The sequence below is a fragment of the Cydia fagiglandana genome, chromosome 3 (assembly GCF_963556715.1).
Source record: "Cydia fagiglandana chromosome 3, ilCydFagi1.1, whole genome shotgun sequence".
Classification (NCBI taxonomy): Eukaryota; Metazoa; Arthropoda; class Insecta; order Lepidoptera; family Tortricidae; genus Cydia; species Cydia fagiglandana.
The window spans coordinates 15,490,677-15,734,469 of record NC_085934.1 but is presented as its reverse complement, the minus strand read 5'-3'; the positions used below and the strand labels follow the sequence as shown (position 1 = coordinate 15,734,469).

At 37.8% G+C, this 243,793-nt stretch overlaps 13 protein-coding genes across 20 annotated transcripts; 7 read left to right on the top strand and 6 right to left on the bottom strand.

Annotated features, from left to right (window-relative positions):
- Window positions 1-987: 987 nt before the first annotated feature.
- Window positions 988-24,200, bottom strand: LOC134680213 (short stature homeobox protein 2-like). Its single transcript, XM_063539299.1, has 6 exons — window positions 23,878-24,200; window positions 17,885-18,069; window positions 12,990-13,051; window positions 3,160-3,179; window positions 1,734-1,906; window positions 988-1,298 (listed from the first exon to the last, which is right to left on the bottom strand). Exons 1-6 carry the CDS (start codon window positions 24,089-24,091, stop codon window positions 1,086-1,088), a joined length of 867 nt encoding a protein of 288 aa, XP_063395369.1. The 5' UTR covers window positions 24,092-24,200; the 3' UTR covers window positions 988-1,085.
- Window positions 24,201-25,211: 1,011 nt separating this feature from the next.
- LOC134680454 (mitochondrial import receptor subunit TOM40 homolog 1-like) lies at window positions 25,212-27,948 on the bottom strand. Its single transcript, XM_063539586.1, has 4 exons — window positions 27,567-27,948; window positions 26,495-26,815; window positions 25,834-26,028; window positions 25,212-25,436 (listed from the first exon to the last, which is right to left on the bottom strand). Exons 1-4 carry the CDS (start codon window positions 27,918-27,920, stop codon window positions 25,212-25,214), a joined length of 1,095 nt encoding a protein of 364 aa, XP_063395656.1. The 5' UTR covers window positions 27,921-27,948.
- Window positions 27,949-28,917: 969 nt separating this feature from the next.
- On the top strand, window positions 28,918-38,619 carry LOC134680211 (uncharacterized). The gene is made up of 4 exons (XM_063539298.1): window positions 28,918-29,397; window positions 29,928-30,088; window positions 31,063-31,200; window positions 38,453-38,619. Exons 1-4 carry the CDS (start codon window positions 29,097-29,099, stop codon window positions 38,594-38,596), a joined length of 744 nt encoding a protein of 247 aa, XP_063395368.1. The 5' UTR covers window positions 28,918-29,096; the 3' UTR covers window positions 38,597-38,619.
- A 2,747-nt stretch (window positions 38,620-41,366) lies between these two features.
- On the top strand, window positions 41,367-47,285 carry LOC134680210 (mitochondrial enolase superfamily member 1-like). Its single transcript, XM_063539297.1, has 9 exons — window positions 41,367-41,514; window positions 42,734-42,952; window positions 44,427-44,549; window positions 44,672-44,822; window positions 45,025-45,182; window positions 45,628-45,770; window positions 46,138-46,301; window positions 46,619-46,800; window positions 46,991-47,285. The coding sequence occupies exons 1-9, from the start codon at window positions 41,419-41,421 to the stop codon at window positions 47,123-47,125; spliced, it is 1,371 nt and encodes a 456-aa protein (XP_063395367.1). The 5' UTR covers window positions 41,367-41,418; the 3' UTR covers window positions 47,126-47,285.
- A 19-nt stretch (window positions 47,286-47,304) lies between these two features.
- LOC134680209 (WD repeat and HMG-box DNA-binding protein 1-like) lies at window positions 47,305-68,688 on the bottom strand. The gene is made up of 16 exons (XM_063539296.1): window positions 68,416-68,688; window positions 63,478-63,721; window positions 63,146-63,392; window positions 62,413-62,528; window positions 61,483-61,651; window positions 60,732-60,860; window positions 60,258-60,471; window positions 59,514-59,696; window positions 53,752-53,914; window positions 52,901-53,027; window positions 51,876-52,084; window positions 51,056-51,154; window positions 50,273-50,395; window positions 48,724-49,041; window positions 48,200-48,340; window positions 47,305-47,764 (listed from the first exon to the last, which is right to left on the bottom strand). The coding sequence occupies exons 1-16, from the start codon at window positions 68,490-68,492 to the stop codon at window positions 47,486-47,488; spliced, it is 2,838 nt and encodes a 945-aa protein (XP_063395366.1). The 5' UTR covers window positions 68,493-68,688; the 3' UTR covers window positions 47,305-47,485.
- Window positions 68,689-69,643: 955 nt separating this feature from the next.
- On the top strand, window positions 69,644-83,177 carry LOC134680207 (cystathionine gamma-lyase). The gene is made up of 8 exons (XM_063539294.1): window positions 69,644-69,783; window positions 69,991-70,143; window positions 70,257-70,453; window positions 74,444-74,534; window positions 76,238-76,508; window positions 79,713-79,865; window positions 81,570-81,744; window positions 82,513-83,177. Exons 2-8 carry the CDS (start codon window positions 69,991-69,993, stop codon window positions 82,655-82,657), a joined length of 1,185 nt encoding a protein of 394 aa, XP_063395364.1. The 5' UTR covers window positions 69,644-69,783; the 3' UTR covers window positions 82,658-83,177.
- A 502-nt stretch (window positions 83,178-83,679) lies between these two features.
- On the bottom strand, window positions 83,680-88,576 carry LOC134680208 (gem-associated protein 2-like). The gene is made up of 4 exons (XM_063539295.1): window positions 88,210-88,576; window positions 87,474-87,798; window positions 87,046-87,145; window positions 83,680-85,328 (listed from the first exon to the last, which is right to left on the bottom strand). Exons 1-4 carry the CDS (start codon window positions 88,447-88,449, stop codon window positions 85,220-85,222), a joined length of 774 nt encoding a protein of 257 aa, XP_063395365.1. The 5' UTR covers window positions 88,450-88,576; the 3' UTR covers window positions 83,680-85,219.
- A 515-nt stretch (window positions 88,577-89,091) lies between these two features.
- LOC134680206 (probable RNA helicase armi) lies at window positions 89,092-97,591 on the top strand. The gene is made up of 6 exons (XM_063539293.1): window positions 89,092-89,245; window positions 89,331-89,738; window positions 90,331-90,737; window positions 94,207-94,359; window positions 94,717-97,008; window positions 97,101-97,591. The coding sequence occupies exons 2-6, from the start codon at window positions 89,549-89,551 to the stop codon at window positions 97,455-97,457; spliced, it is 3,399 nt and encodes a 1,132-aa protein (XP_063395363.1). The 5' UTR covers window positions 89,092-89,245; window positions 89,331-89,548; the 3' UTR covers window positions 97,458-97,591.
- An 896-nt stretch (window positions 97,592-98,487) lies between these two features.
- LOC134680205 (protein hook-like) lies at window positions 98,488-121,854 on the top strand. The gene is made up of 15 exons (XM_063539292.1): window positions 98,488-98,769; window positions 99,962-100,114; window positions 100,602-100,718; window positions 102,768-102,862; window positions 105,263-105,376; window positions 108,810-108,964; window positions 109,813-109,948; window positions 112,118-112,255; window positions 113,620-113,733; window positions 114,203-114,383; window positions 115,058-115,188; window positions 115,788-115,941; window positions 116,725-116,898; window positions 117,373-117,469; window positions 118,060-121,854. The coding sequence occupies exons 1-15, from the start codon at window positions 98,679-98,681 to the stop codon at window positions 118,283-118,285; spliced, it is 2,076 nt and encodes a 691-aa protein (XP_063395362.1). The 5' UTR covers window positions 98,488-98,678; the 3' UTR covers window positions 118,286-121,854.
- Window positions 121,855-122,791: 937 nt separating this feature from the next.
- LOC134680203 (cytosolic carboxypeptidase 1-like) lies at window positions 122,792-214,415 on the bottom strand. Of its 7 annotated transcripts, none has more exons than XM_063539285.1 (25): window positions 214,266-214,415; window positions 213,729-213,791; window positions 210,482-210,616; window positions 189,753-189,835; window positions 189,423-189,513; window positions 189,241-189,321; window positions 186,852-187,019; window positions 186,071-186,202; window positions 185,537-185,668; window positions 184,535-184,678; window positions 183,864-184,061; window positions 181,690-181,960; window positions 181,370-181,608; window positions 180,044-180,239; window positions 179,674-179,796; window positions 179,471-179,591; window positions 179,142-179,349; window positions 178,558-178,730; window positions 177,679-177,816; window positions 177,087-177,265; window positions 127,739-127,826; window positions 127,327-127,491; window positions 126,991-127,167; window positions 125,473-125,591; window positions 122,792-123,793 (listed from the first exon to the last, which is right to left on the bottom strand). In XM_063539285.1, exons 1-25 carry the CDS (start codon window positions 214,270-214,272, stop codon window positions 123,715-123,717), a joined length of 3,510 nt encoding a protein of 1,169 aa, XP_063395355.1. In that variant the 5' UTR covers window positions 214,273-214,415; the 3' UTR covers window positions 122,792-123,714. The 7 variants fall into 7 exon arrangements, with proteins under 7 accessions (XP_063395355.1, XP_063395357.1, XP_063395354.1 ...); XM_063539284.1 differs by lacking the exon at window positions 122,792-123,793 and adding an exon at window positions 124,622-124,982; XM_063539287.1 differs by lacking the exons at window positions 122,792-123,793; window positions 186,852-187,019; window positions 189,241-189,321 and adding exons at window positions 124,621-124,982; window positions 186,653-186,823.
- On the top strand, window positions 153,503-175,804 carry LOC134680202 (uncharacterized). 2 transcript variants are annotated; one of them, XM_063539282.1, is made up of 6 exons: window positions 153,503-153,705; window positions 168,843-168,948; window positions 172,490-172,566; window positions 172,913-173,117; window positions 173,806-173,961; window positions 174,816-175,804. In XM_063539282.1, the coding sequence occupies exons 1-6, from the start codon at window positions 153,645-153,647 to the stop codon at window positions 175,243-175,245; spliced, it is 1,035 nt and encodes a 344-aa protein (XP_063395352.1). In that variant the 5' UTR covers window positions 153,503-153,644; the 3' UTR covers window positions 175,246-175,804. The 2 variants fall into 2 exon arrangements, with proteins under 2 accessions (XP_063395352.1, XP_063395353.1); XM_063539283.1 differs by having other exon boundaries at window positions 153,514-153,705; window positions 173,806-173,971; window positions 174,816-174,955.
- A 2,075-nt stretch (window positions 214,416-216,490) lies between the features above and the next one.
- Window positions 216,491-219,941, top strand: LOC134680453 (uncharacterized). The gene is made up of 3 exons (XM_063539585.1): window positions 216,491-216,556; window positions 217,641-217,784; window positions 219,029-219,941. Exons 1-3 carry the CDS (start codon window positions 216,551-216,553, stop codon window positions 219,890-219,892), a joined length of 1,014 nt encoding a protein of 337 aa, XP_063395655.1. The 5' UTR covers window positions 216,491-216,550; the 3' UTR covers window positions 219,893-219,941.
- Window positions 219,942-221,928: 1,987 nt separating this feature from the next.
- Window positions 221,929-237,010, bottom strand: LOC134680558 (uncharacterized). Its single transcript, XM_063539670.1, has 11 exons — window positions 236,943-237,010; window positions 235,400-235,531; window positions 234,415-234,526; window positions 233,847-233,990; window positions 232,512-232,567; window positions 229,948-230,037; window positions 229,758-229,849; window positions 224,428-224,713; window positions 223,804-223,997; window positions 222,940-222,999; window positions 221,929-222,096 (listed from the first exon to the last, which is right to left on the bottom strand). Exons 1-11 carry the CDS (start codon window positions 236,977-236,979, stop codon window positions 221,932-221,934), a joined length of 1,368 nt encoding a protein of 455 aa, XP_063395740.1. The 5' UTR covers window positions 236,980-237,010; the 3' UTR covers window positions 221,929-221,931.
- Between the last annotated feature and the right edge of the window lie 6,783 nt (window positions 237,011-243,793).

Genomic DNA, 243,793 nt, shown 5'->3' with positions numbered 1-243,793 from the left:
CTGTGGTTTGGGAATGTTGCCGAAAAATGTGGTAAAAATAAGTAAGAAAACATTTTTATTACGATTTCCTCTAGATAATATATTAATCAGATATTAGAACAGCTATGAACAGAGCTTCAATTATGGAAACTATAAACACTATCTAATTTTAGTTTTTATTTACAATTATCAAGTCAAATGTTTTATTAAATACTTAATTTTACAATAACAGGAGAATCCTTAACATGAGACAAGTTTAATAAATTACGAGAACAATTTTCAATACACTTATCACAGTTTTAATGTGCTTAGAGATACTTTACAGTTTAAAGGTATTATTGGTCAGAGTATTACCACTTTTAAACCAAATTCTATTCAATTCAAGCGAAGTAATAGTAGCGTAAACACATTGTCTAGATAATGTAGGTATTTTAATTAACGTTACATTTGGAAGTCTTGAACGTGTATATTTTACAGTCGATTTACTCATCTCATAATAATAAAATAGGTTGCCAGACTTATATCAGATAAATAAAAGTAAAAATAAATATGATTAATTTTTTTCAGAAGAAAATAGAGTTTATGTATGTATGTAGATTATGTTTATGTAGATACTTACATACAGTGTAGTGTGTTCAACCTAAACCTTTGATAAGTATATGTAGCATGACAAATACGAACGTTTCCGAGAAAATACGATGGAAAACAATTACCTATGCACTACATCTGTAAAAGATACCTAGTGATCACGCAACGTGAATCCAATGCCAATAACTTTTCGCCTGATACGTACAGTCAAGGAATTTAAATTCCGACCCATTTCGTACTTTGTCACAGTGACAACCGTATGAGGTCTCTAGCGGCTTTCATATTGATTGTCACTGTGACAAAGTACGAAATGGGTCGGAATTTAAATTCCTTGACTGTACGTCATTGCTAAAGACTGTATCATCACCTCACTATTACAACGTCGTGCATTTTTGGAATCATGAATATTATGATTGTCTACTATCACCCATATCCGATTTAGTTCAACTTTCGTCCTCACATATATTTTGTTCCTTATGTACATATGTCACAGCTAAATTGATCGGTATGGCGTGAGGCTATGCGTCTGCGGGCGCGGCGGCGGGCGGCGCGGAGTCGGCGGGGATCGGCGGCGTGGGCGCTCGCGCCGCGGCCAGTGCGGCGGCGTGTCGGCGCGCCTTGAGGCGCAGGTCGGCGATGGAAGAGGAGCGACAGCGCGCCGCCAGCGCCGCTAAGCCGGCATACGGCGGGCATAACGCCGCTGCCGCCGCCGCCGCTGCTGCACTCGCGTACTGCGACAGTGAGTTATTACGAAGTGTTAGTTTATTTATTAAATTCAGTAATTGGAAGGTTTATACATGCAAAAACATGTATTTCATCTCACTGCATGTTTGCTTTATTCTACTAAGGAATAAGAAAATACAAACACTAGTCACTAAGAAGTCTACGAATGATCGATTTAGCAGTAGCAGGAAAATGCTGCTACGGGCTACGGCGTAGCAGGCGTAGCTTTGGTTAGGGTCGAACTTTTAAATAGATACTCGGCCCGTTTCCAACTTTATGATAAGTCAAATATTAGGTACGTCTAGATACGATATAGATTGGATATGTCAGTTTAAAAAGTGACGAGTAGTTTGAAGAAACGTTACTTATTGACACTAGTTTTGCATATTCAAGCGAAGAGGCAGATAAAGAAATTTTATGTTCGTTTTTGGCGCCAGGTATACCTGGTGTGCCGCAGCAGATAGCAGCGCCGAGTCGAAAGGCGCGAAGGCGGCGGGCGGCGGGTGCGGCGCGAGCGGCGGCATCGGCGGCGGCGGGCCCGGCGCGCGGGGCACCGCCGACAGCCGCGGCACCGACACGTACGGCGCCACGCGGCACGGCTCTAGCGGAGTGCCGCCTCCAGCTACTAGCAGCCCTATAGGAAAATTGGATTTCATATTAGCTTCTAGTCGGCAAATCTGATTCTATAACAGATAACTATTGGAGGGAGGAACAAGGTTGTTATTTAACTACACGTGCTAATATTGATATCGGGCTAACTAAAGAATCCAAATTTGAACTATGAGCGTAGCGAGTAGTTCGAAAAGTGGAATCTTGAGCGTGAGTTTTAAGACGCGGGGGTAAGTAAACAAACTTTTCTGCCAAATGAAACACAAAAATTTTCACCAACGCGAGGAAAATACTCACTGTAAAACATTAAAAATAAAATCCAAATAAACACTATTAAACATATTATCATTTAAAATCATCGCTTAAAAGTCAATTCCACCAGCCAACATGAGGAAGCAACTCAAAATTTACAATTTGTGAAAAATAAATTATCTCAACATTTACCTCATCCTCATCCTTTCCTACAAAACTAAAGATCTATTTTATACGTCTATTTAATTATGCTTCGTTAAGTTTTTCACGCGTATTATATTGCTTGAAGTATATTGAAGTTACAACGCCGACGACAAACTTGCATAAACTTTATAGGTAATGTGTTCAAGATCGTAGAAGCTAAGCTACGCTCGTAGACCCTCTACGAGACTACATTCACCGCTCGTCACTAAACGTAAAAACAATTTTACTACCCGTTACTCTATGTAAATCAGATTAAATAAAACTCTTATTGCACAAGTTCTAAAAACAAGTAATGGTTCAGGCGGACAGCTGGCATCCCCGCGATTGGCAGAGACAAATGACTGCAAATCCCACGATATCCTTTCCCGAACTTCACTTAATTAAATTGATATTTAAGTAAAGCATAATTTGCTCGTAAATTAAGTGAGAACGGTTGTTTATAGCCCGCCGGGCGAAGTATCAATTAATAAATTAACGCGGAACTGCCCGACTTAAGGAGCTGTTCGGGTCTCGCCTGAGCTAAAGGATTCATTAATTTAATTACTCTCACCTTACGCCTTTCTCTCTCTATTAGACTTCGGAGACGTGATTTTTATTACTCCCCAAGGCTTTGAAATCTGTTTTTCTTTTTATATTTTGTAATGTAATTGAACCAATGTTGCTTCTAGCGATTTTAAGGTGTTAAACACGCGGCCTAGGCACCAGGTATCGAAGTAGAACACGTATAGACAATATGCTTTGGCTCAGACTGTCGTAGCTAGGTGTGAGCTAGGTAGAACAATATGTCAGGGCGGGAGGCGGTACTGGGCGGGGTACGAAGCGCGCTCTAAATCATAACCTCTCCGGCCGCCGTCGGCATTATTAAAATGGATGCTCCCTGCGCGTATGAGTTATTTCCATATTTGACACCGAATTACTTTCGAGAAGTGCCGACATAAATACGAGCGGGTACGTCCAGCCTGCACCCCTCCTCGCGACCGCCGTGCATTTATTTGATTAACTCTGAGTTGTTTAATTTAATCGAGTTAGGTCGGCAGGGTTCTCGCTCGCGTTATTTCAAAGCGTTCGAAACATCTTTACAGCGGTTTGTGCGCAATAAAATATCCAGCCACCCTCCCGGGCGCGAATAACTTTACAGTTTTATGAACAGGGGAACAATTAGGCGTCGGTATTCTTTTATTCTTGCTGCGATTGTTTTTATGGCGAGGAGCGCGGAGATTCATGTCTTCGTTAAAAATGAATTTTTAATTTTATGAAGATTTACAGTTGTACTTGGTAATATTTATAATTTGTTACCTGCGCAACTGGGAAAGTCTTCATATTTCAGGGAATTATGTAAATAATTGTACCGTTAAAGTGAGTTTGAGTAAGAACTAGCTACATACTAAGTTAGCTTCTCTACTATAAAATTAATTAACACAGTCAGGGCCAAGAAGCCGACTGTGGGGTAAACTGTTCGTAGCGACTACGCGCTACATACGGCGAAACCGTGGCTACGCGCTACGAGCGTAACCCATAACACTTAGTGTGTTAAAAATAACTCCACCATAACCAACAAAGAAAATGCTGAGATAGGGATGGTAAACTAAGGGTCGGTTGCACCAAACTGTTCGTATCGTTAAAGAGTTCGCTAAATTTTTATGTATGGAAAGTTTCATAGTAAAGTGCCGGGGCGCGCCGGCTGACGTTGATCAGTCTGTCAAATGTGGTTGGTGCAACTGGCCCTAAAAACAACACATTTCTACAAGTTACTTAACAAATGTAAACTAAGCTGCTATTCTCGATTCTGTGATATTAGATATTATCGAGTAGCGAGAAATAAGCAAGTCAAGTCAATTACATTAGTAAAGTAAAACGTTTATCTAACACAATTTGATATCAAGTAAGCGCGGTTACAAATGATGTTCATCGAATGTCATTATCACACGTTTGCCGGCGGCGGCGGCGGCGCTGTAATCGATCACGACAACGGCGCCGCAAACGATTGCGCCAACAACATCGGGAATCTCCGCGCTCCATCAAAGGGGCACAACAAATAACCGTTTCATTTCACTTTACATGATTGTTCTCGTGTTAGGGGGGGCGGGGGGCACATAAGTTAATAAGACATTTAGCAGGGGACGGCGGGATTGCGTCCGAATGGCTCCCGCGGGGAATCATTTTATTCGATTCCGGAGAGCGGCTTTTTTCCGCTTTACGCTCCGTTTAGTGGTGCTCGCAATCTCGGGCGCGCGTCGCCTCCAGTTCGTCTCTGTGACGATATGAGCGGTGACAGCGCATTACCGCAGAAAGACAATTTGTGCCAAATTGATATTTTCTGCCCTACATGCGAGTGGGATGTGGGACAAATGATTCTTAGACGTTACTTTCCTTTTATAGGGTTTCCACAAGTATTCGGGATTCAATCGTGCTGAAATTTTACAAAGTGTTCAATATAATGTTACCTATCGCGCCCAACGTTGCCACTTGAAAAAACACGGGTACTTTTTGATCCATACAGTCACAAAACTTGTAGCCTTTCTCCCAAGATTATAAAATAGGTAGGTATGGAAAGCTGTTTGGTCGCTGTTATTTTCAAGCCAGGAAATGTTTGGTACGGTTGGCAATGTTGAGGAAGTTTATGGTACTTGATGTACCAAAGTTCTTATACCTAGTTTAATGAAAAATACTTAGGTACCATTCTTATTATGATCATCTTTGAGATGTGATCTGAATTTTTACTATACGTTAAAAACGTTTTAATGTAAGTAAATGCAATTACGTATCCAGTCAAAAATCTTGTTTAAATTCTAATAAAAATAAAAATATACAGACTAACATATCAAATAAAAAAAACGGATAAAATTATATTAAATACATGAAGCCGGTGCCCGTGGTTCGGCCAACTGCCCGCTACCGCATCGCCGATCGCTAAGTGCGATGTGCAATTCCCTGAATTTATCGCCTCGTGTGTTCGCTTCCCGCGATTTTTTGCCTCGCGCGGATTCCCTCGACCCGCCATTTTAATTATTCATCCGGCTGAGTTATGGTCGAATTAAAAAACTGTTAGAGTCGGACCGGCGCCGGCGGGGGTAATCGAGTTAGAGGAAGTCATGGAGAATACGTAATACGGTAGTGCAGTGTTTATTAAATCCTGGCTTTGGAATCACTCATGTAAACTACTTGTTAGTGCCGTGTTGCAGTACTTTGGTTTACATGGTAGGCAATGTAGGTATGGTACAGTCAGCAGCAGAAGTCGCTATACACTCCAGGTGCTCAAAGAGAGGTAAACGTTTAAACTGTCAAAAAGTTGTTGACTGTCATGGTAGCATTTACTTGTGAGCGCTCAACATGTCACAAATATCTTAACAGTCGCTATTCATTAATTTCTACACTTACAACAAATCATTGATACCTTAGCTGTCAAAAAACCATTGGTATCTAAGCGGTCAACGTGTCAAATATATCTGAACAATATGGAAAAATAGACGTTTAAAGCATACATGTATGGTCGTATATTGAATGAATAATAGCTATGCTAATTTCAGGTAAAGCGTTTTGACAATCATCGAAAGCAGTACAGTCTTGTCATCACATACATCTATCTCGCGTTTTGCCCTTCAACCATTGACAGAGGCCTGTCAGTCAGCTTACTGCAAACTATTCCTTTTATTTAATAGAATCATCAAAACGAATGAGTGACACTTAGAGAAAGCTAACTGAAGCCGAATTTAGAGCCAATTGTCAAGGCACGTTGTGGTCTTGTTACTAAGGCGTTTGCTTTTCAAAGCAGAGACCGCGGGTTCAAATCTCAGTCGGATGCACCTAGAGATTACAGCTTTTTTTTGGGTTTCATTTCTATTATTACTTAATTTGTGGTTTTATATTAATTTCGCATACGTTTATATGTTTTTTGAAGATATGTCACATGTAGAGTATGTACGACTTTCTAACAGGACGTTGTAGGTTTGAACCCGCAGTAAGCGTTCCTTAGATTACTCCTGTGCGGAATGCCATTTGATGTTTACTGCTAGGTTATACTGGTTATACTAATAATAAGTTCAAAGATATACAGTATGTATCAGAACGAAAGGCCAAGAAAGAGACCCATTAATGTTTAGGTCATACTGAACAATTTTACTATGGGACCAACCCCGAAAACGCGGAAAAATACTTGGAAGTTTCATACATTTTGCTGGTCTGATGTTGAAATTTTCTATGGGAGAGTAATTTTTTTTACGGGGTTTCGGGGTTGGTCCCATAGTAAAAGTTGCTCAGTATGACCTAAACATTAATGGGTCTCTTTCTTGGCCTTTCGTTCTGATACATACTGTATATAACTCCGTATACTCTATCCTCTCTGCTAAGTTGTAAAAACAAAATTCGTCATTCCTATGGTCAACAGTTAGCATATTACGTAGGTGTATATGCATGGCAGTGATGGTTTTAACGGCTAGCCTCTATTACAAAGCCATAAGGTTTACATGTCAGATTGGGACAGAGAACGTGTTAAGTTTCAATTCTATTATTTTCTCCTTCGTTCTTTGATCGATTCGGAGCATCGTATTTTAGTACTATATAGTATATTTTAGTACAATAAGCTGGCTAAATTAATATAGTAACATATAATATGCTCTACGATTTGGAAGAACGTCCGCCTATGACAGTTAAAATAAAAAACCTATCATTCTCGTAAAACCTACTTATTTATTGTCTAAGTTTGACACTTGACGATAAAATACTTCTTTAAGAAAGGAGGTGTCAATTCGTAGCTGCTACAGTATTTTTTTAAAAGTTAAACAGATAAAATGTTGATGCTTAGTTACCATTGAAATAACAACTGCTTAGCAACTGGTGGCACCCTGGCTGCTGACGTACGTGATTGGCAGTGCGTGTAGGTATTAATGACAGCAGCTTGAATTTGAGTGCTTAGTTACCACTGAGTTTGTAACCGTTATTGTCATTGTGATTAAATAAGGGTGTATGTGTTAAAGAAAAACTCAGAAGTTAAGATATATGTGACGAACTGAAAGCCTATGCTAAAATTACAACTTAGATGTCCTTATTTTTGTGACGATTGAAGTGTATATATTTTCTTGGACACCTTACCCGCTCAGGTATATCTGATGCTGACTGTATGGTAGGTAACTCGTAAGGTCTATTATGTAGGTAAATGGAATGCCTGTTGGTGAGTGGCGTACTATACGAAAAGGTCGTTGATTATGTTGCTAATTAAATTAAATTAAATTAAATTTCAGTGAAAACGGTCTTCTCAATTGAAAAACCAAAGATGAGTTACCTAATCTAGCATTTAAAATTACCAAATAATTATATTTTACACGCGTCTTACAAATTTAATTAAAATTTAATTGGAACCTGCAATAATATCTTAAACGTAGCAGTGTGTATTTAAATATTAGACTAGACTTTACTGTGTAAAATAATATTACAGGTGAACCATGCGATCACTATAGGAGCATTTCATAAGCTATGGATCGCGACACATTGGTGCCAGCGAATATTGAGTGGGCCCTGAAGCTTTTTAAAGACGGCCAAGAGGTGGGCAATTTGGCAGTTTTTGTTAGATGGGTCGGAGCCCAGTTAACTTTGGGAACCACTGCACAGCCACTGACCCTTCGCACGACTGACAACTGACAATTCATTCACGTTAGCACCATCTTGCACTATTTAGCATTTAGCGCAGCCACTCGCTCAAGCGGACTGGCACGATTAAGCACCGGTGCCAACTCGCCGAACTAGTTTGCCAGAATCATTTGCAATTTGTAGTTTTCGACTACATTAAACCATTAAACTCGGTATTTAGTTTGAGATGCATTGCACGGAGTTAAGTTAGAGGGAAGGGGGTTGGAAATGTCAAAGGCGAGGCTAACGTGAATTATTGTTGTGTATTTGCTACGTCGTGGATTGAATTTTGCTACGAATTAATATAAGATACCTAAGTGATACACGACGCACATTAAACACCTAGTCACTTTATTGCACTTTTAGTCATATGCCTTATGGGAATATAGTTCAGAGCCGGAAACCGCTACCAACTTTTAGTATGTTGTTGGGCATGGCATTGGGTCTCCAAAACTGCCGGGAGACAGCGGCGCCGGCCATCTACTTCAGCGGAATGACGTCATCAAAATGACTTCCGTTTCGTTGCGAATATTGCATATTGTACCCAAACTATGCATGGCACATAATTGTGTGGGGTATTGAATGAAAGCCAGTTAAATATGCTATATTTCATTTATACAGTGTGTATAAAAATATTCACCCGTTTAAGAGCTATTTGCAAAAGAATCAAAATGATGTAAAAAAATATTCAATTATTTGGGTTTTACAACCAAAACAAAAGTCGGACGTTAAAGCAATGTACTACAAAATTAAAGACAACGTCTGACGCCATACGTTGATATCAATCAAGTCAAAATTGGGCCAAATATGTGGAAATTATGCATCAAAATGTAGATATTTGCCCATACAAATGCATTAAAGTTAAAAAAGTCCAAATTGGTCATTTTCAGGATAATCCGCGTAAGCTTCTAGTATGTTATTAGCAATATGACCTGGGTCCTAAAACTGCCGGGAGACCATCTTTATTGTCCCCCAGTCATGAATAATGACGTCATACAAATAATCACTGCCGTATTTCGTAAAATGTAAATTATAGCTATACTATGAGTCACACATACATGTGTGATACATGTAAAGCTTGAACACGTCAAAACGTGGGCACACATTTTTGCTTATAAATTTTGTAAAGGGTGGTTAAATTTTATTTCTTTACTTAAATTAAAATCGCTATAGTATGAGGAACATATGATACCACAATAGTTGTCAATTGTATGATTCGTTTTCATGATAACGAGCTTTAAACAATAACGGAGCGAAATCACTTTGCACCAATAGCATTGGAAAAGTCGATTAGGCTAAGGAAACTTGTGAAAATGTTAATATATCGAGGATCGATTAGTTTTTGTGTTTTTGAAATGTTGCGGAGACGTCAATGAATGGAAAGACAACCAGAAAGCAGAAAAACACGAGATACAAATGAGAAAAAAAAAGAAACTAGGAACATACAGCGTTCTTACATAAAGACCGAAACCTAATTTTTCTTATGTTACAAAAAACGGACAAATATCTCAAATTTATGTACAAAAAGAGAAGTCAAGTTAGATTAAGAGCTAGCAAGAGCTTATCTGCTCCCAAAATAGTGGTGCTAAATGAAATTTGTATGCAAAATGTAGGATATTAAAACGTTTGATCATTTTTAACGTATTTGAGCGTGTTAGGTGTTAGACGATGGTTCTATAGAAATACATACTTCAAGCAATACACAAAATAAAAAGTTTGACTTCTATGAGTTGCTAATACATTCCCGAAGATTGCAAGATAAAAATAATGCTAAGTATCCCCATTATTTATGGTTGAGCCAGCTACTTGTGATTGCATCAAGCGATGCCGTTAATTGATTCGCATAAGGGACATTGACTATAGAAATATATGCAAGAAACATTTGCGAAAATGACCTAAACCTATTTTAAAGAAGCCACAGCTCACAGTTACTATTTTGGTAGCATTCATCGTGTTATCATTACACTATAACAGTGACGAAGGGGTATTAACATGATGGACATGCTGACAATGCCAAAAGGGTACTTTTGGGGGATGGTAATAAATGAAGGCGGATGGCAATGGACTGGGCCCATATCAATGAATATTTGAAAAAGACACCTGTTAAAGTTATATTATCAACTTATCCGCAAATAACTCTGGCTTGGACTACTTAAACATACAGTAATCATGTCGTGCAAAGTGCCTGTGTCCTGGTCATCACGAAGTCTGTGACATGTCAAATCCTGAGGCTGAAATGATAGTCTAGTATATTAGCATGATAAACTATAATATTTTCAATTATATTCAATATATATTTCGCTCCATTAGACCTTTATTTTCTATTTATTTGTAATTTTATGTGCCCACGTTTTGGCGTGTTCAAGCTTTAATGAAAGGTTATTAAATTTAGTATGATTCACCTAAACATTGTTTGTAAAAAAAATTTACGGTTTAAGAGCTAGAAACAAAGAAATACCACTTTTTATGGAAAAAGTAGATGTATATCAACTTTATAGCTAAACTAAAATCGTCAATAAAATTTTGCGTATAATATTTAAAAAACCAGTTATTTAACTATATATCACAATTAAAATTTTACATTTCCGACAAAAACTGTGGAAGTTCTGGAAAAAAAACTAAAGCGCCCCAACAATTCTACCTTAATGCGCTCATATTATGCAAAGAATAGTTCTAATCATCGAGTATTAAATGAATGAACGTTACATAAAATACATGAAAACGACATTTTCGAATGGAACCATAATTGATAAGTAAGCAAAATACTGTTTCTTTAAGTACCTAATCTCCTCCTTTCAAAGTCGGTTAAAATGTGGCTTTTGTGACCTGGACAAAGACAAATAAATTGACCTCACATTTATCAAAATCAGTTCAGTTGTTTCATGTAAAAAATACATAATTATATATTTAAGCCTCGATTAGCCTTGTACATACATACATACATACATCACTGGCTCAGTGACCCAAAGAGGATCTTGACCTCTGACACAAAAGAGCGTCACTCTGCCCTATTCTGCGCCATTTCGCGCCAGTTGGGTATTCTTATAAAAGTGGAATCTTGAGTGGTGCAAGGGTTTCAAGGCTGAGCTGAGAAGGCTGGCAGAATTTTCCCTCTGATCCTCCGAAATACAGGTCACCCCTCTGGTCTGCTAACATCTACGGCCTGAGGGTTTCAACGTTAGATGCCAAGCCACGCCAGGCCATAATAGTAAAGGTCTAATTATTGAATTTTAATTTATTGTCCGACTACGGCAGAATTTGCTATCTATGCGTGCATGTGTAGGTACCGTTTGCATGTAAGTACTGAACTGATTTTGATAAATTAGGTGTCAATTTATTTGTCTTTGTAGCCCAGGTCACAAAAGCTACATTTTAACCGACTTTGAAAGGAGATTAGGTACTTAAAGAAACAGTATTTTGCTTACTTATCTAGTAAATTATTATTTTTTTAATTATGGTTCCATTCGAAAATGTCGTGTTCATGTATTTTATGTAATGTTCATTCATTTAATACTCGATAATTAGAACTATTCTTTGCATAATATGAGCGCATTAAGGTAGAATTGTTGGGGCGCTTTAGTTTTTTTTCCACAACTTCCACAGTTTTTGTCGGAAATGTAAAACTGGTTTTTCAATTATTATACGTAAATTTTTATTGCCGATTTTAGTTTAGCTATAAAATTGATACATATCTACTTTTTCCATAAACAGTGGTATTTCGTTGTTTCTAGCTCTGAAACCGTACATTTTTTTTACAAACAATGTTTAGGTGAATTATAATACATTTAATAACCTTTCATTACATGTAACAAATGTGTATGTGAGACTCGTGGTATAGCTATAATTTACATTTTGCGAAATTCGGCAGTGATTATTTATATGACGTCATTATTTGTAACTGAGGAACAACAGAGATGGTCTCCCGGCAGTTTTAGAATCCAGGTCATATTGCTAATAACATACTAGAAGCTTATGCGGATTATCCTGAAAATGACCAATTTGGATTTTTTTAACTTTTATGCATTTGTATGGGCAAATATCTACATTTTGATGCATAATTTCCATATATTTGGTCCAATTTTTATTTTATTGATATCAGTGTATGGCTTGAGACGTCATCTTTAATGTTGTAGTACATTGCTTTATCGTCCGACTTTTGGTTTGGTTGTAAAACCCAAATAATCGAATATTTTTTTACGTAATTTTTATTTATTTGTAAATTTCTCTTAAACTGTTGCATATTTTGGTACACTTTGTATAAATAAAATAAAGTTTATTTAAATGGCTTTCATTTAATACCACACGTGTATGTGCTATGCATAGTTTGGGTGCAGTATGCAATATTCGCAACGAAGCGGGAGTCATTTTGATGACGTCATTCCGCTGAAGTAGATGGCCGGCGCTGCCGTCTCCCGGCAGTTTTGGAGACCCAATGCCATGCCCAACAACATACTAAAAGTTGGTAGCGGTTTCCGGCTCTGAACTATCTCTGCGACCGTTTCCCATAAGGCATGGCACTATTTGTTTTATTTATAGCTACAAAGCGTTTTCGTTCTGTAGCGGGAAAACAAAGTGACAGGCTAGAGAGTGTATAGTAGATAGACTAGCGGCGCGATTCGGGAAATGAATTAGACATTCACTAGATATGAAATAGTAACGATATGTGACGTTCCTCGGCAAAAGGTACCCTATGGCGGTTGGCGCTTACGCTATTATTAACGCCGCTCCAATATTATTGCGGCCATAAGGTACCTTTTGCCGTGGAACGTCACATATCGTTACTATTTCATATCTAGTGAATGTCTAATTCATTTCCCGAATCGCGCCTTAGATCTAGATAGCCGGTACTTAAGATCTACGGGCTACGGTGGCGTAGCAAGAGACTATATGACATGGATCTAGTAAAAATACTGTAACACAGTTTTATCTTTAAGTGGTTCGCTTTTTATGAGATTGATGAGTAAACATGAGTTGGAAATGAAATGCATCATCAAAAAGTATAATAAATGCACATACCTTTATGCATTTGGCTCTCATGTTTCCGACATTTGGCGCGTCGATTCTGAAACCACACCTGCGAACAAATACATATTTATGTCAAATGTATTTATGTTTATTATTATTATACGGGTATGGCCCTAAACAAACTTTTAAAATTTACCTTGATTTAGCATTACATACCTACTCGAAGTGCAACTCTACCTGTACATATAATTATATACTTACCTATTGTTGCTTGCGAGATGCAATGCACTTGCAAGGAAATATCAAATCAATATCAAATTATTCAATACTTATGTTAAACTATGAACTTGATATAAGAATTATGAGAGCTTCCTCCTAATATCAAATTAAGTTAATATTTTTGAAGCTGGAATGCGGCTAAGGTTCATGGCTGGTTCAGGGGACATATTATAAGGATTCGATTGAATTGTAGACGATTACAAACGTTGATTAAAGTTTTATCATTGATATCATCGAGATTTGTTCAAAATTTAATTCGAAAATGTAGGGTATCTTCTAAATTTTGTAAGAAACGAATATGAAGGAGTAGCAGTGGCGGCGCGTACATAAAAGCCGATTCCCATTGGCTTGCCTATTTTTGGACGTTTGAGCAGAGTTGTAAAGGAAATATGTAAGCCAAATTAGCCCCGGCTTGCCTATGGATATGTTTGACGCGCTGCCACTGAGGAGTAGTAGTAGTGGGTCTAGTCATTTCGTCGTGAAATCATCAGGCACGTTTTTATGTATTACCTATTTTTTAACCACCTGCAAAAAAGGAGTTGTATTGATACTTCAAATGTATATTTTCGATTAAGCCTACCTATGACATAGGCTGTAATCTGAGATGTCATTTGCAGTAATTGTGAAGCCAACCATTTAAATTTAGCCAAATTCGTAATCACTAGAACAAACAGCATTGCAATCTCAACCCGCCGTCGTAATTGTATTACGCCGAGTATACGATGCAGGTATATTTGTCACGCGAATGTCAACTGTATATGTGGGGAGTATGGTTAGTTTTTGATCGATACGGGGTGTGGTGCATGTACAGTGGGCAAATAGTGTAACCACATTAGTGCGAGGGCACGCGTCAGGCTCAGGCTGATTGGGTTGTGCTAGGGTTCGATCGATGAACATTTTATCAGTATCGAGATGTACATGTTTATTAGTACTGTTACAAATGTTACAATTGACTCGTTACTTTACAAATTTTGTCGTAGGTACGTTTTCCGTTACGTATGATTGAATTACCCAATATTAAGCTTATGTCCAGCTTACAACATTTGTTCTTCTCGTACTTACTAAAATAGTCTCATTGGCTTTCTCATTTCAATGAACGAAGTTGACTAACTTTCAAACTATTATAATTATTTTATTAATTAGGTTTAATCTTTAACTCTATAAGCAAATACCTTCTTAAGGCGAGGCAAACCTAGGCCGGGCCTATAATTTTGTGATATTTTCAGCTGTTTTTATTTAGTTACCGTTTAAAGTTTTAAACATTTACTATTACATTACAAAATGATTCGTACCCAAATATACGATTATAAAGTTCATTATCTTAACTATCAATTACCTCATTTGACCTCGGCATATCTTTCAGTTCATGAAAATATTACATACTTTCAGATTAAGAACAAATGCAACATACGAACAAAGCTTTTATAATTGACACCAGCGACCAAACATATTTGCGGCACAATATGTGACCGAGTGTACACACTGGTAAACAAAACAGTCGCGACCAATACGCTAACTAGGGGCGCATTCATTAGTGTTAGTGCTGATTACATTAGACGCTAAACGATAGACAAACAGAGAGTTGCGTGGGTTCACAGAGCTTTGGTTTTGACAGAGCTTATGTCTAGTATAAATTGATCTTTGGATCTGTAATAACTACGCAAAATTTGCAACGCTCTTGGTTCCTTCGGATAAGTTACGAAAAATATGTGAAACTACTTACAGATAACGTTGATGGAAATTTCATCTTAGCTAACGTAATAAAATATGTACAATATTGTTGTCTTAGATGTGTGGTGTGCGTGCTGCAAGTTAGATTGTTTGATCCCTCTAATACAAATGAAGCAAAATTTTTTAAATAATTCAAACAAGAAAATTATTTCCCGCTTCATGGTATTGCTCGTAAGTTTTAGGATAGTCCTACCATTTATACATAATAACAATTGACGACTGTGTTTTAATGTGTATAGGTATTAAATTAATATTAAGCAAAGCTACTCGCATGCCAAGTTATATGACTCATCGCTAATAAAAACCCGAATTAATGAACGGCTAGAAGAAATCGAGTTTAAATATCTACTAAGCATGAAAAAGGCTTATGATCGCATTTACGAGTAACTATTAAGTATACTGGAGTAACAACGCCATGCGTTTGATTTGTGAATAGCGACATGTTTTGTGTAAAACTTTTGCTACAGGATTTAATTTAATCAGGCTAATACGTGTGTCTGTCTGTACACTGAGGTGCTGAATGCTGAGACAAAGTCGTGGGAGGGATTAAACTAGAGCTACGAGTTGGTTTTCCTCAGTTAAGTCTCGTCTCGGTTACAGCTACAGGCCCATAGGCGTACCTACCCAGCATTTTTTAAAAGGGTGGGGCAGAAGTATGATTACGTGCCTTAATTGTTGCTAAATTTTTTTAGCTTCTCGTCAGACCACAGACCAGGGTGGGGCAAGTGCCCCCCACCGTGCGTACGCCTATGGCTACAGCGGGACGGATAACAAAGAAGAATATTAAATTCGCATTAAAATTGAGGAATTGTAAAAAAAACTCTTACACTGCCAGTTTAGTTTGATGATTTAAAATTAAAACTAAGTGCTTACTGAAAACGTTCACTGTTGGTTATATAATTCAAAAATTGCTAAATAATTTTGTCCCATGCTCTATCTATAAAAAAATCTTTTTGGAGTAGGTATGTTCCGTAGAAAAAGGTTGTTCGATATGGCCTGTCATGTCACTTCGCACAATATGGCTAGGGATGAAAGAAAAGCCCTGTACACAGGGTGTTAGGAACCAATATATCCTATATCACCATTATACCGGGTGTGGCCTGTAATATGAGCAAAAATTTTAACTGTAAGCTGTACTCCTCATACCGATAAACATTTGTTCAGCGACTTTTAAAAATAACTTGTGGTTTGATTTTTAATACACTTTAAAGTTTATACTAAGACGCAATGTATTGCAAATTTTGTTATGTTTAAGGCGTGACAAGCAACGTCAATCTCAATGATATGGTGGCGTGGCGATGGCGTCCATTGAAGATAATATTTATTTTGTATGAAAAATAGGGAGTCTAAATACTTCATCATTTTTAAAAGTTGTTGAACAAAAATGTCACCGTTTGAGGAGTACAATCTATGTTTTAATTATGCTCGTGTTACAGGCCACACCCGGTATATAGGGGCACTAATATTAGTGCAAGAACCAAATTATGCATAAGAAACAATAATATGTTTTATTTTAATAAACAACAACAAAATTAAAATTGTCATCAATAAATTAAATTATGTCACCCCTCTTAAGCAAGTCGGATTCTGTTAAGTCTGTGCGGAAAGAGAAGAGTCGTGGAATGTATGGTATGGGGCCCAATACATTCCACGACTCTTATCTTTCCGAACAAACTCCAAACATAAACATTGCAATCACAGTCACTCAGTGCAGATTGGGATCAGATTTCAATAAATCTCAGCCAATTGACAGTAGTGAAGACGCATGCCGGTCAGGGCGTTTATCCACTTATACCACTTAACGCGCGACTAATGCCGATATACGGCCGATAAAGATCACTTGTTGGACGCTCACAGCTAATTACATGCATTAGTAATAAGGGCGAGGGGCCGTATGGGTAATTAATATCGCATGTTATAATGTACCAAGTGCCCTTACACTGTAGTGATGTGATGTAGGTTATGACTTCATTTGGGGTGTGCATAACTGGGGTGGCGGAATAGCAAAAGTTTTTGTTAGAACGCTGTTTGTATGTCTAAATATTAAAGCTAAAGTTCAGCTGGTAAACAGTCGTTGGGATATCCCAATGGGTAATGGGATATAACTATTATCTATATTAGGCACACCCACTCTACTAGTTAACAATGTCACAAATGTTGACAACAGAATTTTTAGAGCACCGTACAAAACTTTGTTCACGGTGCTCTTATGGGATCACTTCGGTCTTACAAATCGGTTAAATGCGTTTTTCTCAAAGACCGTTTGATGTAAGTACCTGAAATTTGGAATAGTTATGGCAAGTACCATCACTAACACTGTGAATAAGTCGAAACTGCTTATTTACTTTTTTTTTCTCGCATGTGGAAATCATCAAGCTCGTGCGTCTTGTCGAACCATCATCAGATGACTTTAATTCTCGTGGCTGTTCTGTTCTAACGTCGGCTTCAGCCTTGTGTTTGACAGTGTTACCGTGTGTCTCATCATCATCAAACGACCGCTCTAGTTCTCCTAACTGATCTTGCTTGTAGTTTATTACCAAACATTTGAAACATTTGAAATTTATTACCAGACAGCTTCACAATATTATACCTGTACTCTCGCCTCGCTAAGTCCTACGGATCAGGATACGGAACGGATCAGGGTAGTGCGTCCCGTCGAATAACCGCAGCTCTTCTTGTTCTTTTAGCGCGAAGTTGGTACGTTTTGACAACGATATGTAATGTTATACGTTCAACATTGTTTGTTACCTACACTCTCGCCTCGCTAAGTCCTAGCCGCTGACTAGGCTCTCTCGAAGCTCTCTCGCATGAACACATCAGGGTAGTGCGCCTCGTCGAGTGACCGCAGCTCTTCTAGTTGTTTTAGCGTGAAGTTGGTATGTTTGATAATGATATTATTATGGAATGTTATACGTTCAACTTTGTTTGTTACCTGCACTCTCGCCTCGCTAAGTCCTAGCCGCTGACTAAGCTCTTCTCGCATGAACGCATCAGGGTAGTGCGTCTCGTCGAATAACCGCTCCAACTCTCCTAGTTGTTCTAGAGTGAAGTTTGTGCGAGACCGCCGCTGCTTGCCGCCGCCATTGCTGATTGAGTTCGATGATTTGTCGGATACATCTGTAGAAAAAGGAAAGAAAAAACATTTTTACGTTTTTAACAAATAAACTATACCATTTTATTTAATAGGTATTCTACTGCCAGTGCCTTGTCAAGTCGAAGTTTAAATATGCCTACATACCTACTTACTAGAAAATAGTAAATATAAAAATTTATGTTGTTATTACAAAATACAATTACAAGCGGTCTGTCTAGTCTGCTTATTCTTACTTTGGAAAATTATTATTGACACAAAATCATTAAGATTGACTAGGTATTTGATAATGTAGATTCGAACAATTAATTTTTTGCACAAAGCGCTATAAAAGAGCGACGTCCGTCCCCTACATACGGCAATGTGTTAACATTATTAAAAACACTTTAAATCAGTATTCCAACTCCCCCGGGCTTTATATCTCGGGGGTAGTTTACCCCTCTTGATGTTTCTTATGAGTGCCGTTTCGTTTTATCTTAAATCGGGATAAATTTAATAAAGGTTACCTTTGAGCTCTTTATTGCTTATGTCTGTATCTAATAAAATAAGTGTATAAAATTTATATTGATTGCAAATGAATAAATATTATATACAGGCTGGTTAAAAAATAACTGCATTCCCGTTGCCAGGGAGGTTTTGGGATTATACTGAGCAACTTTTACAATGGGACCAATACCGAAATCGCGAAAAAAAAAATTTGCTGTTTCATACATTTTGGCTGGTTCATTTTCTAGGGGAGGGAAATTTTGTTATTCGCGATTTCGGGGTTTTTTGCTCAGTATATTCCCAAAACCTCCCTGATAACAGGAACGCAGTTATTTTTTAGCCACCGTGTTCGGAGTTCGGAAGAGGCCATTGGAAAAAAAAAAACATTTTAGCAGCCGTGCATGTAGATAAGTAAAAAATTATGTGAGCTCTGCGAGCGAGAGGTGGTGTCAGTGATGTAAAATTGTAAAGTTTCGAATGCCCCTCGGCTCCCTTTTCTTAAAACAGACAAACGTTAATACACTGACTTGCCTAACTAAGAAGTCGCCGTTGAGGATACGTCTGGGTAGAAAGAGCAAAAACGCGACGCGCTCAATAGCCCACATATTTACATAAACGAATGAGAATCGATTGGGCCAAGTGACACCTCGATCGTGCGTCTCACTAAGCGGGCCCTCGCCAAGCATCAATAAATCCCTGTAAGCAGTCCCGAGTCCCGAGCAAGGGGACATGGCTTTAAAGACGGTGACGAACGAGCGATACGTTTAGCAGTCGTTTAGAGTAATTTAGCAAATTGGGAAGCTCTCCTTTTTATACGGCAATTATGTAAATGGAGGGATTATCCAAGTGTGGGCGGTGCCGGGCCACACCCTCTCCCCTTTCGGCCCCGGGGCCATCCGAGCTCCTTAGACGCCTAACGACCTGAACGGTGATTAATTATCGAACGGTACGGAATACCCCCGTGATTTATTTGATAGAGAAGTCTGGATATCCATTAACGAGTTATTCATTTGTTGTGCTAATCTGTGTGATGATAGAACTTAATTTGATTTGCTTTTGAAATGTTACCGTCATTATAGCCAACTTTGCCCGCTTTTTTTTAAGGAACACGATTTTTTCAATAAAATTATATCACATCATATGTTTTGTTTTGCTCAGCACGTTTATAGTGATCAATCGCATCAGTTTTATAGAAAAAAAAAAAATTTAAATCACGTTTTTACCCACTTTTTTGGCGTTTTAGAGGGCGGGCAAAGATATCCGAGGTTTGAGTCAACATTGCCCACGTCAATTTGGTGTTCAAATACAGCTCGTATGATGATGATGTCTAAGGATCATTTAAAAGTTTTGGGCAATCCTACCGTTCCCTGTTAATAACTGGGCAATGTTGCCTACCCGGTTTTGGCCATTTCCATACAAGACTCACCTAAGCATTTTACAAAGGCTAGGGTTGTCACTTTAGAGAAAACCTATTACAATAGTTTGATGGCCTAAAATATGAGTTTTGCTGTATTTTTCGTGCGTTAAAGGGATAAAACATCTAAATAAAGAATAATAAGACCAATCAAATACAGTATTTATTTATAAACTTACTATAGTGTAAAAACATAACCTTCTTTTACTTGCTAAGTTGGGTAAATTTGTCAAAAGTGACAACCCTATAGTTTGTTTTTTTTAGCATTAGAAATAAGGTAAGTAAACAATCTTGATGTGTCTTTTAATTGAAAAACACATTTTAAAAATAAGTCACGGCTAATATGTAACAATTCTGAATCTATTACGATCATTTATATTCTCCTGCTTTCATAAGTAATAGATTTTGATTTTTAAAAAGCGTTTTTCAATTATAAGACATGTCAAGATCGCTTACCTTCTTGCAAGTTCTTTCTAATGCTAAAAAAAACGAACTATAAGCTGTTTTTGGTGGTGGGCAATGTTGGCACCCATAGGTCTGTAAATTACCGGATTACATTGCCCACTGTCAAAACTTTTGTGTCTTTAGGCCTTTTTAGATTAAACCTCAATGGACATATTCTATGCTTCATGTTTCTAAACTGAAACCCGGAAATATTTGTCAAAGGGTTCTCAATTTTTTTCTACTTGCATTTATTTTTCATCAATTTTTTGCCCGCCGAAATATACTCTATACCTATTTGACAACTCGCTGAAAATTCCCAAGTCAAGTTGTGCACATGTTTGGTTATATAGGTTTGTCACAAATTTAACCTATTTCCTGCTAAAAATAGCAGGGTGGCCATTAGTGTTTTAAATTTTTCTACATTAACGAATTTGTTTAAAATTGTCGTTTTGGGCAAAGTTTCCCCTGGTGGCAAAGTTGGCTATATTGACGGTACGGGTTGTTGAAGTTTTCTTATTTTTGAAAAGTTATTTGCTAGGTAAGGAGAAACGAATAGTTTTAGGGCTCCGTACTAAATGGCAAAAGATCTCTGTGATACTGGAGGAAAAGTCAGCAATAAAATAAAAGCGTGTTATCAATAAAAATAATTTTGACAGTAGGTTGTTTTACACTCTAAATTAATCAAATTTTAACGCCCTACGCAAAAAGACCTACGTATGTGTAGGTACGTAAATTGTATTTTGGCAAAGTATTAGATGAAAATTTTGATTTTTTTCCTAATTTTCGATGATAAATACCTATTTAATAAAGTTCTTTTAGTTTTGATTTGTAATATTATGTTTAACAGTTAGTATTTTCTTCGAGTTGACGTTGGGTTTTCCCATTTGTGTTTCACTCGGTGGCAAAGTACCTACATGTTTGACCTCCTCGAGCTCAAGGTTTCATTTTCGAATTTTGGAATCTCTCGCTTGCTACTGTGTATGTAAATACTTATCTCGAGGGACACCCGGTAATCAAAATCTTAAAATAACGAAAGTAATCCGTTGAGCGAATTTAATTGTAATCCACAATCCGTAGGTAGGTAAAAGTATACTGCGCAGCATAAGAAATTTTCATTAAAAAAATATATTTCAGGGCGATCAAACTTCGAGACGGCGGCCGACGCTGCCGTGTTGTGCCACTCGTGCCGTGCCGACGGCAATGACGCGCCTACGGGATCATCCCTACATCCCTACGGGTCAAGAAAATGTGACATGTTAGAGGGACTTACGTCACTTTAACTTCAATCAGCAAGCGATTTTTTATTCGATTTAAAGTTAAATAACGAATTTTTGGAACGATAGTCGTTTTTATTCGTTTAATTTTCTTTCCTGGAGTCAGACCAAGAAAAATCTGCAGCGGCACAGAATAAATAATAGTACTAGGTACAGAAAACTCACTCCCTAACAAAACGCGTCTGTTACGATCAGTACAGATATGGCCGCTAGGTGGCGATAGCGCCACGCGCGGCTTATGACAAACCCCAAAATTGGGGCCGAACGGATGTACTTTTAGCTACCTGTAGCAAAGCGACGAAATCGCGGAGTGAGCCACGCCTGGCAGCGGATTTGATTGCCCGCGCAGTGCAAGTGTTATTTTAAACGTCAAACTTCTATAAAATTATGACGTACAAAATCACACTTGCACTGCGTGGGCTATCAAATCCGCTGCAGTCTTTTCTTGGTCCGACTCTAATCGATTTTGCATTATAAAATTACTAATGTGTATTTCGTTTAATCAAAAATGTTTTGAAAAAATGTTAAAATCTATATTTTCTTTTATTCATCGTCTTTCTTAGGCTAGGGTTTTTATAATATGAATATAAAAGCACAATATAAAAACACTTACAAAACAATATTAAAAAAATACATACAAACACATTATAAAAAACCTTAATAATTAAGGTACCTCTACCTAGGTATTATTAATTAATACTTAGGTACCTTGATTAGAATTGCCGATTTCGTTGGAAACATAATTGCCAAAAATGTGACGTCACACCAGGGAAGCGGTTTGTCAAATGTGACCAAGTGTGACAAGGAGGGGGGAGGGGTCAAAACCTAGAAAAATTCTTGGAAAAAACGTAATTAATGGAGGACCCTTAATTTAATTACTCGTATATGCATGCTTTGTGCTTACATGTTTATATCCTTCGCGTGGCAAACGTTACACTGAGCGGAAGAGAAAACGTCTTCTACTATAGTTCGTTTTTTTTTAGCATTAGAAATAAGGTAAACAATCTTGACATGTCTTTTAATTGGAAAACACATTTTAAAAATAAGTTACGCCAAATACGTAACAATTATGAATCTAATACTATCATTTTATATTCTTCTGCTTTCTTAAGTAAAAGTTACTGATTTTTAAAAAGCGTTTTTCAACTAAAAGATATGTCAAGATCGCTTACCTTCTTTCAAGTTCTTTCTAATGCTAAAAAAAACGATCTGTTATAGTAAGAGAAAGAACGATTAAACGATTACATCACATTACAGTTCAATCTGTAAGTTATACCCGGGTAAGACCGGATTATCTTTCGGCGAGTTGGAAGCTAGGACGTCACAAAAAACTATATTACTTATTTCTCACTAGTTTAGGAGTAGGTAGGCAAAGTTGAATTAATTATTTTTTTTTCAAGAGACCAATGGCAAGAGGAGCGGGATTAAATAGCATCACACATTGTATCGCTCTTAGAGAATATAACCAAACGGAGTGGTCATTAACAGGCGTTCCCCTCTGTCGAAAATAGGCGGCCAATGGTCAACCACATGTACGGACTGACGTTTATCTGACATGACGTACCTATACATTTGATGTGCCCCTCCCCCGTAAAAAACGGCAGACTATTTTGTACCGAAAATTTGTACATGGCGTCTCCGTTGGTTATATCCTCTGTATCGCTAGTGATGTAAAATAACTACTATTTTGGAAGCAAATTGCGATCATACAATCTTACCCTCCATCCGATCTTACCCGGGTATACATAAATAGGTATTCTAGAAAGGTAATTTCCAATTTTCCATATTCACTTTGGAACTGTGTGCCACGTAGGACGTAGGGTTCCAAAGAAAACATCTATATTCATTATATGTAAATATCTAAACAAAACCTCCATTATCAAGACGTTAAAAGTGCATATTTAAATAATACATTTTTAAGCACATTGGCCGCTCCATATCTAGATCTGATGGCGGATACTGTACAGCTATGTAGCTACGAGTAGAGCGTGTCTGAAGCTAAACCAGGCGTGGCTCACTCCGCGGTTTCGTCGCTTTGCTACAGATAGCTAAAAGTACATCCGTTCGACCCCAATTTTGGGGTTTGCCATAAGCCGCGCGTGACGCTGTCGCCACCTAGCGGCCATATCTGTGCTGATCGTGACAGACGCGTTTTGTTAGAGAGTGAGTCTTCTGTACCTAGTACATACTATTATTTATTCTGTGGCTAAACTCACCATGTTTGTGGTCGTCTTCATCCTCCCGTTTACATGGCGCGGGAACGGGCGACAGTAACCAATTCCTAGGCCGCTTCGGCGCTGGCGCCTCCAACGCCGTAATATCCACCTCTTCATCCGCGTCCTCCGGCTCCCCGGGCTCCGGCGGCGGTGCCGGCGCTTCGCCCCCCTCCAGCGACTTGCTGACGAAGTCCGCCAGCCGCTCCATCACCATTACTGAACACGCGCGCCCGCTCGCGCCACGCTGAACAAACTACGCTTCAAGAGGCGGCGCTACGCCCACATCAGCTTTCACCCGACATATCAACCCATTAAGACCCCTACAGTTTGTAAATAGGGTGTATTTTGTTGTGTTAGGGCGCGAGGGCGTGTAGCGAAGCCCCGCCTGCCGCGCGCAGGCGCTGTGGGCCGCGGCCGGGAGTCTGGAGCCCCGGCGAAGCGTAATGCACGCCTACATTATCGTTATATTGACAATGAATTTTTGATGCAAGTCCTTCCCGGTGGTGTTGTGAGAATTTAAAATTAAGTAACGAAATTCGAGCCGGTGAGTTGAAGATTTGTGTGCGTTTAATTAATATATTCTCCTATTGAAATGAAAACTGATAGGTAAATTCCAAAGAATTATTTTATTGTTAAAGCTATCTAAAACTAATATGTATACTAAACTTGCCTTTGGTTATAAACACTTATAAAAATAAGAGTATAAGTAATAATTAAAATTATTAGGATTCAAAGTCAGATGCCACAAATAAATGAATTGGGTTACAGCATCTTATATAGTTAATCCAATCCAAGCAACGGTCACAATAATAAATATCACAATTAATTTATGCGGTAGGTAGAAAGTTTTGTCAAAACAATAAATCGGTAAAATAAAAACATAGGAATGGAATTACACTTTCAGTTTTTGAATATGTAACAATTATTATTTTTACTTTTAATAATAATTATCACAGGTTAATAATTATCTAGGACGAAGACATACCTTATATTGCAAGCTTTTATATAGGTGTATTACCTACTTACCTAATTTAATACCTACATAAAAAAATAAGTAGATACTTTACAAGGAATTTGCCATTTAGTAAATGTCGTCGGATAAATATTTTTTTGAATTAAAACAAACTTAAATTATATGTTCATTTTAGATGAATAGAAGACCGCAAAAAAGGCAAACAACTTGGAACTTAGCAGTAACAGGCGCGGCATACCTGCTTGAAGTAGAAGTTATTAGTAAACGGGTCAGCTTTGGTTTGCATACGCGCTCCTCTATTATATTTAGCAGTGCTATATTCCGTGCACAAAAATGAAGGCCGATTATATGTTCAATACGTCTAGCTAACAGCAGCAGTCACTCCGAAGCCGAGCCGGAACTTATTATTAGGGTGGTTGAGCAACGCCGATATTTCGCAAGCCAGCTTGGCCTGCTTGCCGCCCAGGGCGCGCTGCAGCGTCACGCCGACTAGGCCGTCCGAGTCGGCCGAGCCTCGGACCGTCCACTCGTCCGCGCGCCATTCGTAGGCCAGGGTTGCTACCGCACGGCGAAATGCAAAGCCAACCTGAGGAGAAATACCTTTCTATTAAGAACTTATTCTGCTCCGGGTTTGATGTATTTTTTCCCTTTTCTAGGAGATAGATAATTTATATCGCTACTGGGGCTAGGCTAGCTAAATGTTCCATAAACATACAGTCACTTCGACAACGTGTACCTACGTTATACGTGTTAATCATCCTCGATGGTGAGGTGCGGTGCAATGCCTTTCACGTAGCACAGATCCTAGCGGCGCCTGTCCAGGGTGGCGCTAGCTTCGTTTTCCGTAGTCGTCCAATGTCACTTATACAACTTACAACGAACAGTTACGTGCATAGCACAGATCCAAGCCACGACTGCTCAGGGTAACTTACCCGCTAGCTTAATGACCTATCTAGTCTCATTTCAAATAAATAAGTAGTAACCTCAAACATCCCCGCGACGGTGAGGTGCGGCGCGATGGCTTGCGCATAACATAGGTCCAAGCCACGACTACCCAGGGTAGCGCTAGCTGAATACTGCTTTGTCATATAGCGTGCCGCGGCTGATGCTGAGCTCAGCTCCGTCGCTTGTACGCGGGATACGAACTCGGCCCCCAGTGATATTCTATCCGTTATCGCCTGTAACATAAGCATAGCAGCACATGGACCATGAACCACCTAGTTCGATGGTATAACGGTCGTTTAAGATAAATGAAGCGCATCGAACTGTTGAGCTACGAACGGGATTAAACATTAGTTGGGGTATATTTAAAAAAAAGTGTTCGTTACGCTCATTACATTAAGCCTTATTATTTTTTTTTAATTCAACCAAAATTTATTACATTAAGCCTTATTAAGCTACTGATTTGATACTCGTATCGATTGCTGAGGAAGTGAGCAATATGATCACTTTGGATTTGATTTGCTTTATAGGTGGCTATTAGGTATATTAAAACTCTGGATCCTTTAAAAGTGTTTTGGGAAATGCATGATTTAGTTTCTATAATTAGCTGTCATACATAAGTCACCGCAATCATTGCGGTTAATTTAAATCTTATGTACACAACAATTACTCTATAATATATCTCAAAAAGATAAAACTAACCTGAAGAAAATGTAGAGCAATGAAATCCTTATTGACAGCAATCACAGAAGCCGTGCAATTGGTAAAATAGGCGTCAAAAATGCTTTCAAAGCTGTAAATCTCGCGGTCAGCGATTTGCACAACCACTGAGGCCCGAGTACTGTCGGAGGGCCCGACCCGAGCCTCGCAGCTCATCTGTCCGCCTGGCGCCGCCTCCATTACAAAGTAAGGCAGGTTTGACGGTTTGCTTTTGTCCATGTAGGAAAGTAGAAGCTTGTAACCACCCGGCGATACTGAACTGAAGGCCATAGAGTGACCGAGCATCCAATTTTCATTATTATCCTGCGGATATTTGTATTGTTGACAGTAAGTTGCCGTTAATGATCTAAGTGTTTACATAATTGTATCTGTATTAATTTGGTAATAATAGTATACCGTCCCATAGAAAATTTGAAATTCGCGCCCTTTTCTACTGACAAGATTTGCTTGACCAAATATAGGTATACATACTTGTAGTGGTCGGTACAGTCAGCCAAGAAAGTGTTTACGACTTTTCGACTCTATCAATCAGATCGATAGAGTCGAAAAGTGGTAAACCACTTTCTTGGTTGCCCGTACCAAGTACTAAACTGTAGTCTGTAAGGCCCACTTGCACCTTCTCACTAACCCGGGGTTAACCGGTTAAACCTGGAGTTACCATGGTTACCAGTTCAATTTGACACTGGGTCAATGGTTTAACCGGTTAACCCCGGGTTAGTGGAATGGTGCAAGTGGCGCTAAGTGGAATACTATGGATGAAACTATAATAAAGTATGGACAGTAAATAATAAACCTACCTATTGGTTTATCCAATATGCACCTAGTTTTGTCGAAAGGCTTCTCTTCACGTTGGGCCAACGCCAACGCCAACGAGGGACGCATTTATGCGTTAGAGGGAGCAAGTGATATTGCTATCTCATTCTACCGCATGGCTGCGTCCCTCGTTGGCGTTGGCGTTGGCCCAACGTGAAGAGGAGCCTTTAAACTTCAGTAGGATTTTCCAACAAAAGGGAATTCTTGTACTACCTACTATGATTATCATGTTGATGATCACCTGTTTAACACAGAGAGAAGCGCCCTCAAAGCACTGGGGTATCCTGTAGCGAGCTGCGCTGTGGATGTATCTGAGTAAACCCGGGTTGGTTGCACCCGAGGGCAGCCCGCTAGGGTCGCCTTGCGTCTGGTTACGAGAACCGGATACACCAGCCCCGGTTTTCCCACGGTTTGCGACAGAACACGTCGGCACTGGCGGCGGACAAACCCTACGCTTCTCTTCCACAGGCTCACACGCACCACGCCTTGGGGAATTATCACTGGAATTAGGATTACTGCTCGCATAAACAGCTTCAAAGAAACCTCGCTTGATCAAATCCGACAAGGTTGTGGACTGGGAATCACTTTTGAACATTATTTTATTTAAATCGTAGAAAAATAATCAAAATTTGTTGCAAACTTTGTTGACAGTGACAATGATGACTTTTATATTTTAAAATACGAATATTACAGTCATATCAATAACAAGACTTATGAAACATTAATTTATGTTTGTTTATTACTTAACTAATAAAAAACCAAAAGAGAATAAATAAATAAGTACTGAAACGAAACTTGATCATTCTCAACTCGAACGGAAATGTATGAAAGTGGCGCCTTTTTAATTGGATTTGCAACAGTTGATCCTTGCGCTCCTACTAAGTATCCTGTTATTGTTTTAAATAATTTTTATTGATGATGATGACTTGATGAGTGATCCAATTTAAAATTTGAGTATTCCAAACAGCAGCCGGGTCGGGTATTTACTATTTAGTTCGAGGATGGTTAGAGGGAATTCCCCAGTCCAGTGACGTCATAAACACGTGATGTCATATCGTAATGGCATTTATAAGGAAATGTTATTTAGTAGTAGAGTTGTTTTTTAAGTGATTTTATTATTATTAACATACATTGTTAAAAACTAATAGCAATTCTAACAAGAACAAATTAATCAAGAAATTAAACGACTGATAAGATAAAATAATCGAATGATTGAACTGTTGCCAGTGTTAAAAACCTCTAATTTAGAGTTAACTTTGCCAACACAACAGGGCCTTGTTACTCTAATTACTTAGAGTAAAAGAGAAAGATGCCCGTAATTTCCAAACTTCGGTGTTCGCGGTAGGCCCTTCAGCTTTCAATTTACTGAAAAAATATACTACATAATAATCCATCACATAAAATGTTTAATAGAAAAAAATATTGACTTAAACATTTTTTTTTTTTTATTTACTTGGAGTTTGACAGTATATTGTATTATTTCGAAGTATATGTGTTGTTTGAAAACGAGTGGGGGAATTATAGGTTTTGATATGGCAACTTAAAGTTGTATACGTCAACGTCAGTCTGAGTGTGTTTTAATGGTTCTTTGACAACAAAATAAAGTTTCTAAATGTGAAAGTTCTTATCTAAATCCGATATTTATTGGAATTTTGTTATAAACAATACAATCTGTAGTAATGTGTTATTTATGTTGAACGAACCTACTTCAATAAGGGTTATAAACATTACTCGCCAAGGTTCCTTTGTTTGAAAAGGCCTGATATAGAAAATGAATACTTTGAGTGCTAAATTGAAGGACTTTTTCCTTAATCTGAAAACTGACGCCGTGCCGCGGCCGCCGAGGAATCGGCCAGTAGAACAGGATACCCCTCCAGAGGAAAACGATGAAAACTACGACCCTAATAATGAAGAACCTGAAGTTATTGTCATTGAGGAACCGGACGATGATTTGAAGAAGGAGAAAAATAAGAAATCGAAATCCAAGAAAGACTTTTTCAAAGAGGAAACTAAAGGAGGAAAACCTTATAAACAGGAGAAAAGGAAAAGTGATTGCATAGTAAACACACAAGGTTGGTCACTATACAGTAAGGTTTGAAGTAAACAGTAAAACAAAGGAACGTGAAATGTTGATGCTTTCATACCAGTGGCGTAGCTAGGCATGGACACAGAATAAATAATAGTACTAGGTACAGAAGACTCACTCTCTAACAAAACGCGTCTGTCACGATCAGCACAGATATGGCGGCTAGGTGACGACAGCGCCACGCGCGGCTTACGGCAAACCCCAAAATTGGGGTCGAACGTATGTATTTTTAGCTACCTGTAGCAAAGCGACGAAATCGCAGAGTGAGCCACGCCTGGCATGGATGAAGTGGGCCGTTGCCAATGGTCTCACGGGCCTTGGGCGAGGAACCTTCGGGCACAGTAAAAGAAAAGGGCCTTGCAAGTAGTGACTTTGCCTATGGCTAGATTAGTTAACGCTAAGCCACTACATCTTTTTTGTAGGACGAGATGAGAAACCATCTATTTGTGTCAAACCAAACCATCTGCCCCGGGAATCTGTGATATTCCTTTGATTTATTTTTAATTTATATTTCAGCAACTGGTAATGTGATTAACATAGTGAACTCCAAAGATGTCCGTTGGGGAGATGACTATTATATGGGCTCGGCAAAACCGCCCTCTAAGAATATGGACCCCGAAGAGGAGGAGGTTGAGAAGTGTAATCTTATCACTTTACTCATGGAGGCTAGGCAAAAAGTAAGTTAATTCTAAAATCAGTAATTGCGAAATTAACACTTTTGGTGCTGGGCGCCTCGTTTCCAGTACAAATGAACACACATACAATTTCTTGGCAGTGAATGTGTTCTGAATAAGCCAGCATTGAAATCCACCATACCTTAAAGTTTAGCTACCACAGTATGATATGAAATTCATCAATAATTCAATATGCTCAGCAGTGGGTGAATGGGTGATAAAAGGTTGATATGAGGATGATGTAAAAAATGTATGTTAGCAGCGGTTTTTAGTATTTGTTATGCAATCCAGGGGTAATTTGGCTTCCTTTATCCTGAAGGTCTCTATGAAAATGTGCTTACTTGTTAAATTAGCCGTTTGAAGAATTACAATATTAATCATTCAAATTAATCATTGAAATTAAAAATAATCTATTAAATGTAATATTTGAATCATACATTGTGTCCTCACTATCAATTAAAATTGTATGGCCTCATATTCAACTTATATAGGTACCTATTATTCCTGGGACTTCTGGCTTATCACAAAGTAAAATAATATGTAATTTTATCTTTCTTTGTGCTATTATAGCTTGAAAACATGTGATTCTTCTCTGTTATACCATCATGAGTTGTATCTACTCATATTAACCGCTTTATTTATTTTCTAATTTCATTTAATCATACATTTACTAAGTCATATTTATTTTATTGTGAATTATGCTCCTTATTAACTTTTTTTTGACATATTGCAATATAAACTGTTTTTACTTTGCACCGGTGTGGCGTTAAAAATAGAAATCAGAATTTTGCTTGTTAATAGTATTGCTTAGAAAAAAAAATCCTATATGCATGACGTTTGTACCTAAAATTTAGTATTTAAGAGATTTTTGCAATGCCCTGACAGGGTATCATGTACCACCTACTTTACAAATATCACCTAAGTATTGTAATGTACCTGATTATGCAAATAAATGAAATAGAAATATTTATTTTCAGCCCATACAACATGAGTACTTGGACCAGATATCGGGGAACTTGGGCAAGAACTGGTATGGTCTGTTCATATCGCTGGGCTTTCTGAAGGGGAAGATTGAGACCATGGAGATCAATACACGGGATTATGGGGTCACAGAGGTAAGACTTGTTAAGACTGCGTCGTGCAAAATCAGCGAAAAAGGCAGTCACCGTTTAGTCGCTAGCGTCCACATCGCTTGATAAAAAAAATTATAATAAATATCATTATTATCCCAAAGAGTGTGTTTACAACGAATCACCCTTGAAAATTTGAAATCTTTTACAATATAATAAATACACTCATGCAAAGTTGTACCTAAAACGTGATGAACGAGTGTCAGCGTTTAGTAAAATTTGTATAAAAAAATCGATGCTCATGCTACAAAATCGAGTGATTTCGAAAGCCAGATAACTAGACTACAACGAATCAGGCTTTTCCTATTTTTCCTCTTAAAGGCTACAGAGAAATTCAATCGTAAACGTAAACTTTCGTAAAATTTCCATACATCCGCCATATCTGTCAAATTCTCCTTCTCCTCAGATGCCCGCTGTGGGCCGTTGGAAGCGGACGCGTACATGCTTTTTCCAAATTGACTTTTCAATTTGGCATATATATTGACAGAAATTCATGTCCGTATACGAATGATGATACCAGTGAAAAACTGTGTTCAAAATAAATAGGGTAAATGAATAATGTCACACGGAGATCCAGAGTCATTAAAATTTTGATTTGTTTTTATTCATAAGTCATAATACTTTAAAAATATAACAAATTATTTAAAATATATACGAACACAACCAAATCAGCGTAATTAGTTTCTTCCTAATTCACTAAAAATTAAAAAAGTTTGAAGATTTGTTTTATCTTATTGGAATAAATTTTCATTGTGCTGGCATTCATATTACGTCATTTTAAAAACATATATGACATAATGTCAATATACTAGATAGACAATTTATCAACAAATTTCTTCACATTTTAACGTAAACAATATAAATTATTAAAATTTTATTTATGAAGACGAAGCAATGTTGTTCACATAATATCAGCAATAAAATTTTTAGTTTCAACCAGTTTTGTTGCTATTCTGAGAGCTATCACGTGCTTTGAAAGTTAATTCAATGATATATCATCAAGAAATTGAAACCAAGACTCGACCTGCAGTCTCAGCGTGTTTTTGTGGCTATATTATCAGTTGAAAGAACGATATTTCCATCGCAGTGGTATGGTTTACGAGTACCTATATTGGTTTCATGTGACGATGTTTATATAAATGTATCTATCAAATAACAACGTGCTTTTATTTCATTGATATTCGGTGCAAAACGATAACTCAGTAGGTAACGAAAAATAATTACTTATCAAAAATGCCTTAAAGTTTTTTCAGTGAACGTTTATTTATAGGTATTTATGAGGTCTTATGTCTTATCAGCGTGGCTTTGGCCTTTGGACATTTTTGTAATGCTTTGTAATAAGGTAGGTGAGGTATCTATATCCCTCATTTAATAACCTTTTTTTGAATGAATTACAATTTAATTATTTAAATAAATAAGTGGTCTACAAACATACATATCCGCTCGGTCCGCTAAAATAATTTAAGTGCCCTACATAATAGGTATATTTAAGATTAACAATCAGTAAACATCATTAATTACGCTCAAATGCTTGTTTCAGTACAAATTGGCTGAAATACTTCGGACATAAAACCTAAAGGTATAAAAGTACAATTTGCTAAGTAAACTGTCAATCTACATTAATTATAATAGATAGACTCTTAGAAGTCAGCTTACTGAAGATTATGAACAACATATAAGTACTTTCTAAATAAAATACAATTTGTTTTTCCATGACTCATGTAGGCCGTATTTTACTATAGACCATTTTAAATTGAAGATGAAATTAATTCATGATAAAAGCTAATAAGGCCCGGTAATATTTTCTGTTATTCTTGAACTTCTGTTCAAGTCAGTGTTCAACTGTCAGTGCAAGTAACAAGGCCCGGTTCCGAACCAACATGGTATGGTTTTTAGGGTTCCGTACCCAAAGGTTTACCCTTTTACTAAGGGACCCTATTACTAAGACTTCGCTGTCCGTCCGTCCGTCCGTCCGTCAGTCTGTCACCAGGCTGTATCTCACGAACCGTAATAGCTAGACAGTTGAAATTTTCACAGATGATATATTTCTGTTGCCGCTATAACAACAAATACTAAAAACAGAATAAAATAAAGATTTAAATGGGGCTCCCATACAACAAACGTGATTTTAGACCAAAGTTATGCAACGTCGGGAGTGGTCAGTACTTGGATGGGTGACCGTTTTTTTTTTGCTTTTTTTTGCATTATGGTACGGAACCCTTCGTGCGCGAGTCCGACTCGCACTTGCCCGGTTTTTTTTATAAAACGTGTATTTTTCAAAAGCGCTGGAATATTTATATAACTATTTTGGTATGTGAAGAAACATGAACAAATGAGAAATCTATATTGAATTGATTTGTTAATAATATCCTGATTATTAATAGAACTATTTCAGTTAAAATAAAGGTGGGCCTTATATGCTTCACCTGACCTTATTCGTCCACATTTAGATCCTATAGCTATATTTGGTCACTTTGGCCGTCACTATCTATTTGATGCCGATTGTACTAACAATTAAAAGTACAGCTCATATGAAAACCTGTACTGAAACTTAAGCATTTGAGCGTAATTAAAGATGTTCACTGATTATTAACATTACGTGTTAAAGAACCGTGTCCCGATGGTGCGTCCATTAATGAATCGCATACTAACGGATAGAGGTTTACGAGTACATTCACGGAAAAATGATTATAAGCAACCCAATAATAGTGGCTTAGTTGCCGTTTATAAATCGTTTGTGTCGAGCAAAATCAGCGGAAAAGGCAGTCACCGTTTAGTCGCTAGCGTTCACATCTCTTGATAAAAAAAATTATAATAAATGTCATTATTGTCCCAAAGAGTGTGTTTACAACGAATCACCCTTGAAAATCTGAAATCTTTTACAATATAATAAATACACTTATGCAAAGTTGTACCTAAAATGAGATGAACGAGTGTCAGCGTTTAGTAAAATTTATATAAAAAAATCGATGCTCAAGCTATAAAACCGAGTGATTTCGAAAGCCAGATAACTGGACTACAACGAATCAGGCTTTTCCTATTTTTCTTCTTAAAGGCAACAGAGAAATTTAAGGTTAAAGTTAGGTGAGGAATATAAGGCCCGACGGGTAACAAGTTCCAGCATTCAAGAATAGTAGTTAAAATAACAATTAAATAGCTGTAAGCAGTACTGTAAAATACTGATAAGTGTTTGAGGCCTCCTCACTGAGGAGATTTTGTAATGTCATGACCGAACTGGACCAAACGTTGGCATGTTATGATAAGTCTTGTCATTCATGATAGTGTCGGGCCCGTATAAAGTAGTATGAACGACAGCCTTACTGGATCGTATTTTATATTTTTCTTAATTCTAATATGTCAATGCGGTTACCAACTTTTTCTGTCACGTGTGATTATATGCTCTTTGTCTGTCACACGTGTCTTAGAATAAATTTGCACGTTCTTTGTTCGGTTTTATATTTTGTTTGGAAATAACTTATTTAACATTATGCTACGCTAACATCGGTGCACGTAGAGAGATCATATTCGACACATACATGGATTTTTCATAAATTGTGAATCCGTATAACTCCAGCTAATAAGGAACAGATTGCTATTATATAGTATAGGCTTTCCATAATATTGACAACCGTATGACATCATATGAAGTAATAATACGCAAGATTTTGAATTGTTGATTCCAATAGCAAGTTGTTCAAGACATGAAAATTTTAGCAATATTATTTATTTTTTACTTTTATGAATCATTCATTAATTTATTTCATCAAAAAATGGTTGTCTGTAAAGTCAGTATACGGACGATAATTTTGCGTGATAACGTCATAAGAAAACGTGGCCGTAACGTTACCATGGAAATCTGTCCACAACGTTATCATGGAGATTTGGCCACAACGTGACCGGTGTTCATCGATTTATAAGACGTTATCACGCCAAAAATATTTACAACAACAAATCCACTGCTTCATTGTTCACCCTAATGCCACTAAACATCCCAACTCTGTAGGTTTATAACATTAAAAATGTTTATCAGATCGTTTTCGTGGGAGACTGTACATTTTCAAAAGTTACAACGATAACAAAAGGCAGTGGTATTAAAAGATGCAGGAGTTTGCGGAGCATCGTAAGGTAGGTAAGGTATTAACACAATTATCGTTACGAAACACAAACTAAGCTTTTGCGATGTAGTACAATTTAAATCAATTCTAAAAGTGAAGTTTGTATAGGTATGTATATTCTTCTGAGAATAAATTGTCTTATACCTGGAATCGATTGTTTAAGTAAGTTAGGTAACAAACACTCTATATTACAATCTTGTACCTATTACAAATGCAAAGTATAGATCGTGTCATTCACGAAAACGCGTGCCTTGACTTGTATTGCCATGTTATTAAAGGTTAGATTTACCAAAGCAGCGCGTCATCGTGGATCACATGAAACTATAAAACAAAATGCCAACAATCAAATGAATCTAGGCCTTAATTTACTATACAGGATGGAAAGATAAGTCGGGCCCTGGAGGGAAATTACCTTAATTATACCTTATTTTTAAAAAGAAACAAAACTGCATTCAAAGATTTTCTAAAAACTCGCTTGCCTCGCCCGGGACTCGAACCGACTAAAAATTCCAAAAAATAAAAACTCGCAAGTTTATTCTACTAGTCGATACAGTTAATGTTAATGATAACATTTCTCCAAGAAACATTAGGTCTTACACTCGTCTGTTGTACAAAATATCCATAAAATCTAATATTTAGTACTTAAGATTACGTTTGACAAGCCAGATTGAATAAAAAAAGAAAAATACTTTTAATGCAGTTTGTTTCTTTTTAAAAATTTAGGAATGTCTCTTTTAAGTAAAATGAGCCAGCTTAAGGATTTAAGGCTCCCTCCAGGGCCCGACTTATCTTTCCATCCTGTATACCATTTTAAATTTAAGGCGTAATTAATTCCAGATAAAGGATAATAAGGCCTAAAGGGAAATTTTGTAGGCCTTATTACCCACGAACAATGTATGTGAACTGAATAGGATAAAAAGGAACTAGATTATAACATATTGTTCTCATGTTTAGCACAGTGTAATAAATAAATATTTTTTTATGACAAAAACGATCGTTATATGATAAGTACCTACAAGCTGAAATGTATGTACATTTTACCTGTGTGAAAATTGTATAATTGAGATAAATAAACTAAATTATACTTACTATATTCTCTGTTATTCTTGAACTTGTACTTGGGCTAAACAGGCCCTCTGTCTGTGCGGGTGACAAGGCCCGGCCCCGAGCCTTATTGAACGTGAGACGAAATAGTAAATTTAATTATTTTTATATAGGTAATTATGAGTTCTTTGATTTCCCGATAAGTATCACTTACTGACTTACAAAAGTATAAATGTAGTACATATGTAGTACCTGAATTTGATTAGAGGTTTTTAAAGCCTTATTATCAATTAAGTTATAAGTGAAATATAATAAGCGTCTTTAGTTGTAAAAAAATATTACAAGCCCTATAACTAATGAGGGGATCATTTTAGATATAGTCCACTTTTTTCGAGTAGGTAAATTCGGACTATGTTTACAAACCGCATACCATCGCCCATGACCACACTGTTAACTGACAGTTCGTAAACCTTATTACAAAAGGCATAAGGTCCACCGATGGACAGTTAAGAGCATCGCCGTTTGTACCTATCTTAATACAAATAAAAGTCAACAACGAAAATAATTAATTACCTAATACGTCACATACCTATGACATGACATGAACAAACAAGGAAAGCTATATATAAAAAGTGATTTTTCTCTGTCTTCTCACAAAGGAAAGCTTTGACAGTTTAAATTCCTGAAAGAAGGTCCGTAGTTAACACTAAACTCGAAACAGCGCCTTTAAAAAAACATTAGGGGTCACTGACCTGTCCCAGTAAATTGAGGTAGTGTGTGTGAGCTGCGTTTGTGTGTGAAATGGGGTAATTTGACAGAATCTGAAAATTTACCCTCCTCGACGCCCTCTTAACCTTTATGAACTTTTCTTGATTTTGAACCATATTTGGCTATGTATAAATTCCTGTTTTGCATGTTCTATACTTATCTTGTGATTTTGCAATGATGTAGGTAGGTTTCGCTGGCAACAAGCCAGCATTGAAATCCACCATACCTTACAGTTTACCTACCAGACCAGAGTATAATATAAAAATGATCAATAATTCAATTGATAATATGTACTTATATGCAATGCAAGATGTTTCTGCTCAATTCTGAATGGTTATTTAGAGAGTTTTATTTTATTTATTTTAGGTTTGGTATCGTGATGACACTAATGACGCACTAAACTGACTCTAGTGCAACTTGGTGTTGGGAAACTTGGAATATCAACCTTATTTTGTGCAAATTAAAGTTGTTTATAGTAAAGCAAGACATGATCATGAGATAGCTATTGACTTGTGTTATGCATTCACGTGAGCTAAATACACTTATGTAACCATTGCATAAGTGCATAATGTCTGTGCAATCATACGCGTAATGACCCCTATGAGACTTTAATATATTCCATTTAGCATATTCCTAATACTAAAAACTAGATTACGTAAGTATATAAAATTTTTATGCTGCTGACTGTAATGGCTCCTCTACACGATGGGCTAACGCCGGCCACTCCAAGGGACGCATTTATGCGTTAGAGGGAGCAAGTGATATTGCTATCTCATTCTACCTCATGGCTGCGTCCCTTGGAGTGGCCGGCGTTGGCCCATCGTGTAGAGGAGCCATTAACCGGGTACACGCGTCCGCGTCATTCTGCGTGTCGTCCTCCACGATGACGCACATAATTGTCAAATGTAACCTTTAATAACATGACAATACGAGTCAAGGCACGCGTCTTCGTGAATGACACGATCTATAGTTAGCAAGTAGGTTTGCAGACAATATTGTAAGACATACAGGTAAAACGCCGCGTGAACTCGAATCCATATTGCTCAAACTGCTTCAAACTGCTCGGTCGATTTTTATCAAACATAGCTAAGAACTACCGCAAGGAAACTCGCTTCTATGTAAAAAAAACCGCATTAAAAGTGGTCCATCCGTTTGAGAGCTACAATGCCACACACAGACAGACATTGGCGTCAAATATATAAGACCCCTATTTTTGCCTCGGGGTTAAATGCATGCGAGTACTTATCAATCCTATCGCAAATAGTTCGCGAACAGCGTGGTACCACTTTTCAATATCCTTTTCTTTTCAGGCGCGCTACAAGTTGCTGCTGGATTGGACGAACAACGATGATGACGGCACGCTCGGAGGCTTGACCAAGAAGCTCTGGGACCACGGAGATCGAGCGCTCGTGAAGCAACTCGCAATAATGTACAACAAAAATAAGAACAAGTAACTATAGTAGTGCTTTTAAGGATTGGCACGCTAGTGTAGTGGTTGAACAACATGTATTTGGGCGTTTGAATATTGTTGTAAAGGAAATATGTAAGCCAAATTAGCCCCGGCTTGCCTATGGATATGTTTGACGCGCCGCCACTCTCATACACTGAGAGCATGTCACTCACTGCGTAGGTATGCGCTGCGTCTAGTTTTGGCGTAGGATCGCCTTTACACAGCACAGGACTTTATTACGCTATGCTTTAAAGTACAAAAGTCAAAAATAAAGTTCTATCAATGGAATTGCATGAACGCATATTTGCAAAGATTTTACGTACACTTTCCTAAAATAACCAACGGATTATCTGTTCTGTTTGCGCGTATTCGAGTATACCTAAAGGTACATATCGCAAGTGACAACCTTTCAAAAAGTACATGGCGTTATGTGTATTGTAGTTAGCCTTAATATAGTCTGTATTTTTAGGTATATAAATAAAAGTAAACAAAATCTACCTTCAAATGGCTCCTTAAGCCAGTTGCGGGTAGTTGAAAACATTACATGATCAAATAATAATGTAGGTTAAAGTCAGGTCGTTCTGTGACTGATCCAGGTGGTTTTGTATTTGGTTGGTTATACCTAACCAATAAATGTTATAACTACCCGAAAATTTACAAATTGTTGGTTTACTTTTATTTAAATACCTAAAGGTACAGGCTATAGATGTTTTAATTGAATAAAACGCTTTAAAAATGTCATTTAATCATATTGGCAATGCCGCTTAGTTTTTTGACAGTTTTACATATCATGTATTTTTTTACATATATTTTTTATTTACTTAGGTAAACGCTTTCTGTGATTTTTGCTACATGAATGTTTGATTTTGAATAAATTCTAGTATTTTATGTATTGTACCTTAACATGATTTAATCATGATTCTGATGATGATGATTCCCTGATGAGGGATAACAGGATACCATCATCAATCATGATTCTGAGATTACGTTATAAATACTTGTGAAAAAATTGTCCGATCAATATACAGGGCGTCCCACGGCTATGCCACATGGAGGGAAAGTACCCTAAATATTGTAGATGGAACATTTTACTGAAAGAAGACATTATTTTAATTTAAAAAACAATTTAAACTGCATTCATAGATTTTTAAATAATTACATGGTTGAACCGGGAATCGAACCCGCCGCACGAGAAAAAAAATCACCCTGTAGCTTTATCATACCGATCGAAAGGCTTGATTATAAGGATTATTTTTCGCTAAATAACATAGTGTCGGAAATAAAAGGAAGCCCATGAATTTTAACATTTTTAATTCAAAATTAATCAATTTAATTGATCAGATGCTCAAAATGTAGTCTCATTCTGTTGAATACAAAGCCGCACTCTTTTGATTATTCCGCTAAATTTCACATCAAATGTTAAAATTCATGGTCTTCCTTTTGTTTCTGACACTATGTTCTTTAGCAAAAAATAATCCTTATGATCAAGCCTTTCGATCGGTATGATAAAGCTACAGATGATTTTTTTTCTCGTGTGGCGGGTTCGATTCCCGGTTCAACCATGTAATTATTTAAAAATCTATGTATGCAGTTTAAATTGTTTTTTAAATTAAAATAATGTCTTCTTTCAGTAAAATGTTCCATCTACAATATTTAGGGTACTTTCCCTCCATGTGGCATAGCCGTGGGACGCCCTGTATAAGGTGCTATTAATCGTAGCAACTTATTTTAAAATTTTATTTAGTGACAATGTTATTAAATGTCTTATTTAATAAAAAATAAAAACATAGTTTAATACTGTTAGGTACAAAAATGTCCTACATTTGGGTTGTTCATATGGGACCATGGATTAAAAAAGTTATACCTATAGTCCGTGTTTTTTAGCATTAGAAAGAACTTCGCAGAAGTAAGCGTGTGGTTCCAAATCCAGCTCTTTTAGCGGTAATAATTTGAAGTAAATTATATTTATTGACCATGTTATATTAGATAATTCAATAATTATGAACAATTAAAGAGCCTGATAAAAACTGCACGCTTGCTTCTGTGGAGCTCTTTCTAATGCTAAAAAAAACGAACTATAGATTGTACACAAAACATCACATACTTAATACAATTAAATTATACTTTATTATTATCCTGTTTCATTTTATCCGTGCATCATATGTTGGTTTATTTGCTTTACAAGTAATCACGCGCTCAGCGCGACACACTTGTACAGTCAAGGAATTTAAATTCCGACCCATTTCGTACTTTGTCACAGTGACAATCAATATGAAAGCCGCTAGAGACCTCATACGGTTGTCACTGTGACAAAGTACGAAATGGGTCGGAATTTAAATTCCTTGACTGTACCTACTGATTTCAAATTGGTACGATATTTTTTGTTTCTGAATATGCCCAAATAAATGTGCACCTTTTTCAGGGTTTCGTAGTTAATATACCTACTTAAGTAAATGTTTATAATTAGTTGTGTGTGTTACAGCTGTTTTTAGTGTTCCGTACAAAACTTTGTTTACGGAACACTTATGGGATCACTTCGGTCTTGCAAATCATTTATCCACCACTACCATTTTTTTGTAAATTACTTACGATAATGGCTGTATAATTAAGTTCCCAAATATAGGTACTTCTTAATTTCGATGAAAATGCTACTTAACAATCTGAGCAAAGGACGTTGTTTTCATTTGTTTTTATTTTTATAATAAACATTAACTATCTCATTACGTAAATGTGGCACGTAACAGCTGGTAACAGCGATAACTTGAGTAAAATGTCGATTATTATACATACTGACATAATCAGTCGTCGGCGACTGGCGCTAGCAACATGCCGCTCAATAAGAGAGGTCTCAAGATCGTGAGCGTCGATGTGAAGGATGTCAGGTTCCCGACTTCTCTGGGAGGACATGGATCCGATGCTTTGGTGAGTCACTTTTGTTTACTAACTTCAATATAATCATAAAATAGGTATGTAGGTTTAATGATATAAGCAGAGAGTAAAGTAGATAGTTGTTTATTTTAATAAATAAAACAAAGTCGTGATATAAGCAGATTCATTACTTTTTGCAAATAGTGCAGCTGTTAATTAGCTGTGCATGTATTAGGTACTGTTATCTAAAAATAAATAAAACTACCCTACTTAGGTACCTATCAAGTAGGTATCATTACTCATTTTACTTTTATTTCTAGGTACCTATTATTTGTTTTACATGTGTTAGCCCTCGCATATAATGGCAGTTCATAACTCGTTTCGTTGTAGAATACGAGTAAATGCAACTAACGCCAATCGTTTGGGATTGTTTGCTTTCATCATTTGTGTAAGTAACAAAATAAATAAATAGGTACTTGAGTTTCGCGCGCAACTAAATTCATACTTGTTACGAATTAGGCGTCATTTTCTGAGTTTTATTTTGATAGTAGGCCAGATATTGTATAACTATTTTTATTTCAGTCGGTTACCAAGTCAAACAACTTGTTTAGCGGCTGAGCAAATTATGTTCGTATTGTTGACCTCACTGCCCTGACTGCCTTGTGATAAGTGAGATATGTTCATATTATGCCATTTAATATATTTGGAATATTTTATGTACCTAGTTATCAAGTTACATATTTATCTTTTGTTATGCAATGCATGGGTTTCCAGAATATCTTTTAGTATTAACAATATTCTCATATCTATTTAACTTGTGCACTTAAAATATATTCCTTACATGTTTTTAAAATGACAGCATTAAATTAGCATTTCCCACTGGTAATTTTTATTGCTGCCTCGCCTTTCTCTTTAAATATTTATGCCTAACTCGTTTTAGTAGGTACCTACTTGGTATTGTGACTGCTATAGTTATTAGCCGCTCCATAGTAAGTAAGGCAGAAAGAGGCAAGGCTATAGAAGTTTTATTGTTATCCAAGTGGCCGATTTCTATGGAGGGATAACTATAGCAGTCACCCTGGCTCTTTCAATATACTTTCAATTTAATATTTTTCTGACGGATTCGAATTATATAGTTAATAATACCTATGGCCAGACGTGCAGATCGATTTGAGCTATTCGTCAGAATGCTGCTGAACTTAAAACACCGAAACTGCAATTTCCTAAAAATCAAAGCTTCGCAAAGAAAAGTCATTTTCCATTTCTCTTTCAGCACACAGATCCAAACTACTCCTGCGCCTACGTGACGACGACCACCGAAAACGGCAGTCAAGGGTTCGGACTCACGTTCACATGCGGCCGCGGCACGGAGATCATAGTTCTCACTATCCGCTCTATGAAACGGTTCCTACTGGGGAAGAACGCGACTGACATCTTCGCGGACTTTGCGGGATTCTGGCGATCGCTCACCAATGATTCGCAAATGAGATGGGTACGTGAAACTGTGACAAGCGTATTGCGACCCAAATATTAGATATGTAGACGTGGGCGCTTACAACTTCAGAGTTTATAGCATAGGTATTCTCGTACCTATATGCCACCACTAACGTTGCACTAGCGACACGCAAATATGATGGGTATGTAATGCTTAAAAGTTATTAGATGCTTTATTTAATTGACAGCATAAGGTATATCAAATCCCAACAGTACTTATATACCAATAAAATGCTACTGCACATCCATTGCCGTCTTTGGTTCACGTTTTTGGTCACATGACCTTTGTAGTGTATTGTGTATCCATAGAAAAAAAAGCTGGTTGATCTTCTCCTCAGCTTTTACATATTTTTAACGGTTTACTAACGAATGGGCCAAAATCGTTTCCCAAAGTATCACATCCCAAACTATGTTTCCCAAATTATCATTTCCCAAAAAAATGTTTGGCAAAACAACTTATCGCAAATTTTCAGTTAGCAATAGTCTTTTTTGGCAAGTTATTGTTTAGCAAATAATTACTTGGACAAGTTTCATTTTACCAAATATTATTTAGTCAAATGTATCATTAAGCATAACTTACATGTCCCAAAATATTGCATGGCATACAATTTACATACCAATAAAATGGAGGCTGCAGAATTTTATTTGTCTAGTATTTAACTGATCATTACATATACATAGTAAAATGTAACGTCAAAAAAAAACATTCTTACTGCCAAAAATATGTAGTAAATGATCACTAAAATTAAAACTCCATTTTAATGTAAAATGACAACCAAATTTGTTACATCTTGCTATACTATTAAAGCAAATAACACCACAGTAATCATTGTAACCCAAAAATAGTAAATAACCACCAATATTCAAACCACATTTTAGTTTAAAATGTTATGCAATTTTTTTACATCTCGTTATTCTATTAAATTAATTAATCCACTTCGATGACCTTTTTTTAGTGCATAGAATTTCGTTTCTGTAAGGACCGCAGTTCTAACCTAACCTAACCCACTTTTCTAATAGCATTTCGATTCTGTGAGGGTGACAGTTCTAACCTAACCTAACCCACTTTTCTGATAGCGGTTCCGTTTTGTGAGGATCGCAGTTCAAACCTAACCCAACCCACCCAAATTACGTAGACTTTAACGTACCTATTATAACATAACAAAAAGTACTTTAAATAGAGATGCCTATTTGTCAAATTTCGAAGTGACAATTTTGACCAAACATCTTTTTGGAATATAATATTAGACAATAAAAAACGTTTGCTAAATAAGTTTTTGTCCTAATAACATTTGACAAAGTAAAATCATGCCAAATGATAATTTGACCAAATAAATTATATGCGAAGTGTAACTTTGCTAAAGGTTCCTTTGGGAAATGAAACTATTGCGATAAGTTTGTTGGGAAGTGAAATTTGGCGAAATGTATTTGGCCGAAACGAAAGTACACCATTTTTAACATTTATTTTACAGATTGGCCCTGAGAAAGGCGTTGCTCATTTAGCAGCGGCAGCCATTTTAAATTCCCTGTGGGATCTATGGGCCAGATTGGAGAAGAAACCTTTATGGAGGCTTCTGACGGACATGGAACCCGAGGTAAGTGACAGCCGATTAGTTTTCTTTAGGAAGGTTATTCGACAACAAGAATCTCATTAGCATCAGTGGTTCTGCAAGAAATCTAAAATACGTAAAACTTTATCAAAAGAATTATGTTGTAGGATCTCGTATCGACCATAGACTTCCGTTACATTACTGACGTGATAACTAAGGAAGAAGCCATACAACTGCTGAAATCCAAGAAAGTGGGACAGAAAGAGAGAATCAAGCAGCTAGAAGAAAATGGATATCCTGCCTACACTACACAAGCAGGTAAGGGAAATCAAATATGATAATGATGAAGTTGGCCCAATTTTAAATAAAATGTGAGCTTACCTAGAGCTTGTAAAATTCACTACTTCCGTACAGCGAGTATTTTATTTGAGGAAGTCCTCGCGTGCAATATGAACAGCCATCCAGCCATAAGTGATACTTTAGTCGGACATTTATTAACTAAACGGTTATTCAATCGCAGGTTGGTTGGGCTACAGCGACGCGACTCTCGAGCAGTTGTGCGGCAAGTACCTCAAGCAAGGGTTCACCCACTTCAAGGTGAAGGTGGGACTGAACTTCGAAGACGATTGGCGTCGATGCAGCGCCGTAAGGAAGCACATCGGAAAGGATAAGATCCTGGTAAGTACAAACACCAGCGACAATCTCGCGCTCGGCTAATTGGTATTAACTGAGCATTAGTACCTAAAATTTTTCGGCGACGGGAGGCGCGGTAATACGTAATCGCGCGTGAGATTTTGGGTTTAAATTCTTTGGCGAGTTTGGCGTAAAATAAATAGTTTCTCGGAAAATCGAATAGAATTTAATTTTTAGGTACCTACTGCATGGTTTAGACTATATTCCATGATCTAAGTGGATTGTAGATTTTAGGATTCAGTCATTTGCGGCCAAAGAGGCATACCAATGCAAAAGTTTTTTTAAAGAGTTTCTACACTTTCTACTACTACTACGCAAGAAATTAGGTAGGTATAGCAGATTTCTTTTCGTTTATGTCAATTTGAGCTTTTGATCCGTACTAAGAGTTTATATCGTAGCAAGTATTGGAATACCTAATAATTGTTTACAGATGGTAGACGCGAACCAGGCGTGGAGCGTGAACGAGGCCATAGAGTGGATGAAGAAGCTGGCTCCGCTCAAACCGATGTGGATCGAGGAGCCCACGTCGCCCGACGATGTACTCGGACACGCGGCCATCTCTGAGGCGTTGAAGTAAGTAAGTTATAATATAATAAATTGCGCTTACGACCTACGGTTATGTCCCAGAAAGCACGGCCATTTTTGACAATTAAATTACAAGAATAGACGACGTGATCATTGCGTTGCTTTGCTTTGAAACAGCAGGTTTACCTCAAAAGATTTCCGTTAAGTCTTTAAAATTAGGCCAAGCATAAAATTAGTAAGTTATTGGCGCAGTCGGTAGGATTTAAATTTTGCATTCTCAAACACACATTCATGCTTACTTTCGCTCCGACTATCTACATAGAGAGACTTCTTCTTAGTGACTCCTAAGGAATCAGACTGCTGTCTTTGTAGGGGTCTAAAACATCTCTCAATAAAAATTGTGTTTGTCGAACAGGCCGTACGGCATCGGCGTGGCAACAGGCGAGATGTGCGCCAACCGCGTCATGTTTAAGCAGTTCCTGCAGAGCGGCGGCATGCAATTCTGCCAGATCGACTCGGCCCGCATCGGTGGAGTCAACGAGATCCTTTCCGTCTATTTAATGGCGGAGAAACTGGGCGGTAAGAGAACACTTTTTGTAGACCTGTAGAGTAACCAACTTATTTTACCAAAATGCTGATTCTGCCCGGGGGAGCCAACGCGATTTCCTCATATTGATGTTGTTTATCATTTAGAATTTAGATGACTACAAATCTAGAAGTCTTTATGTCCATTTCCTCTGCATGTTCCTTTTCATAGCCCCTCGTATACCACTCACTCGATATCCGGTATCATAATTATCTCAAAATTCAGTTCTAATCTTTTTCTTTACTTTGGCCTAGAATATCGACTTCTACAGTTTGTGAGATTACAATAGCTTGATTTAATTTCCTTGCAGTAAAAGTATGCCCTCACGCTGGAGGCGTGGGCCTCTGCGAGATGGTGCAGCACCTGCAGTACTGGGACTTCGCGAGTCTGTCGGGCACCATGGAGGGCCGGCTCATTGAATACGTCGACAAGCAGCACGAGCACTTCCTCGACCCGTGCATTGTGGAAAACGCTAAATATCTCGCGCCTAAGGTAGGTACTTTGGTAGTCGCCATCAGATATATCGGAGCGGCCGAGGTGCCCAAAAATATATTAACACGCACTCTAAAGCCTTGACAATAGAGGCGTGTTCAGAAATTTGTGAACACCTTGGCCGCTCCGATATTTTAGAACGTCTATCTGACAAAAGCGTTCAAAAACTTAATAATGCTTTCCGTTTCAGTTGCCTGGTTACAGCACTCAGTTTAAAAACGGAACATTAGAAAAGTTCGCTTACCCCAACGGAAGCGAATGGAAGAAAATGATCAAGGAAGGAGTGTTCCCGCCTGCGGATGAAGCTGAATTGGTGAACCCTTAGAAAAAAACCCTATTTACATAAATATAGGGCTAAACATAGGGAAAACAATATACTGTCGATTTTACTAATCTAAGTTACATAAACTAGATTCTTGTGTTGGTTAATTTGTGTGCTGTTACTGGGACTGTTATACCGAATTAAAAAAGTTTATTTGTTTAAATGATCTTTTATTCTTAGAATTAATATGTACAATTATCAATAACAAGTCTTATAAAAAGGTCACAAACCATAAATACGTACGTGTCAAAAGTTAAAACTATGCCTTATAGTCTACGCTAAAGTTGAGACTGGTTTTTGTAGCTAGTCTTTATATGTAACTTTGAAGTAAATGCTAACTTAAAATTTATCGTTTACAAAATTTCACGCTTTTTTCTGGAAAGCAAAAGCGCTAAGTTTCGACTGTTTGGGCGCACTTGTTATAGGGGTATCTGCACCATTCAATTCATCGCCGAGTTTCCTCTTTTGGCCGCTTTCTGAAGTCCCATTGACGGCACCGTTTTTACCTTGAAGAGTCTTGAAGGTTTTAATGCCAAGGCGGCTAAGCTCCGATGGAGTCATCTCGGGATTTTGTGATTCTAAATTGGATTTGTTTCTTGAGAACCAGTCTACGAATGTTTCGCCGTCTTGAATTGTTGATGGCTGGAATTTTATGATATTTAAAGTTTAAATGATACAGCACCTCTCTGTCAAGTTTACGAACAGCGCAGCGTATCAAAAATAGTTATGCATATAGAAACTAAAAGGTCTTAGTATATTCTGCTACTCCCAAGACCGTACATGAAAAAGCGGCAATTCAATTTCAATCAATAGTGTAAGAAATAAGGTTCAATTTCTATGATTACAAAATCGAATACAACGAGTCCCACGGATGCGATAACCAGTCGACGAAGAGAATCAAATATCAGATAATAATTTAAAAATACCGTTTTAAAGGCAACTTGCTTATGCAAGTCCGTGAAAAAAAGGCGCGAAATTTAAAGTTTGTACGGGAGGAATGATACTACGCCCATAAATTATACAAACATGCTGCGTTTTTCTACACAAAGCTGTCTTGCCGGATATGATCGTACTTACGTCAGTATTTTCCGATGATTCCGTGGAGTGCACCTCCACCAGCGTCCTCTCGGTCAAGCTAAGCGGACTCTGCACGTTCTTGGTGGCCTCTTGTTGCTTTCTGAATGGATTCCTGACGCCCGCCGGCGATGATTTAATCGGCTAAGAACATTTAGTTGTGGTAAGAAAGTGTTCGTCGCGAAATTGACAGATTAATGGTGATTCAATTCTTTATAGTGAAATGATGACATGAAACATTTTGGTCGCAACGATTATAACGTGAGGAAATCAAACTTGCTTTTGTATTAAGGCATCGACAACTGTCTCTTGCAAGAAGATATGCATTGCATCTTAGAGAGGATTAAAGACCTTGTCTAATGAGTGTCATGACTGTAATAGATAAAGATGATGAAGGAATGACTTAGGAAAATCTAAAGTGGTCTCATTACGGCCACTTGTAAAAAATATTAGGGGTTTAGTTTGAAAAGTTAATTCTCTGCATTTTTGGTAATACAATTTATTCTTGTAACTACACTAATACATACCACAGGTTTAATAGGTGCAACCGTATCCCCTTTCCTCTCCTTCGCCTTCTGCGGTATAATGAGGCTCGCATTCAGATCCTGATCCGAGTTAGTGACGTCATACGTCTCTTGAGTATCCAATTCATTGAAATGTTTCTGAGCGACATTCATCTTATCGGCATCTCGCTCCCACGTTTCTGCTAAATCGGTTAGTTTGTCGGCTAAATGAACTCGGCCGAGGCGAGAGGCGTATTTGGCAGCGAAAGGTACTAGGCGATCGTCTTTCAGTAACTCCATTAGTTCTAATGCACGTTGTTCGATTTCACTTCGGCAGGCGAGCTGGGAATATCCAAAATATAATTAAGTACATTTATAAAAGACGGTAATTGAGTCGCTTAACTTCAAAGGGAGCGTTCAAGTATTACGTAACGCAATTTTTGTACATTTTTGTCCCCCCCCCCCCATGTAACGCGCCGTAACGTTTTTCTGTACCCCCCGCCCCTAGTAAAACGTTACGTAACCACCAAGTGTCCATTTTTTTTTACCTAAAGGCCACAATTATGTGGCGTAAAGTACCGGAAAGTCGCCAAAATACCTTTGTTATTGTTGAAATGTCTAAAATATTGAGAAATATCACGTTTTAAAAAATGCGTGAGAGAATCTCTCTACGCGACCGTTCTGAAAGGTTAAAAAACAATCTTAATCGCGTAGTTCAAACCCCAGCCCCTCCCGCCCCTGTAACGCATCGTAACGTATTGTAAAAACAAGACTCCCCCTCCCCCCAAATTCGTTACGTAATACTTGAACGCTCCCAAACTCGGTTAAATCCAGATGTCAGATTATGCGATTTTGGTATAAAGAAAAGGTAATACCTAGGATAGATATGCGATTTTGGTATAAAGAAAAGGTAATACCTAGGATAGATATTTGCTGAGAGGGTCGAATGTATCTACTCGATTATGAAGTTAAGCGACACAATTACACTCGTCTTTTGATTACACCCCTATCTTCCGGACAGTTTATTCTGCTTTTGGTATAGCTATAAACAAATACTCACCTTTAAGGTAACAAAACTCAAAACTGAATCAAGAGCGAAGCGACGGATTTATTACGTGCCACATGAAAAACGTTAGGATGTTACTGAACCGCGAATTATATCATATATCACACTTCTAGTATAAAAGCTGCATGACATTTTTATTTTTGTTTAACCGATTCGTTGAGTGTTCCACTTTCGAAAACTTTTGGCTGTGGCGCGGAACAATAATTTCATGACACGGCAGCCATGCCATGCGCCATAGAATATGATGACACTCCTGCCGTGTCATACGCCACACGTAAAAAACATTGATGACACGACAGGCGTGTCATCAGCCCCGAATCGGTTAAAAAAAGCTGTTTTAGCTGACATTTCAAATCAGGAATAAAATATACCCCTTATATGTATAGAGAGACCACTATTTTGTGTAGGTACAAACAGCAACACTCCTACCTGTACATCGTTGGACCATATTACAAAAGGCATAAGGTCCACCGATGTACAGTTAACAGTGTGGGCGATGGTACTCACCGCAAATAGCTTAAGCGCGGCTTCTCTAGCCGTCTTTATGTTAACGTCGGCGCTGGTGTGCGCCCATCTCACGAGTTGCTCCTCACACTGCCCTTTCTCGGTGTCCAACTCGCATAGCGGTATCTACAATAATACACATTAAATACTAGTGGCTCTTGTAGACCTCGAGATAAGATTCGTAGGCTTAAAAAAATTAAAAACAAAAAATACTTTACAATGATTTTTATGCCAATTTCCAGCATTATGAATATTTTCCAGGAAACGTAACTACAGAAAAATTCTATCTACTGAACCTTCTCACAAAACTTCACGAGAATCGGTTAAGCATTGCGACCTGTAGAAAACATCTCGACATACGAAAGCATTTTATCCGAGTCAAAACGGTGACCTTCGCTAACTCTTCGGTCGATTATTACACGTAATTGTAAATGAGGTATGATGAATACTAATTCAAAATACACAGGTACGATATAAACACTATAATGTTTACTCTATCGGTATTAATGCCTGATGAAAAGGGTTACACCCCAAAGCTATGCAATAGTTTTTTTTCGAAAGAGTTATCATTTTAAGAAAACGCCTTTACCATTTTTTCTTTATAAAAATTGTCAAGTTACTAAGAACAGCGTGTTGTACAGTCGCCATGAGATATATCGGAGCGGCCAAGGTGTTCACAATATCTTAACAAGCCTCTTAACGCCTTGACAATAGAGGCGTGCTCAGATATTTGTGAGCACCTTGGCCGCTCCGATATATATGATGGCGACTGTAAATGGATAATACCTGAATGGCTAACTCCGTAACGATGGGCTTGGGTATCGTCGGAGGGAATGACGTGCCTCTGCACAGGATGGCGCGGACCGTTTGAGTAGGCTCACTGATCTGCAAACCAAATAAAGGAAAAGACATATTTTAAATAAAGGTATTACCATCCACCTGTCCAATGTCATTGAGTCTTACTCCCACTAAGCAAAATGTGAGACACAATACACATTGGACAAAGAAATTGGATAGGTGGAATACCACCCTAAAGTACATTCTAAACGGCGAACAGAATTCGATCAGGAACAAACTTAAATTCAATAAGTTTGCATTCTATTTTAAACCATATATAAAAAGCATTTAGGTCGTAATTTCACCGATCAAAAGGATAAATTTTGGGCTTATGACTTATGTCAACATACGTATTAGCCCTAATATATGTCCATTGCAATATTTCATAGTTCCTCCTCTAGGATGCGTGTTCGTATCACAGATTAGCACCAACCGCCCTTTTTTACATTCTTAAATTTCAATCCTTATTCGAACAGACTTAGATTCTCATTTCTGGTCACATTTTTGCTCCGTAGTCGACACATAAACATTTTTTTTGTGTAATACCTGGCGTGGCTCACTCCGCGATTTCGTCGCGTCGCTACAAGTACATACGGCCCACACCAATTTTGGTGTCTAGCAGTAGTGGTTGCCGCGCATCGCTACTGAACGGACACCAGCTCGCGCTTGCGCCACCTTGCGGCCATATCTGTCATAATAGACGCGTTTAGAGAGTGAACCTTCAGACATCTGTACCTAGTACTATTATTTATTCTGTGGTAATACTTACCGATACAACGAACCACGAATCCGAAGCTCCCCTAGAATGCGTGTTAGTATCGCAGATGGGCATCCATACACCGCTCGAGATGTCGTAGAGCCTCAATATACCGATATTGTCGTATGCACACGGTGACCCCACGTCTGTGGTGCCGATCCATGCTAGTTTGGCACTTGGGGTTAGAGGCACAGGGACTGTTTTGCTGCGGATTTGGCGGCCTGGGACATGAATATTTAATACGAATTTAACGCAAATGTAATTATAGTTTGGCAAGAGTGGTTTTTCAATGAAGCGTAGGCAGAAATAATCTAGCTAACCTCAAAAAGAAAAATAACGTCGTTGCGCTTACCAAATCTTACGTGTGCGAGATATTCATCAAATGAATTAATACCTTATGTATTTTGTTGCTAGGTAACAATTTGTCAATCAAAAATCGAACACATATCAGCTTTGAAAAGCGCAACGACGATAAGTAAAGATTTTTTCCTCTACTGTTACTTATAAAATTTGTATACCTGACTATACATGAAAAATTCAAACTTGAGGTTTAAAACAATCAGAAATGTCGCCTTATGAACAATATAAGTATTAGAAGTGTTTCCACAGAGATCAATTGTTAATCGACACTACGTCAACCAGTTGATTCAACTGGTCGAATCTGATGGATTCAATAATAATAATACAATGTTTTAATACTGTAGTCTATGCTTAAACTAGGCATTATTGGGAAACTACGTATCCAGACCCGGACCCGGTGGACCCGGGTATGTCCTTAAACTACGTCCAAGACCACCGGTGGACGGGCAGCAGCGTCCCTCAAATTCGGTGTACTCGACTGCGATCGCCAACCCGCCTGCCAAGCTCGGCATTCACCCCCCCATAAAAGGGGGAGGCCTATGTTCAGCAGTGGACGTCTTATGGCTGAGATGATGATGATGATGCTTTTAGAGTGCTTGTTCATCCAGAGCTGGATTTTTGGCTGATTCACAGTTATATTTACGTCGAAAAATATAAAGTAATAATTTTCGCATTACCATTCATAGCCACGATGTCCATGGCGAGATGTTGGTCGGTGACCCCCGGGTCGGTGGAATGGTACACGGAGAACACTGTTGTGTTAAACGCCGCGAGTGACACCACGGGGCCAGATAGCGATATAACCTGTAAAAAATGTGCATGCTTCTAATGAAACTGAATTGAAAACCTGTGAAATTCTTAGCTAATATAGTTTAAAATTAAATCCAGTATAGATATACATACTTAGGTATTATACGTGCAAGCGCAACGGATCAGACTTTGAGTATAGGAGACAAGCAACAAAGGCTTAATTAACCCTTTAGTGCCACGAACGCGATATAATATATACGCGTATATCGTACACGGGATTTCATAAAAAAATAATGCAAAATCATAAAACCCTATATTTTGACATTTAAAACTACCGGGATTCGAGATATTAAACAACTAGTCAATAGATAGACCTGTCTCTGCGTGCCCATCGGCGTGAACAGCCGCAGCAACCTCGCGTTAGTCGCACACGCGACGACGTAGCTGCCCGCCGTGACGCACAGGATCTCCTCGGTATCGGGCATGGAAACGTTCCACTCCTTGCTGCTGCCGACCAGCGATACGCACTATATCTTACTGCTATCTCAGGCTTGAACAACTGGTTAATAAACAGACCTGCCTCTGCGTGCCCATCGGCGTGAACAGCCGCAGCAACCTCGCGTTAGTCGCACACGCGACGACGTCGCTGCCCGCCGTGACGCACAGGATCTCCTCGGTATCGGGCATGGAAACGCTCCACTCTTTGCTGCTGCCGACCAGCGATATGCACTCTATCTTACTGCTAACTCAGGATTTAACAACTAGTCAATAGACAGACCTGTCTCTGCGTGCCCATCGGCGTGAACAGCCGCAGCAACCTCGCGTTAGTCGCACACGCGACGACGTCGCTGCCCGCCGTGACGCACAGGATCTCCTCGGTATCGGGCATGGAAACGCTCCACTCTTTGCTGCTGCCGACCAGCGATATGCACTCTATCTTACTGCTAACTCAAGATTGAACAACTAGTCAATAGACAGACCTGTCTCTGCGTGCCCATCGGCGTGAACAGCCGCAGCAACCTCGCGTTAGTCGCACACGCAACGACGTCGCTGCCCGCCGTGACGCACAGGATCTCACCGGTATCGGGCATGGAAACGTTCCACTCCTTGCTGCTACCGACCAGCGATACGCACTCTATCTTACGCTATCTCACGGTTGAACAACTGGTCAATAGACAGACCTGTCTCTGCGTGCCCATCGGCGTGAACAGCCGCAGCAACCTCGCGTTAGTCGCACACGCGACGACGTCGCTGCCCGCCGTGACGCACAGGATCTCCTCGGTATTGGGCATGGAAACGCTCCACTCCTTGCTGCTACCGACCAGCGATACGCACTCTATCTTACGCTATCTCACGGTTGAACAACTGGTCAATAGACAGACCTGTCTCTGCGTGCCCATCGGCGTGAACAGCCGCAGCAACCTCGCGTTAGTCGCACACGCGACGACGTCGCTGCCCGCCGTGACGCACAGGATCTCCTCGGTATCGGGCATGGAAACGCTCCACTCCTTGCTGCTGCCGACCAGCGATATGCATACTAGTTTGCTGTAAGATATAGATATTTTTTTAGTAGATTAGCTATTGCGTAGTCTATCTATAATAATCACCATTAAAATCTTGTACATGTCTTATTCAACATAGGAGTTGGCATTACACACAATTCCGATGTTCCGGAAAGGTCATACATGATAAAGGATTTGATTGTATAATCATCTTTTTCAAAGTTGCAAGCCTAACTCTGGTACCAACTTTTTTTTTTATTACCGGCACTTGTAGTCTGTATCTTTAGGTATTTAAATAAAAGTAAATAAACAATTTTGACATTTTCGGGTAGTTATAAGATTTATTGGTTAACCAACCAAATACAAAACCGCCTAGATATGTCACTAAACGACCTGACTTTAACCTACGTTATTTGATCGTGTAATGTTTTCATCTAACCTCAACTGCACCTCTAGCACAACTGGCCGCGACAGGCGCGAGAAGTGACAGATCGGCGCGACTTGGCAGCTTGTCGCGTGTTGGCAGCACAACTCACGCGCGAGAACCGCGACAAACTCGCGATCAGGTGTCACTGTCAGAAAATGACAACGATCGCGACTTTGAACTAAAATCCGTAGCACAACTGCCTATTTAGAGGCAAAATGGTCAGGTAAAAATAACCTCATCCTAAATCCAGCTAAATCCCAGTACATAATACTAGGAAACAAGTGGCAATGCTTAAAAATAAAGGAACAAAACCCCAGAGTATCGATAGGGACGGCGCCGGTCACGCAAGTAGACAGCAAAAAACCTCGGGTTAGTCATGGATGGACAACTGAGATATATTGAACATGTAAATACTAAAGTCAGAAATGCCTTTTACCGATTAAAAATACTGTACAGAATTCGCAAATATCTCTCAGAAAAAGTTACCCTTTAACTACGCAGACATAGTATATGGACCCAGGCTATTAGCAGATACAAAAAAATACATACAACGCATTCAAAATGCGTGTACCCGTTTCTGCTATGAAATTCCCAGACGAGCGCATATTACTCCTTACCTAAACGACAAGGCCAAACTAAATATGACAAACAGGAGGACAATGCATTTGGCCTGTGCAGTACGAAAAATATTAGAGTATGAGAAGCCCCGTTACCTATTCGAGAAGCTGAAATGGGTTAACGACACCCGGTCCAGGTTGCTAAGAGGATGCACCAAGCTAGCGACACCCCAACACAAGACTGCCTTCTTTAGAGGGAGCTTCAAATTTGCAGCTGCAAAGGTCTGGAACGACCTTCCCCCACCCCTGCGGGAACCCATGGCCTTTGTAAAGTACAAGCGGTTAGTCCGAAGACACTTGCTAGACATGCAGAGCAAATTTTAGGTTCCCCAGACGGCACACCTCTCTCTTTTTCGTACTACTCTCATACACACACACACACACACACACACACACACACACACACGCACACGCACACGCACACACACACACACACACACACAGTATTGAGAGTAGCCAGTGCCTTCCGCACGGTGTCTGAGGAAGCGGTTTGTGTCATAGCTGGAATGCTGCCTATCGCTGTGCTAGCCAAGGAAAGACAAGCGCTTTACAGACGACGGAAGTCATCTACGTCGAGCCCTGATGAACTGAGAACTGAAGAGCGGCAACGCAGCATACGTCGATGGCAAACACAGTGGGATACCGGGCAGGTGGGCAGGGCAGGGCAACAACGGGCAGGTGGACATATCGTCTTATTCCACAGGTAAATGTCTGGCTGAGTCGGAACCATGGTGAAGTCAACTACTATTTGACACAGATGATTTCGGGTCATGGCTGCTTTCGGGCGTATCTTCATCGTTTCAAACATGATGACTCTCCGGAGTGCCCGACTTGTCCTGGAGTTGTTGAAGACGCGGAGCACGTGTTCTTTGCGTGTCCCAGTTTCAACCTGGTACGAAATGCTCTGGAGACTGTCCTTAAACAAACGATTGAACCAGAGACATTAATAGGAGCAATGCTAACATCAAAGACGGCCTGGGACGCGACGAACGTTTTTGCAACAAAAGTTCTACAAGACTTGCGTTCGACAGAAAGAGAGAGAGCCAGAAGGAAAGAAGTAGCGACTTCAAGCATATAAAGGAAAAGCTATTGCTATACCCTCTCCCCACGAAGTAATGCCTAGCGGTGGATCCCGTGGGGAAAGCAGAGGCCGGAGACAGAGGAGGTTTTTTAGTCGGTATTGAACATCTGAGTCCGACATACCGGGCATAGTCCTGATGATACGCAAACGTATTTTTCCACCTCTATAAAGAAAAAAAAAAAACACACACACACACGCATAGGTATAGACATGCATACACACGTATATATATCTATACATACACCTGGCACTTTATTTATTTATTTCTTCTCTTTTATACTGTTTTTTTTTTACTGATTATTGTGGCACTAATATTGTTTTCTTTTTTTTATAAGTACATTCTTAATATTAATATATTTTTTTTTTCTATTTTTTAATCCAGATTGTTAAAAATTGTAATGTGATCTTTCTCTTTTCTTTTTGTACTTACCTATTGATTTACCTACAAGCACCACCAGAATTTGTTGTTTGTTTGTTTGTGACCGACACAACTCAAAGGCTCGGTCTGAAAACCAGCGCTGAGCCACCGGCACAGCACATGCTGAGACTGAGACCTATTGCCTCACAATAATTGTTAAGATTAATTATTAAGTACGTATGTATTAGTTAGTAAGTCTTTCTTTTGTGGCAATAAAATATTTGAAGTTTGAAGTTTGAAAATATTCTCTCGTCTTTATGTCAATCCGCGAGTCGAAGTTTACGCGACTTTATAACGCGACTCGCTCTCGCGGGTGGTTTGCTTGTACTTTTTTAACTAAACTCATGATAATTATAACTTAAAAACAAGTTTCATATATTATGTAGTAATTAAACAAATTATATTATATAATTTGTATAATTACTTATTGCCCTAAGGAATAAGGAAGTGTGGAACAATCACTAAATGCGCTTTACGCACTCTTATATCGATGATTATGCACGGTGATACCTACAAGTACCACAACACACCCATCATGTTTACAACTTTAATTTCAAACAGCTAGCTTGTAGGTACTCAATTAAGTAAATAGTAGTAATAGTAATATGTAAATAAATAAATATTATAGGACATTTTTACACAAATTGACTAAGCCCCACGGTAAGCTCAAGAAGGCTTGTGTTGTGGGTACTCAGACAACGATATATATAATATATAAATACTTAAATACATAGAAAATAACCATGACTCAGGAACAAATATCTGTATCATCATACAAATATATGCCCTTACCAGGATTCGAACCCGGGACCATCGGCTTCATAGGCAGGGTCACTACCCACTAGGCCAGACTGGTCGTGGTGGTGGTGGTGGATATGTAGGATTTTTAAATTTCAATTCATGTTCGTAAGTTTATAAAAGTAATCCTAAGACTTCCTTATACAAAACTTTCATCAACCTAACAACGGAGCCCGCTTGCTTGTACATAAACGAAGCCGATGAGGTGGGTAGGTACAAATGTTCAAAACAAACTATCCAACTTATTAAGTAAGCCTTAGTCTTAGTAGTAATATTTAGGATCACGGTTAGATGTCTAATTTCAACAATCTCTTACTATTTAGGTACCGTTTGGAACCTTCCTCGACTTCAACAAAAAATACCTACATGTGGCCTGTGCCCGCAGCAACGTACTGTAACAGAATGATGTAATACGTGGCTATAACAGGATCATGTCCGGCTCAAAATCATGCTTTGTATGAAATATTATCAGTCATCACCCACTAAACCATTCCATCCCCTGCCAACACCATACCGTGACGTGACTGGACCGAGCCGACCAACAATATTTTGAAGGAGTCGTTACGCTCATGTCATAGTCTGCGTAGCATAGGTACGGTTATCATGGCTTGCTTAAGGAGCCATTTGAGGGTAGGTATTGTTTACTTTTATTTAAATATCTAAATTCTAAAGATACAGAGTATAGTTCGGAATATGACTAACTACAATGGCAACTAATGCATCATAAGATACAATTCAAATTGCCAGTGAAAAAGTTTTTATTGAATCATTAAAACATTATTTCCATAAATCTGATTTGTCACAACAATGACATAAAAGAAAATATAAATTAATATTAGTTATAGAAATACCCATTTGCAAGGAAAATTCACCCTCATCTTCGCAAATCATTCATAATTATTAACCTTGAGATGAATGCAGTGTTTCCCATTTTATGCATTCTTAAGGAAAATAACAACTAATCCAACTTAGGTATGCATTATATAATTTATATAGACGTTTTTTTAACGTAATTAAAATTATAATTATATAATTATTATTGTATTTTAATTATATTGTAACATCCCCATACTGTATCAATGCAAATAAATAATTTCTTATTTCTGATTTTATATGTGGCTAAAAAATAACTGCATTCCCGTTGCCAGGGAGGTTTTGGTATTATACTGAACAACTTTTACTATGGGGACAACACCAAAATGGCGAAAATAAAATGGCTGTTTCATACATTTTGTCTGGACCATTTTCTATTATAGGGTAATTTGTTTTGTGCTATTTCGGAGTTCGTCCTATTATAAAAGTTGCTCAGTATAATCCCAAAACCTCCCTGGCAATGGGCAATTTTTTATTTAACTAGAGTGCCATATATGTCCAGATAGCTAAAAAGCTGTGTTGCGTGTGACTCTAGTTAATAATGTAAAACATGGAAGATATTTCGATTAGACGAAATTATCCCGCAGCACAGAATAAATAATACTACTAGGTACAGAAGACTCACTCTCTAACAAAACGCGTCTGTTACGATCAGGGCAGATATGGCCGCTAGGTGGCGACAGCGCCATGCGCGGCTTATGGCTAGCCACCAAAATTGGTGTGGAACGGATGTACTTTTAGCTACCTGTAACAAAGCGACGAAATCGCGGAGTGAGCAACGCCTGCCCGCAGTCGAAAATGCCCCGCTGCAACTTCTAACTTACCTAGGCGTTTCGCAGGCCAACACCAGCACGCTCGCAGACAGGCTGGCCATGGTGTGGTTGAGGTAGTTGTTGAGATTGATCCCGTGGTGGAGGTTGGTGTCGTGGAACTCTACGTCGATGGTCGACTCGCCGTTCTCCTGCGTGTGGCAACGGACTATGCCGATGTCGTTCCAGCACATGTATCTGGAATGGTAAAAACCATATGCAGTTAACAACATAATTTTAAGCTTTATAATAAATTAAAGGTTTTTTGAAGTACAATGAGCTGCGAATTTGCGTGGAGAAATTATGAATGAATTCATTCATAGTCGCCATGCACTTTTGCGGCTGATGGTACAAGGTGGTGAGTAACTTTGTGAACACCAATCTAATTTGTATGTGCCGTGCCGCAACACGGGTCTTGACTCGTCTTCATTTCTCACTGTCTCCGACCCCAACGTTTCATTCTTGAGCTTCTCTAACGATATTGCGTTGTCTTCGTCATCACTATTGTAGTATCTTAGATATATATTAACAGTTCTCGTACCTATGTTCAAGGTGTCCCGGGGTCGCAGAAGGCTGGAACGGCGCCTGCGGCGGCACCGTGGTCGCCGCCGGCTCGTGCCGCGACACGGGTCTTGACTCGTCTTCATCTCTCTGTCCCCAACCCTAGCGTTTCATTCTTGAGCTTCTCTAGCGATATCGCGTTGTCTTCGTCATCACCATTGTAGTATCTTACTTATACATAATTAACAGTTCTCGTACCTATGTTCCAGGTGTCCCGGGGTCGCAGAAGGCTGGAACGGCGCCTGCGGCGGCACCGTGGTCGCCGCCGGCTCGTGTCGCGACACGGGTCTTGACTCGTCTTCGTCTCTCACTGTCCCCAACCCTAGCGTTTCATTCTTGAGCTTCTCTAGCGATATAGCGTTGTCATCGTCGTCACTGTTGTAGTTTTCGATCAAATTGTCTAAGTCATTGTCTGAAATAAGAAATCATTAGTATTAAAACGTGAAGTGAAGGTTGGCTGTTAATAAGGACAATTTTGTAACTGGGTCCACTTCTTTATTCCCTTATAGTTTTGCTCAATTTGGTGATTTATAATTATATACATTCTGCGACAGACAGAAAGAGGTGGCGGCAAATTGTCAAAGGGAAGCTGTTCCCTAGAAGTGGCCACAACCCTCGGTGATGAGGAAACCGATGCAAGGAGGCGGAAGGAGTTTATAATTATAAACCTACCATCATCAGCTCTCTCCACCATTTCAACATCGTCAGGCGCATCAGCATCAGCCTTGCTGTCCTTGCCATAGCAATTCATCAGTGCACCCAGCTGCCCCGACACATCGCAATACGCCAACACACCATTTCCTGAGAGAAAAATAGTTTAGATACATACAATATTATACAGGATACACAGAGACTTATTGGTCTAAGAAAATAATCGTACTTCAAATTCGACTGCTGAGTTAGATGGCGCTCCGGCTCAATACATTATGGCGTACAATAAAACAGATGATGAATGTACTCATTGTACGCAGTAACCCATAAACGCTTACTAAAATTGACAAGCTGATAATAATCATTTGTCCCTTGCCATGATACCAATATACATCGGAAAGGGACAAACGATTATTATCAGCTTGTGAACTTTAGTAAACGTTTATGAATAAGGGGGTAAGTCGTGGACAGACGCAAATGTATATGCAGCATAACTGTTAGCTTACCACCCCTGTTTACAAATATGTATGGAATGTATATATATGTAATCCAAGACCTTGCCCGAAAACGCGCAAAGAGGCACAATCCACCTGATGATGCCGACATGGTTCCCAGCTTCACCTGCCACAAATGCGGTCGCAAATGCCGGTCCCGCATTGGCTTATACAGCCACGAGAGACGTTGTTCCTCGCTTACAGACGCTGAATTCATGACGCCTGAATGATGAATGATGGAATGTATGTCTACTAAGAGCATAATAAGTTTTATATACCTTTAGGGTTCCATGCCATCGCTGTAATATTATGTGATGTGGGATGCTCAATGACGCCCATGCAAGTACCAGACTGCACTTCCCACACCGCTATCTGCCCGGCTATGGTGCTTGCCGCCAAATATTGACCACATGGTGAAAAGCGACATTGGGATATTGCACATTTTATCTGAAATATACAATTGCAATACTAACTAACAAATCTAACAATCGCAAGTTCAAATCGTAGAAAAAATCTGGCTTAAGTAGCAGGGGCGGCGCGTCAAACATATCCGTAGGCAAGCCGGGGCTAATTTGGCTTACATATTTCTTTTACAGCTCAAACGTCCAAAAACAGGCAAGCCGGTGGGAATCGGCTTTAATGGACGCGCCGCCACTGTTAAGTAGGTTCCTTTATAATCCAATATATTATTGGAAAGAGTGAACAATTACGTATTCCAGTGTAATTTGTGCACAAAGTCCATTGAATTGTATGGAGGTCCCACCTGCCCCTATGCCTCTTCCTCAGGTAGAAAACCATCAGACTTTGTTCAATATTTACCAATTACAATAACAATTTATTGCAAAATGAAAGACTGCATTAACCTCTAAGATCGACCATATAAAGTTTTCAATTATTTAACTTGAACCTTATTTGATAAGTAAATTAGAACGAATTTCGTTTGTCTTAATAAAGAATGAAACAAAAGAAATGCTACTTTATTTGGTTCATGGAAGGTTCAAATTGTCGGGTGACAAGCAAAACTCACTTGCTAAGTACTATCAAAAAATTAAAGTAACAATGCACTTTATTACACTTGTAACACGGTTTATTGTCCAATAATTTCAATGATGTTAGTTGACTTTTGCTTGTCACCCGACGAAATTAGGTTGCACGAATATGTGCATTGTAATGTACATTTAGTCTCAGGTTAGTGAAATAATACTAACTGAGCTGTGTGTGAATGTCATCCGTTGTCCCCAAGTCTCATACTCCAATAAGGTCACTTCCCTGTTGTTGGGGTAAGCCAGGTACCTGCCCTCAGATGGCTCAAAATCCATGCGACCTGCAATATGTTGTGTGTGATATTAACTTCTTACTGAGGCTAAATAATGAACCTTCAATAGTTTACATCAGGGATGTTGCGGATATTCGCATCCGCATCCGCGGAACATCCGCATTATTTTCAACATCCGCATCTGCATCCGCATCCGCATAAAAACGATGCGGAGCATCCGCATTATGCGGATGTCGACCAAGTTGGTAACAGGAACGTGTTAGTGGTGGTTTTTTAAGTACCAAATCTTGACATCCGCATCCGCGGATGTGAGGCTTTAAATATCCGCATCCGCAGATGTCAATAAATCCCTGGTTTACATATAAAGATCTTTACAATTCAATTCAATATCTTTAATGTCAAAAACACATGTCAAAATATACAATACAAAATTAAATTAAAAATACATAACTGATACAAAATAATATAATTGGTAAGAGTATGGCGAGTAAAGTGGAGTAAAGCTTGACATAATGTACAGGCTTTTAATATCTGTCTGATTTTATTTACTGAATTAGATGCATAAAAATGAGAAGCAGAAGTAAAATACAACTTATATGACTCGCCTGGGAAACCTAATAATGGTACTTGATAGGCATTACTTTCCTAATTATGCTTGTACTTACATACAACTTTAGCAGAATAAAATGTATTAATTTTAGGAACACAAGCTATTTCTTTGACCATTTTCTGTGTGTCAATGTCCCATATCCTCAACATGCCGTCCCCACAAGATGTGGCCGAATATTTCATTTGTGGACACAGCGCTATACTGAGGACTGGGCCTTTGTGTTCAGACATCACAAATAAAGGAGCACCTCCTTCTGGACTACATATTTTTGCTTCCATATTTTCTGATGTACAGCCCAAAGCCTAAAAGTAGCAAAATATACAATCAGCAGTTCCATAGACTTAAATGCTTGGTAAATAATCACAAGAAATTTGTAGTCCAACTCACCTCAATTTTAGTGCTTGTCATAATTTGTGTTACCGATGCAGTAAATCTAGTGACAATACCGTCTTTGTCGAAAGCCGGGAATGTGTAAGCTTGTACAGCATGATTATCAGTAGCCACATACAGCCTCTTGTCTTTAAAACACACCGCTGTCGCGCTCTCTCCAACGCAATGGGAGTTAGGATCGTCGTCTTCAATGTCAACCCATATTCGAACATCTCCGTCATTGCCGCAAGTAATTATATGCCTGAAGAGTAAATATATTTGTTTATAATCTGTTAGACCTTCATGGTTTACTTAGATATCGATGACTAGAGGAATGTCACATTTGAGTTTAGTTGACTTATTGATTTAGCTATCAAATAAAGCACGTATATATTTCTATATTATTATTTAATGTAATTAGAGATACAACAGAATGGCGACGAGTTATGATCGAATAAAATAAAAATACAATAATTCCACGCGAAGTTATATCCGCGGTACCTCAAACTACAGCTAGTTGACTAATTCCTTTACAATGGAAAAGCTAGCAGAAGTGCTCGCCGAGATGATGGAAACCATGAAAGGTATGCAAAGCCAACAAATAATTTTGCAAAACGCATTGCTTAACCAAAGCGCAAATACAAAACCAGTAAGCGGAATTACACTCCAACCTTACGATGAATTACACGAAACATTCGATAGTTATTTACAACGGCTACAAAATTACATTACTCTTAAAGGCGTTACGGATGCAAATATAAAGTTACAAATTTTCTTAAACTGCATCGGGCCGAAATACTACCAAGTGTTGAAAAATATAACAGCGCCGAATACACCTGAATCAAAGTCTTACGACGATCTAGTAAAGATATTGAAAAATCAAATTGCACCCGAACCCGGTGAAGTAGCACAACAACACAAGTTTTGCCTGAGATTACAGCATGAAGGTGAAAGTATTGCCAATTATGTAGCCGGACTCAAAGAAATAGGAGGTAAATGCAATTTCATCTGCCACAATTGCAACAAAACAACATTTGACACACACCTACGTGTCCAATTCATACGCGGACTACGAAGCTCTGAAATTAAAGAAAAACTGCTACAAGAATCTCCTGATACAAAGTTTGATGACATAATCAAGATTGCCTTGGCTATAGAAACATCCAAATCTGAAACGAAAGAAATGGGACAAGAAATAGAGCCTAACATAAACAAAATATCAATAAAGAATAGATACAGAAACAGTACATACAATGGTAATACAAGTACATACAATGAAAACAGAAATACATATAAAAGAGATGCGAATACACAAAATGAAAATAAAAATACATACAACGGAAATAATAATACGAAGGATAACATCACTTGCTTCCGATGCGGAAAAGAAAACCACAAAGCTAATCAATGTAAACTGAGAAATAAATTATACTGCAAGAAATGTTACACCAAGGGACATGTACAGTCAGTCTGTTTCCAAGAACAAAAACAACTTCATATGGATAGTGACCTATCATACTACGAAAGTGAAGAAGAAATATACGAAATAAAGAAAATACATAATAACTCATCTACAGACAAATTCAACATTACACTTCAGATAAATGGAAAAATGCACACTATTGAAATGGATACGGGAGCTGCAGTTACTACATGCTCTAAAGAATACTTTGAAAAGAATTTTAAAAACGTGAAACTACAAAATACACATATAAAGCTACGTGCATACAACAAACAAATAATGGAACCTATTGGAATATGCAAAGTCAAAATCCTATACAAAAATAAAGAGATTGTTGGAAGAATATTCGTAATCAATGATGACGTAGACACAGTCGTTGGAAGAGAATGGTTGAGAGCGTTAAATATAGACTTTGACATAAAAACAATTACGGAAGAAGATGTTACAGAGAAAGAATTTAAAGATAAACTGAACAAATTATTACAAGATCATGAAGAGCTATTTTCGGAAAAAGTGGGAGAAATTAAAAACTTTAAAGTTGCGTTTAAGTTAAAAGATGGTACTATACCTATATTTCTGAAGCCACGTCCAGTACCATTTGCTCTTAAAGACAAGGTTGAAGCCGAAATAGACCGATTAGAAGAAGAAGGGATAATAGAAAAAGTAACGTATTCTCAGTGGGGCACACCAGTAGTTCCGGTGATAAAACCAACTGGGAAGGTACGCTTATGCGCAGACTTTAGAGCTACATTAAATAAAAACCTGGAAGATGACAACTATCCGATCCCTAGAATAGAAGAGGTATTTTCGAAACTTAGCGGCGGGAAATACTTTTGCACGCTAGACATTAATCAGGCGTATTTACATATGACGACGAATGAAGAAACAGCCGCAATGCAAGCTATTAGTACATGCAAAGGCACCTACAAGGTGAAGAGGTTAATGTTTGGGGTTAAAATAGCGCCGAACATCTGGCAACGATACATGGACCAAACCCTGCAAGGAATGAAAGGTACAGCCTGTTTTTTCGATGACATTGCCATACAAGGACGCACATATACGGAACTACTACAGAGAATCGAGGCGGTATTCCAAAAATTACAGGAATGCGGATTACATGTAAATAAAAAGAAATGTCAATTTTTCCAAAAGTCAATTACATACTTGGGACACACGATAAATGAAAAAGGCCTTCATCCAATGCAAGATAAGGTAAACGACATTAAAAATAGTACACGACCTACAGACGTATCATCGCTCCGTACTTTTTTGGGGATGATTAATTACTACCAACAATTCATTCCCAATCTTGCTTCAAAACTAAATCCACTTTACAAGCTGTTGCAAAAAGATACCAAGTTTGTATGGTCAAAAGAATGTGATAAGATTTTTAATGAATTGAAGGAAGAGATATGCGGGGATAAAGTATTAATACCATTTCATGCAAATTTACAAGTGACACTTGCCACAGATGCATCACCTACAGGATTTGGAGCGGTTTTATCACACATTATGCCAGACAAGACGGAACGACCTATCGCTTTTGCGTCAAGATCTCTATCTAAAGCAGAAAAAGGGTACAGTCAGCTAGATAAAGAGGCGGCAGCACTGATATGGGGACTTAAGAAATTTTTCCAATACTGCTATGGACGAAAAATTACATTGATCATCGACAATCAACCATTAGCACGAATACTACACCCTGAAAAAGCGGCACCTGCTACTACTGCGATCAGACTAGTACACTATGCAAATTTTTTAGCAGGTTTTGATTATAATATAAAGCTGAGAAAGACGACTGAACATGCAAATGCCGATTATTTTTCAAGACTACCTAATCCTACAGATACAGCAAAAGATACACTTACAGATGATGACGCGTTTTACTTAAATCAAATATCAGAGATGCCAATAACCTTACAAGAAATAAAAGACGCTACAATGAAGGACTCAGAGCTACAAAAGCTTTACATGGACATACAGTCGGGTAGAGACGACCCTAATCGACTTCATGAATTCTCACTGCAAAACGGATGCATTTTCTATGGAATAAGAATTGTCATACCTAAGAAGCTACAACCACAAATATTAAAAGAACTTCATACGGCCCATACAGGTATTGTTAAAATGAAAGCTTTAGCCAGAAGCTACATTTGGTGGAAACATATTGATACGGACATTGAAAATACGGTAAAGAAATGCAAAGTATGTTGTTTGATGCAGAAGAATCCAACCAAAGTACCAGTACATACTTGGGAATATCCGAAAGAGCCATGGAGCCGAGTACACATAGACTATGCCGGACCGTTTATGAACCATTACTTTCTTATTGTTGTGGATGCGTATACAAAGTGGTTAGAAGTAACACCAACAAATTCAATTACATCAACAGCAACAATAAATATTCTTAAAAAGCTATATACAACATTTGGACTACCAATTACGCAAGTTTCAGACAACGGCAGACAGTTCCGGTCAGAAGAAATGCAAAGATTTCTCAAATCAAATGGAATCCAGGCTAAATTTACTGCTCCTTTTCATCCTTCGACGAATGGCCAAGCCGAAAGATATGTACAGACAGTAAAGAGAAAGCTGAAAGCAATGGCAAATGAAGAGGGTACATTACAAGACAAGCTATATAGATTTCTAATGATGTACAGGAAAACACCAAACAGTGCTACGGGTTTGAGCCCAGCAGAAATGATGTTTAAAAGATTATATCGGACAAGGATAGACTTAGTCAAGAGAGTACCAGAGATAAGGATGAAAAATGATAATGACGACAAGATTGTGAAAAAGGAATTCAGAAGAGGTGATAGAGTTCAAATAAGAATGTACGACGACAACAAGTGGAAATTTGGAACAATTACGGAAAGAAAAGGGAAACTTCACTACGAAGTCGAAGTAGAAGGAAAATTACATCAGAGACATACAGATCAAATTAAAAAGACGTCATGTAGCGGTGATGTTCCATACGTCTATTTACCCAGGCCAAGTTCACCTATCACAGAGCCTACACCAAGTCAACCGTATGTGGAAACAACTGCACCCCCAGAACGGGTTAATGATGCACAGAATGTACCGAGCCCAAGTACTAGGCAAAGCGGTGTGTCTGACGTAGGAACCTTACCTATACCCATGGATGTAGCACCAGAACCTCCAACCCTAGATGAGACACAGGCAACTACATTGCCAGATACGGTTGAGAACTCTACAGAGCCCGTGCTACGCCGGAGTACAAGAAATAGAAAAGCACCAACACGTCTCAATCTCTAACCTGACTTTGAATCTATTAACGAGGGAGAGTGTTAGACCTTCATGGTTTACTTAGATATCGATGACTAGAGGAATGTCACATTAGGGTTTAGTTGACTTATTGATTTAGCTATCAAATAAAGCACGTATATATTTCTATATTATTATTTAATGTAATTAGAGATACAACATAATCCAAATATAGTATTAAAACATAAGCAATAGAAATAAAAACTCACTGTCCGTCTTCAGTGTAGCAAACATCCGTATGACCCTCTGCATGAGCATATCTTAGGGGTCTACTATCTATTTTCATTTTTAAGTTTATCTAAATTAATCGCATGTGATTTAATCCGTAATTATTAAACTATTTTAACTTGCACAAAATACATGAACAACCTCAAAACAAATCGACTTAATTTGACTTTGACGTTTCATTTGGCGGGAACATACTTCCATCATTTCAATCTGTTCGAGTAACTGATAAAATCGTTACAATCATTTCGAAATACATGAATTTTGACGTAGTGATTATATTCTCTTTGGTGTGGTTTTCCTTGTAGTCGGCTATAGCCGCGAAAATCGAAGTTCGCAAATTGCGGGAATTTTTCTCTGTCACTCTAATTACGCCTTGATTGGAGTGAAGAAGAAAGATCCCCGCAATTTGCGAATTTCGGTTTTCACCAAGGGCCCAACCTTTTCTGTTCTCTTTCACGACGCAGCAACTAGTATCATTTCTCTCACCTCGCTCTTTTAAAATGCCGTTTGTCAAAAAAGGACAACCATACTGTTGACAAGGCGGACTTCAAATCAAGTGTTGCCTTTCTTGATGCGCCCACCCTGTGTATGTGTGCGTAAAAGCGTATATGTGTGCTCTTTTAGGGATGTGAAAAGTCGATGTTAATCATGTTATATATCGATAAACGCTACACAGCGGAACGTAATAGCGATTAATTGAAGCTTCAATATCTTCGTTAAACATAAACATTATTGAAATGCTAATGGATAATGAATATATTATAATATAATAATATAATTCAATTATTGCGGAACACCTATTTTAGGAGGTATTTATGTATTTTAATTAAATATCTGAACTTTCCCTTGGTTCCCTGCTGGGGCGTGACTATAAAATTGTGATCTGATAACCACAATAAAGAATAAAAGCGTTTTTGGTCATTTTAGGTATCGTTAAGTCTTTGAAGTAAAATTAAAATTGCAAGAAATGTCGATAGTTTATCGATATGACTTTATCGACATGGCTACAGCAACGTGGGCCTCATTGTTAATCGTACACTAAACAAAAGTGGCAACAGTGACAGCTCGCTGAGACTACGTCTATATATATATTATGTCTATGGTTTTCACGGTAGCCCCTCTGCGTTTCCCCGTTTCCCCGCCCTACTCTCAACTTATTTATATAAATCATTCATTTACTCGTTCATATTCATTCATTCACAGTTTCACAATCAGTCAGTCATTTTGAAAGGAGAAGGCGTGCGTTCCGGCCGGTGTGCTAGTTATTCTCAAAATAGAATTATCGTAATTTAAGACGATAATATTTAAAGTTTTAAATAATTCTCGAGTAATTTTATCAAATACAAAAGGTACTTTTTTATACGATTGATAGTGTGTTTTAGAAATTAAAACAACCAAGTTTTAATTGTGGTTCATGATGTAATTTTAGCACATTTTTGCTATCACACCATAACCTTGGCACTGGATATTTTATAAAACAATGTGCAAAAACGTGTAAAAAATTAGGCAAGTGAAGTTGAGTGTTTCGGTCTTATAATATTTTTTTTTGTATTCAGATGGCAGAACAGGGTTTCTTGAAACAAAAACCTGGTTTCGCGACTCTCGCTATTCACCACGCACAAGAACCGGAACAATGGAGTTCGTCTGCCGTTGTTGTACCCATCGTCACATCCACAACGTTTAAACAGCCGGCGCCCGCTGAACATACGGTAAGAATCTTTATTATTTCGTCATGTGAAAATAAAAATATTCATAACACAAAGTAATAAAATCAACCACTTTTCGTTGATTTTTGTTTTTTATTGTTTTTTTTTTATTGCAGGGTTTTGAGTACGGTAGGTCAGGAAACCCAACGCGGAATGTTCTTGAAGAATGCCTAGCCGCACTAGAGGGCGGAAAGCACGGCTTCACCTTTGCCTCGGGCCTGGGAGCTACGACCACACTTTTGGGCCTGCTTAAATCGGGTGACCACATTATTTCCGGCGACGATGTATATGGCGGCACCAACAGATTGTTCAGGTAAAAACCCTATTATCATAAAACACGCATACCTAATTGCATGCCTACCTTTAAGTATTATTTTCCATCTATTTCTAGGTAGGTATCTTCTTGAGGCATGTTATCATACATTTTTTTAAACTGTGTATTTAATTGTATTAAGCTGGATTATTTAGTTATATTTAGTTTATTATGTTATATTTAGGTATATAGAAAAACTGATAATGTAGCTTAATAATTTTACTGACTCCTGAAAAAAGGAAGCAATAAAAACGAAAAGGGAAGGCAGAATAATTAAAAATACTTATAAAAAACTATGTTTGCTTTCCAAATGAATAATATATTAAACTTCTCTAATTAAGTCGTATTTCGCGCGGCGAATATGGATACGTAAACGTACAACATAAATTCGGAAAAATATTTTAGAATGTAAATATAAACTGTCTTTACATACCTCTATAACTTCTAGTCATTAATAAATAGAATAAGCAAGTAAATACCATCAATTGGGGTGAATAGGGATAAAACCGGGAATGACATTTACCTACCTGAAAATTGCTCAGTAACCACTTCCACAAATTGCATCATGTGATTGAAAATAATAGTATATTTTGTGTGATACAATCTGTGTGGGTAAGGGTTTAAACCAGGGAAACGTCAGTCCTGGTATTTACACCTTTTCACTCTGGTTAACGGTACCTAGACCCTAGGTACTTACTTTTTACATAGGTACACATACAGCTAGTAGGTAACTGCTCATTAAAATTCGCGAAGGGAACGGCATAAATAAACTTATCGTTTAAAAAGAAACCTCACCAAATAGCGACGGCAAAGCGGGTAAAATAGGCATAATAATATTTATTGTTATTCCCATACGTGACTTCTTTGTAATTTTAGTACCCATTCATGTCATGTATTGTCACGTTACTGTCGCCATAATTATGAATGACGCGAAATAACTATCTCTATCTAGTATCTATTATCTTATTTATCTTAGTGTGCGACCGAAGTTTCGGTTCCGGCATAAAAGTTATTTTTCGGCCGATGGTTCGGATTAGGTCAAAAAACTGTCGGTCCTTTCGGCCGCGCCGAAACTGTATTTTCGGTAGTGGCCGACCGAAGTTTTGTTTTCGGTTTCGGCATAAAAATCGTTTCGGCTAAAGACTCGAAATTAGAGCAAAATCGAACCTTCGGTTTCGGCAAAAAATCCGGTCTTGCTCGAACACTACTATTAACACTCCAATGGCTGCGTATCCCTTTCAACCGCTCAATGAATAACGATTTCACCATAATGCATGGTGTCGTATAACTTACTCATAATGACTGGCAATTTCCTCCCGTATCAATTCCGCGAGTCATTGAACGATGAGCGATGCGCTCTATGACGTCATTTATGGCATGGGTTTCCTTATCTTCTTATGATAACGATAATGTTAATATTGTTAATTCTCCAGCCAGCCTATAAATAGGGTAGGGTCAAGGAGGGAACAGTGGCTCGGTAGAAAAAGGCCAGGTACAGTGGCATACTCAACCTAATTTTAACACGAGAGAAGCGATATTTGGGCGACTGAGCCACTGTTCGAGCTGAGCCAATGTTTTCGCCTTGACCCTACCTCAACCTGATTAATATTCGTTGGATGTTTGACTTAACTATGCACGATAATTTTGCAATTAACATTACAATGGTCTAGCTAGAAAAAGTATGTAAATTAGTATGTTGTACTAATATGTTGATAGATAGCGCGCAGTTTTAACTGTTATAATGACAGACAATAACTTTTTACATTAATTGCTTCTGATAGAGCAAATAAATTTTAAGGATTCGAAAAAAATGTAACTATAATATTGTAACTACACAAAATTGGCAGTACCTATGTTGCACTGTACCTCAGGAACTTAAAAAGTACGAGTAAAATGAACGAACGATTTTTTATGCAGGTGGTTATGGCACGTGGCACGAGCGGTTTTACTTAACAATAGACAAAGGATTAGCCGTCGGGGTCTATTAGAAAGCTACAAACTATACCTCGGGAACTTATAAAGTTACTTATTTTTTTAGTAGAAACAGTAGAATTGCACCGTGCGATAGGTATTACTTTTTCTCACGCAGCTAATGCAGCTTATCGTTTCGTAGGCTTAATGCAAACTTAAATATTGAGGAATTTATTTATCAATGGGTGATTAATTTATTTCATGTTGCTCTTATCTCTAAAATTGTTTGGCGGCTAATATGTTGTATGATACCAGAGTCCAGTCCAGACAGAAGTTATGACGTGCCATAAAAGTCTCTCGGTACGCTCAAGGTTCCAAATAACAATCACACTGGCTACGCTCATGATGTTATAAAACTTTTCTCTTCCTAGCGACACAAAATTAGCAGTACAAAACAAAATATGTTACCTCTCGTAACACTAATACCTAATCTAACTATTATCCTATAAGGAAAAATACAACCGGTAGAATCGTTGATTTTTATCCTCATAAGTCATATTTAATTATTTAAGGAAATAATAAACGCGAAAAAATAAAATAACACACACGTCTTAGGAAATCATAACAACTGTCTTTTTATAGATATTTCATTATAGGTATTATAGAAACACGTTACAATTTCGTATTGTAATAATTCCTAGTCGTAATTTGCATAATTTATGAGCATAGCTTAGTATCTGTTTTGTTTTACATCGAGATAAAAGGAAAATATTATAAATATTTGCTACAGTATCCCGATCGAGTGTGGGCCCCAGTGGGTGATAACTTCTTGAAATATAATTGGAAACATGGAAATATAAGATACGAGCAAACAATAAAGGTCGACTCCACGTCTATTAATTTTGGCACTCCTTTTATATCTGCTCTAACGACATCTCGCAAGCAAAATGAAACCATATTACGGGAATATAAAGTCCATAACAAAATACCACTTTCAATAAGTGGATAAATTAGCGAACACGTGCCACGTCTGAAGGAATATTTGTAGCACAGAACACATTATCCATGCCTCCTATAGTATATACTTTTATAGGTAGGTACTTAGATGTGTTTCTCATATAAGATTTAGGAAAATCTTGACCTATTAAGCAGGCCACTGACGAGTCTTCCAAATGGATGCCGTTACAATGGATTCATCCAAATGGACGGCATCCTAATATTAAACATTGTACGTTTTTGACATTCACGGACCGATTTTGGATTGCAGCCACGCAATTTGGACTGTTGGAAGGCTCGTCAGTGGCCACCTTTACATATGATATGATGCATATCGCGATGAAGTGCGTTTCTAATACGTAGTGGACAAAGACTACCTACCTGAAATTCACTTTCGTATTTTATTTACTTTCGTATGTCCGCGCCTACTTGTGTAGGTACAGAGGCGCAATCATATTTTGAATGAAAAATATTTGAAAAGGCTGCGGTGCACTGAGCAACCTAATCCAAAGATTTGACCCATATACCAGGTTTTTTAAGGAAGCGACTTCCTTTTTACCTCCCATTTGATGTATACAGGGTGTCCCAGAATTCGACGTCAAGCCGTAAACGGATGATAGACCAAGTCATAACAGTTATCATAAAAATACAAAAAAAAATCCAACTCATGTTCTTTAAAAATTATGGTCACTTTAAAAATTCACAAAAAAATCCACACCCTTTAATTATTCAAGATTACACAATAATAAAAAAATTAGAATAAATTATGGAATTTGTAGTAACAAGAGTAAAGAACCATTACAGGGTGTGGATTTTTTAGTGAATTTTTAAAGTGACCATAATTTTTAAAGAACATGAGTTGGATTTTTTGTGTATTTTTATGATAACTGTTACGACTTGGTCTATCATCCGTTTACGGCTTGACGTCGAATTTTGGGACACCCTGTAGGTATAAAACTTACACAGGCTTGTATTAAGTGAGTAACTCAAACCAATCATAATCAATTGGTCATGCTTCATAAAATACATGACGCTGACTCTAACTAAAATGTAGTTATTAATGTTTAATTTATTGCCCAACAGAAACGTAGCAGCCGCAATGAATATAGAAACAACATTCGCCGATTTCACAAAGCCTGAAGAAGTTGATAAGGCAGTCAAGGAAAATACAAAGGTGAGTGTCTGAGGGTGGTATTCCACCTGTCCAATTTCTTTGTCCAATATGTCATTGCGTCTCACTTCCTCATTAAGGCAAAATGTGAGACGCAATACGCAATGGACAAAGAAATTGGGCAGATGGAATGCCACCCTAAAATGACGGTGACTGACCGCCTGTTGTCTACTTCTATCTTTAATCAATTGTTTTGCACATGAAGAGTATTCTATCTATGTTATTCTTTTAGTAAATACATACTTATTGGATAAAATATTTGATCATTATCACTCTTCAATGTGAACTTATTTATCAGTTCAATACCTCTATCAGGCGATTAGTCTGCCCATTTGCCGCCTATATGACCTATTATATCATATAAAAATTAAGCCCGGGCGAGATTTGGTTTCGCGATTCTGGATCACCTGATGGATATCTTTAAAAATTACTAAAATAAGGAAGGACGTAGAATTCAGCTGTAAATATTATTCCGCTCTTTACGTCATACTGCTTGAGAGAGTAAACGTTGTCGTAAATATTATTGATGCAGTCTTAACCGTATCAGTGTGTAATCGATAGAATAACACTCGAGCATAATCGAATAAATGTTTTAAAATACGTGAAACACGTGAGATGTTACATCATTCAAAGAAATAAAACTAAACCTACTGCGTGACTCCAAAGTCAAAACGTTTATTGCACACATTTTACAAATAATATGGACTCTGTAAGGGCTCAGCAGTTAGTTACACATGCCTTAGTATTTAGATAATGAAATATGGATAACTTATTGAAAATAATGTGACTTTTTTGGAGGCAAATGGAAGAAGCTCAGAACTAGAATGAACTTTATGTTTTAACGGACTAAAGATGGTAAATAGGTAAAGTAAAAGAATGTAAGTAGGTTAAGTAAGTGGATCATTTGGGATAAAGACAACATTTCCACAATTTGTAACGATAATTTATGTTTTCTTTTAACCAGTAGGTATTAAAATAATTAAATTCGTACCAACCGTTTAAATATTGCTTAACACGCGTTGTCATTGATAACGGTCTAAGATAATATTTATGACTTTACAAATAATGTCACGTCCGTGACCGTGACAACCTATTTCTAAACACTGTATCAATATCAATAGTGCAAATATTGTCCCAAACTTACAAGATAACATCCAAATCAGTTTCCAATTATTCTTTACAGATGTAGTGCATAATTGTTTTCCATCGTATTTTCTCGGAAACGTTCGTATTTGTCATAATGTTACTTCAGTCGACCCCAGTATTTTTTGTAACAATACTGACTGAAAGACACTTTCGTACGTTTCCGTGAAAATATGATGGAAAATAATTTTACAGTACATATGGTCCTACTTTCCCGCACTAGTGCGGAAAACAGCACTTTCCGTGCGTATATCAAAAGTTTAAGGGCCATATGTACTGTAAAATGTTGTACGATACACGTGCGAATAAGTTATTCGCAACTCGTGTCGATTTAAAAAACTCCCTTTGGTCGTGTTTTTATTTATCGCAACTCGTTTCGAATTTCCTCTCTTCCGCACTTGTATCGTAAATAACTAATGCACTAAATCTATACTTACATTTTAGCGCTATCCCGGTTGCATCCTTATGATACTTCTCCCATGCATCGTAATAAAATCGACCTTCAGTGTGTACTGCGACTGCGCTTCAGCATTCTTATTAATTACCAACCTAACTCTTCGCAGATGGTGTGGTTAGAAACCCCAACGAACCCCAACCTGAAGATCGCCGACATCGCCACCGTAGTCAAAGCCGTGAAGAGCCACGGAGAGCACATAATGGTAGTCGTGGACAACACTTTCCTGACTCCATACCTCCAGAGGCCGTTAGACTTCGGTGCTGATGTAGTCATCTATTCACTCACGAAGTATATGAACGGGCACTCTGACGTCATCATGGGGGCCGCGATTATAAATGATGACGAGCTCGCAGCGAGGCTCAGATTCCTACAAAACGGTTAGTATTTACTAGGGATGTACCGACTAGTCGCCGACTAGTCGGGAAAGCCGACTATCCGGCCACATTTGTAGTCGGCGATTAGTCGGCGACTAGTCGGCAAAAATGGCCGATTAGTCGGCACTTTATTAGTGAAAGAAAAACAGAAAAAAAGAAATCAACAGTCAATATTTACCATATGTTTTATGTCTATTGTACTAAAATACTTCTTCAGGGTGCATACAAAAACTTTTGTTCAATATAATTGACCGTTTGATCGTTATTTTATGGCTGGTGTTTTCCTCTACAGGGGGCCGATGTTTGAAATTCGACCACTCAATTTCGTGTATTTCGTTAAATGATATCTCCACTACTAGAGGCGTTTAAATTCTAGTAATAGAATTGAAATCGAGTGGCCAATACCACTAGAATCACTAGATTCCAAATTTCGATGGCTCGTATTTCAAAATATTGCATTTCGCGGTTTTCCACCGATTTTCGAGTGACGAAATCGAGCGATCAAAATTCAAAAATCGGCCCCCAGGTCGATCTCAATTCATTCTCGTGTAATTTCATGGCCAAGTTCGATAGTTAAATGATTTTATCATTATTCAGTTTTTTTAATGGTGGAGACATGGAAAACTCTTCATGTTATTGCAAAATTTAGAGACTTAGTTAGGGCACGTTGTTCGTAAAGACGCTGACCACAGGTTATTAACTGGCGACTACGTACGGGAAATAGAGCCTTGGAAATACCTCCTACAAGCTGTACTGACAGTCTGCTCAGGATCCCAAATAAAAGAAAGACAGAAATTGAACGAGGATTCTTGTAATAGGTCTTTGAACCTGTAGAAAATACCCTTTAGCTAATATGATGAATAGCGCAACCAAAGGAGCAAAACTATTGTTTTTCACCTGAACTATATCCAGTGGCGGATTTGCAGTCTTTGCCGCCCTAGGCCCCAGGCCCTGTAGCCGCCCCTTTCAAAGTACCGATAATATTGACTACATTTTGAGTTATTTCTTGTTTACCATCAGCGAATTTTTTGTTACAATTTGCCGCCCCTAAATATCTTGCCGCCCTAGGCCTGGGCCTACTGTGCCTTAGGGCAAATCCGCCACTGACTATATCACCATATAGACTTGTTTAAATCATATAAAACTGTAAATAACTATGTACCTACTATTGTGTGCCTTTACAGGGTGTCATGAACTGGCCTTTTAATTTGTAAGACCTAATTACGTACATGACAATGCAATATTGAATAAATTACTAAATGACTAAACTTATACGAATGATCTGGCCGACTAGCCGACTAGTCGGCCGACTAATCGGCCATTCGAGCGCCGATTAGTCGGCTAGTCGGCCAAATCAATAGTCGGTACATCACTAGTATTTACATAAGTACTACCAAATTATTTTATTTTTCGTTTTCGTCGGCTGACAATTATTTTGAGTACCTCGACTCTTAGATAGCAGAGTTTGTATGCTGATTACTCTATAAACAATAAGTAAAAAATTGATGGTGCCCATATTTTTGTAATAAGCGGGATATTGTACTAAAGTGAATATTGTACATTATTCATTAACATGTCGTTTTTTGAGTTATGAATTGAGCCCTAGGTAAATATGGGAATTTACATTAATTGCATTAGCTTTGTTATTATATGATACCAAAGAAAACAAACAGCGTGACTCCTTGGAGATAGTGTGAAAACATGTTTATTATGGGGCTAAATAGTTACCTTAGATTAGATAGTATAGATAGGATAGTTATTTACAGGTAAGGTAGACCCATTTGTAGGGCTAGCACAGGAGCGACGGGACAGTATCTCGCTCGCGAGATACGACTACTCGTCTTTTGCTAACTGCATTAGAGAGGTACGGGAGGTCTATTACTGTCGCACCCAGGGCCGTCTTCAACTATGCTGAGGCCCTTGGGCACATACGAATTTGGGGCCCTTTTGGAAAGTAAACAAAGCGAATTAAACTAACATTTTTCTACTATGATCTATTTATTATGGCCCCCTGAGGATAGGGGCCCTGGGCACGGGCCCGTGTGTGTGTAAAGACGGCACTGCGGGGCTACCGCGAAAACCGAAATTCGCAAATTGCGGTGATCTTTCTCTTTTACTCCAATGAAGACGTAACTAGAGTGACAGAGAAAAATGCCCGCAATTTGCGAACTTCGATTTTCGCGGTTATACTGGTTATAGCCCTGGTCGCACCGCTCCTGTCCTAGGCTTACAGGTCGAGGTCTTAGGGAACCGTGAGAACAGCCGGGTAATAACGATTGCTTTGAGAAGGCCGCTGTCAAGTAGCGGGCAATGACGAGACCTACTATATGTATGATTTAAACCCCCTTTAAAACGAGCAATACTTCAAAAATCGAATAAAACCTATTTCGTGGTCGGAGAATATTTTCACGCAACGTTGAGATTGCACAGGTGTGTTAAATTTAAACACACAGTAATAAATTATCTTATCAGTTAATAGCCACTTACAAACCATTGTTTACATACATTGACATTGAGTTGGTGCACATTACGCACGATTAACTGGATATTTAATTTCCTACGGTATTTTAATGAACAAAGGCAAGTCATCAAATAAATGTCTTGCTTATTACAAATTGGATATTTAATTTCCTACGGCATTTTAATGAACAAAGGCAAGTCGTCAAATAAATGTCTTGCATAATACAAATCGATGTGCATAATCGTAAAGTCATTAATATATGTACATTTACGTAAAATCACCTTTAACTTAGCGAATGCAATCAACGTACAGCTAGCAGCCGAAGTATATAGCGAACTCTGCTCCATTTACTTGTATTTATAGTACGTACAATACATAAGTGCTTGTTGCTAGGCCTACATAAATAAAGTATATTTGAAGTTGAACTTTTTTTTTTACACACTACTATTTTATCTATCTCTATTTAATCTAATAGTTATTTAACTTTTGTTGTTTGTATTTGAAAATACGAGTACTTACGGAAGATTGGCGTATATATGTATGTAGGTATATATATGCGTCAATGTATATTTGATTTCATTGACCAGGTGTAAGTCCCATTAGGAACTACCTAACCAATATTACCACACACCTAAGCAATATTTTTAAATAGTGTGTGTACCAAGACTACTAAGTCAGTCTTGGTTGAACATATTTGATTTAATTTAAACACTGGCCTGTGTAAAATTATACCTACTTGTTTACAGCAATGGGCGTGGTGCCATCCCCGTTCGACTGCTACCAAGTGAACCGCAGTTTGAAGACGCTGGCTCTCCGCATGGAACAGCATAAGAAGTCTGCGCAGATCATAGCCGAGTGGCTGGAGAAGCACCCGAAGGTCACGGAAGTTATGCATCCAGGTAATGTGTACCTTCTTGCGGTGATATAAGGTCCTTTATCTAATGTCGATTGAGAGTAACTCCTTGATTATCGATTGCTTGAAGACAGTAACCCAAGCCACCGAGTCGAGTCGCTAAATACGCCTTCAAAGGTCAAAAGATCTACATCCATGTAAAGTAAACCTTGATGTAATGATATAAGGTCTAATATCTAAAGTGAGCGTGATGCATCCCCACGTGTTCGAGTACATAGTGAACTGCTGCTTGATGACACTGGCCCTCCCTATAGAACAGAAAAAAAGTACGCGTAGAACATTTACGTATGGTAAGACAAGCACCCGAAGGCACGGAAATTCTATAAACACTGCTATAATTTTATGATTGTTTTCATTTATTTCTGTAAAAAAACGAGGAAATACTGATAATAACATTAGGTATCTTATATTTATTAAAACAAATACAGTATGTAAACTTACTAAAACCATTTACTAAAGCCCGTTAATGAATGGGTCACACTGAGCAACTTTTACTATGGCACCGACTCCGAAATCGCGAAAAAAAATTTGGTTATTTCATACATTTTGCTGGTCTAGCATTGAAATTTTCTGTGGGAGAGCCAATTTTTTTTTCGAGATTTCGGGGTTGGTGCCTTAGTAAAAGTTGCTCAGTGTGACCTATTCATTAACGGGCTTGAGGAATGGTTTTAGTAAGTTTACATACTGTATAACGGTTGTATTATCACCACACGAAATATCTTACAAGTTACTAAGATAATGTGTCTTTAAGTTTAACCTATTACATCATTTCGCTGGCCCAATATTACAGGGTTCTATGTTTCATTGTTATCAAACTGAAATTTGTAATAGTGACATTAAGTCGAATTTCAACTAAGAACCCTGTAATATTGGGCCAGCGATTTGATGATGATATGTGTTTATCAGATGAACCACAACAGTTTTTTGTTTGATGTTATTAATCACTAGTCAATCGTTCGATTGACCTCACAAAAGACAGATAAAAATAAGATACAGATAGTTTATTATTCAAGTAGGCATAGTACAATGCCCTTATGAACGTCAAATAAAGCTACAACGGCTGCAACCCTACACCTGGACGATAGACGTCGATGAAATCCCTATAAATATTTTGCGCTATTATTGCAAGCAAACTTTGCGATTTACACATGATTTTTACACCTACTTTTTATATCTGACATATTGCATATTTAATATTGCAAGCCCGTCTGATGATGGTGAAGATAGGAACTCATCGTTCAATACTTACGTTGTGAAATATCAAATTTTAATAGTTTGCACTTTATAACGCATAAGGATATCAGAAATTGTGCAAAATTGAACTCTATCACTTTGAAATAAAGTTCATAATCTGGTGGGAAATATATTCCTTCTGCTTTATAAACTGTAAATCCGTCACTGTAGTTTGCAGGCGACAGTCCAAAGAAAAATACAGGTGACATTTTTAACACAACCTTATATATAGTTGGTCAAACCAAATTGTCAGGAAATAAGAACAAAAAAAACTACATATACTCATCCTTTTCTTCTGGGTGCTACTGGTGCTAGTACTAGTGTAAGACAAAGATAGTGTGATTCTCTGTCTATGTTTAAAATGAGACAGTCCTTTGACAAACTATAGGTATTATGTATTAGTATACCAACCTATAAACAAATAATTTTTAATTATGTTTTCTTATATAATTTCCAGGTCTAAAATCTCACCCACAACACGAGCTGGCGAAGAAACAGATGTCGGGCCATTCTGGGGTGTTCAGTTTCAAGCACACGGGCGGTCTGCAGGAGTCCAGGAAGTTCCTGCAGAGCTTGAAGGTGTTCACGCTGGCCGAGAGCTTGGGCGGATACGAGAGTTTGGCTGAGCTACCGTAAGTACCTATAGTTAGTGCTTCTGGGCATTTGCCGCAAATCGATCACCATTATGCCTATTTTGCGTAAGTACATTATATGTACTGTTATTCCTGTAACTGTAAAGGCGGGATTCCACCAGTGTGCGGCACTGTGCAGCACAAGCATATTCAGTACAAAAATGCTTGTGCCGCACAGTGGTGGAATCCCACCTTATTGTACACACCGAACAATGAGATTTAAACACCGAACGTAACTTTTTAACCTTTTGAACGCCGATCGGCGCATCCATTTGCCGTGCCACTGACGCCACGGGGGTAAAATTTAGTTTTGTGAATAAATAATGCCAACCTAAATGTGGGTTGTTTTTCGGTAGATTTTCATCAAAAAACGATCGACGTCAAATCCCGTCTTTGGCGTCGTTGTCACGATTTTGCGTTGACGTCAATTGCCGTCTGTGGCATTCAAAAGGTTAAGCACCGAACGTGACTTTTTTAATGTTTAACCCTTTGAACGCTAAAGACGGCCTAAGACGCGCACGGTTGCAGTCTAATTACGATTATTGCTGTAGCTGTACCTTCACGCACTGCAATAAGATTTACAATAGCGCGTTATTCATAACAGCCGTGATGATCAAAGATTTAAAGAAAGGTTATAGTGGTATTCCACGCAATGCATGCTCAAACACTTATATTTTCCAACACATTCTTGAGCTTACCGTAGGGCTTAGTCAGTGTGTGTGAAAAATGTCCTATAATATTTATTATTTATTTATTTTTGATTTCCAGGTCAGTGATGACGCACGCGTCCGTGCCAGCCGCGCAGCGCGCCGAGCTCGGCATCACCGACTCGCTCATCCGCCTCTCCGTGGGCCTCGAGGACACGGAAGACCTCATCAAGGACCTGGACCACGCCTTTAATGTTAGCTTCTGATCATACTAACATTGGTACCTTATGGGGCCTTTTACATGGTATGAGATTCTCGTGTTGAACATACTATTAACGTAACACACGAAAATATACCTATTGCAATGAAAATTACATGCATGATATCGCATCTTGAAATAAGTACGATACATTGCCTTTTATAGGTACTTAAATGTCGGCTTGGTAAGTAAATCGTATTCCTTACGAGTGTCGTATGTTGTGCCAATAATCCATTAATTTTAATTTTTGACATAAATGTAAACAGTTTTGTTAGATAATCGCCTAGTAATTACGGCCTACGGCAGTGTAATAGGTTTCGCCCAAAATCGTACGAGAAACTCTCACCATGTAAATGGATCCTGTAAGTTTTAACTGCAATTCTGAACAGTGTGATACTTAGTGCGTAAACACTATCACTGAACCGCTATAACAACAAATACTAAAAACAGAATAAAATAAAGATTTAAATGGGGCTCCCATACAACAAACGTGATTTTTGACCAAAGTTAAGCAACGTCGGGAGGGGTCAGTACTTGGATGGGTGACCGTTTTCTTTTTTGTTTTTTTTTTTGCATTATGGTACGGAACCCTTCGTGCGCGAGTCCGACTCGCACTTGCCCGGTTTTATTTTAGTATCAACTATTGTTTTATTCTACATAAATAAAAAGATCTGCAGTTTTGAATTGTAGTTATAGCCAAAAAGTATACCTAAATAATATATATACCTATGTCAAGATGTAAATCGCACGGAGATATGACTTTTTGACTTAAAATGGTATATATGCTACCTGATTTTATCATTTGATGGTTTAAGAATTATTATCGAGTATTTAAGAAACCTGAAAACGTATCACTGTCACTGATCTTAATAAAGGGTTGTTCTCATTTTTAATCAATTTGGAACAACCTTAATAACAATAAATGGTATTATGTACTTTTTAAAGGCCGAGCCACACCGGCTTGCGTGTGCGTGACGTGCGCGTGTGCGTGCGCTAAAATGTTGGAGCCGCACACGCACACGTCACGCAAGCGGTGTGCCATCTCTCATAAGGATCTGTATACTACAACGCGGCACGCGCACGTGCACGTCACGCACACGCAGCCGGTGTGCACAGGCCTTAAATCATCAAATGAGATCATTGGGCTGTAAGCAATGATCTTCAGACACAATGTGATAATAACTTTTACACTTTCCTACATCACGTATATTTTAATGTTCTATACGAAGTATTTATTATCTACAATCGTTTATGGCACAGCCACTTATAAATGTATTTATTTTATTATCTCCCTGTCTATTGTGTGTCTGATATATTTAGATACAAGTAAAGGTATTCGCTATAGTGTTACGACGTCATTATCCTGTCCTATAAATAGGGCATATTTTTTGCCATGATTAGAATATCCCATAAGTCGTTTGATTATTGTACAATATTTTGAAACTCACCATTATTAGGGAAAATATACCTTATGTTCACATAATTAAAGCTTTATAATATAACAATTGAACCCAAAACGAAATTGTTAAAGGAAAAGGGCTGGTGTCCTCAAAAAGAGAAACTACTTTATGCAATATTTTCTTAAATTATAACGCCACTCAATATTAAAAGTTTAAATCTCTGATTTTAATCATTAACGTTTATATAGGAAACTTGCCTACCATTCAACAAACTTACAAGATTATTGAATGAGTGACATCACTACATCCTGTTATAACAATGACTACAAAAGGCCGGTCAAAGACGTCGTATCATTCAATCTAAACCAATTTATATTCAGTATAGTTTTACAATAGAAACTATATTAGCATAAGTCAAGTAAGGCTAATGTTACTTTATTGCAAAAGGTCAATTTCTTTTTCCTATTGATTTAATCACAAACACAATTCCTTTAAAATATCTTGTAATGTTTGACTGTTATCTAATATAGGTAGTACCAAATTTTTAGGTGAAATATCTTGTCCCTACCAGAAAAAATAATAACCTAAGAAAGATGTAAAGGTAGATAAGTATTAACCGGAAATTCCATCCCTACCTCACATAGTGGAAAATTGTATATAATGAACGTATATTATTTAAATTTTATACTTAATCATGTTATTTTTTAATACTGCAGCAATATGATTGTTCGCAAATTGTTTCAATACCTGTATTGTTTGAATTATTGTTCCAAGTTATATAAAGTTTAAGATTATTTTATTATTTATCAGAAGTATATGTTTATTAATATTTTTTATGGACTAAAATACAAAGTGTGTGAATATGATGTGATTAAAATGAAATGATCTGCTTTTTACAAGTTGTTTTATTCAATAACTTCACGATTAATAATAATATAAAACACTAATAAGCATACCCCGGATTTTTGGGCGCGGGAATGTTTATATTATGAGTACCAATCATTTGGTGCTGTACCTTTACATTATACGAGTAATATCAGTGAAACACTGAAATTGGTATTATATTGGTATCACATTCAGCCAAATTTTATGTTATGAGTAAACCTGTATCTTTGCTAATTTTTAGTGTTCCGTACAAAACTTTGTTTTTCACATTAGTCATCATCAGGCTAATCGGCTAAGTCCAACTGTCCGAAATACCTGGCAACTATGCAAATAAATAGATTCAGAGGTGCAGCCATCAATGAGGCATCTTCATTTTCTTGGTTAATATGTGACCTGAAACAAATAAATAAAAAATTGATTAAGAAATGAACAATTTGAAATCATTAATTTAAAAAAGAAGCATTATACTTGAATAGTAGGCCAAGCAATAAGAAGTTATAGAGGGAAATGCTAGGAACACAATTTTTGACTACGTAACTTTGTTTGGACTAGTTAGGCGGTGAACATATCAAAAGTCCCCGGCCGAAGCCCCGGTGCTGGGGGGTAGAGGGGGGAAAGGTCTCATTTTTCGGTTTTTCACTTATATCTTGGAAACTTTGCGTCTTAGCGACATGACTACTAAGACAAACCAAAAGCTGATAAAATTTGTTACAAGTTTTATTCAGTCAAGTTTTACCATATCTTGAATAGTTTTTGAGTTATCCGCTCTTGAAAGTTTATTTAGGGCTTCCAATTTTATCTTGATATCTACATTAGTGAAGCTGGTAGGTCGTGTTTGGTATCATTTTCGTATAAATCGGGGGTGCTGAATTCATTTTTGGTATCACATTGACACCTTTCCTAAGAAAAAACATATAAACTTTAAACAAATACCTTTTTTTTTAAATTCCACTTCACGCTTAAACCGCTCAACCGATTTAATTGAAATTTGGTATACAGATATTTCGAGTCCCAAGACAGGACATAAGATACTTTTTATCTCAATAATCATCCTTTAAAGTTGTGAAATGGAGTATGGGGGGAATTCAACTTCGTCGACGAAACTGAATTCCTGAGGTTAATACTGCTTAAGGTAAGGTTTGAAGTCATGTTTTGTGTCACTTTCATCTAAATCACAGAAGTATACCATCCTAAATTTCATTTAAACCGGTTCAGCAGTTATTGACTCCCCATACAAATTTCCACCCCACTTTTCACACCCTCAAAAGATGCTTTTGGTTATTAAAACCATCCTATGTCCTGTGTCGAGACTGAAACCATTTCTATACCAAATTTCAACGACATTGGTTCAGGGATTTAAAAAAATATATTTTTTGAAACGTTGGTTTTACTTCGGAATAGTGTCAATGTGATACCTTAAATGAATTCAGCACCCCCGATTTATACGAAAATGATACCAAACATGGCCTAACATCTTCACTGACGTAGATATCAAGATAAAATTAAAATCCCTAAATAAACTTTCAAGAGCGGGTATCTCAAAAACTATTCATGATATCGAAAAACTTGACTGGATAAAACTTGTAACTAATTTTATCAGCTTTCGGTTTGTCTTAGTAGTCATGTCGTTAAGACGCAAAGTTTCCAAGATATCAATGAAAAACCGAAAAATTCGACCTTCTTAGCCCCCTCTACCCCCCAGCACCGGGGCTACAGTCGGGGACTTTTGATATGTTCACCTCCTAAGTAGTCCAAACAAAGTTACGGAGTCAAAAATTGTGTTCCTAGCATTTCCCTCTACAACGTTTTTTGAGCATTCATTTCCTGACCTAATAGGTAGGGTGACTGCTATAGTTGTGGGCCACTACATAGTAATTGGCCACTTTAACAATATGGCCTCATTTGGCTCCTGGCTCGTTTCTTTCTGAGTGGCTAATTACTATGTAGTGGCCATTAACTATAGAAGTCATTATTATAGCCTTTTCTTCCATATTCCTTCTTTTAGTTTTGCTGTGTTTTCAAGCTAGTTATTTTATTTGTTTATATGGATCCCTCTCTGGGTGAAGGCCTCCTCCAGTTTTTTTTTGCAAAGCACATAAATAACACAAACCTAATTTCAGCACAAGCTCTGGCTAGATTTCTTAGAAGGCTTATTGTTTCCGAGAGTGGAGGGTGTGTTATTCGTGCTAAGACTGCATATATCCATCTACCTGTAAATAAAAAGCATAATGTATTTTTTTTGGTAAATAAGGTACCTGTAGGACTTTATATTATAGTATAGAACAGTGGCCGACCCACCTAATCTGCCAAATTCGGGACCTACCTCTTGGTTGTCTTAAAAGGGGGGCATAAATTATTATTTCACGGCTGCTCAACCCATAGTTTGGGAAATGCTGGTATAGAATGTAGTTTAAATATTAGACAAAAACTCATAAAAGTATTCTTGCATGGTAACCACCTTACAGTAATAATGTATAGTGTATACACATGAGAGTTTTATTTAGTAGACTACTAAACCATCATACAAGGTGCTCTTACCGGTTTCGTGCTCTATAGTGTGACCAGGTGGAACTTCTTTTATAATATCTGTAAGCATTTCCAACCCTATATCAAGCAGCTCGGGACTAAAGCCAAGTATATTTGTAACAGTAGAATCATGGTCTTTAAAAAATACTTTCCAACCCACAAGTGATTGATCAGGAATTACTATTTTTTTCACTTTAGCACTCCACAAATTTCTTTTGGTAAGGTTAGCAATTATGTTACTCATGTTTCTGCGAACATCTGTGAAATTCTTAATTTGAATGTTTTGCCATTCTATTGTAGGCTTAAGTTTATCTGGTGCTGGTTTCGTCCTTGGAGGCTGCAAAAAATACATACAAGCTATACTCTGTATCTTGTATTCAAATAAAAGTAAATAAATAATTTGTACATTTTCGGGTAGTTATAACATTTATTAGTTAACCAACCAAATACAAAACCACCTGGATCTGTCACTGAACGACCTGACTTTAACCTACATTATTTTGATCGTGTAATGTTGTCATCTACTCTCGAGATACAGACTCATATTTTGTCTGTGTACAGACTATAAGAAGATAAATTGTAAAAAAGTAAGATCACTATGACTCTTAACTATGTTAATGAACTAGAAAAGTGGTGTAGGTGCTAAATACCCAAATTATTACTTGACTCAACTCAACACTGCCTTTAAACATACTGATTTTCACCTTCATGTGCCTTTACCCTACTAAGGATATTAAGAAAAACTTACCTCTTTGTAAAAACGTGATTGATTTTTGGTAAACTTTGTTATGTCGTTATCGCACACAGTTACTGCAGCAATATTTGCACGTTCTTTCACAACTTTAAGAAGATATTCTTCCCCGGTGTTTGGTATTTCATTGTCTTCCACATCGGACCTGATTTCAAAGCATTTTGGTAACAAATCGTCATCATCTGTTTGATTCTCAATAGTAGCTGTATAAATTACACTTCTTTTCTCAGAACCCATTACCGTTAATATTTTTTATTTTATTGTCCTGTAGACTGTTTACTCATAAGCGATTTAACCGAATGCAATGCAACAAAGTGAACAAAACAAAGTAAACCTAAACAATGTAAACCACCTGCCTGTGTACAGTGTGTACCCGGCATTGTTGTTTTTAATTTTTGACACTGACAGGAGTGCGTTCGGATACTAATAATTGATTTTATTTTTGTAAACTAGCAAAATAATTTTTCATGATTATTAAAAAGAATTTAGTGCTTGGCTAATTATTGGGATTTATTTTGTAGCATTCTCTTAGCAGTTCATGCTTGGAGGATATAACCAACGGAGACGCCATATCTAAAATTTTCGGTACAAAATAGTCTGCCGTTTTTTGCGGGGGAGGGGCACATCAAATGTATAGGTACGTCATGTCAGATAAACGTCAGTCCATACATATGGTTGACATGAGGTTGACCATTGGCCGCCTATTTTCGACAGAGGGGAACGCCTGTTAATGGCGGCTCCATTGTTAATTACTCCGAGAGTTCATGTATGGGAATGAGAACAACTAGCCCAACCAACCTCTATACTATTTGCCTTCTTTGCTTAAGTGACGAGCGTGCGTAAATCTGAGTCTGTAAGATGGTATCTGAACGTATCCACCTAACCTATCATTGCTGAATTTGTGTTTTTGTTTCCAGCAGAAAGAAATATTCAAGAAGTAAGAAATAGTTAATCTAATCGATTGGAAGTAATGTCTACATCGAGTAACAACTCCCAGTCTGCTTATTCTCCGTCGGAACCCGAAACTCCACAAGTAAGTGTCTTTTCTGTGTCTTTTCATATGTACCTACAGATCCACAAACTACACAAATTGTTTTCTGTATTTGAATAATTTGCAGGGCACAACAAAGAGTCGTATCCAAGCTCTGGATCAATCTCTTAACAATGTTGATGTTAGTAACAGCAACTGCTCAGAGACGTCGGTGAAAGAAAAAGAAATGCACCAAAAACGTATTCAAGCCCTAAGAAAGGAACTTGAATACATAAAGGTGACTGAGTGGGCCTTCGATTACGATAAAGGATTCATTCAATAATTGACTTACAGCCAAAAGTGAATATGTTGTCCTATGTGTTGTCTTTCTTTAACAATTTGTTTTCTAAAGAACCTGAAGAAGATGATTACTCAAAAGAAAGTTTTTTAGCCGATCAACTATTAGATATAGAGACTTTGAAAGAGGAATTAAAAGATGACATTGAACCAGAAAGTCAAGAAATTCCAAGGAATGTGGCTTGTTTCCAGAGGACAGGTATAGCAACAATGCATTAACATTATATTTTTAGTCTGAAGATAAATCATGTATATGTTTGCTGTCTGCAGTATACAAATATTATGTTTTACATCTATTCAAATAAAATAATAAAATCCTCACCAAGATTTTCTTGAAAGATTACAATGATGAGGGGTGGGGTTGAAATACCCTGTGTAAAGTATGATTAATTTCATTTTACATACACTAATTGCCACAGTAAATATGCTATAGGGTTTGTAGTACTTTAAGAGTAGGCTGTATTCTTGTTTTTTACCAATAGAGAATAAAAAAAATTTTTTTTTGGCCCCTTGGTATAAGGAACTCCCATACTATTAAAACAGTGTTTATAAAGAGACATGGTGGATAATTCTGTGGAATGCTTTTAAAAATAATCATAATTTGATACCAACCTTTTCCAGTTTTTTTTATAATAATTCCCTTGTTCAGTGTTTTTCAAACCCTGGGGGTCGCAAAGCCTTTGCCAGCGTTAAAACAATACATAAGCAAAACATTTTGTTGTACTAAGCGCGTTGCATCATGAAAAAGTTTGAAAGTGCTCTAGTTTGAACTGCAATTTGTTTATTTTTAGGGTTAATAACATACACAGGTGACAACAACTATGTGCTAATAGATGGGAGCCTCTATTTCGACATATCAAATTCACCCTTAACATTCAATGTTAATGATAAGGTCCTATACCTAGGATATGAGGATGACAATGAAACAATCAAAGTGGTGAGAGTCCTAGAAAACTATGGACCATTCTGGGGTGATTCTATGGATATTGAAGAGGATAAGTTTAAAGTGATAGAACATGTTATAATAGGGGAAGTTGGATACAGGGAGGAGAGACTGGTGTATTTGAAGGATAATGATCTCAAGTTTAGTCTTGACGAGGTGGAGGCTACTTTTATACCGATGAAGGGAGACTGGCTGGAGCTGAGTTGTACAGTGCAGTACCAGGATGATAAACCTGCTGATATCTCTGCTGCTCAGGTAAACTGAATAATATTTCTTTTAAATAAATTTCAAAGTCTAGTACTTTTTTGCTTCCAATTGAGAAAATGGCAAACAGAGATTTTGACTCAATGGAACTTTAAAAAAATTTAATCTAATCTTATTAAAACAAAAACTGTGTAAGGTGTAGTTGAGTGTTTCTAAATAGAAACTCACCCGTAAGTCCATCATTCTAGAGTCAATTTTCTCTATTACCGGGATACACCTTATACATATATTCTCAAGTGCACACTGAGGTTTTCTTTAAGAGCGCTCTTACAAGAAAAGTCGAAATAATGCAAAATTGATGATACTAGTCGACGAAATTCAGGACTTTGTGCTCCTTATTAGAAACAATGAGTACTTGTTCCAGTAAAAGCGTCTTCTTATCTTTTTAAATATCGTTGTAAATATTAGAAAAAGGACTTATTAAATAAGTAATGAATTTTTTTCTGATGGTCGTTTCCGAAAAACCGCGTGAAGCACTGAACGGCAAGCTTTTATTTGGAAATGTTGAGAAGTTTTCTCTGCTAAACCTGGCTATTTTGTATTACTAATACCCTGTACTTTAAGCATATCAAACGATATTTTTCCTACATACCTTTGAGAAAGAGAAAATCAAAGTAAAACGAACTCAATTTTCTCTCCGAAACAAGTGTCAATTTCTACGAAAATCTACTTAATATCGAAGTCATTTTCATACTCAAGCAATCTGCAACGTTTGCTTTTACTGTTGGTATACATTAGTGTTTATGAAATTCTACTATAATTTTTTGGCAATTTTTTGAAAACTACTCTATATTACCGATGACGCGCGCTCACCAGCTCAGTGCCGCTGCAGAGCTTGTACAGGCAGGACGTGTGTCGGTCGGCTCCGCACATTTTCAACGGCGACGACGAGGTTTTTTATCATTGTGTGCGGCGGGCGCCGTGTAAAACGCTATACTGTGTGCGTGTAAACCGCAACGAGAGACTTTGATCCTAGCACTGTTTTTATAGTATTATAATTTATAATGGTACAGTTTAATAAACTACCGGACAGGATTAAAAATATTTGAAACGACCTGACATTCTATATGTATTTATTTGACTCAAGATAGTACTCAGGGTCTGATGATGGAGCCGGAAGGTGGTCACCGGTACCAATCAACCATGCAACAAAACCACTTCGTGTTTGGGCTCGTTTGATTCGTCTCAACAAGATCTTTGACACAAGATAGTACTCAGGGTCTGATGATGGAGCCGGAATGTGGTCACCGGTACTAATCAACCATGCAACTAAACCAATTCGTGTTTGGGCTCGTTTGATTCGTCTCAACAAGATCTTTGACACAAGATAGTACTCAGGGTCTGATGATGGAGCTGGAAGGTGGTCACCGGTACCAATCAACCATGAAACTAAACCACTTCGTGTTTAGGCTCGTTTTATTCGTCTTAACAAGATCTTTGACACAAGATAGTACTCAGGGTCTGATGATGGAGCCGGAATTTGGTCACCGGTACTAATCAACCATGCAACTAAACCATTTCGTGTTTGGGCTCGTTTGATTCGTCTCAACAAGATCTTTGACACAAGATAATACTCAGGGTCTGATGATGGAGCCGGAAGGTGGTCACCGGTACCAATCAACCATGCAACAAAACCACTTCGTGTTTGGGCTCGTTTGATTCGTCTCAACAAGATCTTTGACACAAGATAGTACTCAGGGTCTGATGATGGAGCTGGAAGGTGGTCACCGGTACCAATCAACCATGCAACTAAACCACTTCGTGTTTAGGCTCGTTTTATTCGTCTCAACAAGATCTTTGACACAAGATAGTACTCAGGGTCTGATGATGGAGCCGGAAGGTGGTCACCGGTACCAATCAACCATACAACTAAACCACTTCGTGTTTGGGCTCGTTTGATTAGTCTCAACAAGATCTTTGACACTGAAGATACACAAGGTTTGATTATGGAACTGAAAGGTGGCCATGGGTACCAGTCTATCATGTAACTGAACTACTTCGTGTTTAGGCACGTTTTATTCATCTCAACAAGATCTTTGACACAAGAAAGTACTCAGGATCTGATGATGGAGCTCGAAGGTGGCGACGGGTACCTGTCTATCACATAACTGAACCACTTCGTGTTTGGGCTCCGTGTTTGGGCTTCGTGTTTGGTTTATCACCTAGTGTCAAAGATCTTGTTGAGACGAATCAAACGAGCCTAAACACGAAGTGGTTTAGTTGCATGGTTGATTGGTACCGGTGACCACCTTCCAGCTCCATCATCAGACTCTGAGTATCACCTAGTGTCAAAGATCTTGTTGAGACTAATCAAACGAGCCTAAACATGAAGTGGTTTAGTTGCATGGTTGATTGGTACCGGTGACCACCTTCCGGCTCCATCATCAGACTCTGAGTATCACCTAGTGTCAAAGATCTTGTTGAGACTAGTCAAACGAGCCTAAACATGAAGTGGTTTAGTTGCATGGTTGATTGGTACCGGTAACCAACTTCCAGCTCCATCATCAGACTCTGAGTATCACCTATATAGTGTCAAAGATCTTGTTGAGATGAATAAAACGAGCCTAAACACGATGTGGTTTAGTTGTATGGTTGATTGGTAATGGTGACCACCTTCCAGCTCCATCATCAGACCCTGAGTACTGTCTTGTGTCAAAGATCTTGTTGAGACGAATCAAACGAGCCCAAACACGAAATTGTTTAGTTACATGAGAGACTGGTACCCGTGACCACCTTCCAGCTCCATCATCAGACCCTGTGTATCTTCAGTGTCAAAGATCTTGTTTAGACGAATCAAACGAGCCCAAACACGAAGTGGTTTAGTTACATGATAGACTGGTACCCGTGGCCACCTTCCAGCTCCATCATCAGACCCTGTGTATCTTCAGTTTCTTGTAACTTGTTTCTTGTAAATAAGCGAGTACCTATAATTTATTTCGAGTAATATACGTTCATAAGTACGAGTATGGGGCTATTCATAAATTACGTCGTTTCAAATGGGAGGAGGGGGGGAGGGGGTCATGGACATCGGATGATGGTAGCATGACGTAGGAGGAAACAGAGTCATCCGAAGCATGATTTTTGGATGATTTGAGGGATGGGGGGGTCAAAAATAGACGACGTAATTTATGAACAGCCCCTATGTACATTTGCACTGCATTTAGTATTTTCGTACTTACCAAATAACAGTTTTAGGACTTTATAAGTTAAGTACAGTTAGTGTTGTTATGGTTGATTTCAATATGCTTCGCGAAGGATCAAGAATGTTTAATCCATCATTGTAGTGCGAGTGTGGTAGAAGGGATCGGAATACTGAGCTCGCACGGCCTGCCGCAGCGCGTAAAATACCTAAACTCGCTCAACCCCGAAATGTAATAGCACTCTTAACAACTACTTATGTCTACTTATGTTTAAAAATGGAACAACATGCAGCATGCAAATTGTGAACATCTTATTTCAGGTACTGAAGGTGCTTTCATTCAAGCCACTACGAAGTAAAGTAAAGAGTACAGTAGTCACCAGCTGGGACGGGGACTCTGGGACTTGCGACAGACAGTTCTTCTTCAACCGGCAGTCTGTGCAGAATGGGAGCATTCCGCAAGTAGGAGCCAAGGTAAGTAAGGGAAGTGTTCCTTGTGTAAAAGTGGCTTTGGGGTTGTAAACTTGTAATATTAAATCCTTTGAGCTATCTCTTCTTCTCCACTCATCTCAACTTCACGCAACTCACCTGATGTGTTGTTTTTTTTTTTTTTCAATAGCCTAGTTTGTGTCCCACTGCTGGGCAAAGGCCTCCCCCTTCTTCCGTGTTGTTTTTAAATGTTAAAAAATTCATGGCCAGTAATCCGTAAAATTCTTTATGGTAATCGCAACTCCTTATTAAACTAGTATTCAGGGCCTAATATTACGGTTTTCGTGGGCATCCACTCATCCTCTTATTAAAGTTTTTGATTTCATATTTACTGTTTTCCAGGTCATGGTGGAAGCAATAGAAAGCAATCAAGGAGCTTGCACATGGAGGGTAACAAAAATGATGATTATAGAAAGTAGCTCTGTCCATCAAAACAACAATGACAACAACAAGACTCCCGAGGAAAACATAACACTTGAACTAGAAAAGGAAAAGAGAATCTCAGTAACATATCCTCTTGTATTTGAAAATGTTGACTTTCACCAAAGTGAAAATATGAATTTAGTGATCACAAACAACAGTGATCAAAGCTATTTACTATATAAGTGGATCATGCTTAGCAAGAGGAGGGATTCACAGATTGAAGTCAAACCTTTTCTCACTCGCCCAATGAAGATATATCCTGGACGCACGGTTTCGTTTACCATCACCTGCTACCCAAAGTTACTGGGAAGTAGCAAAGAATGCTTGATATTTATGTTCAACGGGTTTCAAGTAAAGAGATTTATTAATATCAATGTTGTTGACAACAATTTGAAACAGATTAACAACAATGCATATGTAAATGACTCTGGACTTAAGTCTGAACAAGAAAAGATTGATGGAATGAAGGATGTGAGGAGAAATAAGGATAGGGGTTTTATCCCCGGTGTGAAGCCAGTCAGGGCGCCAAATTTCGTGCCAGTTAGACTGGGATCTTTCCCAATACCTGACAAAATGTGGGCTGCTGTATTAGGAAACTCAGAGCAAACAGTGTATGGTAATGATTATGACAAGATATTGGACAGGATAGAAATGGCCTTGCCCTGTTTATGCCAAGAATTGAACATTACCAACTATCTCGACAGATGGCATACGTTGCTATTCATCGAGGAAATACAAGCGAATATTTGTATGAGAGTGTATGACATGCCTAAAGTGTACTTGATTCACTGCCAGGAATATTTGGGGATTGAAATAAAGGGGTTATGCGAAAGAAGACCCAGCTTGATAAAAGGCGATAGAGTGATTGTTAAAGATACTTGGAGGGCCACACAATTTGAAGGTTACATTCATGTAGTGAGAGGGGATTTGGTTTTAATCAAGTTCAATCCTCAGTTTCATGAAACTTATCCGGGGAGTGACGTTGCTGTAGAGTTCCACTTTAATAGATCTACTTACAGAAGGGCTCATCAAGCTCTCAATTTAGCTATTTCAAATCTTGGCCCTGACATACTATTTCCATCGCGTATTGTGACTCGCCCGCAGCAGGTGTCACCTCATGACATAGGCAACATTAAATGGTTTAACAATCTCCTTAATCCTGGTCAAAAAGCTGCAGTCACAAATATTCTTTTAGGAGAATGTCGTCCCATGCCATACTGCATTTATGGACCTCCTGGAACAGGTAAAACAATCACTGTGATTGAAACGATTCTACAAATAATCTCCGTAATACCGGATAGCAGAATTCTAGTTGCGACGCCATCAAATAGTGCAGCTAATCTGATTACTGAAAGACTGATTGAATACAGAGATCGTTTCTCTGGCTCCATGATTCGACTCATAGCCAATTACCTACTTGATTCTGAAAACTTACCTGATGTTATAAAACCCTTTTGCGCTACGTTGGACATAGCAAGAGAAGACACCTCTAAGCCAAACTATCAAGTCAGGAAAGATGGAGTGAACCTGAATTGTCAGACATCTTTCATCGGAAGACATCGTGTAACTGTCGGCACTTGTTTCTGCATTGGGTCGCTGGCACAGATGGGGTTACCGCACGGTCATTTCACACATGTCATCGTTGACGAAGCAGGACAAGCAACTGAGCCAGAAATTATGATACCCCTTACTTTTACAGACAAAGAAAACGGCCAAATCATTCTTGCTGGAGACCCACAACAGCTAGGGCCTGTGATATTATCGAAATACTGCACGGAATTTAACATGAATGAGTCTTATCTGTCTCGGATTTTGGAGACCTTCCCATACCAAAGAGATTTCGAAGCTTATGAGGATGGATTCAATAAGAAGCTGATTACCAAATTGAACTACAATTATAGATCTTTAGAAGAAGTCTTAAAACTGCCGAGTGAGATGTTTTATGACGCCTCTCTCGTGCCTAAGATGGGCAGAGACGAAGCCTGGATCTCCAATACCATAAACACTGTTTCGGAAGTTTTCGACTCATCAGAGAGAACCGAAGGGGGTGTATACGTATACGGCATCAAAGGGGTGAATGCTAGGGCAGAAGATAGCCCTTCGTGGTTCAATCGGGAAGAGGCTGCCATGGTGGCTCTGATGACATGCAAACTTTACAAGAGGAATATCACACCGGATGATATTGGAATTATCACACCTTATATAGCCCAGGTACTGCTTCAAATGCTAAAAAAGTTTAAAACAAATCATAGCATTTTCCATACTTAAGTTTTGCAATAACTAAACCTTATTCTTTCTTTCAGACAAAATACTTTCGAGTTCTTTTCGAGTCTATGGGACTACCTCAACCAAAAATTGGAACTGTTGAAGAATTTCAGGGCCAAGAGAGGAAAATCATTCTTATATCGACAGTAAGGTCGACCGAGGCTTATTTAGTAGAGGACCGAAAACATGCGCTTGGTTTTGTCCAAAATCCTAAACGCCTGAATGTGGCTTTGACCAGAGCCCAAATTGCCGTCATTCTTTTTTGCAATCCTCATCTGTTGTGTACAGATCCACTATGGGGCAAAGTTGTCAGACAAGCAGTAAAAGAAGAAAAATATAAGGGATGTGATTTACCTTACGACTTTGAAACTGTAAATACAGATATTACCGTCTAACATACCTCTGTGCTAAGGATACCATATTGTGCTCTGCATATACACCGATTTTGTTCATAATGTGTCTATGCACTTTTGCACCTCCCTATTCGTGAGTATGTGTTTTTGAAACTGGAATAAATGAGGGAAATAATCAAGCACACAATTGTAGTTTAATTTTGTGAATGTGGGAGTATAATTGCTGTCTTGTCTGCGGTATAATTGCCGCGACCCTGTGTGAGAAGAGTCGTGGCAATTAGACGCAACCGCAGACATTCTCAAGAGACCCAAATTACGTTTGGCGTTTTTATGTGGCATTTTGCCACGGCTCATGGGAGCCTGGGGTCCGCTTGACAACTAATCCCAAGAATTAGCGTAGGCACTAGTTATAACGAAAGCGTCTGCCATCTGACCTTCCAACCCAGAGGGTAAACTAGGCATTATTGGAATTAGTCCGGTTTCCTCACAATGTTTTTCTTCTCCGAAAAGCGACTGCATATAAATAAATATCAAATAATATTTCGTAGATAAGTTCCGAAAAACTCATTGGTACGAGCCGGGGTTCGAATTCCACCTCCAGATTGAAAGTCGCACGCCCTTACTGTTAAGCCTGCAGCAGTCTACCCAAATAGAATAAAAACCAAATTACTGTTATGCCTATCATGTAGATTTTTGGGAAATTACACAAGCGGTTAAAATGTCTATCATTATCTCTGATAATAGTGATATTCTAATCAATCTTACAGATTTAGGTATGTCAGTACTTCCTTATTCATGCACGCATGATGTTATTCATGCATGTAGCCCGCGTCAGATTGCCTAAATTCTTGATCTTTCATTGCGTGGAATGACTAGGAAATGCGAAAAAACGAAATTCAATATCTTCCTCTCTATCGCTTGATACGCAAGCGCAAGAATGATAGAGAGGCAGATAATGAAATTTCAGGGGTCCTATACTATACTCTTTGCTCTGATGTATGCTACATGTGCCGTGTGCAAGAGTCTCTATTAATATTAATTATCTTTGTAAATGCAATCAACTTATCAACACCTGTCTTTGTAAACGCACCAGCAAACGTCACGCTACGGTTCACTACTGTCGACGGGAAACATTTCTTATTTTTCTATTTATATCTAAAATTCCTAATTCTTATTATCTGACCAAATGTGATATTTAATTAAGCGCGAGTCTACTGTTAATTTAATTGACTTCACAGTGCAATACGCTCCATTCATGCCAGAATGGAGCAACCAAATAGCATAGTTTTGTGCGACAATCTCATTAAATGGTTGCAGACCTTAAATCTTAAGGCTAAACATGGAAATCCGTCAGGTAAAATAGCATAAATATTGTATTAATACAACTGTGTTAGGGTATCGCTATATACATTTTTGTTATCAGTGACACTGCCTACTTTGATAGGGTAACTCAAGATGAATAAATGGAATAATGAATGTGATTGTCTCTTGATTGCTTGATCCACAAACAAGTGGAGGATGTATCAACACTTACATTTAAGCTTGCCTTTAAATCTTAGAGAACATGTTCACTACAATAACCATTTAGTCTTAGGCCTAAGTAAAAGCCTAGTCATGTGTAGCAACATAGATTATAAACCAAAAAACAAAATGAAGTATTTAATACTCTTTTTGTCGTGAGTATGGAGTCGTAATAAAATAAATCTGGTAAATTTAGAGTCTGGGACATTAGTTACTACTACTTCTCTATGGGTTATCTTGTAGATAGTTTGAAACAATAGTACTTAACCACCCACAGCTTAGTTAGTCATCAAAGTTTTTTTTTACAATGGAATAGCTGTTTGGTAATTTCATTTGATATGTCATCTTATTCACTGCAATTGATCTTATTGGAATCTAATGTTACCCTGAATAGAAAATGGATTAGACAACTCTTGCTCTGCTTTGTGAGTTGAGTTGAGATGCGGGCCATACGCTGCAATTTTTTTTGTAATGAATTTCATGAACAATAAAATGTTTGTAGGAAGTTGTTCAGTGATTTTATAGTGGATATAATCTTAATTATAGAACTACTTAATAAAATACTAATTGGCTTCATATGTGCCTTTAATCAATCCGCAGTTAATCATAATAACTTCTTACCAACGGCTCCAGTTAAATGGTACACATCTAAAGTATGAATGAAGATAAGAATTGATGCTTTAGACATGCTGGATACCGCAACTCATTATTTGTCGTAAAATTCTGTCATTCAAATTGCCAATTTTTTGTTATTTGGGTAGTCAAGGCTATGTTGGCCGACTTTTCAAAATAAACTTATCTAAAAAAATATGGTTTATCAATTATACAGCGTGCTGTAAAAGTGCATAGCTACTTTATGAATTAATTCCGTTCACAATGAGTCCATGCAATTTTGTAGCTTGCTGTACCTTGAGTGACTTACTATTATTTTGTTATTTGTCATATGCTAATTTTATTTATAACAAAAATTGTTTTGTTTCGATCAGCGTAATCCTTATAGAACAATAATGATTTTTCTCCCACAGAACTCTCAGATGGGGTGGCCATTGCCGAGGCTCTTACACAAGTCGCCCCGGAATATTTCTCCCCATCATGGAATACCAAAATCAAAACAGATGTGGGTCACAACTGGAGGCTAAAAGTCAGCAATCTGAAGAAAATATTAGAAGGTGTATTTGGTAAGTTAGCGAAAAATAATCAACACATTTTTGTATAGGTTGTTTTAATTACCTAATATAACAAAATAGGGTAATTTGCCATCAGTAACTAGCCACCGGCAAATAACTGGCCACCCTAAACTAAAAATGAATTCTATTCACGTATACTTAAACAGAATTCATTTTAGTATAAGGTTTGAATAACTTGCCAGCCTTCAATAACTAGCCGCCTTATACTAAAATGAACGGTTACTAACGGGTGGCCAGTTACTGGCAACTTACCCTATTGCTTTGCTAAACTGCATAATAATAATGTGCTAGTCAATCAGTGCTAACCTGTTGTACTTATTTGTGTATTTTTGGATGATATTAATGGAATATGAATACACAAAAGATGCCACTGCATTGGTTGTTGATAAGGTTGATTTCTAATTGATTTTTTGTTTCTAATAGAAATATAGCATTAAGAAAATGTAGACTACGTTTTACAGAATTAATTTTGTTACAGATTATCATCAAGATATATTAAATTTGAGCCTGCAAGACTTTTCACGGCCTGATGTAGTCAATATTGCTGAACATGCAGACCCATCAGACTTAGGGAGACTATTACAACTTGTTCTTAGTAAGTATTTGAATCACATTCTGGAGCTGAAGTTTAAGCTTGATTCAAATTTAAGTTTGAGCACAGAATAAATAATAGTACTTGGTACAGAAGGTTCACTCTCTAACAAAACGCGTCTATTACGACAAATGTGACCGCAAGGTGGCGCACGCGCGAACAGGTGTTAGTTCCGTAGCGGTGCGCGGCAACTACTACTGCTAAACACCAAAATTGGTGTGGGCTGCATGCACTTGAAGCGACACGACGAAATGGCGGCGGATTAAATAGGCTAGTCAGTGTAAATTAGGGTTCTAGGGAAACATCACTACATACTATTCAAAATAGTTTTAGTTAAATTATGTTATGTCCTCTTGTTACAAGTACTCATCAAGTACATACATGTACATGACAGTATAAACCAAACAATTATAAGCTTAAGAGCTAATTTAGGCTGCTAGTGTGTTTTTGAATAACGACAACAGACTAATACATTTGAATTTGACCCATTCAACGTTAATCACGACACATTGTCGTTGAATTTCTGTGTAGCATTTTCGCGATGTACTGTGTATGCGACTAGCTATGATTTAGTGCTATGAGCGTAGCTTAGCAGTGAAATATTAATTTATGTGTAAGAACTGGCTTTATCAGTCAATGTCTGATAATCACTACATTACATTAGTCACGTAATGATAGATATAATATCTATATAAACAATAGATTGAGGTTTCCTATCTGTCTTGCTTGGGCATGGAGCACTCATTGTTACTTTTACTATGATTTATTATAATTGCCCCCAATGACAGGACGCCCGCAGTACAAAATGTACCAATTTAGAATTCCTAGATTTCCAAGAGAGGAAGGGACCGCCGTCGCCGTCCGCTGTACCTTTGTATGCTGTGAAGTGATCTTTATAGTACTGAGTCTTTATACTAATCTAGAATGTTGAGGGCATTAGTTAAACAGATCCCCTAAAATTCAGTTTTGCCTAAAATTATGTTGAAGATGAAGACTGTTTTTGCAGATATAATTAATAACCGAAAATTAAGCGTCAGTATCCCTTAAAATCCTTAAATACTTTCGTGATGTCTCACCAAACTCACCTTGCATTTTAAATGCCTAATCTTTATGATTACAAAATTTATGATTGTATTTATTTTAAGTTGTGTAATTTATTTACACAACTCCTACTGTACTCAACTCAAACATTTATTCAGCAAATAGGCCACTTTTACTTGTCAAATTTTTAAAAGCAATAAAAATACTTAACCAAAAATTACATAATACAATTCAAAATATGGATTCAATGAAATATTAGATAGGTACTTTATTAGAGATGTATCCAGACCAGACTCTTAAATGTCGAAAGACAAGCCTCTATTTAAGTTATTTGTGGTATTGTACTCTTCTTTATCTATCCTGTAATTTCAATAATATATTTGGCCCTTACATCGCCCCTCTTTCAACAAATTATTTAAACTTAAATGTGATTGTCGTCGGACATACCAATAAGGGACAATGTGTTGCTCCATTGACAAGAATAGACGGTCAATGTCAGCACCATAATGTATAAACCAATATACTTGTAGCGTAGAGTATATCCATTCCAACCTTTTCGTATAGGAACATTGATAAGGCTACGTTTTTAACAACAAGAAAACACATAACCAACAATTAATAGACTTTATCTCGTTGCAATAAGGTATAAAAATGGTCATTTAACTGCGACAAGGAAGTAGGCAGGATGTGGTTAAATTCGTGATACTGTTAAATAAACATACGTAGTAAGTAAACCCTGACTTTCAGAATTAAATTTTGTACAGTCGCCATCAGATATATCAGAGCGGCCAAGGTGCTCACAAATATCTGAACACGCCTCTACATATTGTCATGGTGCTAGAGTGCGTGTTCAGATATTTTTGAGCACCTCGGCCGCTCCGATATATTTGATGGCGGCTGTACACAGGGCCTCAGGATTCAGCCAACGTGCAACGAAAATTAGCTCTTGCGCTTAGGGATTAGTCAATGTTTATTTTGGTAATATTACTACGTTTGTATTTCATTCACTAGGTTGTGCCGTGAACTGCGATAAGAAAGAAGAATACATCACGAGAATAATGGAGCTGGAACTCTCATGTCAGCGGTCGATCATGCAAGCTATACAGGTACCTACATTTCTTTCCACATCCCAAGGGGCCTGGTGAAAGTGTGGAAAGTGTCATAGCTCCCATGGGTCCATTATGTTTTGAAATATGTCAATGACTTACGCAAGTACGTATAGCTAATGCGTCAAGAGGGCCTAGCTAATATATATCAGGTTAGGAGGCTAATTATAAGTAAGAGTAGGTATTCCTTTCCTCATTGGTAATCTCCTCATCAGGCCTTCAAGAATATGTACTTTGCTGTTACAAAACAGTGAGCAAAATACGAGAAAGCGCTGCAAATGAATCCCGAAATGAAATTAATATGTCGGCCATTGCCATTACATAAATGTGGTTTATTACGATAAAGATATAAATCAAAACACGCTTCAGTGTGCACAAAGATTCAGATTAAATTATAAAAGAACAGATTTGCCGCTTAAAGCTGCTTAAAATGTATTATTCTGGATTCGTATTGTTGATAAGTGTTATTCTCATAATCCGACTTTGTTTCTTGTAATCATAAATGAACGTCACAGATGTTGAGAGCAGAAATTACTATTCACACCCTGTGAAACCCATACAAAAACAACGCACGGTACGCAGTAACGTGTTTTCTATAAGAGTGCTATATCTGCGTGTTTGTATAAACTATTGCCAAAGTAAAAAAAAACAAGGGGAAGCCCCACATAAAAACTACTTATTGCGGTATTTGCGGTTGCTTTACAAATAGCAATCAGCTTACCTACGGTTAATCTAGTCCAGACTTTGATCGTGAAAGTGTAAACCGCTCATTGTAAATAAACTGGGTTAATTACTATAACAGCAACGTAGGATAACGAACCATTTAATGTAACTAAGTTGGGCACTTAGAGAAAAGCCGGATGAACAATGCTTTCAGCCGTATGACTTTTTGGAATTATGAAGTGTTTCCCCAATTACAATATAAGAAGCACTCAAGTTGTGTAACCATTTTCACAATAATCGTACGTAAATTTAATCGGCAATTAGCTGTATGCACCTGATATGCAGCTGAGCATGTGATATAACTGTATCACGGTTTACTTTAAGTAATTATACTAATTCATTCTTACTTGGTCTGAACGGTCTGAACACACAATGATGATTCTGTGCGGCGACGATAACATAACATTCGCGTGAGTTTTACTATTCTAATATCAGGTTTTTACTTGTTGCTAATGCTAGTGATAAACTGACAATGTATCAAATTCATTCATGTAGTGTAGACGTCACTATACTATGAAGGAGTTCGTACAGGGTGTAATTTTAAAATTGATCCAAAATAGACTAATCGTTTAAAATTGTAGAAAAGCGAAAATCTATATAATGCCTCGACGGCGACGCCCTGATGAACTAGACTTACTGGTTTTGTACAAAGTCCGAAATTACGCCTTGAGTATATGAAGGTGCCCAGAAAGGAACATGAAGACACATTGAAATATGATTTTCCGGGTGTAAACCGACCTCCTGAATCTTCCACGCTGTATGCGTGGATTTGAATAGCATTATGTTTCACACAGACATTTAAATATTTGCTCAATTGCTTCAGTAGTTTTCAGGATGGATGGCATTGTTGTTCATTCAAGTCTGTCCAACAGCAACGCTCACACGGCCCCGCTTCAGTCCACGTAGCCGCTTAGATCGCGTCACGTCCGTGAATCGTTTATGCAACCTGGGCTGTCGTTCCGATCGTTAGAACTTAGGCAATCGAACGATTTGGTGTACCAGTATAATTGTGCTCTCCGATTTCGTATAGTTATTGTGAAAAAAAAAACCTTTCACTTGGAACTTTGTTAGTTCCGGTTTATCAATATCGCAAGTAATATTTGAAAAATGTAGATTTTTGGATGTCAATTTTAATTCCTCATACATTACACATGTAAAAATAATACGTAAAAATGTTCTGTTTACGTATCTCAAGGTTTCACGGTTAAACTTTGCCTGAACATTCGATTCGCCCGCGTTCGCTAAGTAGTTACAATACCTATGCTGTAATTTAGTGCACTCGATCACTTCACGCGTCATAATACTCATAATCGTATTACATATGGGCGCGTTTTTACAACATTATGTCCGTTGCGTTGTTATAATATTGCTCAAGCGCTCTTTCGACGCTTGCATTTTTATACGGCTAAGAAACTGTATATTTTAGTTACGCTTATTTTATGTCCTTGGATCATGAGTTGAGTGCGAGCGTTTGGATGCGGCGGGCGCGTCGCGTGTGTTACAGTGGTGGTTGTAGTAGATTAAGCATAGCAGGTGAGTTCGGGCGCTCATAGTAAAGCCAGTGAAATGAAGCAGTGTACCTTTTAGTCGAATAGTCTCTCTCATGCGTGCGAAAGAGATGTAGATATTAGTGTTTGGGTGTAACTATGGATAGTGATGTGAAGTGTTTGTGTTTAGGAATTGGAGACGTTGACGCTGGGCGGAAGGGGGGCGCCGCACGCGGACGCGCCGGAGCCCGACACGGACATGAGGGAGGTGCTCGCCCAGCGGTGCCATGAACTTGACACGCAGGTTTGTTTGTTAACTTGTTGTTTTTAAAGTGACGTCCATATGCTTATTGGTAATAAAGTCGATTTTATGCTGGCAGCGCCTAATTTATACTTGTAACAGTAAATTTAAGGTGACTGAAAAAGGGGTGGTTTTTATTTTTATAAGTAACTCATGGTTAGAAATATAATCTCAAATTACAAACATTAAAACAATGTAATAACGTGTATATCAACGCGTGCAGTCACCTGCAATAATATATTATTCTTCGAAGGCCGCAAAAATATGTGACGTGCTCTTATGGCTCTACAAATAAGATCAGATATTTTTGCGGCCTTCGTTGTGTAATATACCATTGCAGGTGACTGTACCTATTGCATTTTGTCAGAATTTTCAGAACGTTTTGTCATTGGCTAATCTACCTCCTCATTTTAACAAAATTTTGATTGTTGCAATGTTGTCTGTAATTTACTTTGATAATCTTTTGGTTTTTATATTCTTTTCGTGTAGGTACCTAGTGTAAATATTATTCTTTGAGTTCCATTGTGGACGTTACGTCTATAAATAATAGTTTAGATGCGTCAGGTATGATAGTTAATCCGGATCAAATGGCTCGCGTTTTTTAGTTTACGTAAGTTGCTATCATGCCGTAATCGTCTTAATATTAACGCTCAATAAAAACATATAAGTACTTCTCATAACATATAACATATCAACAACATTTATAAGATTCTCGAATGGAACTCTAGAAAAATTTACAGCGGAATCTTTATGTAGAGTCCATACGGCTAAAAACCCGCTTCCACGCAATCGAAGTTTCGCTCATATTTTCAAACAATGAACATTTACGTAATATATAGGGTGGTTAAAAAATAACTGCATTCCTGTTGCCGGGGAGGTTTTGGGACTATACTGAGCAACTTTTAATATGGGACCAACCCTGAAATAGGCTGTTTCGTACATTTGAGGATAAATGTTACTTACTTGAATGTTGAATGTTCATATCAAATTTCATATTAAGTATTTCAGGATGCCAATTTAAAAAGGTTGGATTCATGTAACTCTTAAGAGAATTATGCCGCGGCGCCATACATTGTCACTGTCAAGTAGGGTTGCCAATTTTTTTTTTGGTGGAATATAGTATTTTCCAGACTAACACATCAAAAATATAGTACTTTAGTACTTTTAGATAAAATACTAAACATGAGTGTAATACATATACGTTTAATCGGAAATATAGTATTTTAACGTACTATACATTTTTCCAAAAGTATATAGTACAGAGAGCCAAAATATAGTACAATACTATATAATATAGTACGGTTGGCAACCCTACTGTCAAGAGCGAGCAGTCGTTGTAAACTAAGCGTGATCGAAGTCTAGTTACATTTGTTCTTCCGACAATTTGTCTTGTCTTGTCTGTCTGATCAACGCTTGATTGCCCCGATATTTATGCGTAATGCGGAATATGAATGCAATATAGGTACTGTTTTATACATGTGTTCTCGGTAGCCATTACTGTCTGCTGTTTCAAACTCTCACACAACCATGAGTCGCGTGACAATATGTCGTCGAGCAATAGATTATATTTTCTAAACTTTCGTTAGTCAATCTGTTGACCATGTAGTTTCTAATCACTTTTATCTATTGAGCGTGGTCATTTAAATTCCTTGCTTAGTATACTTATTTTAATTTGGTTACTTTCTAGATACATGTAATTGTATTATAGTTCGTTTTTTTTAGCATTAGATAGAACTTTAAAGAAGGTAAGCGATCTTGACATGTCTTTTAATAGAAAAACGCTTTTTAAAAATCAGTAACTATTACTTCTGAAAGCAGAAGAATATAAATGATCGTATTAGATTAATAATTGTTACATATTTGCCGTAACTTATTTTTAAAATGTGTTTTTCAATTAAAAGACACATCAAGATTGTTTACCTTATTTCTAATGCTAAAAAAAACGAACTATAATTTATTGACTGTAGTTTTAAAACTTAGACTAATTGCGTCGGCGAATATCATTAGCCCAGATGTTCACTAAATTTGTCACACTAACGCTGTTTATAATCAAGTTTGTTTATTATCAAGGGGTGAAATTGTCATAGCAAACATAATTATTATATTTATTTGTCATTTTTGAATTTTTGCTTTGACAATTCCGTTTAAAACAATTTTAAATTAGAATTTTGCGTGGATCGAAAAATAATGCAAAGTAGACTTTATTTACATATGCATCAACTTTGTAGTTTCCAGAAAAGTATGTATATTCATTATGGATAGGGAATGCTCCCGGGACTGAATTGTATGGCGAGTCCCAGGAATTTCCGGTTCCGGGACTGACTTTGTATAGGAAACCAGTACAGAGCACACTCTCATTATGGCTAAGCTAATTGATACAGGGAGTGTTATCAGTGCGTAAATGAAATAATAGTGGGGTCGTAAAATGTGCCATAGAATCTCCATTATATTTTACGCCTCGTGAATACAGACGTAACTTATAATAATATTTCAATTACTGAACTTGAGGCTGTAATTTTCCGAACAACATGTTGTTTACGAATAAACATATTTAATTACTAGCTGTTGTCTGTGCGTACGAGTGGATTTGTATGTTGATTTTTATATTATGCTACATGAGCATAGAACATTATGTAGCAAAAGATAGCAGTAGGGTTCATACTTTGTTAATAAGTTAACACATGACTTTTTTCTGTCACAACGTATGTACGAAGTTTCAATCCCCTACTTTTTTGATGTCCCTCTCAATCCTCCTTAGAAGAAGAATTTTCCAAACACCTGAAATTGCTTTTCTTGTATTTTAATTTAATGCCTTTTATGTAGTTTGAAATGTTACGTTAAGAAAACGCCAAAATCTTTTTTTTTATTTTCTAATATTAATTATGATTTTCTTCACTTCGGAATGATTTTTGTAACTACATTAATAAATTTACATCAAAACATTGAGTCAATCAAAGTGTTTTTTCCAAAAATAAGTGACTTCAGTCATAGTCCATGCGTTGGCTTTAACCTCCTGAGACTACAATGTACATTACAACAATGTACAATGTACAGTGTACATATTCGTGCAAATAAAGTAGCATTTCTCTTGTTTCATTGCTTTTTAAAACAAACGAAATTCGTTTTAATTTACCTACTTATAATGGTCAAATTAAAAATGAATGTTAATGTTAAAAATTTGAAAACTTTATATGATGGGTCTTACGAAGTTAAGTTAAAACCATAGTCTAATAAAACATGGTCTTCTCTTCGCAGAGTGACACAAGCCTACGTCACAATAACATTGCCACTTTATATGGCGCTATCGCATATTATCATATAGCGCTGTCGCATGATGACGTAGGCTTGTGTCAGTCACATGACCACGAAAAGACGGGAAGAGAGTACCAGGCGGAGTATATTACTATACCATGGTTAAAACTGTATTCGGTGGCAGGTAAAAGTCCTCCAAGAAGAGAAGATGACGCTACTAAGCGAGGTGGCGCGGCTGACCGCGGCGAGGCAGGACGAGAGGGCCGACGACGATGACGCCGAGCTCGACGAGGCGGGCGCCTCCCTTGGGCCTGCACACGCGGGAACATTACGATACAGGTGCGTAAGGGCCCTAAGGTTGTCTGGAAGACATTGCTCTGTAGGGACAAGACGGCCTGTTGTTGTTGTTGTTGACGGTCATAGTTTAAGTTATGTGCTTTGAGTCATGTTCCTTTTATATCAACCTCCGACCCCATATCAGTCAGCAAAGAGAATCGAAATTTAATTTTAAACTTAAAACGTCAAAGTCATCATTAGGATGGCAAATTTAAATCCCTGGGCGTTTAAACCTTGCTGAAGCTACTGCTTTTGCAGGTGTCACTATATCGCGCACGACCGCAATACGATCCGGATAAGAACACGACGCAACTGGAAAAGTGTAAACATTAACTGTTCATTCCGCTAATCCTGATTTAGTAGCTGACAGTTAAAGCTGTAACAGACGGGCGTTCCGGACCGCGACCTTGAAGTGGTCAGCTCAGCATATCTCTTTCTCGTTCTCCCTTATAGGTGCGTCCTTAACGGACGTACGGCGGACCACCTTCCACACGATCGAACAGGCCTCGGACCAGACAAAGGTCGGGGTCCGGTTACAGCTTTTATGCTGGACGTTTGACTGGCGTCTGGTAAACCTCGTGACGGCAATCTCGCGCATGAGCTGACCGTCTCTGTCCACAGCGCAAAATATAAACGTGTCTTATTAACCTTTTGGACCAATTGGCCAATGACCGATATATCCGCACCGTAAGTCCAACGCCAAAGACCAATTAAACCGTCACATACCACAGAGCAACACAGACCTACGTGCATTCAGTTTTGACACTTCGGTGACGTGGCGTCTGAGTGACAGCTTTTGTGTTTGACACGGCGTCGAAAAGTTTAAAATGTATGTGTGTGTGTTTTTACAGTAATATGCGGGCGCAGTTAGACGCGTTGAAGGACGAATTGGACAAAGTAGAACTACAGAGAGATGACCAGCGGGCGAGGGCCGACGCGCTCGAGCGGGAGTTAGCGCTCATGAAATTAAGAAACGAAGAGTTACAAGTAAGCATTCAGATTTTTCAAATGGTAACTACATATATTATATATATAAATATAATAATAAATGAATATTAGGGGACATCTTACACAGATAAACCTAGCCCCGAACTAAGCAAAGCTTGTACAATGGGTGCTAGGCGACGATGTACATATGTACTTATCGAACGAGCGAGCGAAGCGAAGCGAAGTTCTTACATTCGACTTGGATCACGCGGCTGGCTAGCGGCACGTTCCGGCATTTCGATGTTTTTAAGCTGAACTGTCAGAAGATAGTTTGATACTCAAGAACTTAAGTAAATTTGTTCTAATTTAAATTAAATTGGGTATACGTGTAGTTGAGGGCATTATATTTTAGTCATTAAATTTTGAGCAGGCTCGAACAAGAGGTTATTGAACTAGAAGAGCTTAAAATGCTAAAAAGCCATTTGTGAGGGCTCTAGCTATTCTGGTCACTTTTATTCAAAGAAAGTATGGTCGAGTTAGGTATCAAATGAAAGTGCTCGGTTTGTTACACATTTATAATATTGTCTTTTTAATTTTAGATTTTTAAAATTAAAAAAAAAGAAAAATGATGACCATTTTGGAATTCAAGATGGCGGCCATGCACTATGTCGTAAAAATCGTCATGGATGTCGTTTTTTTGGTTTTGGGGGGCGCAGATTTCGTAAATGATGACCATTTTGGAATCCAAGATGGCGGCCATGAACTATGTCGTAAAAGTCATCATGGGTGTCGTTTTATAGGTTTTGGGGGGCGCAGATTTCGAAAACGGTGACCATTTTGGAATCCAAGATGGCGGCCATGCACTATGTCATAAAAATCGTCATGGATGTCGTTTCTTGGGTTTTGGGGGGCGCAGATTTCGAAAATGATGACCATTTTGGTATCCAACATGGCGGCCATGCACTTTGTCATAAAAGTCGTCATGGGTGTCGTTTATAGGTTTTGGGGGGCGCAGATTTCGAAAATGATGACCATTTTGGAATCTAATATGGCGGCCATGCACTATGTCGTAAAAGTCGTCATGGGTGTCGTTTTTTAGGTTTTGGGGGGCGCAGATTTCGAAAATGATGATTATTTTGAAATCCAACATGGCGGCCATGCACTATGTCATAAAAATCGTCATGGATGTCGTTATATAGGTTTCAGGGGGCCCCGATTTCGAAAATGATGACCATTTTGGAATCCAAAATGGCGGCCATGCACTATGTCATAAAAGTCGTCATGGGTGTCGTTTTATAGGTTTTAGGGGGCACAGATTTCGAAGATGATGACCATTTCGGATTCCAAAATGGCGGCCATGCACTATGTCATAAATGTCGTCATGGATGTCGTTTTATAGGTTTTGGGGGGCGCAGATTTCGGAAATGATGACCATTTTGGAATCCAACATGGCGGCCATGCACTATGTCATAAAAGTCGTCATGGATGTCGTTTTATAGGTTTTAGGGGGCCCCGATATCGAAAATGATGACCTTTTTGAATTCCAAAATGGTTGCCATGCACTATGTCATAAAAGTTTACAAAGTCATTTCAAGTAATCGTGGAATCAGGAATCAATTACGAAATGCCCATCTCGGACTAAGTAGCACTGCATTCAATTGATCTTTTTGGCGAACCGCGAGTTCACAGTTCGGGGCGAACTACTAGTATAAATACTTACATACGTATATACATAGAAAACACCCATGACTCGTGAACAAATATTTGTATTCATCACACAAGTAAATGCCCTTACCGGGATTCGAACCCAGGCCATCGGCTTCACAAATACATAAATCATATCAGCTGAAAGACGTCTCCATCAACCTAATACTGTGCACTCTTCTCGAACCCCAGCCCAGCCATACAAATGAAAGCTCCAAATTTTCCACTGAAATGTGAACCTACAGTGTAGGAAATAGAGTTGACTTTTCGTTGATAGAAAATTGAACGAAACAAAGCAAAACCTAGGATTTAAATTTCATCGAACTGAAGTGGTACTATAGGCAGGACCTTGGGCCTTAGGAGGATAGGTCAGATATCCCTACATGATTATTTTTTTATATATTTATTTTAATGACGATTTGGTTTCAAAGTTGCCATAAATAGGTACCAATGGGATTACAATGTGATGCCATTACGTTCAATAGTGCACTTTTATGTCATCATTTTTTAATGTTTCATTTTCAGATAGCAGCGTCAGAGAACGTAACGCTCAAAGATGAGGTGGACGCTTTAAGGGAGACGGCTGCGAAAGCGGCCACACTTGAAGCCACCGTGGCTTCTTATAAGAAGAGGATGGAGGAACATGTCGACTTGAGGAGACAGGTATAGTCCGACAAGAAATTGTAGAGAATTATTGAGGGCGCCACTTTCTACGTAACTGTCACATTTTTGACATAAAATGCTTAAACATGGCAACAATTAGTAATTTTAGTATAGACATTTTTTAGTTCCACTAATTTCTACTATTTTATGTCGCTAATGTCGCACTATAATACTTGTTAGCTTGTTATTTGTTTTTTTTTTACCCGAATACTGCAAAACTAAAAGGAGGGTTATAATTTTCGTCATGTTATATCCATTTTAGATAAATTTTTAATAATGAAGGGCTGTTTGTATCGTGCTTTGTATGCAAACAAACAATCTAACAGGCTCTCAACTCAACCTAAACAAATGCCATCTACGTTCCATCGGGGATAGAAACTGTTCGTTTCGCAGTTTTAAATAATTGTAATCTTTCATTTATTATCATCTGCACAAATGGTATATTTTTTTAATGCGGAAGTTGCGTTACAAGTTACAACCTAATCTACTAATTATCCATTAGCGCCACTTGCACAATTCCACTAACACGCTTTAACCAAACCAGAAACTGTAATAACGACAAGTAGTAATTAAAAATATTGTATTATGTGTAGAGTTAAAGGTGACTCAGCTCAGGTAAGAAAGCACATCAAATTGTATGAAAGCATCTCATAACAATCAGTCAGATTCATATAATATGTATTCTCATTTCTTTTATTGATTTTAATTTCTTTTCCTTTTGTAAGATTTGATATGTTTTCTGAAAGAGCTACGTATTTGTGATTTCATGTACATATATGTTTATTTTTTATATCAAATTCTATAAAGTTATGTACTCACTGAGTATAATTGCATGAATTCTATAGTAATTTAAATTGTATTTTTCTTAATTACTCGTAATGCATGTTAATTATAAGATGTAATAATGTTTTGAAAAGATGTGTCCCGCCGAGTTTGTTGCCGGTCCCATATTGGGATACCCTCCTCCAATTGAGGGGGGATTTAAATCTTCTCGGGGCAGAGGTGTACGGTTGGAGCCGGTAAAGGTTTATTTGACGTTCATAAGCGCATTGTAATATGCCTACTTGAATAAACTATTTTTTATCTTTTATCTTATCTTTATCTTTAACCGGTTAAACCTAGAGTTACCATGGTTACCAGTGCAATTTGACACTGGGTTAACGATTTAACCGCTTAACCCCGGGTTAGTGGGATGGTGCAAGTGGCCCTTAGATGGTTAAAGCCAGCAGAAGGTGTAGCTAGGCGGGAGAGAGGTTCAAAAATATTCAAAATAAATACATGCCCTTATTCTCTTAACGATAAAATAGCATTAATTAATTTGGACCACTACCTACTTCGCAACTAACCTTGCTGTTGTTTTATAGGTGAAACTACTCGAGCGAGCGAACACAGAGCACGTGCAACGAGCGATAGAACACGAGCAGGCGGCCACGCGAGCGAACGCGTTACGCGCTAAACTAGACATTTATAAAAAACAGGTTAGTTCTAATACGTGATAACTGATAAACATCGAAATTATTACGCGAAACTCTGCGTAGGAGGCGCCACTACCACAGACCATCACAATCCATCACAATATATATCCTCTCTATCACTCTTGCATATTTGAGCGATAAAGAAGCAGATAACTAAATTTCGAATTTCGCGTTTTGCGGTAGGCCCTTGATGCATCAATGTCATATTTCAATGTCTGTGAAAACTTGTGAAAAACAGTTTAAGGCACAATATGTACTAGTTACTCTATGGTTTACTATAAGCACTAGTGCTACACTCTGTTGGCAGAACATTGCAGTTATACCCCCTATTATTGATTTGGTTGACCTACAAGATAGGTGTAGGTATTGCACCGCAACGATACGTCTTACATAGACATTAATGGTGTTTACGGGACTTACATTAGTATTACATATCCTTTTATTAAACCACATAACAATGTGTATATTACAGGTTATAGATTTAAATGAGAAACTAGACGCTGAAATGACGAAAGCGGACAAACTGGAAATAGAAAACAAAAAACTGTCGAGCCGAGCAGATTTCCTGCAGCGCGAGCGAGACAAACTAGTGTGCGACAGGGACGCACTGAAGGAAACGGTGGAGGACCTCACCCACTATACTATAACTGCAGGTATGTTATTACAAGCTTTTATTTACTTTCACCTGTCCCGTTGTATGTCGGTCTGTAATCAAATCTTGCAAGTTAAATTTGATCCACTTCCCGGTTTCCGATTGAGCTGAAATTTTGCATGCATGTATAAATCGGATGACAATGCAATATTATGGTACCATCGAGCTGATCTGATGATGGATACAGGAGTTGGCCATAGGAAATCTGTGATAAAACAACGCAACCATATTGTCTTAGGGGTAATCGATAAAAGCTTGTATCAAAAATTTAATTTTTGTCTAAAACTTATTTTTATTGTACTAATATCGACCTTATACGCTTGTCGATAAGGTTCCAAAACACGAAACAAAACGCTGCTTGCCTGCAGCGCGAGCAAGCCAAACTACTATACTTGCCGCAAAACTAACTGGAGACTGAGCTTATGCTATCTCCTTTACCCTTGTTAAGACCAACAAAGAGTGAAAGAGCTGGCATTATGACCTGACTCGCCACTTAGTTTCGCGGCAGGTTAGATAACGAAATTTCGATTTTCTTGTTTCGCAGTAGACCCCCAGATTGCGACAGATAGTGGTAGTGGCGCCACCTACGCAAAGTTTCACGTAATATTCCCTACTTAGATACAGGCTGACTGAAGCAAAAAGGATAGGTTTTTAAGTTAATTTGTTAATTTTCAGGGGCCAGCGAAGACAACGTGTCGCAGGAGCTGATCCCGACAGAGATGAAGGATAAGCTGATACGGCTCGAACATGAGAACAAACTGTTACGGCAGAACCAGGGTGCGCAGGCCGACCAGGGTTCTGTACAGGTAAATTCCTCTTTTTATTTATATAAAAAAAAGTTTGATATATTGTCTACTTCATTTCTATCTGTGAGTACCTGTAATTGGCTTTGTATTGTTACCTAAATCTATAGAATGTTTTTGCAGCTGTTGGTACTCCTTACAAAATAAAATAAATAAATAAATAAAATGCTTTAATTATACGATAGCCCTTATCATTAAATTCTAAAGACCAGTAAATTAGGAAGTATACAAAAGACTAGTTTTATTTATTTAAATCTGTTTTAACACATTGACTGCTAGCGCGAGCTATGTCTATACTCTACGAGAGTGTAGCAGATAACACGGGTTTTTCCTGTTTTTAGCGAAAAACGCCTTCGAATAGAGAACCCGCTTAGCGGGTCGCTGGCAGTTAATGTGTTAAAATCGAAAGATATAAATATCTCAGAGTCCGAGGTCAGTATTATAACATTTTAATATTCTGACTTTCTGGTTTACGTTAATAATTAATATCTCCCTACGCTTCGTGCGTGGATACAATACGTAGTGTGATTATGTGGCGGGTTTTTTGGTGCTAATACTCAATTGAACTTTATTGCTTCCTAACAAGATGTCGTATTCCCCAGGCTTTGCTAGAAGACTACGCAGCGCGGTTAGAGAAGCAACGCGCGCTACACAGAGAGCAGAACCAGCGCATCATGCAGCTGGAGGCCGCGCTCGAGGCCGCGCCGGCGAGGGACCCGCGCCTCGCTACCGCCATGGAGGACAGCCAGCGGAAATGTAAGGCTTTCATACTTAACTTTCAGGTTATAGCAGGCGTGGCTCACTCCGCGATTTCGTCGCTTTGCTACAGGTAGCTAAAAGTACATCCGTTCGATCCCAATTTTGGGGTTTGCCATAAGCCGCGCGTGGCGCTGTCGCCACCTAGCGGCCATATCTGTGCTGATCGTGACAGACGCGTTTTGTTAGAGAGTGGGTCTTCTGTACCTAGTACTATTATTTATTCTGTGGTTATATCACGAATTTATTTTGTTTAAATAATTTTATTTCCGACGTATCGATGCAAATTCACGATAGACTCGTTAAAATTATGATTTAATATGTGACTACTACTAAGTTTACTTTTTTCGCCTTATTACAAAGAAGTAAGGTGCAAAAGTCTAAAAATATCTTTGACGTCGGCTGTACCTAAGTATTAAGTTGTAAGGACAGGGGTTGGGATCGAAACTACGTCTCAGACATCTTTCACTGTTGTTGCTCGAAACAGTTACGCAAATGCATGCAAAACGTTACTAAACTGATATTTTGCTACGCTACCAAACATCTTACTTACTGAAAAACGGCTAAAAAATAGCTATGCAGCATTCGTGAAATTTTTCATTATATTTATAACATAGTAGTAAGCACTGCAAAAAGTTGAATTATGTTATAATAAATGACTTCTCCGTTTTCAAGGGAGTTAAAAGGCTGGCACAGCAAAAAGGAGAGTGGCGATTACTCCACCGACAAAATACTGATGATGATAATAATAAATGACTATATTAACTATGCTATCTGTTCTAGCATTACAAGTAGAAGAGTTGCAAGCCGCTCTAGCAGAAGAGCGCCGGCGCGCCGGGAAGCTGCAGGAGGCGCTCGCGGCGCGGGACGCCGAGCTCGTCGCCACCGAGGACAAGTACAAGCGGTGCGTCGAGAAGGCCAAGGAGGTCATCAAGTCGCTGGACCCCAGGGCTGCGGGTAAGCTCACACCCATGTACAGCTGAACATTCATTATCATTTTTGATTTCATGTAAAATCATAATTTACAACACAAGTTTGCAAACTTTCTCCAATTTTGACATTACGTGGAACTTCTTAAATCTTAAGGCCACGCCCGACGTGAGCTTGTAAAGACATTTACTATTGGATCGTGTTTAAGCTCCCAACTTCCCCCTCTCAGGTGACGCTTCGGGCTTTCGGCCTTACGCGGAGCTCGACCTTCGGCCTTCGCAAGCCTCGACGCTTCGCCTTCGGCCCGCTGTATAATTTTGTAGCACGATTTTTTTAACTCAATTTGAATTTGATTTTAAAGCTCGAATAGACCACACAAACTCAACGAGAAATACCCCATTGCGAACTCCGCGTGCCTTATCCATTGACCTTAAAATGACTGGAGTCGGCTTACCGTGGCGTGTTCTAGCTCTGCTGTTTTAGTGTGTTTTTTGCTTATAGCGTTGCCGTCGCTGTCGGATATGACGTTGGGCTACGCGCGCGGCGCAGGCGCCGGTGCGGCCAGAGGCGATGCTACGCCCAACAATAACCGACACGAGTCAGTATACATACATATACATAATTATTAACTTTAAGGTAACTTTAACTCCTCGTCTTGGTACTCATCCCTGCATGACAACGGCTGTCACTGACAGCCTTTTTCTTTGTCATTGACAGCCAGATTCGTTGATAGACAGACATAAGCGTCGCACACCTTACCTTACTACCTGGAGCGCTCGCTACATGCACCGCGCCTTTCAACGATATCTCCGTAATTACACCAGAAGAAGCCGTTGCGCACTGTCGACTAGTCGCCTGCGACTTAGCCTCTCGGCGACTAAAACATACGCAATTATATAGGGCTAGGAGACGAGCGCAAGCATCACTAAAATATGTTGTGCTTTACACAACTATGTTCAAGAGAGAGACGGGTACAAATTGGTCGCCTCGACAGTTGCTCGCAGTGTGAACGCTTCCATTTAAACCCGTGTTTCTAGTCGCTTGTGCGTCGCCACTACGTTGCGAGTCGTTCGGGCGATCCGCGACTAAGTGGGTAAACACCCATATAAACTATAGAAAATTACAATCGCCATCGACCGAGTCGCCGGCGACAAGTCGACAGTGCGTAACAGCTCTAAACTTCAACAGATGGAGCGGCAGCGGCAGCGGCGGCGGCGGCTCGGAGCCGCGCGGCAGCACGGAGCAGCGGCTGCTGGCGTCGGCCTGGTACCAGCTGGGCGCGCGCTGCCACCGCGACGCCGTCGAGACGCGCTTCGCGCTGCTGTCCGCCGGACACTCCTTCCTCGCGCGCCAGCGCCGCCAGCCCCCGCACCCCCACCCCCGAGCGCGAGCGGGACCCCCCGCGCAGCCCTGACACCCTACGGTGCACTATGACAAGCTCTGCGCCAGGATACGGCAGACGTAAGCGCGTCGTATGTGAGAGGGTATGTGCCGTTACTTTTACGCGGTAGACTGCTGTCGGCCAGTCCCTCACCCCCGCGCGGCCCAGACACCTCTGGGTGCATCATGATAAAGTGCAGGGTACCTATGCGTCGTTTGTTCTGTACTCCGAATATAGTGCGGTATCCCTCGGTCGATGTTATTTGTATAACGTTGTTAACCTGCTAAATGATAAAGCTTTTTAACAAAAACTGCGTCGATTAAACTCTGTTTTTATATCCCGGATGCCATAATGACGATTCGTACAGTCAACTGTAAAAATATGGGTGTAGCTAACTTATTCAAAAATATGTCCCATAGTTCTTAATTCGCTGACATAAGAGCTATGGGACATAATTTTGAGATGATTTGTGCACCCATATTTTTACAGTTGACTGTACACGTGATTGGTACAAGTCATTTTGTACCAAAATTACAAATCGGTTTGGCACATTGGGGCAACCAAATTGTCAATTTATGGATATAAAAACAAGCTTTAAAGTTCGTTTTTTTAGCATTAGAAATAAGGTGAACAATCTTTATGTGTCGTTTTATTGAAAAACACATTTTAAAAATAAGTTATGGCTAATATGTAACAACTATGAATCTAATACGATCATTTATATTCTTCTGCTTTCATAAGTAATAGTTACTGATTTTTAAAAAGCGTATTTCAATTAGAAAACATGTCAAGATTGCTTACCTTCTATGAAGTTCTTTCTAATGCTAAAAAAAAACAAACTATAGGTGCCGTAAATAAAACTTACTTCGTATGTATTTAAAGTTTAAACAGTCTTACTATAATTACAAACACAATATTTAATTTCACTAAATAACGGTAAGTACCACTTCGAAAAGTCAACTGTGGGTGCATTTATGATTAGATAAAATTTGACACTAACGGACGGCGCTGGCCTGCCGGTGCCTTAGTAAAATGTGACAAAAGAGTAGCTCTAGACGGGCTCAAATACATTTTAAATAAAATTATTATTGTAAATTATCTGATTATCTTCTTAACCTCGTAATTTACTCGATTTCACGAAAATCTTACAGTTAAGTTTATCACATCAGAACGTAACTTGATATACCAGAATATCTTTATTTTTGTGAAGTGGTCTTAAACTGGATAGTATTTCAAACTGAATGCGTAAAAGAACACAAATACGAGATTCAGAAGAGATCAATCCAAAAGTAGTTGAGGTAAATATACCGATCTATTTTTTTATTAGTGTAAACTCGTTTAAGGTGTAGACGTGCAGATGTACATAACAATTTTCCGTCGATTTTCACGGAAACGTATGAACGTGTCATGTTCTTTCAGTCAATCACAGTACAAAAGGTACCGAGGCTGACTGCAGTAGCATGACGAAATGTGAATGTTTGCGAGGAAATACGATGGAAAACGATTAGGTATACCCACATATGTACAATGATACATACATGCTAGCACATGTATCGCGTAGCTAGATGCGCAATTAATTGAGCAAAAATTTTGCCTCGCTGTAAATCTAAATGGGTGAATTTCAGTGTGAAATTAATCGCTTTTTGAAATCATTAATGGAGCATTCCACGGGCTGTCCCGTACAAACGCGTTTTATTTCCTGTGTTGCGACTTTTTTCTCGGCATTTAAAGCAGGCGATTATTTTTCTGTGCATATTTATGACCATTTGTCATAGAAAAGGAAACTCTTACACCTTTAAATCTTCAGAAACTTCGCGTTTGTACGGGACAACGGTAGACAATTTCATGGAATGCTCCAATACACAGTCTTTATCAGTCAATTTATATTCACTCCGTGCGTGACTGTCGCGCCGCCTTAGTTGTTGTGGGACATATAGCTTATTTGACAGTTGTTAGTCCCATGAAAATTCATATTTTCACTAAGTTGTGGATTAGCGTTGCTATGTATTTCTCCACCATCAACTTAGCACGTAGCTTCTTCTTCTTCTTCTCCCTGCCCTTATCCCACATTATGTGGTGTCGGCACAACATATTTTCTCTTCCATTCTCCTCTGTCTTTAGTCACCTCAGCATTCGCTCCTTTCTTTCTCATATCCTCTTTCACACAATTCATCCATCGTTTTTGGGTCTACCATCCGCTCTCCGTTCATTAACATTCATCCCTAATATTCTTTTCCCTAGCTAATAGAAGCAGCCGTAAACATATTATTCGTACATTGATAGATGCAAAAATGCTATCTAATCCCTAAACAATAATCTTGTTTCGATATGATTAAACATGGATACTAAATTACGTTTCTCTGTTCTAACGTTGTAGGTAGGTAAATTAAGTTTAAAAAAGCCAATTAGCCAATTGATAGTGCATCAAAACTCTTAGGCATTTTCGTTATTCCAAATTAAGACTACGTTTTGTAGCGACGCAATTTTAACTTTATATGTTATGTTTAACAAGCATTTATAAAATTGATTATGATTACCAGAGGAGATAGTAGTAGTAGTAGCATTTGTACTGCTTTATTTAGATAAGTAGTTTTATTTTTCAACTTCATGAATAATCTGCAATAGTTACGCACACATAGTCCTGGCAGTAGAAGCATAGATTGCTATGGCTGGTTATATTAACATCACCGATAAAATACAGACTGCCGGCCGTATTTTAAATAACAACAAGCTTTTATTCCTAACCACTATGATATTATAACGCAAAGAAAGCCTATAACTAGACTTTGACTGCGTTATAATATAAATTAAAACATTTTTCATCTAGTTGTGTGTTTTAATAATTTTCCGCTCACAGAAAACAGCTTCACTTCACAATTGTTTTTGTTAAAAGTATTATTTAGGTTTATTTAATGCTCAACCATTGTTAAAGTTAAGCAATGTATTAATACAGGATTCTTCGCACTTTTCTTACAAGGTTCCTTATTGATTTTTGAACAAATTTAATCTAAGATTTATTTTAATGAAGTAATACGAAGCCTATAACTTGACATAAAACATGTATTTTCTTATTACAATATTAAGTAACCAGTGATCCATTTATAAAAAAAATATGCTAAGATTACACGAGTTGTGTAGTTTTGTGACATTGATAACAGCATTGAGTGGTGTTTTTTTAAGACACTTAATAGGTCATACAGAGAAGTTGATTTTAAAAACTTTAGGTAAACAACTTAGCTCGTGTAAAATATATGTTGTCTGTTAGTTAATAAAATAAGACTATTTTTAATAACATCACACCTAAAGCCAATTATTATTATCCACCTTTATAACATAGATATTTATGTGATAATTTCAATGTTATTATAAGAAAATGTCAAATTGACGTAACATCGCAGTAGGTAAAATATTGACAAAGTGTACCTTTAGTGTAGATTCTTTTTTAGTTTATTTATTATGCAATATTCAATATTTAAGGTGCAGTTAACAAATTGTTTATTTGTATAACTTTACGTTGTATAAGTGAAATGTGATTAATTGTTGGAAAGACAATATACATTATATTATTCAGTTTTGAGATGATAATATATAACTTTTTCCTAGCGCCGTGTTTCATTTTGCCGTTACGGCTAGAGTTATCTTATTGGGGCTTTCTCAGCTCGCAGAACAAATATTATCCATTTCAGTTGTTATACTTATATAATTTTTACTCACTTGGGAATGGAGTTCGTTCGTTAAATGTTACGTCTTAAATTGTTGTTTATTATTATTTCTTTTGCCTTATAGAATTACCCCCTTATTGATAAACGCGCCACAAACCTCAATTAGCTAATAAAGGCCTGTGCACACCGGCTGCGTGTGCGTGACGTGCACGTGCGCGTGCGGCGTTGTAGTATACAGATCCTTATGAGAGACGGCACACCGCTTGCGTGACGTGTGCGTGTGCAGCTCCAACATTTTAGCGCACGCACACGCGCACGTCACGCACACGCAAGCCGGTGTGGCTCGGCCTTAATCATTTGTCCTGATCTGTCATTTTGACGACACGATAAAACCACACCCTATTACTAAGCACTGTCTGTCATCATCCTGTATCTCATGAACCGTGATAGCTAACAGTTGAAAATTTCACAGATTATGTATTCTTGTTGCCGCTATAACGACAAATACTAAAAAGTACGGAACCCTCGGTGGGCGAGTCCGACTCGCACTTGTCCGGTTTTTTCATGAACAAGCATCCTATCCTCCATCTTTTTTGAAGCCACCTATGCAGAGGGAATATATTTCCCACATGATTTAAAACGTTGTTTTAAAGTGATAGGGTTCAATTTTGCATAATTTCTGACACGTCCTTAGGGCCACTTGCACCATTCACTGACCCAGGGTTAACCGGTTAGACCTGGAGTTACCATGGTTACCAGTAAAATTTGCCACTGGGTTAACGGTTTAACCGCTTAACCCCGGGCTAGTGGGAAGGTGTTAGTGGGCCTTATGCCTTATAAAGGGATAAAGCTAGATAATGTGGAAATAAGAAGCATATGATATTTAATAGTTTATTTATAACTGAGATCACAAGCCACTTACAATTTACTTCCCACGGTCAAAGCCAAACAGGGTGAGTACAGTTCACAGACAATTTATACAGTACGTTACGAAAACTATTACTTAAATTAATTGTACCCTAGATACTTATTACAGTATTCGTTCACTAATACCAGCGTTGTAACTGGAAACAATACATCCAATATTGCCATTATAATTACATTATTGTAGACACACATTTAGGCACCATCTAATGGGATAGCTCTGTAATTAAGTTTAGAAATCACTTCATACTATTGTCAATCTTGTTTCTACTTAGGTTGATCCATTAGATCAGCGGTTGGCGACATTTTAGCAGCCAAGGGCCAAATAGTAGTTACCGAAGTTTATCTTTGATATCGTAAATCTTTGACTTTATCAGACATTGTCGTCTGTCAATATTACATACAAAATATGGCTATTTGCCGTATGAGGCTCGCGGGCCGTAAGTGAGAGGTTCGCGGGCCGCATGCGGCCCGCGGGCCGCTTGTTGCCGACCGCTGCATTAGATCATTCGGGTAAACAAAAATAAGTGAAGTTGTACACACTACCTTAAGTACGTTTTGTAAAACAAAATAAAATGTAATACAAAATCAATTTTAGGCACCCCATTATACGCATTAACCCTAATGTTAGTGATGGGTCCACACATCTTGCAGTGACCAAGTGCTATAATTAGATCATCATCAATTGTGGTGTAACAACGTGCCCTTCTAGAGGCCCTACCGTAAACACCGAAGTTCGCAAATTGCGGGCATCTTTTTCTTACTCCAATTAAGGCCTAATTAGGGTGACAGAGAAAGATGCCCGCAATTTGCGAACTTCGGTGTCCGCGGTAGGCCTTCAGGTGTTGAGTTTGCACTCGGCCAATCGACTCGATGCTAGTCGAAGTCCTCGTCGGAGTCGGTACGCAGCACGCTGCCGGAGCCGGAGCCTGGCTCGCTGTCCACGGCGATGGCACTGCAACAAAAACACCAATAACCCTTTGACCATCAAAGAGTCTTTGACCGTCAACAGACGCGCGCGGCTTTAGCCATGGATTCCGACAATATCAACCTTCGTGGATTCCGACAAGATTCACGAAGACGCGCCGCGCACGATAAGCGCGTCGCGCAGGCGTGTAAAGGTTAAGAATAGTCAGCGTAAAATAGATAGTGACGGCCAATGTGTCCAAATATATCGTATCGTAACACACCTTTGTTACCACAGAAATAAGGATGTGTCGTCCAGTGCCAGTTTCCGTCCACTTGACGGATTAGCAAATAATACATTCAATTTTTAATTTGCTACTAGATAGATAGCTAAATTGTTTAGATATTAAGGATTGCAATAAGTCCAAATTTGTGCAGCAATGAAATGGATGATTCAAATTTCGTCAAGTGAACGAAAACTAGAGCCGGACGAAAATTACCGCAATTACCCTATTATTATATGCAGACACACGCGAACTGTCTAATAGATAAGTCGCTTATGTACCTACATAAAGCAATCAAGGGAATAATGCAAATTAGGACATACCTAAAACGGATTAATTGTGAAATCGATTTAAAGGCGATCAACTTGTTTTTGCTATCACGTCCTGCAAGACAGGAAATAGCTAACTACGTCTGACATTGTTTCTTAGAAAAGTAGTTATGATACATGTCTATACCTTCATTATATTTAATTGTCAAAGAAATTGATACCCTAACAATTTTAAAACCATGCGAAAGAACACGAAGAAAAACAGATCCACCGAGTGTTATTACATTTTGTAGGTCTGTGATGGTATTTCATGATTTCAAAAAGTAAATCCAGTGGTGTGCCCTTTACACAATTCTCATACGGAACACTAAATGAATGTAATTCTATCTAATTACAATAGCGAACATGCCACAATCATTACAAAAATAAACACAACTTGAGTTAGCTGCTGAGAGAGGTGTAATTGGCAAGGAACTAGGTATTAGTATGTATGAGTTTGCAGAACGCCGTCGCGCTAGGGCCCCGTATGCATTTATCAGGTTATTAGTCGGGCAAAAAGGGCAAAAACAACAACATCGGGGGAGGGTTATGATTAACTTTTGTTATTTCTTGCGATTCACTCTGTTGCTGAGGTATGACTTGCCTATTCACTGGTTCGCCATTCAAACTAATTTCAATGATATTTCTGCAGAAAAAAAAGGTTATTAAGTTCCCATGCGATTGTTCCTAAGTAGCGCAAAATGTTGCATTTTGCTTAGACGTATTGGAGCCCTTGATTTAACCTAGCATAATCGGTATAGAATGTAAGTATGTACAGTCAGCTGCAATAATATGTTACTCTTAGAAGTCGCACAAGTATGTGACATGCTCTTATGCTGGCTCTACAAATAAGATCGCGTCAGATATTTTATTGGCCTTTGTGTAAAATATTATTGCAGTTGACACCGCACACTTCCTTTAGTTTGGCTAGGAATACCTAAGTATTTAAAGTATTTTTTACGTTAGATATCATTCGACTAAGCAGTCGAATATGTACCTAGCAAGTGTACCTTCTAATAATAACTCTGCGTAGGGCAGTATGAGTTCCTTCCTTTGTAGGCGACACTATTTGGTTATATAGGTAAGGATTGTATGGTATCTTGATTTGAATTGCCATCCAAAATAAATTTAATCACCCATTGAGATCCTTCGTGAGCTGGATATCGTCGCTGGTGGCGGTGTCATTCAGGCCATTGAGCGCCTCGCAGAAATCGCTGCCCACACTCTGCAGGTGCTGCGTGTTCAGGTGGAAGCCCTGTCGACAGCAAAAACATACAGCAATCGCTTCCGCATACCCGACGTCCGTAAACGAACTTAATTAAATAGTTCTCTCAGGACTCGCTTTTTACCGGCCCCAACACTGTCCACATACATGATGACGTACAGGCTAGCGGGAAAAACGACGGCGCGATGCTCAGTAAATGTAGTACGACCGCGAGCAAAGATGACACACGTTGCGGAGTTTGTTGCGGGCCTTATCGGGAGATCTAGCGGCTAACGAGGCACCGCTATGGACGTATTACCACGCGTCCTGAGAAACGAGAACCCTCACAATCTACTATCCATATTATCCATATCTTTACTTACCCTATTTCTATACGTGCCTCGTATTGAAACCTAAACCGTAAATTGAATCACGCATGGTCGTTTTTAGAGTTAAGCAATCAATCATGTTCCGAGGTTGCGGAATTAACTCATCACATTATGCCCACACGTGAGCAAAAGAGACACCATCATAACGTACATACGCTAACGACCATGGTATCCCAATGCAATAAGTAGGTACGACGTATAAAATTACGCCCTCGGGTATTTAACCAAGCATGTGATTAATCTTAGTGACACGCGTTAATTTCTAATGGCCTAATGGGGAAACAAGTGCACCAGGATATGTATCACATTTTCAATATCATTAAAATGGAAGCTACAGGAATTTCATCCTTATGGCCTTGATAACTATATATGCCATTTCCATAATAACAAACTGATTATTCATCAGAGTAGATAAGTAGGTAGTTAAGGTAAAAGGAAACTGATGATCAGGTAATTACCTACTACTTTGTGCGTGACGGACGCAACCGTGTAGAGATGTTTTACTAACTCTATATGAAAGATTGACATGAGTGACAAAAACGGGATATCGGTCTCTGCAATGTAGAAGTACAGTAAGCCGATACAGACAAGGATTATTTCCATCTACGTGAGTGAATGTTTGCGTAATTGGTGGTAATAGATACTTCGATTATGTCGCTGTGTGATTATCTATATTTATGACGGTATGTTAAATACTTACGTACCTACTATTCCGTAAATATTGTAAATACCTACAGATGAAAATTACTTTTCTTTACCTGAAAGTGGGTTACATTAAGAAGTTCTGAAAAGTTGTGATCGTTTATAGAGATGGTCTATTGAATCATAGAACGCCGCCGAACGTGTAACGCCGAGATAGCTCCACACGTTGACGCCTGTGGTGCTCTCTCGTTTTGGTTCCACTCGGAACGAACGTCAGCCTTTATCTTGAAAGTTTTGCGATCGAAGCCTCAGAACATCGCCTTCATCGTATAGGAGCGTGTGACGCCGAGATGGCGCCACACAGTGACGGAAGCCGTTCTATCGTTCTCGCTCCACTCGGAACGAACGTCATCCTTTACCTTGAAGGGTCCTCGATCGAAGCCGCAGAAAGTCGCCTCCATCGTATAAGAGCGTGTGACGCCGAGATGACGCCACACGGTAACGCGAGCCGTACTCTCTCGTTCCCGCTCAACTCGGAAAGAGCACGATCCCAAAGCGAACGCCGGAGAGATGCGATGCATCAGAGCCGGGAGCATCTGTCGAACAGTTAAAAAAAATCACATGATAAACCATTTATAAACTCCTCAGGATCATCTATAAATTTTTGTAAAGAAGAGTTTTGTACAAAACACTTGGTGTTAAGTTCTGGCAATAGCCGGAAGAAGTGCATATGTGAAATGTTCAGGAATACTCACAAGGTACTTGACGGGCTCGTCGGGCACGCTGCGGTCGGAGCCGCACCAGCTCTCGGCGCCCGCGCAGCCATAGAAGAACACGTTCTTCTTGCGCGAGTGCCCGTGGTAGTCGCAGTACACCAGTGGCGGCTTCTTCCATACGCGCACCAAATATTCGATCAGACCCTGGACAGGGAAGCGACATACTCAGTCGTTAATAATGGCGATTACAATAACATAATCGTTATACAAATGAAAATATAATACTTAAACATTTTTTTATTACGATTGCAAAATACATAATATTTGATTCGCAGTTATTTCCCACTACCCAGCGCATCTTTACAACCTCAAGTTAGATGGAAAGATATCTTGGAAAATCTCACGATTATAAACGTATCAGTATTAATAAAATGCGTTTTAATTACGGTACCTTGGTGTGATAAATGGAAGGATGCAAAACGGGACTCGGTTTACTCCATCGCCGATTTAAATCTTCATTAGTCAAGCCGCATCGATGGCTGCAACAAGGATTAACATGAGACGGGATCGAGATAGCCGGCGAATTTATCAAACCGACACCGAGTCGTCTGGACGTGGATGTGTCCACCGCTTGTCGTCCGGAACTAATTAAATGTGCAAAACTGACACGCGATCTAGTAGTATCTATGTATGTACATACATAAATTACATAATACATTTGTACTACAAGATCGGGTTTATAATATCGGGTTTTCAGAAAAAAATAGTTCCATTTACTTTTTTTCTAAAAACTAATAACTTTTGGGTTATTTCGACTACACGAAAGACATACGATACTACGAAGAAACAATGAAAAAAGTATCTCCAGTTTTTCATACAAGATTTTCAGTTTTGTGACGGTTCATACAAAATGCTTACAATATTTGCTTAATAATTTTTTGAGTTTTCAGTACCAAAGGTAAAAGAGACTGGACGACCAGCTATTTAAATGTGCGTCAGATATTCAGCATCGCACAACTATCGCAGTTATTTTATAGATCATCCCTTTCTCTGTTGTAAGAGTAGGTACTGCACCTGACCTAACAGTGCCACAACGAACACAAAACGCGCAACGAATTTGTTATTTTATTACAAAACTTAGCACGCTTTTATTATTATTACGACAGTCACCGCATTAGATGCGCGACACGCTCGCGTCGACAGCAACATTGATATTAAATTAATGATAATCAATTCTTGGGCTTTATAAGGTCAGTCTCAGGAAGAGCTTTGAGGGACAGTTTAATATGACAAGCTATTAAATAAAATGAATGACTGACCACGTAGGAATTCGTCGCGGCGCGGCGGTGCTCTGCGGCGGAAGTATGCCGCCTGGAACCTATAACCCACGGCTTTACTGGCTGTGCGCTTACTATCAGAGTCGATTACGAATACTAAACGAATAGAACAAAGGTTCAACTACCGGCTACAGCAAACAATCTAAAATTTAGACGCACGTTAAAGCGAATTTGCGTTACCAAATCAGTAGTTCAAAAGCTTTTTCATCATTTCCAATTTCCTTTTTTCCGACGCGCATTCTCCATTCATTTTGAATTAATAACAGGGGAGCCTGCAGCATTGTTGCGTTTTTATATGTAATGATATTTAATGAATTTTCATCAGCGCGTTTCGGCGTCTGCCTTAATGCGCGACAGACCAAAATAATAAATGGAAAGATAAATGATTTGTTGTGTCAGCATAAAGTCACGTAGCCGATGGTAAATTTGGAACCAAATTTATGATTGGAGTTATCATTCTTCAAAAGAGCAGACATGACTGACAGTTAATTAAGTTTTTATGACAAAAGTAATAAGAAAATTCATGTTTTTACATATAAGAAGTACCTAAACTTTATATTTAAGTTAATTGGGTAAGTAAAGGTAAGTAAATTATAAAAATTTGGTTGTTATGGTTTTGTAGGAAACTGGTTGGGATAGTATTCTCCCTAGTGGGAACATAGTTCAGAGCCGGAAACCGTTACTAACTTTTAATATGTTTTTGGGCATGGTTTTGAATCTCCAAAACTCCCGGTAGACGACGGCGCCGGCTATCTATTTCAGCGGGAAAATCACTTCCACCTCGTCGTGGATAGGTATTGCTTATTGCATCCAAACAATCAGGCCAATTCTAACGTGCACCAGACATCAAAGTCATCAAACCGATATGAAAGATACTAGACTAATATGAGTTAGTTGTCATTCGCGCGTGTTGGCTGTGACACGTGTAGGTATGTGAAACACATAGTTTGGAAGCATTATGCCGTATTGACAACGAGATGGTGGGAGTTATTTTAATGACGTTATTCCTCTGAAGTAGATAGCCGGCGCCGGTGCTTCCCGGCAGTTTTGGAGACCAATACTATGCACAACAACCTACTAAAAGTTAGTAACGGTTTTCGGCTCTGAACTATCTCTTCGACCATTTCCTATAAGGCGTAGGATTGCAGAAATTCTTCTGAAGTAGATAGCCGGCGCCGGTGCTTCCCGGCAGTTTTGGAGACCAATGCACAACAACTTACTAAAAGTTAGTAACGGTTTTCGGCTCTGAACTATCTCTTCGACCATTTCCTATAAGGCGTAGGATTGCAGAAATTAAGTAGAGCTAACTGTATTCAACTGGCAAATATTACTGACACGTAAACTTCGCTTGCATTGTGTAGAGTACGGTACCGCATCTGTCGGGAAGGAAAGAACCTCTTAAATTGTGTCATTATTTACAGCTAGGTAACTTCAGCTGAGTGCGTCTGCAATCTACAACGATTCACTACAGCTCTCCCGTTATTAAAGGGCAATTCTTATCGTGTACGTGCTTCTGGCTGGCATAATAGCATTCATGCTACTCAGTTCGTACACAATGTAACGGAGAAGAAAACATTCACACATATTTATTTACCGCCGTATATAAATTATAACACGCAGTGCGTCCTGGAACTGGAAAAGTGCCGTATAATATTAAAACAAAAACTTAACTGCCCCTCAAAATGACTTCCCGAGAACGTCGTGGTCGCCGTGTTTTAAATTCACACCTCAAAGATCTTGATAAAATGAACGAGGCAGGGCGGATCGACAAATTATTCCTGAGATAGTACATGTTTTGTATGCTCCGGATTTTATTACGCGGCAGCCTTTTGAGATTCTTTAGTTAAGAAGATTTAACTCTAAAACTTAGCAGCGTATATTTAGTTGCACAACTTGCACACAATGTTTGGTTGCCTATTTTATGTAGACAGATTTTGTGCGTTTCACATAACATCTATTATATGCATATTAAATACTTAATTTGCAAATTTTAGTGTTAAAGGAATTTAATGTAACTCTATACCTACGTCTATCACTGGATAGCCGCGGGATGCGCTCATTTTTTCCTGATGGAGTGGTCGGGCGTTCGTCCAATTAGGAGTGGTTGTGGCGCATCATTAGTGGGAGCGGGTCCTCGGGCCGGCCCTGGCCGCGGCCTTCGTCCGCCCGACCGGTTGCGCATCTTTTACTCTAATCAGGGAAAAAAATATGCACCGGCCGCATGCGCGAACGAAAGCGAACAAGCGAGAAGTTGCAACCCGCCTGCCGTGTTTTATGGTAGATTGTTGCGGTACCATAGGCGCAATGAACAGGGCTGTCGTTAAGTTTGAAAGGTACCTATCCCTGCTGAATAAGAGAAAATCGAGTATTAGAAACAATAAACCGAGTTCGGGCCGAGAGACATCGCTGTTAGTACGTATTTTACTTGCGGTAGATACAAAGTAGAGTTTGATTTCGGTAAATCCCTGTGAAGTATAAAGATCTACTCTCGTTATAAGAAAAAGAAGAAAAACTTTACGCGATAGGGAGTTTAATGTTTTTTTTTTAATCTATGCATTGAGTATGTGGTTACAATTTGTAGAAGAAAGGCAACACAAATATAGCACACATCATTGATCCGGTGTTTCCGATCTGTGATGTGTGTGTGTGTGTGTGATCGGTGATATTTAAATCGAGGAATAAGTTATTGTTATTCGGAGGATGTAGACGCGTCAACCCTGCACGCAGGCAGGGCGCGGACGCGAGACGCCGAGCGGCTGGTTCAAGGGTCCGCCCGCCCATCTATTTATAGCGCGCGCCGGCGATGCTATCGGCCACGGGCAGCGCCTGAGCCGCCCGCACCGCCCTCGACGCACCCCTCGCATAACGCTCGCCCAATAAATAGACCAAAGATGCACTGCCATTTTATATTTATTCCGACTATTTATATCGTAATGACCATTGTTTCAGGCTCAGGTGGAATTAATAGCCGGCAGGCTATTTTAGTGCCACGCTCGAGATCGTCGTTACTTTGATAAATTGCACGTCGATAAAACAGGAATGCCATTCGCATTGCAATTGATACGTAGAGATAGTAATATTTCAATGGTGATAAATATCTACATCGACGGTTTAGATAAGTCGGCGTGGGGGAGCGGGGCACACGTCAGGCTCATCCGTATGCGTGTGCGCAGCTTCCTGCTGCGCGCCGCCCGCCGCAACCATCACTTCTCGATTGTTCACTTTTTTACTGTAGTTTTTTTATCTACGTTGTTTTAGATGTCCACAGGACGGGTGCTAACTCTAGCTGCGCGGACACTCGCTACACTCGGCGGGGCTGCCGATGCCGTGTAGCGCGCTCCAGGCTGGCACCGGACACAGTGCGAGTTATTTACGATAGTCGCGAGACAATCGCCGGCCTTATCCGGTGCTCCGCGACAACGACAATAACATGACGTGGCTGTCTTCATTAAATACCTCCTTAGGAATTATCACACGTGCCTAGTTTATTCTTGGCGCGCTGAATCACCGTGTTCCGGGCGAATTATGATAACTTTGGATTGTGTATTCAACAAAGTGCTCATGCTTCTGGTTAATAATTTTAGTCATAGTGTTGTTGATTGGTATAGCCATGCCCATTATACTCGTATTGCAAAGGTTGGATGCCTAGATTTCTTTGGAGGCGTTTGACACGTTGTCAGCGAGTTGCCGTGGCCTAACGGTCTTCCTCCACTAATTGATTTCATTTGCGGGTGTGGCGGAAGAGCTATTCGCTGCAGAAGACAGTTCAACGACACGCCACCGCGCCCGCTTTGCTGAGCCTTCGCGCGTCCTTCAAGGGACGTTGTTTCAATCGGTTAACGAGCGCAGGCGAGGCGAACGCTCTCAACTAATCTCTAGGTCTTGTTTGGTAGTTTTCTCTATGAGATATGTATATTTAATCCGGAATGAGGTTATATGTAGTAGACACAAGATGACGGACATTGACCGTAGAATTGGAAAACTTAAGCGGGATTGGGTAAGGCAAATTGCTCTTAGATAAACCATAAAGTATGGCCACTATGAACAGAAAAGCGCAGTACTGTACGTGCAGACTTCCTTTGGCTAGGTTACTAATGACTAGGTTTTGGTAGACTGGTTTACCTGTTTAATCGCCTGCGCTCGGCATGTGATGAAAATACCCGGCCAGGAATGCGTCTATTACTTACTTTAACCACACACCTAGATTTATTTCCCTGATTACGCCCCGTCTTAGAGGCGGCTTAAAGAACCTTAGTGTATTGCAAAGTTATGAGCTTATTATTCCCTTATCGGTCACGATCCTCCCTTCATGGTGTCAGCTATATGACAACGTTTAATAAATAAGCACCATTACCTAATGGAAATTTGACATCGATCAAGCGTGTAGGTACTGTAGCTGGTTATTCTTCGTTTCTCGCAATCTTACATCAGTTCTAACATTTACTCATGCTTAAAAGTTAATTTTACATTGATTTGACGAATAAAGGTTTTACGTTATTAGTTCGGATCGATTTAGAATAATTTTAAAATTCAGCTGTGTGTAGAAACAATCAGACCAACCAATAAGTCAATAAGTCCTAATTTCGATTCTGTATTTATAATGACTCTGATTCACCCGACCCTTTGTATATTGTTTGTATACAGCATTGTATGAGTAAACTGCACAAGTGAATGAAGCATGAACTGACCCATCATTAGACATAAACGAAGAGATTGTTCCATTACACAGGCCTGTCTATTTTTGACAGCATGAAATAGATTACCACGGACGTCATCTTAATCTACGAGCATTCCCGTGCGAGATCATCCTCAATTGTTATTCTCTTCGCATCCTGTGCACACGCTTCAAGAGAATCAGTGTATTTAGGATTTAGGACCTCTAGAACCGACCATAACAACAATCTGTCTTTTGAGAGTGGCCAGTCTAAGAAAAACCTAAACTCTACTTAAATAAAATTCAATAATGAGCTTCATATCCGAGTTGTTAACCCTATAACCAATATTTGAGAAACACTATTAATATGTATTAGTTCGAAAGTAGTCTATATCAAAATAGGTCTAAGATCTTGCGAAAGAATTAACATTTTACAAGAGGAGAAATAACCGCTCCTCTTTTTGTCGTAGATTGGTGCGAGTATATTCTCCAATGAGAACTATTTTTTTTATTAACTAACAACGCGTTCGTTGGGATATAAAAATTAAATGTCTGAGTTGTTTGATGGCAAGTGTCTTACCATTACCCACTAAAGGGTTAATAGAGGAAAGAAAAGACGGAAAGGTCCAAAAAACTACTGGTTTCCGTGCATACTTTTTAAACATTCCTTTCGATATAAAATCTCATAAAAGTGGTTAATGTTTTTTTTAAACGGCCCAGATCCACTTACTTCGGCTGAACTCTAGGTGGGAATTAGAGCCCTTGATTTCACGGGCGTCGATCGTGCGCGCGCGACGACAATCGATGAATGGTGATAAACCAACGTGAACGCAAATGCTTCCGCGCCGATTTAGTACAGTCAGACGGCAAATTAATAGTTTAACTAGAAAATAAATGAAGCAATAACTTCTACCTCCATTTGTTTTGATGACTGTAATATCAGCTACTTTTCTTCATGTCTCGAACTAACTAGTTGTACCTACAACCGATGTTTCAATTGACTTTTATTAAGAGACAATTCGCTAGGCAGGTATTTTCAGTACCAGTTCCAGTCCAGCACATAAATAAAAGTATGTGGATCAAGCATAATTTACACATAGGGAAGGAAAGATAATATGTCAACAATGTGTTCAAAAAGTGGATTATATGTTAAAAATAAAAATGATTTCCTCAGAATTACCTTTGATGCTTACTTTGGGACAAAATAAAGAGTAGAAATGCTATTTTGTCTTAAGAAACTGATTTGCAATTATTAACTTAAGTAGTATATATTTTTTGTGTAGGATATATCAACACATTAAAATATAAAATGACATTATAAACTTTAGGTCATGTTTATGACTTATAGCTTATAAGTCATAAACTTTTCTATTTCCATTATTTGACGGTAAACTGTACCCACTCCTATTGATTTAGAAATCTTGCGATTGGTTGACGTGCCGCACGACTTTCATGGGCCATTCATTTATCCACAAAGCGCAACATAATCCCTGGACCGGGATGGTGGCGTCAGTCTCGACTGTCGTTTATTTATCCCACAGGATCGCTACAATGGAATGTACAAGTTTAAAGAAGTACCTATCTCGCAGCCAGCTCTACAGCATTAAGTGAGGATACTTAATGGGTCTCACGGTTATTCAGGTCGAAATCGAGTTCTGCTTTAAATTTTAATGCTAATTTTTTACGCCGTTTATATATTCAATGAGAGTGCGTTCTAGAATCGCGGAGAAAGGACAGTTGATCAAACTGAAAACATTTTGGAATAATAATGCAGTTCCAAGGAGCAGACTTCATTAATGTATGTTGCTAGCCTTATTATTATAAAATATTTAAGACCTTGCATTAAACCCAATTTTGCTTACGATTGATCGATTGAAGGCTAATTTGCTGTACCGTTACCAACCTTGTCCTGGTGAAACTATCCCTGGAGTAGGATTGATTTTAATTTACAAAATGTGTCCCAAACAAAGACTTTCAAATGTCATTGCACGCTTTTATCAATGACATAAATATTGTCTAAAAACATGTTTCACAAATTAAATGTCCCCTATTTATACTTAGCAGATAAGTAATTGAAGTAATCTCCGGGTAATGGTAGCAGAAAAGCGTTAACGTTGGTACCGCAGGGCTTTTTTATGATAATTTGAAACGGGTAAATAAACAGTGTTGAGTCACGCCGTGCTCAGAGGTCAATATAGCGGAAGCAGTTATAAAGTTGACCCAATTTTTTTTTTATTAAGCTATGAGCTTTATCACATATATTCCTTGAGTAATTCTAAGCATTTCAAGCCTGGGAAGCAATAAGATATGTGCGTCTACTCGGATTTGTAATGGATTCAAATTTTCAACCCCTTTTATCCCTGTTAGGGGATGAATTTTACAAAACGCTGAAATTACTTTTCCTGTCTTTTAATAATATCCTCAAATACAAAGATTCAAGTCCCGCGTTCGAAAAATTTTTTGATATCCATACAAACTTTCAACCCCCTTTTCACCACCTTAGGGGATGAATTTTCAAAAACGCTGAAATGAGTTTTCTTGTATTTTAATAATATATCGTTTTACGAAGTTTCAAATTCCTAGCTTAAAATAAAACTTGAACCCCATACAAACTTTCATCCCCTTTTTAACCCCCTTAGGGGTTGGATTTCTCAAAATCGCTTCTTATGTCTTATACACTTTATAAATGTAATCTAGTGTGCAAATTTCAACTTTCTATCTTTTGTAGTTTCGGCACCGCGTAGCAAAAATCTTCAACCAAAATTTTCACCTTTTTACGTTTTGCTTGTAAAATTACTATGAAACTGAAAAAAACAAATATCAGCAATGAATTCTACGTCTTTGGTTTATACGAAAATGATACCAAACTTGCCCTAGCAGCCACCAGGATCAGAATAGATTTTTTTTAAAGATGACCCCACCCTCCCCAACTAGACGCACGCTTCTTTTTGCCTCCCAGGCTAGAAATGCTTAGAATTACTCAAATATCAGATGTGATGAAGCTCATAGCTTAATAAAAAAATTTTGGGTCATGTATGGCAGCGATACATAACTGACTCCAGTAATAAGATGAGCAAGCACTGGTCGCAGCCGAATGCCACCGAGTGCAGAGTCGTTCAAATCGCTGTCCAAGCACGTGCTAGTCGGGGGCTAAGGTGAACTGGTACAATTGCGCTCTTTGGGTTCGCATTGTTGCTACGGATCTCAATGTTACAGTGTGCTGGCCGCCTAGCCAAGTGTCCAATCGCTTACGCTCCGTAGCGATCGAAACGCAACTGTCACTGTCGCGCTAATATGGAAGAGTGATAGAGAGACATAATGCTTTTCGTTGTCGAAGCGATAGCGATTGTAACCTTGGCTAGGCCGGCTGGTTTGTTAGAGCACGTGAGATATCAGCACGTAAGCAAAAAGAAAAGACGGGCAGCGCGGCGCATTATTTACATAATCGCAAAGGACCGGGCGGCCTTGGCTGCAGCGCCCCTCGACTGAGGGACTTCTGTGATCCTTTAAAGGAACTTCAGTAGGTACCTACTACGGTTAACCACGAAACTATTTACTCAAATTATTCGTGAAATAAGGTCCGGAGGAATCAGGGGCCTTACATGCACACATCTAGAAGGTGTAAATGGACCACAAGGTTTCGGAAAAATACTCAAATTTTAATTGGTTTTTATTATGATTTAAATTTTGCACAAAATTATAATGGGGAAATAATGTGATTTTGGGTAGTTGTGACGACTAGCTTATAACAATAAAATCTCTTAACTATATAAAATTACTGATTTGATTTAAGTAAAATAATGTAAAGGATGGCGCATCAGATAACCATAATACAAAACGGTCTACCATTGCGTGCAAGGTGCTACTGACATTTTCTCTTTAAATAAAATATATCTTGGGTATATACTAGTATTATGTGCAGGACTCAATATATTAAGAACGGGTCACTCACGTATTTTAAGTCGAAAAACGCTTGACATCACCATCATCATCTGTGTCTCACGGAAGTTTTGTTACGAGTATAATCAACAAGTACAAGGACAAGCTGCCGTATTCGATCCATTCTAGATACGTTATAGTTTAGATATCAACTAGTTCTCTTTTGCAGCGCAATTCGGGCAATCAATGTCACTTTTACGTTAGATAGAGTAAGATATGTATTAGATGTGAATTAGATCTCTAAGATATATCCTGTGGAAATCGTTCAAGAGTATCTCCAGAATCGAGCAAATGTCAAATTTGACAGGTTAGATCTTAAACATATCGTTATCGTATCTTGGTGAAGTCTAAAAGATATCTTTTTCAAAATCCGAATCGGGCCCAAGTACCCATTAAACGATTTCCAAAATACAGTCCGGCAAAAAAGAGTAGAAATTAAAAACTGGCGACACTGTAGTGTCGTCCCTTTCAAACCAATTAATAGAAAACGGGACGACACTACAGTGTTGCTACTTTTCAATTTCTACTCTTTTTGCCAGACTATATGTAGCTATTTTATAATTCTGTAACAACAAAGGCCAACTATACCGCTAAGTTGCACCTCCAAATTTGCATCGTAACTCATTACGCGCTCGAGCCTCTGCTTCAGCGGGCAGGTTCAAGTTCAAATGACAGCAATGACTTGCACGCCAGTGTCGTTGACTCGGCTGCAGTGATGCAAGAGGCCGAGCGTGAACTATTCGCACGAGTCTACGAGCTTGGCCGAGGCTCTAGCGTAAATAATGCTTAAAGGTTCAGATAGGGTAAACTCGATATAGGCTGTGATTGCCAAAAATCATAGTTAAATTGAACTTGACTGTTACTTATACATTTGTTATAGCATGTCGGTGGCAAACTAGCATACGCCCCGCCTAATGGTAAGCAGTCACCATATTCTATCCCAAACTACCCTGCCCTAAACAAAAGCATATCAAATCTTCAAAATTTGATACGTCATAGGTAGGATATTAATTATAACAGTAAGTATAATAAATACGTTTCTTTCCTAAACCTAAATAGGCCGTAAGTATTATAGTATTTTATGCAACAGTTTTATAAGAGGGGTCAAAAAATGTGAGTGGTGGCGTGGGTAACAATGTGAGCCGAAGGCGAACATTGTTAATAAATACGCCATGAGCATTTTTTGATTACTTATACAACGTTGCATACAATGCTTTTTCTATGAGTAGGCAATATTAAATAAAATACAAAAATTTATAAACACAATTTTATTTATGAAAATGTCAATGTATATTTTGGATAATAGGTAGGTATTACTATATGTATGTAGCTCTTGCCTGCGACAAGCACCCATAATACCAAATATTACTGCAACCTGTAACAAGAAAAAGGAGAATTAGATAATATTCAGTTTCAATACAAAAATATAAAATGTATATAAATATAGCTCGTTATACTGTGCACTCTAAATCAATAATTTTTATAACATAATACCAACCTTGCTTAAAAGATAGATCTGATCCGGTGCTTCCAATTAGACTTTGAAAATACACCAATAAGACGTTTTCAGAGAATGACGAAGTTTTGTGTTCCAATCTCCACGCCATGATCTTCTCAAAGATTTGTCGTATTGGTGCTGCGACTTAGTACTTAGGCAACAAATTTATGGTCGCTGATTGTGCTGCAGCGGAATTTCATCAGGTGTAGAAACAATGTTGTCCTCTTCGTCCATTTTCAACACTTTTTATGAACGCAAAACTAATAGTAACGCAAAGTAGTAATCAAACAACAAGAAATTACCGGGAAAGGCGGGAAACGTAAAAACAAACGAGTAATGTCTATGGTTATGTTTTTTTTTAAAGCCGTTACACACTACCGCACCAGGGTCGTGGTGCTGTAAGTGTGTTACAGGCCTTAGAAGTCCACATTCCAATAGTGATGATACCAAAAAAAGTATTTTTTTATGTTGGTAGCAATGAACTCAGTACAAATTTGGTTTTTTTAATAAACACCGTATGCATTCAATCGTTTGTCACGTTGGTAGCAATGTATCGGTGTGTGGCACCGCACTAGCTTACCGTGTCGTAATGTCTCTAAAACGACACAAGTGCTTTTTTGGGCAATAGACTATAGACTTTTAAGGAGTATTAATAATGTATGCCCTTTTATGTTCGTTCGCGACTATGTAAATGACAGATAAAAGTACACGAGTAGAAAAAATTTTTTAAATCACTCTTCACCCTCGTTAGAAAGAAATAAATTTATTTATCAAACGCCTTGATGCTAAGTTACACGCGTATGATCCTAAGTTACACGAGTGTTAAAAACTCTGGAGATCAAAATCACCTAGAAGATCGCCTGATTGTATGGGGTCTTAAGGCACAGCATACGCAGCTGGTCGGCGCGCTGGCGGTCGGTTGCTCGCAAAGCCCGCGGCTGCGCGCAGTATTAGCGCTGCGACCCGCTATTATGCTGCCAACCTCATGTAAAAAGGGAGTAACGATACATGTGAGCCATACAAAGATATGGCCTTGCTGCTTCAAGTGGCTGTATGCTTCCAGCTCTAGCTGCCATCGGAGGTAATTCATTAGCCGGCTCCGCGGCTCGTATTATTTATGGCCGCTTAGGTTTTATCCGAGAATTACTCGCTCATCCCTACTTCTGAAACACTTAGGGTTACCAGATCAAAGACATCTGAAAAAATCAGATTAGAGGAATTTTATACTAAAACAATGAAGACTACATCTCACTCCTAGATTACCTCCTGTTTTGTTGGAGGATTTTCATAGTCCGTCGGGAGACGTAGGAAATGTTGGGATTTACAAATGAATCCATATCATCTGGCAACCCTAGAGGCACTGCGCTTTTAATAGAATACGACTTGGAATAATGGGAACATCTGAATAGAATCTCGAGGTCAAGGATTCGCGCTACAAAGTTCCTTTATGCATTTTCACAAGTTCATTACGGGCTTGCAGTTTTTGATTTATTGTATGCTGGGTTATTTATGCGAGACTCATTAAACATTTCAAGTAGATGTGGATGGAATGGCACTTGTTAGTATAACAAGCGAAGGGTTTAAGTGATTCCTCTTTTTAGAATACACAGGTACGGGTAAGAATAATGGCTAGTATTAACTGGATACACTCTCCTACTCGTACTTATACAAAGCGCTTACTACGTATAGGTACTTAAGTAGACTATAAAGATACGGATGGCAAGTTTATAGTAAATCGGCACCAAAAATCCAGTGCCAATATAATCAACTAAGTACAAAATATACAATTTCCTTACCTACTATGCTATGTTTAGGCCACGTAGCTTGCTGAAAGGCCTGATCGATCCATACGAGATTTAAAAAGATAATCGCAACAAAAAGACGTAAGTATATAGGTACTTTATCTAGAAATCAACGAATTAGGTAGTTTTAGGTAGGTACCTATCTAAAACTATTTCTATTGGGCCAAACGTTCGTTAATGTCTACTGTTTTGACATATTATCCTCGCTTCGATGCGTGATTGTGATCGGTCTAATTAAAATATGTGTTAATTTTCAAAACGATCACAATATAATATATCTATGTGGTAATATGTACTAAGTATTCTTAAGGTAATGCACATACCTTGCACCTTAACTACGAGTATCTACTAGACGGAGCACATAAATAAAGGCAATCGAGTTAAAGTAAAATTGCAGTTACGTGTGTGTGGTGACATCATGCTGCTTGTAAACACTCAGAATACGGTGTCCGTGTAGCCCGTGGGTCACTGCCAGGGTCAATTTGGCAGTTTCATGTTTTTGCGAATAGTAACTGTCAAGTGAGCGGGCTGGGGGGCCGACTGGTTTCCGGGAAGGTTTCTGGACAGCTTCTAATTACAGGGCACTGATGTTCGCATGTTGGAACACGGTCCAAGGTGACGGTGACAGACATATGTCCAAACGCCATAGACCTCCCATGCCAGCGACTACCAAAGTTATCGCCGTTTTTGCTATACAAAAGGAACAGTTTAATGTTCTCCACGAAGCAATCGTTAAACGTTACTACAATATTATTTTACACAAACGATATGATTTTATAAGGCAATTGTATTTTTATCACTGTATAAAGAGGTAAATAAACAGATTAAAGAATGTTATGCTGGTTAAACGTTTTATTATGTTTCATTATTGCTGTGTGCGAGCACTTAGAACGTTATTTAGTATCAGTCATCATATACTTTAATTATACCTTCTACAGGATCGGGAAATTTAAAGATTCAGAATAAAATATTTGGGAAATGCCTCTTTAACCCTCTTCCTGTGAAACTAATCTGTCTGATATCATCGGGCAATTTTAGTGACGGATAATTCGGGTAAAATACTTAGTCTGCGTAGTCGTGTCTAATAATTCCCATCCTTCAATAGGTAGATACACTAAAAGAAAATGAAAAGATACACAAAATAACCCAATTTAGTCCATGTTGAACTATTTATCTGTCAGAAATTATTTCAATTAATCTAAAAATATTTGTTTTGTTCATTGGCAGACGTTGCTACGTCTGGGTTTGGGTTCTATTTAGATATAATGTCTGTGATGTAGACCGTTGTTCAGCACGCATATCAAACGCCGCGGGACCGTGGCGGCGCATAAGCGGCCGGTTTATTACCGCTAGCACAATGCGAGAGCTTATCAATCATATGCACTTATGTGCAAAGACATGACGATTCTTCGGGCAGTGTCGGAATTGCAAATCACCGGCTTGACACACCACATTCCGAGTCCGGTGGTGCTAACGTGCTTGAGATGTATTTATAGTACTGTACCCTTGTACAATACTATGTTTATAGTTAAAAACCTTTTCTGGGTTCAATGCCTGAATAGCTCGGTAAAATAAATTCAGTTGTAAAAGGTAGGTTAGTACCTAAACATGTAAATCAGAAATTTGTGTGTATGTGTTATTAAACTAAAACACCAATCATCATCAAATAAAGGATTTAATATAATAAAACAGACATAACTCGGGAAGCTTTACTACGACGCCGCTATTGCGGCGATGCTCATCTGACAGTCCTTGCCGCGCTATACACGGTGTAACATGAGTAAACCGAATAATTTTAACAGCGTATTCCTGATCATATTTAGAGACAAAAATGTCCTATAAACTTTTTTGAAATTCGCCTAGTTTCAGAGATATTATTAATTAAAAAAAAACAAGTTTTTATTGTTACATAGAGTAAAAGGCCTTTTTGATGGTGATGTTGCTGCTATGGGACGTAGTCTAAGTATCCTTATTGATAGATGTCAAAAAGTGACAAGTAACACTTTGCAAAAAGTATTCTACGAAAAAAAAATGTAAAAATCAATTTTAAGTGACAAGTTTACCAATAAAATTTATTTTTTATGTACAAATACATTCAAAAAATTGAAAAAACAAAACAAAAAAAAATATTTTTTTGGCTAAATTGACCTAAACTTATATTACATTTTTTACTTCTTTTGACCTCAGAAATGCGTGGTTAAAATTATTCGGTTTCCTCATGTTATACCGTGTATATATAGTTCGTTTTTTTTAGCATTAGAAATAAGGTAAACAATCTTGATGTGTCTTAAATTAAATGATCACAAATCCTGCCATTTGCAAGATTCGTAATTTGGGAAGAACGGGACGCGTGACAACCGCAAAAGGTGTTCGAGCATGAACTCTGCAAAATGTATTATGGAATATCGTAGGCGACGGAGCGGAAAGTGAAGCGGAGACGAAGAAAACCGACGCAATCCCCAGGGAATCCGGAAGCTCAGCCCAACGCTAATTGTGCAATTGAGCTTTAGCTACGCCGCGCCGGAGCACCCGATGTGAACAACTTCAGCTTTAAGAGCCAGAAGGTCCCAACCGACTATTAACCACGCAAGCACAGAAGACGCTATTCCTCCAGAACGTGAAAGTGACGCTTACTGTTTCCCATGTTCAGGTTTATGTAGGAAGTTGATTTTACAGCGCAAATTGAAAATTATGACCGACAGCTAAATGAAATACTCAAGAATTGTTTAAGAGTTTAACGGTCAATGAAGTGTCGTTGGCTCGCTTTTGTAGTGTTGCTTTTCTCACTTAAATAAAGCCTATGACTATGACCCTCATTACATAAAACGATGCATGTTTTATGTAGGTGATAAACGTTAAAGTGCTGGCTTTGTCAGTTGTCTACTATCGACTAATTAAAAAACACACAATCTTGTACAGGTAAACCTATCTTATTGGTACTTGGACTTTGCTGATAGTCCCTCCTGTCTTAAGTAATTAATGTTATTATGATTAATATTGTCATAAATTTGTTGGCTTTAAACCAGCTACTTAGTGTCCGTGGATGTCTTTCTAACGATACATTCTCTTTAATTTCGCAATTTTATAATTTTGTAAACTGTCGGCTGCCAATTAGGTAATCAACAGAGGCCTAACCAATATTACCTACAATCATCGATAGGAAACGTCAATAGAAACCTAAACAATGCATGGCAAACAGCCACTTGTCGTTTCGGTGCGTCTGTTATCACGATACATTTTTTCTTTTCGTTTGACGTTTTTCGATATAAATACGATTGTCATCTTGGTTAGGCCCCCCGCCCCGTCGCTAACTTCACTACACTCCGTAACCTATTTATTTACGCTTAGCGCTGAGAGGGCCACCGCGAACCACTTTCGACGCGTTGCCTCCCTCCCTGTCACACTTACGTACGAATTTACAAGTGCGACAGAAAGTCAGCACGTCGAACGTGGTTTGCTGTAAGCTGTAAGCCATCTGCATTCGGATTTCAGTTTCGTGACCTTTTTCTATCGTCAGTACTCGCTCTACATTTTATCCACTCTTTGCATTACCCGAGGTTCGGCATCCTCATAGTTGATGGATTTGACCCTGCCTCCCTTAAATATTTACAAATAAGTTACATAGTTAAAGAAAAATACATGAATTTATGCTTCACAACATTATTGCCCTATGACTTTTTTTATTACTAGTTATGTATGAATATTTTACGTATTCATGGCTTGTGGCTTATTATTCGTCATAAAATGTACCCATATTATAAATTCGAAAATAAAGTAACTGTCGGTCTGTTGATCTGTCTGATACCTCTTCATACTTAAGGGCCATATCTACAAAAATTGAGCGTGCCAGACACGTGCCGTGGCAGATAACATAAAATTCTTCTACACAATGTCTATTAAAGTATTCAAATATCTACGGTACTTGTGGTTCAATTTTGGAGTCTTTCGCTTGCTCAGGTATCAACAGCACTCGCGGTTAAAGAAAATCCTCGATCCCTTGCTTGTAAAACAAATAATTATTGTAGTCTTCTAATTTTATACAGCCAAAGATTTTTTTGAAAACGTTTCGAAAGATAAGCATTTAAGTCCTTATAAGTAATAAAAATACAAATGTTGAACCTTTAAAACCCGCTAATTACAGCCCCGCGGGCAGGCTCTACAGTTCTTTGTCCAATTCATTTCAGAATGAGCCGTAAATATCTGACAGCCTATTCAGAAAACATTATGGAATTTAAAGGGTATTCAAGAAACTTAAACGTATAGCATACTTATACATACGTATTTCATATTAGGTTCTTTGAGATGATTGCCGTTTTTATTGGGTTTAAAGTGCGTCTGGCGCGATGCGAGTTATAAGTACCATTACATTCGGCGACGTAAATGTTATCCAACTTTTATCCATCTTGCATCTTACTATTTTCTCGATAAGTAACACAAGTTAACAAGAGTAAAGATTTACTTTATTGACTTTTAAATATAAACATGGGTCAAACACTTTTTGGCTAGGTGCTGCGACATTTTATAAAATAAATTCAAAGTCAAATGTTTTAAAATATATACCAAGTGGGGTGTAAGGAGGAGGAGTTGCCTCCGATACAGGACTAATAGGTAACGATGCATTCCATCTTTCATTCACACAGCGCAGCACATACAGTCCGCTGCGCCCGAGCAGTCAATATTGACCCAACCAACACAGATAACAAAGAACCGTACAACTGGTTGCAAACAAGAAACCCAAACAAAACACTTATATAAAACACAAAAAAGGATTTGGGGCTCCGTTTCAAAACCAGCGTGAATATTATAGGGTCTAATCCGTTAAAAAGGGGTATTATCATATATGTGTAATTAGGTAATAATAACGGAATTTTTATAACAAAATAAATACTGATGTAAATTTCTACCTGCTAGATAGAATCAGAATCGCGTATAATTAATTTATATTATGTAAGTATAATAATCCCGACGTTTCGAACCCTTTAAGGTAACATTCCATTTCCGACTGCAGCTGCACTACTGCTCCGACACGTCGATGTTATTGTCAATTTCCATAGTAAAATGAATGATAAGACAATGAATGACAGTAACGTCGCAACAGTAGTGCAGCCGTCAGAAATGGACTGTCACCTTTAGAGTGACATTCCATTTCCAACTGCAGCTGCAATACTGTTCATTTTACTATGGAAACGCGTCGCTGTCATTGTCAATTTCCATAGTAAAATGAACAGTATTGCAGCTGCAGTTGGAAATGGAATGTCACCTTTACAGCGTTCGTGGTCAACGGGTAGGTATAATCCGTTTCCAGAGTTTTATTTCATGAGTAACTATCGCGATAACCAAAGACAACATTAAGCATAGTAAATAATTATATGAACCCTCACTGTCAAGTCTCATTCACACTTGTCCAATTTTGAAATATCGTGTGTCGAGACGAAAATTTAAATCTGACACTTAACATGATGATAATAGGGGCGTTTTCTGGAGACCAGGCTTCGTCGTGAGAAAGCAGTGATCAGAGTCCCAGATGAGGTATTGAGATTGAATTTACGATATTTCAAAATCACGTTCATAACCTTGAACCTGTGGGAAGGAAATCACACCTCGACACTACAATTCATAATCACCAGTGCCGAGTCTTATTCGCCCCTTTGAAAGCAAAACTTATACTCTTTTGTTGTCTTGATTGAAATCTTGTGTAGGTATTTTGATATCGAAAGTGGATATTTGTAAAAGATTTAAATGCATTTAAGGAAGGAACGAACTAGGATTTTAGATACCTAAGAATTTAATTGAAAATAGATATCAAAAGTAATTATATATTTAATTAGTGCAATATACTAACTGAATAAAAAAGAGATGCAAAATTATACTTATAAGATTTATGCGCTGCCGTAGATAGGTAGGTCGTATATCGTCACTTTAAGCGTTGGCAACGGCCTTATCCTAAACCTAATTAATTAATTATAATTAATTACTCTGAGACGCCACGCCATTCGGGTAAGCCTAGCACTAAACAAGACGATGAGGTCATTATCCTAGATTACGAGCGCATGTAACGGAAAACACATTAAAATATAACTGCTTACCTATACCACAATATTCTTAGAGAATCTGATGAAATGATAACAGCTATGTAAGCCCGGGGAGCTAATTATGATGAATTACATAAGTGATGAAAATAATTATTTTATTTAACATCAAGTGAATCCCTCAACCCCATGGTTGGCGGGAAATTATAGGGGAAGTATGAGGTAGTGACCACACCTCTGACACCTCAGCAACAGCATCGAGCGCCGGGCGCAGGGCTTATTATAACGGGACCGACCTAGCCTCGGTCCAGCTTCACTGGGGAGCCAGTAATTGCTTAAACACTTAACCGTCGTTGTCTCGACGATGTCGGGGGAATCAATACATGGCTTTCCTTGCCATGTCACATTAATAGAGTATGGGATGGCCACCGGAGCAGAGACGAGTTAAATATGACGATACGATGTGCGGATGTTACAGTGGACGCATGCTAAAGTGCAGTGGGTTGCGCTTTTTTAGATCATAATATTCATAATACGGTTGCAAAAAATGTTAGGCCTTTCAGTAGTAACTTAATTGATTCGAAACCTGCTTAAACAATTTACGTTCGACATACAAAATGAGGACATAGATAGAAGTTAGATACACGCACCATTAAAAATTTTTTTGCACATATGATAAAAATATGAAAAATTATTCTAATAATTCGAAACCACCTACTACCTATATTTTAATAAAAGCATCATAGACATTAAAATGTTATGCGAGTCATTCGAAATTTTATTTTTAATCGAACTCATCGACTACTTTTTTCGTTAAACTAACTAAAAATTAAAATTACAACTTAAAAGCAAGGATATCTCTCTCGCTCATCCTCACGCAAAGGAGCCATTCTCATAGTAAAGAAATAAAAAAATAGTTAATTAATTGAAAAGTCTGTAAAAGCAATTGCAATAAAAGCAGTGAAACGAAATCATTAGTTTGCGTTTATATTATAACGTAATGCATGAATATGTTTATTCATAACGTTCGTTAATATTGTAAATAACTAGGACAGAAACTGTGTAACAAATAGAGAGGTTTTTATGTGTTGACAATTACAACACACATTGTAAATCCTGTGAACGTGTTTAATATCTGTTAAAAAGAAATAACTTGAAAGAAAAAAATCACAAACATTGTGCATGACACCAGCTGCCTTTTGTAGTTCAAAGACATTTGAAACGAAATAGGTACGGTTATAGTATTCGGTATTGTTTTCATCAGTAACGGCGTGGAGATGCGATTACATCTCTAGGGAACCAGCGCGGACCACGGTTGGCTGCCCGTAAAGCACGACCTCCACAATTGGCCAGAATTCAAAAACTTCTGATGCCGTTAAGCAGTCACGACTTCCAGTGAAATACATCGAAAATCTAACAAAAACGAGCAATTAAGTAAAGGTCGTGGAAATGAATTCCTGTTACAAAGAGTAGTACCTAGTGAAATAAATCAATAATATATATATATACCACTGTATATATATTGTATGTAAATAAATGAGTTAAAAAAAATCAATAATTATAGAGCTATGTTTCTTTATCCAAACGCCGAAAAAGAAGTAATAAGTACAAGTAAAGAAAAATAAGTACAGTCAAGGAATTTTAATTCCGACCCATCTCGTACTTTGTCACAGTGACAACCGTATGAGGTCTCTAGCGGCTTTCATATTGATTGTCACTGTGACAAAGTACGAAATGGGTCGGAATTTAAATTCCTTGACTGTACCTACAAATATACTAGATAAATTGCTGCTTAAAATGAATATTAAAAATATGTTATAACACTTGTTGAAATGTTCTAATACAAACCGAAATAAGCTGACTTTTCTACCACAACACAAGTAAATTTAATAAATCTCCACACAAAAACGCCGTGCAGCAAATTACACTTCTTTCCATCCTGTTCACTCCCTGCTGGGGCGTAGTTAAACTTAGAAATTTAAATTTAGGTATAATAAATAACTTTAAAAAAGTCATTTGAAAATTTATAGATATAAGTAGTTGTTTTTACAAGCGATTCTAATCCCCATAAAATAAGCAATATACTCGTAACTACTCGTACACGCAAATATAATTACAATGCCAAACCACTCAAACCAGCGTCATCCAGTGCCCTGATGTGTAGGCGTATACTTGTTTTATTATTTAGGATATTCTTTGGGCGTTGCATCTTTAAAGAATATCATATTTATTACTCGCTTAAAGCACTCGCACCAACAATATCGCTCAGTGATTCGTTCCGACAATTTTACGGAATGCCAAACTTGGGCGCTGCAATGGAATATCTATCTACAAATAAGAAAAAAACGTACCTATCTTATTACACTTCATCGCAAATGTTGGGTAATTGAGCTTCAGGCCAATGATCCCGTCATCGGTGAAACGGAAAAACAACCAGCTTCTAATAAGCATTAAGACAAACAAGATTGGAGTTCTCGGCTTTTCCGTGGGATCGTCTAAGCTGAACGCAGGGGGACAAACAAGCTGAGGGGCCATAAATGTGTAATTAAAATGTGTTCTTATGTGTTCCTAGATTGAATTGTTGAAAAACCGAGTTAGCTGTATCATATAGAGTAATATAGAGCAAGAAAATAACGTTGGCATTGTAGTTTAAAATATGAGATGTATTAATAAATCAACTTCCGAAATATTTTGATTTTAAATTAAAAAAATGCTGCCACTCCTATAGAACTCGGTACAGTGCGTAAATAGTCCTATGAAAATTCATCGACTTAAGTAGTTCTGTAGGTACATTATATTAATGCAAAATTTGAATAAATTAACCGTGAGAGTATCCGGATGTTCCCTTCTACGTTACAGCAGTCCCCTGGAGGAAATCGTGAGACAGCAGGGTAATAATTTGTTAGGCTTACGGAAGACCGGGGACCGCGGCTAACTGCTCGATTTGCTCGAGTTAAGGATGCAATTGCTCCGTTCAATGGGCACCGCAAATGCGCACTTGTCTCGAAGTGCCGACGCATGCTAGCGAGCTCGGCTTCAGCGTGGCATCAGGCTCGCTTTGTTGTTTATTTACTTTCTATAACTACATGGTGTGTCTGACCATGGGGCTTTAAATCCAGGGCTTGATTTTACTCGCTAAACTGAGCTACTTTTACTATGGGACCAACCCTAAAATCGGGCAAATTTATTTGGGCTTTTCCATAGAAAACGTCGACATCTAATCAGCCAAAATGTATGAAAAAGTAAATATTTTTTTCGAGATTTCGGGGTTGGTGCCATAATAAATGTAGCTCAGTTTAGCGAGTAGAATCAAGCCCTGGATTTAAAGCCCCGTGGTCAGACACACCCTGTATAAGCTGCGGGGGGATGGTAGTAAGTTTTATCAACGATTTTTGCTAAGCTTTAGAAAAGGTTGAACTAATTATAATAGGAATTGATGTAAACGAATACATTCTAAAGTTTATAATGTAAACAAGGATTACACAGTATTAGTTTCAATAATTTCAGCGTAATGTTGCGGTTGCTAAGTTTCACTATTGTTTCTGAATTAGGTATGTTAAAATTTAGAATACTTTAGAAATTCATAAAATGGTGTCCTTTTACGATTACGATATTGTTTGGTATCATTTGAATTAATATAATGTAAGATACAAAAACAGCATTAGAAACTATTAAAAATACGCATTTCTTTTATTTTTCTTTGAATTCCTGTGTGTGTGTGTAAGTTTAATATCGATTAATTCCTGTAACGTTGTTTAAAACAATCAAAATATGTATGTAATCAAAAATTAAATGTATAAGTTCAACCAAGCCGTTATCAAGTCACAGACTATAACTTCTGCGTAAAGCAACATTAACATAATACTGTAAACAGCGCGCAGTCACTACGCGAATTACGCGGGCCCGTCGTGCCGAAGTCACTCCACTCCACATGCCATTTTATTTATACTCCCGTGAACTTCCATTGCAATTGCGGTTAACTATTACGCTTTTTTTTAAGTGCCATTAAAACGATAGCGGTAAGAATTTTTATCGTAATAGTTGTAATCAGAGAACATGACAACGACCACCGAGAACGCGGCGGCACTCACAAACGTTAGATTGACCGTCTTCATCGCAAAACTCCCGACAATGATCGAGAATCTGACAACAATCGTTCATTTGTTTCGTTTGTTCTCACTGAGATTTAGAACTCCATAACTCTCTCAGGCTTAAAAGCATTTATCGCCGTGTCAGTGAACTTTTAAATTGCTTGCAGACATAGCTATGCATAAATGTCGCGTTCTTGAATTCTTTGAATAAGTTAACAGAAAATGTTTGCAAAAAAGTTGTGCAATTATGGGATTAACCGCAAAACAGATATGCTTAACCGAATAACAAGAGATAATGTTAAGAAATTAGCAATTCGCAAGCATAATAGCAGCTTGGCACAAGGAGTACTTGCTGTAGGTTCGGTAATTTTGAACAGTCACTGGACGCTTTAGAGCTTTGTTATTCTTGGAAAATAATTTACTTTTAGCGCCATTCAATGTGTCACTGCAACAAAATATATAAATATACAGAAACTTCCGAACCTGATAGTACCGCAGTATAGTTTTGTTTGGGCGCCTGTGCGGTCCCATTATTGCCACCTATTATTCAAAACAACTAGTCATGCGCCCGCTCAATTAAATGCTCCGCGTAGCGGCGTAACATCTTCAGATGTAAAACCCTTTGTATCGGCAATATATCAAACATTTTTACTCTTTTTGCAGTTATTAAAGTAATTCCTTGATTCTATATGAAAAAAAAATGCTTTTATTTTATCGACTTGCATCAGCGCAAAATGAAATTCATCGCATCAATAACGAGACAGATAGGCATCAGTTGAGATTTTTATTAATATACCTTTTGGGGTTCTAGGATTCTGTTATTGCGCGTCTTTTAAGTGCTGTGTCTTGTATTGTAGGTCCAATAGGGTAATAATTAGCTGAGTGTATGCCTTAAGAACCAGGTTTACGAGGGTAGCTACGAGAGGTTACTTAATGTAGGTAGTGAAGAATTATTCTAGTGGATATTAATTAATTTGTTTTTACTGGCATTTGTACCTGTGGAGCTGCAAATGTAGCTGTTATTGAATTGTTTTAGTAAAACACATGAGTGGATCGACTCTCTTTTATAACGCGGGTGACAGGCTACAATTTTTACCGATTAAAAAAGGGTTTTCTTTTTTAAGATGAACCGTATTTAGTATAAAGTTTATTCATGCATTATAAGGGTTAAAATTGGGACACAAATGAATTGGATACAGTTTCGGTCCTAGGGGGAGGCCTATGTTCAGCAGTGGACGTCTTATGGCTGAGACGATGATGATGACAGTTTCGGTTTTAATTTGCAAGATATTTACATAAGATAGAAGTAGTGTACTATGAGGTCTTCTACCTTTAAGATACGAGTATTTATATAAAATAAGCAAGTTAAACTAAATGGTATAGGTATATAAACACACCAAAATCGTTTAAAATTTCCGAGGAGCGTAGAAAATTACATTAGAATTAAAAATAAAACTTCCATTAACGACTGAGGGCTGAGATTGGTCTAGATGCACGTCAAAGACCGCCGAGCGGTGCAAACACCGTGCCACCAATTAACGTGCCCCCAAGCAACATGTCTGAGTGGCCCTGGCGGCGCTCTTTCAAGCCTACTTGCTTTTATTACAACATCTAATATTGAACTCGGCTCCGCATTTGTTTGCGCGGCGCAATGTCAATGTCACAGCGCGGGCCCGGTGACCCCTTGTGCGAATATTGCTAAGTTTTAGTTAGAACAGATTAAATACAGGCATTGGTATTTAAGTCATCGGAGCGAATTGAAGTTGGATATTCGGCAATCGAATAGTTGAACAAGTTTAATCCTCGCTAGAACAAAATACAATTGATAGCTATAATGTTTAAAATTATGAACTGTGTGGGTATACAGGCAGGCATACGGCGTTTTAAATAAAAGGGTCGTTTATTTAGTATAATTGTCCGTTATTGATCATTACGAAGATAATCAGTATTGGTAGTTAAGAAAATGTACGGCCGTGATGTTTACATCCTACAGTATAGGCATGTATGGTAATTTCAAATGCTACAAGTTGAGGCTGTCATTCCGTTGAACGTGTTATGATAACATATAATTACGTATGGATATTCAACTTCTCCGAAAACAGACTGATGAAAAATTTGCTCCTCCCTCTGATCTGTATCGGAACTTTGCGAAATTTTTTCCTTGTGGCTTGCATCCAAAGCTTTGTAAGAATGCTAAGTAGGTTTTGAAAGGGTCGGCAACGCGCATGTAACACCTCTGGAAAATTATGTTAAATAATTTGTATATTTTCATGTTCTTATTAAACATACCATTTTTTGCAGAATGTTCCCATTTTAATATATTATCAATCAAATAGGCACATAAATAAACACTAAACAGAGAACTATAGATATCTAGGATGCTTGTTAGGCGGCATTTATGTACAATCCTTTTTTCTATTCTTGTTTCTGGCGTGTGGAAATTGCAAAAGGATAAATTAGTAACCCAAGGAATAATTGCAGTCAAGTTGCGTGTCCCGATCCTCAATTGTAGATATCTATAACAAAGGTCGGCACACCCTCGGACTTGGAACGCGCCGCGCTCGTGAAAAAACTACGACAACCCTTTGTATTGAGCAAAGAATTCGCGTCGACCGCAACAAGAACAAATTGAGCGCGAACTATTGTGCGGAGCGATTTGCAGAGATAACTCCCGTGTCGGGCGTCGCGGGCGCCGAGCGGCCCGCCGGACGTCCGCGCTCCGCGGGCCCCTCGCACCAGTCGCGTGCGCACATGCCGCGCCGAATTTTCAATTCTGTTTACATTTCTGGCCGAATCCTAATCGTCTTTTGAGTTAGGAGGCCGCGGAAGGCAGTGTATATGACGCAACGGGCTGCGGCCGCAGCAGAGAGGCACGGTTTGCTTCAGTGGTGGCTGGCGCGGGACGCGTCGCTGTTATAAGGGGGGATCCCGGGCTCGCGCGCTCAGTGTGCCCGAGATTCCCGTGTCGTGCGCCCCGCGAGTGTCCCGTCTGCCTCACACCGCCAATATGCAGCTCGTCCTTGCAACATGCTTCCTGCTCTTCGCAGCCACCCTCGGCCCTGCTGCAGGTATATCGATCAATGATCATCCTTTGCAATTCTATGATTTAGTGTCAACCGGAGTATTCAATTTATTTAGTTTGATGAAAGAAAACATTAGGTACACATGTAAACTTATGTAATTTCCTTAAATAGGAATGTGTGTTACAGTCAAAATAAAAAAAAGATTGGTACCTACGTACATTTTGTTTCGTTACTAATTTGAGAGACCTTCTAACCGGATACCACTTAAGTTTTTTTTATAGGTACCTATACGATAATATATGTACGTTAATCCAGCCAAACCGAATTAAACTTTAAAACCGAAACTTTATATTTTCACGAAAACTTCTACATAAAGTTGTTTCACTTTTATCAACTCTTTTTAAACAGACGTGACCAAGCCATCAAGTGTTGTTTTCAACAGAAAACCATTACATTTTTACATGAAGAACGTAGGCACTGCATACTGCTAAAGGAATGATAGCAAAAAACAGGAGACGCATCAACGCAATGCGATGACTTCTAGGCATTTAGAAGCGAGTTGCAGTCGCAGGAAAGGCATTCACAACTCTTATTAGTATTGAGTAGTAAGCTTTGGTCTTTATGACGTTCGAATAAAAGCTTTGCGAACAGCAGAAGCTGATCTAGTAGGGGCAAGGTGCCCGCAGTGACCTACAGGTCTACGACCTTCATTGTTCAGCTTTCATTAGAGTACAATGTACAATGCCTGTTCCGCCACCCTTACCTACTGAAAAAAAAAACATCTATTAAGTGGTTTATAATTACATTCTTGTTGGAATTTTGAACGTTGTTCTTCTTATAATAATAATGTTATAGGGTTCAAAGAATGTTTTATCATACAAATATTTTCATTCGACTTTCTTCAATATCCTCGATGGAATCCACATTACACAGGATTTTGGTGGACGCTTTATATCTTTTCACTGAATAGGTACTTATGAACGGATTGAACTAGGTACATTTAAGAGTCAGCTGTTATAAATTTCTAGGGTCAATAAACGGGCTTATTTTTCTCTAATATTGTATTAAAGTATACATCGTCACTACTTTGAAAAAACCCCCTTGTATATCTCACACTACTACTCAAAGTTGAAAGGCAGTAACTCTGTATGTATTATCCCATTTTTCTTTTGATTGACAAAACAAGATAAGAGATTTTTTTCAAAGTAGTGCCGATATACATATTTATATTCTTTAATCTATCTACCAGATTATAATGGCACTGCACTAAAAGAGGACAAGCTTTTGACCTTTACTTCTTAGAACTGCTTCAGAGTGGTTGTCTCTAAAGAAAATATCAATAAACTTACATGTATTTCACAAGTAGAATTTAAAATTAATCTAACATAAATCTAAACTCGTTATAATTTCGAGTTTCAATCAGTATAGTAGAGTATGATGACATGTAAAGACAAATGTGATACGTAAACCGTATTTTTTTACTCTAAGGTAACATATATATATTCAAGAACAATAAATGTTTCCCAAGAGCATTTAAGAAAATGTATCACAATTTTGTTTTAAAGTTGCGTTCTTGAATTGGTATAAATTACGTACCGGTACATGAAAAATGGTTTTAAAGCTACACGGCCATAATAATTGCGCGTGCAGGCTCGTATCGTATGATGTATTACAACATTGCGTACGTATGATGCTATAAAGCGGGCACGGGCCCGGCGCCGTCGTTTCGCGTATGTTGACTCAAGTGTGCTGCACTCTACCTGTGCACTGTGGCAGTCTACACTGTGACAAAGCTGACTTAATGCATAGCATTACAGGCGAACCAGCATAAAAATGATCCCCAATTGGTACGGATCTCGACAACCGGTTAAAGATAGATGAGCCCACAGTCTATATACAATGTTTTGGGAATTAGATAGGTGGTCGCAAGCCACGACAGTGCTTCGTGCGCCAAGAACAATGCGACAGCCTGCGAGCATGAACACGGGTCCCTGCCGGTGTCACGACGCAGAATATGCAGCCTATAAGGACTCGATGTAACTTAAGTTGCAATGCTCTTAAAGGCATGTTAGGAATATCCGCGAAGACGCTGCAAAAAATCCTCCATTAGTATAGACCGATATCAGTGCGCAAAACCGATGAGATCATATATTCATTTATGCTATCATGGTAAATTATATTTCGATTTGCATGATTGCTTTCTTGGAAATCAATTCACTAGAGTCAACGACACAGTAAATCGCAATAAAATTTGGCTTGCGGTTTTACCTCGTAGAGGAGATTGGAGAATCGCTAATCAACCTTAATGATTCACAGCAATCAACATCGCTGGAACGATTCCGCTAATGATCCGTATCTGCGATTATCGGACAGGTTGTAGCGAGGGAACGGAAGTCAAGTGTTGGGAAAAAAACTCGAGGGGGTGAGGAGATGGCCGCAGGTGCGGGGTTCATCGGCCCAGAGCCGCGTGCGAGGGCAGGATGTCTGTCTGTCTCTTGGACATAGAATAAATTATAATGCTTTATCCGCAGCCCGTAGCAAAAGCCATGCGATGGTACCTCTTGGTATAATACTGTAGCTAAAATTAATGAGTTTAACCTCGAAAAACGTGGTCTAAGACAATACGCGCCCGAATCCATGTTGACAGAGTCTCGAGCACTCAAAGATCATAATATTACCATGTGCATTGGCCACGCTCAACATATATATCTCAACTCCGGCGAAATGAGATGATGATGGCCACGTCTACGCCTCGGCTAGTCTGTGGCCATGAGTAAGCCCATTCATAATAAAAAAAAAAAAAGTTTTACATATCCGTCTGAGGCTTACTTGAGAAGAAATCGAGCTTTAAACGGCTATCGTATCTTGTTAGCGTGTAGAAAATGTGCTTCATAACTCGCATTTCTATTCCCTGTAATCATCTGCAATACGCTAAACTTAATGCACTCCACTTCTTCAGCAGTTTGTGAATATGAAAATTTTATGATTACTAAGTTAAATTAAAAGACTTCCAGGAAATAATTACTTAAATTCATCTGTCATCTAACTAAAGTATTACTTACTACTTAGGTTAGATCGACATAACACTCAAGTCTAATTAGCGATTAGATCGTGCTTAATCTCAGGTGACGATGACGATAAACGCGTTCTTATAAAATAAACATCGAGCGAATATAACTGTTTTGCAAAACAGAACTGTTGTTAAAGATACTGTTATACAGAATTACAGACGGCGAGGTGCCTCGAAAGCATTGTTCCGGTCGTAATCACAACACTTAACAGGTGTCGCTTTGTACCAAGAACTAGGATATTCGATGTTTATAAACACTGATGTCTGTACATTTTATTCTATATAAATATTATTGATTTGTATAACACTAAAACCTACCAGGCATATCAAACCTTTGTTTTCTCTTGCCTGAGGTTTTGGAAAGAAATTGGTAACCAACCAGATTAAACGAGCGCGCATGGCGAAACTAATTTAACAGACGGAAAAAAACGCCCTTTCCGTCTGAAGGGCTATAAGCAAAGGTTTTATAGGCTTTTAAAATACTTCTTGAAGGTCGTAATCAAAAATTTAATCAAATTTATTAATCCTTTATTGCGTCGGGTGCCGAAAGCGATCGAGCACTTATTGTGATCCTCATCTTTTTTGTCGCTATAATTCAAAGCAATGCAACAGGTGGTACGGTTGTACAATACAATACAATACAAATACTCTTTATTGCACACCTCATTACAGAAAACAATACAAATAATACAGGAAGAAGAGGTTGTATCAAATTACGTGATAAGTGTAGAGTTACCGGCAAACCCTCCTAAACATAATTTGAGATGCATTTATGGTGGATTTTAATAAAAAACTTGATGTGAAAGTATTTTAAATATGAAACTACATATGTTATATTAGGGGCTCGAAGGTCTAGAAGTGATGCGATAGCATCTTAAAATTTTTATTGAGTATCATTAAATTTGCTCATTTGCTACATTGCTATCTCGGCATGACGGCTGAAAACAGCAGCGGCAGCGGCCTAATAGGTCGATGACAGACTAGACATGTGGGCTCGTTAGCTATAAATTTCAATGGAACTATTAGCATTCGCGAACATTTAATTCGTCCGGACGGGACTGGGTCGGCATCGAGTTTGATTACTAAAAATAGTCCGGGAGGTGCATTCCGGTGCAGGCGGGAGGAGGGCGGCCGTCCTTGGGCTCGTCTCTGCTCGATCTCTCGCCATTATCTCGATCCCTTTTTTGCGAGTCAATCGTTACCCGACCGCGAACAATCCGATCGATGTTCTCACGGATGAGAGTAATCAAAATGCTGGTACATTTTACGCTAAATTAACTAACTCAAAGAGATTAGTTCGACATCCTGGAGTGCTTTAAAGATCCTCTTTAGGCATTTAGTTCTCTGGATGCATTAAGTCGAGTAAGTGCATCAAAATAAATCGTTCGAACGGTTAAGCCCTGAGGCTTAAATCATTCGTCGATAGTTTATCGTGCATGCATCGTTGAGATTCATGGTAATGTTCGAGATTAAATCCTATAGCGGGCTGTAGCACCTAAGAACATAAAGTAGGTGGGTAGATAAAGGCGCGCGCTACGGGAACTTGCAATATGGATCTCATCGTGAAACTTTATTGAAGCAGTTACATTTTAAGTTCCTTGGAAGGCAAATCTCGAAATGTGTTACGATACGACATTATAAAATATACTTTGCGACTGCGCGTTTAAAGTATTGGATAAATTTTCAATTTTAGTCTTTGGTCCTTGTTACAGCTAGGGGAAATACATATGTTTTAGTATTTTATTGCATAAAGTCTGAGCACTAAACTCTGATGCTCTGTACAAATTTATATATAGGTACTTTACATTAACAATTATGACTCAGATTTATATTGAGAAACTATTTATTATAATTAAATGGAATTTGTTTCTTTTAATTGAGAGATTACAGAACACACTTACTGCTAAATTTGAATAAAAATTTTAGGTATGTACATATGAAATGATGATTTGTATAGTATTTTGTATATTACTCTCTTATTGTGTAAAAGCCCTAGCAAGCGCAGCGTAGGACGTCCACCCACAAGATGGACAGACGATCTTGTTAAGGTCGCCGGAAGACGCTGGATGCGGGTCGCTTCCAACCGGCATGTATGGAGGTCCAAGGGGGAGGCCTATGTTCAGCAGTGGACGTCTTATGGCTGAGATGATGATGATGATGATTGTGTAAAAATTGTGCTAATGAAATGATAACAAATTGTAACATGTGGTAGCATTTTGCCTGGATATGTTTAAGAGCAATTTGCTCAAGTCTCGCTACTAGAGGCGTCAACGGTTACCTTCGCATGGACAACTTATTCGCATTATGCAACGCGTAAAACGCGTTACGCGCGCTGGCTTTACAGCCAGAGTCAAGGGTACACTGAACGAACGTGACATTCAACACTATGAAATACACATTGTAGAGTAAGCTAAACTTATCTCTGTCTTAAAAGAGTTTCTCTAGGGTCGTCTACATAATGCTCATTTTAGACTTCAATAACGCTGACAGTTTTTACCTAACAATAATAATAGTCCTCGGGTGGGGCAGGATCCTCTTTCAGTTTATTAGGGCCCACGACGCGTAAAAATGTGAACATCAATGTCATCTATATTAATGTATAAACATGTATAGTATACACGGTGTAACATAACGAAACCGAATAATTTTAACAGCGTATTCCTGATCATATTTAGAGACAAAAATGTCCTGTAAACTTTTTTGAAATTCGCCTAGTTTCTGAGATAATATTAATTTAAAAAATAACAAGATTTTATTGTTACATAGTGTAAAAGCCCTATTCGATGGTGATGTTGCTGCTATGGGACGTAGTCTAAATATCCTTATTGATAGATGTCAAAAAGTGACAAGTAACACTTTGCAAAAAGTAGGTTTTACGAAAAAAAAAATTAAAAATCTATTTTAAGTTACAAGTTTACCAATAACATTTATTTTTTATGTACAAATACATTCAAAAAAATTAAAAAAACAAAACAAAAAAAAATTTTTTTTTGGCGAAATTGACCTAAACTCACATTACATTTTTTCCTTCTTTTGACCTCAGAAATGCGTGGTTAAAATTATTCGGTTTCCTCATGTTACACCGTGTATTTGAGTTGGGGAAAATTATTGGAATAGAATATACGTTTTTTCGAAAAAGAGAATATATATACCAGCAGTTAATCAGCCAGCGGCACGTTTAGTAAAAAGTGATGCACAAGTTGGATTAGGTACATTACATGAAATACTTAAATCAGTTGCATAGGTGAATCTTTATAGTAGCGGTAATTGTGGTAATGGTATCCCACGGCGCAACGGTATGCGGTTTGAAAATTAAAATAGGTAATTTTTCAGCTTAGCTTCTTGGTGACTTAGGTTGTATTACAAAATTCTAACGGAAATTTAATGTCATTAACAGTTGTATAGATATAAATATTTGGCTACTTCTACTACTAATTAAACTACTTTAGCCGTGAATTGGCTAGCTTTCAGCCTAGCCTTACTATTTTAAAATGAGTTTTAAAATTAACGGCTTCCGGTAGGATGACAAGATAATTATTAAAGTAATGTAATGTAGTAATACCGAATTTCTTCTTTATGCTCGAAGGTTCTACAATGTACGATGTTTATTCTACATATATAGTACAGGTAAAAAATAAGCTTTTAAAATTGTATCTTAGTCATGTCACGTAATACACGTACTGAAATAGCTTTTTAAAGCACAGAAATGTGACGATGATACATTAATACGATAACAATCTCAGAAGTTGAGATATGTCGCGTTAGTCGCGTATCACATAAAAGTGTGTTTAACATTCTGCTCTTGGGAATAAATATTTAAATGAAGGATGATCTAGTGAAGAGCAAAACTTCACTCTATATTTCACTTTACTATAATCATTTTTACAATGGAACATTGAATAATTTTATGAGCTCGAGGTCTGTGATTCAATGGAAGAAGTGATGTTGCCCGCTGCTTTGGCTCGTAAAAATATGAGTCCAGGTAGCAAAGCAGGCTATTCAGCCTATTCGGGTTCTACAAATACTATTTTTAGCCTCGTTAGTGTTCAAGTAGATAGTAGACCGGTTCCTTGAGCCCGCCGCTCCTGCCCCGGCCACTTAATGTCTTATTCTCCCAAGTATCTCTAGGTTACATACTACAAAATGAATAATTTATAAATGACCTTTAAACAAAGCATATTCTAATGGATTCAGCCTGTACAATTAAATTGTTAAGGGTGGAATATAATCAGTGCTTGTAGTTAGATTTGAAATAAAAACTAAGCATTCACTGGTGCATAGTTTCCCGCTTTTTCTTCTTGTAATGATTATTATAAGAAGTGAGTTCCGAGGAGCAGGAAGCCAATTAGATAACTATGTAAGTTTCCCTGGCAAGACGCTCACAATTACACCCTAGAGACCCTGGCGTGTTCTTTGAAATGCAAGAAGTTATTATGCGCATGTTTAACTATTTTTTTTGTTTTATTTAGTTATTTAAGGGCTAGCCGTGATAATTAGCTTCACATTATGAAACAGCAACGTCAAGCGAAACTCTGTACATATATTGCTTGAATCTCACATCAAATGTTATTGAATGGAAAGGAACTGTCATAACGAGTACAACGTCCGAGGCGTGATTCACCAAGTTATTACAAAAGGGGAATCTAATTGTGATGCATCGATGGCCCTCTTCGAGGTTCGATTAATAATAGAACTCGCGCCCACGATATCTGTATGCGGCAACATCTGCTCACTTCCGACTGGTGACTGCTGCGGCTGAATGAATTAGTAAGGTGTATTCGGGTAATACCGAATATCGGATAATTCCGAAATTCAGATGAAAATCACCCTTAATTCCATCATTATAAAAGTCTCTTTTCGGAATTATCCGACAGTTTTCGACATTCGGAATTACCCGAGTAAACCTTAACGACCTACGAAACAGACTCCCTATAAACGATTTGGTTTGAGAAAACAATCAAAAAGGCTTTCTGTTAAGGGTGTATATGTTAATAGTTTTTGATACGTTTACACTATTATCTATGTCTAGTCTTAAGTTCTTTTTTAATTCCATATTTAAATTTTGATGTATGTTTGACTGTTTATATTTTTGTATGTCAGTTCGCTAAATACATGGATTTATTTAAATACATTTTCGCTAAATACATCTAGTCGACTTTCTTGGTCATTGATTATTTTCCACTAGCTAGCTACCTATCGAAATTCCCTCCTCTTTACTTTCTCATATTCAATATGAGTATCGGCATATCCATATTTTCTGGGAAATCCTGTTAAGACAAATTATATAAGGATCCAATTCCAAAATATTTTTGTTGGAATTTTCATCCACTTCCTCCTTTCCCGGCGTTCAGTAATTTCTGTATCTAGACTCTTCGGCCTTTAATTTGAGTCTATAGCAAATCATAGTCCCGTTACCATCGCAAGCAATGCCGATGCAGCCCGTGCGATATTTGCTTTAAATTGCGATTGGTCGGCAAACATGGCGTTGCAATGTCAACGGCGTGACATTCGCAGCGATCGCTTTTTGGGCCGCGGTCCGTTATGCCTGACGCACGTCCGGTGGATCAGCGCCGGATATCCATAGTTTCTTTGAGTGCACTTACCTCGGTAGTTCAAGAAAATAAACAATCTCTTGGGTATCTTAGTCTTGATGGTCATTTCTGGCGGCATAATCGGCAGCACGACCCTTCTATCTTTATGAATATACTTTTTAGATCATCAAGGATATTTCGATCTATTCTCTGGTTGTATAGATGAGATAGTCTTTATAGTTTCATCACGAATTTTTCAATGCTTTCGAGCAACTCTTCTTTCCCACCCTTTCTGATGTTATGAAATCCTGTTTAATTATTAAAAGTGTCTGGTAATATCACTTCACTTGTGATTAAAGCGATAGTTGTAGTTCCGATGTGTTCGGCACCGGAGGGCGTTCGCGCGGCGCATCAGTATGCACCGTATGCACGTGACTCACGAGACGTGACTCGCTTCCCAACACTCACCTCACCGCAAACACTACAAGCCCCAAGTACTGTACACTGTAGCAACACATACGTCTGATAGACTTTGAGCCACAGTATTGTTACTGAACGACATCCCACGGACAATCTGCACTTTCTAAAAGCCCTTTAACTTTAACGATCTTCATATCGATAAATTGCTTAGTTGCTTATAATAATGAAATTCAGGGAAATCGAAGAGAATATGCATGATGCAATCATCAATATTCAAGGAGGGAAATAAGTCAATCGCCTCTCGACATGCGTATTACTGCAGAAATAATTGCAATACTTAGCATCACACGTGATAGATAGTACGCGTCTAGGTAATTACTTCACCTAACAAGGTAACACATTAATTTATACCCACTTATGGTAACTTAAACATAAACATACTATTTTTAGCAAAATGATAATCATGCACAACTCAAACATTTTAGAAAACATCGTAAGGAGTTGCGAAGATGAACTGCCTGAAGTTATTAAGCACGACATTCAGTTGAAAAGTTTGTAGTACAAAGGCAAAAGCGACGTCCGCTAGTAAAGCGCGGCATCACTTATGCATGAGCCTGCATTATGCATGGATTCCGATCGCAGGCGCAGGGCTATAATAGCCGAAGAACTGCAAGCGCCGACCGACCAGCCTCTAAAGAAAAAAAGCTTTAAAAGGACTAACAATCCTTGTTAATTTTAGCAAACTATTATCCATTACTGACTGATCAAAGGCGGAAATCGCATTAACCCGTGGAGCGCCCTAGTATCAGTCGTGTGATATTAAGGCCTGATTCGAAATCAATCTGCCAAATTGAAAACCCTATTAATGGTACTGAAGCTAGCTGAATCAAGATTTGTTTTTCCATAATTTATTGAAAATTTGTTTAAAAATTGTTATTTATAAGTAAATTCATCATTTTCCATTTCTTCCCGCTCCTGTCGTTAGTTTTGTTGTATGCCCTCCATCATACATCCGACAGTGTTTTTTGACAGTTTCTTAGTTTGAGTCCTATCAAGAACAATGTTTATTTTGAAATATTATATTGCATATAGTTTTTGTTGTTTTAACGAACTAATTCCTTGGACACTCCACTCCATACCGTTCAATAGGTCAATACTGTGGGACTTTGTTGAATCAAGTTTTTTGGTCCGATTTCGAGGGTACTGGCTTAAGCATGCTGATTGCCTCATAAACATCGTGGATCATCTCCAAATATTATCAAAGTAATATTGGAAATCCGCATTATTAAACTAAAGCTGCGAACCGTTTCTTTTAGTGATGTTGGTGTCGATTTCTCTGTCGAAAAGTAACCAATGCCCGGTAACTGACACCACATCGACGAAATTCCTGATACGCCAGATATTTGAAGATATGTCTAGATCCTCATTGTTTCATGGATATTGCAATGAAATTACCTTTCAGTATTGGTATAATATTAGGTAACAGGTTATGTTGGAAATTAGTTATGTGCAAGTTTCTTCCATACTTATCAAGTTTTTGACAGCAATTTGGCGCCTAATTAAAAAGACGGCGGCGTTTATTTGATTTTTTTGATCATCTTAGAATTGATAAAAAAAATTTTTTTTGGTATAATAATTTTGTGATTCTGATAATTATAATGTCGTAGTGTATATATAAAGTAAGCTAGAAAATATCCAAGAAAAATCACTCTGAATTTGTCAAATTTGTTTCGAATCAGGCCTTAACTCAATTTGGGTCGTAGCGACTCAGTATCAGACGTGCGTTACTACAGATCAATATGGATCAAATTGCTTTGCATTAATTTGTTGTATGGTGGGCCAAAAAACAAAACATACATAACTAACACAAACCTGTAAGATAATTTTCTTTGCAAGCTATGATTATCTGTTCTATATTAATATTTTACATCATACTTATTCCATTAGTTTTCACCCTTCATTACACGACATTATAGTTTACAAATATTACGATATCCGTAATCTAGAGCAGTATAATAATATGTCAGCAAATGGCTTAGCTAGGTGCTTGTAAAGAGTCAGTTAATGCGTATAGTGCTCCGCGCAGCCGCCTATGTAAATAGCATCATGCTACCCGCAATATCGCCAATAACTTCTAAACAGGACACTAAATCTATATATGTACTTTATTTATCTTTTCGTTTATTAATAAAATCGAGTCAACGATCGCAGTCACTATTTTTATTTATAATAGTCCACGCACTACTTAGAGAGAGCTGATTTAAACGCGCGCTGAGCCGCTTATACTTCATCCTTCGGTTGAGTTATTGGACCCATTTCACCATTAGTTTTGTATTTAAAGAGCACACGAGATGAAGGGAGAGGATTAAGGCAAAGAGTTTAAAGCTCAGGATTTGACAATACAACTAAAAGGTATTTTCATACGCTTACTATCGCAACGCCATACTCAGGTCTTGTAGGTACTTATAGCTCTTTGCAAGATGGAGAATTCTAATAAGCCCTGTAATCGATATTTTCAATCAATCAATCAATCAATCAATATTTTATTTGTCATAATACGGTTCACATGGGATCTTTTTATTGAATAATCGAAAATATTACAAGTTAGGTGAATCGCTATAAGGAACCAACTTGGAACAAGACACCAATTAAACTGACTAATTAATTATACATATTTATCATTTACATACACTGCGTTTATACCCACTTTTCACATTTTTATACAGGCAGCGATCCGGCACGCTCCTGGCCCACTTGACTTGACCAATAGCCTAACCAATTTCACAAACATGTATGTGCAGTACTTCTAGTGAATTTTAATTCACGTTTTTTATGTATGCAATGAACCCGAAACGTTTTGCATACCGTTTAGAAATCAACACGATGGACATGTAAATTTTTAATGTAATTCATATCAATTCTCTTCACAATACATACCTACATCACACGTATTACGTAGTACCGTTTTCGGGGGCGAAAAATCGATCTAGCTATGTCTTATCTGGGCGTTTTTAGAATTAGAGTCCGTCACGTAATGGAATTCCACACACCAAAAAAAAATTTTTTTTGACTAAAAATGGGTTGAATTAAATCTACTATTTATATATTTTATGAAAATGTTACTTTCTTTCTATATAAATTATTTATATTCCTAATAAATCACTTTAAACTGAATGACAGCGAATGTGACGATCCATTACGTTACAAGTTTTAGGCAGGTTTTAAGTGAAGATCGGAGTGTTTTAAGTGAACCAGTTTTTATTTATTGACATACAAAACAATATTAATTTTCTAAAAACGAATAACAACTGCAATACTAGGTATTACAATAAAGTTATTTAAAGAAGTCTTTCCAATACGTCACATTTTTTGTTCTAATTGTTGCTTTGCAATCATTTTGTTATAAAAAACGTAAGGTAAAGGTATTATAAAAAGTTGTTTTTAATAATTTTCATATATTATTCTTGCAAATGAGATCGAAATCAGTATCAATTATCCTAAAAATTAATATAAATTCTAATAAAATCAATCACAGCCACAGTAGGACAAAGTGACGTTATGGACCATAATATCGCGTTTAGGAACTACATGAAGGGTTTACATGTGCGGAAAATAGCTACTTAATTTAATACCTACTTAATGTTGTACTAAATTAAATAATTTAGTAATTAATACCTATTATTATAGTTTAACTTAACAGATTTTGAAATTTCCTGCAGTAATTATGCTTTCGACTGCAGCAGTATTGCAGCACGATAATACTGCCGACTGCATTACTGCTACAAAATCAAAATAGATGTTACTGCCCAGTTTTTTGACATTTGCAGTTAGCAGTATTGTCGTACTGCAATACTGCAGCAGTCGAAAGCATAACCTGCGCCTGCCAGCGTTTCTTAGGTCGCGCCGCCACTAGTGCTAAGTAATTACTAGTAGGTCGAGTAGTTAGAAGAATATAGCTAGAATAAAATTATTTGTGTGTTTTTAATATCACTACTATATTTTGGCAACTTAAACTGACGGCATGTAAACCGTGCATTTTCATTCCATACGTCACGTTTTTTTGTTCCACTAATACATCACGTAACGTTTTGGATGTGACGTAGGCATGCCGGTTGGTTAATAAAGCGAAATAGCGGTTTGATCGTTTGAATTTTCTTAATTATAATTATTTGATATCATACAACACATAATAATCTAACGTAATTCATAAATATTTAGTCAATAATTGACTCCTTATCTTCAGTTTAATTCAGTTCGTTGTGGAAAACAAATTTCTGCACATCGTGACGCACAACCTACACTAGCTTTTTTCGAGCCTAATTGCCTTGTAAAACCTAAACACCGGGTAATTATAGGAACATAATGTTACGATCATGTAAAAATCCGTATGATATTAGTAGATTTTTGCTACTAAGTTGGTAAAAACTCCGTGACGTTGGTGGAAATTTCCACTACGTCGATATTGAAGGACAACAATAAATTAAACTTTAATGCATATTTTTACTTTAGGTGCTAAAAAATAAGATATTTAATAGATTTTGGCTGGTACGATCTTATCACACAACAACCAGGTTCGGGCCTAGAAGGAGGCAGATATATAATATTTGGATCCAAAGTATGCAAAGTGTGCATGGGACACTCAAAAATCATCTCCCTTTCTTCAGTTTTTGTACATTTTCTTTACTTTAAAGTACCATTTAATCAGTTTTTTTACCATAAATACTCAGATAATAAATCACTTTACAATTTTTGTATACATGTAGTACACTTTAAAACAGTATTTGACGGTAAAAAAGTATACCAAAGTCGTAGGACAGTGATATTTTACCCAAATATTTTTTTCCGAAAACGCCCATCTTTGGGAAAACGCGCATTTTTGAATTTTTACATGACTCGGTCGGACCTCCGACGGTCTCCCAGATATTTAAGTAGCAAACATTATAGATGTAGTGGTACCAAGAAACAATAATATTGTCATAAAAAATATTTATTGTCATAATGGTGGCATACGTAGTGGATACGAGTATACTTATTCAGTACAATGCGCTGAGCGGAGGCGTCAAGCGAGCGTGGTATGAAGACGAATGGTTGCGACTCGCGACGCGCCTACCCGTTTCCTCGGGGTCATATTCATATTTGTGTCAAGTCTCATTGTCGAGTCCCCTACAAACACACTAATGTTGACTCTGTACCGAGAGATGAATAGGCCCTGTTACAACATTCACTGCAGGAATTTTGGTATGGTCGGGCGAGATAAAACAAACACCAATGTATTTAACTGCTACATTGCTCTTTTTACCCCAGATGATATAATAAACATTTAAAAATAAAGTTAAAATAGTAAAACAGCACGATAGGAAACGTATCAATGTCACTCTCACAACGGAGACAAATCTAAAAACACATTACAGAAACACCAAAATTACATTGGTAGATGTCACTTGTACAACATGCACTCGTAATAAAACGTTTTCTATAGAATGTCGGATAATTCCGAAATTCAGATGAAAATCACCCTTAATTCCATTATAATAAAAGTCTCATTTCGGAATTATCCGATAGTTTCCGACATTCGGAATTACCCGAGTAAACCTTACAGTAATTCGGACTTGACGTAAATCCTTATTTATTTTTTGATACAATGTTCTTTAAAATATACCATGTGGGTATATTTATTCCATCAATAAATAAGAATTACAATAATCGCGTTCAAGTGGTTAAAGGAGTGCGCTTGAGCACGACTGACCGCAAGCCACAATAAAAATGTGCCCGATAATGGGTATTCGTGCAGCCCAAATTGAATTATGCGCATCCGATATATGGACTTATAAAAATAAAAAAGACTACGGGGAATATTGCCATAAGATAAAATAGCTTGGATTGCTTTGCGTAAAATCCTATATCCATTTAAGAATACACGTATGATTTGACACCTATGATTTGGGTTTTCATGTTACAGTTTATTTTATGACACCATTCGCAAAATAGGTAGCATAAGTGATAGGTAAAATTTGGTGTTCGGTTTCATAAAAGTATAAGGTTACTTACTTATTTATTAGAGAGTTAATACAGTAAATTTTGGTGACTCCTAGTGGTCATGGTGTTTGCAGGGAGTAGAGTAAATAATAAGTTATTAATTTTTGTTTACTCTCTTGTTCCAGCACAAAGGATAACAACAATTCAACTGGATGGCGTTCAATACTTCATTTCCAGAATGAACCCCTACAGTCCAGAGCTCAACTATTTCCTAGCATATCAATACTGCAGGTAAACTTAAAGCGATTTTTAAAGCCGCCCTCTATAGCCACCAATTTCCAAATAGCCGATAAAGAGACATAGAATAGCCTATATGTATATCTAAATCAAGAAGGATTCCCAATTTTAAAATAAATATGAACCTGATAATAAAAATTTAGTAGGTAACAAACTAACTTAACGGTGAAGCAAAAGTTTTTTAGTCGAAGAAAATCGATTGACCGGTGACGAATCTAGACCAAGCAAGATCTAAAATCCGCGTAAACAAAACGTTCTCAGTTTCGGCGTTAGCTTACATTTCTCACGGCCAACTTGATGTAATAATATCGTCGTGACTAGCAATCCTTATCTAGCCGTGTCTAGTGATCCTGTTTGGGTCCTGCTACACCTAAGCCGGTGTGGTATAACCACTAACTGAGCCAGGGCGTTAACAAGCGGACTCGCGGCTCACTCCGACCAGGAAGTGAGGACATTTACATAACCGTTGGGAGTTTCTGGAAACTACACAACAATATCGGAACGCTTCCGCGAGCTTGTAACCAGTGTTAACACTCGCACATAAACTGTATTGTATTGTAATCGATGACGCAGGCAAGAACTGGAACGCTGGGAACTTGTTGAAGTTCACTTAATTTGTTTGAAAGGTTTGAAACACAGAGCTATATGATTAACATTAACATGCTATGTAATTTAACTCTCTGAGAACTTTTTAGTTGACAGAAACTATAATTGGTAAAATAAATCATCCACTAACTGTTTCTCTCACTGAAAGTAAAATAAAACATACCTAAATGTATTTCTTTCGCATAATTCTTGCAAACATCTAAACAAACACGCCTAAATAAATAAATATGTAATATCTTTTATTGAGTCCCAAATCTCCGGTCTCAAAGATCTTATTTAAACATAAAAATGTAAAACAGAGGTTTAATTACTTCAATTGTAATTTTAAAATATTAGGTACCCTATACATTTTTAAGCCCTTCTTAGTCTATACCTACTATGTTTATAGTTAGCTACCTATGTATAAGCTCAGTATTTTTATTAATTTGTGGTTTGTGGTCTGTGATGTATAATGAGGAATGCCAGTATTATTAAAATATCCAGACAAAGAGCAAACAAAGACATTCTGAATAGTACCGTTGTGTATAGTTTCCTTTATTTAAGCCTTGTTTTGTCACTAATGGCTCTTTCTTCGGAGTAACGATCCCGTAGCCTAGATCTACCACGTGCACGGTCAAACAGCTAAGAAAGGTCAGTCGCCTCGCCCGCGCACGATGTCCTTCCATTCCCACAGTCACGACCTATTTACTGTTCCAATATTGTTAACGAGCTTTGGAGAACAGAGTCGTGATATTTGAACATTGGCTATTTTGGAAACAAAGTCGGCGGGTGTAACATCGATTAAGGTCGCTTGAAGAACGAAGAACTCTTCGTAATACTTGAGGTTCTTAAAAAACCGTTAATTATTATTAATGACTAAACGTAGTAGAACTTTTGCTATATTCTATTTGTCCTCCGACAGTCACAAAAGAGAAAATGGGAATACGATCTTTATAGATTTAAACATAACGATGGAGTCGATTAAGAACGCTCCCGTTGTAAAGAGACAGGTGACAAAAAGATATTATACGAATTCCTCATTCAGCTGACAGGTTCATTGAGGTGTCGCGGGAGCAGGTGCGTGACGAACATGCGCCGGCGCCGACCATATCACACAAATTGCAAGAACCACAGGAAAAATAAGAATATGCCATTATAAACCTTATGTGAAAACCGTAAGGACTCTGACCATATTCTAGAGATCCTGCTTTGATCCAAAAAGGAAATAATATTTTTTACAACAGTTTGGGTTCCCGATAAAACTAATAGTTACGTTTTTCCCACCATTATAAAACATTAAGGTTTACCGAACTGTTTTTATCCTTACTGCTCGGGTCATAATATAAACAACACCTGTGAATGTATTTTTTATTACATCTTTGACATAAAAGGGTCTTAATAATGGTATGTTAATAGTAGAGCTTTTTGGGGCACATCAGAAACCGCAAAATTTTAGTAGGCATTGATAGTGAATGCTGTCGTAGTAAGATGGTATAGATAATTCTATACTTATGATATGAGTTCTACCCTATTAACCCTTAAACCATTTGAAATTTCTGTCTAGTCATTCGATTTCGAACCGTAATTCTTATTGTAGAGATGCTTTTTTGTTTTAAGCATGATGGCAAGTAACTATGATGCCGCTATGGACTTAAGGGTTAAAATTGTATCAAATGTTGATCGAAACCATTCACCGCGGTTATTAAATCACTTTGATGAATAGACCGCAGCAACGAGACTCCTGTGGTTTTACCTTTGCATATATTTAACGGTTCATAAGAAAGCTACTCGTATCTAAGAACGATATTTGCAGAAGGTAACTGAATGTAATTATATTACGGCTTGTCGCCGCGCAGTTTTTAGCATCAAGAGTTTTCTGAACTTGGGTCTGGAATGTCGTCCCCGCGGTGCAAGCTTGAAGCCTGTCTTTAGCGAATAAATTGCCTCGAACAGGCTTCGGCGTATAGTTTCTATGCGAGCTAATAGCTGAATACGATTAGCTGGAATAGGCGGTTATTTAGATAAATCGCGTTTATGGATCCGGTGGGACGGGTTCATAACTGCTCACTGTCAAAGAATCTAGACATCCTCAATTACGTGATCCCTAGAGAAATTCAATTTCTCCGCAGAAAGTATCATAATTTAATAAGCTGTCTAATCAAGTACCTACTGCACAGATTTTTGCCATTGTGAATCTCTTCTAATATTATGCGGAATAAAAATGCGGAAGTCGGTCTGTCTATTTGTAACCTCTTCACACTTACCGCCGAGCTAATTTAGAAAAAAAAATGTTAAAGAACTAGGATAAATTTTATCACGGAAATAATCCCTAAAGGGGAGGCAAGGGAGGATACTAAAGTACTAATTCTGAATAGACAAAGTCGCGGGCAGGAGGTAGCATGAGTCGTAATTCGGTCATAAAAGCTAACTGGAGAAATATTATGATTTTCATATAACAAAATAATATACCACTAGGTCTTTCATCACTATCCCGGGATAATCATTTACTATTTAATGTAGGTATAGTTGAATTATCGAGAAGATGGAATTGCATTTGTAGTGGTTGTACCGTTTGCAACAAAAGGAGAATAATTTTCTCTTAACTTAATAAAATGACATACCCAAGAAGTGGAATAAGTAGTAGTCCTCTGTTTTTTATTATTCGTAGTCGTACGGGCGGACACAATAATTAATTGAGAATACAATCAAATCAGAGTTAAAAATATACGCACAACGTAAATAATATTGACAATTTCACACTGACATTATTTTTGTTTTTAGTTCTTCGATATATATATAACAACCTCTTTGTATGCTGATAGTACAAGAAAATAGAAAATTCAAATATAGAATGCCTGTAAACAAACAATACTACTACATATGCAATTCCACGCTCTCGATGATTCAACTATACACGGTTAAATATTAACTTAATTTATGCTTGTTTCAGATCGCTAGGTTTGCAGCTAGCATCCTTTGAGACAAAAGAAAAGGCGGACTCTATAACAACGTATCTCACAAATGCAGGTAAGAAATCTAATAGCGTTTCTGTTAACATTGTATGCTCCACGCTCCATACGACGCTTTATATGGTCGGATACGAATGCTGACAAGTGTGGTTCATGTAATTTTTTGTTCAAATTTAATTTCTTTGATGGTGGCGTCTATTTGCATTTTTCGTTTGATCTCTTTGTCGCATCAGCACCAGCCAATCTTTAATACCATCATATTTTAAGTATGTTCCTTTAGTAATTTTCCTTACTTCAATTTATCATCGTCTCGGATTGTTAACCTGTTATATATTTACTAACTAATATTCAACTGTTTTTGTCCTATACACAGTTTTCTCTAAATAAACCACGTTAAATTCCAGGCTACAACAAATACGACTTCTGGACATCGGGCAACAACCTGGGCACGGACATGTACTTGTGGATGAGCACCGGGCTACCGTTCAACGCCACTTTCAACTACATGCGGCGCCTCACCGTGGACGTGCCCAGCACGCGCGACGACAGTATTGACCCGCTGGATGTTCCGCAGGGCAGCACCGCGCCGCAGCGCACCGCACGACATGGGTATGCACGGATCTCATTATAAATTGCAACAGTTTACTGTTTGATTGATGTAGGCCTTTGCAAATTGACTATGCCAAGTGTATCGATTGTGTACCGGTGCAAGTAATACTGTAAAGTGCGCTTCTGAAGCTTATTGGATTTCTTGTACTTTCTCTTTAGAGTCGCATTAATTGGCTAACAAATATGCGAGCACACGTGCTCGTGCGATGGCATTCGAGCTTCAATTAAGACATAATAAGGTGTTTAGTGTGATTAATCTCGTCATGGGATAAAAGTGCTCATTAACCAAATAACTACGAGTAGGATGACGCCGTCTCTTCTCGTCAGAATTTTTAGATGAACCAAACTTAAACATCCCAATTTTGAAATATTTTTGTGGTATTGTCCTAGAGTATTCTTCTAACTTTAAGAATCTGTATTTCGCAATATGCACTAATATATAATTGACGCCCTCCTGACGTAGGTATGTAAACCTGAATTTCTTAGAATATCGGTTACATTCGACACGGTGCTTGAGCACCAGGTCAACAAGGACTCATACTAGTATTGAGCTGTTAAGTGCTACCTAATATGTATATACGCCGGTTTATGTTTAAAGTATATAGTTCGTGCCAAAATATTTTACCAAGTCTTGCTCACATTGATTTTTTAGTAATTTAGTAGTAATAGCTCAAATTTGTATTTCCAGCACCGAGCATGTGATGACGAACGGTTGCGTGGCCCTCAAAGCGCCCACCTTCCACTGGGAGCCCCAGCACTGTGGCGAGATCAAGGACTTCATCTGTGAACAGACTCGCTGCTACTACTACAACTACGGGTCCATCCCCGTCTCGTCCGCGCAGGGGTAATGCCAGGTGAGATGCCAGCCGTCTCCGGAGGCCCATTCCCCGACCAGCCGCGCGCATTTCATAATCCTTGGGTATACATGCTTAACATCCACGAGTATCGCACTACGTTAACGAGACAACGTATTTACTCTTCTGGGTTAGATATAGACAGTAGATGTAGCTATGTGTGTGCTAACATGGGAGTCTTGTCCAACTGGTTCGACCATGGTCCGTCCAAGCGCGCGGGCCCGCGGGACACGGCCTCTGCGCCTACCCAACCACCAAACAAGAGCCCTACACCCAACATAATGCATTTGGCTTTAAGTGTTCTATATTTCTTAACATTATGGAGAACTTTTCAAAATTATCAAAAACTATTTGGTGGGTGGGTGAAGGGGGCTTTGCTTGGTATCTCTTGCTCAAGTGATACGTTATTTTTAGTTCTTCTAATATTAGTATAGTTACATGTCATAATAATTTCTTCGGTTTCATTAATTTCACTCATTTGCATATATTGATATAAAACATTTTAAACTTCTTTGTAAACGAAACAGCCTTCTTTGTTTATTTTTCACATTTGACATTTTTATATGTGCACAATTACATTTTGGAAATTGCAATACAGGCCGTTTCCTTCGCAATTTACTAATTTCATTATCATACAATGTTCGACTTTGTATAACCACCAAAGTCCTTCACAAACCACGCGAATGCCATTCGATTGATGTCTAATTAAAAAAAATATTACCTTTTAAATTCAATTACACAGCAACACTATTTATATAATTTTTAAACGGTATTGAGTTTGTGTTGGCATGGTGTCGTGTCGGACCGCGGGTAACACGAGGGGCGTCGTCTGTTTGTCCGGCAGGAAGCCGCTGTCTCTCACGACCACGACGACTGCACACCCGCTCACGTCGTCGTCGCCGCCGCCGCCGCGCTCCGAGCATCTGCCGACCCACTTCACTCTCAACGACCTCATCGGCAAGCTGCGCCCCTCCTCGCTTGACGGTCTTCAGTCACCGCATCTTAAGACCGGTGCTCTGTTGAAATCACCGCCACAAATCGATTCCCACTATTCGCGGGCTTCCGACGCTCACGCTCACGATATCGAACAGGAGCAGAAAGAGGAGCCTACGCAGGGCCCTTACGAGGAGGATGAGGGTATGGTCGGCGACGACCCGTCAGCTTATTTGAGCCATATCGCCGACACTGCCGCCGATGAGCCCTCCACCGCCGAGCCGGACGCAACCGAGCACTCCGTCCACGCCAGCGGTATGCTGGCTCCGCCCGCCTTCTAGTTAGTGTCCGGCAGGGCGCGTGGTCGTTTAAAGCTTTCAAATCAATCAGGTATTCTTTCTACCAAAAGTAGTGTTCGATTATTTAATGTATCGTGATTTAAAGTAATTTGCGATAGAGCTTACTGAGGGTGCTTTGACTGTTCGTGTTGTGTAGATTTCTTTTAGAATCTTTGTAATCGTCGCCAAACGACGTTAGGGACTAAAGTTCTTCGGGACTGTTGTGTTCTCGTGAAGGTGCTGGCGACTCGCGCTTGCGACTTGCCTCCGTCTTCGGGAATGTTGAATATCACAAAATGAGTATTCCACGAATGGATACCTTGACGTCTACGTTAATTAAATAGTTATATCAGATCTCTGGTGATTTCATTAAACCGTAACATGTATTAATTTAATTAAATAAGTGCAAAATCGGATTATTTGTCAGGACATATCATTCGACATAGTGGTATAAGATAGTGTTTATATCGATACGTAGCTAGTTAAGTATTTTAAGTTGAAACTCAAGAATTTAAAGAATAGTGATGTAACGAAGTTAATAAAGTTAAAATTTGTAATTGGATGAATGTTTAATTTCACGAATTTACCTCTAGTGGTATACGTCCATGATACGTAAGTTAATTATTTCATTCTTGTGGTATAATTATTTAAACAATCGACCAATTTTAACATATAACAATACCATAAAGAGTTGGTAAGAGCTCGAGACTTTTAAGTGTCAATTTGAGGAACTTCAGTCTATATTACGCAACTCTACGCTTAAAAAACTTCAGAGTCTTTTAAGTCTCGAGTCGAGTCCTTTATTGACGAGTTTTTTAAGTGTAGCTTAAACGGGCTCTAAAAGTCTTCGAACAAAGACTTCGTCGACAATTTTATAGGTTTTAGTAACATACGTAAATAAAGCGTAAGCTGAAGACGCGGGTTCGATTCCCGCCTCGACCACCTCGGTATGGACTTGGAATTTTTATTTTAGTGTATGTAGCTATGATATCTATTTCATTTTAACTGTGATTGTTGGCTCTCTATTGTTTCCCAAATAGTTTTAAGTCATAATATATTGTTTGTCCCAATTTTCGTAAGTCATAATTGATTTTTCTCAGAAACGCGTAACCTTTCAGGATTGCCATAAAACAAACCTAACCTAACCTAACCTACCTACAGAATAACCTTACGAAAATCCTGAAAAGGTAATGGTTTCAGTTTTATGACTAACGATAATATGACAAACAATACATTATGACTTAAAACTTTATGGGAAACAAAGGGACCCCGTGATTGTTAGATAACGTACGACGTCGCGTAAGTATAAAATAAATCTTTGCATAAAAAGAGCACAAAATTGTAAAAATGACGTAAATGTCTAAGACAAATTCGAGCCTCGAACTTAACGGCTGAAAAAGATGCGGTAAATCCGGCTATCAAAAGTTTACAGACTTTTACTATTTGGTTACCACATAACATATAGAACCGTATTTTATTTAGCTGTCAAACTAGGGCACATTAGACACCTCTTCATTAAAATCAAATGCCGTTAAAAATATATAAATACTTATCACGTTTACTGACATGACTAGCGTTAAGCGTCGTTACACCCACTCGTACCCCTGTTAACGTACTGTCAGCGAACGTGTAAACGCATTAAATACTTAAGGCCTGTACACATCGGCTTGCGTGTGCGTGATGTGCACGTGTGCGCGCGCTAAAATATTGGAGCCGCACACGCACACGTCACGCAAGCGGTGTGCCGTCTCTCATAAGAATCTGTATACTACAACACCGCACGTGCACGTACACGTCACGCACACGCATCCGGTGTGCACAGGCCTTTAATCAAAAGCACTCACCAGCCGTTAATGACTCCCTCGACGTTGAGCATGGGCACGATTTTGAACACGTACTTGGCGCGCAGCGAGGCGGCCACGTCGGTGTCGCCGAGCAGGCAGCTCAATGTGCCGTCCATCACCCACGACGCGTTGCTCTCGCCGGGGTGCACGCGGGCCGTTAGGAAGATTATTTCTCTGTCCTGCAACAATAATCAAACCTTTAATGAATAATCATATAAATTACCTAAATCAAATTATGAGAATATCATACAGGGGTCGGTAAGCAGAAATCAAGGCGATTTACATTAGATGCTGCACTGCGTAAAAAACGAGGCCTCTAGTTTGCCAACAGTCTAAAACATTGTTTCCATAACTAGACTATATTTTATTTATTTATTGAAGATTCCTTCTTCCCAAGAAGGAATATATTTGCTTCTACCCTAACTGCTGTAAGAACTTATACCTAAAGTAAAATATTCAGCTTGTATATTATTATTTTTTGAATTTTTTTTGGAAGAGTTAGGAAAATGGAATCCACGACGAAATACTGCTCAACTTTCAACCTCGAATCAAATAAATCTTTTAAAAATAATTGATAGAGGAACACACTGACCGCAATCGGGTTAGTAGGCGTATCGTCGGCGGATATTGTCACCAACGGCACCTCGTTGTTGTTGAGGGAGTAGCAGAGCGGCTCCGCGCGCAGGTACGCGTTCGGCGGCAGATGCAGACTCCGTTGCCACAGTTTGGCCTGTCATAAAAGTAAACGGTAAATTGTTACGGTGTATGAGGAATGTTAAGAATGTGAAGGAAGCGAAAGAGGTATGTCAGGATCGTCGCAAGTGGAAATCCGTGGTCTCTGCCTACCCCTCCGGGAAATAGGCGTGATTATATGTATGTATGTATGTATGTAAGCAACATTATGGTTCCAGCTGGCATTATAATATTAATGTCAAAATAAAAGAAATGCTGAACATCAGTGACATTTAAGACCTCATATTGGATTTTATGATAATCAGGTATTCAGCGTTTCTTCAAACAGTGCCGCGGAGTGCCGCGATTCCATTAGTAAAAAATACTTTAGACGAGTGGAGGACGCGCGCGAAATCGCCTTTTCACAAATTACTTAGTTCTCATTTTTCTCTTTGTAAATTAAGATTATTGCAAGTATTTTGACACAATTTGTTGTATATCGACCACGGCCATGCTCCTACGTTTAATTTCTTTTCGAAGTTAGGACCGTTTAAAAATTTGTATGAATTTCGCTCCTAATTTTAATAATAATCAAAAAATCGAAAAAAGTCAAACGTAGGGGCATAGCTATAGTTAATAATACATCCAACAATGAAAAAATATTTTACATAATGTCAATATCGAGGGAGGAACATGGAGACTTCATTTTTATGGAGAATGCGGCCGTCCGCTTTCCTCTTAATATCAACGACAATAAGCCAGTCTGAAAGATTAATAATTTTCGGACAACACAACTTACCATCATCATCGAATATGTGAACGGGAAATGATAGGCGAGATATACCACATCATTGGTATGAGGGAACTCGATGTTGAACGTCACAGTGAGATAGCACTTGTTGTGGCTTCTCGGGCTTGAGTAGTGGTAGCTGTTGCGGTAGTAACAAATGTCTGTGCCAGCTCGGACCCATCCTGCAATTATGCCCGGAAGGTGAGCTGCTCGATGGTTTCTGCTTATATTAATTGTCTATGTACGAGTATGGTAAGGATCCAGGCCGAAATTTTAGGAATCTATTTGAATTTTTTCATGAACTAGTTTTTATACTCTGTACACATACCATCGCCCACACTGTTAACTGTACATCGGTGGACCTTATGCCTTTTGTAATAAGTTGTGCTGTTTGTACAGCACGACCGAGGATTTAACCCATGATGTTCGATCTCTACACACATGAAGCTGAGCCAGGTCAATGTGCATAGTTGAAAATAGCAAAGCAAATTAAAATAACTAGCGCTAACCCGAATTCATACGGACGAAATCGCGGAGTGAGCCACGCCTGCTAATGTCTAATATGAGAAAGTAAGCAAGATGCAAGTAATTACCTGGTTTACCCAGAACTGCTTCCTTGACTGAGTACATAACTGGTTTCATGCCGAAATTAAATTGGCTGTCAGACTTCTCACAGTTGACGATGTTGAAGACGTACGACCGCCCCTGTATCATGTTACGCACTTCAAAGTAGAACCACTGATGTCTTTTCGTGGAGTTCACGTCAGGCATTAGAATTAGCTCGTACTCTCTTGGACCTATCTGAAGATTTTAAACATTGAAATAACAATACCAAAGTCTAATTTAGTAATATACTAAATAGGTATCGAGATTAGTCGTAAAAAACATAGATGATTTTTTAGTGTACTCGTACTGTAATTACCTGAATAGCTTTTCTCAAATTGCCAGATTCAAACCTGGATTCAAAAGACAATCGTGTCGAAAAATTATTTAATTTTGCTATTTCTTCTTCATCTGTGTTCGATAGGAAAACGCTCTCCGTACTGAAATATGAGTAATTTATTTGTAAAATATTTTTTTTATCGTGAACTGTATTGCATATAATTTCATGCTTTTCAATAATACCTTTTTAGCGATGGGTTATCAGGTACCCCAGCCTGAGAGTTTAGCTGATCTAGATCATAGACCACTTCATTCATATAAGCTTCCGGGCTTATTGCTCTATCAACACATGATAACAACTTGACTCTGTAAATTAATAAATTTAGACATAGTAAGTAGGTAGTATATATTCTGCATTGGCGGAATCTAAGCCTTAACCTTTGTCAAAAATTTGCTACTGAATTAATAACTTTGAACAAGGCATACGAAAGGTTGAGAGCCTCATGAACATAGCCGCTGCCACATAATCGGACTTACCACTCTATTTTTAACATGAATCATTTTTTATTAGGCCTCAATTATGTTCAAGTATTTTCTGATATGTCAGGCTTACCTGCAGGTGGATCGCTCCATTTTATTTAAAGGCTCAGGGCGTGCAAGGCCCTGTCCAGCTATCATGTCTGGAAAGGCTACTTTCACGAACGGAATCACACTTCTAACCCGAGACGCTATTGTGCAATACACCATCGCAAATGAGCTGAACTTTGCAAGGTCTTTGTGTATCTTGAGGATTGAGCAAGAGGTTGTAGCTGAAAAATAAATAATCAGAACCGAAGAGATATTTCGGGACTTTTACATACTAGAGGCTTGGTGAGTTGTAGACCTGCACATCCACGTGGCTTCATCATTTAAAAAATGTCCAAATACTAAATCGACAAATAAATATAATTATAATTGTCGTCATGTATGGATCAGAGTGTTGGGCCCTAAAGGTGACGGATGAAAAGAGATTGCATGTAGCGGAGATGAGAATGTTGAGATGGATGTGTGGCGTGACGAGAATGGATAGGATAAGGAATGAGTATATAAGAGGAAGCCTGAAAGTTGCACCCATAACAGAAAAAGTAAGGGCAAATCGCCTAGCGTGGTACGGGCATGTGATGCGGGGGGATGAAAGTCATGTGACGAGAAAGGTATTACGAATGAATGTGGAGGGAAGTACGAGGAAAGGAAAACCGAGGAAAAGGTGGATGGACTGTGTGAGAGATGATATGAAACGAATGCAAGTGAATGATGAAATGACGGGCGACAGAGAGGTGTGGCAGAGAAAGACATGCTGCGCCGACCCCAAGTGAATGGGACAAGGGCAAGAGAATGATGATAATTATCTGACTGGCTCTCAAAATACGGGCATCAATCGAGGAATGCCATCTGTATCTTAGAAGAACAACCGGACATTTGACAGCGTTTTGTCCACAAGCTGAAATGGGGACGCTTCGCCCGCATTTCGCCCTCGCTCGGACAAGAAATAGTTTAACCAAGATTATTAATATCCCTCAATATACAATTGTTTGCATTAACTAATAGAAATCATAATAGAGCGTCACAGTCAGAGTTATGATATCGGCGGATATGTATTATTAGAATTAAAATTATGTACCTACATTAATAAAGAGCAGGTTCTCCTGATACAGGTATACATATACTTACAAGGAGGACTCAATTCTAATTTTATTCAAATTGTACTGTTTAACGCATTCACTGCCAGGGGGCGTGGCCTAGGAACAAACGTGTATGACGGTGAACGCACATGTGCGTTGGGGGCAGTGAATGTGTTAACACAATATTTTTTTATTTTTTTCATTTTCAACTAACTCTACACGCTCTCTTTGATTAAAATAAAGTATAAAAAAACATATTTGTGACATCGTATACTCACATGTGCTTTCGTTAAGTTTATTGCATGTGTACAGTGGAGACGATTGCAGTGGGGTGGGCATAATTGGGAATATACTGTCACAATCTGGAGATAACGATAAATTAAGCGAAGACAACCCGTTCTTATTTGATTGGCACTGTAGAAAATCGTCGAGAATGGATCCTCTGGAATTAGAACGGCTCTTGACTAATTTCACTTGTTTGTTGTAAGAGCCAAATTCTTTAAAAAAACAAACATATCTGAAACAAATTCAATTCTCATTAATTTCTACTTATTTACTGTGTACGTGCTGCTTCGTATAAATAAAAAAAGTATTTTACTTTTTTAAGTCTTCTATATCTCTCTCATTTGGATTGAAAAACAATGCACTTGGTATACTATCTGATTTCAAATGGTGTGACTTCTCTACTTCGCCTTCGGTTGTATCCAGCTTATCACCATCATTCAAGTCAAGATCAGAGTATACATCAGTGGCCTCCAGATCTAAATCAGGATCAGGTGAATCGTCCTCGAGGTCCGAGTTGATGGTCTTAGTATCTGAATTTGCCCCATCTTCATCGTCTTCGTGGCACGGCCATGTTGTATTAGTACCTGAGGGTAAATACATAAATAATAAATAAATAAAAATTACAGGACTAGGTCAAAAGTTTTTAGGTATAACCTTAGATGAACACTGTACATGGAAAAATCATGTAAAACAGATATGTGACAAACTAGATAGATTTGTCTATGCTTTGAAACAGCTTAGAGCTGTAGCTGGAGAAAAAGCAGCATTACTTGCTTACAATGGTTATGTTGCATCAGTGTTAAGATATGGTATTTCAATATGGGGCAATTGTACAGACATAAACCAAGCATTCTTAATTCAAAAAAAGTGTATTAGAGCGGTCTGCGGAGCTAAGCCGAGAGATTCTTGTCGGCCTTTGTTTAGGAGACTTAGACTGCTAACCTTATATGATATGTATATATTAGAATTAGGGCGTCTTGTACGCAAACTTCCACTGTATTTCAAACTAACGTCCACTAATAGTAAATTAAGAGCAAGGGATGAATTTAAGCTACAGATGCCACTATGTAAGACCTCTTTATTTAGGAAAAACTGTTACGTTATGAGTATTCTTGTGTACAATAATTTACCATATGAGATAAGACAATTACCCGACAAATTATTTACTACCAGATTACATAAATGGTTAAAAGATAAATGCTTTTATTCTTTAAAAGATTTTCTGGATTACTCTGTTAACTAAATGTATTTAATTATAGTGACTTTAAATTAATTGTTAAAGAAACTTATAAATATAATATATTCAATAATTAAACTCTACTTGACTGCATGTTATATTAATGATTTAGTATTAGTTTCATAGTTTTGACATTGTAATAAAGGTTGTTTTTTTTTTAGCTTTAAGTTTGCATGCCATATTTGGCTAAACATGTGATACTAAATTAATTTACTTTTGACATCTGTACGCATTTACCATGTTTAAGCAAATAAATATTTCTATTTCTATTTCTAATATGTGTAAAATCAGATTTACCTAGTCCCACAGTAATCTCAATAAGGCTTGTGTTGTTATTGCTTGTGTGTATATGGGTACCTATTAGACGAGTAGACGATGATATATATGGATAAATATTTATATACATAGGTATTTATAATCCAAAACTGTATCATAATCCACAACCCAGGAAAAAAATATTTGTGATAAATACACATCCCCCACACTATCCCAGGATTCGAACCCGAAATCCCAAACAGACATAATTTACAACTACATATATTTATTAAAGAGCAGAATCTCTTTCGTAATCATGTGCTCTCAGTATCAATAAAGCTCTAATTGTTACTTACTTAGGATGATAAAAAATAAATCATTCTAATAAATCCCATACTATACATTGTTTTCGTAAAAAAAATGTAATAAACGCCTTTTGTTGATATTATAGCAACTCTTGTCAATAGACATCTCTGCGGTGTGCAAACCTTAGTGCATGGTTTTAAACTTGTAAATTATATACAACATGCAAAGCTATTTAGTATACAGTAGACGTCAAAGATATGTTTACACTTTTGCACCTTACTCCTTTGTAATAAGGCGAAAAGTGTAAACATATCTTTGACGTCGACTGTACAACCCCGTGCACGAAATATTTTACTTGTTTTACAAAGAAGTTAAAGCGAGTGGGGAATACACTTCTACACATAAACTTTCCACTGCTGCAAATAAGTTATCGGTGTAGGTACAACTTCAAGATTAGAGTTGAGGATCAAGACGACGGCTAGGGTTAGTGGACCTCAGATTTATTAAATTGTATATGTCGTGGTCAGATCTTAAAATTGATCATTTCATGCTGTGGCATCACTTCATGAAATGATAGATCGGCCACTTAAGTCAAACCAACCTAAGCATAACATGAAGTGATAAATTTCTGAAATGGCATTTTATGAAAAGACCAAATTTTTTTATCTATCCACGACATATAATCTTACCTTTAAGTATAGGGTTGAGGTTGAAGGAGGCAGGGCTGGATGCAGGTACGGGCAGCGCCTGGTGCTTCAGACACAGCGTGATCACCGAGCACACTCTCGCCAGCAGCCCGTCGAACTCGGGCTCGTCCGGGCACTGCGAGCAGAACCGGTGCAGCGTCTGCACGTGCCTCTTAGTGCAGAGGGAGCGACGGCCCGCTTCTGAAATTTGTATACAAACGACATAGTAAGAGAACTGTAGTGACTAAAAGGTTCAGCACTCAAGTGTTATAAGGTGCAGGGGGCCAATTTCGACTGCGGGATAATTTCAACTAATCGAAATATCTTCCATGTTTTACATCATTAACTAGTGCTATATATTTCCAGATAGCGAAAAAGATGTATTTTGTGTGACTCTAGTTAATAATGTGAAAGCTGGAAGATATTCCGATTACTTGAAACTACCCCGCAGTCGAAATTGCCCCCCCCAAATTGTCTTTTGGAGTTGTATCTCCAGCAATCCTTCATTTCAAACTTTATGACAATGAACAGAAAATATCCCAATAATGCTAACTAACAATTTGATGCACATTTCAATGAACCAATTTGAAAATTTTCAAACAAAGTGTAAAAATAAATATATGATTTAATTTTGATCTGTGTCAAATAATTACAAATATTGTGTGAATACGTACTTATATTGCAAAGGTGCTGCAGCGTCCTTAAGATGTGGGCACATATTTTGAGCCTTATGCGGCCCTCGTAGCGATCCCAGCGGTCGAACACCCTGAGGAGCACGCTACAGAGGCCTGTCTTCACGATCTGCATGCAGCACACCTCTGTGTGAGTTACGCATAAGTGACTATTGCATACACATGACATGCAATCGTACTACAACTAATGAGGATTACTTTTGGGGTTTACTTTCTTTCATTCGTTAATTTTGAAGTCCTAAGAGATTTAGTAGATAAAGTACAACGTGGGTACTTACTACTTATTAGTATCTACTGAATAATTGAACTAATTTAAAACCAGCACTAAAATTCAGAATATACATACTTCATGCTTATTCGCTTATTCGATCCGAGTTGATAATTGACCTCAAAAATAATATCACAATTATCACATTGCGAGGTATCAGCACGCTTTCTTATGACGACGGTATGTAAAACCTCATTGGTTGAAGTATCGATTTTAATAATAAATGAACATTCCTAGAGCACTATTCTGTGTTGCCGATCGATTCGATAAATTATCATGCGAATTGATCCAGTGACATTCCTTATTGTAGTGTTTACTCGGGCATATTGTGTTTTGAAAAGAGCAATGATATTTTATTGTAGTGAAATTAACGTTGGCATATTTAGTCACATTATGACAAAGTACTGAATTAATTAATGAGTGTAGATAACGAACAAGACCAACGGTAGAAATTGGAACATATTCAAATTAGCGTGACAATGCCGTCACTGGTGTAGTCCCTGTGGTGTGTACCCGAGTCATGCCAGTGCAACTTAGAATAATAAAACCTAGAAGAAAAGTACGGACACTTGTATTTGAAGTTAAGCTGCTGACTGCTCAGTGCTTTTTTACTCGATTATTATATGAGCAAGCATAAGATTCTAGGTTTTTTTTATTCTCAGTGGCAGGAGTAGTCATGTATTGCCTCAAATTTTGTGTGAGATGAATGACTCAACTGTTCTTGCTGAAATAGTCGATGGCGTCGAGGCAGAGGCGCAGGCGCGCCGTGGGCATGAACCCCAGGCTAGTGAGCACACGCTCATACGTCACCACCACTCCGTCGCGGATCAAGATGGCTGTGGTCACGGCTGGAAACGGGACGTTAAAAAGAACATGCTTTAAGGAAAAGGAGCTTACAAACAATACGGTTTAATGTATACTGATAATAAAATTGTTCCATATATATATAGTACTCGTAATAAGAAGAAATATAAATATAAAATATCGGCCGAGACAGTGTTGCAAATGACCATTCTTAAATTTAATTTGTCATTTTTTTGGTCTTCCGTTTAGGTATTCTTTTATTTCAGTGAAGTTGACTATAGTTTAAAAAATAGCATAATGAAAATGATTTTACCTCAGTATTAATATGACTACAGAATACAGATCTTTATTGGTAAAAGCAAATTTTACAGGTCACATTTTATACATAAGTATTTACAAAAAAATATACGGTAGTAGTTACAACAATATGTAAGGATATTACTTACAATTCTTGGCCAGTTGTTTCAAAATCACTAGTAACGGGAAAATTAGCTTATTGTCTGTGTAATGCCCTTTAAATATGAGATGCATAGTTCTAACACACCCCAGTGTCCTTACTTTGTTTGCAAATTTTGGATCTGAAAAAAGTAAAGTTCAGTAAGCTCAATGTCAAATATAAAATATAATTTACAATATAAATAAACGTATTTCAGGTTTTCCCAAATAAAGGTAATAATTTGGATTAATACTTTGTAAAATAGATTTCAGAAACGAATACTTTGTAAAACACCCCATCTCAACAAAAATCGAATTACGACACGTTGAATTAAAGGTATAAGCAAGTAAGGAAGATATAAGCAAGTACATATCTACTTAATTAGCAAAGGGTTATGCGGGAATATTACTTCTTCTGTTTTAAAATGTTGAAAATTGTAATGTTCACACGGCTTTAAAACGTCACAAAACTTACAAGGCCATCATCCCTTTGGAAAACAATAATTTGGGAGAGAGGTAGTTTTAGGATACCCTACAGGAATATAAGTTAGAAGTAAAAACTAGAAGTTGGAAAGGATGACAATTAGTGTAACCTCGGGAGGCAAGCGGAGCAAGGATCCAAAGGAGGTCTTGCAGGATCACTTCGGTTCCTGCGTGGCGGTCCCTTTTATCGTACATGATACCGATCAACTTCCGTATTATGATCTGGGTGCCTTTCAACGATATGAAATAGCAAGCGCACTCCATGCGGGCCAGGTTGTTCACTGGAATCAACAGAACTAGTTAGCATACCTTTAGGCGCCAACGCGGCAAGAATCCACACTAAGTCCTGGACTATTGTCTCGACACTGACGGAGCCATCCCGTTTGCTATGGGAAGCAACGAGGTATCGGATAATTATTTGGGTCCCGTTTAAGGCTATCAATTGTTGAGCGCACTGAGTCCGCGCCATGTTGTTGGCTGAAAGATTCCCATATCATTTCAAAGAAATCAGATAACACCTAGTCAATAGTAGATGACATAAAGAAGCCGGGTTACAGGGTTCGCTCGCGGCATTCGTGCTACCAACAAACATACATATTATACCAAGTATTAACTACGTGCGTATGTTAATCTTGTAGAACACACTGCAGTGAAAGACATTTGAATTAACAATCACCTCATTATTCTGTTATCTAATATTGCAATGCCAAGACATCAATTTGTATTCACAATGTCAAACTTAGCGATCACATAGTAAATGTCACTGGCTCGACCACTGTTGTTACTTGCAAAACAAAAGTATTTACAATGTAGGTATAGAATACTTGCCACTAAAGTTGCGGTTAGAATAAAGCATACGTTATTTTAGTAAAGTTTTTGTCAATTCCTATTTTTCCAGAGCTAAGTGCCAAGTTCTGTAAAGCATTAGACTTATAGACCAAACTTTAATGGGAGGAATTATTTTGGGGGTCCTCGACTTTACCGTCTCAAATATAAAAAAAAACCTAATTTTTTTAATTTTTAACAAGCAGAGACGTCTGCGAACGATGCTATTAAGCTTAGAATAAATTTAAAAGTGGAAAAATTACTGTCTTGGGTGAGACTTGAACTCACGGCCTCTGGATCGATACTCCAGCGCTCTGCCATCTGAGCCACCAAGACCTCATCCCCAGCCAACAAATCTTTCCACCATATTATAGGTCAAGGGGACCCTTAGCGACATCTACCGTAAGAGTGTCACCCAAGACAGTAATTTTTCCACTTTTAAATTTATTCTAAACCTAAATTTTTTTTCTGATAAATCCTATACAAGAAAGGCGTAATTCGACTTGAGACAACAGGGAAGGGAATTCACATTAACATTACAATTTACAAACACAGTCAGCATCCGTCCAAATAATATCAAGTTTTCTTCCTGTTATTTAGGCCAAAGAAAAGTTATCATCACTCATTAGAATCTAAGTCGGTGTCATTTTGCAGCTGCTGCAGTGGTTGCAGTGACTTGAACTTCGGCATAGCAATACCATCAAATCACACATTCGCCTCGTAGGAACTCTAACGACGTTTTTAATTCGACTTCAGCGTTAAGTTCAACTTCCTCTTCGATAACGAACTTCAATTTTGGTTATGAACTCAATCAATTGATTTTGATTTACAACGCAGCATTATTATTATAAATAAATTAGACAAATATAAATCATTTTCATTAAAATGCTTGAACTGTCTAGCTTCAATATATTTTTTCATTTGTTGCTTGACACAGTATGTTAATTAAGCGGATAAGTAAGATTATTTTGCCTTATGACTAAAAGATAACAAGTACAATAGATTAGATTATGCTCTTTTTGGATGTCACCCGGAGCCGATTTCATGCGGTTGAAGGGATTTTCATTAAATCATAAAATCATTATTTTCAAGAAGTTGGTACGTTAGTAGACGGATTGCTCTCACCGACATCTAGTCTTTAAAGAAATGATTGAGAGATATTTTATTTATATGAATTATATGGATATTATCTCTATATTTAAATATTAAAGAGCCACTGAACTACGAAGAATGAAAAGGACGTGGCGTCAGCAAAGGGCAAGGCTGATGAAACTGCATACGAGTATATTTTGAATGCGCCGTATGTAACTTCTTTTGGATTCGTTCCTCGTTGCATTGAACTTATTTATTACTAGAATGCGGAAAACATGCTATAAATCCTTAAAAAACACGCTGTAAGCGTCGGTATTATTTTTGACATATTACGATTATTGATTAAATTGTGACAACAGATGTAATTGGATGTGGTTTAAATAGTTATACCTACATTTCAATCTGGCTGGACTCACTCACTTATAATTAAAAGTAAATACTTAGGTGGCATTTTTAGAGACCCTGGCATTAAAAGCATCAATTCCCATGCTTTAAAACTTTTAAGACTGCTTGCAATTTAATAGCAGGCGTGAAGCTCCTCCACATCGGCAATTGTAAAATGTTGTACCATCATGCTCCGCGATTTTTCATCATCAGTCATTTAGGGTCCTAGCTAAATTGGTTGTTAAATATTTACGCTATAGAATCCAATTTAGAAAGAACCCTAAATGGCATAACAATCCCGTGTGGTGACTGTACACAGTGTTGTATTATTTTATAATTGCTGAGGAAGTACCATTAGGAAGCCAAAAACTCTTGGTACACAAATCACCCAACATACCCTTTTTGAGCAACGGATTTTTATTTTCTTTGCCTGTCATTTTGACATCTTTCTTCTTGTTAACTGTTGCTTCATTGCCAGCTAATAGGTATACAAAATAGTTCAATTCATTGACCAATTTTATTAATGAAACAATCATGATTCTCCTCAAGTCATTAAAACCATACAGATCAGTCACCTACCTGAACATTTCTTTCCTTTTCCTTGTTTTAAACACAATGCTTCTCGTAATATAGCTGTTATATAAGTCGACGTTGGCGTGTCCCTTGTTGTCTGGAATACATTACAAATGATAAAGTAATAAGGCCCGCCGGCTTCGCGTCGAGACTCGCGAAGGCCGAAGGCCGAGCTCCGCGTAGGGCCGAAGGCCCGAAGCGTCATACGAGAGGGGGAGGTTGGAGCTCAAACACGACCTTATAGGAAAAGTGTCTTGACAAGCTCACATCGGGCCTACGGCCTTACGATAAGAGTTAATTTAATTTAACCTATCTAAAAGGAATATATTGTTTTACCTCCAAGATCGTAAGAAGCATCTGGATAGCATTGGTTCTCTTGTCCCATATCTTTTCCAGTGTACATTGTCGTATATGTTTATCTGTAACAAAAAATATTTTTTAGGTAAATGTTAGGTTCTATTTTGGATTATTCCGCTGGCTTGAATATAAATATTAGCTCGAGGGGTTAAACAACAACTTTGCCCCATTGTAAAAACAAATAACTATAATTAAGTAGTCAGTAGTGATAAAACATAGATTTCGTGGTTGATGCCCATTAAAGTACTACGTAAGAAAGCTTTTCAACATGCAGCTTAGATAAGGTCATGTAAAGACACTCGTTCTCTTTTGACAGTTGTGACCCTTTTTATCATGAATGAATGTCCCCCTATCCCTAAAGTAGTTATTAACTTTTATATCAGCAGTTTTTCAACGTATTGAGTTAAAGTTAGCATAGTAATAGCTCGCTGCAAACGAAGCCATGTTAGGTTGTTAGGTCTAATTGAGTATCTTGATTATTGTATATTTTCTCAACCGTATATTTCAATATTAAAAATATAATATCAAAACATGTTTGTATATTGTTGGTATGTACTTAGGTATTAATCGGTCGAGTACCTACCGACGTCAACGTCACCTCAGAATCGTACGATATTAATGAAAAGGCATACGAGAACTTAACTATAATTTAAAGATCTTGTCTTGATGATATTTAGAGATTTGAGGTTTGGCAAGTAAACAAATGCTGAAGGGCCAATGCGGGGAGAGGAGGCGGCCTCGCGGGCGCGATGACCGCGCGATGGAACGCTTCCGCGAGATCCGAGATGCTTTGTTCGATCGCAACTGGAGCACAAAGAAGGCCGTCTAGTGGTCTTTCCAATACATCCACATCTAAAATTATCTTCGTAAATAACGATAGGTATGTACTGTATAATTGCTCTATAGGCCAAGTCAACATCACAGCATGCGACTGGTCCACGGACGAGTTTTAATAACGTATGCCAAACTCAATTATACGTTCGAAATACTTTGAAGGTGCAGTTAGTGTTTTATTAAGGATTTCAGAGAGGAAATAGGTACAACAACTAATTGCATTTGAGATCTAGATCTAAATATCCTAGACAAACTTATTATCAAAGAGAATATATTGTAATAGAGAGGTCAAGTCTAAGAAAAAAACGTGCCCCTTAGTTTGACAACCAAAACAGATGGCGCTGTACTCCGCCATATATTTTGCGGTCACTTAATTGTCAAACGTCAACTTTTGACAATCAGAGTTACCGCAAAATGTATGGAGCTGTACAACGCCATCTCGTTTACCTGTCAAATTCAAAGCACGAAATTGTCTTAGATTTTACCCATCTTACTCAGTCAATATATCTTTGTTATTATGAACGACAATCTCTTCTTGTAATAACTTTCAAGGTAGAATCCATAAATTGGACCGGTAGAAGACATACGCTCTACCTACCTAATGTGTGTTTACAAATTGTAAAGCAGTCAAAATAATAAAACTATCAATCACTGTATTTAATGTTAAATACTTTATCAAGCTAAAGCACGCCTAGAATTGCGGAAGTGTCTATAAATTAGCCCAAGTGGATGGATGTTTATGTACGGTCCAATAATGCAGTAAATGGCCTAGTGTGGCTGCGACAATGACAGCCCGTCTCGGTCGCGCGGCTGGCGCGCTGCCACAGGGATCCGCAGACGTCATCATCCTCTCAAAACATCATACATTTAATACCAAAACGCATTATTTCCAACATCACATTCGTTCCAACCTGAGTTATCAAATCAATAAAGTTCTAAATAAGAAATGGTTACGACATCACTTGATACTGTTTTGCAGTGTTACATCAAAAACAGTTTTTAGAAAATACTGATGCTATAGCAAAAGACGAATAAAGCTCAGATTCTAAATGTTGACTATGCTATTAAAGAGTTAATAGCTCCCGATAAATGTAAACTGTTACCTACGCAGTCACTAAAACCTAAAAGATGTATATCTATTCTTATTTTAGTGCATTTTGTAACCACAGCCATTCATTGGCAAGATATCTTCTATATTTATGGGAGCAACGGCATTTTTCATGGACTCTATGAATATGTATATATCTATATAGCACCTTTGTGGTAAACGTTTCTAAAATGTTGATGGTGCATCATATCCTGTAGGCCAGTATGTATGTCCCCAATGGTTACGAATGTCCAAAGTTTTGATATACTTTTTTAGGTAAGAAATGATGCAAAGTACGTAGTTTGCATCATTTCACCACATGTTAGAAAATAAGCTATAGTGTTTTTTCAAGAAGCTTTAAGTTTCGGAAACGCAAAAACAACAATTGAGTAGTATATTGTTACTACATTTCGCCCTCAGCAGCAAATGCGATAGACTATCAGCTACGAGAAACAGTAGCTTGATTAATTTTTAGCTTCCAAGCCAAAAATAACTGTGTTCAAGAGTAGCACTAATGTCGTGCAGCGAACGAACAGGAACAACTGATCGACCGCATCAGTAGTTATGATCGGCAATCATAATAATACGTAACACGCGACTCATTAACGATTACGGATGGTGCCAACAACGCCGCGCTGTAAACATAGTTTCGGACCACTCGATGTGCCAACTGAACTAGGAATCAGATTAAAGATAACGTGGACAAATTATAACCAGAGGGCACTTGTAAATTCCTTCGTAAGTGTGAGAGGAAGGCAACACGTCGAACGTGGTTCGCGGTAGGCCCTCAGGGGTCGGAGTGGTAGCGTTCTTTTAACATTGAAAATGTTTTTTCGATCGCATCAGTATAGCCCTCCAATTTCAGCCAGAGTGAGACATCGCCCTGGTCTCGTGAGTTTTAGGGCTACGTGAATGGTCCAGTCTCAAAAGATTCGTCTTAATAAGGGCTGCAATATGCTGAAAAATATTTTGAAAAATCGGACGGCACCTTGGCACACTCTGTATACAGAAAACCTACGCATACCGACAGATACTTACAGGCATCCTCTCATCATCACCCAAGGCACCTACAGTCTGTGATCGCGTCCTTGGTGAACAGGGCACATGACTTATGTGACCCTGAGCACCTGGACGGTGAACTGGCCCATGTCCAAGCTGTACTGGAGAGGAATGGATACCGTGGGAGGATGAAACGCAAGCCGAAGAGAACGGAGAGACATCCAGAGGTCAACAGACAACCAGCGTTTCTACCATATGTGAAAGGAATAACGGACAAAATTGGAGCAGTACTTAAGAAATTCTCCATCAAGACTGTATACAAGCCGTTATTCAAAGTAGCAGATCTGTTGCGCAGTCCAAAAGATGTCATTCCGTACCAAAATCCGGGCGTATACAAAATAGACTGTAGCTGCGGAAGTGTGTACATTGGACAAACTAAACGGAGCGTGCAAGAGAGGGTGAAAGAGCACATAGCGGCAGTTAAAAATCGCCAATTACACAAATCCGCAATCGCCGAACATCTTCTTACATCTGGCTCAAATCACTGGATTGAGTTGCATAGACCAAAAGTTGTCTCCACTGAACGCCATTATTATCCTCGAGTTGTGCGAGAAGCAATTGAAATCAAGAAACACCCCAGGAATTTTAATAGGGAGGATGGTTTCAACTTATCGCCAACTTGGGAACCAGTGATACAGAAGCTAAAGCCAAAGGATCTATCTTCGGACGGGTGCGTGGATATTGTGAGTGTTGCGTGTCGGACTATTGACAATAATTAACATTATGTGTGGTGGGTGGTTTGAAAATGTGATGTCTACCCCAAACTTTTCCATACACTTTTCGTCGGGTAGATGCACAAATCTCTGTTTTGACATTTTGCTGGGACAATCAGTCAGCCGCGACCACGACCAGTGAAACCTGTGTCGAAACGTCGGTAAATAAAGGTAATTGAATATAATTCGCGTTAGACCCGTCTATAATGTGAGTTAATATATTTTGAAAAAGTCAAAAACTCTTTTCGGAAATCTCAAAAATTACGCATTTTTTCGGAGTCTTTTTTTCAGTATATTTAATGTGATTAATGCGTTTAAGTGTCATGATCAATTTCATGGATATCCCGAAATAGGGATAGACATCCCGAAATACAAATGCATTGCCAATTATTGGATATTCGATGGTAACAAAATAAAGAAGACGTATCTCCTCTAAAGAGCAAAGCTACTAAATAATAAGCTTTTGCAAAATTTAATTTTTGGTACAAGGATTTTATTGCTGACTGTATGTTTCTTTCCACAGGCAACCACCTGTCTCATGTCTGTATGGCCACCTCCTGTCTCCATCATCAGATCACACCGCGTATATGGATGCAAAATATATAATATTTAATTTCAGCTCAATTGGAAATCGGAAAGTGGTTAAAAAGCTTCCAAGATTTAACCCGCACTAACAAAATAACATACCTCCTACTCGTACCTACATACTAACAGGGCAAGTTAAATAAAATCCTGTAACAAGAATGATTCTGAAAGTACCGAGTGCAACTTCTGTCACATTCGTTACCCGTCATCGCCACGTTATCCTTATTTTTTTGTAACACGGAAGCCGAAACCTTTACAAGGTATTTATTAACCTTTTAAAAATTCATTCGTGCGAGGATAAATTAAATACATGTCATTAATTTGGATTGTTTCTATGGAATTACGTATCTATCTACATGTACCTACACGGATGTCGAAATAGTTGTATGTAAATAAGTATATACATTGCAAGTTACGATAATGCATATACACGGTGTAACATGAGGAAACCGAATAATTTTAACCACGCATTTCTGTGGTCAAAAGAAGTAAAAAGTGTAATATGAGTTTAGGTCAATTTTGCCAAAAAAAAAAGTTTTTTTTGTTTTGTGTTTTAAATTTTTTGAATGTATTTGTACATAAAAAATAAATGTTATTGGTAAACTTGTCACTTAAAATTTATTTTTAATTTTTTTTTTCGTAAAACCTACTTTTGCAAAGTGTTACTTGTCACTTTTTGACATCAATCAATAAGGATATTTAGACTACGTCCCATAGCAGCAACATCACCATCAAAAAGGCCTTTTACACTATGTAACAATAAAAACTTGTTTCTTTTTTAAATTAATATTATCTCTGAAACTAGGTGAATTTCAAAAAAGTATATCGAACATTTTTGTCTGTAAATATGATCAGGAATACGCTGTTAAAATTATTCGGTTTCCTCATGTTACACCGTGTATGAAATTGTAACTAAGTGCAATACGAGTAGAAACGCCACTTTCAATTGATGCATGGCGTTTGGCAACCGTTCACCAATTAAAATATTTTTAAGTCAATTTCAAATAATCGTTCCGTATTCATTTCTCGTGTCGTTTATCCTAATAAAATCGAGATCGTGAAATGATCGGATTGATAGAAACGGTTGGTTTTATTATGAGAAAAAAATCTAATATTGTTCAGTATAGGTTCATACCTAATTATTTGATTTGTAATTAATCGCTTAAACTGGTTTCGTTTGTTTAAACCACTTAACAAAATAGCAAATTTACATACCTGTAGTGAATTAGATTCCTATAAAAAACTAAAAACTTTTTACAAAAAAAAGAAAACCGACTTCAAAAAGGATGAAATAAAATATTATCCTTTTTATTAAGTCTATGCGTTACTAACTGATATGTTTGAAGTCGGTGCCAAGCCAACTTTTGAAGCATATCATGATTTTGGTGCGATTCGATAAGGATGTACGTTAGATTGCCTTACACGACGACAATGAACGTACTTTCTGTAGGTACAGTCGACGTTAAAAATATGTTTACACTTTTCGTCTTATTACAAAGGAGTAAGGTGCAAAAGTGTAAACATATATTTGACGTCGACTGTACCTAAGAACACACCTCAGAACACACGATCAAACCTTCTTGGCACAGTCCGTACCATGTTTGTCGGCACGCAAGCGTGGGATTGGGACTGAAGTTATTTCCCGTCCCTTATTCAGAGGACTACATTTCAAAATATAAAACAATTTAAGGAATTTACTTTCTTGCCAAATTTCACCTAAAGCGGTTCAGTTGTTTAGCCATGAAAAGGCGACAAAGAGGCAGACAGAATTACTTACACATTTATAATAGTTATTAGTACAGTTCTAATGGGATTTATAGTCATAAAGCTGATTATTTTTGACGGGTATTGTTACTACTTGGCTTGGCACCGACTTCAAACATATCAGTTAGTAACGCATAGACTTAATAAAAAGGATAATATTTTATTTCATCCTTTTTGAAGTCGGTTTTCTTTTTTTTGTAAAAAGTTTTTATTTTTCCATTTTTAGTTTTAACGCATTGTTAACCCTTATCTTGGCATCGTAACACCCGTGATACATGGAACTTAAAAAAATCTAGCAGGTTCACTTTATTACCTAACACAATAATTCTGCCATCAATATGTCGAGCTACCCTCCTTACTTATAGAAAAAAATAATTGACACGAGTGTCATTGTAAATTAATTAGTAATAATCAACATGGCGCCGCGGAAACAATAGATTTCGGTTCGTACTGGAAGTTTTGCATTTATTTCTTATGTTAGTATATCTTTTTCCATAATCTATATTTTGATATCTTTACTGTCTCTTAGTGCATACATATTTACAATGCCTTCGAATTTAAAAACATTTAATACACAGAACCTTACATGAAACTGTTATGTATTATATTTGATACACTGCCAAGAACTCAGAAATGTACATATCGAAAGAATTGTATTACATTTAATACATTGCCAAGTTAGCATCAAAATATTTTTACATGATTTTTTATTTTTTTTATTTTTGTGGGGTTACAAAACATGCTCCAATTATTTAATATTAGTTGTCGTATTATTTAGTTATTAAACTTTGATTTTTTTTAAGTACTAGATGTTATTTAACTATATATTCGTACGCTGTAGCATTATTGCTACGCCGTAGCCCGTAGCACGGAAAAATATGTGTATGGCAAAAAATGGCCCCAAAGTAAAAAGAAAAACATTTTTTTTTTACTTTTAATTATTTGTTTACTTTTCATATTTTACTCAACTTTTTGCTGACGACTTTTTTGAAACTTTACGGGATCTAATTTTCCACCCATGTGATCAGGTATTCGTAGATATAATTTATTTTTACAGGTTTAATAGTCATCTGATGCTTTAGATTGCGTTTAATTAGCAGGAAATGCTTATTTCTGTTGCATTACATGTTTTATTTGTATTAAAATCTTCATTTTTCTTCTAAAAAGTAGGTAACTATTTTGTCGAGTTATTGGCACTGTATCAAATATGATACATATGATTTTCCGAAACTGGAAAATCCTGGATTTTTTTTCTTATTTTTTAATAGTCTAGTATACTCAATAGGTGACAAAAAACTAAAAAAATGTTTATATTTAAGATATTTTGAGCCTTGCCAAGATAAGGGTTAAGAGCGCGACGCATGAATGAAAAACAACATCATGATTAACACTAAATTCGTGTACCTACTTTAATAAATATGTAATCAGGAATTTTCTCGGGCCTGTCTGGGAAATTATAATTCCTGTCACTTCACTAAATCCATCCTCCGCCCCGCCACTGACCCAATCCCTCAACCCCCCCCCCCCCCCGATCACTCTACCTCTCAGCGCATCAACCCCTGATTCATGTACCAGTCGGCCCTGAACCAGCAGCCCATCAACCACCATTACCAGACCCCTTAATCCCCGACCCCTTAACTCCTAACCCTAACCCCCGATCAGAAGCCTTACCAGCTTACCAAGAGTTTGACATTGATTTATTCGCTAGCGTGTGTGTACTTACTTTATTTGCATCTCGCTCGTACTGGCATATTAGTGCGAGCGAGATGCATAAAAAGTAAGTTACGAAGACGTTAGCGTTACTATATGTCAATGTCAAACTCGTGGTAAGGCTACACTTGCACTACATCAAATTGGCGGTGTTCGGAAGCAAATGCTCGAGTTACTTTAGAAAACACCGAAATCACTTTACACGTGCCTTTAAAAACTGAGGAGTTCCCTCAATTCCTCATGGATTCCATCATCAGACCAGAACCAAAAATAATACGGAAACACCTCGGAGGCAACTCCTTCCAAACAAAAAAAGAATTACTCAAATCGGATCACAGGTGCCGGAATAATCGCTGAACATACTACATTGAAAAAATCATCATCATTATCATCAAAACAATCATCATCATCAGGTCTACTTCATCAAAATGGTGGTTTTCGGAAGAAAATGCTCGAGTTGCTTAAGAAAACACCCAAATCGCCATGCATGTGCCTTTAAAAATTGAGGAGTTCCCTCAATTCTTCATGGATCCCATCATCAGAACAGAACCAAATTAAAATGGGACCAACTCGGAGGTAGCTCCTTTCAAACAAAAAAAGAATTACTCAAATCGGACTACGGGTCTCGGAGTAATCGGTGAACGTACATAGAAAAAAAAAAAAAATAGCCACAACCGAATACAGAACCTCCTCCTTCTATGAAATGGAAGTCGGTTAAAAATACCAATAAAGGACTGTAAAAACTCGTTGCATGTTTTAGCAATTATAGTTAAATCCTCGTAGGTATATTTAATTATAATTAGGTTTTGGTAAGTATTTTCAATCTTTTCACAACTATCTCCCTACAGACACATACTACTACAGTAATATATGTACTTTCGTCTAACAGAAAAAAGGCTTATATTCTGAAAGAAACACTTTCAAATATTTTTTTAAATCTTTCAGAAGATGATATATTATCTAACACATTTACAATCCTCCCTACAACTCTTCCGCTGCCAAACACCGTTGTCTCCAACAGATTCAGGTCAGAAAGACAGAAATAAGCACTTCCTTTTTCCTAACTGGCAACTTGTCAATCTCCAAGGAAGTAGTTCGGTGCAAGGCGTCTACAGACTCGCAGAGTGACAGAACGTCGCTTCAGCTGAGCGTGCAGTGTCAAGGCCCGGGGAGATTTATAGCATGACAAAAATAGACGCCGCATGTGTATAAATACATATCTTTGATTGCTTAGATGTTCATAATACTTCGTCGCATTCTGACGGGAAGTGGTGAATGTTAACGATAATTGGTAACACGATTTGACATTTATTTATGAATACGCGACATATTTATTGTATTTATATTCGCTTTGAATTGGACTGACTATTAATGATTTTACCTTCCTGGCTTGACCTTGAGTTACGATAGTATTTAAATATTTATTTTGCTGATTAATCACAGTTAAACATGTCTTCAGAACGTCGTTCCGTCCATACAAGCGTCTTTTGACCGTAAGGGGGCATCCACACTAGCGTCTTCTGAGCGTCGGCGTCTAGTCAACATTGTGGAAAATGGCGTCGCTGCGCAGTTGCGTCGAGCAGCTACCACAGAGTTGACTAGACGCCGACGCTCCGGAGACGCTCTAAGAGCCACCCCACACTAGTGTTATGTCTGCGTTCACGCAGCAGGGACGCAACCTTGTTTCTACATGTTCGTGGATGTCTGGTTTCAAATGGCATTTGTCTATTTGGTAATTTTAAAAAGGAACCTCAGGTTATCAGGAGACTATAAGCGACCAATAAAATAAAGTCAACGGTCTTTCCTAATTGGTGATAGCGGCATGACTCATCAAAGCACCTTTATCGGGGTTGATGGGAGTGAGTGATAAAAAGTTGGGAAGTGCTGCGCCTGGTACTGACGGCGCTACGATAAATAAACACGCCAATAATGTGCTCCCTTCGATACAATAGTATAAATTAATGGTAACACTTGGTGGGACGGGCACGGCTCGACGCCTTGGCCGAGGGCCCACCCAAGTAGTATGGAAGTGTCGGCAACATCAATATACCAGCCAATTTAGAACTTAGAGTGATTTAAGAGACGTATAAGAGAGTCAGAAAAGATTTAAGCAGTATAAAAGGTATTTTACAGACATTATACAGCTCAAGCTGTATAAAATCATTATAAAGGATTCTGCGGAATCATGGGGTGCTTTATCAGAATATAGAAAATCTACTATAAAACTAAAAGTGTTGTGAAACACTACAAGCTAATTCTATCGTAAAAGCTGTATACAGGCTGTATTGTAGTAGCACTTAGCACTTTTAGCTGTATAAAAGTATCTGTCAACTCCGTTTTAAAACTTTAAGTGTTGTGAAACACTACAAGCTAATTCTATCGTAAAAGCTGTATACAGGCTGTATTGTAGTATCACTTGGCACTTGTAGCTGTACAAATGTATCTGTCAACCCCGTTTTAAAGCTATTTCTTATGGCGTAATTTTACTCTCCTATAAGAATAGTAGTTGTATAACTTCTGTCTGTAAGGGTATTATAAAACTAAACGAATAAATGGCAGCTATAGTACAGCTTTTTTCTGTATTACTGACAGAGTCGCTTATTTCGGCGTAATTTTACACTCGTATAAGTATATATTTCGACCACGAAAATAAAAAATTGTAATGAACAAAATTAATAATTTAGAAAATTATGAAATGGAACGAAGAATAGACCAAATACATTTGGACCTAAGGGTTTTTTTATTTGTTATACGGATCTCTAAAGAGACTTATAACTTATGTACGGAGAACCGAAATACAGCCAAACAAATACAAATCTTCTATACTAAAGCTGTTTTAATTACAAAAGCTGTAAATGACACTCCATTTATTACACAGCACAGCTACTAAGATTATAATGCTCTCCAACTATCCTGTAAGCTGTTTAAAAATTGTCGCCATTTTCCAATGAAAAAAAAAAGTATTTGTAAATATAATTAAGAAAATACTTGCAAATATTAAGCAGACTAACATTGTGTTATGATTACCAGCTAAAATAAATTAACTTTAGCCTTAGAATTAATATTTATAAAACTTTTTGTTAAAAACAAACACTAAATTTACCGATTTTTGATATTTTCCTTATGGTTTCTCTTTGTTATTTTGCAGGCGCGTGAATATTTTGCCAGAAAAGATACATAGGTTCACAATAAATAATAATCGGCACTTACAAATAGTATAATATTCCACTTAAGTCCTCTATAATATTTACTTTTACTTTTACCATCCACTATAACACTTTATTGTCGCCATTACTATATTACGAATGAACAAGATTAAGACATTTTAGTTTCCTAAATGATTATTATTCTCTTGTAATCATTTTTAAAAACTCATTTAAAACTCATATTCTTATATCGTACTTATAAGAGATTATCTGTAGTGTTAAGGTTTCCTGTTACACCGAAATATAGCTGTAATGCAGCTATTATGCAGCTTATGTATTGCTTATACAGCTACTCTACAGCTCTAATAACGCGAAAGGCTGTATAATTTGGGCCCTTTTTTAACTTATAAGGGCTGTATAAGCGCTTATACAGCCTTTGTACAGCTTAACTGTACAGCTTATAGTATACAAATAAACTTCAATACAGCTTATATACAGCTTGCAATGCTACTTGGGCACTGCACCATAACTCGAGTTATTGAGCGCGACACGCGATACTGCTGCAATAGCGTCACCTTAATGCACGATTAGTATTTGGAGATATTCAAAGAAAAATTGTTGCCCGACTGTATTGTTTTTAATGGCGGAAAAGTCACGCAAGGATATATTTTTCCTTGCGAAATTATACTGTGAATTATTTTATTGCCTATTAAACAGCTATGTACAACAGTCAATGATGATGATCGATGTAATACTACGCGATGTAAAACAAAAATCGTGAGTAGAATTTCAATAAAATAAAGATTACTAGCGTTATTTATAAAAGCACCACAGACAAGCTTAAATTAGACATTAATCGTTTGTAGGTATTAAGTATATTTAATACCAGTATCTGTCATTTAAACTTATGTATTTGTAAGAAAGGGATATTATTGATATTGTAAAGTTTTATGAATAACAGCAAAGGTTATTTCGCATCCAGCTGCCCTCCTCTACAGGAGGCTTATTCTGATCTTTTTAATACCACGTCGGTGACAAACAGGCATACGGCCCGCCTGATGATGGTAAGCAATCACCGAAGCCTAATAGACGCCTAGCTATGTGTATAATTGTATGAATATGATCTGAGGGTGGTAAAAAGTGAAATTTAGTCTACCAGAAATGTCATTGTTGATAGCTGACAGATAAAAACAGAATCATTGATAATTACCTTCGAGCAACACCGGCTTCCGACACGTCAGAAGGGAGGGGCCCAAGCGATATCTCACCGTACAAATCTTTCTGCCATTTTTCGCGGGGGGAAGGTGCACACAGTCGCACTTCTCACACACTTCCATACAAAATCCAATCAGAGACCCTACCGCGAACCACGTTCGACGTGTTGCCTCTCTATGGCACTTGTAAATTCATACGTAAGTGTGACAGGGAGGCAACACGTCAAACGTGGTTCGAGGCAGGCCCTCTGTAATGACGACACAAATACATAGAAAATGACACACGTCAAAGACAAATCTTGCAAACCTCGTTCTCTTTTTGTGTACGGACGAGTGACTAGTGTCACAACACGCACACTAACACATTTTCGTTGAAGTATGTCATTGTATTCTGAGAGATGAGAAGTCGGATTTGTCGCTCGACCGATCCGCAATTTGTACTGAGCGAGCAAAATCGATAAATCCAACAAATACTTGAGACTAAAATATAATAATTGTATTTAAATGTAATTAAACGTATGATATGTAAAAAAAAATTTACATGTGGAATGTAACACTTTCTTTTTGTAAATTTGATGTCCCCGACCTCTTTTTATAGCAAAAAACCGAGCAAACAGGCATTTTTGTGCAGCAGTGTTCACGCGCGCGTCTGGACTCGGTCTAATGAAAAATCCAAGTGCAACTAGTTTTATTACCCGCGGTAGATTAGATTGACGCGCGAATCTTGTACCTCGGCAGAGGGGAAATAGTGCGAATGCCGCCTCCCTTCCGTGTTGCTCGAAGATAATTACCTATGCAGTTTTCCGATAATTTTCAAAATGATGGAGACATTAAGGGTCCGAAAGTTTTACAAGTCATATAGGGGCGCTATTCAAGGTAAAATTAACATTCATTTTCATTTCATCGTTCATCACGCAACTGAAAAGTGCCCTTAGAAGGCAATGAGTTTATTTTTAGCAGCCATTCGTGTTGAACTAAGAGCATAACCTACCTACCCTTTAAATTGATTTTGCTTGTAAACGCTTTTGATCGACCGATAATAGGCTGCGTGGAAACACCAACCTTGTTGCGAAGCGTGTGGCTCAAATCATAATAAAAGCGTATTGGATTGAATGTTTATTTTTCACTTCACTTTCAGCATTTTGTGTTTTTCGTTTAAAAAATTGTTTATAAATATATCAGTCGTATTCTTTTGAAATCGCAAGTGTTAACATTTGAATTATGCGTAGGTAAAGCCTGACCAGGAATACCTATATGATCATGCGCTATGTTGCGGAATTTAATCGGAACAAAGGTTCAGGACGTGACAAAACGGACTGATTTTAACCCTTTATAAGGCAGAGGCGATATATCGACCACATACGCTCAATCAGAAATTCAACCATACTGTTTTAATAATAGGGCTCAAAATCGTTTGCATTAATTGAATATTCAACTTGCTTTTAAAATAGATTTTTGAAATGTAGGCTTCTGATAGCTGCAACAAATTCTGCGATAGCACGTCCCTGTCAACGGGCCTTATAAAGGGTTAATGTCACGCCAAGCCTTCCTTTACAAAATACTGCCATGTTACTTAAAAGTGTTACGAAATATACAACTTTGGCACTCATATATCGCGTCTCGCACTAATTTAGTTCGCTTCGTTTGTTCGCTCCGCTACGAACTCGAACTGGCTCAATTAGTAAAATCTTTGTATTCTTGTACGCCGGTTTTAGAGAGAGATGCCGTCAAAAATTGCGTTGGCAAGCGGCCAAAATGCAGTCGTTAAGAGAACATACTATATACAACATGGGGGGTCATAGTGCTCTAGTCTAGACAGTAGACACATACATTTGTAACGACAAGTATAAATTACCAATGACCAGCTTTGTAAAAAAAAAGAAGATGAAGAACATAACATGACAAAATATTGTGATTTGTTTGGCAAGTCAAACATTGAGCCGCTCAAAATTATTATTTATGGCGACATTTATGATTTATAAAACAAACGAATGCTTTTAGTCACTGTGAAGCTTATGATTTATGTTATGTGTAAACGTTTAATATACGTCAAAATGGCGCGATTTTGTTGCACACTACACTTGAAATAATTACATATGACGTTACATGTAAATAGTTCAGGTTTAAAGATATGCATTTAGGCCGATATACTTTGGTAGGTTTGAAGAATCATTCTGGGAAGAATAAAATGAAACCTCAATTTTTTCCATTAAAACCGTATGAAATTTTCCGCTGTGTTACGAAAATACCACACGTTCCGGTAATGCATTATACATTATATTGCAAATCACATAATAGAGAACCTTATCTTAACTATTTTGAAAAAAAAAACCTCGTATCTTATTTTAACAATCATAAGAAAAACGTGGTATATATGTATGGGATGCGTACAGAGTTTGCCTTTCAACTTTGAGTAGCAGTGTGAGATATGACATTTTTTCAAAGTAGTGTCGCTATCCATCCCACCTCACCACCACACATTTTCTTACATAAACATATTTAAGTATTTGTTATTGAATAAACTACATTAAAGATAACCACTAACCTATTTAGTAATAAATAAACATAGAAAATCTGACATAGGTTTAGGTAAAATAAAAATCGACAATCCAGCTTTATATCTCTCATTCCGAGGTGAAACCCTTAATTTAACTGGGCCAAATCTCCTAAATAGTTCATCATATGTATTTCGAAGCCATAGAGCTGTCTAGATGGAGTTTAAAGCCAAGTTTAAGCAGCCGTGTAAATTTAAGTAGGTAAGCTCATGAAATGCGGTTATTTCGTTGTACCAGACATGAATTTACAAATACCTAATGAGAATAGTTAACGGGAAATGGTATGCAAATTGCCAGCTGTCAGTAAATAACTTGCTGAAGGGGCTATCCCCTTCAGCAAGTTATTTACTGACAGCTGGCAATTTGCATTACCATTTCCCGTATATTAGCAATTTCAGAAAATCGCAACTATGGAAACACATGGTCAAATATAGTGTTATATTTTAGCGGTGCTTAAGTCGTTATTGCATTATTCCCCTAAACTGCCTTTTATGGACAACTTTATGCAAATAAAATTATATGCGACGGTAAAAGATTACGACGGCCTTAAGGAAACAGTTGCTGTTAAATATGAGTATAGTCGAGAATGGCATTGAAGATAGCCTATTCGGTAAAGAAACGTGATGGCATTTTCACAATCTGGTCGCATTTAGGGGGAAGTTATTATTCTTGATCATGTACATGAAACCTAAGTTCAATTCTTAAGCCGCAAAAAGTTTAGTTTGCATCTTAGGTATGTATAAAATAAAGGGTGAGTACTATTAAATTGTCGCAATTTGAATAAAATTTTATACAATAAAATAATATACAATAAAATTCAAAAATGTTTATTATTGGTAAGTTTATGATAAAATAGGCGAGCTAAAACCGTTTTATTGTTTGTCTAGAGCACGACGTGAGAATTCTCGGACTTTACTCTTGACCCGACTCATAGAATTTTGCACGGAATCATTTGTGATAAGTTTAGTACATTTAATCCACTTCCTTTTGAAATCGGGCAATGATGTGGCCGGTTGGCATGTTTTCCGCAATTTTGTTTTTATATTTGCCCAGTATTTTTCTATCGGCCGTAATTCTGGGCAATTTGGCGGATTTAATCCCTTTGGTACAACATCGACAGAATTCAAATTATACCAATCCATAGCTCTAGATGAATAATGGCAACTTGCCAAATCCGGCCAAAATAATGTCGAACAATTGTGCTTTTTAATAAGTGGCAACAACCTTTTCTTTAGGCATTCGGATATATAAATATCTGTGTTAATTGTGCCAGTGGTTACAAAAGGCGAACTTCTCATACCGCACTGGCATATCGCTTGCCACACGAGGAACTTTTTGGCAAATTTCTCGACTGGAATCACTTTTTCTGATTCAGGCAGACCCGAGACGTTGCGGGAAGAAAAGTATTGATTGCCTGGTATTGAATTGAAATCAGCCTTTACATACGTTTCGTCATCAATGATTAAGCAACCTGCTGTATTTTGAACAAACAAGGCGTACAATAATCTAGAACGTCGAACTGCTCGATTATACTGATCAACCGTTCTTTTCGGAGCTTTTTGTTTTTTGTATGTAACAATACCGCAGTTTTTTTTTATTTTTTGTACATTGCTTTGGCTTGTTCCAACTTTTTTGGACACATCTCGGGACGAAATAGCCGGATTCTGATCAAACAGCTTACACACCTTTGATTCCAACTTTTTGTTCCGTTTTCTTGTCGGATGACCCTCTCGCTGCTTTCTTTTAGTAGTTTTACCTCGTTTTAGCTTTTTTATGGGTCAATTTCTGAACACGATTTTTTTTCTGTCCGTGATGAAAATCGCGGGTTAGCATCAAATAATACTTACCATTTTTTTTTTACATAAAGAAGCCACACTTTCACACCGGGTTCCATATGAATTAACTGATTAATTGGTTTTTAGAGTACACTTAAAAATACCTAAGGGCTCAAATTACTACTCCCGTGCCCTGTCCGGAATCTACTTTTGAGCATAATGAAAAATCCTACGAAAAATTCTACATTAGTATCACTAATTTAGTGTCAAATACTTAAACTAGATGATATTTACTATCACTGAGCACATACACTATTAACTTCATTGTGGTAAATAACTCGTGATCGAAGTTTAAATTTTGTCCGAGCGCGCGAGTAAAATTTCGTCGGCAAAACTCAAAGGGCTCTCACAGCCGACGTCTGTATCTGAACCGCCTCGTGTCCCACCTCACCTGTACTGGCAGTATTCGGCTGATTCTCAAAGCAAGCGGACATACGTCAAGCCGCGGCGTGTTCGAGCAAATCGCATAAGTATTTCGGAATCCGGGTGGGCGACAATTTTTTTCTAATTTCGATGCCCCTTATGAATTTTATTTCCCACATAGCTTTTCAAAAACAATTGTCATATTTAGGAGGCCTTTATGTATCTTTATGTAAGCAATAACATAACAGTTTGGTTAAACACGATTTAAATTTTAGGCGAATTTTTTTATTACGAATTCTAATTTCCGTGCCCTAATTCCCATAGAATATTTACCTAAAACAGCTGATTAAGTGGCACGGGAATTAGAAAGTATTACATTTATTGTCAACAAATTTTTAATTGGGGGCACTGTAAGTTAATTGGCAATGTTTACGTCATATTATTATTACATATATATATATTGGCATTGAATATATATTATATGTAGTAATAATATGACGTATATCTTTCTATTTTACATTTAAGGAAATCTCAGAGAATGCACAAAAATCTATAAACAGTTTTTTAGTATAAGTACTATAGTACATACTTACAGGGTGGACCCGAATAACCCGGGCAATTTTAATACGTAAGGTAAGGTGGGGTAAGACGACACTGGGGTAAAACTATCACTTGTATGGAATCCTCGTACTGTTAGTCTTGCGCCACCTTACCTTATTCATTTATCATATTAAAATATTATATAAACATAAAACTATTTTTGGAATTATTACGTATTATAATACCCGTACCTAAGGTTACATGAAACAAAATGAATCAAATTTACTATGGTTTTATTTTGTAAATTTGACAGCTGACAGCGTAAGCCGTATTAAGTTTAAATATCTGGGAGACCGAGCTTTGCTCGGAAAACATATACCACAGAGACACCTAGCTAGATCGATTTTTCATCCCAGAAAACGCCCATATATGATCAAATTTCATCGAAATCGTTAGAGCTGATTCCGAGATCCCCGAAATATATACAAGAATTGCTCGTTTAATAGATTAGTTGTTATGAATTAGCTTTTCTAATAGGTACAAGAAAAATTAAATATATCCTATTCTTACTATATTATAAATGCGAAAGTATCTCTGTCTGTCTGTCTGTTATCTCGTCACGCTTAAGCCGCTGAAACAATATCATCTTGATAATACATATTTGGCATCATGGAGATAGTTTGAACCCTGAAGAAGGACAAAGGATCTGGGGGCACGGCAGTGCCGCCGCCAAGTCGAGCAAAACAAAGTGGCACGGCCGTACCATCAAATCTCAATAACATTCTATCTAAATAACATTTAATTTGAGCATGTAGTCTAAGAATTAATACACTTTAAAATCCCTTAGTTTTGTCACTGGCACAATCACTCTTAATCAATATTATTTTAAGGTACTTCTAGCATACCCACAAGTTCCAAATTTGAAAAGTAATTAGGTTTTAGCTTTTTAAGCCAATAAAAATCTAATAATACTGCAATATTAGTCACGTTCTAAAGATAACTGCATAATTAAGTTTGTAATCCTATAGAAATATATGCGATAACAACGTTACCTTTTAGTTCTTACAATTAGTAGGGAGAGTAAAGGTACACTACGATGGACGATGTGAGTATGAATAAAGATGTATTATGATATGTATATACATAGTATCAGTATGGTATGGGTATGTTTACCCGAAAAGAAGGACAGCCTACAAAAAGAGATGGGATCATTTCAATTCATGTAAAAAGATGCAAATCTCGCAACGCAGTTCTTCTACTCTACTACAAAAAAGTTTTGGGATGTAATGTGAAACCAAGTCGGTTATTTTAGTCAGTGCCAGGGGGTATTTTGTAAGCAAGTTTTTTCTAGGAAGATTATGATATTTTTGAGAAATTACTTAACCAACCTACACTTTGAAGATTTTCCCGCAGGGCAGGGACACCCCGTATACCTATGTGTAAAGTAAGGCGGGGTAAGACTAACTTAGTTTATTTTGATCGGGGCAAGACTAACAGTATGAGGATTCCATACAAGTGATAGTCTTACCCCGGTGATAGTCTTACCCCACCTTACCTCATATGTGTTCAAACAATTTTTTGGGTTATTAATTTATGAATGCAGCATATTCGATTTCTTCAGATTAACTTACACAATAACTTCTTCTCACTGTGCCCCTATTTATTCCTTAGTATCATTTCCTATAAGACCATATACCAGATCATATACCTTGTACCTATCTACATGCAGATACATAATGACACTTTTTAATGAATAGTTTTGTATGTAAAGGCGGACAAGTTTACGAAACTACTCAAAGTATTGTTTTGAAATATGTACATTTTACTAAGAAAGAGAGATTAGTTGTCATTAAAATAAAGGAAAGGATTAGTCAAATACCTACGTAGTTTTTAGTGTAACATACTTTCGTTGATTTGTCGTTCGAAACTAAAATTAAAGAAGGTAAATATGTCCGATGCCACTTCAGTATGGTTGCAGTATATTATTGTAGATTAAAATATACATAAATAATAGTTTTAAGTACCAAAATAAGTTAAGAAATCAATTCCCGTGCCGTGTTCTAATTTCCGTCCTAGTAAAATCTAATTTCCATGGACACACTAATTCCCGTGCCCTGACCAAAATTTTAAATTTAAATAACTTTTATAGTTTTATGAATATTTTTATCCCATAAGAAAATTTATATTTATTATATTTTTTATCAAATTCTCAGCATATTTTTTTTTGTGTAATGTTGGTATTTCAAAATTCCATGGAAATTAGACAAAAATGCTCGTTTGGTGAAATTGACCCTTATGGTCCTTTGCACTGTTCTCCGAGTTGTATTGCACGATTTTGCAAGTTCCAAAGTAGATATATAGGGATTCATAGTAAATTTTTGCAAAATTAAATCGCGCACGCTTTTTTCTTTTGACGACATCTTGAAAGACAAATACAAGTGAATGTTTTTTTTTAAGAATAAAAGATGCCAATACATTCTAATTTTGATATATATAATAAGTTTTACCAAAAAGGTTGAGAGTCTAGAAAAAAAACGGAATATGTTAGCGACAATTTAATAGTACTCACCCTTTATGCAAAAATAAAATTGTATAACTTTTCTTTGGGTAAATTAATGATCATTAATGATCTTTTTACTACTGACTTAAACTGTCATGCGTGAATTTCGCACATGATTTAACAAGATAAAGATGATTACAAAAATTTTGCTCTAGATTTTAAGTAAACGTAATACCATGTCGCGGCCATATTTTAACTTTCGCAAAGACATCCGTAGGCTGAATTTTAATCACGATGGCGATGCAATGCAGCAAGAAGTATACTACCATTGCACAAATCGTATTGGTTAACTGGTTATAGCTACGGCCTATAGTACATTTAGAATACCTAATTTAAAGTACCTAAGATTTCAAATCAACTAACTACTAGGTAAAATTTTGGGTAGAATGTTAACTACAATTGCTTCGTTTATTGAGGCCGCCGTCTCATATAAATTTCAGAACATAAATTGACTAAACCTTTCCGTGTCTAAAACCGACTTTGAGACTTGAGTCGTCATATCATTTAAACTGTCCTACACTACGAATATGACGTATTCCATAGATAAACTTAGGAGGTGAGCCGCGCGTTGATGCAATGCAGCGATGGTTCGCGCCACCCCTGTGTGATCGTGCGCCGCTGGTGCAAATGACCACAGGTTGATCTAATGTGTGCAGTGATGATTCGCGCCACCCGCACCCCCTTGTCATCTAGAGTGCACCGTTGGCGCTGATGACTACAGGGCAAACCCAGAATGCACTCACCATGGGACGTGAGCCGCGCGTTGATCCGTGCAGTGATGGTGCGCGCCACTTCTGTGGCGTCTGGCGACCGCTGCTGGTGCTGCCGCAGGCGGTCGAACAGGCATTCTGCTGCCGCCTCGTCTGCCATGCGATGAGCTGGTCAATAATCAGACGTAAGCCAAGGTCAATTACCTACGTAAATAATTGTAAATAATAAATAAATATTATAGGACATTAAGCTCAAGAAGGCTTGTGTTGTGGGTACTCAGACAACGATATAATATATAAATTCTTAAATACATAGAAGACAACCATGACTCAGGAACAAATATCTGTATCATCATACAAATAAATGCCCTTACCAGGATTCAAACCCGGGACTATCGAATTCATAGGCAGGGTAGTGACCCACTAGGCCAGACCGGTCGTCGAATTGTAAATAGGTACATAATGAAATGGAGGTGATAAAAGTAAAAATAAATGGATTGGTACTTTATTAAATGTAATAAGTTTTTGGCAAAAATTCATCTTTGGTACAAGCTTTTATCGCTGACTGTACTTTTCTTACGACAGACAACTGATACTCATCGAGACAATTCTAAGAACCCCTAACACAATTAGGTTGCGTTGTTTCATCACAGTGTTTCTATGGCCACCTCCTGTCTCCATGATCAGATCAGCTCGATGGTACCATAATATTGCATTGCCATCCGATTTATACATGCATGCTAAATTTCAGCTCAATCGGAAACCGAACTTAACTTTACGGAAATTAAACTTGCAAGATTTGGTTACAGACCGACAGACAACGGGACAGGTGAAACTAAATAAAAGCTTGTAAAATACACTTTAGTACCCGATAAACTAATCCTTGCTGGTATACCTACACAAATAATACCTACTCCATTTTATACAACACAACTACAATACTTGTCATCAGCTATTTGAATTTGTTATTAATATTGTTTGTCATTTTAATGCATATTCTATTGTAATCGCCCTTGTTGTGTTATTGATTGTTGATGGATCTGGCACCCCGGCGGGGCGGGGGCGTGGGACGGTTGCATTAATATTATATGTTCGATAACTGACCTAAACACCCACGCACGCTACATTGGTTAAAGCAAACAATCCCGGCTTTATTATAAAATTTACAACTCAGATACCACATTATCAAAATTGCTACAATACAAGACAGTTCCAATAAAAGTGACTGATGATATGATATCTACTAAGAACATACATCGACTCATAATCAATAAATCTGTAGCGACGGTACAGTCACCAGCAATAATATGTTACTCTTCGAAGGCCCCAAAAATATGTGAAGCTCTTATGGCTCTACAATTATGGCCTTCGTTGTGTAACATACTTACTATTGCAGGTGACTTTACCTAAATGTTTAAATATCCTACAATGGCAGTGAAATTACCCATACCACATAGAAATACAATAGTTGGTAACAGTTATTCAGCCTCTATATTTCACTTAATTTTTACAATCCCGAAAGTGTCCTTCAACTTGCAACTTCGTCAAGTCCATTAATTAATCAATTTTAAATATACATATTTATAATATTATTATAATAAAGAGAATTAGAGCGTCGTTTTATACGCCCAATCTGCTTAGCTACTTTTGCTGCTAATTGTGCAACCCGCTGACGGACAGACGAACAGAGATACGAACAATGAAGGTTTAGTACCTAATAGAGTTCTTGTTGTGACCCTTCGGGTAAGGGACCTTGAAATGATAAAAACCTGTAAACCAGTGAGTTAGCAGTCAAGTTACGTATAAATGGAAGGTATCTTCTTGAGTCGTCCCATTCGTTTTTCGTCAAGTTCTTAAATTAGTCCTATTCTGCTTTCGTCACTCATGCTACATTCGTCACAATCGTCGGTGATGGCTTTCAATGTAGAATGAGTGACGATAGCAGAATAGGACTAATTTAAGAACTTGACGAAAAACGAATGGGACGACCCAAAACGATACCAAATGGAATATTCAGAAATTACTGCCATAGATTCATTCTTATTCATGTATTCAATATTATTTCGATGACTTCATCATATGTAAATATTATGCGAATGTATGTTCCCAAGTTAATATACGTGGGCCTTACTGAAAGTTTCTGGATTCTGATATATGAGACGACTTATTTTTTCTAAGTGGCCAGTTCCAGAAATTTTCAGTATGCCCTAAGTTTACATGTCGTTTACAGCTACAATTTGATTTGGATGTGTTGAATGGAGGATCATTTTTACATTTGTAATATTAACTAACGAAACGTTGTTGCCAACATTCCAGTAAATCTAATGAAATGTGTGATGAAATCTCTGCTGGCAGTGACACAGGTTTGTATTCTTTTTAATGGGGCTTTCCATTGACCGTGAAAGTGAAAAAAAAGTAATTATATCTCAGGCAGATGGAGTAAATTAGAATAGAATTCTTTGACGTGCTAGAGATTTGGCACTGATTTACGTGACAAGTGTTTTTGAACATGACCGGTTATTTAATGTTTAGCCTTCTGAATTTGAAATGATTTTTATTATGATTAAATTAAATCAATGTTTTTAATGGCGATAATTAATTATGACATGTAAATAAATATACAACTGCCGTAAACTGCAGATTTTCTAGGCATTGTACATAGAAAACCATAAGCCTTTCATGAAACGCAAAATTCAGCTGCTACGGGGTGAATTCAGGTCAAACATACAACGTGCTTGCAGCTGCACTCGATTTGAGAGTATGGATTTAAAAACACGGAAGTGACACAATTTCAACAAAATATCGTGGCACGTACGTGGCGTGTGTTGTGTTGTCCTTTGCTTGACCAATGTCGTCTAATGGTAAACAAACAGTGTGTGTTGTGTAGCGACCGAGCGCGTGTGCTCCCCGCGGCGGTCGCTGCGCTACTGAAGCGGACGCTGAAAGGAAAACCGAGCGGGGGCGGGCGCCGGGAAATCTTTTTCTCCCGTTCATTAATTAATGTCTCCATGTTTTGATATCAAAATTAGGACCAGTAGTGATAGATGAGTTTTTAGTTTCATATGTGCCGCTTTAGTGTCACGGTATGAAATTGATATTGAGACAAAAATTGGGTCAACTGCCTTTATAATATATAAAAGTGTTTATGATATAGGTATATAGGTATAGTATCTCGTGTTATCGAACTGTAGGTAGGTACGTTTTGATTAGGTTAAAAATGATACGAAATACGAGTAAAGATAGTAAATGGAAAGGGCTAATGAAATGTGTAGGAGCTCACGTTTTTTCTTGCTTTTTGTACCGATGTCTTGCTGCGTGAAGTTTGGCGTGGATAAATCGACTGCTGTAAACAGAAAATCACCAATAAATTATGAAGATACCAGTGTTTTTATTAGATTGACTACTTATAGCTTAATAAAGGGTAGTCGTTTCTTTACTAATAGAAACCTCCTGTCAAACGTTAAGGTATTAACTTAGTTCTAAGATCCTTTATTCGTCTCTGCATTTATTTCGGTTGCATTGTCAGCTACTGTTTTGGACAGTTCTCTTTGGTCGGTTCCTCATGTCTGAGGATCGTGGTCAGTATCAGGGTTGCATCTGGAGCAGATGATCTGTCTCCACCGGTTTCTGTCCAACGCGTCTCTGACGACCGTGTAGAAAGCAGAGGATGACGAGTCTTTAACTTGATCGGTCCATCTTATTGGTTTGGACAGTTACGCCCATCTTAATCTTATTCGACTTATTCGTATAAAATATAGTTTTATTCTAAGCATCCATCAATTACTTAATACAATAAGAAAAAGCTTAAAGTACTTACAAGACATCTTTGATTCATTACAGCTATGTTTGTTGATTTCACGTACTGTTTTCCAATGGTACAACCATTTCAGATCTTGTAAAATAATTGCTTAGTAAATGTATTCTTATTGAAAATTTTTGGCGTTTAAAAACATAACCTTTAATTTAAATGTCACACGCGCGGTTGACTTTTTAAAACTGTCATTTCATATTCAACCAGTATTTATGAAGGTTTTATGACTTTTTTCTGTTTATATTGCAAAGGAATCATAGGATTAACAAAATGTTGATGGTTTGGCGTTGGTTTGGCTGGTCCAGGCCAAACTTTAAAAATGAAAACGATGTTGTATTGCTTTTAAATTATAAGTATAATAACAAAGTATTACGTTTTCTACTTATTTGCTTAACCAGCAAAGTAATACAATAGGGAATATTACGCTGCACTTAGTCATAAAAACGGTGGCTATAGGCCAGCGTTTCTTACTAGCGGGCAGAGACAAGTATAATTGGTCTCTGTTGTAAGTTGGTTGTAAGTAAATATGACTGATCTAAATTATGTGGCCACTTAAATACAGGGTGTTTAGGATGTGTCTACTAAAACTATCCGTTAACATAACTTTGACTACTAAGCACGAAATTACAGTGGATAGCTATAGGTTTTAGCCTTGTTTTAGCTATCTTTAAAGTAAAATATACATTTTTGTGACGACGGCTGTTCCCTAAGTAAAGCTCATTTAGTGACTAACTAACGCCCAAACTGTAGTATTCCAAGCATTCAGACGAGATCTGCACCGCTCAAATGTCAGCTAGTGCGAACTGCGTGAGGCTAGTGCTATTTAGTTTAGAACGTTGTATGAGACTTAAAAATGTATGGGCGCTTAATACCATCCTGTTTAAAACGACTGGGGCTCAACCGCCCAGGGGTGTTGACGAGCGTGGAAGGCGCGATTGCTCTACTCAACCAGTGTCTGAATTCTCTGTTTACGCATTGCTTGCTTGGTTGTGAGAATGCGGCCAGTATGTGCGCAGACGCAAATGTCACCTGCGATCAGTATCGACACTGATCACGGGCACCATTAATACGGTTACGCAAATGGATCGATGATAATGACGATACAAGTGAAGGTTAATATTTGGTAGCTATGCTTCAATTCAACAAACGATCTTGTGGAGAATTAGGATTTTCTCACGACATTTTCGGTTTTACGTGCTTTGTCTTTATACTGTATAGTTGAAGTATTATGTATTATAAAAGGATCTCAATCCCAAATTTTAGTAATAATGTTTTGACAAGAGACTGAATCAGGAGCGTTGCGGGTGCAGATTTTTTGACATGCGGATGCGGATACGAATATTTTAAGACTCACACATCATCTATGATCACATAGGTACATAGAAAGTTCAAATATTACATTTTAGTATTTTTTATTATAAAAAAACATTTTTTTTTGTAGTTGAGCCAGAATAAAGGTGTGTTATATCTAATAATCAGTAACTTGGCCGACTTTTCTGGATCTAGACGATTTCTTTATAGGTAAAATAGTTATTTACGATACAAGTGTGTAAAAGAGAAAATTCGAAACGAGCGGCGATAAATTAAAACACGACCGAAGGGAGTGTTTTAAATCGACACGAGTTGCGAATTATCTATTCGCACGTGTATCGTACAACGTTTTACAGTACATATGGCCCTTTAAACTTTTGACATCGCACGAAAAGTGCTATTTTATGCACTAGTTCGGAAAAATAGGACCATATGTACTGTAATAACTATTTACCTACCGAACTATATTAGGTAAAATGTAGGTATCGGGATGACAGATGCTTCCAGCGGGATTGGCGGGATCTTGCTCAGCACAGGGAGGATTGGAAAGGGAGAGGGGAGGCCTTTGCCCAGCAGTGGGACACACACATAGGCTGATAAAAAAAAGTTTTTAGTTTTAGTTTAGTTTTATTTTGTACATTAGTTAGTTTATTTTTCTTTTTTATTGTATTCATCTCTCTATTGCATCTACCTGAAACTGAAATAAATATATTTATTTTGTACAAATGAACAATGATTTTATTATTGCCAGACACGCAAAGATAGGTAAGTATATTTCAAGTGGAAACGCAATAAAAGCTGGACCTCATAAATTCAGTAAGGTTCCTGCAATTTTTCGTAGCTATAAGCTCGTCCACTGGAGGCCCATCTAGTTACTTTCTTTGTAACGCAAAGGCGGGGTGTCAGGTACTCAGTATATAAGGACTCGTCACAAGATTTGCTCGCGTATTACTGTGTGACGCCTCTCTAGTGTCTCCGAAATGAAGGTACGGAAGCCTTGGTCGGCCCGGTCGAATACAGTGTGACTAGTGATTCACGGTGGCTGTTATGATCTGTTCAATCAGTGGTACTTGGTGTGATATGATCATGAAATTGACAATGTGTTTAATTAAAATTAAGCCGAAATGAGAATTAATTCCGGTGTCCGTGAGGCAATCCCAATCTGTAGCATCACAAGGAGAGGCTTAGAAAATTGTGGCTTTCCGATACTTAGATAATTATGTTTTTCTCAATTAAGTCCCTACCTACTTCATTAATTTTCTTTACTTTTCTGGTTTGAATTCATATTTATTTATATTATATATTGAGTGTTTATTTATTTTTATTTATGTTACATTTATACATATATGTATATGCATTATTGTATTGTTATATTTCTATTTATGTATACTTGTAGTAATGTGTATTCAAAACTTACAGATCATTAATTTTAGTGATTGTACACTTTTGCTTTTGTTAGTCATTCATCGTTACTTTTGTCCTACTCATCATTTCCTCAAAGGTTAACTGGAGAGATTCCATACAGGGATTAGTTAGCCTTTGTTGTGTTTAATTCACTCTGTAACTGTGTTTCTCGTGTATTTATTACTATGTACAATAAAGTATACATACTATTTAATATTTTACTTACGTTTATAAATTTCGTATGTAGGTACACATTCATTACGTATTACATATAAAGATTGTTGACTAGGGCTCAATTCGATTTATTTTAATAACACTGTGTGACATGGAGCTTAAATATATAATCGTTTTTAAAGTTTAATGTAAAAGAAGCATATCAGGACTTCTGCTGTTTCATCCTTGAAGAAGATTGGCGATTGTGATAATACTGATAATATTAAATATGTAGTAACTCATTAGAAAAAAAACAAAAAAAAGGAAATTACAATAAACATAATTTAATAACTAAACAATACCTACTTAAATTCATAAATAGTAATTCGTTTGAAATAACTTGGTTATGATATTAATTAAAGCATCATAAAATTCCGAACCATTTTAACGTACATCTCCCTATAAAATAGAACAAAATCGCAATGTGTTAAAATCAGTTTTTGCATGTAATAGGTCCTAGGTGTAACGGTGATATGCGCATTGCTGGGAGCGGCGGCGGCGGGCGCGGCGCTGCCGGTCGCTTCAACCCTCTTCAAGACCATCATACCAGCTCAAACTAAATCCTTTGGATACTCTACTACGCAATACATCAATTCTGTAAGTTATCAATCCACTAAGGTTTTATTGTTCTAACTGCCCTATTCGAACTTTAAGATACGACAATTAATAGATCTATTATAGTATTAAGAAGGTATAGTCAGACCGTAAAAAGTCTGCAGTGATTTTGATAGCCCACGCAGTGCAAGTGTCATTTTAAACGTCAAAGTTCTATGAAATTATGACGTATAACACTAACACTGCTTGGGCTATCAAATCCGCTGCAGACTTTGTTTGGTGCGACTCTAAGCGATCTTGACAAGACTTTTAATTGAAAAACGCTTTTTAAAAATCAGTAACTATTACTGAAAACAGAAGAATATAATATAAATGATCGTATTAGATTCATAATTGTTACATATTTGCCCGTAACTTATTTTTTACATGTGTTTTTTAATAAAAGACACATCAAGATTATTTACCTTATTTCATACTTATTTCCAATGCTAAAAAAACGATATGGATTAGATGTGTCAGTGTCAAAGGTGATGTTTTTGTTTGAAGAAACGTCACATTTTCACTGACATATCTAACCCATATCGTTTCTAGATCTACTAACTGACGTGCCTTAAAGTTCGAATAGGGCCGTTAGGAATTGGTAATTCTACAACAACGGGTATTAAAAGATAAGATAGATAACGCTTATGGTGCCCCCTGGCCACCCCTAAGGTAGAACAGTATGGTTCGACCTTAATGGCACAGGCACCTGCCGCGATAGCAGCGGATGATTCGATTCTAGCTTAGGGCACTGGAGGCGTTGCGTTGGTCACTTTTTCTTAGTATATGTAATTTATTTCAGTTTATAATTAGTGTTTCTACTTAAACAAATTGAAAATATTTTCTGAAAAATTAAATTCTCTAATTTGTTCTAAGAAGTCTAATTGTATTTTAGTCTTTTCATGATTACCTATGTAAAAGTGTTACAACATATGTGATAGGTACTTATGATTTCTAGAAATCTAGGAAATCGAGTGTACTTGACCGTTGTAAAAATAAATAATAATATAATTTTGTATTGATGATTAAATAAATATATAGAGAAGAGACAAGATAAAGACGAATCGAATTATATACCATTGATTAAAATCGCTTCGTTCAATCATAACTGCAAAACATCTGGTCTTGCAGTTATGATTGAACACATGAACGGATATTCGTTAGTTTATAACTAGCCTAAATTGCATATCTGTTGGACCATGATCGGATTTTTTAAAATTTAGTTTTTTTTTTGTTTTTGTCAACAGCTGCCGACCTCGTACCGTGTCCTGCGTCCGCAAATAACATACCAGTTGCCCCAATTCAGCTCTGTTGCTCCCCAATACACTCATTACGCGATCCCCGGTGGCTCAACGTACTTTTCTTCCTTTGCATCCTTTCCGTTTTATCCTGGAGTAGCTTCTATCGCTCCAGTTGCTTCCATTCCCACTGTAGTAGCAGCGCCCAGCTACCCGAGCCTGCAACCAGTAACTCCTGCTTTTCCAACGCAGCCTGAGACTACTCCCATCTTCCCTACACAGCAACCAACACCCACAACCCCGGGTCAGCAGACCGGAGATTCTGACACAGCCGTCGTAGATTCAGTAGATTTCCCAAACCAGGATCAACAAAAGGACAATAAACCTTCCGCGCCCCAGTTTCCCCCTGCTAGCAGTTTTCCGAGCTACCCTCAAACTTCACAGGATTTCCCTCAAGGATCAGAACAACCTTCATTACCACAAATCCCTCAGGGATCTGAAGGACCTTCTTTCCCACAAACCCCACAAATCCCTCAGTTCCCTCAAGGTTCTGAACAGGGACCCTCTTTTCCTCAAATACCTCAATTCCCTCAGGGATCTGGCCAGCCATCATTCCCACAAATACCTCAATTCCCGCAGGGATCTGGCCAGCCATCATTCCCACAAATTCCGCAATTCCCTCAAGAGGGCTCCGAACAGGGACCTTCTTTCCCACAAATTCCTCAATTCCCACAAGGTTCCGCGCCAGGTTTTCCCCAATTCCCGCCTTTCACCCCGTCACCAGCTCCTTCGCCTCCGGCTACTTTCCCTGGCGTTGACAACACAGACAAGGGCTTGAACGATGAAGACACGATATCTGTTGAATCCGCGTAAGATTAAGGTATAATTATTTTGTAAATAAAAAACGATTTTCACCAAAAAACATTTCCTTATATTTTATACTCCTATCTACAGAAATGGCATCATGTTTTAACTCATACATTAATAACTAGGTATTAGATAAAGCCTTTACCCAATATTTGCCATCTGCCTTCATTCATAACCATATCCATGTCACATCTCGTGTAGGCTTTCAGTTGTCGTACACATATGGCCTAATGTTATTTACGTAAGAGTGATGATAGATTATTTAGATTAAGCTCAAGTAAAGTGACTTATCATAAGGAAAATGTAGGCGTTTAACCATATATTATCATACTTTTATGACGCATTGTTATAAAAAGGCGTGGGACTTTAAATGTCAGTGCTGTATTATATTACGGTAAGCAGTTCCTTGAATGCACTATGAGAAAAATAACATGTATTAATGTCATCACGTAAAATGGTAACTAGACCCAGCATTATCATGAAACAAAAACAACGGTTTGCTTATTTATATACCCCGGTCGTGCTAAATACAGTTGTCTGTCTTTTAACTTGTAAAGTATGGAGTTTTTATACAATGAAACCGTTGCCATTGCTTTTGAATGTAGGTAGAATTATGAAAAAAAGGAATAACAAATTTTATTATAGATGACTTTCAATTCTAACTAACTATTTGCAACAAAATGGCAAAAAGGTACTAAACAGTGGCTCCAGCCCGTAGAACTAAAGGACCCCGCAGCAAACATAGGGAAAAAGTGGTTTCAGTTAAATCTCACGAAATTTTAGTATGATGTTAATTTGGCTTCCTGATTATTTTTTTGTATGGGCCCAACTCTCTCAGAAGTATACTTTCAGAAATAATCAATGTAATTGTTTTATACGAAATATGTGTTTGTTAACCATTTTTACGTAATTCTTCCTCCTGACAGTTGGTGGCTGCACCTTATACTTAACGTCAGTAAATGTCAGTGCGTGTCATAACAATATATCGATTTAAAAAAACATGTAGCGTAAATAGAAAATTATATACTTGATTATTTCTGAAAGTATACTTCTGAGAGTGTTGTGCCCATACAATAAAATAATCTGGAGAACCAAATTAACATCATACTAAAATTTCGTGAGATTTAAATGAAACCACTTTTTCCCTATGTTTGCTGCGGGGTCACCGGTTTTTCTTCTTAGACCCTTTCACTTCGCATAAAAATATACAAATGGCTTTTTGCATGTATAAATTAGCTCTGATATATACCCCATGGTATATATCAGTTGATTCTAGTGACTAAACTATGAAGTTTTACTACGGAAAGAGTCGTAACATAAGAGTTATTTCTTACATTTATAGTAGATATTGTTCTACTTTCCCGAACTAGTGCGAGAATGAGCACTTTTCGTGCCTATGTTGAAAGTTACGTTGCACGTGCGAATAGGTAATTCGCAACGTGTCGATTTACAACACTCCATTCGCTCTTGTTTTAATTATAGGCTTTTGTTACGAATTTCCTACTTTTCGCACTTATATCATAAATAAATATTTTGGTACGGAACCCTAACAACATAGGTTCATTTACATATTTAGACAGTGCAAAGTTCATCGACAGCGACTATTAACGACAGTCAAAAATCATTTTTTAAATGTTGTTGTTACAAAATTATCTTACTCAGTACTTTTGTAATTTTCATCGTGAAATAAAGAAATCTAATCTAATCTAATCTTTACTTGTAGAGCTAGCTAGCTTGTGATCTCGGTGGTGATTGGCGAGTAACCAGCGGCGTGTCGACCGTACAAGAGATTTGAACAGCGTGTATTGAGGAGTAAGGCCATTCGCATATGTTTGCATTTGTTTAACATAGACGCCGCGCTGACGCCCAACTGGTCGCCGCAAGTCGAGCCTCCACTCAGTTTGCACCCTTAAGGTTACAGTCCATTTCCAACGACAGCAACGCTACTACCTATTCATTTTACTATGGAAATTGATAATAACTGCGCGTCGGTGGCGTTCGTAATAGTAGTGCAGCTGCGGTCAGAAATGGAATGTCACCTTTATTCACCACGCTCCCGGATGTCGCTCAAGGATCCATTCCTTCAAGTTGGCTCTAGTGGTGTTCTTGCCGGTGAGACCGAGTGTGAAGAAGAACACGTAGGGGAACCAGTCCGTGGTGAACTCAAGGGACATGTTGTAGCCCCCTACGCCGTTTATAATGGGCACGACCTGCCGAATGATAATATGTAATGAATACCGTAAAATGGGGTGAGTTGGGTGAAATTTGACTTTCAAACCTTGATAAAAAAATATTTTTACATGTGAAAACTGAATGGTGTATATGTATATAATAAGTGGTTCGGACGTTTGTATTTTAGTTTGTACTTTATTTTGGGTAGTTCCAACCAACCTCACCCCGTAGTGCCTCGTATTTGGGGTGAGAGGGTTTTTCATCCAAAGGTGATTTTGGAAGATTGTTGGATCGATTTTATTTTATTATGCGTATTACTATAGCCCCATTTTAAATTGGAATACATTATTTTTGTAGCAGTAGCCTTAAAATCCCTTCTCATCATAACCCAACTCTCCCCGCGAAACCTACTCACCCCGTTTTACGGTATCTAAACATTACTACGAAATACTTCCTTTCTATGGAGAATTAATGTACAAATGATATAGGTTCTTCACAGTATATCGACTTCAGTGACTTAATTCATATTGAGTTTATGGACACTAGACACATGAGGACGAACTGGCCACCTTACAAGCCTTTAAAAGTTGGAAGGAATATTTATGATGATTTTCTATTGGAGACATAACATAATATATTGATTGAAATTGAAAACACCTATCCTTATTGTTCTCGTGAGGACTTACAAGTACAACTTTTCGAGTACAAGTACAATTCACTTAAATTTTGACAAAACAGACTTATCTGTTTTGTCAAAATTTAAGTGTATTGTCCTTAGACAATCTGTATAAAAAGTTAAAAAAATTGTAAGCCTAAACCTAAAATCTATATAACCTATCTACAAACATATACAAATAATAAATTTATTATAATTTTTGTACCTGCCGGTTCGGGAACAGCATTCGGGCGCACAGGATTGTTGTTTCAACTCCCGCTGAAAGCTGCAGAACAAGACAACTTACTTTAAAAAATATGAATGAAGTTTCGTATCTTTTCCATATCTTCAATACAAGGTCGCAGTAATTTATGGGAACTAAGCGATTGTTCCGGCAATACGGCCGCGACCCTAAAAATGTATGCCAACACAAAATAGTGTCAATTTAATATATCCGGTCCATAATAAAAAATATTGCCGGGTATTGCATAGTCTACAGCCATATTCGAACTTTAAGATACGTCAAATAATAGATATGGAAACGATATAGATTAGATATGTCAGTGTCAAACAAGTGTCAAAAGTGACGTTTTTGTTTGAAGAAACGTCGCTTTTGACACTTGTTTGACTCTGACATATCTAATCCATATCTTTTCTAGATCTATTAACTGACGTATCTTAAAGTTCGAATTGGGCTGATAGTCTGGCCATAAGTGCTGGCTGATGTTACTGGTCAGAGCTGTGTCCCACTGACGTCCGGTTTTTGGCGGGTACGATTTTTTGCAGGATCCCGTTTTAGTATTATAGTAGCTAATATAGTAACTTTCACACGAGGATTCTGTTTGCGCCCTGCATGCATACTACAGAAAACTGGATCCTGCAATAAACTGTATCCGCATAAAACTGGACGTCAGTGGGAAACAGGTCTCACACTGCTGCAGCCACACATTTTCGTAAAGATATGGCTCTTAGCAACTCCCAAGACACGTTGCTGCGCAGTGAACACTACCTACGTAAAAAATTGATATGGTTTGTTCTTAAAATTTACATAACGATAAAAATAAACAAAGATTGAAAATGTTGTTCATACTTTCATCAATACATGTAGCTTGGCTGGCGGATCAGCGTGCACGGCAAACTTTTCCGAATAGAAAAAGTGAGCTTGGCGCTCCTGAACTTTTCTCGACTTGAAACAGAAATTGCCGTGCAGGTAGGTACGGGCACGCCAACCGTGCTGCTGCTCTCTTCTTTTCCGGAGGTAGCCGCTTTTGTGCACGCTCAGACCTTTAAATATTCAGAAAATATAGCTTGTCACATTTTTTTCAATGACCGGTTATAGGAAACCTGCGTGGTTAATAAATAGGTACTTAAGCAGGATTAGTAGAAGTTAAGACCAAGAAAAGTCTGCAGCAATTTTGATAGCCCACGCAGTGCTACGTCATAATTTCATAGAAGTTTGTCGTTTAAAATATACTTGCAGTCTTGTACTGCGTGGGCTATGAAAATCGCTACAGACTTGATTGGTCTAACTCTAGTCATAATTATTTTATCATTAGAATATTTTGGCTAACGGTGAGCGGATAGGATAGTGAGTTAAAAAAAATATAGAAGTGTGGATATCTATCTATCTGAATGCAATATTTAAAAGAAACTTATTACAAATACTCATTAGCAGCACAAATATGTATGTACCTAATTATAATTATGGACTAACCTGATCTTCCATCGACTAGTTTGAAATTGCTCGGATACGCTTTCGGTATGACGTGCGCTGCTACAATATTTACAATCCAGGTGACGTAAGGGAACACATCGATGTAGATGGGCGGGTCGTCGTTGAGCCGCCGGCGCATGCCGCTGCGAGTGCAGGGCGCGTAGCCTGCGGAGAGCCCTATGAGTTCGAACTCGCCGTCTGGGCTGTGCGAGGCGATGGGCGCCCCAGGCCGCACACCGCACCCTGATGTGCATAGGACGTGCGTTGCGCCTTCGCTACCTAAATTCTATAAACAGATTTTTGATAAACAGGGCACAAGTATATAATACGAGTACGTACTTAACAATCGAATTTAAGCTGTTGTAGTGCCATGCCTTATGGGAAACGGTCGCAGAGATAGTTCAGAGCCGGAAACTGCTACCAACTTTTAGTATGTTGTTGGGCATGGCATTGGGTCTCCAAAACTGCCGGGAGACGGCGGCGCCGGCCATCTACTTCAGCGGAATGACGTCATCAAAATGACTCCCGCTTCGTTGCGAATATTGCATACTGCACCCAAACTATGCATAGCACATACACGTGTGGGGTATTAAATGAAAGCCAATTAAATGAGAATAAGAGAAATTTACAAATAAATAAAAATTACGTAAAAAAATATTCGATTATTTGGGTTTTACAACCAAACCAAAAGTCGGACGATAAAGCAATGTACTACAACATTAAAGATGACGTCTCAAGCCATACACTGATATTAATAAAATCAAAATTGGACCAAATATGTGGAAATTATGCATCAAAATGTAGATATTTGCCCATACAAATGCATAAAAGTTAAAAAAATCTAAATTGGTCATTTTCAGGATAATCCGCATAAGCTTCTAGTATGTTATTAGCAATATGACCTGAATTCTAAAACTGCCGGGAGACCATCTCTGTTGTTCCTCAGTTACAAATAATGACGTCATATAAATAATCACTGCCGAATTTCGCAAAATGTAAATTATAGCTATACCACGAGTCTCACATACACATGTGTTACATGTAATGAAAGGTTATTATTAAATGTATTATGATTCACCTAAACATTGTTTGTAAAAAAAATGTACGGTTTCAGAGCTAGAAACAACGAAATACCACTTTTTATGGAAAAAGTAGATATGTATCAATTTTATAGCTAAACTAAAATAGTCAAAAAAAGTTTGCGTATAATATTTGTAAAACCAGTTATTCAACTAAATATCACAACTTAAATTTTACATTGCCGACAAAAACTGTGGAAGTTCTGGAAAAAAAACTAAAGCGCCCCAACAATTCTACCTTAATGCGCTCATATTATGCAAAGAATAGTTCTAATTATCGAGTATTAAATGGATGAACATTACATAAAATACATGAAAACGACATTTTCGAATGGAACCATAATTAAAAAATCTAGACACGCGGCAGCGTGTCAAGCCAAGTTCAAGCAAAGGAACTGGCTAGCCAGCGCCAAGTGTAATATTACACGAACCACTTGGTGCCACTTTTGACCCTTCTATAACTCAAAACATCTTTAACGTAAACACATAAAACTACGTGTGTTTAATTATATCCATAAGGACATCTAGAAGCCCAAATTTCATGAAGCTAGCTCAAACGGTTATAAAGATATGAAGGTCAAAAAGTCGTAAATTTTAAGACTGACTGACATACCTATAGTACCTAAACCTAACCTACTTCCAGATGACCTAGAAGGATGAAATTTGGAATCCAGCTCAGTTATTGTGTGAAAGCGTAGGAAAAAATCTAAAAATTAAAAAAAGTTATAAAATAGGGGGGGTTCCCATACAAAAAAACCATTTTTTATTGTGACTGACATATAAGTACCTAAACCTAACCTACTTCCAGATGACCTAGAAGGATGAAATTTGGAATCCAGCTCAGTTATTGTGTGAAAGCGTAGGAAAAAATCTAAAAATTAAAAAAAGTTATAAAATAGGGGGGGTCCCCATACAAAAAAAACCATTTTTTATTGTGACTGACATATAAGTACCTAAACCTAACCTACTTCCAGATGACCTAGAAGGATGAAATTTGGAATCCAGCTCGGTTATTGTGTGTAAGCGTAGGAAAAAATCTAAAAACAAAAAAAAGTTAATAAATAGGGGGGGTTCCCATACAAATTTCTTTTTTATTGTGACTGACATATAGTACCTAAACCTAACCTACTTCCAGATGACCTAGAAGGATGAAATTTGGAATCCAGCTCGGTAATTGTGTGTAAGCGTAGGAAAAAATCTAAACATAAAAAAAGTTAAAAACTAGGGGGGTCCCCATACAAAAAACCTGTAATACGCGCTAAACAACCGGCCCACGGTGTGTCGTTGGCGGCGCGTGGCACCACATAATTAATACAAAGAACAGAAGTAAAAAAACATGCAGCGGAAACACAAGAAAAAACATTAAATCTCAATACCTGCCTAGTTTTCTTTACAAAAAGTATTGATATCCCATCAAAAACATAAATGTAAAAAAGGAGAGCCAAGTTCAATACAAAAATTATGCTTGGCTGTGGGGTTCGCCGCAAAAAGAATGGAGATTTAAATGAGTGCCAAGTTCTATGCAAAATCCAAATATGTATTTATAGGAACAAAATAACATTATAAACAAGTATTAAACTCTATTTCTTTGCTTTATTGGATACCTATAACAATTGCTGTTATTTAAAAAAAATGTGAGATCTTAAAGTAGGTTAGATTTGGCTTGGCCAGTTTTTATCAGAATTACAAAATATATATGTTGAATAACTTTATAAAATGATTGATGTAATGAAAACTGGCCAAGTCAAATCTAACCTGCTTTAAGATCTCGCATTTTTTTTTAAATAACAGCAATTGTTATAGGTATCCAATAAAGCAAAGAAATAGAGTTTAATACTTGTTTATAATGTTATTTTGTTCCTATAAATACATATTTGGATTTTGCATAGAACTTGGCACTCATTTAAATCTCCATTCTTTTTGCGGCGAACCCCACAGCCAAGCATAATTTTTGTATTGAACTTGGCTCTCCTTTTTTACATTTATGTTTTTGATGGGATAATAATTTACTAGATAAGTAAGCAAAATACTGTTTCTTTAAGTACCTAATCTCCTCCTTTCAAAGTCGGTTAAAATGTAGCTTTTGTGACCTGGGCTACAAAGACAAATAAATTGACACCTAATTTATCAAAATCAGTTCAGTACTTTCATGCAAACTGTACCTACACATGCACGCATAGATAGCAAATTCTGCCGTAGTCGGACAAAAAATTAAAATTCAATAATTAGACCTTTACTATTATGGCTTGGCGTGGCTTGGCATCTAACGTTGAAACCCTCAGGCCGTAGATGTTAGCAGACCAGAGGGGTGACCTGTATTTCGGAGGATCAGAGGGAAAATTCTGCCAGCCTTCTCAGCTCAGCCTTGAAACCCTTGCACCACTCAAGATTCCACTTTTATAAGAATACCCAACTGGCGCGAAGTGGCGCAGAATAGGGCAGAGTGACGCTCTTTTGTGTCAGAGGTCAAGATCCTCTTTGGGTCACTGAGCCAGTAATGTATGTATGACTGTATGTATGTATGTATAAGGCTAACCGAGGCTTAAATATATAATTATGTATCGCATTAAGTGAACTGATATGGCATTTACCGAGATAAGGCATTTTGTATTAGGCATGTACCTACTTACTGGCATGTAACTTTACATTTCTCTAATAATGTAGCATTAGGCCATGACAATAAGAGTCTATTTGATATTAATATTTACCGCGACTACAGCAGGAACTGCTATCTACGTATGTAATTATGTATTTTTTACATGAAACAACTGAACTGATTTTGATAAATGAGGTGTCAATTTATTTGTCTTTGTAGCCCAGGTCACAAAAGCCACATTTTAACCGACTTTGAAAGGAGGAGATTAGGTACTTAAAGAAACAGTATTTTGCTTACTTATCAAGTAAATTATTATTTTTTTAATTATGGTTCCATTCGAAAATGTCGTTTTCATGTATTTTATGTAATGTTCATTCATTTAATACTCGATGATTAGAACTATTCTTTGCATAATATGAGCGCATTAAGGTAGAATTGTTGGGGCGCTTTAGTTTTTTTTCCAGAACTTCCACAGTTTTTGTCGGAAATGTAAAATTTTAATTGTGATATATAGTTGAATAACTGGTTTTTTAAATATTATACGCAACATTTTATTGACGATTTTAGTTTAGCTATAAAATTGATATACATCTACTTTTTCCATAAAAAGTGGTATTTCTTTGTTTCTAGCTCTTAAACCGTACATTTTTTTTACAAACAATGTTTAGGTGAATCATACTAAATTTAATAACCTTTCATTACATGTAACACACATGTATGTGTGACTCATAGTATAGCTATAATTTACATTTTACGAAATTCGGCAGTGATTATTTGTATGACGTCATTATTCGTGACTGGGGGACAATAAAGATGGTCTCCCAGCAGTTTTAGGACCCAGGTCATATTGCTAATAACATACTAGAAGCTTACGCGGATTATCCTGAAAATGACCAATTTGGATTTTTTAACTTTAATGCATTTGTATGGGCAAATATCTACAATTTGATGCATAATTTCCACATATTTGGCCCAATTTTGACTTGATTGATATCAACGTATGGCGTCAGACGTTAATTTTGTAGTACATTGCTTTAACGTCTGACTTTTGGTTTGGTTGTAAAACCCAAATAATTGAATATTTTTTTACATCATTTTGATTCTTTTGCAAATGGCTCTTAAACGGCTGAATATTTTGATACACACTGTATAAATGAAATATAGCATATTTAACTGGCTTTCATTCAATACCCCACACAATTATGTGCCATGCATAGTTTGGGTACAATATGCAATATTCGCAACGAAACGGGAGTCATTTTGATGACGTCATTCCGCTGAAGTAGATGGCCGGCGCCGCTGTCTCCCGGCAGTTTTGGAGACCCAATGCCATGCCCAACAACATACTAAAAGTTGGTAGCGGTTTCCGGCTCTGAACTATATTCCCATAAGGCATATGACTATTGTGAGACATACTAAGATTGAATAATTTTACGGTTTAGACTCACTTGTTTTTAGTCACTCGCGCGACATGTTTCATGTTGTTACGCGATGCACGGCCGTCGTGAACGCTGCTCGCACTGTTAGTGCTTGAGAAAGGAGACCTGGGCTCTCCGAAACATGTCGCGCGAGTGACTAAAAACAAGTGAGTCTAAACCGTAAAATAATTCAACGTACATAAGAAATTAATAATTTAGAAAATAACTTTATTTTACCGCTTTCTTCCGATGTCGCCGACATTCTTTATGTGTGTATAATTTCAAAGTTTTCTTTCCCATTCTCTCTTGGTCAAAGTCTCTCGGTACAGCTGTAAATTACATGTTTAATGTATAGGTTATAACCTTATTAATTGTTAATAAAATTGGTCATAAAATTATGTTATTATTTGTAAGTTTTATAACTTACTGCTGATATAATCGATTAACATTACGATCTTGTTTCCGCGTTTTCTCTGACGTTCCGCGTATGTTGGCAGGCAAATGGGGATAAAGTATTCTGTAAAGAATATTTTACATTTAACTACATACAACTATGCATAATGCTCTTTGAGTATTTACTAACTGGAGACGCCATGGCTGTCATTTTCTGTACAAACGCTGATTTTTTCGGGGGAGGGGCACGTCAAATTTATGGCTATTTGTACATGATTTGTACGTAACGTACAAACATACATGTCAGATAAACGTCAGTCAGTACAAAAGTTTGCACTATTGTGCAAGGTTTTCGGCAGAGGGGTAAGCTCTCAAAGGCGACTCCGGTTATTAAATGCTCTAAGCTAATGACCCAACCGCAATATTTGAAAGGGTCTAGCCGTGTTTGTATGGGGCATCGGCCCCAGAAGCCAAATTGATTGCCGTTTTGCCAATTTATTAGGCCAGATGTAAGATGCTATTTCACCAAAAAAATAACCCTAAAATGCAGCAGGTTTTTGAGAAAATTAAAAAAAAAAGAAAATTGGTTTTCATTTTTTTTATCTAAACTACCGAACCGATTTTTTTGTAACTTATACACATTATGTAAGTAATCTAGATGAATTATTAAAAAAAGAAATGGAGTTCCAAATATCCTTATAATTAGTAAAATTTTCTCTTTTAATTTATCAAAAAATTTTTTTTTATATTTCCGAAATAGGGACATCCACCAATTTTGGGTATTTTATGTATAAATTAATGTTCTATAACATATTTTTTTTTCAAAAATATTCATTTGGCTCAACAGGGTAAAAATACCGTATGTATGTATGTAATGTATGAACAGACACAACCGGGAGAACTCCCGGTCCCATATCAACCACCGCGCCGCTCTGTACGAATTTGAATTTCGAACGTAACAAATTGCTAAAATGGACTATATTATTATTGGCTGTATGCGGCTTGGTTGTCGTCGCGTCACGAAATTAAAAAATAAAAAGGCGGGAAACGCGGCTCATTAAAAAGTTCCGTTTTAATATGAGCTGCGTTGATATTGATCTTGTAATGGAAAAAAAGGAGATCATACACAAACTATTTTCAAAATCTCCAAGATCGTTACATTACAAAAGTCGCACCAAACAAAGTCTGCAGCGGATTTGATAGCCCACGCAGTGTAAGTGTTAAGTATACGTCATAATTTCATAGAAGTTTGACGTTTAAAATGACACTTGCACTGCGTGGGCTATCAACATCGCTGCAGACTTTTTACGGTCTAACTATACGTTCTTAGCAATATCTGCAAACGGCTTCGAGAATATGCGATTGATTATATAGAAAAAAGCCCGCTGTCCTTAGAGGAAAACGTAAGCCCTTATAGGATCACTCGTGCGTCTGTCTGTCTGTCCGTCTGTCACAGCCTATTTTCTCGGAAACTACTGGACCAATTAAGTCGAAATTTGGTACACATATGTAAATTCGTGACCCAAAGATGGACATATTTTTATATAATTTTAAAATACATAGGTTCGAAGTTATTTAAGAAAATAGCCAAAAAATTACCAATCCCCCCCTTTATCTCCGAAACTACTGGGTCTAAAATTTTGAAAAAAATACTCAAAAAATCATGAATTAATATTTAAATTAATATTAATACTCAAAATAGTTCTTTACCTATAGATGACAGGAAAACCTATTAGAAATGTGCAGTCAAGCGTGAGTCGGACTTATGTACGGAACCGTAGAAACGCGAGTCCTAATCGCACTTGGCCGATTTTTTAATTTCGTGACGCGACGACAACCAAGCCGCATACAGCCAATAATAATATAGTCCATTTTAGCAATTTGTCAGTGGCGTGCAGTGGAGATAAGACTTAAATCGGGCTCTAGAAGAGTCATTCTTGAAGGAATGTAACGCAAACTATAAAAATCGGCAACTTTTTTTTTGGTCATTTTGTATGGACTGCCTACCCTAGTGCCTACCTTTTTTTGTATGCACTGCACGCCACTGCAATTTGTTACGTTCGAAATTCAAATTCGTACAGAGCGGCGCGGTGGTTGATATGGGACCGGGAGTTCTCCCGGTTGTGTCTGTTCATACATTACATACATACATACGGTATTTTTAGCCTGTTGAGCCAAATGAATATTTTTGAAAAAAATATATGTTATAGAACATTAATTTATACATAAAATACCCAAAATTGGTGGGTGTCCCTATTTCGGAAATAAAAAAAAAAATTTTTGAAAAATTAAAAGTGAAAATTTTACTAATTATAAGGATATTTGGAACTCCATTTTTTTTTAAATAATTCCTCTAGATTACTTACATAATGTGTATAAGTAACAAAAAAAACGGTTCGGTAGTTTAGATAAAAAAAAATTAAAACCAATTTTCTTTTTTTTTAATTTTCTCAAAAACCTGCAGCATTTTAGGGTTATTTTTTTGGTGAAATAGCATCTTACATCTGGCCTAATAAATTGGCAAAACGGCAATCGATTTGGCTTCTGGGGCCGATGCCCCATACAAACACGGCTAGACCCTTAGAGGTATTAATTTACCTGATTGCACAGGCCGGATGAGCTTGCCGACGGCCATACTATTACCGACTCCAAATCTAAAAAAATAAAAATATTATTTGTTACAAGAAATAATCTTACGATCTAATTCAGTTCCATGCAAAACTGTTTACACAGTTTAACTGCAGGTGCGAGTCTCTAATATAATTACTTACATACGTAAACAATGTAACATATTATAAAAACTAACATCATACATAAAATATATATACATACTCGTAAATATATTATGAGGCTGCAGCTAGCTTCGAAAGTTTGCTCTATAAAACTCCGGGAATGTAGGGCCAACTGATCAGGATTTCCAGATTGCATATAGCAAATATCATCGAAATCGTTAGAACCGTTTCCGAGATCCCCGATATGTACATATATATAATATTTTTTTTTTTTTTTTGGTTAGCCTGTTGTGGTGTCCCACTGCTGGGCAAAGGCCTCTCCCCCTGATTTCCATGACTCCCGTTGTAGTGCCTTCTCCTGCCAGCCACTGATAAAGGCGTCCAAGTCATCCCGCCATCTCCGTCTGGGCCTGCCACGTCCGCGCTTCTTTTGCGGCATCCACTTGGTGGCTATACTAGCCCACCTATCCGGATGCATGCGGCATACGTGACCCGCCCAGTCCCACTTCAGCCTGGCGGTCTTCTCCCCCACGTCAGCTATGCGTGTTTTGGAGCGCAATGTGGTGTTTCGGATGCGATCCATCCTTTTGACACCTAGAATACTGCGCTCCATTGCTCGCTGGCAAACCTTCAATTTGGACTTCTGACCCTCAGTGAGCGACCATGTTTGGGCACCGTAGGTTAAGACAGGCAGAATACACATGTCAACGAGTTTACGCTTCAGTGACATAGGAAGGTCGCCCTTCATTAGCTCCTTCATGGACCAGTAGCTCTTCCAGGCATTTTGAACATATAATATATGTATGTATAAACATATAAATAAATAAATAAACAAGAATTGCTCGTTTAAAGGTATTAGATTAGATAAATATTGCATATTCAAATAAATTACATTGTAGTTTAGGAACTTTATTTTGTAAACAACTTCATGTTTTCAATGAGACAGTGAGCAAAATCTAATTTTGCTCACTGTTTTAGGCACCAAAACACGCCTGTTCGACCTGCTGAGGTGAAAGGAATACTCCACAACAAAAGGCACATTAATATAGTCCAGGAGAGGCGTGCGGATGTTGCGAATCCGGGTTATTCGCAGACGGTCTAGAACGCAAAATGACTAGTGTAATATTTGACTAGTCATTTTGCGTTCTAGACCGTTTGCGAATAACCCGCGAATCCGCATTCCATGTGAAAACCGCCTCACCTGGAGAACTCCGGGTGTGCCGTGGTTTCGCTGATCGGGACTTCGAGGTAGGCTCGGGGGCACTTCTCGCCCATTTTCAGCTGCATCAGCGTCATCTGGCAGTCTTGCTCGTCACGCTCGTAATCGCCGAACACGACGTTACCTCTAAACATTAATTATTACTTTAATACTTAATTACCTGTAAAATGTAGGTACTAGATGACTATAATAATGATAGAAACTGTAGATTATTATTGGTATAGTTGCATGCAGGGGCCGTTTTATGAAAACTTGTAGTCTAGTAGTCTTCACTTTGTTCATAAAGTGTATCTGTAACTACATTTCAGTTATTTCGCTTTTACTGAACTGTGACGCGGCGAGCAAAGTTATGTTAAAGGGCAAAGTTTTATACTTTTACGGTACCTACTAGAGTTACTAGAAACCGGGTTGGAGCCGGTATAGCTTTATTTGACGTTCATAAGCGCATTGTAATACGCCTACTTCAATAAACTATTTTTTATCTTTATCTTTTTATCTCATGCCGTGTGTACCCACTTTTTATAGATTTACTACTTTGTGACAAACTTACATTTTGTAGTTCTTTGGCAAGCGAAAAAAGTCTGCCGCGGTACCCAGGACGAATTGCCGGTGTATCAGCACGACCCGAGGCGCCTTGCTTGGGTTTAATAAGCCCGTCATTACTGCCAACAAACAATGTTTGAATCGTACGATATGGGGCCCGTTTCTCAAAAGCTTGTAACTTGTATTACAAGCGGATGTCACTTTTTGACAGCTTTTGTTAGAAAGGGACTTCCACTTGTATTACAATTTACAAGCTTATGAGAAACGGGCCCCAGGTACGCATAACGCATATACGCCCCGTAAACTGTAACGTATTGCTTCAATTTTGAATCAGGCCTGTAATATGGTCGTTAGAAATCTGATAAAAGTAGCCAGTCAACGAATGGACAGTTGCACGGTAATGATCTCTTTAGAGAACACATTTTAGAAAAAAATATAAGTTAACGATTTGGGTATATGTATTATGACGTTATTCTTATTCGAGACTCAAATACTGAAAACAAGTATCTAGTCTGTGAGGCCGCAGTTTACAAAATTGCTTTTGATTCTCTCAACTTTGCGATTTGCGATGTCTATAGGAAAGACGCGAACGGGTTAAGCATAGGTATCATCACGCTCCGCGATTGTTGCGCCATTTAGGGTCCTAGCTAAATTGGTTGTTCAATACTTACGCTATAAAATTTCCAATTTAGCGAGAACCCTAAATGGCATAACAATCCCGTGTGGTGACTGTACAACAAAATGTGTATGACATTTTAGATATCTGGGAGACCGATCTTTGCTCGGAAAACATTTAAAAACTCAAAAATGCGTAAAAATAAAATTCCCAGAGACAAGACCTAGCTAGATCGATTTTTCGGCCCCGAAAACACCTATATAGGTACCAAATTTCATCGAATACGTTAGAGCCGTTTCCGAGATCCCAGAAATATATATAAATAAATAAATTAATACACAAGAATTGCTCTTTTAAAGGTATTAGATAATCTCACCGTGAACGTACTGCAGGTAACCTAGCCATGTGAAAGTGTTTTCTTTCAGAAGACCGTCGGGTGGCTTCAGCGTAAAGTCATCTTGACAAATAGACAAGTCCCTTATCATGCAAATGGATATGTTCACGTTTACTGAAACAGAAAAGTAATGCAATTACTAAAATATTCAAATGTCACTAACCTAAACTAAGTTTTACCAAAGATAACTTCGTATAAGATGAATAAAGTCTAAGGAAAAAACGTGCCTAGGAAATCAAGAAAAAGTCATTCTCGGATAGATGCCGCACACACCTTTAGCCTATACTCGGCTATAGATGGCGTGACGACACCGTTTCATATTTAACAATTTTAACACATAGATATCAGTGAACGAACATGGATCAAAATGATATAAAAATAATAAAATCATTTATCCATATATATACATTTTCTTGATAATTTAATACGTTTTCATTTTGAGTATGACAGGACCCCTCTATACTATCTATCCTTTTTGGTTTTACTATAGTTAGTTTTTATAGCATTAGATAAAAAATAACCAATCTCGTCGTGTCTTTATAATTGAAAAACAATTTTGAAAAACAAGTCACGGCAATTATGTAACACTGAATCTTTTGCTTTCATCATTTCATAAGTAGGTAATTAAGAATTGCTGAGTTTTAAGAGCCCATCAACGTGCACACTAGCGCCACTCAGCAGTGCAATAATCGTGATTACTTATTTTTTAACGAAAGATACTTAAATACAAAATACAATCCGTAGCAGCTCCCTTTTTAGGGTTCCGTACCTCAAAAGGAAAAAAACGGAACCCTTATAGGATCACTCGTGCGTCTGTCTGTTTGTCCGTCTGTCAAAGCCTATTTTCTCGGAAACTACTGGTCCAATTAAGTCGAAATTTGGTACACAAATTTTGTAAATTTGTGACCTAAAAATGTACATGTTTTTTATATAATTTTAAAATACATAGGTTCGAAGTTATTTAAGAAAATAGGCAAATAATGACCATTCCTCCACCTATCTCCGAAACTACTGGGTCTAAAAAATTTGAAAAAATCCACAAAATAGTTCTTTACTTATAGATGTCAGGAAAACCTATTAGAAATGTGCAGTCAAGCGTGAGTCGGACTTATGTACGGAACCCTAGAAACGCGGGTCCGATTCGCACTTGGCCGGTTTTTTAAATACCTGTCGTTAAATTTAAATAATCGCGATTATTTACTAGTGGCGCTAGTGTGCACGTTGATGGGCTCTTAAAAAGCGTTTTTTAATTATAAGACACGTCAAGATCGTGTAGTCTTTTTCGAATGCTAAAAAACGAACTATACCTAAGTCTCACCTAAATTTTTAACTAAGTATAAGTAAGGTAAAGGTGCTCGACGCGGTCCCAGTACATGTCATCTTGAAACTTAAGTCATTGTCAATAGAGGTGACAGCAAGGTGTCATCTATTGGGCATTAGCATGTCGTGCACTAGTAGATTTACCCTATTCAGTTTTATATAAGTAATATGCAACTAATTCTACCTAAATCTTGTAGGTACTCACTTAAAATGATTAAAAATGTGTAGATATGAAACTCCATTCGATTCCACGACGAGTTACACAATAAACAGGTTATCCTCTTCTGATTGTAAAGGCAGGGAAGAATTCATCTGTTCGTGACGTCACTGTGTTATGACACTTGAGACTGCGCCATAATGGTACTGTTACTTCGCGAAGAATGGAAAACAATGCTCCGTAGTTTTGCTATCTTTGATTCTAGCCTAAGCAAATTAGAAAAATCTGCGGAAATAATTCGTGTAGTTTTGAAAATTGGTACAGGTATACCTTGTAGTGTCCAGATAAACATACTAAAAGTCCTCGAGGGTAGGGGGTGTGCTGGGGGTGTAGAGGGGGGTTGAAGGTACTTTTTTTCATATTTTTGCTCATATCTCGAATATCTGTATGAATAGCATTATAATTACTTAAGACAAAAGTTTTAACATAAAATTTACTACAAATTTGGTTATGTTTATTTTTACTCTGCGATCAATACTTTAGGGGCTACAGGCTGTTAAAGTTAAATAAGTAATAAAAAATAGACGGTTTAAAAAAACGTCGTATTTTCATAATTGTTCATTATAAATAAAAATTTTAATTGAAAATAAGGAAGCTAAATGACCTGCTGATAAAATATAAAAAAACCGGCCAAGAGCATGTCGGGTCATGCTCAGTGTAGGGTTCCGTAGTTACCCGTCTGTCAAAATAGACTATTTGCCATAACTCAAAAACAGCTGTACCGATTAGGTTCGCTATATTTTTCCTTGAAAGTATTTACTAAGTTGTGTTTTCACGATTTTTTTCATATTTTTTGGACCCATGGTTCAAAAGTTAGGGGAACTAAGGGGTAAATCACAACTTTTTTTCTTTCAGATCGATTATTTCCGAAATTATTAAGTTGATCAAAAAATGGTTCCTGAAGACCCTTATTCGTTTTAAAAGACCTATCCAACGACACCCCACACTATAGGGTGGAAGTGAAAAAAAATTTCATCCCCACTTTAATGTAGGGCAACCACCATAAAAAAAAAAAAATCTAGTTTTCATGTTTAAATTTGACACGAATATATAAATCAGTTACGCTGACAAAATTGAAAAATATAAATTAGAAAAAATATTTTTTTAGGGTGGCTGCCGTACATTAAAAAGGGGATGAATTTTTTTTTCGCTTCCACCCTATAGTGTGGGGTGTCGTTGGATAGGTTTTTTAAAACGAATACGGGTCTTCGAGAACCATTTCTTGATCTGCTTAGTATTTTCGGAAATAATCGATCTGAAAGAAAAAAAGTTGTGTTTTCCACTTTAGTTCCCCTAACATTTGAACCATGGGTCCAAAAAATATGAAAAAAATCGTGAAAGTAAAGCTTAGTAAAGACTTTCAGAGAAAAATATAGCGAACCTAATCGATTAAGCAGTTTTTGAGTTTTTGCAAATAGTCTATTTTGACGGACGGGTAACTACGGAACCCTACACTGAGCATGACCCGACATGCTCTTGGCCGGTTTTTTTATATTTTATCAGCAGGTCATTTAGCTTGCTTATTCTCAATTAAAATTTTTATTTATGATGAACAATTATGAAAATACGACGTTTTTTAAACCGTCTATTTTTTATCTCTTATTTAACTTTAACAGCCTGTAGCTCCTAAAGTATTGATCGCAGAGTAAAAATAAACATAACCAAATTTGTAGTAAATTTTATGTTAAAACTTTTGTCTGAAGTAATTATAATGTAATTCGTACACATTTTCGAGATATGAGCAAAAATATGAAAAAAGGTACCTTCAACCCCCCTCTACACCCCCAGCACACCCCCTACCCTCGAGGACTTTTAGTATGTTTATCTAGACACCACAAGGTATGCCTGTACCAATTTTCAAAACTACACGAATTATTTCCGCAGCTTGCCCAAATTCGGCTTAATTTGACGTGGCTATTCTGGAATTCATGTACCTATTCAGAAAGATTATGGACGTGCATATAGTTTTCTATAAGCATATTAAGCACATAATAGGTAATTATAGTTAATTAGCAGCAGTTAATTAGCAGTGTTTTAATTATGTTTGTATATTAGTATAATTTACAAACATAATTAAAACACTGCTCAAAACATTCGTACCTATGTATTTATATTTACTAATTTAACTGTTTATGAAAACACGTTCTGCTGTATTATTTAACAACATTTTTAGGGTTCCGTACCCAAAGGGTAAAAACGGACCCTATTAGTAAGACTCCTCTGTCCGTCTGTTTGTTTGTCCGTCTGTCTGTCTGTCAGTCAACAGGCTGTATCTCATGGACCGTGATACATAGACACTTGAAATTTTCACAAATGTATTTCTGTTGCCGCTATAACAACAAATACTTACTAAAAGCAAAATAAATTAAATATTTAAGTGGGGCTCCCAAACAACGTCTTCGTGCGCGAGACCGAATCGCACTTGGCAGGCTTTTACGCCCTTTTTTGTTTATAACTAAGGCACTGGACACCAGGGATGTTGCGAATATTCGCATCCGCATCCGCATCCGCGGAACATCCGCATTATTTTCAACATCAAGATTATTAGATTATTAGATTATTTTCAAGAGTGAACAGGCACCTTCTGGGCGAGCTCGCTCCATCGTAGGCCACGTCTACGCCTCGGCTAGTCTGTGGCCATGAGTAAACCCATGCATAATAAATAAAAAAAAAAAAAAAAAAAACATCCGCATCTGCATCCGCATCCGCATAAAAACGTTGAGGAGCATCCGCATGATGCGGATGTCGACCAAGTCGGTAACAGGGACGTATTAGCGGCGGCGCCGGCGGCGTAAGTGCTAGGTAATTTCGTCATTATAATGTATACAGGGTGATTCACGAGACGTGAGCAGGCCTAATCCTGCACACTCGGTAACTGATAATTGATCGATCACCGTCATATTTAGGTGAAACAACGACACTTATTCCTATTTTTTTACTTTTTGGCGAGGGCAAATTTAATTCTCTACAATCATGGTCACCCTACAAGACCTAATTAATAAACATAAAACCTCTTTAACCGTAATGACAGCATTATGATTACGAAGAAAATAAACTGTCAAACTTGAGTGAGATACGAGTTTTCAAAAGTAACCAGACCGTGATGACATTCAATTTGACACAGAATATCGGTAGTTTAGTATTCTAATTGTAGGGTGACCACGCATGTCGCAAATAAATTAATAACTTTTTTTTTCAACACGACTAGAAAATTAACATTAACCTCACTAATACTGATACGAAACACTTGCTTATAATTTACGAAATGCGCAGTTAACACTGTCCAGCTCACGTCTCCTGAATCACCCTGTATAACGAAATCGTCTAGATCCCGAAAAGTCGGCCAAGTTACTGTTTATTAAATAAAACGCGCTTTTTTTTTAAAATAATGCTAAAAATGTAATATTTTACGTTTTTTAAGTACCAAATCTTGACATCCACATACGCATCCGCGGATGTGAGGCTTCAATATATCCGCATCCGCATCCGCATCCGCGGATGTCAAAAATCTGCATCCGCAACATCCATGCTGGAAACTACATATGTACTTGTTAAGAGTGATTCTTTTTGTCGATGTTTAAAATGTTAACGCGTGGTATTTATTAACATTCAACAGTATCAGTTCAAGTTCGGTATCGTTTTGGTATAAATGGGGATGCAATATAAAGGGGATATCATATTGACGCCATTCAGAAGTAAAAACAAGACCGAAGTGATCCCATAAGTGTTCCGTAAACAAAGTTTTGTACGGAACACTAAAAAGGAAAATAGGTAAAAAAATAAAAACTTTTTTTTAATTCGCCATCACGCTTATATCGCTGAACCGCTGACGATGTTGCTGTTTTGATTTGTTTATAGGTAAGTATTGCAATAACATTATTAAATATTACTCATATATATCCTTAGTCATGAGATGAAAATGTAATATTATACAAAACAATACCAACTATAAATATCAAGAGCTAACAAAATGTTGTTTCATAATTAGCTTTATTGTAACACACGCATGACGTTTTAGTCATTAGTTTCTACTATCCTGTGTGTGTTTTTTAACGTTTATTAAAAAAATATACCGGGTGTGGCCTGTAACACGAGCAAATAATTAAAACATAGATTGTACTCCTGAAACGGTGACACTTTTGTTCTACAACTTTTAAAAAATATGAATTATTTAGACTCTATTTTTCATACAAAATAAATACTATCTTCAATGGACGCCATCGCCACGCCATATCATTGTGATTGACGTTGCTTGTCACGCCTTAAACAAAACAAAATTCGCAATACATTGCGTTTTATAATAAACTTTAAAGTGTATTAAAAATCAAACCACAAGTTATTTTTAAAAGTCGCTGAACAAATGTTAGTCACTATGAGGAGTACAGCCTACAGTTTAATTTTTTGCTCATATTACAGGCCACACCCGGTAGAGTGTGTAGGAAGACTGGGAGAAGTACCTAATTCTAATCTATGTTAGCCTTTACTAGGTTATTTGCTAATTACTTACTGGATTTAAAGCTATTTAATAAGAATGAAATGTACAATGCCGCTATTCCTTCTAAGCTTTGGTTAGCAATAATAGTATATTTATAAATATGGTATAATTATATTGAACATTGATAAGAAATATGAATTGTAAACCAAATGTCTCTTTATATTTTGATAGCCATTATAAAGTTTTTACATTTTAAATTACAAACCGAAACTAATTTTTATTGTATAATTTTTTTTGTATTAATTTATTTTTATTTTTTAGCCCCTGTGTGCCTTTGTTGGCAGTACTTTACTTCATTCAAAGATTGGTCACTATCGTCAACCCCTGAAGTAGGTGAGAAAACCGACGATTGGATAATTGAGTCTTTTTAGGGTTCCGTAGTCAACCCTTAGTGTTATAGCTTCGCGTTGTCCGTCTGTCTGTCCGTCTATCCGTCCGCGGCTTTTCTCCGTGTTCGTTAGTGCAGTTTTTCACGTTTTTCTACACGTTTTTTCTTAACTCTATAGACATAGTTCAAGCGAAGACACTGTAGTGTGGTGGCGTGTCGTTTGATAGACCTCTCAAAATGAATTGGGGTCTTCAACAATAAATTTTTTATAATGTGAGGTAATTTTTTTGGAAATACCTAATCGAACCATGTAAAAGCGGTGCGCCCCGCTCATGCGCCGCCCGCAAAACGCGCCTGTGTGTGTTTTTTGCGGTAGGCCCTGGTGTCGGTGCTCTTGCATTAAATGTTGCGCGTTATTTCTAAAAAGACAAGTGCGAGTCGGACTCGCCCACCGAGGGTTCCGTACTTTTTAGTATTTGTTGTTATAGCGGCAACAGAAATACATCATCTGTGAAAATTTCAACTGAGTAGCTATCACGGTTCGTGGGATACAGCCTGGTGACAGACGGACGGACGGATAGCGGAGTCAGTAATAAAGTCCCTTTGGGTACGGAACTCTAAAAACCGGGCAAGTGCGAGTCGGACTCGCGCACGAAGGGTTCCGTACCATAATGCAAAAAAAAAAAAACAAAAAAAAGCAAAAAGAAAGCGGTCACCCATCCAAGTACTGACCCCTCCCGACGTTGCTTAACTTTGGTCAAAAATCACGTTTGTTGTATGGGAGCCCCATTTAAATCTTTATTTTATTCTGTTTTTAGTATTTGTTGTTATAGCGGCAACAGAAATACATCATCTGTGAAAATTTCAACTGTCTAGCTATCACGGTTCGTGAGATACAGCCTGGTGACAGACGAACGGACGGACGGACGGACGGACGGACGGACAGAGAAGTCTTAGTAATAGGGTCCCGTTTTACCCTTTGGGTACGGAACCCTAAATAAAAACGAACACATATAAACAGCGGTTTCCTTTATATAATTCGTTAAAATCTGCTAAGCTAGTACTCGTATTTTACATTGCAAACAAAATGGCGGACTACAGTCCTGCATAAAAATTCACGGTCCTGCTCGCCACAGTCATCGCAGTCCTGCTATTAGGATGCCAAGCCGCTGATAATCCTGCGCGGCACACTGCAGTCCTCGACAACATTCACAATCCTGCATAAAGGTTCTTCTTCTTCTTTTCGTGTCGAGGTTTCTTTTTTTATACGATGTAGTAGGCAGCGATGTTGACAGCCCTGGTTGTCGCATCCCTCAGATCCAGCTTCGAGCAGAGATGCGGGCATGCGGGGCACGCCAGTAGATGTGCCATGGCTTGCGTTGCTGTGTCGCAGGTACACTGAGTCGAGGGGCTACGGAGCAAAAGGTTGACTCACGTTACGACCGGTCGGTCGTGTCCGGGCCGAAGCTTCCGGCGCTTACTTTTCTATGACATGACAGGTGATCACGTGATGCTTTCCATAGAAAACGATGCGCCGGAAGCTACGGCCCGGACATGGCCCGGTCTAACGTGAGTCATATCCTTAATGAGGCGGACGGCAAAGCGGACTGCAATGCAGGAATGTGAATGGGAGCTTAAATCATTAATACTTATTGTCCACTGGAAACAATCACATTTACAAGGAGGGTTTTTTACTGAATTATGTTAATAGATACGTATCTAACCTTTTCGACTGTTACTGTTTATTTTTATGTTTTCCAGAATATTTACACAGTGAATACTTCTTTGGAAACTGTTTTAAATCTCAAGGTGCAGTTTTCTACTCACATATAAGTTTTAACCATTTACAACTTTTGGGAAAGTTAGTATTACGTGTAAGTAAAGTTTTAACTAAGGGCTTGTGCACAAATCACGAGAGGTTCGATAGGGGGCGGGGGGGGTCACGAAAAAATCACGTTAGATCACGTTGGGGGAGGGGGGGTATAAGGAAACCTCACGTGTATTTTTCTACAGTGA

Bases quoted from the DNA above. Each gene is read 5' to 3' on its own strand.
- LOC134680454 (XM_063539586.1), bottom strand. From the start codon at position 27,920: ATGTTCAAAAGTGATTCCCAGTCCACAACCTTGTCGGATTTGATCAAG. The intron at 26,816-27,566 runs GTGATCATCAAC...AAATATCCGCAG, and splicing joins CTTCTCTCTGTGTTAAACAG to GATAATAATGAAAATTGGAT. The intron at 26,029-26,494 runs GTTAGTTTTATC...CTTATGTTACAG, and splicing joins TTGCTCTACATTTTCTTCAG to GCGATAACGGATAGAATATC.
- LOC134680205 (XM_063539292.1), top strand. From the start codon at position 98,679: ATGGAGCAACCAAATAGCATAGTTTTGTGCGACAATCTCATTAAATGG. The intron at 100,719-102,767 runs GTAAGTATTTGA...TTCATTCACTAG, and splicing joins ACTATTACAACTTGTTCTTA to GTTGTGCCGTGAACTGCGAT. The intron at 105,377-108,809 runs GTTTGTTTGTTA...ATTCGGTGGCAG, and splicing joins GCCATGAACTTGACACGCAG to GTAAAAGTCCTCCAAGAAGA.
- LOC134680210 (XM_063539297.1), top strand. From the start codon at position 41,419: ATGCCGCTCAATAAGAGAGGTCTCAAGATCGTGAGCGTCGATGTGAAG. The intron at 41,515-42,733 runs GTGAGTCACTTT...TTTCTCTTTCAG, and splicing joins GACATGGATCCGATGCTTTG to CACACAGATCCAAACTACTC. The intron at 45,771-46,137 runs GTAAGTAAGTTA...TTTGTCGAACAG, and splicing joins GCCATCTCTGAGGCGTTGAA to GCCGTACGGCATCGGCGTGG.
- LOC134680453 (XM_063539585.1), top strand. The intron at 217,785-219,028 runs GTAAGTTATCAA...TTTTGTCAACAG, and splicing joins CTACGCAATACATCAATTCT to CTGCCGACCTCGTACCGTGT.
- LOC134680558 (XM_063539670.1), bottom strand. From the start codon at position 236,979: ATGGAGTTTCATATCTACACATTTTTAATCATTTTAA. The intron at 233,991-234,414 runs GTAAGTTTGTCA...ATTAATGTTTAG, and splicing joins TTGCCAAAGAACTACAAAAT to AGGTAACGTCGTGTTCGGCG. The intron at 232,568-233,846 runs GTGAGGCGGTTT...TTATTTTTTTAG, and splicing joins GCACACCCGGAGTTCTCCAG to ATTTGGAGTCGGTAATAGTA.
- LOC134680211 (XM_063539298.1), top strand. From the start codon at position 29,097: ATGAATACTTTGAGTGCTAAATTGAAGGACTTTTTCCTTAATCTGAAA. The intron at 29,398-29,927 runs GTTGGTCACTAT...TTTATATTTCAG, and splicing joins TTGCATAGTAAACACACAAG to CAACTGGTAATGTGATTAAC. The intron at 31,201-38,452 runs GTAAGACTTGTT...TTTTCTTTTCAG, and splicing joins GGGATTATGGGGTCACAGAG to GCGCGCTACAAGTTGCTGCT.
- LOC134680203 (XM_063539284.1), bottom strand. The intron at 185,669-186,070 runs GTAAGTAATATC...TCCCGTTTCCAG, and splicing joins GAAACAACTGGCCAAGAATT to CCGTGACCACAGCCATCTTG. The intron at 124,983-125,472 runs GTGATTAAATTT...TTTTTTCTGCAG, and splicing joins CTCACGAAGGATCTCAATGG to AAATATCATTGAAATTAGTT.
- LOC134680213 (XM_063539299.1), bottom strand. From the start codon at position 24,091: ATGGTGATGGAGCGGCTGGCGGACTTCGTCAGCAAGTCGCTGGAGGGG. The intron at 18,070-23,877 runs GTGAGTTTAGCC...CTTTTTCTACAG, and splicing joins TGAAGACGACCACAAACATG to ATGTATCCGACAAATCATCG. The intron at 1,907-3,159 runs GTACCGCCTCCC...TAGTAGCTGGAG, and splicing joins CGCGCTTCGTACCCCGCCCA to GCGGCACTCCGCTAGAGCCG.
- LOC134680208 (XM_063539295.1), bottom strand. From the start codon at position 88,449: ATGGGTTCTGAGAAAAGAAGTGTAATTTATACAGCTACTATTGAGAAT. The intron at 87,799-88,209 runs GTAAGTTTTTCT...TATTTTTTGCAG, and splicing joins AATCACGTTTTTACAAAGAG to CCTCCAAGGACGAAACCAGC. The intron at 87,146-87,473 runs GTAAGAGCACCT...TTTTATTTACAG, and splicing joins CACTATAGAGCACGAAACCG to GTAGATGGATATATGCAGTC.
- LOC134680207 (XM_063539294.1), top strand. From the start codon at position 69,991: ATGGCAGAACAGGGTTTCTTGAAACAAAAACCTGGTTTCGCGACTCTC. The intron at 76,509-79,712 runs GTTAGTATTTAC...ACTTGTTTACAG, and splicing joins GCTCAGATTCCTACAAAACG to CAATGGGCGTGGTGCCATCC. The intron at 81,745-82,512 runs GTAAGTACCTAT...TTTGATTTCCAG, and splicing joins GAGAGTTTGGCTGAGCTACC to GTCAGTGATGACGCACGCGT.
- LOC134680206 (XM_063539293.1), top strand. From the start codon at position 89,549: ATGTTGTCCTATGTGTTGTCTTTCTTTAACAATTTGTTTTCTAAAGAA. The intron at 90,738-94,206 runs GTAAACTGAATA...ATCTTATTTCAG, and splicing joins CTGATATCTCTGCTGCTCAG to GTACTGAAGGTGCTTTCATT. The intron at 94,360-94,716 runs GTAAGTAAGGGA...ACTGTTTTCCAG, and splicing joins TTCCGCAAGTAGGAGCCAAG to GTCATGGTGGAAGCAATAGA.
- LOC134680202 (XM_063539282.1), top strand. From the start codon at position 153,645: ATGCAGCTCGTCCTTGCAACATGCTTCCTGCTCTTCGCAGCCACCCTC. The intron at 172,567-172,912 runs GTAAGAAATCTA...GTTAAATTCCAG, and splicing joins AACGTATCTCACAAATGCAG to GCTACAACAAATACGACTTC. The intron at 173,118-173,805 runs GTATGCACGGAT...TTGTATTTCCAG, and splicing joins CAGCGCACCGCACGACATGG to CACCGAGCATGTGATGACGA.
- LOC134680209 (XM_063539296.1), bottom strand. From the start codon at position 68,492: ATGAAAATAGATAGTAGACCCCTAAGATATGCTCATGCAGAGGGTCAT. The intron at 63,393-63,477 runs GTGAGTTGGACT...TGCTACTTTTAG, and splicing joins TGACAAGCACTAAAATTGAG to GCTTTGGGCTGTACATCAGA. The intron at 60,472-60,731 runs GTAGGTTTATAA...TTCTTATTTCAG, and splicing joins GGTGGAGAGAGCTGATGATG to ACAATGACTTAGACAATTTG.